Genomic DNA, 261,120 nt, shown 5'->3' on the forward strand with positions numbered 1-261,120 from the left:
AACTGGAGGAAACATAGCATAGCTTTGTTTAAGCCAATACAATATGAAACCTGTGTAACTTGTATTTTTGACCTGGAATACTTCAGTACACAGCGCCATCTGTCAGCCAAGTATGGAAGTGGCAAGCAGAAGTATTGCTTTTTAGCTTTAAGACAATTTTACTTAAAAAACCATGCATGCAAGCAACCAAAAATCAAGTTTATTATGAAAACAACAGTATTGTGAACTTTTCACCGATGCTTCTGCTTTTTTGAATATTTTGTTCAGTCTAGGTGTGTCTGCTCCACACCAACTGGTCTCCCAGGTCAGCTCTTCCATTGTACTCTGAGAAATGTTTCTACAAATGAGTTTGTTATATTTATTTATGGTTATGAAATAAACACCTGTGCCTGCTAGACCGTGATGGCTGGACCTTCCCACAGGTGGGTAAACAGAGGGCATGATTAACTAAACCTATGGCCGAAGATGAAATAATGAATCCCATTAATCTTCATCAGCTGCTGCATGCGCTTGTGTATTTATCTAGTCTGCTGTTAAAATATAACACCTAAGGTTTTGGGTTTCATTCTGTATGTGATCTTGAGGCCGCTGGGGCTTCCTGCAAATATGAAGGATCATATTTTGTGCTCTTTTGATTTCCATGCAGGGCAGAGTTGTGGTTCAGTGAGCAGAATTGTTGTTACACATATGTAGGGTCTAGGGTTCAAGTCCCACCTCTTCTCTACACTACATGGGCTTTCTTGTATGGTACTGTATGGGATAGGCTCTGATCCTCTCATAGGTTCTTCCCTCCCTCAGAAGCTGCGTCTCTTTCAGTCATTCAAGGACACCGCACCACAGATCAGAGCATTCTGCTTTTAGCCATGTCCACGATGAACGCCGGGTGCTCCAGAAGACATCCACCAAACACCCAGCGAAAGAGGAGCGTCAGCATGCTAAGGGATCATCACATTGCCCTCTGCTGATCTGCTCAGCGAAATCACGTCTCGTGTAAAGAGCTTTTAGTCCAAGTTTGTTCGGTTTTTTAAGAGGAAAGGAAGCCTTCAGTCCGAAAGGCTTTTGTCTACAGAGGTTCTAATGCTGTTCTAGGCTGGAGTTGTCTTGCGTGCCACCTGCCTCATTCCCCTGAATTCTGACACCACAACAAAAATAGCTAAAGACACCTCCAGCCACTCAGGAAGACCCGCTGATGGCAAAACACCATCCAGAAGTCAGACAGTACCCTTACTGCTTTAACGTAATATGTTTTTTAGGTGTATCGGGTTAAAGGGAAGGGGCTGAGACAGGGAAATGGAGGAAGTTTCTATTTGTGCATTTCCTGTTGTTCAAAGTGTTTGCACTGTTTGCTGTTTGTTTGGAATTACACAATTGCGCTGCCTCTCTGGACTGGTGAAATCATTGATATCACACCACAGAGCATCCTCATGACTGTCAGCTCTTCATTTTGGATTATAACCCTTTTTGGTAAGAATGTTTCAGTTTGCACCTTCCCAGAATTCTTTGTATCAGCATCACTTGGACTTTGTGCTTGAATAATTCTGTGAATTAATTCCGTTTGTGATTCTGTAGGTACCCTGGTGTTGTCATTTTGTCACTGTTAGCATTTATACAGTTCACCTTTTTATGTGCACTGGGGTCCTTTGCATTGTGGTCATGGTTTGGGTAGGGTTAGTGAATCATGCATGCATTTAACCAGCCCACACCCATTAAAAGGTAATGCTAGAATGACAATATCCAGAGCATATATTTACTAGTTCCAGGTACATCGTCAGCTAGTCACCAAATTATCAGATGTGTTCTAGTAGCTGATTCGCTCTGCTAAAGAGGACCTGGAAAACCACGATGAAGAATTCCTGTGTATTTGATATGAATTGTATTGCTCCCCTGATTAGAGATACTTCAGAAAATATTCTATGAGATTTTGCATGGACCTGGAACTATAGTAGGTTTTAAGAACTGTTTGACGTTTAACCTTTTGTCCTCTTCTTTGAACCTCTACCAACAGGTGACTGCAATGTTAACCAGAATAATGTGCTGAGTGCCAGAAACTCACTTGTCGCCCTTCCAATTACTAGGAAATGATTTGTCAACATGCCACCGTCCCTTGCTTATGATGTCCAATTTTTCACATCTCTTCAGATACAGAGAGGGTCTGTCAAGTGTGGCAAAGCACAGCCAGGTTTTGATCACAACCAACACACAGGACCTGGAGCTTTCAGGCACCCCAAAGAAGACCTTCACCCAACATCAGATTCTCAGGGTAACAAAGGCTTCATGTTTGTCCACAGACTGTATTGATTTGCTGCCAGACAGACATGCAGCAAGTTATTCACATGAAGATTGAACAGCTGATAAGTTATGAGAGCTGGTAGAAAGCTTTCTACAGGTCATTTGACCTGTAGTGCAACAAGTGTAGTGCTTTGTGCTAACGGTACAAAGGTTGTGGGTTTGAACCCCAAGGAACATATAACACTTGTAATCTTTCCCTCTACTTTTTGGATAAGAACTCCATTAAAATTGTGGTAATTCCTGAGACAGAGGCTCCTATTACAGTTCTACTTCATTCTGCACCAGCGGCAGGAGAGTCCCGCTTCCTTCTCCAGTCGTTGAGATGAGCGCGGTGCTTAGAGGCCTGTCTGAGCTGTGTGTTGGCAGCCATGTTGACATGGCGCGGGGAGGCTAGGTTGGGGCTCAGCCCGCAGCAGAGACGCTGCACAATGCTCCAAGCTCGCTCCCCGTGCCTGCCCCCAGCTGTTCGTGCTCATTAGGCCTAATTAAAATGCCTTGGGGGTGTGCTTAGGGCACTGCCGAGGAGACGAGGAGCAAGAAACAGCTGCTGGAGCACGGCTTATTCATATGAGGCTTGTTTGAACTTTGACCTCTTTCCCAATGTTGTCAAAGATGTCATGAAGACAGCTACAAAGGGTCTGCATGTCGCACCAAGTTTGCAAAACCGTTGTCCATGAGCAAGACTGACATCCGTAGGTTTGCCGCAGGGAATAATTGCGGGGAACAAATTGCACATTTGGGCGTGTCTGGTCAGTTAGCGATTAGCTATGCAGCCATCGATCACACCTGACATGATGTATCACCTCCCAAACGTTTTCATTTTTCTTTCCTTTCTGCAGATCCACAATGAAAGGAAATTGAAAGACCAGACCGAAGGTGTCCTGCATAAGCTTTCTAGCCCAAGTCACATTTTATTCATTTGCTTATGCAAGAATCCCAAATTACCATGAGCTGATTTTAATGATCACTGCACATTATTGTCACCAGTGTAGGGGTGTACACAGGGGCGGGACCACAAGGGCACTGGCCCCAGCTGAAAGCTGATTGGCCCCCAGAGTGAACATACCCCTGTCACTTACCAAAGCAAAACATATCATTGGCTAATGATAAGATTAGCCCCTTTGTATGAATTACGGCCATCTTATGCCCCCCACCTTAAAAGATCCTAGAATCACTCCTGAGCCAGTGTCCTGTTCACCGCTGCTGTTTGCTGGGGGAGCAACACCAAACAGGGGGGAGGCTTTCTCGATGGACAGGCCAGAAGGAGAGACGGGTTACGTCCAACCTACTCATCATAAAGAACAATGAGGGCCAGCCTGTCAATGGTGAACTCACTGGGATGAGAAGCAGATCCCCGCAGGGTGTAAAAGCGCACACTTCACACGCTCCTTTGTATCCACCTCCAGTTGGCTTTTCACTCATGCTACGCCTCCAACAGCAGACAGCTGGGAGGAATTTCCCAAACCCACTATCTCAGATCTCCTCGCTTTATCTGCACCCTGCCCTGCATATTTGACTTCTGTATTTCCACAGTAATACAGTATGTGTTGCCAATATTCTGAACACAATTGTCTTTGGTCCTCTGCTTCCTATTTATATTGCATGTACATGAATTATTTCCAACCCTTTCGGTTCATTTGCCATATTTATCTTACTTGTTGTAATTCCTGTAAATTCTGTAAATATACCACGTAAAATTCTGGTTCTTATTTATTTTCGTTCCATTTTATTTGGCTTTTGTTTTGTCTTTTATGTGTATTATCCATCTCTCTGTACATCTGTGGTTCTGGGGGATCTAATAAATTCAAGTACGTATGAATTTGGCATGTTTGAAGTTATTGTGATCATAGTCTGAATTCTCCACAGAAAAAAAAATGTTTGTCGTACTCTGTATTTCAGAGTGCTTTTATTAAAGGTCATGGAGTCTTCCCTGTAGGGCAGGGGTGTCAAACCCAGTCCTGGGCGACCAGAGTCCTGCACATTTTTGGGTTTCCTCTCATTTAACACACCTGATTCACCTCCTCGCACCTCATACTAATTACCACACAGCTGTTGAGCTGAATCATTTGTGGTGGAAGAGAGAAAGAACTAAGCTTCACAGGGCTCCGGCCCCCCAGGACTGGGGTTTGACACCCCTGCTTTAAGTCTTACCTGTGATCCCCTATCTAATGCCCTGTATGTTCACAAGGTCAGGGAACACCAATGCAGTGCCACAACTCACTATTAAATCAGGCCAAACATTGTTCTTCTTGTAAATAAATGTGAATTTTTTAATGCTGTTTTAAAAAAAATTTCAGCATCCTGCTTAGCTTTGGCTACATAACAACACTTAAATAGTCATGTGACTACAGAAAGAGAAGCAGGAGTCAACAGTATAACATTTACTGTTAAAGAGGTTAGCAAAGCTACTGAAATAAACTGGATTATCTTTTCATTTGAACAGTTAGGTGTTTCTGAAGTAATCAGGTGTTGGTCTATCAAGAAATGTACTGTCTGTCATCTTTGTCCATGTTTTCTCCCAGGACCAACATTCTTTAATCACAGTTTTCATCATCATCGTCGTCATCATCATCATCATCATCATCATCATCTTTGTCTTCATCTTCCTCATCTTCATAATCCTCATCTTCGTAATCCTCATCTTCAGCATACTCTTCTACATCATCCCCATCTTCATAGCTTTCATCGTCTTCCTCATCTTTGCTGAACTCACCTCCATCTTCATCATCATCCTCAGTGCGGAACTTGCCCGATATGACATCCTTAATCCAGTGCTCCACTTCCTCAGCAGAAGGCAGATCTTCGTTAGCAGCCATGTTCAGCCATATGCTGTCCGCCTGCCAGAAGGAGGTCAGGATCAATCGTGAGGTCGCTACTAAACTAATTTAACTGCTAAGCAGTACTGAACGTGATGCCACAGAAACTCAGGAATGGACTTTAACGCAACCTTTTCTGTATGTCCAGTGGGAAAGTAATAAAAGTTATATAAACAAAAAAAATAGAGCCGCGTACAACTTACACCTGTAACATTTACCACCCCAATCTGAGGCTTTAACAGGTCTACATGAAAGGTCTTCTCCCAGTATGTGATCAGCTAAAAAAGAGAAAAAATAATTGTTGACAGCACATTAAAATCTGGAACTGTACATCAAGTCTAGCCAAGAAATCCATTACTTTATTTATATACTTAAGAGTCTTACTCAAGAAATGATTTCACCACTCACCAAGGGGAAGTCGTCTGGATCGATCCACAACATACTCAGTTGGGGGTTGTCCGTGTTGCTCCTTGCCACCTCCTTCAGGATTTCCAGGAACTCGTACCCATCTGGGGTGGGATTACATTTCTGGAGGGTTTAACTTTGAGACCATGTTAAAGGAACAATGGGAACATCAGCGCAGTGTCTGGACATGTGACTGATACAGCTGTACTGCAGTGTTTCCCAGTGAAGTCCACTGCTGCACGGCAGTGTTTCCCAGTGAAGTCCTCGGGGACCGGATTGGGAAACTGCTGTATTGTCATGATTTACCAGGGTCTTCCTTCTCTGCAAAGGCCACAATGTGGATACCATTGACATTATCTTCCTGGGGAAGGAGAGACCAGAGAGCATTAAAGCAGCCCAGCGTAACAAAGTTAAGATATTCAGGGATGCAAGTGTGTCAAATAACATCTAAAGAATAACAAATACAATATGCATTATTCAATAAGGTTTATGCACAATTATTAATTGTTTTGAAAATATTGATAATCTTGGATAACTCTTTTCCCAGAGTGACATTATTTATCTTTATTTTTTTCTGCTGTTCTTTAAGACCAGTATTTCCCAACTGGGTCCTCGGGGAAACACAGACAAGCAAAAACCTAGACTATCTGCGGGTCCCTGAGGACCCAGACTGGGAAACATTAGAGTGGCCACCTATCAAGGGTTTAATCCATCTCAGGGGGGGGGGTATTCTGAGCAAACTACTATAAAACTGAAAGGCTCCTGTGCTAATTAGTTCAATTCCTGTTCTTATACTGGTTTGTTTCCTTGATTGAAAGACTTACATTAACATTAGTGGCACATGCATGAAACATGATACATGACTGACCATTCAGCACACAGCAAGAACTCAGTATTAAAGTGAAATCTAGGTCTTTAAAATTGAAACGGTACTTTACAAACCCTGTCCTAGCTCAAAGTGTCCCTGACATGGATTAAATGGTCACCCTAGCAAACACTGCTTCAGACTGTCAAATGTGGAAGATACAGGAAGTGGCTGCTCACCCAGGTCTGAAACAGGTCCCCTGCCTGCAGCTTTCTCATGGCAGGTCTATAAACGACACATTAAGACAGCTGACCACAGTCATAGTGCAGCAAAAAATTCATGGCACAGCACTGTATGTACAGTACAGGCACGATAAGACATTCCTACAAGGGCACCTTCTGTGTTCTGTCACAAAATCCACAATTTCCTGCTCAGAGTGAATTTTTCCCGGAATGGTTACTGGTTCCTCCATGAAAGGCTCATAGAGATCCAGTTCATTTATCTTCAGAGTCAACTGTCGGGCCACCTGCAGCGCATCAAATAGCACACAGATCTGCTTAAAAACATTTCATTGGGATTGTTATTAAAGGGCAAATTCTGGAGAAGAAGCAAACACGACTTACTGCTTTATCAAAGGTAGCGAAAAACTTAACATACGGCTGGAACTTCCTGGCAGCTTCCTGAAAAGCCTTGAAGTCTAAGAAACGAGAGAGGAGTTTGGTCCTTCCGTTTGTTACCACATCGTTATAGCACATGAAGACTGTGACAGCAGGATGGCCATGTTAGCGAGACGCTCACGCTCCGAGTCCTCTCGCTTGAAATAGCCGATAAGACGGATGTCCTCTTGCATACGGCTGAAAGCACGCAGCTCCACTGGGCTACTGATGAGCTCCACTGGTTCTTTCAGCAGCTGGGGGGGGCAATATATCGTTAAATTACCACAATGTAAATTGTCTAAATAAAACCATCAAAATTGCATCTGAATGGCTACAACAGCCCCTGTTTTCCTGGTAATTTCAGATGCTCACATCCAAGAGGAACCCCATCAAGGTGTCTGCAGAGAGACACCCTTTGTACTCCATGACTTGCCCCTCTTTGATGGTGTACAGGCTCCCTTCTTCCTCTAACCCTGAGGACTCAAAATTGTTTAACCAGGCTATTTGACTTCAAATAAGGGCAATAAACAGAAACTGATGAGTCGTTCCTGGCTGTTTCTGGAAATTTTTTTGGCAAAACAAAATATTGATGATAAAAAAATAGTTCCTTCGATATACTTAATTTCACTTTACACACGGCATGTATTTTTAGTGGTGCAGCAGGACTTTCGTGCCTTATTGCATCATTTCCTGTGCTTACCCAGCTTCTTAGCCACTTTAGCATCCTGGTGGGAATCGATCATTCCGAAGCCAATGTCCTTGTCCTCCAGGACTTGGGCAGTGAGCTAAGGGGAAAGACATTGATAGACAGACCAGACCAGGGGAATGATATTTTCTCATCTCCAAAACGTCATCATGTTCTTTCTTACATATCTCACTTAGTTTGAGTGTATTCTTTCTTAACAAAAAATGCACAGATGGAAGTTAAGGAAGTAAAACAATGGCTGGAGATGGTTGTTTTCTTTGCACAGTTCCTTCTACGGTAACATGGTTTATTCTACACAGGCATCGCTAGCATATTCTACTTCCAAAAGCCTGGCACAGACAAAAATGTACATATGCACCACACACATGAATGACCCAATTATTGTCATGTCACAACCTGGCCACTAGAGGGTGTCAGGGGACAATTTCAGAGTCCATCTTTCAGTCCATCTGCTTATGTTTTGATTCCCTAATTAAGTTCAGTTGTTGCTATTGCATTAGCTTCTCGGTGTGTTCTGGTTCTTATCTAAGAGGACAAGAAAATAATTTCCCTGTATAGACCACATGAGTGGACTATAGTAGATTTTAAGATCTACTTTTATTCCTGTCTTCTTGCGTCATTTTAAGGGGGGACTATTACTCTGCTACTGGATTCAAGACAAACACTAGGATATGTCTGGGTTTTTGTGACAATACACTTGATCTAAATCAAAACTTTTTAAACAATCCTATTAATAGTAACAGGTTCACTGATTGGAGCTTTTTAGGTAGAATGCCAGAAAAATTGTTAAAATTGAGCTGTATAATTGTTATCTAAACAGAGAAACAGCACACTTGTCAAGTCACTAGTAGAGTGGAAAGAGCAAACTTAACTGAAGGCTGAGAGGAATGACAGCAGAAAATCTACAGGCAGGTTAAACTGAATATCACCTAACATTCACTTTGAACTCAATTTTGGACACAATGTATTCTTAAATAATACCTTTTTATATTTCAAATAAACAGCTTTTCGTGTCTCAAGAGAGCAATCCTGTACTGTACATTTGTATATCTCAAGGGCACTTAAAACTAGCAGGACAGTTTGGGGCAGCACTGAAAAAAGAAACATAGTATCGCTTATTTATTGGAAAGTAAATAGCAATTAAAAAGTTGATCCTGTGAAAGCGACTGACCTTGGAACAACTATGGTGTGATCAGAGTCTACTCAGCATAATTGTGTGCTGTGCCCAATAAAATGTTTCGTTCTGTAATAACTATACAGGTTTGTGTATTTAGGGTTAGACAGCTATTAGCTCCTTAAGGTGGTCATGGGGAGTTAATTTGCTGCTTTTATTAAATGTTCCTTTTATTAAAGGACGTAGGGTTAATGCATCTTCTAGTTCTCTGTAAGTATAGTATACCCCCTCACCGTACACCCCCTTACCATATACCCCCTCACCTCCAGGATCAGCTTGCTCAGATGCTGCTTATGTAGGTTCTTGCTGGTAGAAGGAGGCTGGTGGCACAGCAGACACAGCACGTCGTACCTCTTCAGGGCTTTCTTGTAGTTTCTTTCATTGATGTTGATCAGCCTGTCCTTGCCATCAAAGCTGGGGAACTCCAGGCCCTTCATGGGATTACATGGAGGCACCAGGTATAGACAGGGCAAGAAGGAGAGTAAGAAGGCTCTCATGTTCTGGCAAGAAAATACCAGAAAGTGGAAGAAAAAGGGGGATTGAATAGTGGTGGCCACCTCTGAAAGGAGAAATGTTTCCCTCAGAGGAGTGACAGCTTCTGTTTAAACTGACTCCACCGTACCACCTATCTGAGCTGCTTCAGAGCCTCTCATTAACAGCATATTCCTGACCGAGACAGAAATGGCAGGCGGTGATAAGGACGTGTTTGCGTCGGAGTGGGATACCTTACATAGAGTGACAACTCTCCCCTACCAGCACGAAACCATGTTTAGGTGGCCAGTGGTTTCTGGGCTATAAATAAGTGGTGAACCAATGAAAAGGAGACATAAGTGAGGATGTACTCCAACTTTGTCAGTGAGACTGCATTCATAGTAACAATCAGGGAAAAAAATTATGATTCTCTTATCTGCTCATCAGGTTCTTCCTCTATCTTCAAGAAATGCCTTAAGACTGATCTATTACATGGATTCTTTTATTATCTAGATTGTTCTTTGAATGCTGTTATGTTGCATTTACTGGACCTTGAATAGTCTTGTTAGATTCTTGGTTTGTTGTTAGTTATTGTGTAAGTATGTAGTTGGGTATCTCCTGCTCCAAAACTGCTTACACTTGTACCTGGGCACTCATTGTAAACTCAGCATAGCTGCATTTATGCCTAGTTGACTCCTTGACAGCATGAATGTTTGAAATGTCACTTTGACGTCGCTTTAGACAGAAGTGTCTGCTATATATGTAAATATAAAAGCCAATGTTAGTATCGCTCCTTGAGCAAAGGATTTGCGAATATATTTTGTGATATACGGTAAAGTACTTACCGCGAGATACACAGGCTCTACTAGCTGATCACCGAGCCCGGTTTTTGCTCATGCGATCCGACACTATGAGAAAAATGGAACCACACTGGATTCTGCTGCCTTTTTTTATACTACATTTTTGCTGTGCTGGAATTAGGGCAGCAGAGACAGGTAACGCGTTCCTGTTGCATTTTTTTGTATTACCGTGCCGTTCAAACTTGCTGGTGTGGTTCATGGCTAAGTTGGGTATCATTGTAACTCCGGTTTCTTTGTGAAAGAGTATACGGACACGTAAAGAGCATCGCGACAAAGATTCACTTTTCTAAGGGAGTTTTTAATGGGGCATGGTGTGTAAACAGATTTAATCGGTTTACTAAATGTGGCGCAGTTAAAGTGCGTTAAAGTTTGCAGCTGGACGTGGCAGTAGAAGAAAGTTGAGATTCACTTTTCATGTTCTGCGGCGTGCATGTGCATGCATGTTTCTTCCTAAACGGATGCGCTGTCCTGCAGTAGATATGCCAAAGGATTTGTCAGGGCAGGCGGAGATAAGTCTTCCCAGGATCTAGACGTAATTAGCGACTTACTTCTTTAATTGGTAGTATACAGCATTCAGAGATGTAGAGGTGGGTAGTGACATACCTACCTGTATTCACTGTAATACCCATCTATAAACTGCCGGAAATGCATACCAATCAGAGGATAAGTGTGTATTCGCATTAGCATGTATAACGATATACCCTCCTACCAAGACACAACTGCGCTACTGTTTGTCTCCCTTTTTACAAAAGGCGGACGATGGAAAAACTACTTGGATAAGATCACAGAAGCCACTCGTTCTTACAAGCCCTGTAACCCACAGAACTGCAGCTGTCATCTCAGGTAATATGCAGTCCAGCACAGTCACGTCACCTTCACCACTGCCACCTTGTCACGCTCTTTGGGTTCAGTCTTGTTCCCTTGACCTGTCAGTTTTCATTGATGAGGTGAGTTTAAAATCTCAGTGAATGTGTGAGGCATCAAATGTGCATGAGTCATATTCCACTGAGATGTCCCTTCAAGAAAATGATTCTCCTGGATTAACAGGGAGTGCAGAGGAAAATTAAGACAACATAATCAGTGATGTTACAAGATCAAGGTGTGACACTAAAGTAACTAACACAGTTCAAAATCAAACATCCGTGATTAATTCCCAAAATGAACTCACATTTTGGCCTTTGAATGTAAAAAAACTGTTTTTATGTCTTTAGACTTTATCCGGACACGCCCCACATGACTTGTATCTCGCCCCTCAGAGTTCTGGAAAACGATCTCCATCCGTTCCGGGATGGAATTTCAGAAGAGGTGTTTCAGGAAACCGTGCAACGGGCCGTGGGGACACACTACCAGGTCATCGGGAAGAAACTATTCCGTGAGCAGAGCTGCATGTTCCCAGCAAGGTGTGTGCGTGTGTCAGTGTTTCTCAGCGTTGGACCTTTGTGCCTCAGGATGACACGGGGCTGTGCACGTCTCTCTCCATACCTGTGCAGGTGTAGCGGTGTGGAGCACTTCATCCTGCAGGTGATAGACCACTTGCCAGACATGGAAATGGTGATTAACGTGCGTGATTACCCCCATGTGCGCCACTGGATGCATCCAGTCCTGCCTGTCATGTCCTTCAGTAAGGTAAACAGTCACATATGCATGTGGTCGTGTACCAGAGTTTACAGGTTCAGTGCTACTACTTGTACCACGTAACATAACCAAACATGCAAAGAACCTTTATTGTGCAATAGTGTTTCCTTGGTAAACTCTGCACTGTCTGTCTCTAGACTCGGGACTTCCATGACATTATGTACCCTGCCTGGACCTTTTGGGAAGGTGGACCAGCAGTGTGGCCCATATACCCCACTGGATTGGGTCGCTGGGACCTCATGAGGGAGGAGTTGGAGAGGCGAGCAGAGCCAATCACAGTTCTCCATTCATAGCACACATCTTGCTGCATGAGAGGCTTGTGATCAGACAAACAGCCCTGCACTTTTACCAAGGCAATGAGGAATCATTCTCACCCATCCAGGTCATCGGCACAGTGGCAATGGAAAGAGAAGGAATCAAAAGGTTTCTTCAGGGGATCAAGGTCTGTGTTGTTCTGTGTCTGAGCATGCCCAAGAGATTATGGAGAGACCAATGGTTTGACTCACTGAATAGCACACTGATAGTCTTCATCTTCACAGCGTGACCAGCATCAAACGCCAATAATTGGCAGCGTTGGATTCGTTCTTGCGTAAATCGATTGCCGATGTTGAATTGAGAGTGTACGACGGTTGTGTGATCCGTAGGACCAGTCCGGAGCGAGACCCGCTAATCTTGCTTTCGCGGGAGGACCCTCAGCTGGTGGATGCAGAGTACACAAAAAATCAGGCCTGGAAGTCAGAGAAGGTGAAGCCTTTCCTGCCATAACAACACCAGCCTGTTCCCTGCAGAGGAACTGTAGGTTTCATCAGCCCCTATTAATGAAAAGCAGTAATCATGCACATCTACTCCTTCTCCTTTATCCTCTACCAGGACACACTGGGCAAACCACCAGCCAAGGAGATACCCCTTGTAGATCATTGCAGATACAAGTATGAACTCCTGATGTTTATATCAATTATATAAATGATTAAATATGGACAAAAAAATATTTGAAATGAACATCCAAAAGCACCTTGGATCCTACAAGCTCATAACCGCCTTCCTCCAGAACTTTCTACCCTCTACTCAGCCACTACTATCCGCAGGTACCTGTTCAACTTCCGTGGGGTAGCAGCCAGCTTCCGCTTCAAGCACCTGTTCCTCTGTGGCTCCTTGGTGCTGCACGTGGGTGACGACTGGCTGGAGTTCTTCTATCCCCAACTTAAGCCCTGGGTCCACTACATTCCTGTGAAGCAGGACCTATCTGACGTCCGGTAATTGACCTGTTCCGCTCCAGCTGAGTGGTATTAGAGCAGCACGGCCGGACTGGGTTCAGTGTTTCCGTAAACACACTCTAACCTTTCTTTACAGTCATTCTGGTCCCATTTTTAGCCTAATAGTAGTTTGTTCACCTTTGGGAAGGACTCGCTGTTCTGTGTTTTCCCATAATTTTCTGTACATGTCCTACTTCCACAGAGAGCTGCTCCAGTTTGTAAAAGAAAACAATGACGTTGCTTATCATGTGGCTAAAAGGTAAGGATGGCTTTCGAATGCCTCTTTGTACCCCAGATCTAAGGGACATTTCATTTTGGTCTTATGGTGCTCATGTTGTGATTAGTTAGCAGATTCCCAGCACTAGCTGGGTTTGTTCAATCTATACTGTCTACGGTGTGTTAAGTTCCCTGTTTAAATACAGAATGTCACTTTTCTCCCGCCAGAGGTCAGCAGTTCATCCAGGATCACCTGGATATGGAAGATGTATCATGTTACTGGGAGAAACTGCTCACTGAGTTTGGCCGTCTGCTGAAATACAAGCCCAAAAGGAACGCAGCCTACGACCAGATCTTCAGCAAGACCATTCATACAGAGCTGTGAGCATCACACCCACCGCCGACGGTTGGTCAGGAGCCACTCCGATTCAGGCCAAGGATCTGCATTTTGGCTGAGGGCCACATCCGGAGCGTCTTCTCCAATTGCAAAGGAACTTAAGTTTCTTAAGATGGTCGTTGAATAGCAACTGAAGAACCAAATATGTCTTTTGTTCCCTTGTTTTTTTATGTTTTGTAAAGGTGTAAGGTTGTACATGAGATTAAATAGTTTTCTTATAATGTATATATAGTGCTTTGGTCTGAAATACGACAGTTCTGTTTTTAGAGGTTTTTTTTTTCCTTTAATTTCGGATTAATTGCCATTTAAATATATGCTGGATTCAGACGGATTTTATTGCCCCCTTGTGGATGACGATAGACTGTTTCAGTATATCCAACTGTACTTAAAATAGCGATCCAAGACCTGAAAACTTGCGAACGGCAAAGAACTGGTAGAAAAGGTAACTATAATCACATTTGCAACACTGAGAATCTGGGGCACCGACCAGTGGTAGTAGAAAAAGGAATGACACCCATGGATTTAACAGTGGGGACCAAGTATCCCCCATAATGTAATAAAAACCTGTTATTTTGACATTGCGGGGACCATTTTTCAGGTCCCCACAAAGATCTGTGAATTCAATCAAAAAAGTAAAAATGCCAAAAGTCTCGTTTTTTTTTTTGGTTACTTATGGTTAAGGTTAGGGCTGGGTAGGGGTTAAGGTCGTCATGTTGTTCCCCCATAGAAATGAATGGAGTCCCTACACAAAGATATAATTACAAACCTCTGTATGTATGTATGTGTGTGTGTGTGTGTGTGTGTGTGTGTGTGTGTGTGTGTGTGTGTGTGTGAGAGAGAGAGAGAGAGATATGCTGTGCTGCTCCAGCCCCCTTCCGCATTTTCAAGATTGATGCATTGATATGTGTTCACAATAAAACATTTCAGTTAAAAATGCCTGTAATTTGATTGTTTCTGTTCTTCACTGGTGGGTTTTAACAATGTATTTATCGTCGCCAGGTATTAATGCATTATAAAAAATAACGCCGGTTTATTGTTTACAAAATATACTAATGGGATGTGGTTTGATTTACAGTCGTGCAGCGCGGCTGGTCCTCCACCGCTAGAGGCCGCTGCGTCAATTTCGGTGACACGGAATAAAGGTCGGGTTTCCGCTGGAGGTCGGCGTGTCGCCGGTGCTCTATCGAGCTACAGCGCTGCTGCGGTCCCCTAGCAGTGGATGTGCTAGAATGTTAATATGTCAGCTCGGTTTCAGAGTGAGACACCCGAGCGGAGTGCCGTGCGGCTTGACGAGTCTGGATGTCAGCGGCCGGTGTGGTGGCCCCTCTCTCTGATCGGGGGTCTCCGGTTGCTGCCGCGGGTCTCTGCGGCTGGAGCCGCGGAGCCAATGCAGGTGGCTCTTCCACAGCGTCTGGAGAAGCCCGAGCTTTCGGAGACGGGCTGGGAGCGCCTGAAGGACCTCTTCCACCGGGAGTGAGTGACGGCGTGGCCTGCCCTGTCCGCACGCTTTGCGGATTGTAGTATCCGCTCGGCCGGACCGGCTTACCTGTCTCTCACCGTCTCACCGCAGAGACACGCAGTCGTACTCCGAGGAGGTGACCAACGTGCTGAAAAGCGCCATGGCCGCTGCGCTTCTGGGCATGGTGTATGGGGGCGTCCCTGCCGCCCGACTCGCCCGCCAGAGGTTCATCCAGCAGAGCCATGCAGAGGTGTTTCACAGCCGTGTGGACGCTATCGTGAGTGCGGGGGGTGAGAGGCCGATGGGTCACCGGCAGATCCCCAAGGTTAATCCGATGTCAGATGTTAATGTCATGTCATAACCGGGTTGTGTTTCGTTGTCCAAGCGCTCGGCTCACAACGCTGCCATCCGCGGGTTTGTCAGGTACGGATGGAGGTGGAGCTGGAGAGTAGCAGCCTTCGTCACCCTTTTCAAGTGAGTTTTATTTGCAAGAAGTAAGGTAAAAATGCCATGTAGCCCTTTTCATATTGCCTGGTCCCTGCGCTCACTGTCCCTGTCCTCTGTGTTCGGGCAGCACCGTGAGCACCGGCTTGTCCGTGTACAGGGATGAGTATGCAATGAGCCACTACGCTGCTGCGGGGGGTGAGTTCATGTTCCTGTCCTGATCCCCACCTTGGCTGTATGGTGTGTTTGTACCGTGCCAAGCTGCTGTTTCTGGTATGCCCAGCTGTCACTGGAGGATTGTTCAGGCTCAGCCTGGGACTGCGGGGCCTGGTTGCCGGATCACTCATTGGATCGATGCTGGGGTGAGCTCTGTTTGTGGACACGCTTTGTCTCGGAGGACACATTTCCATAGATTAGATATTCTTTTTGTTATTTGAATGATGCACAGGTGCATAGGAATTATTCAGTAATTGCATATCCCATCTTGATCTCCTGTAAGACACTGGAGCACAGACAAAGACTCAATTGCTTTATGGTTATTGTTGGATGCTGTTGTATTTTTTGCTTAGTCCTCACAGTGTCTCTGAATAACTTCCCCGTTAGTTTCTTTACGGTGTTTTGTTTTGTATTGTTTAGCTCTTTTCTCCAGTGCTAATTTGCAGTTGTTATGCATCCTTCATTGGAAGCTCAGCTAGCTGTCCAGTTGGCCGCTTAACATCTGTTTGCTATGTGCTGCCTGCATTGCTTGCGTGTTGTTTTGGACAAAAAGATCTGATCAATATGTGTAAATGTATTGCAGGGTACCTGCAGGGGTTCTGATTATGGCCATGCAGAAGTTGGCGGGAGAAACCATTCGTGAGAGGCGAAGGAGAGAGCACAGGGAGCTGTACCAGCTGAAACTGGAAGAATGGTACGTGCCTGGAACTACTCTGTGATATTAGTCTGCAGTGAAATGGTCGACACCCAAGGCGCTGACCGCTACCTGCCGTGTGGATCCCCACAGGAATGCCCGTTTGCATGTGACTGAGGACCTGATTGGCCAGATGAGCAGCAGTGGAGAGGACCAAAACTCAGACCTGCAGAGGATTCAGGAGCTGCTCAGTCTGCCCAGGAATGAGGGCGTGGCTGGGGACTCGGACAGCCAATGAAAGTGCGATGCTGGTCATGTGGCTGCCAAGTGCCCTTTAATTCTGTAAATGTGACTTTTTTTGGACGCGCCACTGATGAGTCTGTCCACATACAAACTGCTGATCTCTATGGGGATGAATGAGCGCGACACGCCATAAAAACAAGCTTGGGAAAATCCCAGCAGTCTGAGCATACCTCTGCCACATCGTGCTCAGTTTTTAATTACATTTTATCTGTTACTAGGCTGCAGCAGTTCATTCACTGTACGATGATTATGAAACTACATTTTCAATTGACAAGGAGCCAACATGGCATAAACACACCGATATAGTTTGTCCTTATCAGCTGAATCATTTGTCTGTTTCTATGTCAGTAACTATGTGCATATAATGTTTTTCCCCCAAATGAAGTACATATCTATGTGATCATGTGACACGGTAGCTGAAGCTGAGCCCCCCCCCCCCCCCACCACAGCACACTTGACTCAGAGCTCCTAACATCTAATAATGAAACTGGATTGTATCATGAGGTTTGAGCTCCGTAGAGTTTTTAATCGTTCTACACGACAAGTTATTAAAATTCAGTTTTCCCCATATTTATGCAGATCTGAAAATGTTTTAGTTTAGCTGCTCGTGGTGAAATTTCAACCTCAAAAATTTTCAGTTCACCAGAGGAGAGTTTTTAGGAGGACTGACTGAACATCTCAGTGGACAAATGTGTTCATAGTGGAAATTCCAGTTTTATCAGTTGTGTTTGCATGGATTTTTGGATCACTGCTGTTACATCGTGTGATATCAGATTAGTTCAGATGTCCCAAAGCCAATGTGAAACTGCATACAGAACCTGTCATGGAGAGTAGCTCTGGGCAATGGGGTTGGACTTCAGGTAGCTGGCTTTGTTGTACTGGTTATTGAGGGCCGTGGTCCAGTCTCCTTCGATGTATTTGTGGTAAGGGTCTCCGGAGTGCTCATGACGCTTGGACTTGACTGTGCTGACAAGCATGGCCACAATGATGAAGGCCAGCATGCCTATCATCACCATGAGGTACCAGATGACATCCTGGAAGTTCTCCTCTGCCAGCCGCTGGTTTAGGGCCTTCTGCGCCTGTGTGACATTCAGTCTCCAGTGGTCCAAGTACTGGCCCAGTGAGCGGCCCAGCAAATCGCCCAGCTGCTGCGTCATGTTTGCAAGCGTGGCTGCCATTTCCTTCAAAAACAGCAGTGTGAATGCAGAATGATGGCATCGAGAGAATAAAAGAGTGATAATTAAAATACATTGAGCATGTTGGGCTCTTTTAGTGGTTGTAGTGACACCTGCTGGTTATTAGAGGCATTGCTGGTTATTTCACCCCAAAATTAATCTGCAGGTTGTCACGTTGACATGGAGTGTTGTAATATACTGACAGACATATTTTAAGAATAAAAAAAAAAGAGGTTTACACCCTGCTGACCAACGGAAGATAAGCAGCGAGACAAAATCATTGAGAAGCTGTCGCAAGTACATGTTACTCAGTACAGGCCTAGAGTCGCAGGTTCAAACATACATCATACTGACCAGCCTTTGCTTAAGAAGAAACTGTCTGGAAAAAAGCAAAATTTATGGGAAGGACTTACAGTTGTGAGGCACAGGAGGAGCTGTAAAGGCAGGGCTGAGGAGCAATACCACCGAAATGCTGGACTCTGAGCAGCGGAAGTTAAGCTCACTGTTTAATCAGCGCCGTGTTTGAATAAGAATAACAGCAAAGTACGACCCTGACCGCGTCCTTCCCCTTGGAACAATGTGCTATCAGCCCGTACCCTGTATTCTTTCCTCAAAGTCACCCAGCGTGTTTACCGTGAGTGTTGCTTACCCCGTGGTACCAGGGGCAGCGAGCTGTGTGGAGGTTCACAGCGTGAATGTGGGCCGGGTGACTTATGTCTTTAGTCATCTGTTTCCATCATGTATCCAAATCATAAATTTATGGTTTCATTGTGCTTTCCATGGTTAGACTCACGGGGCGGCGCTTGGAGTCTGTCCCAGGCAGCATAAAGCTGAGGCAGGGATCCACCCCGGCTGGAACGGCAGTCTATCACAGGGCATGTTCAACCATACACTATCGGCAACTCAGAGACATAAATTAAGTGCGTATAAATGTACAATGAAACACACCTGAGGCTGAGCGGACCGCAGTACTCAAGCTGTATGTGACAACATGTCATTTCCCCTCCAAATATATCTAGGTTATAAAGGAGACATGGAAGGTGATCGATGGTCTGAAGTCAGCCATAGCAGTTTGTCTAGACCGCAGCGTTTTTATAAGAACGGCCCATTTACCTCACCATTAGCCATCATTTTTGATTATGGGAGGAAACTGGACTGGAGCATTTGGCCCCACCCAAACCACGCATTTGCATGGGGCCCCTGAGGTTTGTGGCCCCTCCCACAGTCACTACACTGAATACTAAAATAAACATGTTGCTTGTTTAAAGGCAGCCTTTGTGTGGCAACTGCAGACCTGACAGAGAGATGCATGGGTGTAAATTATAGGGTGGGGTGGGGAGGTTGTAACCCACACCCAGAATAATCAAAACCAGCTAATACAACCCCCTGGATCCCCCTAAATGGGTGGAGACCACAACCCTCCCAATGCTCAACCCAAAGTTACACCCTTGGAGAAATGTAATAGCGAACATCGTGTTCTTTTTGTATGAGAAGGTATCTATTGTAGCACAGTCATTTCCATATGGGGGAGAATACAACCTTAGACAAGTCCTTACCACTTTACTCCTGCACCAATCCTCATCCCATTCTTCATATTTTCATGTTCTTCTTTAGGTGAAAATATTTCAAAGGCTTTAGTAAACACTTTATTTTTTACAGCTTTTCACGTAAGCAGTCATTGCATTCTATGGAATCCAGTGTTTGATAAGGAACTTAAAAATGTGTGATTTTAGGAAGAATTACTTCATAAAATGGGACCGGAGGCATCCTGTATCATCACTGTACTGTACACAGCAGTGAACTTATCTGCAGTGATGCTTTGCCTCCCACTGGCACTGCGATTATCACGGGCATAGCTGGAAATTCTGGGCCCTCTGACAAAATGTCACCTTGGGCCCCACCACCTGCCTTTTTGCATTTGAGGGTCCCTGTAGTATGCTGCCCCCCCTGATTGTGCCAGGGTATCCATGCCCCTACTGCGCCACTGGCAATCACTGCAATATGTTCAAATCCATATGAGAAGCTTTGAAAGGAAGGTGAGGGCCAGTGAGTTACTGCAATGTAAGTTCCAGTGCCACCATTACACAGCTTGGACATTAGCAGGTCAGACCCAAATTTAGGGCCAGGTTGTACTGGTGTCCCTTTCTGCCCCTTTGTGTCCTACTTGTCCAAACAATGACGCATTTTGCTTTCCCACTGTAAATTAATATATTGCTCAGTGACTCATATTGCTTGTAGCTATAATTACAGCATATATTTAAAGCATAATTAATCCCAAGTCAAATGTACATTTTTAAGTGAGACGTTAACATTTCCAGTTACAAAACATGTTTGTCAAATGACTCCCTGCATGTGTGATTACAGCCGTCAGTAACTTCCTGCTTCTCGTGAAGACTCCTTACTCAATTCGATTGGTCTTTGAAACATTCTCAAATCTACCGATGTACAATATGCTTGGACAATATTGTATGACATGTAAATTAATCAAGTCCCTAATAACAGCAAGTGGAAGACAAAGACAGACAAAGCTAACTGGTAAGGTTTGTACCTGTGTATATTTTTTTGCCATTGTACTAGTGTGTGTACAACTGTGGAATTATCTGATTTTGTACAAGAACTGCTTCTTAAAACTGATCTGATATCACCTGTCAAAACAATAAACAGTGTCATCTAACAACCCAGAAACCAAAACAGTGAGATACCTGCTCTAAGAGCCAAATTGCTCTCGATAGGGTAGAAAACGGATGGATTAATGGATAGATCCAGCAATTTACACGACTTACTCGTAACTTACTCGTACTGTAATTCCTCGAGGCTGATCTCTGTTTGCCATGAGTTTGTAAGCGTATTTGCTGCCTTTCCACCAGATGGCAGAATCGACGTCTAAGTATCTGTTGTGTGAGATCAGCTGAAAGTGCTCGCAAAGGGGGTAATGTTGTGTGTGCCCTGTTCTGGTTCTGCTGCAGAGTTTTTTGTTCTCCTGATGGAATTTAACACTTGGGCGGACGGGGGATGCCACATGTAACCCCAGGGTATGACAGAATGACAGGCGCCTTGTTATCTGCCCTGCCCCTCAAACACAGTGACACGATTCAGGGGGAACAAAGAGAGATGTGTGGTTTCTGTGCCTTCGCCATCCACGTCCCGCAACCAAAACCGTGGCATCACCGTCCCACTGAGCATGAAACCAGCCACTGTGAATCTGCCCCCAGCGGGACCGCCTGTCGCCTGCTACCACTGAGGATGACTGACATCTGTCACTTGGAGCTGAGATGAGGAGTCCTCATGGAACACGGAATGTTTTAGACCAGTGGACTCCACTCCACATCCAGACCAAACTACAATTGAATCCGAACTGCATGATCGACTGGCCCCCACCAGTCCACTAACCGGATTCAGTGGACCTGGCATGTAGCCACATAATAAAATCATGGGTTTGAATCCCCCCACATAATTTGTCTGCTTCCGTCCTGGCTCACCACCATGTAGTAAAATGATATGCATGAACCCACCTCACCCCCCCAAAAAAAAAGCTGTGATCCCTCAGTTGACAAAATCTGGATACAGGCCTGCAGTGGATCTTGACTTGGTGTTGCTGATGAAAGTTAGGGACCGCTGTTCTAGTCGATAATGTTGAGGTAGAACATTTAGAGCCACAGCAGGGACAAATACACGGGACGGAGAACCATAACTCCGTGTGATGCCAGTGCAATCGTACCCCAATTTTATTCCATTTGACTTCCCAGCCAATCACATGAAAATACCTTGCAAGCTTGAGACCTAATGCTCACTGGGGCTCTGTTGTCCTTAGTGTTGCCAATACACTCATCTCTGGGGTGTGGATGAACCTGGAGCAAGTCTGAAAACATACCAGAAAATTCCTACAGAAATAGCTGGGCATTGTGACAGCACTTCAATCATGATCCATTATCTCTGTCAACAAGAAAACAACTAGTGTTTCCTTAGTTACAAGTCATTTATAATTCCAGATTTTAAACAACAAACGAAAGCTAGTCTACTGACAGGAACCACAAGTGAAGGTTTGCTCAGGAAAAGGCAAAGAGCATTCACAAACTTAGAAGAACCATTCAACAGATTATTATGGCAGCTACTATCTTAAATAAGCAGAAGTGAGTTGATATGAAAGCTTGTGACCCATCCCTGTCTTCCCAGTATTTCAGACATTGAAGAAGAGCCTACTGACAAGAGAGAACTAAGAACTATGAACTGCAGAGATGCAGCAGCTTGACTCTAGAACGTTTCCACTGATGAAAAAAATCAAGTCATCCTTAGAATTAAACTCACAGCAACCTGAACCCAATGACCCTAGCAACAGCAAAGCATTGTGATACCGCAGTAACGCAATATATTGTGCAATTACGCACAGCATGCACGTCAGGCTCCGATTGCAACATGATCACAACAGAGATACACGTGAGTCCTTCTATCAGCAAGATGACAATTCACAATGAATACTTTCTATGAACAGCTTCAGGAATCAGTTCCTGGAATGAAATGCCAAATGCTGCTTGGCTTAGTTGGCCCTCAGGAGTGGCTGCTGTTGATGTTAAGTAATCACCTTAGTGTTCTGACTTGATCAGCCACTTAACCCAAAGAAAAGGTAACGAAACCTGACCTGTCTGAAGGTGAGAAGGTGGCTGAGTGAGAGAAGCAGAGCAGTTATAGGAAAGTCTGCAGAAGCTACTCTCTGCAGCACCGAATAAAACGTGATTGAACATAAATAAAATCGCTCATTATAAATAACTGAAATACATCTGGCCATCTCTCTAGCCAGTCTCAAATATTCAGACGAGCTGAAAAAAAAAAGATCCAATTTGGGCAGACTCTTCAGTTCAACACCAAACTATTCCGACATCTTTGGCAGCATCGCAACCACAAGGGGCAGTCAAAGCAGCGGAGCTGTACAAGAGAGGAGGTTGTTGCGGGCTCCGGGGAAAAGTACCCTCCCTCCAAACAAATAGGAATGCAGCGACGCATCCAGAATGGCTATTTTTGACAAGGAAACAAATTCCTCCAGTCTCCGTGGCTGCGTCTCGTTAAACTACATGGAATGTCACAAGCACAGAGTGGGGAGAGTGGTGATGATGTGTTTTATTTCTGCTGTGGTGTCATTTGAAAACAATATCACAGCATGTGGACTGAAATTAGAACCCTCCCTTTGCAGAATAGGCAGTGGTGAATTACCAAACGTTTTAGAGATAAGAGGAATGTAATGGAGAGGTGGCACAGTGACTCAGGGGGTAGCACTGCTGTCTCACACCTCCAGGTCTGGGGGACTGGATCAGGGTCTCTGCTTTGTGTGTGTGCACCTAGTGTTTAGTAATACTGGGGGTAGGGATGCTTTAGCACCCCCCCAGGATGTTGGTGGTAGTGCAGTGTCAGAATGCTCTCTGTGGCTGTTTAAAAACAAAGCTGTCGCTATGCAATGCAAGGCATTTTTTGATTGCAAAATGAGGTGGTTTGCTATTAAGTTGTCACGATCAATAGCTCCCCATTTCCAAGTGTGGCCCAATGTTTATTGCAATTCGTTACCTTGGCAATCAGGTTGCGGTTCATGTTGCTGATGCAGTGAGAGTGGTTGTAGTTGGTTTATGTCTCCATGCTTGTTATCTTGTTCTAAGCTGTTGATAGCAACCAATGATACAAAAGAGCTTCAGTAAAGTCTATTGGTCGTTACGACTTTCGGCATCCTGAGCTCAAAATGTGTTCTGATGCCTATGAGCGCGTGTGTGTGTGCGCGTGTGTGTGTGCGTGTGTGTGCGTGTGTGTGTGCGTGTGTGTGTGCGCGTGTGTGTGTGTGTGTGCGCGTGTGTGTGTGTGCCCTCCTCCACCACCACTATAACCCTGACTCCAGTTACAGAATACACGGGAATGCAATGGGATTGAATTATAGAACAATGTAAAATGTGTAAATGGAGATGTACTCAACCATATATTTCTGCTGAGGGATACCAGATGCCCAGAGGAAAATTCTGAGCCAACGGACCAGCCAGGCCAAGTACCAGGACTGTAGAGCAGAAAGTCTGGTAAAGACCACAGGGGGAGGGTTAGCTGATGAATAACGCAGAACTGCACGTGCGTGGCAGAGAGGGCGCGGACGTGCAAACGGACCCCGTCGGCATATCGGTAACTGCAGTGCTTGGTGCCAAATGGCAGCCCCTTCCCTGCCTGTGAATGTAGCACCTCTGAAAGGGGTGTCAGCTTCTGCTGCACTGAAAGTCCAGGCAGGGCATCTGGCAACCGTGACAGAGCAAGCTGAGCTCCCAGAGCACACTGTGGCGACCTCTGTGGAGCACTAACATTCATAACTCTACTAGACCATGGATTTGAATAAACAAAAATAGTGTGGAGTATTATTTAAAATAAGTTTTCAGTAAACTTGGGCTTTTACATCAGATTTTACGGTCGGTAAAATAATAATGCATTCATAAAGCATTATAAACATAGCTATTATATTGTACCATTATAATGTACAGAGCATCCTAAATGCTTACACTTGCATTATACAGGTATCTATAGGGCAATATAAATGGGAGCTTCATAATGCAGTCATAACACATAATAAACATGGCTATAATGTGTTATGGCTTTTTATAAATATGTATAGCTATGTTTATAATGTTTTATTAATGCATTATGAATGTATTAATGAATTACTAAAAATACGGCCTTAAGTGTTACCTTACTGTCTTTCTGAGGACAAATTTGGAGGAAAAATAGCATATGAGAATAACATTTTTATTTTTCTTAGGTTTCGTCTTAGGCTAAGTTAGTGTTTATTGCAATGCAACCATTCAGCGCAATTAAAGAGAAACGCAGCAACGAAGTCACATATGTGAACATGCAGGTACATGCGTGTGTGCCGGTGTCTAAACCGTTCACATGACACTCACCTCCCATAGTCGTTTGTCCCACCTGTCTCTCCTCTGTATGGTCCAAATGTAAGACATCAGATGTGGGCTCGGGGCAAAGGTAGCACTGCTAGGGTCACACCCACATCACTGCCAGGCAGGTAAGGGAAAATTGTAAGTCTCAATTAAAGGGCGCAGGTGTGGCTTTGTCTTTGCAAGTATTGTCTGTTTTGTTTATAACAGAAAAATGCAAAAGTCCCCAAATGCTGAAACACTGAGAACCAGCTGGGGGCACGAAACACATCATGTCTCTCGAAAACAACATCTACAGGCGGAAGACACAATCACTGTGTTTCATCGGCGCACGATATTCAAGATACATAATATGATATCAAAATTCAAAAGGCATTTTTTGGAAAACACCTCTAAACACAGTGTGGTTAAAAATGTGACATCACGGCACTGGTTTCACTAAGCTTTACATCCCTGTAAGTAGATCCCAGTGACTTAGCACCTCAGGACAGGAAAGCAACAGACGCAACAGTCATCTGAGATGACAAAAACATGTACTGACTCGGCCCAACACATTCTGTGCGCTAAATTCCTGTGCTTCAGCTGGAAAACATCTTCTGCTAGGCATCTAAATAGCTGCAACTTGGTTGGCATTGTCCCATCAGTGCCAACACGAAAACTCTGATTATACATTTGCAATACTGCTCATTCTTCAGCACGCACATATTTCACATTACAGTGTTTCCTGTCCTGAATTGGAATGGGAAGCAGCGTAAAGAGTGCACACTCACTGGGAAAACACTGTAAATTCAGGAGGGGGCAAAGGTCAATTTCATTTTTCTTGTAGTTTAGATTAAACTTTGATGCTACTGTTAACAGTCTGCCATAGTTCAGAAAGCAAACCAAAGTAGGTAAGAGATGAAGAAGGTAAAACAGAAAGGGAGGGAGAGAGGAAGGGAGGGAGGAAGGAAGGGAGAATCATGGAATTTTCCACTATGGCATGAAATATTCACCAGGACTATTCTCACAATATCAAGGCCAACAAAATAAGCAGTATAGTTTGTCCCTTTCTGCACCCTCTAATACAAGAAATTCATGTATTTGGATTCTAAATGTGTTGACCTGCGGAGTAACACTCTCTGCATTCCTGCATTTAATGAGCTCTTGACATTGATAGACCTTGATCTCCAAACTGTGTCCTTAAGAAGGAAAAAAGGTTTTCCAGAAAATAAACTGCTGCTTGGACGGGAACAGTAAAACCAGATCGTCAAGTGTTGTGGAGATCCAGAATACAGAATCAGCACCTGCCAAAACTCTGGAAGAATTTAACCATTTTCTACCCACCTGACAGCAGATGGTGCACTGTAGCCGAAGGCTAAAATTTGATGTTTGATAAGTCTCGTTCTGGTGCATTCAGCGAGGACCTGAACAGTTCCAGTAAATCATCCATCTACTGATCTTCTAAAAGCTTATTCAGGTCCGGGGCAGGGGGAGAGCTGAAGCATGTCACAGGTAGTACAGGGCACAACTCTGGACTGGATAACAGTTCCAACAAATGTTATCTGAGTCTTTTTACACAGTATATGTGAATTTGCTGGTCATTGCTAAAGCCAGGTTCTCTCACTCCAAGCTCAGTGGGATTTCTATAAAGAAACAAATGAAAGGGAATAGCTAGTGTCAACTTACATGAAACCTAGTGGAAGTAAATCCTCATTACTTACACAGACATTTCTCAGTCAAGATAGGGGAGAAAAACACTGTCTTTATAACATTATAAAATGACAAATGCATGCAAGGTAACTGATTGAAAAATTCTGTAACGTCTAATACTTGAGAAAAGAACTGTTGACTTCGCCCGGGGACACGTCGACACACCTCTGAAGACTCTGAGCCCTCTCTCACATCTGACATTCTCAAACTCATTGTTTTTAATCTGTTTCTAATGCGGTTGCTAAAATTACTTGTCCAAAGTCTATCTGTATTGTCATTGCGGCTGCATGTTAAGGGCCCAGGGGTAACCGCATGGGGAGAGGAGTTATTAAAAAGCGAACGCTTTCAGGAAAAATACTAACAGTGTTCAGGGTACGGGAAACAGGAGACATGGTATTTTTCCACCCACCCGTACTGGCTTATCAGCACTTTACTGTGTCAGTACCCAGCCAAGCTGCACACTGTCAGTCTCACTGTCACATTTACCTATGCCAGACAAAACGGTATCGATTTCCTCATGAGCTTGTTGGGTTAGTCATGTCCACCCAGCTGTAAACCAGGAGAGCAAACTAAAACCATTCTTGCCCCACAAACCTTTTACAACCATTACAAGTATGACTTGCTGTGTTTATTCGTATCTAAAGTACAGCACTGTGCAAAAGTCTTGAGCTGTCAATGAAAATGATGTTCAAATGATCGTCATATTGGTGCAGAACTATAAAATTATGTCCGTCAAAACATGCCAGCTTAGTCATATGAAAACCTCTTCTAAAAGCAGGTAGTTTTTGACTTGATCACTAGCACACCTCCTATTACTAATCGATACTTTATTGACATTTGTTAACTAACTAAATTAGTGAATTAAGTGAGCTGGTGGTGAAATTTAACAAATACACGGAATGGCTGAGGTGCCCCTGAGTAGAGGTTTGTGAGCTGAAGCGGTGATCATCTAGTCATCCAACAAGACATAGTAACCTTTTGGAGAACAGAAGAAATTTTTGTTAGTTTTTATTGTGTTACTTTTAATTTGCATTTGTTCTAACATTAAATTGTATTTTTCTTCCTGAGCAAATTTATACTTACAGTACTACCGAGATAAATAGCATTATCATAACATTTTCTTTGATGGCCCAAGACTTTTGCACAGTACTGTAACTGGCCTACTATTACCTATGTTTTTTGTCTATGCTGTAAGCTACTCAAGTAGTAAAGTTAAATGATGTGTTCAGAACACAGTGAGAGATGCAGGTAGGTGTTAATGCATGGAAATGCAGCATTCCGGAAGCCACATGACCACACTGGGCTCCCCTAAGGCCAAGATGCATCTAAAACTGAACCCAGGATGCAGGTTTTGGCTAAACCTCGAAGAAGACCAGCATTAATCGAATTTGACACAAGCTCCAGAGAGACTACCTAAGCTGTTATTTCAGAAGGGCCAAACACTGCCATTTGAATCCTTTTCTGTGGAATAATCCCATAATGCAGTTTTGCGGTGCTAGGTGCCATGTTGGGTCAGGAGGCTCCGAGTCTCACCCGTTGCTTTATCCGTGGTCTGTCAAGCACATAAGTCAGTGTTACGCGATACATTTGTACCACACAGGCTGCCTCCGGAACGACTCGGAAGGCATTCAAACTCAAATGCCTTCCCGGTTGTTGTGTCTGTGGGTCCAAGGTTGGCACGCTGCCTTTAAATGCTGCTGAAGACATTCGCAAAGATTACAGGGCATTCAGCGCGTCGCCCACAAAGGCCCTGCGAGCCGGAGATGTCAGTGCCAGTCCTGGCGTCCGCTAAAGACGGCCGGCGCATGGTAAGTCAATATGGAGGGACCCTGCTGACACGAGATGAGAGACCAGCTTCTGGAGGCGTGAGAATGTGCTCACCTCAATGCCGCAGAGAAGCCCAGACTGTCCCAGAGAGCCAGGCCCAGCCCCACACTCTCCTAATAATCTGTGCTTTTCCGCTATACATTGTTTTCTTTTCCTTCTTTCCTTTTCTGGTCACCATAGCAACCTCCTTGGGCATGCACCAGCTTAGTAATGAGAATTTTCCCAGTGAATTTCCATCACAGAGCTGCAGGGGTTTTTGTTATAGATGTTTTTACCCACAGTAGCAGGGTCATTCAGGGTGAAAGACAGCGTGACCATTGTGCTGGGCTTACATGCGACTGCAGCACTGTCCCCCTTGATAGATGGCAGAGGACCCCGGTTGCCTTATATCATTTCAGCAGGGGTCTTGGCCGACTCTACAGGTGCCTCTTGATATTAGCAAGAGTCTCAAAATACCCCTGTGACCTAAAAATACAAACATCACGAGATGAAGACATTTTGACATGTAACTCTAGTGTAATCACAGTACAGCAAACATAAAATAATTCAATATTTAGTTTTGAATTATCATCATTTAAATCCATTTTTGCATATTTGCTAGTTGTGTATTGTTTAAGAGGTTTTTTATTATGGTAGTCTCACAACCAAAGGCATAATTTTGTGAAATATAAAATTGAAAAAAAAAACATCTAAAAAAATGATGGTCTGTGAGAGGTACAATGTTCATTATAGATCTGTGTAAACAAGGTACATTTCTGTGTATGTATGTGTTAGGGTTAAGGATTGTTCATTCCAAGAATGTCAGGTAGACTACCCTTGAAACAATGACAAAGAAACAGTTGTTATGCTGAGATATATAATATTTCTCTTAGACACAACATTTATCTGAACAGATAAGCGATTCAGTATTCTTCAGTTCTAGCACAGAGAAGCATGGTGCTCGATGGTCTGTTCAGGGCTGTCCTAAGCTCTCCCAGAGAGGGCTAAATCTGTGAAGGCCCCCCGAATGACAGCCAAGCCCAGAAATCAAGGACACCGTGGAAGGACAATAAGAACCAGTAGTGCTGATAGGAATCTCAAGGCTCAGTAAAGGCTGGTACTCAGTCCCAGATCTAAGTCTAGAAGGGATCACAGTCATCTCCAGCTTACGGCTTGAGAAGGGCCTTTACTCACGGACAAGCCAAAGTCCAAGAAGGACATGCACTCATTTCTATGTCATGGCTCAAAAACAAGCCTGTTCTCATCACGAGGTAAGGGCTCAAAAAGGCCTGAACTCACCCCCGGGTAAAGCCCCAAAATCGGCCAGGAGTCACACTCAGGTTAAGGCAGTGGAATGGTCTGCAATCACTCCCAGGGCTGGAGAACAGCCTATGCTCAGCCACACTCACTCTGTGGATCTTGCAGCTGGCGGGGTTTTGCCACTCAGGGAATACATTCCGCAGTCCAGCGGTGTGTCAAGGAACGGCGTCCACATCTGAAGAGACACGTGATTTGGGCCAGTTCCTCTTGTGGAGAGGTGACGAATGTCTCAGTGAGGTCAGGCTTGGGAGGAACGGCCGTGATGGCGTCACATCGACAGAAAAAAAAATTAAAATGACACCAAGAAGTGGCTGAAACATAAAGCCAGGCTGGTAATGTGGCCAATAAAATTTTAACAGAAAGAAAAACACTGAAGCTTAGGAGAGGCAGCTGTACAATACCAGGTACAGCGATGTAGGGCATAGATACCTGTTTACTTTACAGTGGGTTTTGCTTGCCAGTTTATCATCAATACATAATCAGCCCATTCTCTGCATGCATCTACATATTAATGACTAATGAATATATGGGATATTTTGTGACCTCAAGCCAGAAGAGCCAAAGATAAGCATAAAAATACATTCGAGGCCGAAGAAAACATTTTCTACAGCGTTGCCTTTTTCAATGCTGAAGATGCTAAAGAAAACAGACCACAATTATTGGGCATTGCTTAGTAACAGCAGCTGACAGTGATCTACTGGTAAGCAGGTTTTTCAGGGTGAGGGTTCGAAATACTCAGAATAAAGAAACGAACGCACCTTAAATTTACCACGGTATCTGTACACCCCACCCTTAAGGGTTAGGTGGCAATACAAAGATGTCACCTCATCATGTCAACGTCTTTTCAAGTTGACCTGTCAGATGTGCAAGTTCCTCAGTTTGATTTAAGTCCAGTAATTTAAAGTGAGGAAATATTGTATTTTATTATGTTTTCAATCACTGGTGACGTCTTTTTTTTTTTTTTTTTTAGTTAGGTGCAGTGAATACTTGGTGTGGGACTGTAAGGATATTGTTCCCTGTAAAGTGACCCCTTGTAATTGTGTCTGTTCATCAGGTATCATCAGGTATTGAATTGATTAGAGCTTTTGTGTCCCCTGAATAGCATTTGCTTCGTCTGTCTTTTCCTGCTTAATTAAATTTTCAAAACTTCTTGCAGTGGCAAGCTAATTTATATCGGGGGCATTGAAGACAGGAAAACTGGAGAAAAAACATTCTATAATATTAATACATTGTTATATTTTTGTATAGTGGTATTTCGTTCTATTATTAGACAAAAAACAAAAAAACAAAAAAACATTTTGACCTAATAAATGTTTGGATGACGTATGAAACCCAGTCCTTAAAAATGAATTTTTAGTAATTCATGAAGAATTACAACAGATGGGAAATTCAAAGGGATGTGAGCTCCTGTGTGAGTCACAGAGATGGTGATGTGCATGTAAATGTGACAGCAGCATTATGCAGCTCATATGTGACAAGTGATGGAAGTCGGCGCAGTAATGTGGAACGTAAAGCCACACTCTTTTGAAACAATGGAGGTTTTAGATTAGCCTGCTGTTCACTTTGCATTTCCCAGAATGCCGATAGGCTCACTTGTGGGGGCATGCCCTTCTATCAGTGGAAAACTACCAGGCTGGGTAGGAAGCAGAACGAGCACACGCCCACAGAGGCTCTGCTGGGATGGATCAGTCGGCTTACATGCCTGCTTCATTACTCAGATGCTCACAGAGCCTCTCATCAGATTAAATGGCTGTTTCACATCAGTTACATAAGGAGATCAGATGATCTGGTCATCTGGCCAAATGCTAATCCATCCAGAGGAAAGTTTATAATTTACCCTGTTCCCCATAATTAATCTGCAGTTAACTCACCTTTCTCTCCAACTTTATAGCTAACAAGTTTGTGTTAGTTCTGAAAATGGCATCAGAGAGCAGGACCAGGCAGCATCCAGCACTCCTGGAGGAGTTTGACGTAGGGGGCTTGCTGAAGGCCCCAAGGGAGATGTTACTCTACCAGTCACATGACTTCAAAGACATGGTCACCGGGACATGGGTACATCCTGAACATACAGCAAAACATACCACGACTAAAGTGGATTCAAAGTCTAACGGTGTCCAAACATTTCTTTAAATGTAACGTGGAGGTATTTCATTCAGCCATCCAGTTTCCAAAACCGCTCATCCTATTCAGGATCGTGGGGTCTGGAGCCTATCTTGGAGGCTACGGGCACAAGGTGGGGATCAACCCAGGTTGGGGCGCCAACCCATCACAGGGTACCAACCCATCGCAGGGCACCAACCCATCACAGGGGCGCACTCACACACAACACGCACGCCTATGGGCAATTTGGCAACTCCAATTAACCTCTGCATGTTTTTGGACTGTGAGGGGAAACCGGAGTATCCGGAGGAAACCCCACGATGACATGGGAAGAGCATTCAAACTCCACACACATGGAACCCTGGCGGAAACTTCAATGGTATTATTTAATTTTTCATCATTTCTAATGCATTTCCATTTGGAATAAGACACCTTAATGAAACAGCTGCCAGAACCATTAAATCTGGCCAAGGGCAGCTTATGATTAGGAAGTGTACACCACTCTTTACTAAGTATAGTATGCATGACAGAACTTGAATGTTTTGGATGGAAACCTTTCCTTTTCTGAGATCACAGCTTTTAATGAGCTTTTGTCTGTGTAAGCAGGCTGGGTAACAGGTAAAAGTGGTTTATGACATGAACTTGAAACCTGGATCTAAAATTCAAAGGTGTGGTGCTTTTCCAAAAAGCCACTGTAAATACAGGACTTTCCTTTGTGTTTATGTATCAACATACGTGACTGAATATGGACAAAGACAAAAAATTAGACCCACAATAGATATGTTTAAAAATGTGTTTATTTTCAAATAAGTGCGAATTCAAATTCCATCTGGAAAAGCATGTCTGCATGTACTTCTAGGCAACATTTTTTTCCTAACAGACACTAGAGGAAGATGGTGTTTTTTACAGAATCCATTCAAACTATTGGTAGAGAGATAAATATGTAGCAATTTAAACACAATGTAAAGTTGTTAACAAATATGAAGACAAGTGATCAGCTATTACTACAAACCCTGTAGCATGTGCTAAATGATGGGAAAAGCCTTCAATGATTCATCTCAGCAGCCATTGGATCCTTTAGCCGTGAAGCTATCTTCAGTGCAGTGTAAGGATACACTGCGCAAACGAAACACAGAGTGAATGAAGTAGGGAAGAAAGACCAGTGACCCAAAGGCTTATATACAGCTCTGGAAAAAAATTTAGACCACTGTATAATTTTTTTTAAATCTGCATTTTTAAATTCTGGTTTAATGCTGGTTTTGCTGGCAGAAGGCTACACTGCAAGGCAGGCTGCTTCCAGGCTTCTAAGTCAGCTGTACGAAAAAGGTGAAGCAGGAGATACTGGCAATGACCAAAAACCAGCCAAGTAGAGGGTGGAAGCGACTCTCAGAGATGACTATCAACTTATCGAATGCATCTGATCATCAGCATTCAAACAAATCAGAGCATGACCTCAAGTGACCTTCCAAAAGAATGGAACACATTAAGTGATATGAATTGTCCTCGCAGTGCACTTCACAACTGGCTCCTCGAAGCAGGAATGAAGACAGATAAAGCAAGGAAGAAGCCCTTTATCAATGAGAAGTAAGGAAGAGCCAGTCTGCAGTTTGCAAAAATATGTGTATTTCTACACAGACACATACCCCAAAGTTCAGAAAAGTAACACTGAAAATTTTGCTGTGGTCTCAATTTTTTCCAGAGCTATATTTACAGGTGATATGAATGAATGAATGAATGAATGAAAAGATAGCCCTATGACTGGAGTTCATTTTTGGCCAACAATCCCATCTTACCTTTAGTGTTAACAAGAAGGTCATGTAGGAAATAAAAAAGAAACTCTTGGGTTTGTTCTGAAATGAGCACTTATTAGCATTGTTTGCCTGGTCTTTCCCAACAATAACGGCTGTGTGTGGTCTTCAGATTGAACAAAAGACACTGGCAGCTGGGTCAGGAAGTGCAATTTAAACGTGTAGACACAACCCATACCTCAACACAAACTTGCACCAGTTAAAACTGAAAACCAAGCAGTGCATGAAACATTAGTATAAACAAAACATTACCTGACCATGAAGTAAATAAGCAAGACACCAGAATGTACAGAAGGATTTTTCCACCAGAGCCAAAATGAGAAAATGAACCAAACACAGCAATTCTACTACAGCTGCACTATAGACGAGTTGGGGGGGAAACTCCAGTAGACCTCAGAACACATAAAAACAGACAAAATTCACAAAAAGGCTTTTCTAGAACAGTTCAACTTATTAAAAATAAATACAGTCCCCAAATAATTTTGGTAATAGTAGGTATTATATACAGTGTCATACCTGCTCAAAACCTTCAATTATCTCTGTTATATCCCCACTAAAGCAGATAACGTTATAATGAACCACAGTAGCTAACTGTAAATATTACAGACCCAAAATGGCATTCCTCCCTCCAAAGGGAGCTACAAGGAGAAGTACACAAACATAAAGATCCCTAAAGAACAGACCACTAATAGAGTCAGGTTGAGGATGACCTTGATCCTGGGAGACTCATACAGCATCTCCTGAATGAGTCGCTCCTCATCCTCCACACTCCTTCGCTGGTCCTTTGTGGCTTGTTCCTTGTAACCACAGAACCAGTCCATCACCTTGACGCACCTCCCCCCTTCTCCTCCACAGCCACCCTCATCGGAGCTGTCCTGCCGCATGATGCCCACCTGGCCGTTTGTGTTGTAGCGGTCTACAGATCTAGGCGTGTCAGAGCTTATAGTGCCGTCACTGCTAGGAGCAACTAGTAGCTTTACTTCAGCCCCATCCACACACAGCTCCTTCTGGAGGCCCAGGGGAAGCTCCTTGTGGAGGCCACCAGTGCCATTGCAGTGGCTGGGGCTCTTGTCAGTCAGCTTGTAGGCCTCTTCCTTGTGCCTAGCCGACAGCTTCTCCCTGTTCTGCAGCCCCCAGATGGTTGAGCGAATAATCTGGTCCTTTTTTGGAGGCTCCGTGGCAAGGCTGACCACCACCGCCACTAGGCCAGAGAGCCAGAACAGGGCTGTGGCAACATACATATAGTGGATGCTGGTGATGAAGGTCGGCCTGTCGTCCGGCCGATTGCAGCGTGGTTCCCGGTATACGAAGGCGAGGATCAAGCGGGTGGACCCCAGAACAAAGCCGGTCATCCCCCCCCAAAAAGCACCGGTCTCATTGCAGCGTGGCCAGAAGATACCAAGGAGAAAGAGGGCTGCAATAGGGGGAGTGAGGTAACCAGCCACCTCTTGGATATACAGATACATCTGCCCCCCCTGCATTTCTATGATGACAGGGACCCAGGCAATACTGATGGCCACCATGAAGATCACAAAGAGCCTCCCAACCACCACCAGCTCTCTGGAGGACGAGCCCTTCCTCAGCATTTTGTAGATGTCCAGTGTGAAGATGGTACTGGCACTGTTGAAGATGGAGTCCAGGTCACTCATAAGGGCTGCAATCATCACAGCCATCATGAGGCCACGTAGTCCCACGGGCATGACATTCATGACCAGGCGAGGGTAGGCAATGTTGGAGCAGCCAGCTTGGCTGCCACACACTTGCAGGCAATGCTCAGGACTGATGCAGACCAGTTCATCAGGGAAGAGGATTCGAGAAATCATGCCTGGGATTACAATGATGAACATGGGCAGAATCTTTAGAAAGCCAGCCATAAGTGTTGACCCCTTGGCATGGGCAATGTTTTTAGCAGCTAACACCCTCTGCACAATGACTTGGTCTGCACACCAGTACCAGATGGACGCTGGTGTCTGGCCCAGAAGGAAGCCTGGCCATGGAATGTCCTCGTCCAGCGGCCCACGCAGGAGCCTGAGTGACTGCGGCTTGGGATGGATGTGGCAGGAGTTAGTGTAGGAGAAGTTGCCAGCTGCCATGATTGCTGTGACGTTGGGGACGGCCTGCATGTACTTGGTCCGCACACCCTCCAGGCCTCCGACTTTCACCAGACTGATGATGCTGAGACTGAGAGCCCCAGCAATCATAAGGACGGCTTGAAGGGTGTCAGTGTAGATAACAGCCACCAGCCCCCCCGTGACTGTTAGTAGGGCTGTCATGCCAATCAGCAGGATAACAGACAAATACAGGTTCCATCCCAAGGACTCCTGGATGAAGAGTGCCCCAGCATACAGGTCCACTGATAGTTTGGTGAAGATGTAAAGCAGAAGCGATAGGAAGGCAAAGTAGACTTTGAGCCGCCTGCCACCGTAGCGCTTGGAGAGGTACTCGGGCATCGTGTACACCCCCGAGTTGATGTAGACGGGGATGAAGACCCATCCAAGGAGCTGAAGCAGCAGGAGCGCGTTAAACTCCCAGGCACCCACAGCAAAGCCGCTTGCAGCACCTGATCCCGCCAAGCCAATGAAGTGTTCGCTGCCGATGTTACTGACGAACAGAGAAGCCCCAACGACCACCCACGTCATGGACCGCCCCGCGAGAAAATACCCACTCACAGTGCTCCGGTTGGCCTTCCACATGGCGAACAGGCCGACGAGCAAGACTAGCACGAAGTACAGTGCCACGACGGCAATGTCCGCTGCTTCCATAGCAGACCCCATTTTACACCCACGTTTGGAGGGAAGTTCAACCAGCTACTGAAAACCAGAAATTAGCAGAGGTGGGAAACTAAAAATACTAAAAATCAGCAGAGTGAGTTTTATAAATTCAACTAAGTGTCTGTAAAAAAAAAAAATAGTGCTTTTCCTTTGGTTTGCTGTGAGAATGGAAACTCTTGTGTCCACATGCAGGTCAAAAAACATCAGTTTTTGTTTAGAAAATCCATGGGCCATATAGTGAGAAGGCGCACAGGAGGCTGCTGCAGACCGGTCTAGCAAAGCCTAGAGTAACATTCCTGCAACACAGCAAAGACAAAGAAAGACTACATTAGACCTAGTGTGGATGGGGAGAAGGTGGAGGAACCACACCTTGTACAGCACATCACACACACACCCCGCACCAGCAAATTAACACACAAAACCAGATTCCTTTATAACAGTCATTTTATTACTTCCACTCAATGTCCTAAATAATAATTCATACAGAGGAATCATCCAATCACAGTACATTTTTAGGTACACCATTCACTAAAAATGTAGGACAATTTCTGGAGTATGAAGACAATCTTAGAAATAAAACAAACAAAAAAAACAATTGCTGTGTAAATTCTTATTATTAAATAAATGCTGTACTACAAGCTTAATTCCTCTAAAGTGAGAGGTCACTTGTGACTGATGCTAAAGTCCACCTTTAACAAAAGGTGCCCATCCCCAAAAAGCTCATGAAAACCTACACAGATAGTTTCAGTTGTTACTATTCATAACATAACCATGAACGTTTAGGTTACAAATGAAGTGGTAAGGTCAACTCTGAAATCGAACAAGTGTTTTATTTGATCCTTCAACCATACACTGATTTACCATAGCAACGACGAGAGGTAAGGAGATGGCCAACCCTACCCAAAGTAAAATAATAAAACCAAAGTAATAATTATTTTTACTCATGCAATAATAACTCCCATCTGATTTCTAAACTCCAGGTAAATTGCATGCAGTTCAAGAACACAGAGCAAAGCCTGGGTAGCTTGTTATACTGCGAGCTAAAAAATACTTAGCTGCATAAACCTGCCTGTAAAGGCAATGAACTACAGACTTAAGTTCACCTTCATCTGAATGTTTGATTTTGAACCCTGCAAGCAGTCCATCTACCACACCCCTACACTCTGCCATAATTCATCTCAGCAAATTCTGGCCTAGGAAAATGTGACAGAATGCCCACCATCCACAGCAGCTATTTACCCCAAACTCATGCGTTCAGGTATTTTGAAAAGATCTGATCCATATTAATTCAAAATATAAGCTCCATGTTTAGTGGTAGCCTCCACAATAAAGAAGCTATCGGAAGTAGGGGTATTATATGATTAAGCAGCAGTTTAGTTCCTTTCTTTTTAACATTTTGGTGCAACAGAATTGTGCTCCCTACAACAGAACAATCTAGAAGATGACCAGACTTCCACTGTCTCCTAAAAAGGGACTTCCCTCTTCTGACTTAACAACATTCGTCATTCGCAAATTTTCTTTGTTATTCTGAGAATTTTAACTAGGTAAACCTCGTTAAGGAGGGTTATCTTTATCCAAACACATGGCAGTATATAGAAACTATTTACTCAAATGCAGTATGTTCACACTGATGTGCAAAATTATCACACAGAGCAGCAAAGTGGTAAGGGGGTGACCGCTAATACCAACTCAGGCAAGAACGAGAAATACTGAGTCCTTTTCCATAAAACAGATTCACACTTAAAATAAATATACATGCTTCGCTGTTTGTAAGTTGCTCACAAACGTCATTCGGGGACTATAAGTGTACGAACAGCTCACGTAAAACAACTCAACTTCAGAGTCAGCAAGGTCTAACTGGGGCGTATTTTCAGATGTTAAAAAGTAACCGATCTGCATCTCAGGTGACCAGGTACTGGATCCAGAAGCCAGAACAGCGCCACTCTGGACGTAACCCATAGCAACGACTCCGCATCCTTCCCCCGTAACGTGTATCTTGTGGACTGACAGGCAGATGGACAGACGGGCGGAACACTGGGTGGTCTGACCTTGGAGATAAACATTACATATAAAGCAGGAGCAGACAGCGTTGGACGTTCAAAAACAGTAAACAAACCAGGACGGGGCGGCTACACAAACGGGCTCTCCACCAGGAAGCTCTATCGTTACCAGTTACTCGATATTAAGAATATTTAAGAAATATGGATAAATAGCGTGTTAAATAACGTCAGGCAGACAGTTCAAGAGCAGTTCGCCAACTGTCTCGTAGACGTGTCTGTAGTAATCGTGGGTCTGTAATAATCGCCAGCACCGAAAATCGCCATCACATCGCTTAAGGTCCGGGATAATCCGACAAGAGGACCAGCCGAACCTGAACTGGGACAAGAGCACGATGCTCTCAGGAGAGCCGCGGTGTGCAGACCCAGGCAGAGCGTCGAAGACATGGAAACTTCTAGAACACGGCCGACCTGTGGCAGCCGCGCTTCCTGGAGACTGCGACATCCAAGCGAAATCCCCCTCTAACCAGCATCCCGACGTCCCCAAGCCACTGACCCAGCCGCTCGGCGCTCTAGTAGTGTGATGAGAAGACGATTAAGAAGGCAGCAGATTCATCCCGACTACCAGTACAAGGTGGCACGTTATAGCCCCTGCGATCTGTTCACCACCTCACCACTTACGGAAGAAAATGCCCATCATTTCCGGCTTCTGTCATACAGAGTCTCAAACCCTCCATACAGTGTAACAGACGCTGACGAATGCTCACCACCCCTAGTAACGGCTTCCCAATACTAGTCCAACAGTTCACTTTCGAACCTTTAATCCTGGACGGAGCGCCTATACTTGTGAACCACCCCAAATATGCCCCATGTGCCTATTATGACCCTCACTTGAGCGGCGGTGTTTGCTATTACTTACGGGTAGGCAAGCTGCCTGGATTCAGTGCGCTGAGCCCACAACGACCGACGTCTTTAGCCATCACCGGAACACGAGTCCCAATCCTCCGCGCGCCTCTCCCTTTTAGAGGATACGCCTGCTCGAGACACGTGACGTCGAAATGCCTATCACGCCCACGAGCCCGCGTAGCTCGCCACTGTCCGATGCACCGGCTCTAAGGCGCTATAAACATCTGTTTGTAAAAATTAACAAGGTGAAGTCACAGCCATCACTGTTCGCTGTCATCTCGTACATCTGCTTTTCAAGTCCTTTGGTAAAAGTCAGATTTTCATTCATTCAAATGTGTAAGCTCAATGTAATGTGGAAGTTTCCTTTGGAAAGATGTTTCCAGAATTGGGGGTATTATGATTAAGTGACGGTGTTATAACGTCGTGGCTTAACTAATACGATTTAACGTACAATAGAACAATCTGGAAGATTACCAGATGTCATTTGCCCCAAAAAAACTACTTTTTGCTTCTCTGACGTTTTAGTCAGTTGTTTATAAAATTTTCCTGTCATTCTGAATATCCTGAATATTCAAGTCTAATATGCCTATAACCTTCATATTCTTTATCCAAATACATGGACTTATGTATTAAGATAAAATAAGTATAACTTAATGAGAAGCACGGATGCAGGTTTATTTACTTTGGCAAGGAAGCCACTGCAGGACTAGAATGAATAGACTTTAGAATAAAAATAGGTTATGACATCAGAATCAGCTGTGACATTCTGTGGAGCTCACAGCATCTTTTGGCATCACACAAAAGAACCAAAATAAAAAGGTGTTACTCATGGGTTGGGGCCGGTGTGTCAGACGTTGAGTACATGTCCACGGAATGTGCGTGTGCAGATGTTTAACCGGTTGGGTTGGATTCTTTATGGTTTCAGACATGCCATTAAAGTGTATGGCAGAAATCTATCAGCAGTACTTTTGATTACTTACACCCTCAACATCCAGTGGTAGATGATTATTAGCAACATCTACCATTAGTTCATGCAGTACTTTTTGTACAAACTCCTAGCCAGAGACACTTAAAAGTGTACAGCATTGCATTCTATCGTTCTGGATATTTTTTTCCCTCAAATTATATACATTGAGCTGTTTTGACAAGACGGCAGCAGTACTGTAACATTTTGTAAAGTGTCTTCATGTAACATAAGGAAGAATTTCTATCAGATCATCACAAGCCCCATCTTTTTCACAGTTATTTGTTTTGATCTCTTTATTTTGCATTCATGTTCAACATTAACCACCTAATGGTTCATATGTGAGATTCTTACTGCAAAATGTATTGTCTATTGTTTTGACAGCATATTTAAGTCACATGAAATAGTTTATTAATTAGTCAATAAAATTACTTATTTAGCTTCTGCACAGTTAAGGAAGTATTTCATTTTTATTTGCTTTGTCTTTGCTTCGTATCCGGAGTGTAAGGAACCCCTGAGCTCAGAAATGCTGCTGTTCGGGAGCAATGGAAAATTCCACGGTGAATCTCATCAAGGCTGCCCGTCACGTGATGTGACCTGGCCGTCCAGATCTCCGTGCACAGTGCCGAGCCCGTCGCTGCTCAAGGTGTGGAATACCGCCGGGCAAGGGCTCAACTTCGGCCTGAACATTGGGGGGGGGGGTTGAGGTTCCCACTTCCCACCCATTCAAGGGGGTCCAGGGGGTTGTATTGGCTGGTTTTAATTATTGGAGGGGGTTACAAAATTCACGACCATGCGTCGGGGTGTAAACCGTGAGCCAGAATACGACTCGACTTGGCATTTTTAACCCTTCAAGGAGTTCCAATGATATTCATTAAATTGCTGTCATCTCGGCACATAGAAATACAGCTACCCTAATCAAAACTGCATACAGCATGCATTTTTAAAAATGCTATATAGGTTCAGTTGTTCGAACAATAAATGCTTACTTTGAATGTCGCTACAATATGCTATTCTAAAACTGGAGTTCATTAAAATGTTAAAATGTGATGCTGCATTTAAAATCAAACGACGCACGACGTTCTGTGGCTTCATGAATAATTTTTTGTATTAAAAACAGAAAAAATGTTTAGGAAGCTAAAGAAATATGTTTAGCGGGCGAACATAACGAACGAGGCCACCTAGTTCTTTAAGCACTCAAGGTAAACAACACGGAGGGGTTGTAATTTTCCACTCGCTAATCTTTGTAAGGCGGAAGTAAATTTCCATTGTACTGGCATCGTAGATGATGAACTATGTCTCCCGTGATGCTTAGCGCTAGGACTACAATACCCAATGTTTAATTACTCTTACAACGTTCGCCCATCAGTAAGGAAACATATCAACTATTTTGAGGCATCTTTAGTAGTAGTTTTTTGGGGAAATAATGATTCTTTCTGGCACAACAGGATAATCGTATCATTAATAATTGCTGTCGTATCCTAAGATTAGTCGTAACGGGTACAGGGTTGACTTGTGATTATTAAAGCCGGTTTGGTGCTTCTGAGGAATACATATACAAATATACATACTACGTGACATATACGTGAAATATATGATATATACACAAACACGCATAGAGAGAAAGTCTGTTGTTCTGCTCTGGTTTTTGGTTTGGCATGTCCCGTTTTTAATAGACAATACTCAAGCTATCTTACAGCCCTGTTTTATTTGGACACCATAGATGACCATAGATCTTGTGTATAATTTTTTGAATGGTCTGCTTCTGTGGCTGTTCTCTTTGGGAACAGAGTACTTTATTAAACATATTTAGTGTGACAGTTCAGGACGTATAAAGGTCACATGACCAGGGTAATTTCCATATGTATACACAGTTACTTGTGTACAGTTAGCAACCAAAAGAAATTGGGCGAGGTGTGTCTCTCCCTGTCCTCACACAGATCAGCCTAACCAAGGCCGTAGAAATCGATGGGGACATGTACCTCCCAACATTTAATTTGGCTTCACTCATCGCCTTTGTGTTTAAATGATTGTGTCCCCTCACAACGCCAAACTTCCTCAAATGCCACTGAGACTAACCATAACCTGTGTTGAGTACATTACCATGGCTCAGGAGACATGGGTGAACACATGGAGGCTGAACTGTGTTGGTAAACTGTGCCGGAAGATGGTTAATGGAATTTAGGTTTCACTGGTGTCATGGACACCTGCAGTTATGTCAGATTTTTCAGAAGCAGACTACTGCAGAACAGCACAATGCCCGCTAAATGTAGCAACTTGTATTTAAGAGAAGGATGTGTTATTGGACTGTAGCCTTTATGAAACCGGATTATCCAAACCCAGTGCTTCTCTAGCACTAATAATCCCATCTTAATTTCACAATCCTCTGTATCTGGATAGCATATGCAGACTTGCACTCTGCCCGAGATCCAAAAACTGATCAGCATATTCAGAAAGACTTTTTTTCCCTGAAATACATAGAGCACAGATAACATGAGCAAACTAACTTTAAAGTTGTAGAAAATGTTTTTTGTGTGTGATAGCACACATTCAGACCGAGCTGTCATTAATGACTTGTTTTAATAACAGGTTGGCATATTACAGCAATGAACACCAGGAGGCAGCCATGACACATGGTGCTATGACTTCATCTGTAGAACCAGCATGCTTTGCTGTTGTTGAGACAGCATGGAGGGTACAGACAGTAGGTAAATACAATGGAAACTATCTATTGTACAAATCATACAAATGACCTTTCTTATCCTTCAACATTTTAATATTAAATCTCTCCCATGTGACTCCTCACCGGCCCCCCCACTTTAAAAACTATTCTTTGTTATACAATTTCGATAAACTTCACTACAACTCATTAAGTGTTGTTTTAAGTGACTGGCAACACAACCACAAACTTTGGCAAATGCACTAGGATTTTCTTGGTAAGACACAAGTAGAAGACCCCTCAGACAGGAGTAAGGAGAAGAAGATCACCACTGAAAAAGAATCATAGGTGACTTGGTGGTGGCGACTGCTAAGGCAGTGGATTCACGTACCACAACTACACCCTGATCATTCATTAGACATACACACGAATGCCCACAGAGAAACACAGGACAGTAGGCCTGCCCTGGAAAGCGTTGCTGCAGCATTACACTGAAGTCTCTCTGCTGCAGATTTCCTGGGAAGGGACACGTCCTATTTATTAAGCACAATATCTTGTCTTGTGGGTCACCAGACATAATGCAGGTAGATGTTTTCACCTTCATTATAGGGTGTTGAGTCCAGGTAGGACTGCAAGATTATGCAAGATGTACAGCTTTAGTTTGTTTCAAGAATGCACTGAATAACTACATGGGCCTTACATATCTACACATAGCAGTCAAAACAGGCACTTTCCCAGATACCCCAAGTGTTGGTACCTCAACTGCAATGCATGTCCTCCTTTGCTACACCAATCTGGTTGCTGGATCTGCTAGTAATAATCTGCAATACAGCATATATAAGAGTGTGCCAGTCTGGAAATACACATGGACACATCACACACCTGGAAGATAGAGTTTACACACAGCCCATTAGAAGCTGGCAGGAGATTTTCCTGTAGAGTGATGAGATGCAGGGAAACTCAAACACCAAACCCATCACCACTAAGTCTCAGGGTTCATAGTCTTTGTAATACCAGTCACGTGTGATTTACAGTGCAGTCTCTCACAAGGTAACCTGTGATGTTTGTGCTAGAAAAAATAAATAGTAGTATATCCAAGCAACCCTACACTGCAAGATAGCAGTTGGGGAATCAAGATCTCCTGTGGATTTTATGTCTTCAGCCAAACCTCCAAAAAATAACCCAATCCAAAAATGCATGGCCTAAAGAAAAGGTCTGAAACATGGAGTGAAAAAATGAATATTATACATCATATGGTAATAAATTTTAAGACAAATTTCTACAAAATAAATAAATACATTTACTAGATATACATCTTGTTGCAAAACAATCTTCAGTAAACACTATAAAAGCCGTATTCCAGTGATGTGTCAAGCCGACTTTGCAGTCATTTGTCTTACAACAATCATGAAACATACTGAAAACTCACCTCCTGACATTGCAAACTTGCTGTCATACTTAAAATCGAGCAGACAGAAATAGTGATGCGGTTCTGGTCATAAGGATGTTGGATTCAAAGTAAATCACCTAGAAAATGTGAGGGCCACTTAAAAAAATGTTTCCTTTCCAGGTAGCCACAGTAAGCATCGCTGAACCGTACCCATATAAACCCGCATTCATGCCAGCTAGTTCTACAGTATCTCACTGTACAACTCCCTTTATAGCAGTGTTTCCCAACCCGGGCCTCAGGAGCCCACAGACGGTCCACGTTTTTGCTCCCTCTCAGCTCCCGGTCAGCAAAAATGTGGACTGTCTCCAGGACCCTGAGGATCGGATTGGGAAACACTGCTTTATAGTTTCAGCAAAAGCAGCAAGACCATGAACCGCTATAATCACACACACAACTACTGAGGATCTCTTTCATTCAAATACACCAGGCAGTGCTATATGACTCACATACTATTGTTAAAATGGAATGGTCACCCTTACTCTTTGATGTGTCACATTACAGACTTGCACGCCAAGAAACACATACAGCATCTGGCTGTTAAAAATAAATAAATAAATAAATAAATAATGAGCCTTCACTTGGCACAAAGCATTAAAAAAAAAGTGTCACATCATTCTTCAAGTACCCATGTGACCTCATACAGCTGTGATTCCAGTTCCCATGTGACCCTGTGCCAATATGATGGCTATTACCATGTGACCTTGTGCCAATATGATTCGTGCACCCATATGTGTGACGCCACAGCAGCATGACCCTGTGCCTTAATAACGGCTCCTCATATTCTCCATATCTCCGTGCTCTGATTCTGCACTTGATTTACTGATTGTGTAATTGTGTTCTGTGTAATTAAGTCCTCTTTTCCAGGGATCAGCAGGTGTGAATAATAAAACCAGTTGTCAATTATGACTGTTTACGTGTTACACTACTTTCTGCATGTGCTGTGACTGACTGAACACATGAATTCATTAAAGCACTTCGTAAGAGAATTAGGGCTCCCACTGTTCAATGAAGTAAATGGGCCAAAACAATAACCAAAGAAACCTAAATGCATTCTCTTACACTCCTTTAAGAACTCAAATAACTTATGCAAACATGCTCTCATACACACACACACTGCAGCTGGGGCTATTGGACCACTGGGGTCAGGAGTGCGGACACAGGTGCTCTAGGACTCATCAAACAGTTGCAGGTCCAGCCGAACCACAATCTCTCCAGTTGGAACCTCATGCAAGAGTAGCCTCTTGGTGATGGGCCCCTTCGAACCCTGGTCCTTCTTGATATCTGCTAGGCGTATTTCTGTCCTGCCCAAGAAGTCTGCAAGTGAACAGATTGTGTCATTTAATGAGTCACCAGCACCTGAAGGCACCAAGCATGCCATCTACTTCCTTATGTGTTGCTGACTGACCATCCGGAGAGAACTGATCCCTCTCAAAGACGGTGACACACAGGACATCCTGCTCCAGGTCTTTGATGAAGAACTGGCAGTTGGAGTTCCATTTGGGGTTCAGGGTGTCCTGCATCGTCTTGGTGATGTGGCACTGAGAGGCCATGGTTACCTCACAGTATGGGTTACTCTTCCCTGTAACGTCCTCCATAGAGTTAGATACACAGCAGGCAAGTACCCATCAAGCAGTGGAAGGTACCTTTCACAAGCCACGGGCTGTGCTAGAACATGCACCATCACGACACAGGCTTACCATGAGAACGGCAGGGTTTCAGCTCGATGCCCTCCACGATGTTCACCATCAGTCGGCCAATACCAGTGGCCCTCTGAGACCGTACTGGGAACAGAGATACAGTAGCTAGAGGCACCCACTGGAAAATGGATGCTCTCAATGTGCATCACGCTCTTGCTATTAGACTTTACAACACATCACTGCAGTGACCACATAATCAATATATATATAATCCCTGTATATGTACATATGTGTGTATATATATGTATATCTGTGTGTGTGTGTGTGTGTGTGTATATATGTATGTATGTATATATATATATATATATATATATATATATATATATATATATATATATATATATATATATATATATATTTCAGCAGCTGCTATCCATATACCTAGCATTGTGTATATGTTTCTTTTTTTCTTATATTTTTACTTATATATTTTTACAGTTTTAGAAATTGTTTTCTATTGTTTTTATTATCTGTATTGTTATTTTTTTGCTGATCCTATGGATCCTGTCCTTTTTTTGTACTGTCTTTTTTCATTATTGCTGCTGTTTTCTCAAAGAATTTCCCCATTGTGGGATTAATAAAGTCTAATCTAATCTAATCTAACTCTCACACTGCGCCAGTACAGCAAGTGACTCTCTTCATTACCATGATCTCCATTATCTGTCCTCATTCGTTCAGGCTGGGTTAGCGTTTGACCCATGCATTAAAATGTGTATCCGCATGCCTTTGTGTGACACGCCTACCCAGATATGCCTTCTCTCTTTTCTTTTTCTCTGTCTCAATGTAGAGCTCGGAGGCGGCCTTGATCTTCTGCACCCAGGCTGTCCTGCATGTCAGACACCCACATACAACACCAATCAGCATTTGGTGTCTCTGTCTGCACGTCCATTGCAGTAACAGCCTTGTGTTTTTCTCAAGCTGGGTCCCTGTGCACATATGTCCCACCTCTCACTGATGCTCTCTGCCCGCAGCGTGTAAACCCTGTCGATGTGGGAGATGTGGAACACCGGCTCGTCCCCGGATGGGTCGGTCGGCAGCTTCACCAGTACCTCGTTCAAGAAAATGGGCTACAGAGAGACATGGGTACACAGTGCACACCAGGTGAACTATGATAAGGATGGGAATATTGAGTGTATGGGGAAGTGTGCAGATAAACAGGTGAGGGATCTGTGCTTGCACCTGGGAGGTTATAAGTTTGAATCCCATTTCTGGCAAAGTAACCATATCACCACTGGGCCCTTGAGCAAGGGTCTTAATCCCAGCTGCTCCAGTTGCACTGGATGCTGGTTGACTTTCTTCTCTGCGTGAAAGCTTTCCTCATTTGTACAACACTTTGGGCAAAAGCATCTACTATTTAATAACAGTCATGCATCTCTTAACGATAGGGATACATTCTGAGAAATGCATCGTTAGGTGTAGGGGTGGGCGATATACCGGTAGACTCGACTAACCAGTAGAAATTTGTCAACCGATAGAGATTTTGGTCTATCGTCTTAATCGCGATTGAGATCACGTGACGTTGCACGTTAGGTAACCACGCAATACACATTCACTTCGACAATGGAAGAAGACGGTGCAGCGGTGAGTTTGCTTACATGTGACGAAACCAACAAGGAGGAGATTGTAAAGAAAAAAGGTGCATCGTCTGTGGTGTGGAATTGGTTTGGGTATAGGAAAAGTGAATACGAATGAGACGAACGTGATTTGCAAGGTATGCAAGAGCACTGTTTTAGCAAGCGGTGGAAACACGTCAATCCTTTTCTATCATCTCAAATCCAAGCATCCAAACGAATATGTCAAAAAATGCAGTACAATACATTGCAGTAAACAGTATGGTTGTTTTTTTACTTAAAGTAATGCTGCAATTTTAAATAAAATTACATTATATAAAACAGTTTCTTTGTGTTTTAATTTTTATTTATGCATTTCCAGATACAAATTGCTATATTGTGATATATATCGTTATCGAGGTAGAAAATTGCTTCTACCGTGATAGAAGATTTTGGTTATATCGCCCACCCCTAGTTAGGTGATTTCGTCGTTGTATGAACTTCATAGTGTGTACTTATGCAAACCTAGGAATTTTTCAGCTCCATTATATTCTTATGGGACCACCATCGTATATGTGGTCCATCACTGACTGAAACATTGTTAGGTGTAAGACTGTAACGTAATGGAAAATTTCACACACGAGTATTTCATGCATAAAACCTAAATTGAAATGTAAATGTAAATGTATTAAAATATGTGATTTTTTTTCTTAGGGAACCCAAGTGTACACTATCCCACAGGGTAGACAGAAGATCTCTGAGAGTATGCAGAAACATGAAGTGTTCATTACACCACAGAGTATAGACAACAACAAAGCATGCACTATGCCAAGGATTGGATGGAAGGTCACTCAGTCTTCACTACTGCACAGAGAGGCCAGAGGGTCTGTATGCCATCACATCTCCTCAGCTCCCAGGGATGTCTACTTACTGTCTTGTACATCCTGTATTGCAGGTGAGACTTGGGGCTGAAGACCTTTTCTGACCCCGAGGAGCCCAGGGGCTTGATGATCTGGGTGAGCAGCAGGAAGTCGTTGAACAGAAAACCGTACAGCTCTTTATTGCTCTTGGCCTTGTAGAGCTTTCCGCTGTGCAGGAACTTCCTAGGTCCCAGGCAGTTGGTCACTGAATTGAACACCAGTTGCTTCGGGACAAAGTGTAGAGGAAGGGAGAGAAGCATTGCACTAGTAAATATATGCTTTCTTAATTTATACACCAGAAGTCAAACATGTTTGGCACAAATATGTCTGCTTAACATTTCCATCACTGAGATTTAAGGAAAAAAAAAAAACACGTAGATACTTTACAAGGGCAAATGTCTCCCTCCTGTGGTGGAGGATTCTGTACAACAATTGCAACTTAAGCAGTGAAGCAGCAAGCCTGGTGGTGAGCTAGAGCCTCATTTACAGAGATGTGCATGAATATGTGTGCCTAGCGCCCGAGTGACTGTACCTCGGATAGCCCTTCACACTGCACGTGGGTCTGGATCCACTCCAGGCGGTCCGAGTTCTCCTTCTCGCGGACGCCCTCATTGACCTGCGAGCACAGCTCCTCCGCTTTCTCCAGGGCCTGCCGCAGGTGGCTGTGGTCTGGGTGGCTCTCAGGCGTGTTTTCCAGAATCTGGGGATAATCCCAGTATCAGCCTGATTGATTTAAAGTGCGAGGCGCCACATTGTTCTGATGTATCGTGCTGGGTCCACCCAACCGTTTTTTGGGGGCCTAAGCAAAATCTGATTAACCTAGATGTCACTGTTTATCTTCGTTCCCATTCTGACAGGCTGATCAGTTGGGGCGCTCCCTGGTGGCCACTGGACCTTAAGTAGACTTTTTGTTCGCTTTTGCCTTGGCCTGGTTTATGCCTTGAGCATGGCTCATGTGAGTTTTACTTACACAAAAATTTTCTGAGGGCAGAATGAAAAGTGATTGGTTCAGAGAGATAACCAATCAGATTGTAGAGGAGGTGGGTCCAACCAATTAGAGGAGGCAGGACAAACCAATCAGATGTTTTGGGCCCACTTGGACCCACCTCCTCTACAATCTGATTGGTTTAAAAACTTTAGAGAGATAATCATTTTTCATTCTGCCCGTGGAACATTTTGTTGTGTAACTAAAACACACATGAGCCCTAGCATGGTTCTTCACAGCACTGTGACTTTGCCAAGAAACCTTCCTATTCTGCTGTATAAGCACCATTTCAGGCTTTGAGGTGGCTGGGCCTTGACGTACGTTTCTGATGAGCAGGGGGTAGCGCGTCACTCTCTGCATGGGCTTCAGAAGAAAGCTGGACAGTGGCATGCCTTTGCATCGTGGGTCCATGGCCAGCCTCTGAAACGGCACGTCCTCGGTCACGTTAGCACAGGAGTGTTATATCCGACACGCCCATCTGGGGCACCTCAACATCTCCCCCCACAGGAATATGCTGGAAAGAACCTGAAGCACCTCCATTTAGTTCTAAATACTCTACCGGGCCAGATATGGACTGCAGAGCGCACTCCAAAGTCACAAGGAATGCAGTGATGAACAGTCAAGAAAAAATTACATACAAATGATTAGATGCAAACTGATAAAACTCTATTAATATAAGCCTGAATTATAGCTGTGATTTTTAAAACAAATATATCTGAGTTTTTCAAAAGCAAACCAACAAGTGCACATGACTTTAGCCCGGCCCCCCAGCTGCGTAGAAAATTCACTTGAGCTGGCTGCTACCTTGACAAATTCCTTGAAGTCGGGCACCTCGTCTGTCTTCTGCTGCAGGAGGGTAGCACCATTGAGCTGACAGCTGCAGAAGCGGATATAGGGCTGCATGTGAGGCAGCTGGGCTGTCAGAATATCCCCGATCACCTTGACTGGCATGCGCTCGCCCGACATCTTCTTCCTCACCCGCAGAGCTCTGGGGGATGGAGGAGGAGAGACTTACAGAACAACCCAGAAAACTTGTCGTGTTTTGCTGCTGGGAATATCGTGAAATTTGATTGATATACTTTTGAGATTCTTACATTTAATTTTTGTCTAAAATACAACGATCTTCAATCCATATTCTTGTCATTCTAGGTTCTCTAAGCTAAAAGTCTCACTTTCTTCGATTATGAGCCAGTCCAAGTAAAAATGATCATTTAACACTAGGTTTAGGTTGGGGTCTGGCTAGGTACATAGGAACTGGGCGTACACAGGACGTGTACCCTACAATACTTAATTTTGTACTCATTCATTCCCTCCCCGAATAAACAGACCTTAGAAATTAAATTAAGTTGTGTTCCCAAACTCTGTTATATGCCATTGGGTCAGACCACCGCACGCGACATACTTCAGCAGCTTAATGTTACACATGATCAGCTCCTTCCAGTTGACGAAAATCATGGCGGCCTCCTTCTCCGTCAGCAGCTCGGATTCTTGCATCGGCTTCTGGAAAACCTGCGCACACAATACAACGTTTCTGCAGTGAAGGGGCCACAAAGCAAAGGACACGAGCTTCCGGCGGTCAGGCTAATTTCTTCGCCAGCTTATACCTCTGTGACCAGCTGAAGGTCGCTGACGTAGTTCTCCTCTGTGACGATGAGCTCGTGAGTATAGCCTTGCCGTTTCCTCTCGGTGGGTGTCAGCATGTCCAGGAGATGCAGGTCAGCACACCCTGCAGGTCAAGTCAAGTCAAGCTATATTGTCATCACAGCCATGTACAATACACACTGACATGAAAAAATGTTCCTCCTGGACCCACGATGCAACACTCATGACAGGATGGGATAACAGCCTGGGTCAGGATCAGCTCCGAGCCCCCGGTCTCCATGCACATCCTGCCAGGAGTGACAACCATTTGAGCCCTGACTTTGAAAACACAGAGGCAGTTTCAGTGTTATCAGTCAGGAAATTAAGCAGACCCTGGGATGCGTCCATGGAATGAATCCCTAATATACATCTTCATATCAGAGACATGTATAAAGCAGATACGTTTATCCAAAGTGACACAGAACATGGTCAGACAGTCCCTGGTGCAACTTAAGGGCCCAATGGTGCATCACTCTGCCAGCCAGGAGATTTAAATCAGCAAAACTGCAGTCAAGTCCAAACCCTCAAAGTCACACACAAAGACAAACATAAGGAACTACTTCCTGCAAGGGTCAGAATTCATCTTCCATGTTGGCAACAATTTGTCATTTTGTTTACTTGTTTCCTTCCAGTGAAAAGACAATCAGACTTACTGTGACTATTATTTTCTATAAAGCTGAAGCATCTCTGACACAATGTCTAAAAATAAAAAAACAACAAACCAGAAGACAGCTGTGTACGACATTGCAGACGAAACACCAGGAAATCGAAGGCGTTCTAAAAAAATGCTTTTTATTTCTTATGTCTACCTGGGCCTCACGATGCCACACTGTAAATGAACTGCCTTTCAAGAGACTGTGACACCAACATGTGGGAGTCATTCTGCTTCTGTGAGCGAGCAGCCGCACTGTGAGCGAACAGAGGCCCCTCGGGTGAACATCCTCGCACTGAATACATTCAAAAACGTCACTCGCCAATTCGTCAGACCATCGCTCCTTGCACTTTGCCGCAGATTTGTACTCTTCTACAAAGCTTATTTTAAATCTAATTCTCGTATGTACATGTCATTCTTTAGAACCATTTTCAATTTGCTTCAGTAACAGAGACGGATGGAAAAGGACATTTCATTTTATTTTCCTTTTTCTGATTTCCCCGTATGCATTATTACAAGAAAAGAAACCAGTTTTAGGATTGTGTGGATCATCTGGAGGCCCAGATGTCTCTGACCAGAGCACATAAAAGTCCCAGGAGTCTTGGGTTCTCCAATAATGGAGGAAAACCAGCTGAGCCCAGCATGTCGTAACGTGGAACCAGTCTTGAAAAACAGCAAACAAAACTTTCTGTACAAGTACTTCACATTACAATTTTAGAGTTACAGTAATTGATAATACTGTTAGGGAATAAAAGAGTAAATAGTATTTTGGCATGTATGGTTTGTTTGTAGTAAAACACTTAAAGACAGACCCATTTATATGGCAGATACAACAGGAGATTTGCCAGAGGTTTCCCCACCGGAGTTCTGCGGTTACTTTGGGACTGAATGGAGAATGTCTCCCCTTTGTGATTTACTGCATTCTTTGGACTTCCAACAAAAGGACAAAGGAAAAATCGGAGCCACGCTGTAATTTAATTTTTTTTCCCCTCACAACGATCTGCTGTTAAAACTAATTTTCATATGAAATAAAAAATAAAAACTATATACTGGAGATAGTAACCAAAGAAATAATCCATTACAATCACTGATTTATAAAAAATAAACTAGATTGGTAGTGACATGGTATACAGAATAAAACTGTAGCATTTTAAGCATTTTTTTTAAATGTAGTTGGACAAAACTTGAGAAAACATGTAAACTAGTTGAATTCATTAAAAAACCCCAGTTCTTCTTAATGCAATTATATATTTAGTGGAAAAACAAAGTGTTAAAATCCCCAATTAATCATATGGGGGAAGATAACCTTACTCTCACCTGAAAGAGTGTATATGTGTGTGTGTGTGTGTGTGTGTGTGTGCTCTGTTTTTTTGGTTTAACACACCATTTAGTCCAACACATTTCTGGAACAAAATAGGCAAAGAAAAGCATGGAGACACAAGCTGTTAATATAACGTTTGGTCTAACAACAAAAATAACACTGGACTCACAAAAGGGGGAGCAAAGGTGCCCTCATATGGGGGGGTGGGGGGGGGGCTGCAGATTAATCGCAACACCCATCTCACCACTCTCCCCATCTGACCATGGCCACTGATCTCCGACTCCCCGCACTGGTGGGGTGGAGCAGCTGTGCCAGGAGGTCCTTCAGATGATGTTCACCATTAATGCTTTCAACACTGAGCTTGGCGATAGTGGGTCTTTCTGTGGAGCAGGACTGTGGGAGAGTGAGGGAGCTGCTTGGCTTTGGGCAGAGGTCACTGGCCAGGTCAGGTGGCCTGACCTTGATTTTTCAGGACATAAACGATGGACGTTTAGAATGACCAAGGTCTCCAATGACAACGCACAAAAAAGAACGACACCCATACAGTATTTCAATCACAGAAAGCCACAAAAGGACCCACTATCCAAGCTCTTCTTTGTGACAGTCTATTAAAAAATCTTGCTAAAAAAAAGAAAAAACAATGAATTACTGAATTTATTATAATTGCTGGAAAGAGTTGGAGGTTGCTTGTAGATTTTCCATGCATGTATGGTTTAAAATCAAATAGTAACTGCTCTGCAGTGGGTTCTTCTGGCCCAAAGGCCAGCTGTCGATCATGCAGGAGTCACATGATCAAGGGCTGCATCTCCCATCATCCCGCGGGGCAGTGTATAGGGGATAGTGGGTCTCTTTGAGGACTTTCAAGGCTGAGTGGGAAATGGGCAACATATGATTCCTGGAAAGAGGAGGAGAACACAGCACATAAGCAAACTGAAGAGTTAAACACGCACAACAAAAAAATGCAAATACACAGGCTAGGAGAAAAAAAAAAATCAAATGAATCTGGCAGACATGTTCACAACACCACATGAGGCAAACATGACAGAGGTCTTGCACGCCAGGCAAATGTTGGGAGGGGGGGCAGCATGACAGACAGACTAAGAACAATGGAGCAGTGCTGAAGGTTGGACTGGACACAGTGGGCTCACACCTACTGGGAAAAACTATAGCATGAAAGGTCCTCAAAGAGGCCTCCTGAAGAACGTGGGTCCGACCTGAGAGCAATTTGGGATTCTCTACCTCAGCACCACACCTATAACGTCTCTCATCTGCTTGGACAGCTATCCCTGTACCCGCCCACACACACAGCCCTTCCTCTGCCCACCCTCATGTCCAGGGTCTGGTGGTGCTACTCACACTGCTGGCTGGGGTCCGTTTCGGTGGTCAGCTTGACGTAATTAGAGGGGAAGAGGCCCATGGCGCCGTTGAGCTCCCCCCTCCACCAGTCGGGGTCGTCCTTGCTGAGCACATTGATGACCTGGCCCTTAGAGAAGGGCAGCTCGTCGTCGTTCTGTGCCGTGTAGTCGTACATGCCAATCACCTGGCACACTGAGAGCAGAGGGTGGGGGCACCGGTCAGCACCATGCTGGAGAGCAGAGCAGCCTGACGTAGCGTCAGCAAGGAGAACCGCCGTATCATGACACCACAACACCGCACCACCGTACCACGACACCACACGTAACACCACAACACCGCACCACTGTACCACGACACCACACGTAACACCACAACACCGCACCACTGTACCACGACACCACACGTAACACCACAACACCACAATAAAGTACTGCAACACACCACTGTAGCATAACACTGCACGGAACCACAACACCACACGTAACACCACACCACTGTACCACAACACTACACTGCAACAACAAACCACTGTACAACTCCGAACCACAATAACATACCACTGTACCACAACACCACATGTAACACTATACCACAACTCCACAACACTGTACCATTGTACTGGACGTGACACCACACCACTGTACCACAACAATGCATGTAGCACCACACCACAACAAACCCCTTTACAACTCTGTACCACAATAACATACCATTGTACCACACCACAATGTACAGCTGTACCACAACCCCTCAATATACCATTATACAACACACCACAGTACCACAACCCAACACCACTGTACCATTACACCACACGTAATACCACTCCACCACAACACACCAATGTATCACAACAACACACCACTCTACAAAACCTCACCACAATAAACCATTGTACCACAGCACCACGACAACATACAACAACACCGCACTACAATAACATACCATTGTACCACAACACCACAACATATCACATAACATAACACCAAACGTAACACTGTATCACAACACCACACCACTGTACTGTAACACTGCACCACTGTACTGGACATAACACCACACCATTCACCACAACACTACACTAAAATAACATACCATTGTACCACAACCCCACACCACCTTACTACAATCCAACACCACAACAACACAGTACTGTGCCAAAACACTATACCACTGTACCATGACACCACACCACAACAACAACACACTACCGTACCACAACACTACAACATACCACTGCACCGCAACACTACACCACAATAACCTTCCACTGTTCCACAAGACCACACCATAACACCACACCAGAATATAGGACTATAAAACAACACACGTAACACCAAACCAGTGTACCACAACACCACACCGCAGCAATGTACCACTGTTCCACAACATTACACCATAACAGACCACTGTAAAACAAAATTACATTTCTGTACCATAACACAGCCCAATGCTGTACCACCACCCCACAACATCACAGAAGTGCAGTAGTAACAGCTGAAGACCCCAAAATCTGTTTCTCATACAAATTAAACGGTAAAAAGGCACATCCTGCTTCTGGAGTCCCCTAAGGTGTAGTGTTTGGTCACATGACTGTACGGAGGTTTGTTCACACCTGCATTGGGCACCTGCGGTTTGGGCGGCACAAGCTCTGTGGGCGTGGTCTTGCTGGTGCTCGGACTCAGCAGCTTCACATAATTGGCTGGAAACCAGCCAATCTGTCGCTTCTTCCCTCGGGCCTGAAAAGATAAGGCAGGTGGTTACTTTTGTGTAAGCTGAAACGAGGAGAACAGGGGTCAGAGTGGGTACAAACCTGTAGCTCCCCCTCCCACCAGCCACCTGGGTTCTTCTTTCTGATGAGGATGAGCTGTCCAGGAGCCAAGGTTAACTGCTCTGGCCCTGTGGCGGTGTAGGGGGCAATCACCTGAGCAATCTCTGAGGGGGGGCAGAGGGGATAGTCAGGTAAGCAAGGAGATACCACACCGAAGCACGGCGATAACCCCCCTCACAAGACTGGCAAGGCTTGACCCATTTTCACATAATTAAGTGATGTCCAGCCCCCCCCCCCCACCACCCCACTTCTGTGTCCCTTAACCAGGCATCACTAACACATCCAGACCCATGTGGAATACAGTCGAGTCTCACCTGGCTTCTTCCCCAAACTCCCTGTCTTCCCTGCAGAGCCCAGGGCCTAAAGGGACACAGAGAGGGGGCTTAGCCAGGCACAGAGGGCATTGTGGGTAATAGAGTTGAAAACTGTTTGTAGTCGTTTTCAGTGCTTGATTCTCCAGAAGCAGCTCTGCCTCCCTGACTGTGATCAGTCTGTCGTCAGCCCCAGTGAAGGTGAGTCCTACCTCCGAGTCCCGGGGCCTCACATAGTTGGAGGGGAAGACCCCAGTCCTGCCTGCTGTCGCACCGGTCCACCAGTCCCCCTCCTTCTTAATTACCAAGATGACATCCCCCTGCTGGAAGGTAAGGTCGCCCTGCTCGTTGCTCTCATATGTGTACATCGCTATGTACTCTGGGAACACAGATACACACATTTATCAACAATAATTACAAATAATTTATATGCTTATACTTATTATTACAGGCAACTAGAAAACAGTACTTTTTTGTAATAAGTGAGAAAATCAAATCAAGAAAAATACTAAAATATCAACAGTGGAAAAGAAAAACAGCAGCAATCATGTAGTGGGTGTGGCTAGTGGCCAAGCCCAGAGGGAGTGCACAGGGGGTGGGGCTTACTGTGGTGGGCGGGGCCAAAGGGAGTGTCTAGGGGGTGGATCTGGCTGATGTGGGTGTGGTCAAAGGGAGTGTCTAGGGGGTGGGGCTGACTGTGGTGGGCGGGGCCAAAGGGAGTGTTTAGGGGTGGATCTGGCTGAGGTGGGCGAGGCCAAAGGGAGTGTCTAGGGGGTGGATCTGGCTGAGGTGGGCGGGGCCAAAGGGAGTGTTTAGGGGTGGATCTGGCTGAGGTGGGTGGGGCCAAAGGGAGTGTTTAGGGGTGGATCTGGCTGAGATGGGCGGGGCCAAGTGGGAGTGCCAAGGAGGTGGATCTGGCTGTGGTGGGCGGGGCCAAGAGGGAGTGCAAAGGGGGTGGATCTGGCTGAGGTGGGCGTGGTCAATGCTGTCTGAGGGATAATCACCTTCTCCAGACTCTGTGGGCTTGCTGGGGGAAGGTGTGGGCCTCTTGATACTCGGGGGGCTTTCAGACGAACCTGACTCGATGCTGCGTGGAAACACAGTAAGGATAAAGTAAAAATGAGCTCAGTTAACCATCCTAAGGGCCACGTGATGCTGAGGCTGTGCTGGTGGCTCTGGATTACACTGCTGCCTGGCAGCTGGGGCTGTAAATCACACCTCCAGTCTGTGGGTGATGTGGGAGTTCCTGTGTTGTGTGGGTTTTCACCCAGTACTCCCATAGTTCAAAGACATGCAGTTAGAGTAACTGATGTCTCTAAATTGCCCACAGAGTAAGATTGGGTGTATGTGCCCTGCGATGGACCGTCCAGGAAGGAGCTTGGCCTTGGGCTCTAAGCGCCAGGCGTCACAGACTAAGGATAAGCGGCTGGAAGTTGGATGGATGATGGCAAAACAGTAGGTGCATAAACCCTTCAGATATCTTGAACTAGAACAGTGTTTCTCAACCCAGTCCTCAGCGAACCCCAGCCAGTCCACGTTTTTGCTCCCTCCCAGCTCCCAGCCAATCAGGAACACCGAATAGCTGGTACAGGTGCGCTGGGAGCTGAGAGGAAGCAAAAACATGGACTGGCTGGGGTTCGCTGAGGACTGGGTTGAGAAACACTGAACTAGAAGATCAGGAAGCAGAGGAAGGTGGTCCTTGGCGTGAGATGGCTCTGTCTCCCTCTCTGTCCCATGCACACACACACACTGTGGGCACAAGACGGTTCCTAGTGAGTGAGGGTGTGCGGGTGCCACACCCACCTCAGCGACTTGCGCACGGGACCCGAGACCAGCTTGACGTACGACTTGGGGAACCAGCCCCGCTGGCCCTGAACCTCCCCGAACCACCACATGTCCTGCTGCTCCAGCACGGTGATCACGTCGTTCTTGTTGAAGTTCAGGTGGTTGTCCTTTTTGGCTCGCCATGGATACAAAGCTTGCGCCTGGAGACCCTCCACCTTCTCGCCCTGAGAGAAGAAAGGAAGGTAGTGTGTCCACTAAGGGGTGCCACACTCATACTCGACTTAGGAGTAATCAAAGCTGCAGAGGGCGCTGTCCCCAAAACAGGCAGCATGCCCACTGGGCATGTGTCCACCATACCTGGCCCAGCACGGGTGAGGGTGACGATCCTGTCAGGGTGGCAGGGGTAAAGGCAGACCGCTGCCGCAGTTGTCCACCGCTGGGCACCGACAATGAAGGCTGGGGGGGCCATGCTTCCCAAACATCCCCCTCAGCTTTTTCTACCGTGTTCGACGGCCACCTGGAGTCAGGGATCAAGGTTCAGAAGAAGCCTTCGCGCGTCCTGATGGACCCCAAGTGGACTTCACTCTTGATCTGCTGGGATCTGGCACTCGTGATTTTATCATTTCGGTTTCAGTGTGACTCACGTGCTGCTGAAGTCCGCCCAGTTGTTGGAGGAGGAAGACGACGAAGAGGACGGAGGTGGTGGGGCGGCGGAGGTCACTGGAGGCGGGGCGGTCCTAGCCTCAGGGGGAGGTGGCTGCATGGGGGTGGGCGTGGCTGAGGCGCTGCTGGGCGTGGTGTGAGTGGCCAGCTTGGGGGCGGAGCCCATGGCAGCCCCAGACCGAAGAGCAGCAGGGACCTCTGTGTCTGTCATCTTTTCTGCATAGTTGGCAGGGAACCACCCAGTCCTCCCGTTGAGCTCCCCCCCCAGCCAGCCAGGCTCACCAGTCTGCGATTCGTCGACCTGGGAAGGGGGGGGGGGGATTTATGGGGGAGGAGTTACAGGTTAAGCCACGCCCTCACAGAACAGACACACCCACTAGAAACAGCTGAACATCAAATACCGCCAATAGCAGCCACTATGCTCACAGGTAGGTATTCCCCAAGATGCCACGACACATTTAAGAAGCTACTCATGGAGATGAAGCGTGTCTAACACCTTTATACGGCATATAACTGGACAATCTGATAGCTTCCTGCACATACAGGCCATGCATGTTACACTAGGGTGACCTAATCCATGTCAGGAGGGACACTGAGCTACTTCAGGTTTCACAAGCTACTTTAAAAGTGAAAGGCTGCTGTGCTCGGCTAAATTATTTGGTCCGTCTTGTACTTTCACTGGTTTGTTTCACATCAACATTAGTGACGCATATGTGATTATAGGAGACTGACCAATCAGCACGCAGCATGAACTCCAAGTGCTTAAATGAAATCTGGGTCCTTTTAATACAAATGGCTGAAATGGTAGCTTACGAACCCTGTCGTAGCTCAAAGTGTCCGTCCTCACATGGATTAAGGGGTCGCCCTATGTCACAGGCCGATGAAGTGCTGCGATTCTGCTGCCAAAGCCTGTCTCCTTGCCAATCCGCATCCACACGCGATTGCCATCGCTTTCATCGGATCGCAGCAGATACAGGCGCAGAAACTCAAGCCAGGGTGATCACAGAGAGCCGGCGGGGTGCGGTGGGGGTGGGCGACAGAGGATAGGGCGACCAAGCAGCACTTACCCACTCCCCTCTCACCTCCAGGTGCAGCGCACACAGGTGAGACGCAGGGTTAGTACTTGTAGAGACGCTCACCACATCGTCCACAGCAGTACTACATTACCCATAAGTCCACGCTACACAGAGGACTCATTCTGAGAAACACCTTCCTCAAAGAACCTTGTGTCATTTCCTGTTGTACACATCACAGCTACCTTAATGGCTATACCTTCCCCACACTACAGGGGTCGCTCTCCATGTGCGTGTCTATGCTGACTCACCATGACTATGTCTCCAGGCTGGATGGTGATCTCGTCATGGCTACGGGCCTCAAAGGGGTACAGGGCTCTGTAGAACACCACCTTCACCTTGTCCTGGTTGAAGCCAGTCACTGGGATTTTGTCTGCTGAGGGGGGGGGGGGCGAAATCAGGAAAAAGTTACACCACCAGTTTGGCTTTTTTAACAAAGATGCCCGACTCAGCGGACAGACTTGAACTGACCCGTGGGCCAGGCGGATTGGGCTGGCGGCTTCCCGGCCTCCGGCTGTTGGCTGAACAGCTGGTTGAGTTTGTCCTGCACGTCCCTCTTGTTTCTCCCATCATCCTCTGCCACCCGCTTCATCCACAGCTGTGGGGGAGGGGCGACCTTGTCCCCCCCTTCATCCTGCCACACGCAAGGCGCCTGTTCTCCCACAGCGTCCAGCCTAGCGGGTACAGACAGGCGGGGCTGACCCAAGCCGACCTTTCTGCGACTGACCTGTAACCACTGACACGTGTCAAGCTTCCTCACCTGCCCCCCAGGGGCTCCGCGGCGTCCTTCTCCGCCTCCCCATCCTTAAGCTTCCCCTCGGTCTGTTCCTTCTGCTGGACCTCTGGATCCAGGTCCACCTGCCTCTGCTGACTGCAGTGCACCTCCCTCAGCTCCTAGGCATGGTGGTGAGGAAGGCAAGGGGGGGGGGTGATGTGAGGGCTATTGTGTCACCCTATAAACAATACCTAGTCTCGGCAGTCAGTTCTGCGCCTGTAAACCATCCGTGTTGGATTCTGGAAATGACGTCGCTCCCTGTCGAGAGACAGAAATTCCCCATGGAGTCATGCAGTCACCCTACAGGAGCGTGGGCAGGACCACGGCGAGGGTTTCTGGCCCCATCTGCACAGGACAACAGGGGGCGCTGTTCGGGAAGGCGAGGACGGCAGCGACGGCGTGAGGATCCGCAGCGGCAGCAAGCCCGCGCATCGTTAACACTCAGTCTTTGTTACGGGGCGACATTAGAATGTCGTGATTACACAACACACTCGATGATGGGAAACGGCGTATTATGACATTCCCGGGTAGCCAGGGGTGACCCTTAGTCCTGTGAGCAAGCAGACATTGAGCAAGAACCAGAGACAGTGGTTGTTAGTTCACATCACACATACACTGAAACAGGCCCCGTCAGGCCAGACCACCCAGTTCAGAATAACATGCAAATCAAACCAAACACCATTTCCCTGGCACAATCACCCCCTCTCTCATGTTTCAGTCCATGCCCTGCCATCTAAATTGCCCTCTAGGTACCAGCTGCTTGGCATCTTACTATCTCATTACATCCTTCTGGCTGCTTGTGCAATCGCAATCAGATTCCTTTTTCCTTCTCATTTCCCAATCTAGCAAACGCTCTGAAGGACACAGAACATCTTTATATATTTAACACTCCCACCCCCCCCACAGCCACATTATCCAGCCAAATTCACTGACGTATTTGATGTAATCCCAGAAGCAATCAAAACATTTCTCTTCGCATAAGGTTCTCTAATGAGCGTCCACAGCTTCACGCTGCCTGCCAGCAATTCAGCCCTTTTGGTGAAGCTTTTAAAGCCGACGGCTTCGGGTTAGATCCACGATGAACGTCTCCTGCATTCTGAGACGGGGCCAGATTCACTCACTGGCATCCTCTGATAGACCCATGCGATCCACGCATTTGGGCTCAAAACTGAGCTCCACTCAGCACAAAACCAGACACATAAATCTGGGTCTTTATTCCAAATGAATAGCTCCCTCAGTGTATGGATAAGGATTGTGCTTTTTGCTTCGTCTCCAGACATTATTCTAAGCTCATTCATGATTCATACAAGCTCCCCTCTGACTCTTAATATTGTTAATTTTTTATGTTTTTTTTTTTTTTCTTTTCAGATTTTCATTCCTAACTATATCCTGCAGCATCTGTCCCACGTCTCGGAAAATGACACAGCTCTGTAGCCAGGGCAGACGGGTAACCTGTGGCAGACTGCAAGCCTGCTATGTCACGACTAGCATGGCTTAACAGAGCGCCACCTGCTGGTTTGGAGGGAGCCTGCCTTTCACAGCTGCCCTCCAGGAATCCAAGCAGAGGGTCAGCAGTAGCTCTGAATGAGCCTTAGGGGGGGGGGGGATACAATCAAGAAGAGTGGGAAACACCTGCAAAACGGAGCCAGGAGGGGCGGCAAGACACCAGTGCCTCCTCCATCAGGCCTTCATACTGCAAAAAGACAGGGGGCGCTGTGTCAAATCTCAACAGCCTGCAGCTATCGTCAGTCTTAAGTCAGACAAAACATTAGCGGCACATGCTGCTCTGCCACTGCACTCAATGAACATCAGGCCTCCAGTGTCCTGAACACGGTCCCTCCCTCTCCAGCCTCACAGCAGCTGACACTTACAGAGAATCCTTTATCCATCCATAGCGAGGCAGGCAGTGTGAGTACGAACCCCAGTGTGTGAGTACAGCAACTCCAAATTCAGTCTGCCTTGCGGCAACTTAGCTGAGGAATTAATCACTAGCGGCAAAGGTGCACTAATCTGCAGCATCCAGCAGGGGCAGCAGTGAGCAGCACACCCAGTGGCCCAGGAAGGGCCGTTGGTGACTACCTGGCTCCCCCTATGGTCCTGCTGCAGCAGCTCCAGATGCAGGCCTTCAATGCGTGCCGTGTTTACTTCATAGAAAAGGCCGAGGGCCTGGAAGACGCCCAGGCCATAGACATCGGGGTGGGGTGGTGGGAGGGGGGGCAGCAAAAATAGAGTAAAACATAGGAGAAAAGACGAGAGGTAGGACAGCGAGCCCTGACACACCCTGTACAGTGTATCTGTAGTGTGTGTGTGTGTGTGTGTGTGTGTGTATAGTACAAACCCCAGAGAAGCCTGTAGCGCCCTCTAATGTCCTCCTCTGTACTCTGGTTCCCCCCCTCATCCATCCAAAGTACCCCCCCCCCCCCCAGGATCAGAACAGCACGGAGCTGACAGAGGGGCCCGGCTGGATGTCCCCCCCATATGCGCCTCTGAATGAGACCACGTGCCCCCACCTTCAGCTGAGTGTTGAAGGCGTCCATCTCCTGCATCTTGGCCCTCGTCTCCTTCTCCACCACGTCCAGCTGGCTCTTCAGCTGCTGCCGCGTGGACTCCTTCGCATCCAGGGCTTTTCGCAGACTCGCCAGGGTGTCCCCTGAAGACGGAACCGGAAGTGTGAACGCGAGCGCTCAACTCGTCCAGTGGGGCGGCGACAGAGAGAGGCCCTGGGCACTACGCCACTTACTGTGGAGGCTGTTCTGCTGCACCTGCTTCAGCTGGTCATTCAGGCTTTGCTTCTCGGGGATCAGCTGACTCAGCCACTGCTGAGACTCCTGTACCATGGGACGAAAGCATGAGGGGAGGGTCCGCATCGGCCCCACGTCGGCCCGGGACCAGACCGGGGAGCAGTGGCCGTACCTGGAGCTGGCGTTGAAGGTGCGTGATCTCAGCGATGCGCAGCTCGCGGGTCTTGTTCGTGCTCTCGATCTCATGCCTCTGGGCAGACAGGCGGAAGCGGATGTCCTGCAGTTTCCCCTCCAGCTGCTGCTTCTTGTCGTTCTGGCGGACAAACGGCAAGTGACCGTCATGTTTCCACAAAGATAAACGACTCACCCAACCACATGCTCGGCTGCAAAAAAAAACCATAACAGTCCAGGGGGAAAAGAAAAAAAACCAGGCTGGGCGACTGTAGCACCAACAACGACATTCAAATGGTCGGCTCCCATCCGTGGTGAAAATTTAAACTGGAACACACCAGCACGACGAGAGGCATACAGCCCCATCAGAGACCTGAGTTACCTCCAGCAGTGATTGAAGATGCTCGATCGGCCAAGACAGCAATGACTAACTGCGCCGTACACACCGCCACAACGGGCAGTCTTCGGCATTCATGGCCCTATGGCTTCCAGCGGCCAAAATTTGGCTTGGTGTGCTCCAGGCTTTAGCGCCTGGCAGTTTACAGGCCCCGGATCACACTCTCGGGTTTGTCTTCCCCCACTGACAGCCGCGCAGACCTACCAGTGCTTCCAGCTCAAACTCCAACGTCTTCTTCCTGGCTTTGAGAAGGACCATGTCCTCTTGCTGCCGGTTTCGGTGCGTCAGCAGCTCCTGCCTGCGAGCTCGCTCCCACTCCAGCTGCCGCTGGCGCTCCTGTTCCCGCTTGGCTGCCTGGGATGGGGGGGGGGGGGTCGTCGCGGTCGTCAGGGAAACCATGCACCCACACCCCTTCCATGCGCCGGGCACTCACTCACCTCCCTCCTCTCCATCTCTTTCCGCCTCTCTTCCTCCCGCTGCCTCTCCAGCTCCCTCTGCTTCTCCAGCTGCTTCTCCAGCTCTTGCTGCCGCCGCCGTTCCTGCTCCAGCCGCTCGCGCTCCTTCCGCTCCTGCTCCTGCCGCTCCAGAGCGGCCAGGCGCTCCTGCTCCTTGCGCTGTTGCTCCAGCAGGGCCTGCCGACGCTTCTCCAGCTCCAGGCTCCCGCGCTCAAAGTTCTCCCGCTTCTTGTCCTCAAACGTTACTGGAGACGGACAGGATTAATGAAGACGAAGGTTCATTTTGACGTGCAACACCCATCGTTCAGAAATGCGACCATCAAACCATCACAGGGCTACATGAGCTAGAGGTGACAACCACACCCACACGACCTCTGACCCCTGACCTGGCAGCTTCTTCTCCGTGCCCTGCTGCTCCTCCTCTTCTGGCTCCTCAGCCCCACGCTGTTCGGCACTTTGCACACTGGTTACCGAGATCCCGCTGCCAGAGCGCCCTCTCCTGGAAGGGGTTCAAAACAGCACCTCTATTAACTCCCGGTGATGGGCTGGAGAAACGGCCACAAAGGCCCTTGAAGCGGGCAGCCACACTCACGTACCGAAAGGTGGGCGGGATTAAGTCCGGCGGCAGCACCAGAGGAAGGGGCAGCCCTGACATGGCCATGTCAATCAAATGCATGGCCAGGATGAACTCCTCTGCCGTCAGTTTTCCGTCCTGGTCAATGTCCGAAAGGTTCCTACAGAATCATGATCCAAAGGGAGGTCTTTAACCTCAGAGCACACCTTGTGCTTGCAGTTAGCAAACAGACAGGATGCTGGTAACTTTCAACCACGCTTAAAACGGCGGCAATTCTCCACCTCACCATATCGAAGCCAGCTGCGCTTGGGGTAAACTGCTCTGCATCAGGATGGTTCGCGCTTGAGGTCCTGAAAAGGAAGTCACAGACCGTGAGGGAGATTACAGAGTGGAGCGAATTGGCTTCAGCACACCGTCGAACCCCATGCCGTGGACCCGCCAGCTTCAAATGAACATCACTTACAGTGAGCTTAACTGGTCACTGAGCTTCTAAAGCAGAGATCTCCAATTCTAGTCCTGGAGCTGTACTGTCCAGTAAGTTTTCTAACCTACTTGGCTTCTGAGAACCCATACCTCTTACTGGTATTTAGGACCGAAAACCTACTGGATAATAGCTCTTCAGGAGACCCCTGTTCTAAAGTTTGTGAATTAACATGGTCCAGTTACAGGATGATGTAATCCACACTGTGGGTTGTTATAGTGACCTAGCAGCATCTTGCACGGCATCAGTAGGGTCCAAACTCCCACTGACAGAAGCCTTTCTAAAGAGGCCACAGGTTAAGACCATAGCTGACAGAAGATCGAGTCTCTTCAGCAGAACCAGATTCAGCTGGTGTGCAAACAGCGTTATGAAAACATGCGCAGAGCATATTCTGCATGCAGAATCTTTTTTTTTTTTTTAATTGCTGCAGAAGAAGAATTTATAAAACAACACATGGGGAGGGTGAAGCTCACACAAGCGGCGCCCACCTGTCAGATGGCCACACATCATTTTGTCATGGCTGTTAAAAAGCTGGCGGTACTTCAGTCGCGAGGACTGTGACACAGCCCAGTCTGTAGGGGTCGCTGTCGGGCCACTGCGATTGGAAGAAACACAAACGCCATGAGGCTACCACAGGCAAACAAACACAGCATAAGAAATGTTGTTTTTTTAGGGCTATGGAAATCTCCTGGCTTTGTGTGATTACTAGCTCAAAGAACTACCTCTGTACCCCCCACAAGTCATATTCACATTATATAAATATATATGTATATATAAAGCTGGTGTAGGTTGCGGGTTGAACTGTCCCTTGATTTAAAATTGAAACGAAGACTTTTTCCCCCAACCGAGAAGTACAGGGCAAGTTGTGCAGAATAAAAAGACCTTTCAGGAGTTGCCAATTTCACACGCATCCACGGCGCCGGTCTCGGGTAACAGCCTTTTAAAGACTGGGGGCTCAAACTGGTATTTCGTTCTTATTTTCTAATTTGCATTCTCCCATTTTCACTGGCATGCTTCCCACCCCAAAAAACACAAAGTTAGACGACCAGGGCAGGACATACACAAAAATGAAAGATACGCAAGGAATGCGAGTCTACAAAAACCCAACAAATTATACTAATAATAAGTTATATCCTGGTTATATGACCACGATTATTGGATCGCTCTTTAGGCAATGTTTAAAACCTACTAGTAAAAAGATATTTTCAGATATTTTATCTATCTATATTATCTATTTGATGTCCTTATTAAAATCCACAGAACTCCACTGACGTAGGACAGGACAGGTAACCCCAAAAACAGGTCTCCCCCAAAAACTGGTCTCCCCCAAAAACGGGTCTCCCCCAAAAACGGGTCTCCCCCAAAAACGGGTCTCCCCCAAAAACGGGTCTCCCCCTGACCCCAAACCTGGCACCACACTGCCTCTTTCTCACTAAAGGGCTGTGAGGGGCAGAAAGCTTAATCCCCTCCCCCAGCTATTTCAATGGATCATGGAAGGAAGCAACTAGACCTGTGTAAGTGGCCATGCCGGGTACCAACAGCAGAGCACGGGCGTCCGAAGCCTAGCTCTTGGATTCAGGAGGTAAGGAGCATGCCCGGGCACCCACCTGGCAGACTCCAGAGACAGCCCCTTCTGGAGCTTGGCGCTGGGGCGGCTGACGGAGGAGCTTCGGTTTAGTGCAGCGGCTGGATGGCGAAAGCACAACTGAATTTAGTCATTTATGGGGGGTGGAGGGGTCGTGGAGGTTAGGGGACAGGACAGAGCGCACCTGAGTGTGTGAAGCCAGGTAGGGGCTGGATCATAGCAGGGGTGCCATTGGCTATTGGCGCTGCGGGTGCGGGAATTGATGACACGAGAGGGGGGGACATGCCCAGTCCGGAGAGCGGGGCGAGGGGGACGGCTGGCACCCCTGGGATACCTGCCATCGTGGGCACACCTGGTATCCCTACAGAGGACAGAGTGAGAAGCAGCTGTTACACAAGGGTCTGGCTAAGCAAGTTACCCGGCCATGTGTTGGGATCGGCTTACCGTAAGGGGGCAGCTTCATGGCAGGGGGCAGAGATAGGGGCAAGTTGTGGCCCTGCAGTTTCAGCTTGATCAGCTTCATCGCGATGGAGAACTCATGGATGTCCATCTTCCCGTCATTGTTCATGTCTGCCAGAGTCCTGGTCAAAGGCAAGCAGAGACATGAGACTGCAGTCTGTATTTCTCAGTGTCCTCTGCCTCCTTGGTCCCAGCCATATATCTGTAGTTAATCTCTCTTTCTTCTCTGGATGTGTCGCTATGTATTACAAACATGCCATTGTACATCCTTCATTGAAAAAAAATCCAGCCTTGATCCTTCACTCCCTAAGAATTATAGGTCCATTTGTAAACTCCCATTTCTCTCTAAATTCTTTTCTTTAAAAAAGGTTGTTGCGCAGCAGCGGACTATTTTCCTTGAGAAGCATAACATCCTATATCCCTTCCAGTCAGGTTTTCGAAAGCATCATTCTACTGAAACAGCCCTTAAAGTGTCTAATGATTTACTGAGGGCTGCAGATGCCAGTGAACGCTCTGTACTACTGCTGCTTGATTTTAGTTCGGCTTTGGATACTGTTTATCATGAGATTCTTTTAAGTACATTAAATCACTCAGTAGGGATCTCTGGCTTGGGTCTGCTCTGGTTCTCTTCTTTTCTAGCTGATATGAGTTTTGTGTGGGTGAGCTTTCATTGGCTAGTGCTTCTCTGACTTATGGGGTGCCCCAGGGATCTGTTTTGGGGCCCATCCTTTTCTCACTATACATACTTCTATTATTGCATGCGTCATTGCAAGTATTTAGTTCTTTCAATGGTATTTCTTATTTCTATGCTGATGACACCCAACTCTCCAGCTCTTTAAAGCCTCAACACCTTCATATGTTGTTTTCTCTAGTGGACTGAAACTAACTGCTGAGAAAAGTGAGGTTTTAGTCCTTGCCCCCCTTACAGCAATTAGTCAAAAGCTTTCTCTACATCCTCCCAGGCATCCCTATGTAATTTAGGTATTGCTTTTGATCAGTCTATGAGTTTTGATGCTCATGCCAGGTCTCTTAGTCACTACTGCTTTTTTCATTTGAGAAATCTAACTTGAGATTATTTTTCTCAAGAGCTGCGTTGGAAGTGCTTATACATGCATTTACTTCATCACGTTTAGACTACAGTAACTTTCTTTTTCCCTGCTTGTCTAAATCTGGTTCCTCAGCTCGCCTTCAGACCATAAAAAATGCTGCTGCCAAACTTTAAACACGCTCTCATAAGTAGACCCACATTACTTCCATCTCAGCTTCTTTGCATTGGCTCCCGGTTGAATTCAAAATCCAATTTCAAATTCCTATATTCATCTACAGAACCTTGTCCAGTTTGGTCGTCTTGCTATCCCACACACCAGGCTGAGGACACATTGGGATCACACCTTTCAGTCTATGGCTCCCAGACTATGGAACAATCTCCCACTGGCATTAAGTTCGGTAGACTCAGTCAAATGTTTAAATGTAAGCTCAAGACCAGGGGTTTTCAACTCCAGTCCCAGAGAGTTACTATCCAGTAAATTTTCTATTCTACCTGGCTTCCAATGAGCCACTGCTGCTCCTGGTATTTACCTGAGAACAGGTGTGGCTCATCAGAAGCCAGGCAGGATTCAAAACCTACTGGACAGTGGCTCTCCAGGACCAGAAACCCCTGCTAAAGACCTCCCTCTTTAGGAAGGCCTTTGGTTGACTTTGCTTTATCTATGACATTGTCTGGGTTTTCTTTCTGTACAGCACTTTGTGACCCTTGCCTGAGAAAGACACTATATAAACAATTTTTACTTACTTACTGAGACCACAACATACAAAAATCTCAAAGAAGCACGATTTCGGTAACTAGGTGCCCATGTAGGACAACTGGCAGATTACAGTTTACACAGACAATACATTAAATCGAGACAGTCATCTGTTCAATGGAAGCAGACCCAAACACAGGGGTACGTGACCATCCAGTCTGTAAAAGGAGGCCTGTACTGGGCACGTGTCTACCAGCCCAGGCCAAGTTGTGAAAGGGAACCCAAAGTATTCCCAGTGGGAATTTTGTCCTGAATATATGAAAACATGAACTGCAATGTTAACTTGGTAGTACTTTAACAGGGAGTTCCCTTAGGCATAGTAAATAGATAACCTTCCTTAGGCTAAGTTTTGTTGTAAGGAGTATCTATGTGTAGAACCCTTCCCATATCACCTACCAAATCTGCGCCAGAACTGGTGGGGGCAGGCCGGATTGCAGGAAGAAGTTCTTAGCCTGGTCACCTGGAAGAATAGTGAAGGACGGCAACCTCAGTAAATCGCTTGTCCTGCTCGGTGCTCTTATTCCATGTGGAATTCCCATTACAGAATTCCCCTTCCCAGACTGACCAGTGATGAAGCCCGCAGGACTGGGTGACAGGCTGTGGAACTGCTGGTCGTGTTTGGCCCGCTCCTCCACAGTGATGACCCAGGCATCCGCACCCCCTGAGTGAAAATATGAGTTGAAAGAAGAGACGGTTTGGAAGGCAAAAGGCACTATTCATGGCAGTGCACTGGTTTCATTTTACATCCACAAACACCGCCACGGCTGTACGAATTATGGGGAGGTGTCCCCCACGAAGATGCAAATAGCATTTATAACATCATAAAAACAGCCCACTGTCATGTGACATTCCCCACATCCAATAAGCTGCCTCTCAACAGAAGATGGGCCAATGCCCAAAGACACACAACTGCACACAACGACAAAGCAACACACCATGTTTGGCAGACTTAATGTCTGCAGGAGCCTGACTATGTCCAGTGTTCCATGTTCCTTAGAAATTAATCGCGACACCTTGAATTGTTTGAATTTTGAAATTAGGACACACCCATTAATCACGTGATCAGCCAAGTCAAACCTGTTGGACTGTTTGTGGAAAATGTGACAAAATGATGAGAATCATATTCATACGGTACCGCATCACTGGTTGTGCTTTGGGGGTTGTGAGTCACCCGCTGCATACCAAACATGTTCAAGCAGGGGCAAGATACCCGCCGTCTACTCACCTCCGAAAGCTGTTGGAAACTGAGCCATGTGTGTCGGTCACCTAGGCCCCAGACGCAGACTCCTGAAATGAGAAGGAAGAAAGCTGAGCGGTGACATCCGGTGGGAGAAACTCCCTTCTGTCATGCGCTTATCCGGCTCCTAGGACCTCCCTGCAAACAATGACCAGTAGCAAGCCCTGAGTTTAAGGAGCGAGATTCAAAGACCTCCAACATGAGCCAGAACCTGTTCACCTGAAGCTGAAAACTGCCCTTCATTCCACTAAAAGAGCAGAGCAAAAAAAAAACCAGACGGAGTAGAAGGAGTATGGGATTTGTTTTTAATCTAATTCCATTCACAAATCATCAAGCAATTAGGAAATCCAGTCTGGCATAACTTCCAGTATGCACACACCCATACACACACCCCAGATGTTTCAGCCATCATTCTCCTGCAACCCAGCACCACCCAGCCGTGGGTCACTGTCTATTTCTCAGGAAGAGCTGTTCAGCCCTATGGACTCGACACAACGCCAAGGTTTTTTCCCCCCCACCACCCTACAGCAAGGTGCTGCCCACACATGCGTGGTAGAATTCCAGCCACCCACTTTCCACGGGGGGCGCCAACTTCAGACAATCACCTAGTGAAAGGGATAGCTCACAGTAAAAGTATGACACACACAACATGCCACGCAAGGACGTTTAACTGGAACAAAATCAAGTTTCCCCCATGATGAAACCGGAAATTCAAGGGAAAGACCCATGACAACTGCTGGACATATAATCCTGCATCCGAATATCAGTCTCAGAGTCGGAACTCGGATGAAAATGTCACGAAACGTAACAAAAAAAGTCACTTCCCGTCGGAAACGCGCCTCTTTTATGACATTGATGTCGGACAAAATTTTGTTGTCCGAGTTTCCCCTGTGACGTCATTTCAACATGGCAGCTTACACAGTAATTTTATTTTATAAATATTAATAGTTATAAATGTAATTGCACGTGTTCGATTAAGAGAATACCATATCATGACCGTAAACAGTATCCTAGCATGCAATATCAGATTTTTACCAGACATATGAGTGTCTTTTGTTTGAATGTAGTTTGTTTGCCTCTCGAAAAAATAATATCGCTATGAATCTACTACAATATTATATAAATGTGGTTTGACTAGTTCATGTTTTTTGTTTATCTCTTGGAAAAAAATTCTCTCACTCCAAATCTGGTAAAATATAATGCAATGTTTGTTCCGAGATGTGTGTAACTTGAACGGGAGATTATCGGGCATGATGTCACTCACCTCGGAATTTCTGACTTCCGAGAGATAATCGAACGCAAGATAAGGACTATGTGGGAGGGAACATGTTCACACCTGTGCAAGGACCACCCACTATCCGAGCAGCAACCGCCCACATGCCTCCAGTCATTTAAATGACTTCCAGCCCCCGGGCCCCACAGAATGGCAGCACCATGGTGTTTGCATGTTCCAGCTAGACTGCCTCCTTAAGCAAAGGCTACTCAGGACCAATCGCAGTCAGGAGAGATGAACCATCACCATGACAGTACACAGAATCAATCACATACAGCACAGGTAGCCTAACCCATCACAGTGTCAGCACACTGAGTCAATCACCCACTTGAAAGACAGCCCTTCCACCCCCAAATACCGGCTGTAACCTGCCTGAAGCAGCTGCCATGCTGGACTGTCAAGTGGAGGCTGAAACTTCACCATCTGCTCTCCATGATGTTTAGAATAGGAATTTCTGCACTGCCTGGCCAAACTGCTAGGCTATATCAATATCCATAAACCAGTTCACATAAATATTCATGGGCCAGGTTGGGAAAGATACATAACTCACCGTGAGAGGTTCAGGATAAAGTCCCAGCTCTTCAAAACTGAGGCTGCACTGGGCTGAAATTATGGCATCCAAAATTAGAGAAGCAACCTCCCAAACAAAATTTCTGGGTTCCTAGCTACAAAAGCATGAATGAACAAGCAAAGACAAAGGAAGTCCCTGAGTCCCCCAAGGCCATTTGCCCTCCAGTACAAAAGGAACTTCATGTCTAATGTGACAGGAAAAGAGCAGCTTTGGCACTCTCCATTTCTCCTAAGGTGGAATGAATTATTAGTATGTCCCCATGACAACCCACGTTTGACACATTATCCAGGTTCCAGCCCCACACCCGAGATCAGAAAAACAGCAAAGAAACAAACAATCAAGTCCAATTAGACCTGTATACTACAGGGCACTAAGGTGAAGCGTTGAGTTTTGGTTTAAACACATCAGCAACAATTTACATACATGGAGAGATTATATAAACAGCACCACAGAAGTGACTGAGAACCATAGGATCATCTGGAGGTTCCAAACCCGATCTTTCTAGTATCACATGTTCATGGAGACTTATTCTACAACCTTCAAGAATCTGTAGAGCACAGCAAGTCTACAAGTTTGATGACTCTCATGCCAAAATGTGTCTAAGACAAAAATACAAAGGATGAGAAAAGCTTAACCGTAGTAATCCCAACTCGAGCCTCCATATGCTACTTGCACAAACTCAACCATCTATCATGAAGGCAGACAGCACATCTGCAGATTAGATCCTTTGCAACACAGAACCACAATGCCTGGTTAGCATAGATAAACATGGAAATAAGGTCTCTCCTCAGATCCCACCAGAAATCAGTCTGGTCCCAGTATTTATCAGAAAGGATCAGTATGATGGCAAAGACACATTTGCCATTACACTGGAGAGGCTGTGCTTGTCAACTGGGATCAGGACTTCAGCCCCGGCATGCCTTACTGAGGAAGGCCTGAGAATTTCCAGATCAGACTGAGTTTCCCATAAGGGCCACAAAGTACTCAAGTCAGAACAGCAAAAATTCCAAAGTAAAACATGGCCCAAACCCAATGGTTGACCCTTTCTGGAAATGTGTCCACACATTGGCCACAGGGAACAAACACTGGAGTGCAGACGTGCTATCAGTGTGTAAAAACCATTAGATGAATGGAAGTGCTGACCTACTCAGCACCAGTATTCATGAGAGCCGTCTGTGTGTGTGAAACCCTAAACCTAGACCTACATCATGGGAATACTACACCTTTGCTGCTCACTCTCACTCAAGCACACACAGGCACGCTCTTGTACACTATGCATTAATTACACGATACAAGAGTCATTTAGCACTTGAGCGTTCTCAGTTTCTACCCTCCTGTCACAGACCAGCTGCATCGCTTACTACACAACTGCAACAACAGCATCAAGGGCCAGTGCAAGGAAGTTGGTTGACCACAGGGACCACCACGGTTATGAGGTCAAAGTGTTTTCCACTCTCTGAGGATGAGGCATTAAGTCAGGGCCACTCAGATAAGCCAGTGTTTCTCTCTTACAGTGAAATATTTCAGCTCTGGCTAGATGACTCCACAAATGCCAGAATGTGGCAAAAACGTTTCTTCGCCTTCAATGTTGAGGTCATTGGGATCCTCTTCCCTTTTTCAAGTACTTGTAAATGCTAGGAAGAGAAAGTTAAGGGAAAAGGATGTCAGAACCTCTGATCCCACAGTCTTCCAAGATGGATGCTTTCACATCACACCGGCAGGGGGAGATAGCGACTATGGACAGCTCAAAAGCCCTGACATGGGGAGAAACAGTATTCTAGACGTCATTTGATTGCAGAATCCCCAGAGAGGTGCTACAGGAAGGTGTCACAAGAAGATGCAAGCAAAACAAGAAAGACTTTCAATCCAGAAGTCACAATTTATGCCATCTTAAAAGACGACATCACTCCAAAAATCCATCAACAGTAGAGTACAATTGCCAACAGAGACCATCCAAACAAAAAGCTCAGTCACTCAAACTAGCTTTTCACTGATGTCCATCAGTGAAACCAAATAATCTAATTCAAAAACGTTCAGTCGACATCAAGTTTGTTTCTTTGTTGTCTAAATAAACCTGTGATTATAACGATTTATTTAAAACTGTTAGCCATTCAGGTTTGAAACTCAAACATCTCACAGAAATCAGAACTCTGTGTAAGGGGACGTCAGGCTGTCTGATAAACACAAAGCTGTCCCTCTGGGGTTCTAACAAGGGGAGAATGGGGAAACTCGCGCAACAGAAGAGAAAGGCAGACAGAGTCCTGTTATGTGCACCACAATAACAGCCCATAGATTCCACAGCCTACTTGCCCCTCTCCCAGACTACCGTCTGAGGATTCAGAAACAGCAATTACGTCCACAAGACACGGCCAACCTGAATACCTCATTGACTGCTGATATTTCACAGAAAGCAGTGCAATGCATATAAAACACAAGCAAGTATCCAGCCGGGCAGTTCTTACTGGAGTTTCACTAACAAGGCTGCAGCCTGACTATGATCTTTGTCCCTGAATAATCTACCCCAGTTTACACAATGTCATATAAATTTGCGACCACAGTACACTTAAATAAGCAAATGCACTGTATTTCACCACAACGGAAAAAAACGCAAACCCTGTATTCACAGACTGCTACTGGTTATAGATGCCAGGGGATGTTAGTGACAAATGAAAAAAAGTTAGAAACAGATAAATAAGGATATAGCTGAACAGTACTTCAAATATTACCAAATCGAACAGTAAATCCTACCTGAGCGAAAAGGCCTTGCACTGAATCATTTGACCCTGTGTGGTACTGAAAACTTTTGAGCAAGTAATGTGAATGTTTCAATATCACGTCTGTTTCACATGTGCTACAACAGAAAATCCTAAACGTTGAGCACCAAACTGCTTCAGAGAGACAGTAGGTTCATTGAGTTATGACCAGAATATGCTGTGAAATTTCATTTTATGGCTATTCTACAAATGTGAAAGGATCTATTCCAAGTAAAACATCTGGGGAAAAACCATAAATCAGCTGGGATGCAAATTCTCTGCGATGCAGCCGTCAAAGCATAGGCATACAAGTTATGTGGTGTGAGGACAGCTGATTAACCGATTACGCTGTTTCACACAGATTCTTACTAAAGACAGTAAGAGTACAGTAAATGGTCATTATGCCAGAAAGAGAGAGAAAACGATCCCTTTTCAGAATATACTGCAGAAATTGTTTACAAGACCACACACCTAGATAACAGGAACACAATGACTCCGCCCGCACCATACAGTTACCCCATCCCAGGGTAGTTACCCCACCCCCATCGTACAGTTACCCTTCCCCACTATACATTTTCCACACCCACCACCTTACACATACCCTACCCACCATACATTTACCACACCCATCGGACATGCATCCCAATCACACCGGTACAGCTTCCCCACCCGTGGTGAACGATAAACAGAACTGTCAGCTCCAAATCACACCCCATGGCACTGTGGATGTACCAGACAAACAGCAATACAAATATTTCGGAAACATTGCAGCCAGTCCCGAAGCGGGAACGGGGCCGGCTTCGCCCCTAAACTGCCATCTCCCCCCCAATAATCGGCCTCAAAACAGCACGGAAACACCGGCTATAGCCCGTCAGACAGCCGTGCAGCCCGCTCGCCTGTGTCAGCCTAGCCAAGACGGCCCGGTAGGTCGCAAAATAGAGACTAAAGCACGTAGATGTGTCGGTAAGTCGGACGTCGACAGGGATCTCCAGCGGGGTCACCTCGCTTGTCACCCCGCATCTGCGGCTCCAGTGATCCCACCCCGTAACGCGGAGAATAAAGCTCGCCAGCTCACCTCATCGCTAACGATCCATGGCAAGCTGCTTCCTTGTTAAAGAAAAATCAGACGTGGAAGAGGCGGAATAATGTCTGCAACCGAGGGAGAATTTGAGATTTTCCTTTCTTTGGCACCCTCTCCTTTGGAGCCGCCGTACTGCTACGCAACCAAAGGAAGACGCACCCTGCACGCACGTAGACACGCCCCGAAACCTAGATTGACAAGTTCACCAGCCAATGAATCTCAATAGACGGCTCTCGCACTCGCCGGTCTACAAATGGAGGTGATTGACGTTACTTTTAGCAAATAGCAGCAATGAATTCCCAGTAGTGCGTCTCAAAGCGGCTCTGCAATTGGACAACAAGCAGATCCACCCTGTAAAGGCGAAGCGAAAAATAGAGGAAAATACTGTATTGAATGAAAATACGGAACTCAAAGGTCCAATAAGCAAGTTCTGTATGTGTGACAGCCGCAGGGAGGAGACGTGCTTTCATTTTTATCCGTTTTACAAACAGAGCATTTTTGCATCGGGTAAGCTTGCTTCTAATTTTCTAATAATCGGCACTATTGTGTCCTGTACTGCTTCTTCCCGACGGCTTTCTGGCTTAACCGTAGGCCGACAGCCAGGCGCTATATCGCAGACAGGTTTATGATGACCGATGGCCTGTCATTTGAGTGCATTATGTACGGCATTTTCCTCTCCGCAGCCCTTGGAGCTGTGCTTCCTCCCCCAGCATGAAAGGTCTGTACGGCCAGCTGAGAGAGGGAAGCGGGGAGCTCAAGTTTCTCATCCAGGAGAAGGTACCTGACAGCTTTCAAAGGGAAACAAGCTGACCCGTTTTGGACATCTATCCGGAATATTCATTACGGCACCTGCAAACCCTCGGTCATGTGTACTTGTTCGGTTAAAAAGTAACCCGTCTGTGTCCCTTTCCCTTGCAGAGCGTTCCCGTTTCTCCAGAAAGTCATCAGGTGAAGGTTCAAGTGAAAGCCTGCGCTCTGAGCCCAGTGGACACGGGGGTAAGTTGCTTATGAGACAGAAGATACCCCGCATGTGGGCCAGTCTAGGACAGCGGCTTGAGCAGGAGCTTATAATTTGCCATTTCAAATGAAATAAAAAGAAGCTTTTGTGTTGCCTGTCGTAATCAGTCAAACGAAGTGGAAGTTACGTATGCCCGTTATGAACATAAGTATACAGTTAGGGCGTCACAGGAGGCCCAGAGAATCAGGCGGCACCGTCTCAGCATGTCTGTGCTCCAGGCAAAGAGGAGCATAGAGTATGCCATTCTACCCACCCTCTGCATCCAAACTCCTGCTTTCTTTTGCATACTTTTGTTCTGGGCAGTTTTTGGATGATCTGAAGCTTCGGCGGGACTTGTTGCCAGTGGGCAGGGAGATCGCTGGAATTGTGCTCCAAGGTCAGTGAGTGACAATGTCCTCTGTGAGTAAAAAGAAATCATGCGCCATGCTCCCTACAGTCAGAAAAGTAGTTTGATGTATCTTACAAAGTGTTTTATTGGAAATGTGGTTGTTACCTTCGAACAGAGCGGTTCTGTCTCCATCTCAGGTTCTGTTTTGTGCAAAATGTGTGTGCGGTAGGTCTTTCTGCGTCTCATGACACCCTGGCACTTGTGCTGTCAGTGTTTCCCTGGGTCAGTGTCCCTAAGTGTGATTAAAAAAAGAGAGAGCAGGCCGCTGTGAACCATAAACCACAGAAATACACAAAAGTGATGAAATCAGTCCCAATTTGTGTTTGATTTTTCTCCTCCGTGTTTTTCCACAGTTGGGCCGAAGGTCACATTTTTCCAGCCTGACGATGAAGTTGTGGGTAAGCATATCAAGCCGGGGTGCAGATGTCTGCAGATGTATACTCGCTGTAGTGAAGTAGGGGAATTACGTGGACTGTAACATCAGCATGGAAACCTTCAGTCAGACATTGGGAGTTTATGTGACCTTGCAAGGGACATAAAGTCCCAACTCTGCCTCTTGTATTGTTTACGTATCTAAACTGATGTTACAATAACCAAACTACCAAGTGTGTGGACCAAGTGCTACTGAGCAGTGACTGAACTTGTGTCCAAACAGGGATTCTGCCTCTGGATGCTGAGCTGTCTGGCCTGTGTGACATGGTTCTGATGGACGAGCACCTCCTCGGTAGGCCAGGCAGGGGACACCGAGCATGCAGACTGACATGCCTGGGTTACTAAGTGTAACTCTTTGTATGGTCGGTGACTCTTTGCAGTGCAGAAGCCAGAGAAGGTGACCTATGTGGAGGCTGCTGGTGGGATCCAGGACGGCCTGCGGGCCTACACAGCCCTGCACACGCTGGGCCGGGTGGCCGCGGGGCACAGCGTTTTAGTGATGGATGGCGCTAGTGTACGTACCCACCCTGTAACTATATGAGCACTTCTTCTCCCCGTTCTCCTGTTTGGAAAGATGGTGACCTTTGCTTATCCTCCTTTCCCCTCCTCCTCCTCGTGTGTGGCTTTCTTTTGCAGCCGTTTGGAATGATGACCATCCAGGTCGCTCACTACCATGGGGTGAAAGTGTTAGCTACTGCTCTGTCCTTGGAGGATCAGCGGCTCCTGGAGAAGCTCCGGCCCAGTATGGGTGAGGCGACCTGTCATCTAATATGCAAGATGGTGACTTCAATTTGTCCGAGCGCATGCATACTGTTCTCACGCATACAGTATGTACTACATTAAAGGTTGATTAGTAAGCTTCTGTAGAAATTCACTATGTACTGTGTAAGTGATTTCCCTTGCTGTCAGGCCTCTGGGTTTATGTTTTGCACAGTATTTTCTCTCTGTTCTTCTCACTGACTAACTCTCTGTGCTCTGCTGTCTGCCACATGCCCAGGAGTCCAAGAGTCTCTCCTAGGTGAGCGTGGCCAGTCCCTGGGTGTGGTGCTGCTTCCCTGATTGCCTGCCATCTGTTTGCTTGTTTCTCCCTCCAGAACCTGGTCAGGAGTTTAAATGCCCTCGTCTGCCATCTCAGGCAGGCAGGGCTTGGAGGCTTTCCGTTCGCTCAGCTTGATTCTGCCTTTTTGGGCTTTTTTCGGGTCTTGTGTGTCTGGTGTGGGGACCTTTGTCATGAATGAGCAGGTGTAAACAAGCAGACACCCAAAGTGGTTTCACGTGGCTGATTGTTGTCAGCAAAGTGAAAGCAGCATGTCAGTCTGAAGGAAAGAAAATCCCAGAGTAGACTGTGATATCACATGGCTATAAACTATAACCAGAGGTGGAAAGTTCAGGTCTAGAAATTACAAATCCAGATCAAGGCTTTCGATCCAACCAGTTGAATATAAAGAGTCACAATCACAGAGTACTCAACTGGTTGCTTGACACAAAACCTTAATCTGGATTTGTATTTGCTGGACCTGAACTTCCACCTCTGACTATCCCTGTACTGAAGATCCCTGTAATGGGACTGCTGAGAGTCTGGGGGGGGGGGGGTCGTCATTCATACTCGTCTTGTATGAATAACGTGTTGCTGTCCTCAGCTCGGATCATCAGCACCTGGGACCCAAAAGTGGACCTTGTGGAGGCTTGTCTGGAGGAGACAGGAGGCCTGGGAGTCGACATGGTCATTGATGCAGGAGGTGCGAATGCTTGTACACATTCATAACTCTCCCTACCCCACACCCCCCTTCATCTGACACATCTTGAACTGCCTACTGTGTCACTCTGACAGTGAGGCTATACGAAGAGGACTCTGTGGGCCAAAGCTTACTCCCGCACAAGCATGATGTCATCTCACTTCTTGGGGTCGGAGGTCACTGGGTCACCACAGAGCGTAATCTGCAGGTAGGGTGGAGTTCTAGTAGGAAAATACCCCTCGAGGCTTGTCAAATTCAGTGCTCACGTGTGAAACTTATGTCCGTATGCGTCGTTGCTGTGCCCCCCTCCCCCAGCTGGACCCCCCAGACAGCCGCAGCCTCTTCCTGAGGGGAGCCTCAGTGTCCTTCCTGAATGAGGAGGTCTGGGGGGCATCCCGGGCCCGTCAGGGGCGGTACCTCCGTATCCTGAGCGTGGTGACTGACGCCCTTATGTGTGCAGGCGTCCAGGAACCATGAGCTGGACCTGCTTGTGTCCAAAGTCCCACTCAGGCCTTTTCTTTAGGGGTTTAGAAGCCTAAGCTGCCTAATAGGTGGTGACCTTAACAGCCAATCAGACATCCTGAGAGACATGGTGGAGAAGCTGGCAGCCGGGACTCTCAGGTGATGTGCTTTTTATTCAGCTTTTGGGGATGTGCGGCTCAGACTGCTCTCTGGGTCTCCACATCCTTCCTGATGCTTATTTCACACTCACTGCGGCCCCTTTAGTCTCTCTGTAAAGGTTACATATTCTACATTTTGACTGGGAGTGTGAGGGGGATCAGCTAACAATGTGTGTGTGTGGGTTTGCATAGATCACATTTGAAGACCAAATTGTCCCCAAAGTGCAGTAAAACCTGAAATTTCCCTATTTTTGGGGACATCTTTTGAGGTCCTCATTTGGATAACCTGTTTTATAAAAATCTGAATGCAATCAAAAAAGTAAAAATGTGAAGTCTTGTATTTGGGTTGGTTACTTATGGTTAAGGTTAGGGATGGGTAGTGGTTAAGGGTGTCGTGATTGGGATTAGGGTTTTTTCCATAGAAATGAATGAATGGTCCCCATTTAGATAGGAAGACCAACTTTGTGTGTGTGTATAGGCCACAGCTGGACGAGCCGGTGCCCTGGTATGAGGCTGCTGTTTCCATGGATATGGTGCAGACTAAGCAAGCCAGAAAGAAGGTGGTGATTCAGTTCTGAAGATATGCCTCTATGGCAGAACTGCACCGTGAGGCTGGACCGTACCACAGACAAGTAGGGGTGCTGTTGACAAGCTTACCTCATAGAAAGCAGGCAGCATAATGATTAATAAAGCCGGCTCCATTTAAGTATGATTTTATCATCTGGATAAAACATGGTGACTGTTTGTGGTTATTGGTTTAAAATTCTTAATTTTCCAGTGTACGTGTTGGTGACTGACTTTTTAAATAAAATTCCTATTTTCTTATCCTTTATTGTACACTAGGATAAGTGTGAAACAAACTAGGATTTCTCATTTTGCAGATAACATTATTTTGGCACAGATCTGGCCAATACAGAAAACTATTTCTTTCAGAACATTGTCATATTCCTATTCGGAGCACAATCGCTGCCATCTTGGGTGTTCCTACTTCACATTTTGAGTGAGGTATCTTCAGAAGTATCACTTTTTCCATCAGCTGAGGTAAAATGGGTTGAACTACAATATGGAGAAAACACTGTTACCTTCAATCATGTGTCTGTGCTGGTCTGTGCCTGCAAACCAGTGTAAAGGGATGTTTCTGTTCATAGGATGAAATGAAGGGCATTGACTCTCCCCCCCTATCAATTTCAATTTAAATACATTTTGCATGGAGGATAACAGGTTTTGGTGGTGTGTTTGGCCATGAATTTCATGCCCAGATGTGTCATGGGAGAAGCAGTGGAGGACGGATGGACTCGAAGTCCGCAGTGTTGCAGCTGTTTCCCCAGGAAGTCCTCTCACTCTCTTCCTGCAGGATCAAAATTCCCTTGCGTGAGGCAAATTCGTCTTAGGACAGCAACAGGTGTGACAATAGCTGCCTGTCCATCAAGCTGCAGATTACTAAACTCCAATGATTCCCATGAATAGTCTGTAGGGCTGAAATTAGTCCAGCGTGAAAAGCCACACAGTCCACAGCTGCTTATCACAGGAGGTGATTCTGTACTGCCAGAGATATCCAGGTGCCCCCCACAACCATGACCAAGATAAGTGATTGTAGGATGGATGTTCAGATGGGAGTAGCTACATCCAGACTAACTATGAATATCCCGAAGAACTTCGAATGAATATCCTAGAATCTTCTGCTCCTCACGTCTGAGGCTTTCCACCACAGACAGCTGCTCTGTGAGAGAGAGATCTGCATCCACCTTCATGAGGGAAAGCTGAAACGCAGAGAATCACCTCAGAAACCCTCAGAACATGTGTTATTCCATTCAAAAGACAGCTTAGAAAATACTTAAATATCAGTACTTCTGAGTACCACACTGGTATAATCGGAATTCAATTGCCCACTATTACTTTAGCACCCTCCTGGAATGTGCAGGAACCCCACCCTCTCAAGAGCATCTGCGTTCTCCTCCATGAGGTGCTGGCATAAGATCCTGGCCAGATGGACGCTCCTTTCCTCACAATCTTGACTCACCGCTGCCCCCAAGAGGACAGTCTTCCAGGATGCACTACAGGACAGCAAACAGACCGAGACAGAGGCCACGTAAACGCCACATTACGGGACATCAAAACAACAGCTTCAGAAACTGGACATCGTCCATGTGGAACCTCGTACTATTGCTCTGGTCCCAGGGACAGCAGTCGAAGCGTTGTCATTAACTTCCAGGATGGGCCTTCCACCCCAAAGGTCAGGTTTCTGCAGGACAGGGAAAGGACAGACATTTGTTAGAGAGTGTGCAGGGCAGAGTCTGATCCAGAAACATTTGAAACATTACGGATAACAGAAACACTCACTCCAGAAAGTGATGATCCTTCAGGTAAAGCAGTTTATGTGAAAACTGTTTGTCCGTCCCAGTGATGAACTTCTGCAGGAGGTCTAAACACCAGGTTATATATCAGCCCACGTTTAGGTCATTTTTAAATAATGCTAACTTTCAGAGCAGTAACATAATCTTAGATGCCTAGCACATAGTACACAACACATCTGTTTTCTGGGCTTTCAACTGTTTATATATATATAAAAAAAAACATTCTGCAGGTCCACCCAGTTCCCTTGGACACCTCATCTCACCTGGGTCTACGTAGACCACACGGTGAGGGTTGTTTGGCGCCACAAACCCATACTCCAGCAGGAGGCGCTGGCTGTCATGGGCACCATAGCAGATGAAGGCTTGAGTGAATCTCTTGCAGCCCAGTGTACTGCGGATTTCATAACAGCTTGTCGCTTGATTGAACCCGGCCTCCACCTTGAGGCAAAAAGGACAGAGGGAGGCTGACACCAGATAGAAACCAGTTCCAGTCAGCTGCATCCCTTTCCAGTTTGGTACATCCCCTTCAGTGAAATATGTAGCTGCTTGAATGTCTTAAAAAAAACTGCCACTTTGGATTGAATCTTGCAGCTCAACAATATAGCACTGTGCTAACAACACAAAGGTTGTGGGTTCAGATCCCAATGAGCACATATATATTGTAACTTTTCCCCTGCTTTGGATACATGAGTTAAATGTAAATCCTCATCTACTAAATGCTAAGGTGTTGAAATAGTTGTGTAGGTGTAGTGTAGTAGGTGTGTGTGTGATTCATCAGAATTTACCTGAACAACAGGACTATGATTAAGTAAGTCGAGGTACGGAGCCATTGCGTACACATCGGGATCCCCGGAGAGGAAGGGACTCTGGCACCGCTGCACATACACGGTTCGGGAGTTGACCGTGCACCATGCCCAGCGAATGGCATCGCAGGTGAATATGTCCTCCACAGGCTGTGCAAAGAGGGGCTGGAGGGTGTGGAAAAAACCCCGTGAAGAGCAGTGCATCTCCAGAACTGCATCCCTCTGATTCAAGGCCTTCTTCCTGAGAACACCAGGCAGCAGGCTGACGACGCTGTCTGAGAAGTAGGCAGGACACGTGTATGATTTGGGCAGGACGTCGATGTAGGGTTTCCACCGTGACTGCGAGCCCAAATGCCTCTCAGAGATGAGAAACACACAGATGGCCAGAAGTGGGGAGAGAGGTGGTTTCCACCTGTAGGAGGCAGTAGGGACAGACACACCTTGTGATTCCAGGGCGGAGTGACGATGTTTGGAAGCATGCAGAATGCAATATTTACCCCCAGTAACAGCTAATATAATTTAATCATTTAACATACATACAACTTACATTTCACTGCAAGTTATAGTATGACTATATTTTGCGGATGACAAATAAAACCCTTGAAACAACCATGGGTGTGTTTCCCGAAGCGTTCTTAACGCTACGTCGTTCTTAAGTTCTGTGTTAAAAGATAGAACTAACGAACGACGTAGCGTTAAGAAGGCTTCGGGAAACTCACCCCATATCAGTAGAAGACCAGTTTCTTAACTGCTCAACACTGCCATCTACTGAGGGAATCCCCCAATTGCAAGTTACCTTCTGATGTATTCACCAATAGAGCTACTGAGAACAGTCGTGGTGGTTAAAAGACACGTCTCGGGCAAGGAGATAAGTACATCACCAGCCTGGAAATTCAGGGGACAAAACGACACTGTAACATTCGATACAGTCTCTTTAAATTATCCAGTCCAAACAGAACTAAGAGATATGTCGATTACCTGAACAGGCTTCATAGTCATCAGCCCTCTTCCAGTATCTGGGGGAGTAGTGAATGGGGAAAACATTGTAATTCAGAATGCGGCGCAGACGTCGTGTCTGTTGAGAAGGACGCCCACCTGAGAATAGCGCAGGAACCAGGGATCTGGAAGAGAATCCACGCTCCTTAAGCCATCTCCTCAGTTCCACGTACTGAGATTTATGACACAAGCTCACTGGAGAGGTTAAAACAGCATGCAGCAATCGATACGGTTATACATGAAAGAGAAGACGGAAATCTGTTACCGGATTCACCTGCTCGGGTGGGATCCTGCCCGCACTTCAGCCTTCTCCGCTTCCTCCTAGCGCGTCTCCCCGTCCGGTTCCTCATGGGTTCGATACACGCGGAAAACAACGTGTCTGCACGTCTATCAGACAGCTGTTTTCATCTATTAATACCTAAATCTGTGAATTTCACCCAAGGCGTAGGTTTGGTTTCAGCATTGCAAGGGACCAAATCAGCTCGGAATCCCCCGCCCCCCTAAACACACACGGTACTGAAGACATGTCCCTACCTACTTTACTCAAATCTACGTCGTTGCTTCCACCACCACGTGTACATGCAGTTCGGAATCAATCTTTCGCACTCCAACACGTACTCCGGGCTCCTCGTCGCCCCGCCCACCCCACTATGTGCTGCGGGTTGTGTGGCGCCGCTTCCGCTCATGCGCAGTTTGATCTTGAGCAAAGGGGGCGTAAACAAACGAAGAGCGTCTCAGTCACAAGCGGCTCCAAAACATATTGAGTGAGTCCTCCAACAGTAAGTAGTAATAAACATAATGCTTGAAGTGGGGTGCATTTTGACATTGTTACGAAACGCAAACGTAAATACTGAAGACATCTTCTTATGCTTGTTTCCCAACAGGAATGTCTGTGCCCAAAGTTGCATTTGTCACCGGCTCCAACAAAGGTATAGGCCTTGCGGTGGTACGGGCAATGTGCAAGCAGTTCCCTGGGGACGTGTATCTGACCGCCCGGGATGTGAGCCGAGGCACAGCGGCGGTGGAGAGCCTGAAGGCGGAGGGGCTACACCCCCTGTTCCATCAGCTGGACATCACAGACTCAGCGAGCGTGCGTGTTGCACGGGATTTCCTAAAGGAAAAATACGGAGGCTTGGACGTGCTAATCAACAATGCAGGAATAGCTTTCAAAAGTAACCAAACAGGCGTTTTCATACGTGCACGATCAGCACAATAGACCTTACATCTTATATATATTGATTTCAGGGGTGTGGATGAGACAGAACCGGGAGGGGGGCACAATGAAAGTTGTTGACGCGGAGGGGGTGTGTGTTGCGCTGCGAGAGCGGTAAAAGTTGTCGACCTTAGAGGGGTAGATGAACACCCCTGCGTAAGTGGATACATTTCCAGGACATTGCACATCATTATTTGGTGCCAGGGATCTACTGTCAATTGACGGAAGAGGTGGGATGTCCGAGTACAATAGTACAGGAACTTTGCCACCTATCCATTAATTATGTTCTTCTTTGCGGTAGAAATTATTGTAATGGGAAATACATTTGTCAGGTTAATGGTGCCTTTGTAACTGAAGTCAACTTACTTCTCTCCAAGTGGCTGACAGAACACCCTTTGGCATCCAAGCTGAAGTGACCCTCAGAACCAACTTCTTTGCCACCAGAGATTTTTGTAACGAGTTTCTCCCCATCATCAAACCAGGAGGTAAGATAGGCAGGCAGTGGTCATGAGCTTGGTGTCTGTGAGGTCCTGTGAGGTTTTGTTTTATTGTGTCAAATAGTCATTTCGCAAATAAACAGAATAGTCTGCGTTTTAAATGTGTGAATATTGTTTTCATTCGGCGACTCAGTTAAAGTTCTGTTTTTACTCTCCAGATAATAGTAACTCATTGTCTATAAAACCAAATAAGGACTTTAATCAACCAGTTAAGCTGCGAGACATTGAAGGTGCCGTTTGCCCACAGGCAGAGTGGTGAATGTGTCCAGTGTGATGAGCTCTGTCGCCCTGAACCGCTGCAGCCCTCAACTTCAGGCCCGTTTCCGCAGTGATGACATCACAGAGGATGAGTTGGTGGCGCTCATGCAGCGCTTTGTGCGGGAGGCCCAGGCGAACGTGCACACGAAGAACGGCTGGCCTGAGACGGCTTACGGTGCGTCCAAAATTGGCGTCACCGTGCTCTCCAGGATCCACGCTCGGCAGCTGCGTCGGGACCGGCCCACAGATGGGATCCTGCTCAATGCCTGCTGCCCCGGCTGGGTGAGGACCGATATGGCAGGACCCAATGCCACCAAGTCTCCAGATGAGGGCGCTATCACGCCCGTCTACCTTGCTCTGTTACCAGCAGGAGCTGAGGAGCCACAGGGCCAGTTTGTGTCTGAAAAGCAGGTGCAGGTGTGGTAGGAAGTGGAGCTGCCTCTGGGACATAAGTACCTCCCCAGTCATCACTCCAGCTTGGTAGTGCAATTTATATCTGATTTACACATTATTGTGTTTGTATCAACTACTGGTTAATTAATTTGATTGATGATTAGTTAATTTATGCTAATCAAAAACTACTGACAGGGTGATTTAGAAATGTATTCTAAGAAATATTTATTAGGAAAGTTGGTTAACTGTGATAACTTTTCATGTTTCTTATGAACTGCCAACTTTGTCACAATTTAAACTTTGAGGAAATAAAACTGAGTAGGAAATACTTTTTTACATTTGAGTTTAAAGTCATATTGTCAGAGGTACTAAATGTTTGTACTCCCCGTTAATGATTTGGGGGATGTGTGTGGCTTTGTAGACTTGGAGTGTCACTGTTAGACCCTTGAGCAAAGTTCTTAACCCTAAAAACTGCTCCAGAAGTGCTTTGCTCTCGCCTGTATTTGTGCATCTCATTGTAGAGCAAGATGGGATATGTGTCAACTAAAGAATTGCTATTTTCCTGTATTTGTAAAAATTATAAATAAAAGTCTCCTATGCATCAGTTTTCGAATCACTTTTCCTGGTCTGGGTCACGGGGCCATAGAAGGATACGGGAAGTTGCATAATGTATAATAAAAATACAGTGAAATTCCTAAGTACATAATTGATGATAGCTTTACAAAGTACACCACAGAATCACAGAATATGCGATTTACACATTTTTATGAAATTGCTAATTAGCGCTGATGATTGAATCGGAGAATATAAAATTAAATTCGTAGTTATACCACGTTGCATTTATATTACAAGCACCGTCCTGACCGCTTCCGCAGTTTCATGCAGAGAATTAATGGTGCCTAAAGCGAAACCAGTTTGTCATTGTGGATGTAGGCGAGTCTCGGTCGGCAGAGGTGTTTGACAGCGAGGAGGCTGGCAAACAATGCAGATCCGGGAGCTAACCAATGCGTGTATGGGGGTGTGTCTTCATGTAACTATTTTTGTGTGCGCGTTTTTCTTCAATACTGAAAATACCAATTTTTAATAATAATATTTAACGTTTAGAGAATGTAGAACATCCAATCTCTTTTCATTTATGGCTCGTTGAGGGGGGGAGGAGGGGAAAACAAACCAGCTCTCACCCCTTGATCACACCGTGGGTGTCCCCAGGAAGCATCCCGTCTGCGTACTGTCAGCTGAGCGTAGGATTGCGGTCCATCTTTCCCAGCTTAGCCCAAGTTCCATCCGACGACCTGGCCTCCGACAATGCTTATTTTGGTGACAGTCCTGCTTCATTGTGCAGTTTAAATCGGTGGGAAGGTTTTCTCATTCGGTACCGGTATTTTTTTCCAGCGTCGACACCCTTAACGGACAGCGGGGAACAACACCCCATGAAGAGTGGCTTTGTGCGGTAAGGGAGATTAAAGCGCTTTTCCGTCCCATTAAGGTATCTTTGCTGTGCCACCTTTTTGTGCTGGATGCCCTGAAAGCTCATTAGCGGTAATATGACGTGAGCACCAAATCCCGTAGCTGTCCTTTTAAAATAGGCAGTAAAATAGGTAGCACATCGATAATCCAGAAAGAATCAGCACGGAGCTACGCTTTTATACAGTATATGTTCATTTGGTGATGTTTTTGTGGACATTTTGGCCTGCATGTATGTGTAATAGCACAAAGGGTTTGTGTAAGATATGAGGTTGCAGGGAATTGTTGAAATGAGGCACACCAGCCTGCATTGCAGTAACAACCGTCGGTTTGCAAAGGTCCTCAGGGGCTCTGAATGAGACATCACACGGAGCTGGATTATTGGAAACTGGGTGTCAGTGATACAAGTGCGACGTTTCATTTACAGTTTGTAATTCCTCGTGGTGTACCTATCTAACCAATATATATTCACACATAAGCCCTATCCGTTGTTTTCATAAACTAGATCAGTACCAGACACTGAAACAAAGTTAACACAGATAATTAAAAGAGAAAAGATGTGTTGTGGATAGATATGGATGTCTAGAGAGGTGTTTTTGGGGTCAGTTATTATGCTGTGTGAAACTGGACTGATATAGATAACCTGCGACTTAAGTCATATCAAATGACAGATATCCCCAAGTGTTATAGCTAAACAGAGAGTGAACAAAATGCGTATTCTAAATAAACTCAGTTTCTGGAACTGTCTGTTTTAACCTGGCATCGCCTTCCTTGTGTAGCATCTTAGAATCTTGGCAGTTCCCAAATCTCCAAATATACTGTATGTTTCCTGCTTTCTCAGGCCCTTTAGTGTCTGTGTTCATGAGGCAGGAAAGGAAAGGGCAAAATATGAGGCATGGATGACAAGGGCTTCAGGGGTAATGGAGTTACTTGGGAAGCTAGCCAGCAGACAGATAATGTAGTAACGAAATGAACACAAAATGGATTTGGGTCTTGATAAGTGGTCATAGAGCTATATCCTAAGAAACGGCCTAGCTTGCTATTAGTGTCTCCATGCCTGGCAATATTGTTGAATAAAAACCTGGGGAATTCACTCTGTTTAATGAAACAAATTCTTACATGTGTTTATGTTTTTGGCAATACAGCAAATACCCACATTACAGAAATATGTACACTACCTGTTAAAATTTTTTGCACACCACAGGTTATTACCACTTTTCCATTTATTTCATAAACTGCTGATTTTTTTATTTCTTGTTAAGCTTTGGGAGGTTAAATGAACAACTATAACTGAAAAAATAAGTCAAATAAAACAAGTTTCCTTTATAACATGGAAAGAGTATGTAACAGTGCATGTCTGACATCCTATTAACTGGTTGTGTGGTGATGGCAGAGTCAGATTCTAGGCTGTCCTTTGACTTTAAATGCACTAGTTAACTGTTTCATCCCATGAAACAGAGCAGTATTTAATGTCTCTTGTAGAAAGAATGCCTCAAATTTGCTTCTCTTTCTGTTCCTTCATTTTTGTTCTTTCTCAGTTAAGGGTTTTAATCTTCCTTCTTCTAACTGGTGTCAGCCATCTTTCACAGACAGCAGTAAAACTCTCAGGTTTCATTCAGCCTTGGTGAGCCCACACGTGGGTCATAGCCACCCACCCTCTAAGTACACAGACACATTCTTCACAGCCTTACCCTACACCTCCTATCGATCCTCATAGCTGGTGAGGTGTTTGCAGCAGGAGTGGTCAAAAGGCTTCTCACTGGAACTCACTGGTCACTACTTTTGCTAAACATGTCAGTGAGGCACATGTGACAGTCCACACTGCTCTGCAGTTTGCCTTCCTGCTTGGTCTGCTGTTGCACGGGTCACGTGACCTTTTGATAATGTTAGCCTCCAATCCCTGTGTTGATCAGCATGGTTGCCATAGCGTCTTCTCTTCCATATGGGGATTGGGGTTCCTTAGCTAGTCCACAGTTCCTCTTTGCTCTTTAACTCTTCCAAATGCTGTTGTGTGGCCCTGAGGTGCAGTCCGACCTAACTGGCCAGCTGATTTGCTATATAGATGTTACCCCGCAGCTTACGGTGAAGTTAGTTACACGGGACTGGTTGATCAGAAGAAACTGAGTACAAATGAGATGATCTAGCATGCAGTGTGTCACTCCTGAGTTTGGACATTGATTGTCCAACTCATTTAAGGTTCAGTGAGGGAAATACCATGTTCACTGAGCAGACAGTAGCTTGCATATTGCAGAATGGACTGGCTACTCAGAAATTTAGGTAATACAAGTTTGATAGCCCCCTGTAGTGGGCTCTCACAAATACAAAATTCAGTCAATATTCAGCTTTTCTATTGTTATTCATATGGATTCTCTCACTTTTCATTACACTGATGCACACAGAAATGGAGTCTGGGTAGTAGTGTGAGTCAATACTCAGCTTGTATAGTATAGTTTATAGTTATTTTCCTCATTTGTCATCACAGCGGTATTTTAAAGTTTTATTTACAGTGAAAGGATCCGACCTATAAATAGTTTCTCTCAGATGTGTTTCAGATCCTGGATTTGTTTCAATTTTGTTTTGAGTCATTGAGAGCTAAAATGTGACTGCTGTGACTATTTAAAAAGGGGTGCTTTGTGATTTGTGATCCAGTAAGAAAGAATGAAGTCATTGTTTTGTGTGCATGATAACTGAAAGGTCAGAGGACGTAAGGTTCAAGTATAATAGCTGAAGCGCTTCACATGCAGTACCGATGCGGTACCACATCTGCTGTCAGTCTGACCCGCAGTCTCCTGTGTCCTCAGCCTTTCACAGATGCTGAGTATGCCAGGTCTCCACTAAAGCACCATGGACCCAGAAGAACAGGAGCTGCAGAATGACTACCGATACCGGAGTTACTCGGCTGTCATTGAGAAGGCCCTTCGCAATTTCGAGTCCTCCAGCGAATGGGCGGATCTTATCTCCTCCCTGGGCAAGCTCATTAAGGTAGGCTGCTTCGTGACCTCACTCCATTTCCTTTCTTGATAAGCTCGTTCCTTCATCCCATAAATCTGCTGATGTATACTTCTCCTCCCCGCTTCTGGCTCAGGCACTCCAGAGTAACCTAAAATACTCTTTGCTTCCGCGGCGATTGATAATTGGCAAGCGTCTGGCGCAGTGTCTCCATCCCGCCCTGCCCAGTGGCGTGCACCTCAAAGCCCTGGAGACCTATGAGGTCATCTTCAAGATCATCGGCACCAAATGGCTTGCAAAGGACCTCTTCATATACAGGTAGCATGGTCTGTGTTGTTTTGAGGTGTGTGTGCTGGAGGCCTGGGTTGAGCCAGGCAATTCAGACTATCCACACGATTCTCTTGTGTGGTTCCCCGATGGTGGGACAAACTGCCAAACAACACTACCAGTCAAAAGTTTTGGCACACAATGAGATTTCCTGCTTTTGCATGTTACTCACTTAACATTTACTAGAAATACACTCAATATTCTTTGCTAACAAATACATTTACAGTATGTTCACCATTTGAGGACCTCTATTAGAAAGAAAATGTCATATCTTTGATTCATCAAAGTAACCTCCTCTATTAGTTATAACAGCAAAGCAAAGTTGAGGCATTCTTTCTAAAAGGGACATTAAATACTGCTCTGTTTCATGGGATGAAACGGTTAACTGGTGCATTTAAAGTTAAAGGACAGCCTAGAATCTGACTCTGCCATCACCACACAACCAGTTAATTGGGTGTCAGACGTGCACTGTTACATGCTATTTCGATGTTATAAGGAAAACTTGTTTTATTTGACTTGTATTTTCATTTATGGTTGTTCATTCAACTTTTAAATACTTAACAAGAAAAATCTGCTGTTTACGGAATAAATGGTGGTAAAAACTTTTGACTAGTAGTGAATGTCTGGTCATCAAACTCCTTAACCACCTTCAAGAACCGCCTCAAGACCCATTTGTTTCATGAATTTATTTAGCCTGATGCCACTTCACATTCCTGGAATGTTCTTATGTTACACTTCTGGTCCTTGAATAGTCTTATTAGGTTCTTGCTTTGTTAGAAGTTGTTGTGTAGCTCTAGCTTCTCCATTACTTACACTTGTACCTGGGCATTCATTGAAAGCTCTCCGCCTAGTTGATTCCTTGGCAGCAATTGTGTTTTCGATGTGCTTTTTTGCATGACTTGTACATCACTTTGGACAAAAGCGTCCACTAAATGTGTTAAATGTAAATGCAGACGTAAATGAGCCCCGAACAGCAGGCTTGTAAGCTGCTTTGGTCATGACATGACATGCATGATTGCCGGTGTGTGGAGATGCCTGACCAGCCTCTGTCTCCCACAGCTCTGGACTCTTCCCGCTCCTGGGCCATGCAGCCATGTCTGTAAAGCCGGTTCTTCTAGCTCTATATGAGCGCTACTACCTGCCCCTTCAGCACGCACTCTTACCCAGCCTGCAGGCCTTCGTAACCGGCCTGCTGCCCGGCCTAGAGGAGGGGCTGGAGGTGTATGACAGGTACGCCGTGTCCGTCTGTTCGGGTATCACAGACACACATAGGTGTACATACTCCTAGATGCTGTTACACATTGAAATCCCTGTCGGGGGTGAAGTGGTAGGTGGGGGTGGGCCTGGGCCTGGGCCCCCCCTCCGACTACAAATCTCACATGTGTGTAAAACATCTGTGAAGATTAAGGTGTTGTTGTCATGCAAACTGTGTTTATTCATGACATGCTACTTTTATGTCTCTCATTTTCATGTATACAATCTCATTATGGTGGAAGTCATAACAAAAAAAATATTTAATACGGTACTTAAAACAATTTTGAAATGAAATAGTTTGTAATGTTTTTTTAGTCAAACTATGTTTTTGAGGCATGTATTTAATGAAAAAGCATGTTTGTGGAATTTGCTAACTATTGCAGTGCATGATGGGTATGATATTTGGGTACGATATCTGCAACTATGTATAGGCAGGCCCTAGAAGTGAATTTGGAAAGGGGGGGTGGGCATGGTCTATTTTTGCCCCAGTTCCCAGTGTATAGTTGTTCACCACTGATCCCTGTACTGACGTGATTGTCTTGAGCACAGGACAGATACCCTGCTGCTGAAGCTGTGCGCCCTGGTGGGGCCACAGGTGCTGTATGGGGCACTGTGGGGCAGCATGCTGGTGACCCCCCTGGTGCGTCTGCCTGCTTCCCATTTCATCGTCACGCACTTCGACAGGATGGCCCCGGGCCGGAAACAGAGACACATGCTGGGCACTAACCATGGACTCGTGGTGAGTGTTTATGCGTGGATGTGTGCATGTCTGGGCAGGGGAGTCTAATTAATTTGTGAGACCTACTGTGTTAAATGTTACATTAAATGGCCATATAAGTATGTGGGTTAATTAGAGGACTAGCCTAATTTAAAGCCAGTTCAGACTTCACTTTCCTGTGTGCACTTTTGGTTGCGGATGAGGGGACGTGACGTCATTTTCGTCATTGGGGCTTGGCTGCGGACAACTGCAGCCATGCACGTGTAGCGCAGCCCACGCGCAGGTCGACTGCGTATGCACAAGATAATTCATTACGTATTTCCAGTAGGTGGCAGCGTGGAGTTTCACAACTCTGCGGTCAACGACAAAAGAGTAGAGGATGAATAGCTGTTATTGTTGTAGTATTTCATTTGCCTTGAAGGTCGGAAGTCGGAGTTGGGAATGATGTCACACCCGAGTTAACCACGTTCCAGTAGAGCAAGTCAGAAAGCCATTTAGCAATACCAGGCACCCGTTTCAAAGGGCAAGATTTCTTGTTTAGCCGGATGACTTCGGATTTAAGGCGGATTTAACATACCCCAGATTAAATGGGCTTTATCTTTGGTTGCTTACATTTTGAACAAAAGAAGTTAGTGACTATCATAGGGTGCCTTTCCACCGCCAAGGCCAGGTGCTCAAACCAGTGACCATGTGATCACAGGCACTGAGGCTTAAACCCAAATGAAGTGTGGTCCTATCCCTGAGCTACATCTCTCAGCCAGCAATGGCAACAGCATCAAGAGCTTTTCTTCTCAACCACAGGTGAAGTGATTGTGAAGGTCAAACCTGATTATCCAACACCAATACCCGACTTGAATGGCAGCAGATCCCATCAGCAATATTCCAACTTCTAATGGAAAGCCTTCCCAGAAGTGCAGAGGCTATTATAGCAACAATGGGCCAGCCAACCTCATATTAATACCCTTTGGTTTTGGAATGAGACGTTGGACAAGCCGGTATTCAGATACTTCTGGCCATGTAGTAAACTGCTTTGTAAATGTGACTAGATTGAAAGTACATTGAATATGACATCTTACAGGTTTTGCTTTTACTCATTTATGTTGAATTGTACATTAATATTAAGATAATATCGATTCCTATGTCCTCTTTTTATGTATGTCTGTGGGAGATCATGGCGTGTCCGTGGTCTGATTAAATGTCCCTGAGCATCTCTCTCTCTCTCTTCCACAGATGAAGTCCATCTGTCTCTCCCTGCAGGACTCCAACCTGCTGGTACAAAGGAATGTGTTGGAGATCCTCCTCTTCTTCTTCCCCTTCTGCACATGTCTGGTCTGTGTTTTTTGATTTGATGTTTTATATTGTTTTGCACTTAATCATTTTATTTCTCTTTATAAGAGTGGGTTAAATGGGATATATTAAACATTGAGTTTTGTAACTTTGTAAGGGTTCTTTTATTTTGAAGGATTTTTGTCACATGCAGGCTACAGCTTACAATTTGACCAACTCCGCCATAATAAACATAAATGTAGCAATAAAAAAATAAAACAGAAAAAGCAACAATATACAAATATATAATAATAATAAGGAATAGAAAGTTATACTGAAAAAGCAATAAAAACCAGATATTTGTAAAATAAGATAAGCACATTCTTGAACTTTATTCAAGGTCCTGATCAGTAGTTCTGTTTTGTCTCTTGTTCCCCAGGACCCAGCAGAAGCCAGCATCCCTTTAACTCACGATGAAGTCATTTCCCTCGTAAGCTCCGCCTTGATGGCCCTGCTCAGGAGGGACATGTCACTGAACAGACGACTTTACGCCTGGCTGCAGGGTAATCTACAAGCTCAGCGAACGTAGGTGTGTCTGAGGCTCACGTTGTTTGTGTGCTCATGCATTTGAGTGTGTTCTGCTGCCACAGGCACTGACTCCAAAGGAAGCATGGTAGCCGCAGACCCCAACCTCTCTGCCACGCTAGAGGAGCACATGACCTTCTACTTTGAGCACTATTCCAAGGAGCTGCTGCTGGAGGTCAGTTTTACTATCATCAGCCGGGTTCCTGATTAGTGTTTATTATCATAATAATCACGTTGTGCTGGTTATGCGCAGGTGTATTACTGTGTGTGTGCTAATGTGCTACTGGACTGGGTGGCTTTGGGAATGGTTCGCGACGTTGTCCACACAGGCCTTGATTAGCATCCTCAAACTGAAGAACGCCGAGGTGGATCCAGAAAACGTGATGGTGTTTCTCAGGCCTTTCCGCATCATCATCAGCTTGCTGGACAAGCCAGAGATAGGTGAGATTGGAGAGACATGTGGGTCATGAGATTCTACACGTAAGTGTAGAATATTTACCTAACTTGAAGTACCTTTGTCGTCAGTTCAGAATCACAGCCTTCAGTGGGTCATTTCTGCCCAAAAATAGAACTTACTTACCACCTTCTGGACATTGAGCAATATTCTGAACTCTGATCTGTCCTGGTAAGCAGGGAGGATGATAGCAGGTCATACTCTGGGTAGGAGGGTCCTAGATTCAAATCCTGCAGTTGGCAGGGGGATGTCACCATTGGGGTCCTTCAGCAAGGCTCTTGTCCCCTAATTGTTCCAGGGACTAACTGGCCCTGCTTCCTCAACTGTACGTGGATTTGGATGAAAATGTACTTCTGCATGTATACCTTTGCTGTCACAGGTCCAAAGCTGACAGAGGCCCTGATGTTGGAGGTGGTTCGGGCACTGTACACCTACGTCAGGGACATGCTGGGGGAAGAAGACAACACATTAGAGTCCTGCCTGTCCAAGAACCAGCTGGCCAGGTGAGGGTGGAGGATTCTTCAGGTACCGTTTTCATCATGACCAAAGGCAGAAGTGACTGCGAGTTGCAGCCCCTCTCATGTAGTGTGTCACCTGACTCATGGACACCAGCGATTGGCTGGTGGTAGGGCATGTTAAATGGAGCACAATCCATGCTCAATGGATACTGGGAAAAACAGCTGTGTGTGATGTTTGTAGTTACTAAGGAGTGTTATAATGTAATAAATGACTGCTGCTACTAGCTTAATTTCAGGGGTAAAATGTGAGGATTTGCCTGCGTTTCTGGATCACGCTACAGACGAATTAAACATGAAAGCATGACTTTAATCCCAGGATGCCTTGCGCTCTATTCCACTGTACAGTAAGATCAAAGAAAACAAAAATGCATTGGAGATCATTAAGACTGCCAGCATGCTGATTTCATCTCTGAACGGCGAGTTCCTGTGGGACTTCATGACCAGGCACTTTCAGGCCAGTCTCAGGTACATCATTTCATCTCCACCGATTCTCCACAGGTGGCTTATCATGACACTAGTGTCATAGCAGTTAAAGAGCTGGCAGTGTGACCAAAATGCAGCAGATACTGATTTCTGTTCTGCCCTTGAGCTGGGTACTGAATTCCTTTAGTAAATGTCTAGCTGTGTTCATTGCAAGCTATGAGAGTCATTTAAGAACAGTCTGTTTATTTACTAAGTGTATGACAATGCAAATAATAAATTAATCATTATTAAAAGTCCTTCCACTAGGTGGCTTCCATATGACCTGTGTTTATATTCATACCTGGCAGTGTGGAACCATCGGGACAAGACAGGGGTGCCCCGCCCTCCGTGTGTGAGGTGTCAGTCCTCATTATGTTCCTGCTGGAGGTTGTCAGACTGGTAGGCAGCTGTGTCCTTCATGCACAAGTGAAGTGATGAATGCATTTCCTCATGGGATGTTCATGGTTTCTTTATGTGAGGTTTTTATGCCTGAGAGGCACATTACCTGATTGGCTTGTCTGTATCTCTACAATATACCTGTAATACCTGATTGAATTGTAAGCATCCCTACAGAATTCATATTTTCATATTGTATCTGATTGCCTTGTCAGTTTCTGAGGTCCACACAGGGCAGCGGTTGGTCCAGATGTGGACCGAACTGCAAGTTAAGCCAGACCCAGCCGATAATGCACCGATAATAAACCAATATGGTTAACGTGCAAAGGCTAAGTGCGGTTTGAAATACAAAAAGACAACGTTGAAACACCAAACTTCGCACATACATAACTCGTTATAATCTTGCCTCCTCTCCCATGACAGAGAGGTGAACGATCACCAAGCGTTAAAAGGTCCCTATTTCTGTTATAGATTGATCTCTATATGGAAAGTTATTGTTAATTCATTCAAGTTCATGAAATGCTCTGACTTTGAACAACAATCTGATGCGGACTTTTGATCCAGAAGTTTGAGTACCTGTGACGCAGAGTATCTAAGTGGCTCATTTTGTCTCTGCTTTACCCCAAGGAGCTATACTCCGAGATTCAGACACAGTACTTGCCCCAGATGCTGTACAAAATCCTGCAGGTGCTGCAAGCCCATCTGGCTGCATTCACGCTGCCTGAGCTCAACCAGGCCATGCGTACCGCCTTCATGGTCCTCAGCAAAATCCGGATGCCTGTGGCCTACATGGACATGGAGGCAAAGCCCCAGATGAAGACTCGCAAGGTTAGCTAATCAGCTAGTGAGCTGGGAGGAGCTAACTCACACTCTCAACCTTAAGAAAACTATTAAATAAATGCAGTTTTATAAACAGGTTATGTAAATTGTTAAGATGAGGGGGTTGACTAACACACTTGATATTAACAATTTAGATCTGTGATCTGGTTATGATGCTCTCCTGGTTCTTGAGATCAAATTACTGTTGGGTTTCCTATTGCAGACTATGGAGAACAGGAGATATCAGGCAAGTGAGGAGCACAATGTCGATGAAGGGGACATAGAGGAAGGGGAGGAGCCAGATCTGGGCGCACTGAATGAAGGGGCGTGGCTGGAGGCGGAGCCTGGAGACACATCCCTGCCCACCGTGAGCTCTGAAGACAGCGGCTTGGGCCTCAGTGCCTCCACCTCCGAACAGCACTTGTCCCAGCAGAAGGTGGCCCCAGAGGCGTGTCCAGCCCAGGACAAAGTGTGGAGGAAGGGGGGCAGCATGGAGGACATGGCCCGGTGCATGCAGGACATCCTGGACTCTTTCATCAACAGGTAGGGACAGATCAGACATGAGCTGGCCTAGTGCTACAATGTTGTGCTTCTGCGTAGATCTTTAACGTTGGGTGTTTCTCAACATGAATACTTGACCGCGCTTGTGTTCTCGTGTCCCCGTTTTACGGCGTCTTCCACTGCCCAAGACCAGTTCCAATACTAAGAACACAGGTACAGAGGACGGTAAAGATCCCAGGATGTCATTCTTGCCCCAGATACATCAGTTGTATTCTAGCCAAACGAGACCAATCGCATGATTTACTGCACCCCAAGTGAGCAAGACCAGTCTTGCCAAGACCACAAGTACGATTTTTGTGTTCTCGTTATTGAGAAACACCCTCTGTCTCCTTTCTCTTTCTTTTAGCTGGTACACACCTGGTATCGATGTGACTTATGTCATCTCCACAGCTGAGTCTAACCCAGTAATTTTGGATGAAAAAACCTGGTCATAGAGTTCTCATATGTAGATATTATTATGTTGTATTTTTATACCTAAAAGTAAGGAATTTTAATTGATGCTTTAGGTATATGTCATTTTACCTTACAGGCTAACCCATGGCAGGGTAACCCAAGTCTCCTTGGTTTTCATCAGTCTAAAGTTTCTCTTCCCCCCAACCTGTCCTCCCAGATACCTGCTGCGTTCAGTGGGAGAAGAGAAGAAGCAGCAGGAAGGTAGCGAGGCTACCGGCATAGACCCCGCAGGCCCGAAGGCCCTGGCAGGACAGAGAAGCAGCCGCGAGCAGCTTCGAGAGAAGCTCACAGAGCTCTTCACGCCCAACATGCAGAAGCTGCAGCAGCTGGCTGACTCAGCCTTCCCGTCCTCCAGGAGGCGCCAGAGGAGAGGGAGCGAGGGTGGGGCCAGCCTGGAGTGGGGGGCTGGCTGTCTGTCTCGGGACAGAGCGGAGATTTCAGAGTCCTGTCGGCAGGCTTTCGGAACCACCTGTCACCTGCTGCTGGAGTGCAGCACATTCCCCGTGTACCTCTTGGAGGACGAGATCGAGGTCCTGTACGCAGCTACGTTCCAGAACACCGGTGAGTCCGATGATGTATGCAGCCAGGTTCCAGAATATCATCAAGTCGGACCAACAAAGTTTCCTTTCTTCCCATCAGGCAATGATAAATGTAGCCTTCCGTCATGGCTGAGGTCCCTGATGACTCTGTGCTGCGTTTCGAAGGACAGTCAGATTCAGCATGTGGCCATATCCTCGCTTCTAGAGCTGGTCAGCCACTCTCAGTCCTTGGCACTGGTCATGAAAGATAAGTACCAGCGATACAAGGACTCAGAGAGCAACCCCTTTAGTGGACGTCTGCAGATGGTGACAGTGCCACCTGTCAGTCCTGCCCTCCTCAAGGCCATGGAGGAGGACACAGATTTCTATCAGGTATCAGGAACCCGAATGGCGGTTGATTGACTGTTTCCACTGATGGCTACATGTGTAGTTCCCTCCTGGATTTTAAATATGGAATTTGAATCTGACCTTTGTTCTGGTGCAGTATTTCCCAATCCAGTCCTGGTTACCCACAGTCGGTCCATGTTTTTGCTCCTGCCAAGCTCCCTGCCAGACAGTCTACATTTTTGACTCCCTCCCGGCTGTGGGACCCCGAGGACCAGATTGGGAAACACTATTTTAGTGGATTCTTGTTCATTTGCCTGTGGAAATGAGGAAGCCTTGCTCTCCCCAAAGCGTGTGGCGCAGGTGCTGTGGGCACAGCTGGACTCGGAGCAAGGAGATTTGCACGTTTCCTGCGTGGAGCTCTTCTACCGGCTGCACTGCCTGGCTCCGTCCGCCTCCGTCTGCGAGGACATCATCTGCTTGGCGCTGCAGCACAGGGAGAAGGTAAGAGTACCTTACCGCAAGCGGCATACGTCAACCTTCGTAGATGTACTCAGGAGGTTGAGATGGGCGGTTCTGTTGCAGGCCGTCCAGCTGGAAGCTCTGCGCAGGTTCTCCGTTCTGTGGCATCTGACCCGGGATGTCCAGACCACCATGGCCACGTCACTGAACCGCTCCTTTGACAGGTTTTGCCTCCCCGTGGCTGTTTTTGTTTGAGGTCCCACTCAGCACCAGGTGCTGGAGCTGCTTCGTTGACGCTACACTCTGGTGTTTCGCAGATCGCTCTTCGTAGTTTTGGGCCGCCTGAACAGCTCGGATGGGTCAGTCAGTACGACAGCGCAGAGCTGGCTGGTCCGTGCCCTCACCCTTGGCGACGTCACCCGGATCCTGGAGCCGGTTCTGCTTCTGCTGCTGCACCCTGAGACGCAACGCTGCTCCATTCAGTGCACCTGGGAGAACCTGACCACAGGTGAGTAACTACCAAGGGCTGAACTCGCTGTCCCCATTTAGACTCTTAGCATGACAACTGTGGGACTTCTCAAGGCTTCCGATACAAGTCTGTATGCTTGTTTTCTTCAGGAACCCTGAGAATGGTAAACCACAAGGGCAGTTCATTGCATTATACTTCCGGGAGTTCTGCGGATGTCATGGCAATGGAGAGCCTATCAGAGGAGAGGCTGCTGACCTGGCTGATGGCGGTGGACCGCGATACTCTGTGGGCGGAATTGGAGCATATCCCAGAGACTATGAAGGTCCCAGATTTTTCAGTGGAGGGGGACGGTGAGAATGAAGACAGGATGGAAAATGAAGGGTGGAGACGGGAGTTGGGGGAGGCGGAGGGGGAGAGCAGTGAGCACACGGACTCAGCGGACACTAGCGGTGCGCAGCTGTCCACAGAGACCTCCACCTCGGCCTCTGGCACAGCCCCGTACCTCCAGCGCATGGACTCCACCCACACCCAGGCTTCCGAGTCCCTGTCCAGTGAGGACGAGGAAGAGGAGCTAGCAGCCTTGGCCCACCAAAGGCTACTGAAGCAGCAGCAGGAACAGCGGGAGGCTGTCAGCGCGCTTTTCAGACACACACTGCTCTACCTGCAGCCCTACGAGCATGCCCGCATCCTCCGGGCCTTCTCCGTACTAGAGATCCTTGTCCGAACCTGTGGCCGGCCCTTCGTGGAAGCCACATCTACCACTACCCTTGATTCTGGAGTCCCTGCTCATCTTGCTCTGGTCTGCAATCTGTTGTTGCGTCACCAGGAGACGCTGGAGGGTCGCAGCTTCTATGGACGCTGGCCGGCCCAGTCCACAGAGCCCCAACCTCAGGGCCCGCTGATCGAGCTGCTGGCCAACCTCTGCCTGCGCTTCCTACGCTCATACTATCCTAGATACCTGCGTTTGGATGTGCCTCGCCTACAGGGGAACCTCCAGGTCCAGGTGAAGAGCACAGAGGTGCTGACCTGCTTGCTGGGCCAGCTGGTGGACTTGGCCCGGACTCAGGACCAGCCCGGCCTGGAGATGATCCGTCGGCTCCTGTCAGCCAACGGAGTACAGCAGTATGTACTTCTCTCGCTCTCTGCCTCGATGCACGTCAGTCAGCTGCACAGCAGCGACGAGGACGCGGCCGGAGACCCGGAAGGGCCGTCCGAAGAATGCCTGATTGAGCGTGACCCCGATGTGGCTGGAGAACATGCCTTGCAGGTGGAGCTGCTGAAACTGCTGCGGGTGCTGGTGGTTCTGGAGCACCTTGTGGGCCCCGAGGCAGCCACCGAGCAGCACGGGGCCACCAACGCTGCCTCCCCACTGGCACGCGAATGGCAGACAGCCCAGCAGTACCAGCAATCCATCCGTGCCCCGCAGTATGTGCCCGACCAGCCCATCACTGCACAGGGCATGTTCGTCTCAGCTGTCTCCCGTGCCCTGCTGCCGCGACACGGCTACACCATGCACCCGCACTGGGTGGGCTTGGTGTGCGCATCGCTGCCCTATCTGGGCCGCTCCCTCGCCGTCACCGCCACCCCATTCGTCATCCAGATCTGCAAGAACTTGGACGAACTGGTGCACCAGTATGAGCACGAGGCCAACAGGTCTGCCCACAGGTTAGTGCTCCAGATGACATTGCCTCACAAAAACTTGCAAGGCAAGGGTACCATTCAACCTGGGGAATCTATTTTAGGTGCCTGGTGAGGGGACCTGTGAGATCTCTCTGTTAGCCAGATGTGGGAACCCTGAGGATCCGTTGTGTGTCAACAGGGGCAGCGTGAAGAGGAAGGTTGTGACCCCAGATTACCTCCTGACCCTACTGGAAGGCCTGACCACTATCACTCATTATTGCCTCCTAGATAATAGGAAGGTAAGGAACACCCAGAAGCACCCAGTCCCTTCACTGCTTCCCAACCAGGTGTTCCTGCTCCCTCACTACTATGATTATAATGATCACCAAGTTCCATTTCTCCTTATTCCAGGTGAATAAATTTCTGCCTCTCTGCATAACCTCTTATAGCCCCTCTCGACCTCCGATGTGGCGGACCTGCGTAATGCTCGCAACGCCATCCTGGAAGAGCTTCCACGCATAGTCAGCAGTATGGCTCTGCTGTGGGGTGTCATCAGGAGAGAGGAGGGAGCCAGGAAGGGCTCTGACAGCAGCCACGGCCCTGGGCAGGCCTACCATTCTGCCTGCTTCAGGAACATCAGGGTAACAGATGGACGCTGTGCACTTCCTTGGATTTTTGATACAGTCTGAAGGCTTTTGTGACCAGGTGAATGTGACCTGCTTTCCATTTATGGTTCAGATTCTCAGGCAGAAGGTGCTGGAGTTTCTGGAGCCCCTGGTGGGCTTGTTTGGGATGCAGATCATGGCATCTGTGGGTGCTGTGTGGAACAGCAGGAGAAGTAAGAAGAGGCACAGCCAAAACAAGGTGAGTCCATCTGCTCCAGCTTGACAGCCACGTGACCAATGACCTGCGTTACTCCATGACTCGTCTTCCCAATTTGGCGCCTTTTCAGAAAGGGCTTCTGTCTCCTTTAGATCTTGCCGGCCGTCAGTGAGCCTCACCTGACCATCGTGGAGCTCGTGAAGTCTCTGAGCGTGCTCCGTGTTGACACCATTTTGCAGCTGGTGAAAGAGGTTGTGAAGAAGCCACATCAAATAAAGGGAGAGCAGGTGCCGTCTGCTTTGATGTGCATGTTCACTGATGTGTACAGTGAGAGCCAGATGCAACAAAAGTCACACAGACACACGTCCACCAAACCACACTCTATATCTCTCCCCTTTACAGAAGTCCACTCTTGTTGATGTTCCCCTTCTTCAGTTTACCTACACCTACATCCAGAGGTATGAGAACAATGTGAAGACCCCTAAACTTCCTTTATGTACACAAGGGTAAAGCTAAACTCTTAGCATATTGATTCCCATGATCCCCACTGTGCCGTCTTGCAGCATCTCTGCTCAGGTGCTCCAGGAAAATGTCACTCCTCTTCTCTGCCTCCTGAAGGAGTCAGTCCAGATGAATCTGGCTCCTCCTGGACACTTCCTCCTACTGAGGTGAGTCCCAACTCTGTTGCAGGCTGGTCCCCCAGGACCAGAATTTGAGAACCCTATGCTAAAAGCTCATTTTCTTCACTTCTGGTTTCTCTCTGTCACAGGATTCTCAATGATCTAGTGAACAGACTCCCCAATCTAGAAAACAAGAAAGACAACAGAGATGTGCAGGTATGGTGTGACCTAGAGGGAAAGTGTGGAATAGCAGGCTAGCGCTAAGCCACGTGGCCCTGAGGATTCTGCTTCTCCTTGGTGATGGAGTGTAGGAGGTGACCCAGAGGATCCTGGACGCAGTGGCCAGTGTGGTGGGCTCCTCCCTGGAACAAACCAGCTGGCTCAGTCGCAACCTAGAGGTGAAGGCCCAGCCACAGGTGCTCCAGGAGGAGGAAGAAGAAGCAGATGCCGCAGATCTCTATGGTAACTTTGAGGAACTTTGTGGGATCAGGCAAAACTAGGCTTAGGGGAAATGAAGATTTAATCAGTGTGATATCAACGGCCTTGACACACTGTTATTTTTAGCTTTAAGACAGTAGCCTGAAATAATTTAATTGTGTACACTTTTTTATGGCACCAAAAATCTGTTGTGTACTAGAGAAATGTAGACTACATCTAGGCTGGAAATATCACTTATTCACTTAACTTATTAGTGCAGCAACTGTCTTAATTTTTATGGCAAAGATGAACGACCTGGTTGCAGAGAAGACTGCTTCAGTGTTTTGGTTACAAGTCAAGTAAGAAAGGGGATCCATCAAGTTTAAATGAGATCTCTTGCTCACTCACCACAGAGGTCATCATGCAGGTTAATTGGAAATCTAAAGTTACTTAACTTACATGCTCAGCAACAGATGTAAACAGTCTACAAGTCAGACTCAGATGCAGTCGGCCATCGTTGCCGTGTTTCTGACAAGCGCAAATGCAAATGTGTTAGTTTAAGATAAAAGGAATGTTATCAATAGATAAATTGCAAAACATGTGGTGAAAGCTGCTTTGAAATGATAAGTATTTGAGCATCAATATGAGGGCTGCAACCCCAAATACTTTCCAAAAAACTGGCCTGGTGAGTTACTACCAGAAAGCTACCAGAAGGCAAAGTGGCTTTAACAATGGACATGTGATCCAGTGTGAACTTAGTTCATAATCAGTTCATAATCCCCGATTGGAGAATCCAAATAGAATTTTCCCCAAGAGTCACATTGCAGAGAATCTGGCTCATGCATTGCCTTCTGCTATGGTATTGTTCTCTTTATGTAAGTACTAACTGTACCTTTTGCCTATTAAAATTGCACCCTTTACCATAAATCAGACACAGATTTGCAGCCCATACCTGGTCACTATGAACGTCTTAAAAATTCCTTTCTATTCAAAGGAAGTGACCTCTTGGAGGTCATAGCTGACTGTACAGAGGAAGCGACACCAATCAGCCAGAAAATGTAGATTTTAGCTTTCTGTATCAAGGATTTTAAAAATACGAACGAAAATCTATAACATGATTTTAAAAATGGCCTATTAATGATTTTGGAACCATAATTTTGTGCAGCCCCTAGTCAAGACCGCACCGCTGTCACCCAGTCTCTGTGCAGAAAGTCCTATATATTACTGAAATGTTACCAGTTGCCTGTTGCCTCCATACTGCCCTGTATAATACATGCGATGTTTGTGTATGACTTGTGTGCATCACCTGTATGTATGATGTTTCCTCCCAGACGTCGCCGCCCAGCCCAGTGCCGTTGTGTCCTCATCAGCACCATCTGTCTACAGTGTCCAGGCTCTCAGCCTGCTGGCCGAGGTATACCCCCCCCCCCGCCCCCCCCCCACACACACACACACACACACAAACTCGTGATCACAAATGGCAGCCCGAGGCATGTGACTGAATGGTTCGTGTCTACCCTCAGGTATTGGCTCCCCTCCTGGACATGGTGTACCGCAGCGAGGAGAAGGAAAGAGCCGTCCCTCTTATATCCCGCCTCCTGTACTTTGTCTTCCCGTACCTGAGGAACCACAGGTATCCATGGAAACTGTCTCCTTCAGATTATATGTATAGATATGTGAGCATGCGCCAACCACGCCCGTTGCTCCTCTTCGTGTTTCCTGGCAGTGCCCACAACGTGCCAAGCTTTTGTGCAGCAGCCCAGCTCCTGAGCAGCCTGAGCGGCTATGCCTACACCAAGCGCACCTGGAAGAAGGAGGTCTTTGAGCTTTTCATGGATCCTATGTTCTTCCACATGGATGCCGCTTGCGTGACACAGTAAGGTCCCTAGGGGGCAGCGGTTTTGGCTTCCCATTTCTGTCCAGTATTTACTGTTACCTTATACATATTCTGCTGATGCACCACCAGTAAATATTTTAAATATTGTGTCATTTATAATATGTATATACCATCTTTGGAGAATTGTATGTATTAAATTTCTTGTAGGGAAATGAAGTGAAGTGTCGTTAATCAAACATGCAGCATTCCTTAACTTTAATAGCCTGTCTGATATAACCGTTGGACTATTTCCATCTGCTTTCATCAGCTGGAAGTCCATTGTTGACCATCTGTTGACGCATGAGAAGACCATGTTCAAAGAGTTGATGAGTGAGTAATGTGGGGGGTCCTTCATTTCCAGCTTCTGTGAGTACTTTCTAACCGTGTGTTCATCTCTCCTCACCCCTCAGGTCTGCAAAGCAGCTCCTTGAAGGTTCTGTCAGGTCAGGAACAGAAGGCTCTCCTCCTGAAACGCCAGGCCTTCTCTTTGTTCAGCGGTGAACTGGACCAGTACCACCCCTACCTGCCTCTCATTCAAGGTATTGCATGAGGCCCGGTTCTCACGGAGTACTTGGCTGAATCCAGGGGACGACCTCAGGGTTTCTCTTCTTGGTCTAGCATGGGAAACCCCCTCTTTTTGCAGAGCGCCTGACAGAGACCCTGCGGGTGGGCCAGACTCCCTCTGCTGCGGCACAGATATTCCTCACGTTCCGAGTTCTGCTCTTGCGAATCTCCCCTCAGCATCTCACATCATTATGGCCCATTATGATCACAGAGCTGGTGAGCCACGATCCGTAAGGAGGGCAGCTCTTCCTACATTGAATTATGTATGATGTGCCAGATGCATGATGGGTGAACGAAACACCAGAACTGTTACATTTAATTTTGCCTCCTTCCTGTCAGATACGCGCATTTGTTCGGCTGCAGAAGAATCTCCTGGACAATAAAGTTTCAAAGTGAGTTTCCTTTTGTCTTAAAAATGATTCACTTCACTTCAGCTCGGTTCTGACCCGTTTCCCTCCTTCCATCTCCATCTTCAGAGCTGTCGGTCGTGCTGGGGGGGGCCGGGGGGACCCAGGAAGGAATGGAGCCCTGTTCCTCCAGAACGAGCTGGACATGTACCTGTCAGCCTGCAAGTTCCTGGATACGGCTCTGTCTTTCCCACCCGACCGAATGCCCCTCTTCCAGATGTAAGTTGGGAGCATCCGAGGAACTCGTTTACACTGCATCAGGAATTTCACATCCTCAGCATCGGTGTCAGTTTTCTCATGGGCAACCAGGCAGGGAATGATGGCCCTGCATTCTGCTCTTAGTGGCCAATATGTTCTTGCCCCATAATGCATATAAAGGTAGTTTGCTTTTATTTATATGTGCTTTTGGTTGTATATGATGTGACATTGCTTTTTCTGCATTGTGATGTACGCTGATGTCCTCCTTGAAGTTCAGTGGAAAATGAGATGTGCCAGATCACATAGTGGGGGCTCATCCATGCTATCACTGTGCAGATACACTGTAAGCCAGGATAGAGTCTCTGCCCATTATCCATCAGTCTGTCCGCTTTTTCACATGCAGGTATCGCTGGGCATTCATCCCTGAGGTGGATGTTGAGATGTTCAGCGGACCAGACAATGGCTTGATAGAAAGTGAGCCAGAAAGTCAGCCCCATGTGGTTCGGATCCTGGAGGGGCTACGCTACAGATTTGGGGTGAGATACTGCAAGTTTGCGTAAGGCTGTAGTCTTGCTGCAGTTTCTTAAGGCTGTGGCATTCTTACGGTGATGCTATGTTCTGCTCTAGGACCTGAATGGTATGGCGTCCAGTGACAGCACTGAAGAACGTCTGGAGTTCCCCCTGCTGAGGTCATGCTCCATCTCCTGTATCTCTGAGCTGTTACCTTTTCTCCAGATCCTCAGTTGCTCTTTCAGGGGTTCTAGGGAGCTGCACATGCATTCGCCAAAAGTGCAGTACCCTGCCCCCAACAGTGAGGCAGTACTGAGCCGACTGGAAGAGGTCATAGAGGTGGAGTTCCTTGAGACTCTTTGAGCTGGGCTGTTTCATCTTCCTGCCCAGCTCTCCTCTCAGTGTTGTGGTGCCATATTTGCATACATGTGTGTCCTGGGAATGTGGTCAGACTGTCCTATGGCTGATTGGAAGAAGAGCTCCACATCTCACCTGGGTCTGCTCTTCCTGTGCGAGCAATTCTCAGGCTGTGCATTGTGGACGCTGCAGCCTATAGCAATCCACACCCCTACTATGGTGCTGTCCTGCTGGAAAAACTCATGGGGATCAGGAAAAACAAGGAAGAATGAAAAGGAACCGTGTGGGTCACTAATTCCAACAACGTGTTTAAGTGTGTGCTAGGCACATGGACTAAGTCTTTTTAAACATACAGCATCACCGTGCTAATGTGCTCTGTTGACACGCTATAGGAGTGAAAAAACACCAAAAGAACTTTAAAAGCCCTTCGTACCTGTCTTTTGTCCTATACCATGAAGTTCCCCAAAGGCGTATCACAGCTTTGTATATAGAGATGTGCACGCCTATAACACACAGTCCCACTGAATCGAAATCTGTCTTTCGAACAGTGTGCTGGGTCTATTTCTGACCTTATGGGTTTAGAACAAAATGTATCCTGTCAGTGTCCAGGAGGGTTTTCAAGGAATGGACATGAATCAATTTTAAGGATTGAATAACGAAAACACTGTAGCTTTCTTGTCTGCTTCTGTCCCTAATGAATGTTATCCTTCGGTCAGTGAAAGCCTAAATTATGGCAATTTGAAAAATCATAAATTAGTATAATTATGGCATATTATAATAATGATCTGTAAATAAGATTATCTGTGCAAGTGAAATAACCTGGTTAACCTGTTGATCCTCGGTACATTAAAAAATCCTGCAAAAACATTATGACTCTCCATCTACTGCATTTGCTTATCCAGTGCAGGGTTCGAAAAAGCCCAGGCAACAAAGCAGGGGACACACTGGGAGGGAGGCCACTGCGTAACAGGGCACACATGCTATGGATTACTTTGAGACACCAGTTTCCCCAGTTGGCTAAGTATGCACCACATTCTAGTGCCTCAGGGACATTGTATCACTGTCGGAGTCAGACAGCAATCTTGTGTCCCTTCAAGTCGTACTGCATACCATACCAGAGTGTTTTATATGGTTATTTACAGCACTGACTCATGTCACTATAGACCTGCAGAAACACACTGTAAACAAGGGTTTACCTTGTGACAGATTGAACCACCTAGGCTGACTGCCAATACTTTCCTGGTTTCATAACATTTATAATGAGGACATAATGAGAGAATGTATGAGGATTTCATGTCTGAATTAGCCATTGGAAAGGGACATCTGGAACTGTGCCAGATATCTTGTGCACAGAAGATGAAAATGCCATTTGTTGGAAAATTGTTAGTGCCTATCTGGAAAAGGAAGGGTGATCGCCTGGATCGCAGCAACTACATGGAGATAACAGTGCTCTCAGTGCTGAGTGAAGTCCTTGCTAGGGTCATCGTCAACAGGATATGTGATCACATGCTAGCCTGTCAGTGACCAGAGCAGTCTGGTTTTATGCCTAAGAAGTCTACCATCAATGAGATCAGGTGTTTCATAGCTAATCATAGGATCAGCCTTAAGAACTGTGGACCCAGAGACGTCCAACATCCCAGCTGAAGGATCAGCTTTTCTGCATTCTTTTACAATAAATTAGTATCCTCGTTTTCGAAAACCATAGTTACAGCTGCAGCCCCCATACAGTACAGTCAAGTATGTTGTAAAGTTAACCGTGTGCAGATTTGTGTTGCGAAGTTTTGTTATATTTTTATTTCAATTTTATTTTCATTCTATTTCATTGTGAAGACATATGTCAGTTACAATGTGTACTTATCCAAATTAGCAAAGTTGGTGTCCATGTTCTGGCGTTTGCTTATCTGACAGAGATAATAATTACAAATATCCGGCACTTAACTAAGTAACAGTCTAACATTCGTTTAGCATCTAAAATGTATCAACCACTGTCTGCCCTTATCCCCTAGTGAGTGTTCAATGTAGGGAACACTATGTAGTGAGTGAGTGAACAAGAGAACATTTCACATACAGCCTTAGATTCCTAATCTCACACAGAACTCTAGTGAAGTGATGTTCGCAAATGATCCAATTCTTTGGAATGGCTCTTTGGAACGAACAAAGCAGGGGTCACCAACATGGTGCCCGTGGGCACCAGGATGCCCCCAAGGACCACATGAGTCACCCGCAGACCTGTTCTAAAAATAGCACAACTCACCAGTGAGCAGCGTCTCAGATTTTATTTTATCCTGTTGCTATTCTTCTTTAATCACATTCGCATTTATATAGATTTGAAAATGACAATATCTAAAAAAAAGTATTTAAACCATGTTTATTATACATGAAGTCTATATAAGTTTAGGAGGGTGTTTCAAACTGGTCGCCCTTCGTATGGCTCAGTACCCGTGAAGTATCTCTCAGTCTCAAAAAGGTTGGTGACCCCTGAAAAAAAGTGACACATACTTGAGGGCTGTTCTTTTAATCCACTCCCCTTTACGCTGAGGACAGTGTGAAGCAGCCAGTCACAAAAGGTAGACATTGTCGCGTTAGGTTAGGCAGAATGAGCAGGATTTGCTGGTTGCTGTTTGTTTCAGATAATTGTTTACCTGTCAGATTAGCATTAAAATCCATCTTGCACAAAAAGTTCATTATACATTCTTTTGAAATTGTGCCAAAAGTTTTCAATATTTAGTGTTGCATGAATTGCATTCAAGGCAGTGCAACTTTATTTACATAACACATTCCATACATAGGGTGAATTCATGGGAGTAAACTGACAAAGCAGAGGGACATGGCATCACCTTGTATAATGTTTACAGTGGAGATCATTGGCATGAGGTCTGGCAATACGAGTTATTCAGTGCCGCTAAACCTAGTCCTCACATGCCAAATGAAATTATATTGATGTGATGTCTAAGTCTGAATCTGATACAAATCTTACCCTATCATTATATTAGTGATTATTTTGCACAAGAACCTACCCTGTCAGAAGCAGTGGCTGTTTCTCGATACCAAGAACACAAAGACTTACTTGTGGTCTTGGCAAAACAGAACACCAGTCTTACTAACTTGCCTCCCAAGAACGAACTTGCGACACAATGAATCATGGGATTGGTTTTATTTGGTGAGGGTGCAACCAATGTATCCTTCACATTTGGGGTGGGGCAAGATTTACATCTATGGATTACTTCTGTATTAGTATCTGATCCAAATATTACCCTATCATTATCCTAATACTGTAAATATGTCGCAGATGAACCTAGTAACCCCCGTGCCCTTAAAAATAAAAGAAGGATGAACTAATCCTGTATGGGGCTCTTGTAAAGCAACGGCGCCTGCAAAGAGCCATTATTCACTCAGCCTGAATCACTAGGCCTAGAGGTTCTTATGTATCAAAATTTCTTCAGCATGCAAACTCCTTCTTCCTGTAAGGTTTCGATTTCCTGTTTCGCTGATGACGCAAATGTGAGTTTCAAGTCACCCCATATGTTTCCAGTTCACCCTTACAGCGGAAACAAGCATTTACATCAATAAAATATGTTTATGAATATTGATGTATTTTGTTAATTCTTTCTGCACTTTGAGGGATTTCTGCTTTTTCCTTCTCGGCCTTTAATTCCTTCTTTTCATTAACAATATGAATCAATCAGTACTGGTTTTAACAACATCAATCACACAAACGGCTCTAATATAAATTGGTGCAAATATACACTATATTCTCAAAAGTATTGAGACACCCCTCCAAATCGTTGAGTTCAGGTGTTCCAGTCACTTCCATAGCCACAGGTGTATAAAATCACTCACCTAGGCATGCAGACTGCTCCTACAAACATTTGCGAAAGAATGGGTCACTCTCAGGAGCTCAGTGAATTCAAGCGTGGTACCGTGATAGGATGCCACCTGTGCAATAAGTACATTCGTGAAATTTCCTCACTACTAAATATTCCACAGTCAACTGTTAGTGGTATTATAACAAAGTGAAAGCAATTGGGAACAACAGCAACATAGAATCACAGAGCATGGATAACGCATGTAGAGGCGCACAGTGTGCAGAAGTAGCTGCAAAGGGTGGGCCGACTCTATATTAAGGCGCCTATGTATGAAGAATGGGATGCCATTAAAGTTCATGTGTGTGTAAAGGCAGGTGTCCCAATACTTTTGGCAACATGGTGCATTTTACCTATACACAACATAATGAATGGTAACAAGGATGCATTTGTAGTGGCCACAAACACACAAAGTGAACACACTGTATCACATTAACAGTTTCATGCTGTATTAAATTTAGTAAAGGGGAACTTCAGCACATTATAATGACTGCAGTAACATACCAATGCCAATGTTGAGTCTGAAGTATTTCGAAAGACTTGTTCAGATGTGTCGGAACGTTTCACAGTTTCTAAATCCCATCACTAAGTTAAATTCGAAATAATCTAATTCAGAACTCCGGCGTTTTCCTACCAGCCATATCTCTGTGGAACAGTAGCGCGGCCAGTTTGTATAGCCGTGCCGTCAAACACGAAAACTACCTTCATTTTCTAATTTTGTTTCAGTTAGTTTTTCACACATTGCAAGTTTTATTTTCAGCTTTTCATTTACTCCGTGTTAATGAGGCCTATTTTGTTTTAGTTTGCAAAATACTTTAAAATCAATCGTTTTCGTTAATTTCATTTCGATAGTTTCCGGTTTCGTTTTCGATAATAATTGTGCTATAAGTTTCGGTATGACGTCGGGTGATGGGTGTCTACTGTTATAAATATTAAATAAATACTGGTGAAGACTACAGTGTCTGGGGACCGGAGACTAACCAAAGCCGAAAGATGAGTATGCCGAATATGGTGGGGGTACCCCTGAGCATGGTGAGTGACATCCACGCCGGCTAAAAAACCTTCGTACAGTAGGCTACGCGTAATTTACGACCATGGGTTAAACAGAATAAATTATTTACATTGAGGCAGCTTCAGATATTTCGTGTGATCGATTACGTTGTGCATTGAATGTAACGGCGATTGACTACTTTATTACTTCAACTGTGTTAAGTTGATTCAACATTTACATTTAACCAGCTGTACGCTGCCGTTAACTGTGATTTTAGTAATTCATAGATGTGCACAGCATATTTGCGACAATGAACGCGAAATGGTGGTTCCTTGTCATGTATGATATTTAATTGCACTGGCTCGTCCCTTTGCAGCTCGATCCCAAGTTTCTCCACACGAACTCCACCAGCCACACCTGGCCGTTCAGTGCCATCGCGGAGCTAATCGGTATGAAGCTCATCATCGTAACAAAACTTGAATATCTCACGCCAGCCAGCTGACCAAAGTTAACAACCTTGTAAATACTGTAAATAGCATACTTAATAAAGTAGAAAAAATGCATGTGTGCCTGCAGTGTAGTTTCACTGACCAGAATCAATACAGTCATGCGTCGCTTATAAATTGACAGGGATACAGTACATTCTGAGAAACGAATGTTTTAGTAGCCTTCCGCAATTTACGCAAACGTAGATGTTATAGCCTAAATAACTATAAAGAATATAGTATAGTAAACAAAAAACCCGTTAATATAGTTGTTTATTACCATTATGAAGTATTTCGTGTGATATAGCTTACTTTTACACGACTGGCAGCGCAATAGGTTTGTTTACATCAGCATCCCCACAAACGTGTGCGTAATGCGTATCGCCACATCACTAGGCTGTAGGAATTTTTCAACACTGTTATAATCTAATGGAACCACCGTCGTAGGCTATATGCCGCAACTAACTGTATATCTGTAATTGGCTCGCTCATATGCGAAACGCTATTTTCACTTCTCTGCTTTTTCGTAAAAGTCATATTCCTAAAAGCGAAGTGGTGTAAAGCGGGGCACACCTGTACTAGTGAACTTTAATAAGGCAGTTACAGGAAACGTTTGTGGTATTAAATTGTCTTTTACTGGAGGTGCTGATGCTATGTAAATGTGTATTATTTTCCACCCAGACAATGCATACGACCCAGATGTCATGGCCAAGCAGTTATGGATTGATTGGACTCGGATAAAGGGGTTTGACTGCCTTACATTTCAGGACAATGGGAAGGGTATGACCAAAAAAGGAATGCACAAAATGCTGAGGTAAACCTCAAACAGTCCATACTGTTGCATGAAGTGGTATTGCAGGCAGGGATGGGAGGTATTTATGATACGTGCATGTATTTCAAATACCTATTTCAAATACAAAATAGGGTTTTGTAATTTGTATTTCATAGGGTTGATGAAAATGGATTCATATTTTGTATCAAAATACTTAAGTGTTTTGTATTCTTGTAGTTCAAAAATACTTTGAATCAAAATGTTTTCTGTTAGACGTCTACATCTCTCACCCACACTCACACGTAAGTTTGCCTGTTTTTGGTTTATATTACTTAGATGGAATACCTGATCTGTAGTATTCTCTATTCAGCCTTGTTGGAGTTTCAGTAAATGTTTTTAGTAGACTGTGCATGTGTATGCATCTAAACCCACATCCTGGAGTTCTCAGTAGGTTCAGTGGTTAGAGTAGGGTTTGTACTCCACGACAAGTTCACTTGTTACTTTCTGATTGCATTTTTGGGTGGTTTAATGTCAAAACATATTGATCATTTAAAAGTTGCTGAATAAGTGGTAAAGTGTTTGTTTTCAGCATTCAAATATGTGTCCATTGAAGCAGCTGGATTTGCATTTCATTGCATGAATATAATTTATTATGTTTATGATAAACGACCACATGATTAATTACTTAGAAACTAGTTGCTATGGATGAAGGTGCTATCAGTTGTCTGCTTATGACCCTTAGACCCTTCATTACCAAACGCCAAGTAACTAAATTATTATACAGTTATGAATCATACAGTTAAACATTGAACTAACCTTTATGTGGTGTTGTGGGATGTAACAATCGGGTCAAAATATTTAATTTGTGGACTGCATGTGTCAGGCCTTATTAGGCAGAGAATAGCTGTTGCTCTCAGACATTGTTCACTGGGGCTGCAACGATTAGTCAACGTAATATCGACTAATAATAATTCCATCTGTGGTGACTAGTGTTGCAAAGTGATGGCCAATAGTGCGAGCAGTTCTTCAAACATTATATGGACAAAAGTATTCGGACACCTGGCTATTACACCTACAGGAACAGTTATGACGTCCCGTTCTAAATCCATAGGCGTCAATATGGAGTTGGTCCCCCACATACCAGCTATAACAGCTGTCATTCTTCTGGGAAGGCTTTCCATGTATCTGTGGGAATTTTTGCCCATTCATCCAGAAGACTATTTGTGAGGTCAGGCACTGATGTTGGATGACAAGGCCTGGCTTGCAATCTCCGTTCTAGTTCATCCCAAATGTGTTTGGTGAGGTTGAGGTCAGGGCTCTGCAGTTCAGTCAAGTTCTTCCACACAAAACTCACCCAAATATGGCTTTATGGCCCTTTTGTGCACTTGGGCACAGTCATGCTGGAACTGAACAGGACCTTCCTCAAACTGTTCTCACGACGTTGGAAGCATAGAATTGTCCAAAATGTCTTAGTATGCTGAAGCATTAAGAGTTCCCTTCACTGGAACTACACTCTAAAAACTGCTGGGTTAAAAACAACCCAATTTGGGTTATTTTGGTAACCCAGCGCTGGGTAAAAAAGGGACTAACCCAACGCTGGGTTATTTTGACCCAACAAGTTGGGTTACACGTTTAACCCAGCATGCTGGGTTGTGATTTTTAGCCCAACTACAGTATTAGTTAAAAATGACTACACTGCTGGGTTGAATGTAACCCAAAATGGGTCAGAAATTTAATCTAGAAACTTTGGTGATTAAAATTACTAAAATAAAAACAATTCTACAGCAATATATACTTCAGTAATGGAATTTTATTTATGACAAAACATGTAAAAAATGTGTCCATATGAATTTAAGACATTTTCCCATCTCCACCTCAGCATTAAGACAATTTCTATTAAAATGTATCAAACTATCACAGAAACACTGTGACTGAAGTCAGTAACAATGCATCAGACTGAAGTCAGACAAATTAACTTTAGAAAAACACAATTTGAAATATGAAAACTTTTCATAACATTTACATCATGCATAAACATTAATATATCCTGAGATATACAGGAATCATCAGTAAGAATCAATTGCAATGTAATTGCAGAGTAGAGGAAAAATAAAAGTATGTAGAAGTAATAATGAAAAAGCATCTAACTGACTGAAGTCACAAAGATTAACTTTAAAATACAAATTTGTGCATAAACATTAACATATCCTGATATATATAAATCATCAACTGAAAAAATATGTAGAAGTAATAATGAAACGGCATCAAACTGACTGAAAAAACAAACAAAAAAAAAAACTTAAGAAAATACAAATTTAAGATTAGGAAAAAATAGGAAAACATTTTATAACTTTCCCATTAACAATTATGTGCAAACATCAATATATCCTGAGATATAAAGTGACTGAAGTCAAATTTACTTCCAAGAAAATATGTATTTAAAATATGAAAACATTTCAAACGTCCACTGCAGCAAGTAATGTACTTTGCTCAAATGCTGTGCCATTTATTATAGCAAAGGCTTGAAAGCAGTGGTTGTCTCCATGCATGAGAACATAAGAAAATTCAATGGACTCTTCTGAACGAAGGTACTCAGCCATATTGGTCCCAATCTGAAAAAAGGAAAAATAAATAAAAAAGAAATGGTACAGATTCATTAAGAACTCAAAAATGTGTAAAAGTTAAATAGCTACCTTCAGAACACCTAAAAAACCTTTAGGAGCATTAAAGACCATAACACACCAAGCTATCAGCATTAGTTAACCACTGACCATGGCCTTAGCACTATGCTTAGAAAATGTCCGTCGAACATGCTTAGTTTCAAGCCGCCTTTAGCCTGAGCTGAGCTCAGACATTCCCGCCTGCATCAAACCATTTACAGGATTAAAGAAATTACATGTTCGTAGTAAATTAACATCGTTTGCTGTCGAATGTACAACTAAGTCAAACGAATTGAACGAAATGTACCTTACAAGCAGAGCAGGAAATTAGTTAAGTAAACTCCGCTATATCAAAACCGTATCTAACATATACAAAAGTAATATTTAAAAATTTTACGTTATGGCGGAGCACGGCCGTCGCTTAGTCGTTAGGTAATCTCAGTTCAACTGACCGAAAGCCTAAAATTTGCGTGTATATATATTATACAGTAAAGCAAATGTTTTATTTATTATGAACATTGTTAAATACACACTGAATAACTTACGTTTCAGACAGAATTTCACTGGCTTCCCTCTAAAGACGGCGCAAAACACCGTCAACTCTCGCTGATGTCCCTGGATGTTGACGTGACGTGCGTGCTCTCTTTCACGTCCGCGTTCTCAACCCAGCACTGCTGGGTTATAGATCAAGACCGATTTTCAACCCAAATTGGGTTAAATCAACCCAACTTTGTTACCCAGCAGTCTCAACCCAGCATATGGGTTGAAAAAACAACCCAGCGTTTTTTAGAGTGTAAGGGGGCTAGCCCATCCCCTGAAAAACAACCCCATTCCATTATGCCTCCTCCACCAAATTTTACAGTTGGCATAGTGCTTTCAGGCAAGTAATGTTGTGTCATCCAACCAACCCAGACTTGTCCATCAGGCGGCCAGACAGAGAAGCATGAATGGTCAGTCCACAGAACACGTTTCCACTGCTCCAGAGTCCAGTGGCACCGTGCTTTACACCACTCCATCCGATGCTTGGCACTTCGCTCGGTGATGTGAGGCTTGCATGTAGCTGCTCGGCCATGGAAGCCCATTCCATGAAGCTCCTGGAGCTCCAGTTTTGTCATGGGGTGAATGCCAGAGGAAGGTTGGAATTCTGCAGCTATTTATACAGACTTTTATGCATTATGCGCCTCAGCCCTTGGTGACCCCGCTCTGTTACTCTACATGGTCTGCCACATCATACCTGAATTTCTGTTGTTCCTAAACGGTTCCACTTTGCAATAATACCACTTACAGTTGGAATATCTAGGAGACAAGAAATTTCATGGAACTGACTTATTGCAAAAGTGGCATCCTATGACTATCACTCTGGAATTCTCTGAGCTCTTCAGAACAACCCTTTCTTTCACAAATATTTGTAAACCTGACTGCGTGGCTAGGTGCTTGATTCTATGCACCTGTAGCAATGGGTCTGAATGAAACACCTGAATTCAATGATTGAGGGTTTTATCCCAATACTTTGACCACCAATCCTGGTGGTTACATTTTTTTGAGCATATTTCCTTTTTTGAGTTTGCACATTTTTGAGATTCTACATCAAGACAAAGCAGGAAATTCCCACATTATGTTAGCGGGAATTAATAAAATACCTACAATCCCACACTGAATGTCAGTCCTGTGTGTGGACACTGAGCAGGTTCAGCTGATTTCTGGAAATCACTGTGTCAACCACAGGACCAGCGTCCTTCCAATCGCAGGCACAGTGTCCTCACACACTGAGCCACACACCAGCCCCCAGATTTACACATCATTTCTGTTTTGTTCACTCATAAAAAGAAACCTATTTTGAAATAGTCTGACATCTATGACTAAAGGATAGCTTTCTTGGATTATTGCTTAAACTGTTGCCTCTATAGCTGAAGGATTGTCTTGAGTTACCAGTTTTACAGTGGATCTGAAAGTTACTGGCTTTATTTGGGTCAGATTGATACGGCGTTACAATAAGACTGCCCTTATAAAGTGTTTATGAATGGTTTATAATTAGGTTAGTAATTACGTTGTAACACTTTATATATCAGTAATATACAATCATAAACGAGTTACGTTTTTTTTTTTTATTAATGAGTTACTACCATTTGGAAGTGCTAAAAAGGTAGCCTTATTGTGAAGTCATACCCTGCAAACTGCTTGCAACTGAGGAACAAGTTATAACAGATTTTTACATGCACCCGAGGAAAGCAGGGAAGATCTAGGGAATCAGAACAATCACTGATTAGTTTCCCTGCTCTGTTAGATATCATAGTCCTGAGATGATTTATACCTTTTTGTGGCACCAGCTTTCTGACACAAATTTTCTGTTGAGTCTCAGTTCTGATACTGTTTCTCCAGCAGCATTAAATCCATCGTCAGTTCAACAGTGCATAATACGATTGAATAATAAGATGGAATCACATGACCATAGAAATGTCATTGCTCTCGTAACCCAACATTGAGTATTAAAGCTGTTTTCTTTCAGGTTTTTATGACATTTCATGGTAAACTAATCTTCTCCCCAGTTTCGGGTTCAGCGATAAGCAAGCCGTCGGAGGCCACGCCCCAGTGGGCATGTATGGAAACGGCTTCAAGTCCAGCTCTATGCGTCTGGGGAAGGACGCCATCATCTTCTCCAAGATATGGGACACTATGAGTGTGGGGCTGCTGTCCCAGAGCTACCTGGAGAGCATCCAGGCTGAGCATGTGGTGGTCCCCATCGTCACCATCAGACATGATGGGCAGAGCTCGTATCCTTTCTTACAGACAAAAATGCTAAACTGCTAATGTAAGACCTGGACTGGCATCCAGCTGAAGGCGACCCCAGCTGGGGCGATGGTGGTGCAGGAGGTAGTGCTACTGTTTGGCAACCGGAGGGTTGCAGGTTCGAGCCCCGGGTCCTCCTGACCCCATTAAAGTGTCTTTGAGCAAGACACTGAACCCCAAATTGCTCCCGGTGAGCTGGTTGGCACCTTACATGGCAGCCTCCGCCACCGGTGTGTGAATGTGTGGTGTGAATGAGTGAATGTGAGGCACACATTGTAAAGCGCTTTGGTAAAAAAAAAGCACTATATAAATGCAGTCCATTTACCATTGTATCTCCTGTGCCCTAGACAGACTGAAAGCCCATTATGATCCTGTAATAGTTAAGTGGTTATGTAAGATGTATGGATGGACTGCTACACATTTAATTCAAAGTGGCAAAATCTTATGCTCTACAGAAGTAATGATCTGTGTTTATTCTGACTATGATGTGTTTTTTCTATGTAAAACACTTTTTTCATTCATTTTTTGTCTTTAACTAAACCACCATAGAAAAATTTTATTTCACGAAAACCACAATGTATTAACTGCTCTTGAAGTACCTACATCAAGTATCTTTTATACATGGAAACAAAGAGTTTTATTTGAGTTTTTGAAAAGACTAATGAATTCCTTTGATTGTATAATTTCCCAGCAAAATTAACCAACACTTAGTAAAGTTTGACCCTTGGTCCTTAACCTTAGGCCTCACTCAGAGTAGAGGATGCAGCCAGTCTGCAGGACATTCTCAAACACTCCCCCTTCAACACAGAGAAGGAGCTCCTCACTGAGCTGACGGCTATTACCTCCATCAGCTCTACAGGCACACGCATCATCATCTGGAACCTGCGCAGGTGACCCAAACGTTTGTGGAGAAAGGAGCCTTTACCTGTGTGTGTGCTCTAGGGGTCTTAAATGTATTTTGGTCCTGCCAGAGTGGCGAATGGAGAGACGGAGTTTGATCTCAGCACGAACAGGTATGACATCCGGATCCCGGAAGATGCGTGTGAGACGCACAAGAACCAAAACATCACACAGTCAGTGCCGGAGATCATCTACTCGCTGCGTGTGAGTATTTCAGATGGGGAACCAATAGGATCTCAGGCAGGGTTTGGAGCGTGTAAATATCTGCCATAGTATAGGATATGTACTGGGTCATACAGACTGTCCAAAATGAAAGGCAGATGCAAAAAGTAACAAAAGTGAAAAAAATACATTTTATGTACATTTTATTATTTTGCACACAATAAGTGCAGCTTTGGGGGTCTCTAATTTTCCTTCCTGTGTGTGGAATAGGCGTACTGCAGCATCTTGTACTTAAAGCCTCACATGCAGATCATCATCAGAGGTGAGAAGGTGAAGATGCAGCTCATCTCCAAGAGCCTGGCATTAACCCGCAAGGACCAATACAAACCTGTCTTCCTTGTATCCACTTTCACTCTCGAGACTGACCAGAGTAAATGGTTAGAAGATGAACGGATGCATGGATGGATGGATGGATAGATGGATGGTTGGATGGATGGACGGATGGTTGGTTGAAATCTGAAATTTACAGTAGGTAACAGAACCATATTTAGGTGCCTCAACAGCTTTAGTCTGATTACCTGCCTGTCAGTTTTCATTTCCCATGATGGGTGACATGGTGTTACATGAAGAGCTAGTGCCCACTGAAGGGGGGAACTTCTCTTGCCTGTAAATTTTGACTGATATTCCTAAACAAATCTCAGAAGGAACGCATCCCGATCACCTTTGGGTACAACATTAAAAATAAGGATGAGTACGGCATGATGATGTACCGTAACAACCGTCTAATCAAGGCATTTGAGAGGGTGGGCTGCCAGCGCAAGGTGAGTCTGTAAATATTCTTGCATTTTTTGTGTTGATGGGGGGTTTCAAACATGCAGCATTGCTGTTCTGTTGGTCATACTTCTTATGTAATTGCCAACAACAAGTTAGACATCTAAATTCTACATTATGATTCATCCAGGTTGGTTTCCGGGGTGTCGGAGTGATCGGTGTTATCGAGTGCAACTTTCTGAAGCCCACACACAACAAGCAGGACTTTGACGACACTGATGGATACAGGTAGTGCTGAACTTCAGAATAACGGTGTAATATCCATACCAGATTTCTTGCTAGTTACTGAACTTACCGCAGCCTCAGACAGTAAATAGGTGCTATTCCATTTTGATCCAAGAGACAGCAGGTGACTGTGGAATCTAATGGTTCTCTTAGTAACTTTTAAATTTTTCAGTGCTTTACCCGACATTTTCAGTAATTATGCATTTTGAACTTAGTGCTTCCAGTGCATACAACAATTATTTCGTACATACAGGGGCGTTATTTAGATGGTCTGTACATTATATGAAATGGTCTAGATAAGAAATGACAAAACAATTTGACATGCAAAGTGCACAGTACAGTACTATTTATTTAGAAATTGGTAATAGACGTTTTGTTATCATTCAGGCTAGCAGACTGTTAGGCTGCCCAAGTATTATTTGCCAATTGCTAGATTTGTGGGGATATTGTGCCCTTAACCTTCATGAATATGAGAAGTTGCTGTATATGTGGGCACCTCCGCACCTCACAGCTCATCGAAAGCATCCATAACTACAGTTGCTCGTCTTCGAATCTTTTCCGTTGACCGCTGGTCTGTGAAAGTCAGTGCTGCCACCTGCTGGAATGATTTAGTCAATTTCCTTGCACATATGCACCGATATGTAAAAGGTTTGCGAGATCCAATGGTACAGAGCTCCTGCAGGTAGCGGGTTAGAAAATGTTTTGCATTCGCCATCAATTCTTTTTGAGTTCCTTCACAAAACATCAATAATATCACATCCATGGGAATTTAGTATTAACACTATATTTGTGTATTTTACACCAAGTTCATGTAAAATTCCATCAGGTGATGCAGTATCATTGGATCTGTCAGTACAACTGCAACGCAGGTAATGAGGCAGGATTGCAAAGGAACGTGAAACCATTTGCAAGGGAACACAGAACTGTCCTTTTAGGGACTCTGTACAACTGCACATGGAAAAGTGAAGTATGAATTGGGATTAAGATATCCCTCAGGTGCTATTTCATTTTGATCCAAGAGACATTTGGCAGAGATTTAAGAAATTTGTGATATTTGTCCAGGAAAACTATGAATAACCTGGCAGTGAAGCTGGAAGAGTACTGGGAAGAAATTCGGCACAAGCGTAAAGGCTGCCAAATACCAACAGAATATATTCCGTGAGTATTCAAATGGCGTGTTTGTTTTAAGAGCTGTGTATTCAGGGGAATTTGGTTGTGGAGTGTGAACATGCTCTGAGAAAAACTGAGCAATGTTACTGTGTGCAAGCAGACACACCACAGAGAAATAAGTTCTGTTGTGCTTTTTGCTGTTTGGGTACAGGAAGCATCCGGATCAGAACTGGGTGCAGTGTGATCACTGTCAGAGGTGGAGAAGACTCCCAGATGGTATCGACTCTAGTCTGCTCCCTGATGAGTGGTTCTGCTACATGAATCCAGATCCCCAGTACAGGTGATGTCTGTGGTTCATACTGTAACCAGTAACAGAAAGGGGAGAACTGGTCCTTGGGCTTCAGAAGACTTAACCATTCCTATGTGGGACCCCAGCCATTACTCCTCTGATCCTCCATCAGTATGAAAAGATCAATCGGCAGGAAGGTGTAGCTTTATGTTGATGAGTGCCAGTTTACCTTAATCTGTGTGGGTATTAACTGACTGACAGAGGTAGCATCAGACGAGGGAGCAGATCTGTTTTGTAAAGTCTGAGCCGTTGCAGGAGCTGTCAAACAGAGGAGGAGCCTGAGGATTCAGAAGACGAGCAGCAGTGTGACCCAAAACCTTTCAAGAGACAGTAAGAGTCCTATCATCTTACATCCACTAATGCTTCTCAAGACTAGTTGATACTACACTTTGTCATGTGCAGTTACAGTTGGCGGATGGTCATGCACATGGACTCTTGTGTACATACGACATTTGTCCGTTTATGCCGACACATGCAAACAGTAATGATATTCCACCGGCCCAGCGGAGGCCAGACGCCATTTTGGTCTGTTGAATTCCCTTCTTTGCACAGTGTTTGGGTGATTTTCTTTGCACAAAATTTTTGCATCAGAATATGTCTTTCTGCTCCTTCAATGATGAGTTATATACAGTAACCCCTTCACGTACACACACTTGATATTTGCAGTTTTGGTTATTCTCGAGTTAGCCGTGACTTGCGGATGACGAGGAACGTAAAAACAATGCTGAAAATGATTTGAATCACATTAAATCATACAATATATGAATATATAAATATTTGTTAGTGTAAGTGCGTACTGTATTTTCAATATTAAAAGTCTTGGCTTGGGTATTATATGACTACATCATTGTCTCCGCAACCAGTCTCACTCATGTGTTGGCTGTCTTTGTGACTGTGGAATCTAATGGTTCTCTTAGTAACTTTAAAATTTTTCAGTGCTTTACCCCACATTTTCAGTAATTATGCATTTTTCATAACGGGTCCAAAACTTAGTGCTCCCAGTGCATACAACAGTAATTTCGTACATACAGGGGCATTATTTAGATGGTCTGTATATTATATGAAATGGTCTAGATAAGAAATGACAAAACAATTTGACATGCAAAGTGCACAGTACAGTACTATTTATTTAGAAATTGGTAATAGACGTTTTGTTATCATTCAGGCTAGCAGACTGTTAGGCTGCCCAAGTATTATTTGCCAATTGCTAGATTTGTGGGGATATTGTGCCCTTAACCTTCATGAATATGAGAAGTTGCTGTATATGTGGGCACCTCCGCACCTCACAGCTCATCGAAAGCATCCATAACTACAGTTGCTCGTCTTCGAATCTTTTCCGTTGACCGCTGGTCTGTGAAAGTCAGTGCTGCCACCTGCTGGAATGATTTAGTCAATTTCCTTGCACATATGCACCGATATGTAAAAGGTTTGCGAGATCCAATGGTACAGAGCTCCTGCAGGTAGCGGGTTAGAAAATGTTTTGCATTCGCTATCAATTCTTGTTGCGTTCCCTCACAAAACATCAGTAATATTACATCCATGGGAATTTAGCATTAGCACTATATTTGTGTATTTTAGACCAAGTTCATTTAAAATTCCATCAGTTGATGCAATATCATTGGATCTGTCAGTACAACAGCAACGCAGGTAATGAGGCAGGATTGTGAAGGAACGTGAAACCATTTGCAAGGGAACACAGAACTGTCCTTTTAGGGACTCTGTACAACTGCACATGGAAAAGTGAAGTATGAATTGTGATTAAGATATCTCTCAGGAGAATCTGACTATTGGTGTTTTGATTTATTTATTTTTTTACTGTAGGAAGAAAATGAGTAAGAAGCAGGAGAAAAAGGACCAACAACAGGTGAATTGAGAATGTTAAAGTCATGGCTTTACATTAAGAAAGCAAACGCTTTTGTGTGACTAAACCACAGCAAACCATGTTTTATGATAAACATTCTGTCGAGGTGTAACAGCAGCGCTTATTACTGTGACCTGCCACCCCCCCCCCCCCCCACACTAATGTCCTCTCAGATGTCAGCACCAGCGTTACCCCTTCCAGCCACACCATTGTCATGCAGTGAGTGGGGGAGACCTGCAGAGGGCGCTCCCACTGGCCGCTCATCTGAGAGCTTCACCCATCCCAGCTGCTCAGGTCAGGCTGTGTAGCTGCAGTGCACATGTTTATGAAAACTATACGCTGTATTAGTCACTGTAGATGGAAGCATATTATGACTGATGAATAATTCATGTAAGTAAAGTAAAAGTGTATGAATAAGATTAAAAGTTATGCTAAAAGGAAATGGTGACCTGCTTGGGGTGAGAGTATGTGAAATCATGTATTAATGACTACGACCTACATAAATGTACAAATATACATGCCATGGATCTATGAAGCACCCATATATGATGGAGCACATTAAATGCACTTTGGAAGCTCTCAGTACCATTAATACTTTAACAGGTCAGAACCTGTCCAATGATACCATGCTGATGGACTATGAAGACCATGTGTCCACATCTCCAGAAAGGTACTGTGCACAGCTGTATTCATCTGACTGCCAGATTTGTCTTATTGTCTTACTCATTTTGTGTCCTTTGCGTTCCTCCGGAAAGGGTGAAGCAGGACGCTGTTGGGGTCTCATCCAGTGACACAGAGAACATGGATTTGGCAGCACGTTCTGTCCCTATGATTCCGGCCTTCAGTCAAGGAAGCATCAAGCAGAAGGAGACCCAGGGAGAGACCAGGACTGGGGAAACATGTGAAAATGGGGGGGCAGGAAATGGGCCTCAAAGCCCAATGCTGGAGGTGCAGCAGCAGCCTGATGGGCTGCAGGAGACATACAAGGAGCAGGTGAACCAGCTCCAGCAGGAACTAGAGGAGATGAAACGCAAGTGTGAGAACCTGCAGGAGTTGGAGAAAAGTGTAAGTTTGTCTAACAGTACGGGACACATGAGTCGTTCATTTTAATGTTTCCAAGGCATTGAAATATGCTGCATGTTTTCTGCATATACCCAAGGTAATCAGATCATTGGTCTTTTCCATAAGGATGTAACCAGTTCATTCATTCAGCTGGAAAGAGTTGTGCCTTAATGTGCCCCAGCACAGGCACACAGACACTCAAACATGCTTAAATGCACCCTCACTCCCTCTGTTCTTTATACAGATGGAAGACATGGTGATTGAGAACAGCAGTCTCTCCTATCAGTGTGAACAGCTGAAAAGAGAACTGGAGCAGCTGAGAACAAATGGAGGAACAGGGATGCCCAGCCCTGGAGAAGAGGCCCAGAACAATGTGAACATCTCCTCACAAGAAGAAACCTGCAGGTAGAAACATAATCAGTTACATTTGGCCAGATGGGACTGATTTTTGCTGATAATGTAAAAGCTCGGAATTTTGCATGCATATAGATTTTCTAAACCTTTGGCTGAACTGACTATAATGGTTTCATGTTACATTATGAATTTCAGTAGCTTCTTTAGAAAATGAGTTTGCTTTGCTTGTTTTGTACCCCTGACTGTACATAACTGTTATCATCACCCTGCAATCCCCAGAAAGCTGAGGAACCTCCGGCAACGCATCGGCCGTCTCCTGGTCACCTTTGTCCCTACGCTAGACTTGGAAGAGATTAATTTGGACAGTGATGTCATGGATAAGATTCTGGATGAGGTTTTGGATGAGGTCACTGAGGTCTGACTTGGTCTCCATTCTGGGTGGCCCATGCAGGTCAATTCTGACTTTGTCCAGTTATTATTCTAGAAATGTTTTGCAATGAAAAGACTATAAGGTCAAATATTTGCTACATACTTATGGCATATTCTTTCTGTTTCTCAGGGTAAAACACACAACCGTTATACCTGTTACTTTCTGAAAATTTTTAAGTTTCTGTGCTTTACATGATATACACTCTCAAACTAACCCATGTAGTAAGTTTCTGGAATAGCATCTAGCATGTTAACAAATCACATTAAACTGTTGTATGAACAATTTTTTAAAACTTTTAAATGTATTTTTTTATTTACTTGTATTCATCTGGTAAAAACTTTTCTCCAGTGATTTAAAGGCAAATAAATCATTGTCTTGCTAACCATGCTGTCAGAGTCAGTGTTCTGTCCCCGTTTGGCCAGCAGGTGTTGCTGGCCATCCTGCTCCCCCTGTCTTCGTACTAGTCTCTAGTGTGTTCTCCTTTTCCCCTGAGTCGCCACATAGCTCAGTGGGTTGAGTGTGTGGTGCTAAAAGTATAACCTGACATTCATCAGTTCAAGGCCAGCCTCAGCTGTTTATTGGTTTTCTAGTTTTTAAGTTTATCCTATTTATGTCCATTTTAATTCTGTTCTGCTCCTAGCGTTAGTCCTCAGTTGTGTGTCAGTAGTTATAGTGTTTATAGTTCTAGTTTATCATCCTAGTTTTGGTATTTGTAAAAGTTCCCTAGTGTCTGTGCTTGTAAATTGTTAGTTAAGTTTCTCCACCTTTGGCCTGTTTCCCTGTACTGTGGTCATCGGTTAATTGTCTTGATGATTCACGCCTGCAATTGTTATTGCCCTTTGTGTTTTTTAAATGGCTGCCTTTGTGTTGAAGTTACTGTGTTGCTGTTGGGTTTGATTTTTCTAGTTATGCACCCTGTGTCGTTCTTTCCCCCTTCTTACTTTTTTATGTTTTTGTAAGTAGTTCTTGTTTCCCCTATTTGCTTTTGACATGGTCTTTTAGTTTTGTAGTTTAGCCGGTGTGTTCAGGTTCCCCAATAAACTCCTCTGTTGTCTTGGAGGCGCTAAGAGGATCGTCACCTTCTTTTCCCGCCTGTGCCGTGCCGTAACACATACACTAGAACATCTTGAAAATACTCAGAAAATACTTTTTAAAGGCTAAAGTCAATGTGCCATCAGTCACAGTTTTTTGGTGCAGACTATGATTTTGCAAAGACTGAGGATCTTGCAGGGTCATTATTTGCAAGACTTCAACTAGATTCCTTTAAGATTAATTCTCATCATGCTCCTGGTAGAAAATTACAATGGGGCAGAAACAGAAGCCGTTTTTGACTACAGCTGCTTTTGTGTGTACAGTGGTTTGTTGTGATAAGACATCAAAAAGGAAGACTTCGCAGAACTTAGATAATACCCTGGTTGTGTGAATGGATTTCCTTATTTTACATATTGTGCATTTCATTATTTTATATATTACATTTCTATGTTTGAGTTTTACATAAATTTCTATTTCTTTTTTTTTTTTTTCCCCCTGTCGTGTCGGCAGTTAAGCAAGCAGGATGTTAGTCTGGGTGCCTTATTGTGCCAACACTTTTATTTTAACAAGTGGAGCTTCGGATTTAAGCTCCTCTTGTTACTTGAGGTATACTCTTTATTAATCAGTTATATGTCAATGCGCCACAAAGCCGGAGCTGACAGGGGGGGTTAGTGGGAAAAAAAAATCGAGAGAGAAAGTGAGAAAGGAGAGAAAGGGGTGAGAGACAGTAAAATAAATAAATGCATAATAAAAATAAAATAAGGAGGGGGGTCAGAGATGTCACGCCCCGCTCCGTCCGCTCCTAGTGTGTGCCACGCCCCCTCATTATCCACGTGTGCTTTCCCGATTGTGCCCAGCTGTTTCCTGTTTCGTTTGCCTAGTCTTGTGCATTTAGTCCGTGTCTCAGTCGATGTACCCCAGACTTGTCATTGTGGTGTCCGTGCCTGTCCGTCCCTCCATTAAAAACCCACGTTTCCCTAACTCCTGGCTGCTATTCGCCTGCTTCCTTGTTCGCCTCCCCGTCTGGCGTGACAGAATGACAAGTCTCCTTAATAAGCTCAGCGCTACCGGGGAGGTTCTCCCTGTGGAGAACGAAGTGATCGCCTGGACGAACCGGCTTGATCGCCACCCGGATCCCGTAGCCCGCCGGCTGGTGGATAGCTGCTGGGAGCTCCTCGACAGGAGGTTCCACACCGGCGAGGAACAGCTGCTCCAGCAGGTGGGTGAAAACCTGCAGCAGCTGAGGGAGAGAGCGGCTGTTTGGCTACCCCACCCGGGGTATGCCACCCGGGAACCGCCCCCCGACTCGCTACCGGCCACCTTCCCGGTCTCCAAAAGGGCTGGGAATAAGACGCGCAACCCTGAGCTTCACGCGGCTACGGCCGCTCTGCTTCCCCGCTGCGGGGAGCTGCCCTGGGTTCCAGAGGGCTCCGCTCTCCCCCACGCCAAGAAGAGACGCCGTGGAAAGGGGAGGAAAGCCCATCCGACGACGCTCTTCTTGGGAGCGTGCTCCCTTCTCCCCGCCTTGGAGGACGCCTATGTTACCGGTGAGCCCCATGACGAGGAGACCCTGCCTCCTTTAGAGGCTGGGGATGACCGGCCAGAGCGCTGTCCCGGAAGAGGGATCAGCGCCGTAAGAGACGCAAGTCCCCGCGTCTCAAGAGCCCTTAAAGGGACAGCGCCGACGTGCTCGGCATCCCTCCTGCCGATTCCGGATCTGCCCGTGGCTGCGCTGCCTGCTGCCGCCGCCGATCTGCCCGCGGCTGCGCTGCCTGCTGCCGCCGCCGATCTGCCCGCGGCTGCGCTGTCTGCTGCTGCCGCCGCCGATCTGCCCGCGGCTGCGCTGCCTGCTGCTGCCGCCGCCGATCTGCCCGCGGCTGCGCTGCCTGCTGCTGCCGCCGCCGATCTGCCCGCGGCTGCGCTGCCTGCTGCTGCCGCCGCCGATCTGCCCGCGGCTGCGCTGCCTGCTGCCGCCGCCGATCTGCCCGCGGCACCGCCTGCTGCTGCGCCGCCTGCTGCTGCCGCCGCCGCGAAGCCAGCAGCACCGCCTGACCCGCCTGTCCTGCTTGATCCGCCTGTCCTGCTTGACCCGCCTTACCTGCCTGCTGCAGCTGCCGCCGCTCTGCCCGCGGCACCGCCTGCTGCAGCTTCCGCCGCTTTGTCAGCGGAACCGCCTATCCTGCCTGTCCCACCTGACCCGCCTGTCCTGCCTGCTCTGCCTGCAGTCCCTGCAGCTGCCACCACTCTGGCTGCGGCACCCGCCGCGGTGCCCCCTGCTGGCCGCGTGATGGCGGCGCCCGCTGCGACGCCCCCTGCTGGCCGCGTGATGGCGGCGCCCGCTGCGACGCCCCCTGCTGGCCGCGTGATGGCGGCGCCCGCTGCGGCGCCCCCTGCTGGCCAAGTGACTGCAGCGCCCGACGAGGCGCCCCCTGCTGGCCGCACGCCCAAGGTGCCCTCCAAGGTGCCCCTTGCTGGCCACGTGACGGCGGCGCCCGTCCTGCCGGCTCTTGAACTGCCTGTCTCGCCCGTCCTGCCGGCTCTTGAACTGCCTGTCTCGTCCGTCCTGCCGGCTCTTGCACTGCCTGTCTCGCCCGTCCTACCCGGCCAGCCCTGCTCACCTGCAGCTGCACCGCCGGAGGAGGACGCCTCTCTGCCCGCAGCGGCCCCTGCTGTCCGCTTGCCTGAACTGCCTGTCTCGCCTGTCCTGCAGGCTCCTGAACTGCCTGAGGTGGCTGCGGTTGCGCCCCCTGCGGGCCGTGTGATGGCGGCGCCCGCTGTGACGCTCCCTGCTGGTCGCGTGCTGGCGGCGCCCGCCGAGGCGCCCCCTGCTGACCGGACGCCCGAGGCGCCTGCCCAGGCGGCCCCTGCTGGTCGCACGCCTGCAGCAGCCTCTGCTCTTCCTGTGGTGCCCGCCGAGGCGCCTCCTGCTGGCCACACGCCCGCGGCCCCGTCCGAGGCCGCCTCTCCCGTCCTGCCCGCGGCCCCGTCCGAGGCCGCCTCTCCCGTCCTGCCCGCGGCCCCGTCCGAGGCCGCCTCTCCCGTCCTGCCCGCGGCCCCGCCTGAGGCCGCCTCTCCCGTCCTGCCCGCGGCCCTGCCTGAGGCCGCCTCTCCCGTCCTGTCCGCGGCCCTGCCTGAGGCCGCCTCTCCCGTCCTGTCCGCGGCTCTGGCTGCCCCGCCTGCGGCCACGCCCGCGGGTCTGGCTGCCCCGCCTGCGGCCACGCCCGCGGGTCTGGCTGCCCCGCCTGCGGCCACGCCCGCGGCTCTGGCTGCCCCGCCTGCGGCCACGCCCGAGGCTCCGGCTGCCCCGCTGATTGCCTCCCTCCTGACTCCCTTGCCCTTACCCCGGCAAGGCCGACGCCCCCCAGGACCCCGCCTTTCGGTGTCCCGTAAGGGACGGGGACATAGGCGTCAGGCCCGGGTCCCGCCCGCCCTGCCCCCTTGCTCGCCCGTTCGGCCCCTGGCTGTGGCTCGGTGGCTGCCTGCGGGTCCTCCGGCTCGGGGTCGGCGGTCGCCGCCGGGTCCCCCCCTGGATCCTCGGTGCCGGTCCTCGGTCCCGCCTCCGGCTCCATGTCGGTCGCCTCCGGGCCCCCCTGCTCCGGCTGGGCGTCGGACGGCGCCTTCCCCGGCTTCGGCTGCGCCTCCGCCTGCCGCGGCTTCCCCCTCCTGCCTGCCTTCCCTGGTGTTCCCTCCTGCTCCCTCCGTGTCCCCTCCGTCACTCCCTCGTCCCGTTCCCTTGGCCCCTGGGTGGTCCCCTCCTGCTCCCTCCTTCCTCTCCCCTGCGGCCCCTCCGGCCGCTGCCCGTCGCCCGCCTGGGCTCCCTCGGGCTCCCCTTTGTCCCCCTTCCGTTCCTGTCTGGTCTCCCCTGTCTGCTCCTCCTCCCTTCGTCCCGCCTGTGTCTGTTCCTTGTCCCTTTGTTCCTCCTCTGTACACTCCTGGCCCCTTCGTGTCGCCTGTGGGTGTCCCCTCTGTGTCCCTCTTCTCTGTTTGCTTGTCTGCGTTTCCTGTCCTTTGTCGGGTCTTGTCGTTTTTCTCGTCTTTGTTCCTGTTTTGTGTCTCTGTCTTGTTCCCTGGTTTTGGTTGATGTTTTGCTTTGTCTTTCAGGTCCTGTTCCCCGGTTTCGTCCCGTCCGTCGCCTCCTCTCGGGCGCGCCCGGTGTGCGCGCCTTTGGGGGGGGGTTATGTCACGCCCCGCTCCGTCCGCTCCTAGTGTGTACCACGCCCCCTCATTATCCACGTGTGCTTTCCCGATTGTGCCCAGCTGTTTCCTGTTTCGTTTGCCTAGTCTTGTGCATTTAGTCCGTGTCTCAGTCGATGTACCCCAGACTTGTCATTGTGGTGTCCGTGCCTGTCCGTCCCTCCATTAAAAACCCACGTTTCCCTAACTCCTGGCTGCTATTCGCCTGCTTCCTTGTTCGCCTCCCCGTCTGGCGTGACGAGAGAGAGAGAGAGACAGGGAAAGAGAAATAATACATAACAAACAATAGAACAAAAAAGGAAAGAGTGATGAGGACAGCTTCTGCATCTTGCTGCTTTACACCGTATCATCACACCAGCTGCTGTATCTGAAAGATAAGATCCAGGGACACACACAAACAGTATACACACAAAGAAACCAGTGGTACCGCCACGACATGGGACCGTGCCTGTGCCAGTATCCGCTCCTGGAACCAAACACGTCAATACCAACGAAAGAAAATAAATATATACAGTAGGCACAAGCAGACCACCAGGAACACCGTCCAAACATTGTCGTACCCGCATCCGCATCCGAGAGGAGGGAGTGGAAGCCACACACCAACCCCCACACACACTCTCTCACACACACACACACACACACCCAGACAAGGGGAAAGAGGGATAAAATAGGGGAAGAGAGCCCCAGGCGCTCGTGTGTGTGCGTGTGCGTGCATGTCTATGTGTGTGTGCGTTCTAAGTGTATGTGTGTGCGTGTGCATATGTACGTGCATGTGTGTGTGTACGCATATGTGTATGTGTGTATGTTTGTGTGTTGTGAGTGTATGTATGAGTGTGCAGGTTAACATGAAATGATTCCCAGTGTGTGTGCGAGGCCACAACAACGCCGCCCCGGGGCCCCCAGACGGCCGGGAGAGCCCCGACGGGTCACGGACCCAGCCGCCCCACAGTGGCCAGGTACCCGGGCCCCCGCCACCGGAAGGCTGCGCGCCCACCCAAGGAAGGCAGGGAAGGAGGCACCGGGCGCCCCCCACCGGCAAGCACGAGGCAGGAACCCCACGGCCACAGGCGGTAGCGCGCCGGCCCCCCCTGGGGGCCGGCCACGCAGGCACGAATAGAACCCGGAGCCCGGAGCACCCGCACACCCCGTGGGGGCCCCGCCAGCCCCGGGGAGACCCGCCCCCCCCCAAGAACCCCCACCCGGGGGACCAGGGGGACGCCCCGAGAGCCACCAAGCACACCCGCCCCTGGCTACCCCGACCCCCCCTCCCCCACCCAGATCCCAACCCTCCCTCCCCAGCCCCCGCACCCTCCCTCCCCCAAGTCCCCTCACAGCCGCCACCACACCGCCCCATCATCCACGTGCTCCCCGTACCAGGACAAACATGCAGACACACCGATCCATGCATGCAAATTTCTATTTCTTATATGCTTTGGAATGCTGCAATTTGTACATGCTTTGCTATTTCTTGCTTTGTACTGCAGTTACGTCTCCTACTTATGATGGACAATGTCACATCATTATTTGCATGAGCCAAGACTAAAGACCTATGATCATATTAAACACGGTTAATTTTATCAGAAGACGAGAGAAAGACTGATGTAAGACAGCAATCCTAACCACCTTACACAAAAAGATGAAGATGACGGGGGTGTGTTATAACTCTGGCAAAACTCATGATTTTATTCTGACACTTGAAATTTTTCAATGACAGTGAAATTGCTCGAAACATTGTTTGGTGTAAGGCCAGCGTTTAGAATAACACTCACTGAGCATTTAATTCATCACACGTGTTCATTGGCTAATTCATGCATATATTTCCAGTGGCACTGCTCTGCTTTTTTGACTTCTGGACGCTGTTTGAGAGTGTTGATCATGTAAAGCATGTGAAACTGAAAAATCTGGTACATTCACAGGTAAGTACAACGAAACATGACTTACAAATGCATATGATTATGCAAATGTACGTATGAGTATTACATTAGGTATGAGCAGGAACATACATACTTTAGGTAAATTATTAGCTCTTCGCATCAATAAAGATGCATGATCACAAAGGTATTTTAGCCAGATAAACTGATACGCATTGAACTGAAGGAGTACAAGAACATAGCGATTTAACATTCATTGTGGTATTTAACAACTCAAAATGCGGTTAAACTCTATGCAGTTAAAGACATATATTAATGTAATATCTTACAGGGAACACCTTTAAAGGGGCTAATCAGAATGTGTGATTTCAAAGGTGTGGCCGGTGCCCCCCATACAATCTGACTGATCACCCCCAGATACCACCCTATCATTTCTGACACCCCGCTGGTTCCCACCTTGCTGTTGACTCTCAAATCATAATGGAGCTGGTGTGTATGGATTTCTGAACTGCTGGTGATTCATAGAAACGCCGTGTTAATGTCTTGGTGATCACTGATTATTTCTTGCAGGCCTTCCTTCTCTCCTCCTCTAGACCTGTGGCCAGAAATATTAGACTATGCTCAATTTAATGAATTCATTATGGTGAGCTATTGGAACAGTTCAGAAGCAGCGAATAAGATAGTGGGTGTTTCTCGATATGCGTACTTGCGTGTACTTGGTTCCCGTGTACCCCTTTTACACCACCTTCCACTGCCAAAGGCCAGTTCCAATTCTAATAATGGTAATGCCAAAACTTACCCTTTGAAAGAAAAGTGTCATTTGGTGTGTTCAGTCTTCATATGAAAGTAATAGTGTTGTTTTGCTGTGTTGTCTTTTCTTTATTTGACAAAAAGCATTTAATGTGGGCTGTGAATAACTGGATGGGGGTAGGGCTAAATAAGTTTATACTTCGGCCTACTCCTTCTCAAACATAAAAGATTGGAAATATGTAAATATGGTGAATGTGAATACGTTTGAAATAAACGATAAATAAACAAACAAACAAATAAACAAAATAGAAGTACAGTGGATGGTACAAATCCATAGATGTAATTCTTGCCCAGCCACAAATGTGAAGGATACATTGGTTGCACCCTCAGCAAATAAGACCAATCCCATGATTCATTGCGCGCCAAGTTCATTCTTGGGAGGCAAGTTAGTAAGACTGGTGTTCAGTCTTGACAAGACCAGAAGTAAGATCTTTGCGTTCTAGGTATTGAGAAACACCCACCAGTTCTGACAGGGTAGGTTCTTGTGCAAAATAATCAGCGCTACTGTTCCACAGAAATATGGCTGGTAGGAAAACTTATAGTTAGATTATTTCAAAGCTAACTTAGTGATGGGATTTAGAAACTGTGAAATGTTACGACACATTTGAACAATTCTTTCGAAATACTTCAGACTCAACATTGGCATTGGTATGTTACTGCAGTCATTATAATGTGCTGAAGTTCCCCTTTACTAAATTTAATACAGCATGAAACTGTTAATGTGATACAGCGTGTTCACATTGTGTGTTTGTGGCCACTACAAATGCATCCTTGTTACCATTCATTATGTTGTGTATAGGTAAAATACACCATGTTGCCAAAAGTATTGGGACACCTGCCTTTACACACACATGAACTTTAATGACATCACATTCTTCATACATAGGCCTTAATATAGAGTCGGCCCACCCTTTGCAGCTACTTCTGCACACTGCGCCTCTACATGCGTTGTCCATGCTCTGTGATTCTATGTTGCTGTTGTTCCCAATTGCTTTCACTTTGATATAATACCACTAACAGTTGACTGTGGAATATTTAGTAGTGAGGAAATTTCACGAATGGACTTATTGCACAGGTGGCATCACGGTACCACGCTTGAATTCACTGAGCTCCTGAGAGCGACCCATTCTTTCGCAAATGTTTGTAGGAGCAGTCTGCATGCCTAGGTGAGTGATTTTATACACCTGTGGCTATGGAAGTGATTGGAACACCCGAACTCAACGATTTGGAGGGGTGTCTCAATACTTTTGGCAATATAGTGTATATTTGCACCAATTTATATTAGAGCCGTTTGTGTGATTGATGTTGTTAAAACCAGTACTGATTGTTATCATATTCAGTTAATGAAAAGAAGGAATTAAAGGCCGAGAAGGAAAAAGCAGAAATCTCTCAAACTGCAGAAAGAATGAACAAAATACACCAATATTCATAAACATATTTTATTGATGTAAATGCTTGTTTCCGCTGTAAGGGTGAACTGGAAACATATGGGGTGACTTAAAACTCACATTTGCGTCATCAGCGAAACAGGAGATCAAAACCTTACAGGAAGAAGGAGTTTGCATGCTGAAGAGATTTTGATACATAAGAACCTCTAGGCCTAGTGATTCAGGCTGAGTGAATAACGGCTCTTTGCAGGAAGCCGGACCTTTCGGCGCCGTTGCTTTACAAGAGCCCCATACAGGATTAGTTCATCCTTCTTTTATTTTTAAGGGCACGGGGGTTACTAGGTTCATCTGCGACATATTTACAGTATTAGGATAATGATAGGGTAATATTTAGATCAGAAACTAATACAGAAGTAATCCATAGATGTAATTCTTGCCCCACCCCAAATGTGAAGGATACATTGGTTGCACCCTCAGCAAATAAGACCAATCCCATGATTCATTGTGTCGCAAGTTCGTTCTTGGGAGGCAAGTTAGTAAGACTGGTGTTCTGTCTTGACAAGACCAGAAGTAAGATCTTTGTGTTCTTGGTATCAAGAAACACCCACTGCTTCTGACAGGGTAGGTTCTTGTGTGAAATAACCACTAATATAATGATAGGGTAAGATTTGGATCAGATTCAGACTTAGCACATCTATATAATTTCCTTTTGCATGTATGGACTAGGTTTAGCAGCACTAAATTATTTGTATGGCCAGAATGAATGTCAATGATCTCCACTGTAAACATTATACAACATGATGCCATATCCCTCTGCTTCATCAGTGAATTCATTACTTTGATTTTACCCTCTGTATGAAATGTGTTACGCAAATAAAGTTGCCTGGCCTTGAAGACAATTCACGAAACATTTATCATTAGAAAGCTCTTATTTGAAACGAGTCATTATTCTGCCTTTATGAAACCCAATGCAACAACGCTTACCTCTTGTGACTGGCTGGCTCACACTGTTCTCATTGTAAAGGGGAGTGGATTTAGCACAGGCAGTAATAGTTGGTTGGCAAGCCCAATACAGGGTGGTGCAGTCGTTAGTGCTGCTGCTTCAATCCCCAGGTTGGGTGTAGGACTTTTCTGCATGGAGTTTGCATGCTTTCCCCAAGTTCATATGGGCTTCTGCTGGGGGCTCTGGTGTCCTCCCACAGGCCCCATAATTGGTTGAGTGTGTGCACCCTGTGGTGTGTTGCACCACCTGTGCCTCTTGTCCCCCAGATAGGCTCTAGTCACTCCCCACGGCCTGAGTTGGGATTAATTGGTTACGGTGATGGACAGAAGGATGGATGGACCAATGCAAACACAATGATGGCATATTTGCTGTGTAACCTAGTTAACAGTGAGCCACTTTGTTTAAGGGCAGACCCATTATTTATACTTATTAGACTGTTAATTTAACAATTTCTTGACAAAACCTTTATTTGTAGAGCATTTTAAAGGAATGTATGTAGAATATATTAATATTTTATATGTGCCTGTGTGAGAGAATGGTAAGTGAGTGTGCCCTGCGATGGGTTGGCACCTCATCCTTCGTTGTTCTTTGCCTTGTGCCCGTAGCCTCCGAATCAGCTCCAGACCCCCATGGTTGGGAGTTTAACACATAATCTTTATGGCATATAGGACATCAGACAGACCCATTACAAGGACATTACATAAAATGACAATGAACTACAGTATATTTAAACATATATGTTTTACCTTGAAATCAATGTCATTTAACAAACATATACCATATTTTTAACATCTTGTTTATGTAGAAATTATGGTAGGTGTTTGCTGAATGGTGAAAGGTTTTATACTGCAAATTTAAATGTATACATCAGCAAAATCTGTAATTTAGACAGAAAAATACTGTTAATTTTATGGTATTTATTTGATGTGATATTATGGTATTTTCCTATTAATATGACCAAAATGTATTTTCACAGTAAAGTTGAGTGATTTCTACATATTATGACAGTAAAAATGAAAGTTATGTACTGTCTCTTGATTTAGGGTAATTCAATGTATCTACTACAGTGATATACTAGTTTGGATTTTATTATTTTTTACTGTTGCTAGTTTTTTTTTAACCGTAATTTCTAAAATCATTTTTTTCGGCGTAGTTTCCGGTTTCGTTTTCGATGATAACTGTGCTGTAAGTTTCATTATGACGTCGGGTGACGATCCCGAAGGGGGGTGTCTACTCTTATAAGAATTAAATAAATACTGGTGAAGACTAGTGTCTGGGGACCGGGCACAAACCAAAGCCGAAAGATGGATATGCGGAGATCAGAAGGGATACTCCTGAGCGCGGTGAGGGACATCCACGCCGGCTACTCAAGCTCCATATGCGCCTCTTAATTCGATTAACGCTAGAGACAGCAGACAAATATTTATATGAGATTACATCTTGTCATGGTCAGCTGATGGGTATAGACGTTTATCTAGTACGAGCTAGTAGGGAGTTTATACTCCCGATTGCTTCAGATTATGTGTTAATGTTCAATGTTTTGGTTAGACCTGCGTTTCAAAATACTTCAACATAACACCTGTTTCATGCTGGTACACGTTGTCCGCTGTTATTGTTTCCTGTGATTCTATGTAACTGATCGTTGCGCAGATAGTAGGGCACGTTGCATGAGAAATGAGCCTGAAATGATTAGCCTCCTTATGAAGGTTCGCTTCTTTGCAGGTCAACCCCAAGTATCTCCACTCAAACTCGACCAGCCACACCTGGCCGTTCAGCGCCGTCGCGGAGTTGATCGGTATGAAGCTCATTATTGCAACAAACATCAAAGAAAGGGACACCACGTATTTATACCGCTGTAGTTTAATATAGGAAATGTTTGTTTATTGTTGTGGTATTAAGTTGTCTTTTACTGGATGTGCTGATGCTACATAAATGTGTATTATTTTGCACCCAGACAATGCATACGACCCAGATGTCATGGCCAAGCAGTGCTGGATTGACTGGACTCGGATAAAGAAGTTTGACTGCCTTACATTTCAGGACAATGGGAGCGGTATGACCAAGAGCAAGATGTATGAGATGCTGAGGTAAATTGCAGACAGGAAGCTCTCCTTTGCATCAGGTGGTGTCACAGGAAGTGAAACTCTGCTGGTACCACAATCAATGCCTTTAACACAAAGAAGCTGGTGAAGATTATCACCAGGCCTATCAGTGTTGAGGAAATCATGATCTAGCAGACCCTTCTTACTACCTTAAAGCTACCCTGTTATAGACACGGGGCATAGCACAGGTGGGGATAAGAGGTGACGATCCAATTGTGGCTCAGAGACAAGCAACAGTTTAAGGAATTAAACAAAGAACACTGGGGAAAAGCTCAAAAGAACAAAACCACGAGTCACCAAACTTAAAACAGGAAAAACCACTGATTAACAAACTAAAGAAACAACTTAACACAAGTAGGGAGCAGGACCAGGGAAACCAAGCAAAACAACATTAGCACAGACATCTAATACAATGACTGGCCAAATACCACAACAACCTGGAACTAATGAGAATGGTCAGGTGCGGAACATAAAACAATCAACCAATCACTGAAGGCGCAGGACAACAAGTAACAAATAGGCAATTAACACACCCACTGGAAAGCAGACAATAACAGGTGAAATAACTAACTAATAATTAGCTCCGTATAGTAGAAGTCCAACTAGGCGAAGTCGGGCTCACAGCCACACAATGTGCATTGCCTTGAGATATTTTACAAGCGACACTTTTTTGTATACTGTAGGCGATGCGGAAAATATATCAAAGAGTACAGTTTGCCAGGCAATTCGCAAAGTCTTTTTGGGCGTGAAATATAGCCTTCGGGTTTTCATTGCGAGTGCAGGCAATTAAAGAGGCGTTTTATGCCATTGCAGGTAATGTATACGCAATAAAATTACAGTTCTATAAAGAATTTAAAAATCACACGGAAGCACAAGGATGACAAACCTAGAACAGGAACATTCAAAAAAGGAAAGCAAAACACCAGGGAACAAAAACAATAAATACAAAATAACAGATGAGACTGGCCTCAGCCAGCAGTAAATCCATGTCCATAGGCGTCACAGATTCTAAGCCACACACTCACCCCTCTGTGCTATGAAAGAGCCTGGGAAACAGTGAGAACATGTGAGGGTGAAAGACAGAGGGGGAAAAGCAGGATGACCAGCAGCCTCTGCTGGCCAAAGGGGGAAGGACACGGGAGCAGGGATCAGAGGGCATCGACCCTGACACTCTACTAGGCAAGAACCATAGTAGTCAGTTTTTTTTATAATGATGATATGTGAAGAGAGACTAGGCCTGGTTGACAAATACATTAAACCATTAAAAACTGGGTGGTAATATGTGATATTCAGTGTATGAGAACTGGAGCAATTTGAGGTGAAGCTCTTATAAGATCAGTCTGTAGCCACTGTCCAGGTAAAATGAGAGTAAGATTGAACAGTACAGCTGTCAGAAGCTAATAATCAGTTAGAGTCAGATAACAATTAGACATCATGGCCACCATTGTTATATCACATGAACCAGAGAGTAAAATTCCTTTAGCTCATAAACTGTTTTGACTAAGTATTTGATCCTTAATCTTTATTTTAGCCCTGAAGCTAGAGGTTGGGACAGGCAGACTTTATAAGATGAATATTATGTTTTGTCACACACCAGCCCCCAGATTTACACATCATTTCTGTTTTGTTGACTCATATAAAAAGAAATATGTTTTCAAATAGTCTGACATCTATGACTAAAGGATAGGTTTCTTGGATTATTGCTTAAACTGTTGCCTCTATAGCTGAAGGATTATCTTGAGTTACCAGTTTTACAGTGGATTATGGCTGAAAGTTACTGGCTTTATTTGGGTCAGATTGATACGGCGTTACAATAAGACTGCCCTTATAAAGTGTTTATGAATGGTTTATAATTAGGTTAGTAATTACGTTGTAACACTTTATATATCAGTAATATACAATCATAAACGAGTTACGTTTTTTTTCTTTATTAATGAGTTACTACCATTTGGAAGTGCTAAAAAGGTAGCCTTATTGTGAAGTCATACCCTGCAAACTGCTTGCAACTGAGGAACAAGTTATAACAGATTTTTACATGCACCTGAGGAAAGCAGGGAAGATCTAGGGCCTAACTTTTTGTAAACCTTGGATTCAATAAAGACCAATCAGAACAATCACTGATTAGTTTCCCTGCTCTGTTAGATATCATAGTCCTGAGATGATTTATACCTTTTTGTGGCACCAGCTTTCTGGCACACATTTTCTGTTGAATCCCAGTTCTAATACTGTTTCTCCAGCAGCATTAAATCCATCGTCAGTTCAACAGTGCATAATACGATTGAATAATAAGATGGAATCACATAACCATAGAAAAGTTATTGCTCTCGTAACCAAACATTGAGTATTAAAGCTGTTTTCTTTCAGGTTTTTATGACATTTCATGGTAAACTTCTCTTCTCCCCAGTTTCGGGTTCAGCGATAAGAAAGCCGTCAGAGGCCACGACCCAGTGGGCACGTATGGAAACGGCTTCAAGTCCAGCTCTATGCATCTGGGGAAGGACGCCATCGTCTTCTCCAAGATAGGAGACACTATGAGTGTGGGGCTGCTGTCCCAGAGCTACCTGGAGAGCATCCAGGCTAAGCATGTGGTGGTCCCCATCGTCACCATCGGACATGATGGGCAGAGCTCGTATCCTTTCTTACAGACAAAAATGCTAAACTGCTAATGTAAGACCTGGACTGGCATCCAGCTCAGGGTGACCCCAGCCTTGTGTCTCCTGTGCCCTAGACAGGCTGAAGGCCCATTGTGATCCAGTGGTGTTTAATTGGTTATGTAAGATGGATGGATGTATGGATGGATGAGACTGTCAGGCATTTAATTCAAATTGGCAGATTCTTATGCTCTTCAAAAGTATTATGATTAAATTTTATCAAGGTGCAGTAAAAGACCTTTTTATTATTTTTTTTTTAATGAATCACCATTGAGAAATCTTAGATTTGATGAAATCTGATTTGATGATATTTTGTTTTAACTGCACTTGACCTCTCTGCATCAAGTAGTATGACTTTTTATTATTATTTTTTTCTTTTTTAAGAATTTAACTGCAATTGAACTCTCTACATGAAGTAGTATGACTTTATTACTTGGAAGTAAAGAGTTTTATTTGAGTTTTGGAAAAGACTAATGGATTCCCTTGAGTATAATTACCCAGCTAAATGAAGCAGCACTCAGTAATTTCTGAAAAAAATGCAGAAGTCTGACCCTTGGTCCTTAACCTTAGGCCTCACTCAGAGTAGAGGATGCAGCCAGTCTGCAGGACATTCTCAAACACTCCCCCTTCAACACAGAGGAGGAGCTCCTCACTGAGCTGAGGGCTATTACCTCCATCAGCTCTACAGGCACACGCATCATCATCTGGAACCTGCGCAGGTGACCCAGATGTTTGTGGAGACCTGAGCATTTACCTGTGTGTGTTCTAGGGGTCTTAAGTGTATTTTGTTCCTGCCAGAGGTGTGAATGGAGAGACGGAGCTTGATCTCAGCACAGACAGGTATGACATCCGGATCCCAGCAGACGCATGCTATATGTACAAGCACCGAGATGTCACTCAGTCAGTGCCGGAGATCATCTACTCGCTGCGTGTGAGTATTTCAGATGGGGAACCAATAAGATCTGAGAGAGGGTTTGGAGGGTGTAAGTAGCTGCCAGTACTGGGGGAAGGAGTATAGGATATGTACTGGGTCATACACACTGTCCAAAATGAAAGGCAGATGCAAAAAGTAACAAAAGTGAAAAAAATACATTTTATGTACATTTTATTATTTTGCACACAATAAGTGCAGCTTTGGGGGTCTCTAATTTCCCTTCCTGTGTGTGGAATAGGCGTACTGCAGCATCTTGTACTTAAAGCCTCGCATGCAGATCATCATCAGAGGTCAGAAGGTGAAGACGCAGCTCATCTCCAAGAGCCTGGCATTAACCCGCAAAGACCAATACAAACCTGTCTTCCTTGTATCCACTTTTACTCTCGAGACTGACCAGAATAAATGGTTAGAAGATACATGGATGGATGGATGGATAGATGGATGGTTGGATGGATGGACGGATGGTTGGTTGAAATCTGAAATTTAGGTAACAGAACCATATTTAGGTGCCTCAACAGCTTTAGTCTGATTACCTGCCTGTCAGTTTTCATTTCCCATGATGGGTGACATGGTGTTACATGAAGAGCTAGTGCCCACTGAAGGGGGGAACTTCTCTTGCCTGTAAATTTTGACTGATATTCCTAAACAAATCTCAGAAGGAACGCATCCGGATCACCTTTGGGTACAACATTAAAAATAAGGATGAGTACGGCATGATGATGTACCATAAAAACCGTCTAATCAAGGCATTTGAGAGGGTGGGCTGCCAGCGCAAGGTGAGCCTGTAAATATTCTTGCATTTTTTGTGTTGATGGGGGGTTTCAAACATGCAGCATTGCTGTTCTGTTGGTCATACTTCTTATGTAATTGCCAACAACAAGTTAGACACCTAAATTCTACATTATGATTCATCCAGGGTGGTTTCCGGGGTGTCGGAGTGATCGGTGTTATCGAGTGCAACTTTCTGAAGCCCACACACAACAAGCAGGACTTTGACGACACTCATGAATACAGGTAGTGTTGAACTTAAGAATAACGGTGTAATATCCATACCAGTTTTCTTGCTAGTTACTGAACTTACCGCAGCCTCAGACTAGTGATAGGCAAAATGATACTTATGAACCATTTGATGTATTTTTTGACTCCACTAGATGGTGCTGTCTGTTCAAAAAAGGCTCAAATCATTCCCCAAATCAAGCCAAGAGCACCATGTAGTGGGGTCAGAAAATACAGCAAATGGTTCATGAAGCTTCATTTGCCCATCACTACCTCAGACAGTAAATAGGTGCTATTTCATTTTGGTCTAAGAGACATTTGGCAGAGATTTGAGTATTTTGTGATATTTGTCCAGGAATACTATGAATAACCTGGGAGTGAAGCTGGAAGAGTACTGGGATGAAATCCAGTACAAGCGTAAAGACTGCTCAAAAACAGAAGATACTGTGTGAGTATTCAAACGGTCTGTTTGTTTTAAGAGCTGTGTATTCTAGGGAATTTGGCTGTGGAGTGTGAACATGCTCTGAGAAAAATTGAGCAATGTTACTGTGTGCAAGCAGACACACCCTGGATAAATAGGTTCTGCTTTGCTTTTTGCTGTTCGTGTACAGGAAGCGTCCGGATCAGAACTGGGTGCAGTGTGATCACTGTCAGAGGTGGAGAAGACTCCCAGATGGCATCGACTCTGATCTGCTCCCTGATAAGTGGTTCTGCCGCGTCAATCCAGATCCCCAGTACAGGTGATGTCTGTGGTTCATACTGTAACCAGTAACACAATGGGGAGAACTGGTCCTTGGGCTTCAGAAGACTTAATCATTCCTATGTGGGACCCCAGCCATTACTCCTCTGATCCTCCATCAGTAGGAAAGGCTCAATCAGCAGGAAGGTGTAGCTTTATGTTGATGAGTGCCAGTTTACATTAGTCTGTGTGGGTATTAACTGACTGACAGAGGTAGCATCAGACGAGGGAGCAGATCTGTTTTGTAAAGTCTGAGCCGTTTCAGGAGCTGTCAAGCAGAGCAGGAGCCTGTGGATTCAGAAGACGAGCAGCAGTGTGACCCAAAACCTTTCAAGAGACTGTAAGAGTTCTATCATCTCACATCCACTAATGCTTCTCAAGACTAGTTGATACTACACTTTGTCATGTGCAGTTACAGTTGGCGCCTGGTCATGCACATGGACTCTTGTGTACAAACGACATTTGTCCGTTTATGCCGACACATGCAAACAGTAATGATATTCCACCGGCCCAGCGGAGGTCAGACGCCATTTTGGTCTGTTGAATTCCCTTCTTTGCACAGTGTTTGGATGATTTTCTTTGCACAAATATTTGCGTCAGAATATGTCTTTCTGCTCCTTCAATGATGAGTTATATACAGTAACCCCTTCACATACACACACTTGATATTTGCAGTTTCGGTTATTCTCAAGTTAGCCGTGACCCGCGGATGACGCAGAACGTAAAAACTGCTGAAAATGATTCGGATCACATTAAATCGTACAATACATAAATATTAGTGATAAATATTTGTTAGTGTAAGTGCATACTGTATTTTCAATATTAAAAGTCTTGGCTTGGGTATTATATGACTACATCATTGTCTTTGCAACCAGCCTCACTCATGTGTTGGCTGTCTTTGAGACTGTGGAATCTAATGGTTCTCTCAGTAACTTTAAAATTTTTGAATTGAATTGGGATTAAGATATCTCTCAAGGGAATCTGAATATTGTTGTTTTGATTTTTTTGATTTTTTACTGCAGGAAGAAAATGAGTAAGATGCAGGAGAAAAAGCAACAACAACAGGTGAATTGAGAATGTTAAAGTCACGGCTTTACATTAAGAAAGCAAACGCTTTTGTGTGACTAAACCACAGCAAACCATGTTTTATGATAAACATTCTGTCGAGGTGTAACAGCAGTGCTTATTACTGTGACCTGCCCCCCCCCCCCACACTAATGTCCTCTCAGATGTCAGCACCAGCGTTACCCCTTCCAGCCACACCATTGTCATGCAGTGAGCAGTGGAGACCTGCAGTGGGAGCTCCCACTGGCCGCTCATCTGAGAGCTTCACCCATCCCAGCTGCTCAGGTCAGGCTGTGTAGCTGCAGTGTACATAGTACATTATACAGGGGGACACAGGAACAAGGCAGTGGGGGCTTAAGGAACTGGTGTACTGGGCACAAAGCTGCGGGCTGGGGTCCCCACAACTGTCTTAGTGCTGTAGTTCAGCACTGAGTATTTAAGTGTGACTGTTTCTTTAAATATCCCAGCTTATTAAAACTATAAGCTGTATTAATCACTTTGATAGAAGCATATTATGATTAATGAATAAATCATGCAAGTAAGTAAAAATAAAAAGTTGTTAAATATAAAGTGGTGACCTGCTTGGGATGAGGGTATGTAAAATAATGTATAAATGATTAAGACCTACATTAATGTACAAACGCACATACAACAGATCTATAAAACACCCATATATGATGGAGCACATTAAACACCCATTAAAAACTATTTTGGGCGTTCTCAGTACCATTAATACTTTAACAGGTCAGAACCTGCCCAGTGATACCATGCCGATGGACTGCGAAGACAATGTATCCAGAACTCCTGGAAGGTACAATTATGTACAGCAGCCAGCTGTAACCCTTGCTTCTGCTACAAGTATATGATTATCTGCCTGTAGGGATTAGGGCTGTGGGTGGCAGGGTCATCCTGTGGACAACTGAGGGACCCTGGGACCCTATCAGAATTGGACGCCCAAACCTGGGAGATTATAGAATGGGCTCATAGGGAACATCACCTGTACTTTGTCAAAGCTAGTTTCTGTCTTGGATGAGCACAGGCTAAACCTAGAAAGGACAAAGGCATGGCTGTGCTGAATCAGAGTCATAAAGTATGCAAATTACTGGCCTATAGAGAGGGAAACTCCCTATGAAGAAAATGGATTCAGGAGAGTTTGGCTGGGAGCCTAGATCTGTACCACTTACAGTGCCCAGCATACATGAGTACACCTCAAAGATTTCTTAGAAAATCATCTGTCTCTCTTTAGAATTAATACTTTCTATGGGATCCTATGCCATAAAACATTCCAGCAAATCTGGTTCATTGGTTGAAATGAGATTTTGCCCTACAAAAAAAACAAAACTGCGATGTAAGAACATGGTGCAAAAATGAGTACATTCAAGTGAAGGTCTTAGGAATGCAACTTGATAAAATGCTAATTAAGAGGAACTCAATAACAGATGAGTCCACTCAGTCATCACATAGGTGGCGACTAGATAATTAATGGTGGTATTTAAGAAATAAAATCCCCTCCCATTCAATGCTGACAATAATGGCACTACATGGAAGATAAATGTCAAGACTCTAGAACGAAAGTCATTTCTTTACACAAAAAAAGGTTAAGGCTACAAGAAAATCAGTAAAGGACTGCAAATCAGTCAGACTACAGTAGCAAAAGTGATTCAGAAATTCAAAACGGAGAAGCCTCCTGAGATGTCCAGGCCCTCTATGGAAGCTAACATCTCGACATGAGCGTTTGTGATGTGAACAGTTGAAGAAAATCACCACGCAAGTTTGTCACAGTCAGCTAAAGCAATAGAAAGCCAAAAAGCCATCCAGAAGGACAGGCTGAGCATCATTGTCCATCCAGCATCCAGAAGGACAGGCTGAGCATCATTGTCCATCCAGCATCCAGAAGGACAGGCTGAGCATCATTCTCCATCCAGCATCCAGAAGGACAAGCTGAGCATCATTCTCCATCCAGCGTCCAGAAGGACAGGCTGAGCATCATTCTCCGTCCAGCATCCTGGTTCTGGAAGGACAGGCTGAGCATCATTCTCCATACAGCATCCTCGTTCTGGAAGGACAGGCTGAGCATCATTCTCCATCCAGCATCCTCGTTCTGGAAGGACAGGCTGAGCATCATTCTCCATCCAGCATCCAGAAGGACAAGCTGAGCATCATTCTCCATCCAGCGTCCAGAAGGACAGGCTGAGCATCATTCTCCATCCAGCGTCCAGAAGGACAGGCTGAGCATCATTCTCCGTCCAGCATCCTGGTTCTGGAAGGACAGGCTGAGCATCATTCTCCGTCCAGCATCCTGGTTCTGGAAGGACAGGCTGAGCATCATTCTCCATACAGCATCCTCGTTCTGGAAGGACAGGCTGAGCATCATTCTCCATCCAGCATCCTCGTTCTGGAAGAGCTCATTCTCCAATAATGAACAAAGATGTGGCTGTATGTCACCAACTTGTTCATTCCATGTCTAGAAGAGTTAGTGCTGTTCTTAAAAATAATAGCGGTCATACAACATATTAGTTTTGGTTGAATTTGTTGTAGGGTGTACTCATTTTTGCAACACTTCATTTAAATACAGTTTACAATTTTCTTATCCTAATGATGTTGGTGATCAAGTTTTTATGTTAATGAAACAAATGTTATAAAACTCAGTTTTGTCAAAAATCTGCTAATTGTTCTGGTATTCGCTGAGAAATGGATAAAAATCTTAATTTTCAAATTTCATTGATGCTGGGCACTGTATATATGTATTCTCTCCTTCACTGGGGTGAACTCCAACGTACAAGCGCTGAACTGGGGGGCTGTCAGTAAACCCACAGCTGCTCAGCCCCCCTCAGCCTGGGTAACTCCAGAGTGGAGTAGAGTCCAGGCCCTTGTGTGTTGAGGTGAATCTGACTATAGATGGTCTCTCTCTGCCTCCCGCACCACCTGTGGCTCCTTGCTCACCAGAGAGTCACATTTTTCGTCCCTAAAGCCAGCTTCAGTAGCTGGGGGGTCAGTCTGCCAAGCCCTCTGCCTTTGACTGCTGCCCAGTCCAGCACAGCGGACCCTTCTGGCTCCTCCTGCAGGTGGTGGGCCCAAAGGAGAGTGGGCCCATGTGGCCCATTCTTACTGTATTTGGCAGGGTCCCATGGGTGAAAGCCCGACCACAAGGCGCTTGCCAATGAGCTCCCCCCACCCACCCTGGCTCCAGGGTGGGGCCACGATATGATTTTAGGGACATACAAACCCATCCACCACAGTAAGGTGGCGATTCATGGAGGGGAATCTCAGACCGACATGCCAGTTTCCTTGCACATGCCCAGTTGCCGTGCACCAATGCAGTCTGCTAGACCCATAATGTGGGTTGCACACTTACAGTCAGCTTCGACACCCCTAATTACAAAATTTAAGTCACTCACCCTAATGGCACATGGAAAAGTGTGAATTGGGTTTAAGATATCTCTCAGGGGAATCTGATTATGGTTTTCTTTTTCTTTAGAAAGATAAATAGCAAGATGCAACAGAAAAAGGCCATACAACAGGTGAGTTGAGAATTTTAAACGTTTTAGTGTGACTCAACCACATCAAACCATTTTTTGTGATAAAGATTCTGTCGAGGTGTAACAGCAGTGCTTATCAGTGTGATCCCCCCCCCCGAAAGTCCTGTCAGATGTCAGCACCAGACCGACAGTTTACAGCCACACCATTGTCAAGCAGTGATAGGTGGAGACCTGCAGAGGGCGCTCCCACTGGCCTCTTATCTAGGAGGTTCACTCATTCCAGCTACTCAGGTCAGACTGTGTAGCTGCAGTGTACATTAAATAACGTTACTTGCACTTTTGGGAGTTTTCAGTACAACATCAATGCTTTAACAGGTCAGAACCTGCCCTGTGAAACCAGGCTGATGGACTATGAAGACCATGTGTCCCCAACTCCGGAAAGGTACTGTGCACAGCTGTATTCATCTGACTGCCAGATTTGACATATAGAGTCCTATTTTCCACCCAGGCAAAATGTGACGGATAGTGGCTTTGCTAGTTTCATACCATGCACACATGTCGTCAAAATAGCTAATGATTTTGTGCTGGCTTTTTGCACGTAGGAGTAATATTTTTTTTTTATGAGGTGTGGCCGGGGAAATTGTCAGCACATCGCTGTTTTAAACCAGCGGAATGACATTGCGCTTTTGACCAGGAAAATCAACGTCTAAAGTTAAACATAATTTAAGTGGCGCGTTTTAGAAACATGCGGGTGCACTAATGGTTTACAGAGTACCTCTGGTCCTTTCACATAATTGTACCGTATATACAGTATATATAGTTGTTTAATTAAAAAGTAAAGAATAAATCGTAAACCGTATCATTAAAAAATCAGGTACCACTTCACAGTAAGTCTCCCCTTTGTAACTCATTAATAAAAAGAAAACTGTGGCATAACTTGTTTATAATTGTCTATTAATGATTTATGAAGTGTTACAACCTAATTAATAACCTGCTTATAAACCATTCATAACCCCTTTATAAGGGTATCCTTATTGTCATGTGGTACCAAAAATCATTTGAGTTCATTATCAAAATAAGGCATGTACTGCAATGGAAAGGACATCTGGATTGTTGAAAATGCATTTCAGATATTTAGATGTCTGGTGGAACATTACAAAACAACCCTCAGAAAGTCGCAGCATTCTTTGTGGCATGTTGCGTGACATTGCCACACGTGATGGATGTCTGTTGGACATAAATGAGGACACATTAGAGGGCTTTAGAAGGCGTGATGCTGAACTGCATGTGCTGATGCAAATAAAGGAGTCTATGCCGGCAGAAGCCTGGTAAGGAATAAAATAACAACCCTATTGCACTTTATTTGAACATTTTTAAACACCTCAGAAACTGTAGGTTGTGTTTTGTTTGAACAAAGATCGCACTTTTACTTATATGTTGCGACCTGCAGACCCAGAATTTAAAAAAAAACAAAACATAAGCACAATTAAGTCTCCATTCCCAGCCGCTGTGTGTGTTCACTTCCCCATCCTCTAACATAATGATACCGCTTTGCGCACTGTGCAAATGATCTGGTGATGCCAGAAAACAAGAACACACTGGTGCTCCCGTAGATGATCAGCTCGCGCATTTTCAACTCGTGCACGAGCACGTCCGTTTCCTCGGCCGAAAAGCACTCTGGGTTGCCAGGTTCAATGTGCCGTTGTAATAGCCATCCGGCGTAGATCATGCACCACTGCCTTTAACAACAACCTTTTTGCACCTCGCGCTGGAGCAAAGTCTGTTTTTTCTGCCTACAAAATAGCGAAATGGATTTAAACACGTCCTTAAATGTTGAACTTTGTGCTTTATGCTTTTGCGCTAGATCCTCAAAACAGAGCCCATTGTCTTACTCATTTTGTGTCCTTTGCGTTCCTCTTGAAAGGGTGAAGCAGGTGCCTCCACCCGCTGTGGGGGTCTCATCCATTTACACGAAGGAGATGGAACTGGCAGCACCTTCTGTCCCTCATATGATTCCTACCTCCATCCAAAAGACCATCCAGGAGGAGAAAAAACAATTGAAGTTATGTATGGAGAAGGCATTTAAAAATATGGGGGTGGGAAAACTTCCACATGCTGTCAGGGAGAACACAAAACAGACAAGGCCTTCCCTCCCTGCTATGCATTCTGCCTCCGCCCAAGTGACAATCAAGAAGGAGGAGACACAGGGAGAGTCATGGGTGGAGGAAGCACGTGGAAATAAGGGGATGGTGAAAGTGTTGGAGGGAAATGGGCCTCAAAGCTCAATGCTGGAGGTGCAGCAGCAGCCGGATGGGCTGCAGGACACATACAAGGAGCAGGTGAACCAGCTCCAGCAGGAACTAGAGGAGATGAAACGCAAGTGTGAGAAACTGCAGGTGATGGAGACAGAGCTCCAGAGGAGGGTGAGTGTGTATGACAGCATGGGGCATGGGTGTCATCCATTTTAATGGGTGCAGTTTCTAAGGCATTGAAATATACTGCATGTTTTCTGCATAATAATCAGATCATTGATCTTTACTGCAAGGATATAACCAGTTTATTCATCTAATTTATTCCGCTGGAGAGTGTTTTACCTTAATTTACCCCAGCACAGGCACACAGACACTCAAACATGCTTAAATGCACCGTCACTCGCTCTGTTCTCTACTCAGCTGAAGGACATGGAGATTGAGAACTGCAATCTGTCCTGTCAGTGTGAACAGCTGAACGTCTTCCATGAAGAATCCTGCAGGTAGAACCATAATCAATTACATTTGGCAAGATGGGGCTGATTTTTGCAACGAATGTAAAAGCCCTGTGTTTTACATGGAATATACTCACATAGATTTTCTAAACCACTGGCTGAACTGACTATAATGGTTTCATGTTACATGGGAGCTATTTAAATTTCAGTAGCTTCTTTAGAAAATGAGTTTGCTTTGCTTGTTTTGTACCCCTGACTGTACATAACTGTTATCATCACCCTGCAATCCCCAGAAAGCTGAGAACCCTCCGGCAACGCATCGGCCGTCTCCTGGTGACTATTTTGCCTACGTTAGACTTGGAAGAGATTAATTTGGACAGTGATGTCATGGATAAGATACTCAACCAGGCCTTGAATGAGGTTACCGAAGTCTGACTTGGTCTCCATTCTGGGTGGCCCATCCAGTTTTTAGCAGTGAAATGTTTTGCAATGAAAAGATTATAAACTCAATCATTTGCTAAAATATGTAAGCCATAAATACGTAAAATACGTATACCATAGAGAAAATCAGTGTATAGGTTGGAAAGGGGGAAAGATTAAACCTATTACAACAAATGTGCTTTTCATGTGATTTATTTACAAATAGTGACTGGTGACAGACAATTGGCTCAGACATGGATACTGCCAAAACAAAACACCTCTAACTAATAACGAAATCTTCCATTCTGCCAAAAAAAATAAAGACAACACACTAGACTTAACTACCTAACTAATCTAATAATAAAGACAAAAAAGACACATAATCTAGAACAGGGTAGCAATATGCACAAACCGCACAAACACCTACCCACCATAACAGTACATTCCTACTATTTCATGGGGTAAATCATTTAAAATACCATAATACCATGATATACCAACTCCTCTTTGAAAAAACAAACTTCTAGTTTCTAGTTTGCTTTTATTTTTAACTACAGAATAGCAGCCAGCATATTAACAAATCATATCATGTGTTGAATCGATATTTTGTTAAGCGTTTAAATATAGATTTTTTTTGCTTGTACCCTGCACTTAGAGGTCAATAAATCATTGTAAAACTACACTCACAGATCACTTTATTTGGAACACCTGTTCATCTGTGTTATATCACAATCCAATACATCACAATCTGTTTATTCATGCAATTACCTAATCACCCAATCATGTGACAGTAGTGAATTACATCATGCAAATACAGATCAAGAGCTTCGGTTTTTTTACATCAAATACCAAAATGACAATGTGATTTCAGTGATTTTGACTGAGCATTATTGCTGGTGCTAGATGGGCTGGTTTGAGTTTGTACCTGCTGATCTCCTGGGAACTCCTAGATTTCACTCAGAATGGTGCTAAAAAAACAAATAACATCCAATGAGCAGCAGTTCTGTAGACAAAACTGCTTTGGTGCACCTCGAATGTTGTTGAGAGAGGTCGGAGGAGCATGGCCAGACTGGTTCCAGCTGACAGAAAGTTAACTCAGAAAAGCACTCTTGCATTCATTTGGCAAAAAAATTCTGCAAAGTAGTTTATCGTTCATAAATCATTGTAAATCATTGTAAGCATCATGATCTCCAGACGGCCCCCCTACACAGCCCACCTCCAAAAAAATCATTACTGTAAGCTCAACATCTCAGTGTTATCAGGTTCACCAGATCTTCATCCTGTGACTGTCCTTTCCTGTGCCACCACTAGGTGACACTGCTTCTGTTTTGGTGCAGTTTGTCTCAAAATGAAATTGGTTCCAGACCTTCTCCTATGTAAAATTACTTTGGTGATTGAAAAAAATCCAGAACAAGAATCCATTTCACACTACAGGTCATGGCATCAAAATAACTCCAAACTATGAACTTACACCAAACAAAATGAGTTAAATTATAAAAACTGTGATATCAATGGCCAATAATGTAATCATATGAATTTCAAATAAGAAATAGTAATAACACATTAATAAATGATATCATAATTGCCTAGTAACCACTCGAAACGAACCTGCTGAACTTGTCAAGAGTAGTGATGGCCAAAACAAACACTTGGTGAACCATTTGCAGTATTTTCTGACCCCAATAGATGGTGCTCTTGGTTTACTTTGGAACAGGCTTTGAAGCCTTTTTCGAACATACAGCGCCATCTAGTGTTCTCTGTTCGAAAGAATAATTAATTCACGAATTGGGTATCATTCACTTAGATACTGTAGCTGTCTTTGCCAGCAAGTAATGTTTCCCACTAAGACCATATGGCTTTATAGATTGCATAGTGTTTTTCTCGCTGACTGAAAATCGCGCAAATAGAAATGGGTCGTATTGGACTTGGGTCGTAATATATCAATCGCGTTAGAACAGATTCGTGATGTGATGTCATGCATGGTAGCAGAACTGACTGTTTTAGTTATTGTCCATCCATCCATCCATCCATCTATCCATTCATCCATTTTCCAAAACCGTTTATCCTATTTGTGATCATGGGGGTCTGGAGCCTATCCCAGAGGCCATGGGAGCAAGGCAGGGAACAATTAACGCAGGATGGAGCACCAACCCATCGCAGACGTTTCAATTAAATGTTATTTGAAATGGATTTTAACCATAACACTAACCATTCTCTTGAACTGGAAAACAAGGAAAAATGTAAATGTCCTACACTGGTAAAACCTCCTAACTGATTTTCTCAACTTGGAAAGTTTTTCTGCCTCAAATAAAACCAAATCCCCACTCTATAAGCACACCTGGGCGCCGCTCTTATATACAAAATCTATACTAATATCATATTTTGCTTCCCTTTCAGTGTCTTCCATTCATTCTGACTCTACTTGGTTCATATCTATGTCACCATTAAGATTTAGTTACGATCGCTCGTCCACCCCCGACCACATAAGTGTACATGCATGCACACACACAGACACACACAGACACACACACACACACAAGCATACAAACTCATAACCAACATACACACTTACTTCCTTCAGTATTTGATTCCCTGTTGTGACTTGAAATTGCATACAGTAACCAGAATACTTCTGTAGCCTAATTTAGGCTATTAGTGTCAGCTACGCCTAATATAGTGCACAGAGCGCCACCTGCTGGTATCCATAATATCAGCAAGAATTAAATAATCATAATAAGTTTATTGAGAGTTTAGTATTTTTATCAGCAAGTATAAAATGATTGCATCCAAAAATTTTATTGGGAGTTTAGTATTTTAGAGTTTCAGTATTTTCCGCATAAAACAGTGCTTGGTTGATGGTCCGACAAATTTCATTTTTAAAATTCAAATCATGAGAAGACCATTGGGTTAAAACAATTTGTGATCGTAACCACTAATGAAACAAGAGCAACTATGTAATTTCTTATTTGTTATTTCCTGCTAATTTCTTGACTTTTTAAAGCTTGGTGATAAATTGTGTCACATTAGTTTCATTATCTTAGGCATAGCTGTGGGTAGCAGTTAAAACAGGCTGATGAATATGGACTAGTTGAATGAGGACTTATTGTTGAGTCTCTAAAATAGTCATTGAATTAAGTGACTTTTGTAGGTAAAATTAGGTGTTTAACAACCTGTTAAAAATACACCAGAATGCAGGAAATGGCATCTAATTCATTAAAAAAAAAAATCTGGGGGAGGGTCCCCAGACCACCCGCCAGTGTGTGTCTCCCACATTCAAAATGCTTCTAACGCCCCTGGTACAGAATAATAAATATATACTGCAGTCAACTAGACCACATTGAAAAGAAATCTCGTGCTTTACGGTCCCCTGATTAGTGTCGGTGGAGAGTCGACGCCAATGTCCTTCACCGCAGGAACTTTTTTCCGGAACCGGGAACTTCTGTCGTGTTCGTACTGCGGGATTGCAGTCCCTCGGAAGCACAACTGGGGAGGCGATTACAGCGATTTATCTTGTTATCTGGGTGATCCCAAGCACCGGTGCTAACTTGAAAGTTACGTGTAAGTGAAGAGAAATAGAATTAGCGGAGCAAAAAGTGAAACACTCGTGAAGCACAACAGCTTGAAGTATAACCTTAAAAAAAATAGATGCGCTGACGGAATAGCAGCTGACCGCACCTTATGTTAATTTACCTTTTGGTGTTTATGTTTTTAAAAGCACTATTTAACATAATGATTTTTTTCTCTTAAGCACTACTTTTTCCTTTAAAATAAAACATTACATTGTTTCTGTATTTATTACAAAAACATTCGATAATACAGTAAAGATGGAAAACATGTGAATTTTGTGCTGGTGCTACTAAAATTTTCAGTTAGTAGCCCCGGTACCAGAAAAAGTTGACCCGCTACGCCAAAGCCATAAGCCGCGGTTGTATAAAGAGCCTGTATTGGAAGTGTCGTCTTCCGTAAACCAATCAGTTTCGACAGCGGCGTATCAGATTCAGTAGGGGCGTGTTTGAAGAGAAAAATAACGCCACTGGGCATGCGTGGCGTACGGCGACGTCATTCATTCGCGACTTGTATTTACACATACAGGACAGTAATGGCGACGAGAAGCAGAAAAGCTGACTGTTTTGTGTGGACTGACGACGAGGTGGAATTATTGTTAAAGATAACGCACGAGTATAAGTTGAGCAAAGCGGCAGAAAATACAGACTGGGAGTCGTGTCAGTCCAAATATAGCGACATTTTGCAGCGCTACAAGGAGCACTACCCGTCCCGTGAAGAAGCGCAAACTTTGGCGAAGGATTACCCACACAGCTTAGAAGACATCTCAAAAGTAATAATTTCGACAAAGCTTAAAGCTGTGCGTATTAAATACAGACAAGCTCTCGACTCGGGAAGGAGGCGCGGGCATGGGAGAGTTATTCTCCTGTATTTCGAACTGTGCGAGGCAATATGGGGAGGATCTCCCGCCACTCAAACAATACCACATGGTATTGAGTCCGGTGACATGAGGGGACAGACGGAAGACTCACTCAGCACCAGTACTTCACCTGGGTCATCCATTACAGACGCGGAGAAGGATCCAGTTGCCGTGGCTGCCGAGGTGGAGAGGGGACGCGACAGATTCGGTGCTACCTTGTATGGTTATAAAAAGGACAAACTGAAGCGTAAGCTCTCAAGCGATCTCTCCCTTGCGCAGGAGGATTTGAACATAAAGAGGAAATTACTCCACCGACTGGAGGTAACAGATAAGGAATTTGCAGACACCATGGGCAAGATATCATCGACAATGGACAGGCTCACCCATAACATCGAAAAACTGACGAGCTATATTGTGGATACTGCAGATGTAAGGCAGCACCTGGCTCCTCCACAAAGCCTCCTGTGCGTTCCTGTTGAAAGCAGGAAGCAAGTACCTCCACATGCTGTCAGGGAGAACACAGAACAGACAATGCCTTCCCTCCCTGCTATGCATTCTGCCTCCGCCCAAGTGACAATCAAGAAGGAGGAGACACAGGGAGAGTCATGGGTGGAGGAAGCATGTGAAAATAAGGGGATGGTGAAAGTGTTGGAGGGAAATGGGCCTCAAAGCCCAATGCTGGAGGTGCCGCAGCAGCCTGATGGGCTACTGGACACATACAAGGAGCAGGTGAACCAGCTCCAGCAGGAACTAGAGGAGATGAAGCGCAAGTGTGAGAAACTGCAGGTGATGGAGACAGAGCTCCAGAGGAGGGTGAGTGTGTATGACAGCATGGGGCATGGGTGTCATCCATTTTAATGGGTGCAGTTTCCAAGGCATTGAAATATACTGCCTGTTTTCTGCATAATAATCAGATCATTGATCTTTACTGCAAGGATATAACCAGTTTATTCATCTAATTTATTCCGCTGGAGAGTGTTTTACCTTAATTTACCCCAGCAGAGGCACACAGACACTCAAACATGCTTAAATGCACCGTCACTCGCTCTGTTCTCTACTCAGCTGAAGGACATGGAGATTGAGAACAGCAGTCTATCCTGTTATTCTAAACAGCTGTACATCTCACAAGAAGAAATATGCAGATGGAAACGGTTACATTTGGCCTGTGTTTTACATCAATATACTCACACAGTTCATATGCTCCCTTAACCTTTGGCTGAACTGACTATAATGGTTTCACGTTACATGGGAAGCTGTTGAATTTCAGTAGCTTCTTTAGAAAATGAGTTTGCTTTGCTTGTTATGTTACACTGACTGCATCTAACTGTTATCACCCTGCAATCCCCAGAAAGCTGAGGAACCTCCGGCAACGCATCGGCCATCTTCTGCTCACCTTTGTCCGTACGCTAGCCTTGTAAGAGATTAATATGGACAGTGATGTCATGGATAAGATACTGGATGAGGTCTTGAATGAGGTTCCTGAGGTCTGACTTGGTCTCCAGTGTGGGTGGACTACGTAGGTCAATTCTTACTTTGTCCATTTTTTTTTTATTATACAAATGTTTTTTGATTAAAAAACAAACTCAAATGTTTATGTACTTAAGGTATATTCTTTATATTTTGCATGATAAAACATTTCAAATATCACAACTGGCATACTTTTCATTCTCATTTCTAGTTCATTTTCAAATTACCTACATAATAGCATCCGGCATAATAACAAACCACACTTAGATTAATAGTTTTTTTAAACCTTTAAATGTAGATTCTTATTTACTTGCGTTCATTTGATACCTTATCTCCTTGGTGATTTGAAGGTCAGTAAATCATTGTAAACCTAGATCCTGTCAGAACAGCAACACTGTATTCTCCAGATGGCCCTGTCCCTCCTCCCACCCAAATACTCCAGTCCTTCGCCCCCTACCCACACTCCCCACCTCTCCAGAAATTGCTTTAAAAGTCCAACTTATCTCAGTGTGATGAAGTATGCAAGTCCTCTCATGTGCCACCACTAAAGTAACACTGCTAACATTTTGGTGTGGTTTGTCTCAGAATGAAATCAGTTCTAGACTGTTTCCTATAGAAAGTTTTTTTCCTCTCCTGAAGCCCTATAGATGCCACACAGTAGAGTTCATCTAGTGGGCAAAAGGCAATGTGTTTGTTGACTTGTCTGAATCTGAGATCTGCACAAAAATATGTAAAATAAATTCAAAAATAAGACTGCATCATAACAACAATAATGAACTAAACCTCGTGTAAGTCCTGTTTTCTATATGACCCTGGGCTGCACTGGGATTCAAAATCAGCCATGGACTTTCCCCCATGATAAACTTTGCTGTTATACCAGATGTCCAGTCCAGCCCTGCTACTACCGAATATGGCTGCATATCAGTAGCAATAAACACTCCCTAAATGCCTTAGTTATTATTTTTTTCTGTCCAAGTCTGAAATTCCTGGCAAAATGTCTGTGCCATGGAGAGACAGACTAGGGATGGGCAATATCACTTTTTTTCTTTCTTTTTGATTTGATGGTACTAACATTTATATTACCAGGTGAAAAAAAAATACTTTTTAAAAGTTTTTCAAAATAAAACATTCAGATTGATATAATCGATACTTTAGTATCAATCCCCGTCGCAGAGGCTATTTCTGCTTTGCTCTGGTCCGCACACACACCTTGATGATGCTGTCTCAAATGGGACAGCATGCTAGATGTGTTTCCAACAACATCTTGAGTTCAGTATAACACAGCCAACAGACTTCGTCTTAACAGTTACATTGTCTCTAGCGTTGGTGCAATTTAATGGGAAACCACCGATTCTGACTGACTACGTCCAGCATCAACCATAATCAACTCACAACCACAACTAGCATAATGTTTTAAGTGTTGAACATCTACTTGTGAAGTTCCACCCATGTCAATAAATATTAATTTGTATCATTGTGCATTCGGAGCCAGAAATGATGTAACTAAACAGCACATGATGAATATGTGTACTGTTATATTCAAATCCATCCAGCTTGTCCTATTCAGGGTTGTGGGGGTCTGGAGCCTATCCCGAAAGCTTCGGGTGCAAAGCAGGGAATAACCCTGTATGGCCAACCCACTGCAGGGCTCACACACCATTAATACCTACAAACATATTGCTGACTCCAATTCACCTAAACACCTGTTCACATTCAGGTAAGAAAAGGTGTTTACAAAGGTTTAAGAACAATTAAGATCTGTGGTACTGTGCAAAAGTCTTAGGCAGTCAAAAGAAATGTTTAAAGCTGTTTATCTGAGTAATGAGTGCACATTTGCTCGGAACAAAGAAAACACAATCTAACATTAGAAAATATCCACATTAAGAGTAACAATAAAAACCAGTAACTAATTTTTTATGTTCTCCAAAAAGTCACTGATATCTAGTTGGATGGCTAGATGAACGGCATCTCCTCAGGGGCACCCCAGTCATTCCATGTATTTATAAAATTTTATCATCAGTTCACTTATTGAATTTAAATTTAATTAGCTATACGAGATGTGCTAGGGGTCAAGCTAAAAAATGCATGTGTGTACTGAATGGCTGCTGGAAATTGTGAGGTGATTTTAGCAGAGGTTTTAAAATGGGCAGGCGTGGGGACCGGTGGGACCGAGGGCGGGGGTGTCTCTGTAGAACAGGGGACCCCCGCCCTGGGGGACACCGCCCTCGCCTAAGCCTGTGGCTGCGTGCCACTTAGGTTTTTTTCCGGATGCCTCGGTCACGCTGTGAGGGGTCTGCGCACATGCCCCCGTCGGCCTCTCTCTCGCGGCACGGAGAGAGGGCCTCCCTGGTGGACAACGCTCGACCTGGACCCATCGATGGAGGGAGGAGCCTCCTTGCCTGAGCATCGGGAGCATGGGGGCCCGAACCGCAGGGGCCCTCCCAGAGTGGGTCGCGTCTGCCTGTCTGTCAGACGTGGGACTCGGAACCCGCTCGCCAGCCGGGCGCAGGGCGTGGCTGGGGGAAGACCCCCGGCCGACTTCTCATGCCGGAGCCTGGTGTGCCCAGCAATGGGCTGGCCCCCTGTCCAGGGTTGTTCCCTGCCTCGTGCCCATTGCTTCCGGGATAGGCTCCGGATCCCCCGCGACCCAGTAGGATAAGAGGGTTGGATAATGGATGGATAGATGGGTTTTAAAATGGTTAACATTTTGACAGGCATAATACACCAAGATCATTTTCAAACATCATTTCTTTTGGCTGCCTAAGACTTTTGCACAGTACAGTATTTACTTTAGAATACTCAATACAGTGAAAATACAAGTTTTCTGAAAAATCATGGGTTATGGGTTTTCTGTTATACAAATCTGTGCTGCATTGTCCAATATTATTTCACGGTTCCTCTGTTTTCAGGTGCTGCCTAATCAATGCAGCTGAAGGGCACATTGTGATAAACAAACAAAATGACAATTCATTAAAGGAGATGCCGTTCAAATGCTGTGCCCTTTTCAAGAGAAATTATTTTTATAGTGAAATGTTTGTTTAAATGAACGTGCATATACTTCATGCTATATGGAGCAGACCATCCTTGTCAAATACGCAAATACACTTAGTCAAATGAGTAAGAATTGGTTAGGATTTTCAGAGATGCTTTCTCAAATAGAACCAATTGGGGACTTTTGAAAGGAACATTTAATCACGACAATGTGAAAGCACATATTTACCTCCAAAAAAAAACACAGATGTGCCTATTAAATTACGCTACCGATAGGAAAATATTTTAGGTAGAAAACATTTTCTGATCACTGTACTTGGGTACTATAGGACTACGAGATAGAGATATGCAGGCAAAACTCACTTTTCATTGTATAATCCATCTCTTAGTACAGCGGAATCAATAAAAAATAATTTTCAGCAGACGTTCAACGAAATAGTGGAATACGACACAAATTTCTATTAAAAATATGGAACTTCTGTTAAACCTGTGGCCAATATGTACAATCGATCTTTCTCAAGGCATGTTATTTAATAATTACATCGTAATCCGATTTCAAATATTTCACAAAGTTATAACAGCAACCGTTAACAGCACTTCCCCCATAAACTTAAACAGCGCCACGTACAAGAAAACTACAAATTGATATTATACTCATTGATACGTTTATAGCAGGGAACATAACATTAATTCAGCAACGCGATCTATACGTACGACGGATCTTTGCAGAACCGTACAGTATTTTAAAATATGACACATCCCCTCAAATAAAAACCAACAGTCGTAAAATGTCTTCGCATGCGCGGTAGAGACAACCGGTCTGGGAAGGTACGTGGCTCTGATGCACATGCGTGCTGCAAATAGGGAAGGAGCTGCAAGTCGGGTAGCGATACTGCGCACGCTCGGCCTATGACGTTCAGGAGCTGCGGATCGGGCAGCACCCCGTAAAGTTTAATAGAAAGGAAAACAAAGCAAAACAAAAAAACGTAAAGTATAATGTGGTGTATGTATGCGCGAAAGTAGTGCTGCATGCGCAGATGTGTAAGCTGCAAATCTGGCAGGAGCTGCAGATCGAGTAGAGATAATTGTACGCATCGAAATATGCTACCAGGAGGTTCAGCGCATGCGCAGAACTCAATCTCGGGTTCATCTCGGCTGTTTTTTCCACGCCCATAAATCTATGCTACCTTCGTGTGGAAACATCGGGTTTTGGTGAGTAATATCATAAAAATATTACTATCATCGTCAACTTATACTTGTAAACATGTAAATACATACTGGTTTTGCTGCACAATTGAGAAGTTACCTTATAATGGCGAGCCACACGTGTTTAAATCTAATTTTAACACAGCGTCCACCGTGACGGTAATGGGTTACGTGTATGTTTTTTTTAGATGTTAGCCTGATCGTTATATCTAAATACTTGTGTCTATTAACCTGTAACACCCTGGGCGGTGTGGCGGGGGGTTAAAGAAATTTTGCCTGAAGACATACCCAAATCAAAGACTGTGGAGTTCAAATAGTGCCGAAACCTAATAAACTCTCAGAGTATGCTTCACAAATGCACCATATATTTTACATACACATAACACAACTTTCAAACAAGCACACTGTGCTTTGTAAATGCCAGACACGACCATCAACCAAATTATGCACGCTTTGTAAATATAAAAGTACTTTCTCACAAATGTAAGCCAGTTTGAAGTCAAACCACATCACATTCCGCATATAAAAATGTATTACATGTGCAAAAACCAAGTACAAGTACAAAAAAAGTACCTTTCTATTTATGGATCATGTGACTTGGCACGATTTTCTTCCAAGCATTTTTGTGTTGCGAGATTTTCTCACAAAGGGGGGTGGATAGAATCAACGTCTTAAACACCAGATGGCGCTCAAAGTACGTTTACTGCATCCTGCTGGAGAATTCTTCTCTTTGGCTAGCCGGTGAGAGGACTAACCGGATTCAAGGTCATGATGTGCAGTGTGGAGATACATTTAAAAAGAGCGGCCAGCTGCAGGTCAGTTTTTTTTTAATTTTTAAGCTGGTTAAAAGTTTTTTAAGTCTAACCATTCTGAAGGCTAGTGAAAGAGTGGAAAACTAAAGCAGGCTGTGGTAAAATACTTACAGCCCCATCTGCTGTTTAAGGAAATTGATGCTATCCAGCCCATTTCTGATAAAATCTTGAGACACAGTGCTGTCAAGAAAATCACCCTGTAGTCGTAATTTAATTGCCTTGGGCAATTACACCATTCGATTTATAAAAATAATGTCAAAATTTCATCAAAATTATTTTTTCTTCTTGATACCATATGCATGTGTTTTGGGAGTTTTCCTCAAGACAAAATAGGAGAAAAACAGTGAGTTTACATATGCTACATCTTTGCATGTTGTTTTTTGTGCACCCTGAATATTCATTAGGCAGCAGAATTAAGACCCTCAACCTTTCCCGATCCTGGACTTCATACATCGTTTTAACGCTCTAACTCCGCTCAAACTGATGAATACTTTAAATTTCCAAAGGTGCACTTATGAGATTTGAATGATAGTCATTGATATTTTTTGTTTAGGGTGGATCTTCAGCATTCTTACAGCATCATTAAAACTTTGTGTAAACCATTTGGGTTTGATCCTGGGCCCAGTTAAGTTATTAAAGATGATAATAATAATTTCTATCTGGTAAAGTCTTTCTCTTGTGTTCTCTAGCTATGGAGAAAAAATGGGAAGAAGTTTATGACTTTCTTTCTCTGAGAACATACCCATCAGGGTATAGCAAGTCCCAGAAATTAAATCTGAGGAGATACGCCTCCAAATTCACCGTAAGGGGTGAGTATCTGAAATACATCCAGCTGTAGTGTTTCGTTAAGATAGATCTTTAATTAATGTAGCTTTTTAATGAATGTTCACTGCAGGAGGAGACATATTCTATGGAAGCAGAAGAGCTATTAAAACCAAAGAAGAGGCAAAGATGCTCTTCAAGGAATTTCATTTCTCTACCATGGGGGGGCACTCGGGTGTCCTAAAAACGCGTTCTGCAATGTGTTCCAGATTTTACTGGCTTGGCATGTCCATTGATGTTCAGAACTGGGTATGTGTTTGAGTTTTTTTTTCGTATTTTGAATTATTTGGCAAAGCTGTATTAATATTAACAGCTGATTTCTTGCAGGTCTTGGAGTGTGATAAATGCAGAAAGGTTGTAAAACCATTGACTGCCCCACGGTCATTTCAGTATATTAAGGTAAATGCATACAGTAGTATCCTAATATTATACAACAGCTATTAATCAAATATATTTGTTTTATTATGATAGGTGTCTGCTGTGTGAGAGCTCACTGGTATTGATTGAACAGCATCATTTCCAAAAACTGTGTATGGCTTTCAGTATATTCCCATAGCTGCAGGCTACGTTTCCAAATAGGTTGAGGCTTTCCTGTTAGAAACCAAATCTGCAGTTGAAGTGGGCTGTCATATTTGCTCTGTTATGTATAGATATAGTAGTGCGAATAGAATCCTCCCTCACCACGGTAGAGAATTTGCAGGGCTTCTGCGCATCCTTAATAAGTCTAAAATATAAAATACAATAACCTGAATTTTAGGCCTTAAAACATCTTAAATACGATTTTGACAGGTCTTAAAAATGATTGGATTATGAAGTCCTTGTTAATAAAGTTGCATTAAGTTTTGCTTTTAAGTGTGTTTATGGAAAAAAAAATTGTATCGATAACGCTGTAACAAAACTGCAAAATGAAACTCATGGAATCTCTACCTGCAAACTTTGTAGCCCGGTGAGAATTTCTTGGAGCTCACTGTAATGATGTGGTGTGCATGCTGATGTTCGTCTCATCAAAGAATAGCTGAATGTTCATGTTGAATATGAATAAATTAATTTACTTTTCTAGTAATATTGCAATTCTGATTTTCCTTCATATCCTTCTTGCCTTTTTCACATTATGGTTCTGAAATAGGTCTTAAATTGCATTTATAATGGTCTTTAAAAGGTCTTAAATAGTCAAATTTAGCTTGTTGCAACCTGCATAAATGAATGAAGTATACACATTTTTAAAATATTGTAATTTTAAATACAAACCAGGCATTCCTCCCTTTTTATTTTTTACTACTGCAATTGTTTCCTGTTTAAGCTCAACCACAGAATGTGTAATATTTTGGGTATTGAAAGGATAGTGCTGCATGCACAGATGTGCAAGCTGCAAATCTGGTAGGAGCTGCAGATCGAGTAGTATAATTGTATGCATCGAAATATGTTACCAGGAGGTTCTGCGCATGCTGCCTAATACACTATAAGAGAATGCTTCCTACACTTTTTGAGTGCACATGTAGTCAGAATTGACCTAATTTGAAGTCCATTTGTAGTGGGTGCATTTATTTGATAAGGAACAGGATTTGACTATTGAAATACCCTTGGTGAATTGAGAGAGCATAAATATGTTATAATACACTATCAAAATATGCTCCCCACACTCTTAGAGTGTATATGCAGTGGGAAATTGTGTAATGTAAACTCGTACTTGACTGAATATGCTGCCCCTAGTGCAATCTGAAAACCCATAAGGTAGCATTTTTTGGCTCTTGCCCGGTTACTGTATTTTTCCATGAATCACGGCACTGTGTCCGTTTTATTAAAGGTTGGTTAATGTCCACAGATGTGGCTGGGAGTTATCCCAACCTCAGGTGCAGTCAAGTACGTTGACAGAAAAATGTGTGGCTCCATTTCCAAAGTGCCCATTGTTTGTTTTATGTAGACTATGTTCATCTGGTCTATAACACCTCAAATTTCTGATAAATGAAAATTTTGTGTTTGCTGTGTTCATGAAATCAACACCAATGGAAAACTTGCGAAAACACACATGAATGTGTACTGCATTGGCATGACAGCATGTGACATGGTCTATATACACAGCCCGGTCAAAATAAAAGTCGCCATTTGAATTTTTCATTGGACCGCCTTTAGCTTTGATTATGGTGCACATTTGTCATGCCATTGTTTCCACAGGCTTATGCAACATCTCACCCTTTATTTTCATCCAGATTTGCATTCATTTCTCATCAAGATCCTGTATTGACAAGTGAATTGAACCTCCATAAAGTCTCCTTTATCACACCCCAAAGACCTTCAATGAGGTTAAGGTCACAACTCTGGTGACCAAGTCATGCGTGAAAATGATTCCTCATGCTCCCTGATCCACCCTTTGAAAATTCGAACACAATGAATCTTGGCATTGTTGTACTGGAATATGCCCATGTCAAGAGGGAAGAAAAAAATCCTTTGATGATGGATGGAGGTGTAACCTGGCCATTCAGTAGATTCAGGTACTCAGCTGACTTCACTTTATTGCTGCGTAACACTGCTGAGCTATAATAATGATCCAGTCATTGGCTCTTAAGTATTTGCTGATATAAATTCAAATGGCGACTTTTTTTCGGCTGGGCAGTGTACATGCGTTCTGCTGGTCTGGCCATTTCTTGAGGTAAAGTTGTGGTAAATTTGAAAAATGATATTAAAAATATTGCAAGAAACACATTGCTTGCGCAAATGAGCCTGAAATGATCAGGCTCATTGTGATGCATGATATTTAATTGCACCGCCTCGTCCCTTTGCAGCTCAACCCCAAGTTTCTCCACACAAACTCCACCAGCCACACCTGGCCGTTCGGCGCCGTCGCGGAGCTGATCGGTATTAAGCGCATCATCGCAACAAATATCACCAAATAAAGATGCAAAGTTGCATGTTCTTAATCTCCACCAAAACATTTTCAGATATGTATACTGTAGATGATTACATTTATCTTCACATATGGAAACACCTATTTGTAAGATCCTCTTCAGATTTAAGTGATGCCATGTCTTTATACTACTGTACTTTAATAAGACAGTTACAGGAAATGTTTGTGGCATTAACTTGTCTTTTACTGGAGGTGCTGATGCTATGTAAATGTGTATTATTTTGCACCCAGACAATGCATACGACCCAGATGTCATGGCCAAGCAGTTCTGGATTGACTGGACTCGGATAAAGGGGTTTGACTGCCTTACATTTCAGGACAACGGGAGCGGTATGACCAAGAGCAGGATGTACGAGTTGTTGAGGTATAACACAGACAGGAAGCTCTAATTAGCATCTAGTGATGTCACAGGAAATGACACTGTTTGTTCTGGTACCTCATTCTCTGCCTTTTGACACTCTGAGCCAACAATGTAGGAGTTTGAAATGGACACAATTATTTAAATAAATTAAACCAAATTAAATACTGGGGGTATGTATCCCTCCTGGTTCCTGGGTCCCTGCTCTGAGCCTTTGCAGTATGTAACCGATAGACTTTGCCTTCAAAGCCATAATTGTCTTTTATGAAATGATAACATGTTACTTTGAAAAGAAAACAAATAGCAAAGCCATCAGGTGGGTATTCCATGAAAGTAGCCAAAGAAAGCCAGACTTTCCCGAAAAAGTCTGACTCAAACTAGCGCCATCTCTAAACTTAGCCTCGTGACGTTCCACTGACGCAATTCAGGTTTAACTAATCAAGGCTCATGCAAGACAGACATGCATAGTCTCACTTAGTGCGCAGACTCGAGATATTTAAGAAGCCCAGATGAATGGATGAACGATAGATTGATCAAATGAGTCGGAAATCGTGTAAAACGAGAGCTGTGTTTTTTTCCACCGCTGAACAAACTCTGCTGATGGAGCTGTATGAAAAAATATAAAGATGTAATCGCGAAATAAGGCAATACCTTGGCCATAAATAAAGCCAGGGAGTTGGCTTGGCAAAGAATTGCAGACAGACTAAGTTATGTAAATGTTACAAGTGCTTAGTACAGTGGCACGGTGGTTTATGCTGTCTGCCAGCACAAGTTCCTGGTTCGATCCCCATAGCCAATGGGGAACCTTCTGGGTGGAGTTCACGTGTCGTAATAAACGTCTCTTCTCCCCAAATCAGTTTCGGGTTCAGCGATAAGCAAGACGTCGGAGGCCACACCCCAGTGGGCATGTATGGAAACGGCTTCAAGTCCAGCTCTATGCGTCTGGGGAAGGACACCATTGTCTTCTCCAAGACAAGAGACACTATGAGTGTGGGGCTGCTGTCCCAGAGCTACCTGGAGAGCATCCAGGCCAAGCATGTGGTGGTCCCCATCGTCACCATCGGACATGATGGGCAGAGCCCGTATCCTTTCTTAAAGACAAAAATGCTAAACTGCTAATGTGAGACCTGGACTGGCATCCAGCTCAGGGTGACCCCAGCCTTGTATCTCCTGTGCCCTAGACAGGCTGAAGGTCCATTGTGATCCAGTAGTGGTTAAGTGGTTATGTAAGATGGATGGATGAGACTTTAATTCAAAGTGGGAAATTTGTATGCTCTACAAAAGTGATGATCTGTGTTTATTCCAATTATGATTTATTTCATTGATGTGCAGTAAAACATTCTTTTTTTAAGAAAATCACTATCCCGAATTGGGCGGCATGGTGGTGCAGTGGTTAGTGCTGTCGCCTCACACCTCTGGGACCTGGGTCACATGTGTGCACCTGAGTCGCCGCTTGGGTCACATGTGTGTGGAGTTTGCGTGTTCTCCCTGTGTCGTTGTGGGGTTTCCTCCAGGTACTCCAGTTTCCCCCCACAGTCCAAAGACATGCTGAAGCTAATTGGCGTTGCTAAATTGCCCTTAGGTGTGCATGTGTGAGTGAATGGTGTGAGAGTGCCCTGCAATGGGCTGGCCCCCCATCCAGGGTTGTTCCCTGCCTTGAGCCCATTGCTTCTGGGAAAGGCTCCGGACCCCCTGTGACTCAGTAGGATAAGCAGGTTGGACAATGGTAGGATGGACTATCCAGAATTGTTTTAATATATCATAGATTTTATGAAATCTGTGGCCTGTATTACGAAGGGGGGTTACTGGCTTATCAGGGTAACTTGTCAGATTTAAGGTAGTCTGGGCAAAATGTAAGTGAACGAATATGAAGTCCATTTAAACTGTGGTACCTTAAATCCGACAAGTTACCCCGATAAGCCAGTAACCCCGCTTCGTAGTACAGGCCACTGATTTGATGATGTTTTTGTAACTGCACTTGAACTCTACTTGAAGGAGTATGTCTTTTATACTTGGAATCAAAGAGTTTTATTTGAGTTTTGAAATGACAAATGAATTCTCTTAAGTATAATTACCCAGCTAAATTAAGCAGCACTCTGAAAAAAATGCAGAAATCTGACCCTTGGTCCTTAACCTTAGGCCTCACTCAGAGTAGAGGATGCAGCCAGGCTGCAAAACATTCTCAAACACTCCCCCTTCAACACAGAGAAGGAGCTCCTCACTGAGCTGAGGGCTATTACCTCCATCAGCTCTACAGGCACACGCATCATCATCTGGAACCTGCGCAGGTGACCCAGACGTTTGTGGAGACCTGAGCCTTTACCTGTGTGTGTTCTAGGGGTCTTAAGTGTATTTTGTTCCTGCCAGAGTGGCGAATGGAGAGACAGAGTTTGATCTCAGCACGGACAGGTATGACATCCGGATACCAGCGGATGCGTGTGAGGTGTACAAGCACCGAGGCGTCACACAGTCAGTACCGGAGATCATCTACTCGCTGCGTGTGAGTATTTCAGATGGGGAACCAATACGATCTGAGAGAGGGTTTGGAGCGTGTAAGTAGCTTCCAGTACTGGAGGAAGGAGTATAGGATATGTACTACTAGTCATACAGACTGTCCAAAATGAAAGGCAGATGCAAAAAGTAACAAAAGTGAAAAACTATTTTTTGTTATTTTCTGTATATTTTATTATTTTGCACACTATAAGTGCAGCTTTGGGGGTCTCTAATTTTCCTTCCTGTGTGTGGAATAGGCGTACTGCAGCATCTTGTACTTAAAACCTCGCATGCAGATCATCATCAGAGGTCAGAAGGTGAAGATGCAGCTCATCTCCAAGAGCCTGGCATTAACCCGCAAGGACCAATACAAACCTTCCTTCCTTGTATCCAGTTTTACTCTTGAGAGTCTGATCTGAAAAAATGTTTAGAAGATGGATGGATGGATGGATGGATGAAATCTGTAATTTAGGTAACAGAACCCTGTTTCGGTCCTTCAACAGCGTTAGTCTGATTACCTGCTTGTCAGTTTACATTTCACACCATGTGTTACGTCATGGTACATGAAGAATAGGGCTGCACAATATTGGAAAATTTTCAGATATCTCAATGGGATTTTTTTGTGGTAAGTATTGTGATTTTTAAAGCAAAAAGGGTTGAATATTTACCCAAAATGAACTATGCCTGTAGGGCGGCGTGGTGGCGCAGTGGTTAGCGCTGTTGCCTCACACCAAGAAGGTCCTGGGTTCGGACCTGGGTCCTTTCTGTGTGGAGTTCACACACTTTCCCTGTGTTCACGTGGGTTTTTGCTGGGGCCTCCAGTTTCCTCCCATGGTCCAAAAGCATGCAGGATAGGTTGATTGGTGAGTCTAAATTGGCCCTGTAGTTGTGTGTGTGTGTGTGTGTGCCCTGCGGTGTGTTGGCGACTGCCCAGGGTTGGTTCCCACCTGCACCCATTGTTCCCAGGATAGGCTCCAGTCCCCCCACGACCCCAGTTGGGATTAAGCAGTTTCAGAAAATGGATGGATGAACTATACCTGTAGCCAAACGGAACTTATCTACCATCAGAGTCTGTGAAGGAAGTTGGTAGTGTTGTCGCAATTTGTTTCTGTTCACTTTTCTCCTCCTCACTGATTCTTTAAAATATCTCAAAAACGTGCCACACTGTCTATGAGTGAGTCCGACAGCAAGGAATAGTGCTGCTTTCGTAAATACTATCAAAATGCCATATGTGACAGTATAAGTTATATACTGCCTCAGTCTATCGCAGTCCTTGGGATGTGACAGTTGCATGTGAGTAACATACAATGTTGATATTAATATCACATATCGTGCAGGCCTAACGGAGAGCTAGTGTCCATTGAAGGTGGGAACTTCTGTTACCTGTAAAATTTTACGGCAGCTTCTCAAACCGTGTCGGGAACACATGTCTTCACTAACTTTCCTAAACAAACCTCAGAAAGAAAATATCCGGATCACCTTTGGGTACAACATTAAAAGCAAGGATGAGTACGGCATGATGATGTACAATAAAAACCGTCTAATCAAGGCGTTTGAGAGGGTGGGCTGCCAGCGCAAGGTGAGCAATATTTTTGTATTTTTTGTGTTGATGGGGGGTTTCAAATGTGCACCATTGCTGTTCTGTTGGTCATACTCCTTATGTCATTGCCCACAACAAGTTAGACACCTTGAGTTCTACTTCTTGATTCATACAGAGTGGTATCCGGGGTGTCAGAGTGATCGGTGTTATCGAGTGCAACTTTCTACAGCCCACACACAACAAGCAGGACTTTGATGATACCGCTGAATACAGGTAGTGTTGAACTTCAGAATGATGCTGTAATATCCATATCAGTTTTCTTGTGGGTTCAAAAAAATTGTATCAAAGTGGTACTGAACTTACTGTAGCATCAGACAGTAAGTGCTTTAGGTGCCATTTTGCAGGTGGTGGGCACACCTAACGAAAAGTTAGCTTCGATAACTGCCAATTTGCTAACTCTAAAGTTTAATTCGATAACGCTAAACCGGTGAACCACTAAAAAAAATTGTGGAAGCTAATGATAAACGTTGACTTTTATTATATGAATTGACCTTTGCTTTGGTTTTTTGGCTCTGAAATCCTTAAAACCTAGACCTAGAGAGCTAAAAATTTTAACCTGTTTAACACTAAAGTCCCAGCTGTCAGATTAGAGTCAGGGGATATTTTAGACTTACCCAATTGGTAGAGTCTCTGGAATAAATCTGCATTGAAGTATTCTTTTTGTGATACGATTGCGAGATATATACATTTTTGTCAGAGAAGCCCTATTTCGCAGCTGGCCCTGATATTTTGCTCTCAGTGAAGCCGCTTGGGGACTACAAAAATGGCGCCATTTACATGGAACTACTGTAGGAAGGAGGGTCTTAGCTCTTTATTGGTCTATAGCTCTTTCAATCAGTACCCAGAAAATACAACCGTGGACCTGTATCACGAAGCAGGATTTCTAGCTTGACCAGATAACTTGTCAGATTTAAGGTAGTCTGGGCTAAAGTAGTAAGTGTAAGTAAATGAGGAAGGAACAAATATGTTTGATTTTAGGGTTTCTAAATGTTTTTTACCGTTAAACTCTATTCACTTTACCTACGAAGAAACGTTAGCGGATTTTCAGTTAACAGAACTAAATTTAGCAAAAGCTAATGGTAAGCTATGGTTTTCAAAGTTAGCAGAACCGCTAATCCAGTAATGAAAAAGTTATCTTTGCTTATTAGCAGTTAGTGGATTAGCAGAACCCATTCCACTAATGCATTTTGGCCCAAAAGTTATTTGGCACATATTTTCTAAGTTTGCGATATTTGTCCAGGAAAACTATGAATAACCTGGCAGTGAAGCTGCAAGAGTACTGGGAAGAAATCCACTTCAAGCATAAAAATGAGAACCCTAATTGCGCAATACCAACAGAAGATATTGCGTAAGTACTAGAAAGGCGTGTCTGGGAATTCTGTTGTGCAGTCTGGACATGCTCTGAGAAAAGCAGAGTGATGCTGTTGTATGCAAGCAGACATACCCAAGAGAATAAATATTTGTTTTTTGGTATTTGAGTACAGAAAGCTTCCGGATCAGAACTGGATTCAGTGTGATGACTGTCTGAAGTGGAGAAGGCTCCCAGATGGTATCGACTGTGATCGGCTCCCCAAGGATTGGGTCTGCCGCATGAATCCAGATCCCCAGTACAGGTGATGTTTGTGGTTCATACTGTAACCAGTAACAAAATGGGGAGAACTGGTCCTTGGTCTACAGAAGACTTAACCATTTCTATGTGGGACCCCAGCCATTACTCCTCTGATCCTCCATCAGTATGAAAGGATCAATCGGCAGGAAGGTGTAGCTTTATGTTGATGAGTGCCAGTTTACATTAATCTGTGTGGGTATTAACTGACTGACAGAGGTAGCATCAGACAAGGGAGCAGATCTGTTTTGATAACTCTGTGCTGCTGCAGGAGCTGTCAAGTAGAGGAGGATCATGAGGACTCAGAAGACGAGCAACAGTCTTACCCAAAACCTTACAAGAGACAGTAAGAGTCCTATCATCTCACATGTGCTAGTACTCCTTAGATATCTCTCAAGGGAACCTGAACATGGGTGTTTTTTCTTTACTGTAGGAAGAAAAGCAATAAAATACAGCAGAAAAATAACAGACAAGGGGTGAGTATATTTTGAAGATTGAGGGCTGGTTCTTACTGTGGATGCAGATGCGTTTCTGGATCTTCATACTCCTTGGTCCAACACGCCAGACACTCATGCGCTTTGACATCAGGACTGGGATGGCACTGTAGTGAGAAGCTGCTCGTAGGTCGTGTCAGTGCAACGTGAATGTTATATTAAAGATAAGTATTTTACTAGTACTAATCGTGCACTTACAGGTAAATTACATTAGGGTTACAAACATGTATTTTATTTTAGTTTGCAACCATCCGCAATTGTTTATAATCCCATAGCAAAGAATCATAGAAATGTCTGTGTTTCTGGACTTCACCAACTAACCATTATTTGAATCTGCTAGTTGTGTTTGTTTTCAGTCTGATCAGAGAGGGTAGAAAAGGTGTTTATATACAGTGTTTGGTCTGATCTCCTTTCTGATTTTCTTCTGTTCCACTGGCCAATAAATCAGGCGTGTTTGCATCACAGAACCCATGTCCATGTTTGTTTTCGATTTGGCCCTCAAACACTGTCTCTGTCATGAAAACTGCATCACAACAACCGTAATATGGCGCATCTGCGTCCATGGTAATCATGAACCAGCCTTATGATCCAAGAATCTCATGGACCTCACACTGAGAAAGCATTCAGATTCAGCTATTGATTATCGCCCCAAATGTCGTCTCAGATGTCAGCACCAGCGTTACCCCTTCCAGCCACACCATTGTCTGACAGTGAGCAGTGGAGACCTGCAGAGGGCGCTCCCACTGGCCGCTCATCTGAGAGCTTCACCCATCCCAGCTGCTCAGGTCAGGCTGTGTAGCTGCAGTGTACATGGTACATTATACAGGGGGACACAGGAACAAGGCAGTGGGGGCTTAAGGAACTGGTGTACTGGGCACAAAGCTGCGGGCTGGGGTCCCCACAACTGACTAGTTCAGCACTGAGTATTTAAGTGTGACTGTTTCTTTAAATATCCCAGCTTATTAAAACTATAAGCTGTATTAATCACTTTGATGGAAGCATATTATGACTAATGAATAAATCATGTAAGTAAGTAAAAATAAAAAGTTGTTAAAAATGCAATGGTAACCTGCTTGGGATGAGGGTATGTGAAATAAATGATTAAGACCTACATAAATGCATAAATGTCCATGGTACGGTTCTGTGAAGCACCCATATATAATAGAGCACATTAAATGCACTTTGGAAGCTCTCAGTACCATTAATACTTTAACAGGTCAGAACCTGTCCAATGATACCATGCTGATGGACTATGAAGACCATGTGTCCACATCTCCGGAAAGGTACTGTGCACAGCTGTATTCATCTGACTGCCAGATTTGTCTTATTGTCTTACTTATTTTGTGTCCTTTGCGTTCCTCCTGAAAGGGTGAAGCAGATGTCTCCACACGCTATGGGGGTCTCATCCATTGACACGAAGGACATGGAATTGGCAGCACCTTCTGTCCCTTCTATGATTTCTACCACCATCCAAGTGACCATCAAGCAAGAAGAGACACAAGACGAATCATGGGTGGAGGAAGCGTGGGAAGATAAGGTGGTGGCGAAAGTGTTGGAGGAAAATGGACATGAAAGCCCAATGCTGGACATGCAGCAGCAGCCTGATGGGCTACTGGACACATACAAGGAGCAGGTGAACCAGCTCCAGCAGGAACTAGAGGAGATGAAACGCAAGTGTGAGCACATGCAGGTGATGGAGATAGAGCGCGAGATTCTCCAGAGAAGGGTAAGTGTGTATGACTCTGCAGGACATGGGTGTCATCCATTTCAAATGATGCAATTTCCAGGGAATTTAAACATACTTCCTGTTTTCAGCATATAACCAAGAGCCAGTTTAATGTAGAGACTATTTTCTTCTACCAAACTCCACACACCAAGTGTATCACTGCTCAGAAGATACAAGATGAGGAACCCTGATGATATCTTCTGCGCGGTGATACAGTTGGTGTGTGGTGTCTGGAAGAAGAAAATCGTTCCTGAATTAAACTACTCAACACAAAGTCTGTGGATTATCTTGAGTAAATGGGTCATGATTTCTAAGAGATGTTGCTGTTGAATTTTTCAGATGTATTTTTTTGGAGATTTGAATGCCATTCAGCCCCATTATATTTGAGAGAAGCCCAACATTTCTATGCCTGATATCTCCAAAACTAGGCAACTCCCAGCAGAACAACCTTGATGGATAGATAGCACTAAAGCTCCTCTAAAATGGAGCTTCTTACTTTTGGGATAAACTGCCCCTTTAAGTTTGGATAACAACAGACGAATTGCACATGACTCCTACAAGTCTGCACCACTCGTACATGCAACTTACGAACGAATCTGCTCGTACAAGTAGTTCTTGCATGAGGCCCATGATCGTTATCACAAGGAAATAACCTGTTCATTGCATTCATCTAATTCATTCAGCTGGACAGAGTTGGCCCTTAATTTACCCCCAGCAAAGGCACACAAATACACACAAACATGCTTAAATGCACCCTCACTCACTCTGTTCTCTATACAGCTGGAGGACATGGAGATTGAGAACAGTAGCCTGTCCTGTCAGTGTGAACAGCTGAACGTCTCACAAGAAGAAACCTGCAGGTAGAAACATAATCAGATGGACATCTTTTTTACTAGTAATGTAAAAGCCCCATGTTTTACGTGCAGTACACTCACATAGATTATATATATTGTATTGCCATTGGCTGAACTGACTATAATGGTTTCATTTTACATTTTGAATTTCAGTAGCTTCTTTAGAAAATGAGTTTGCTTTGCTTGTTTTGTACCCCTGACTGTACATAACTGTTATCATCACCCTGCAATCCCCAGAAAGCTGAGGAACCTCCGGCAACGCATCGGCCGTCTCCTGGTCACCTTTGTCCCTACGTTAGACTTGGAAGGGATTAACTTGGACAGTGAACTCATGGATGAGATGCTGGATCAGGTCTTGAATGAGAACAGTGAGCTCTGACTTGGTCTCCATGCTGGGTGGCCAATACAGGTCAATTCTGACTTCATCATGTCAATGTTTTGTAATGAAAATAAAATAAACTCTAATATTTGCTGTATACTAGCGATATGGCAAAATATTTTATCACCATACCTCACTGCTCGATCCAGGGTACATGATGGTAGAGCTGCCACCTGTTCCCTACAGAAAAATAAAATACTGTATCTCATTTTGAATCAATTTGTATGCAGTAACTCTGTGTGTTCCACTAGATGGCAGTGCTTCACATGATGAAACAGATTTACGGTATTTTCTGTTTCAGTTGACTCAAGTTTTTGTCGGAGTTTACAGTACACAGTAGAAGTTTGTTGTGTGTCGGACGTTAAATTGCCAAAGTATAACCACACCACCAACATCTTTTTACCTTGTTTATCCACAATATCTCCTGGGGGCTGGGCTGTCACTTTCTACACTAACACTTGAAGTTCCCTCTGAGGGAGCGCTCATATCTTCCATTGCTCACTTGTATCACCAGAACAGTAGCATGTGCTGTGCTCGGCTAAGCCAGTCAACTTTGCTGTGAATTGGTTGGGCGTTGGCCGTCCATTCCTAAAAAACTACCATATGATTGGCTGGAAGTGTGTTTGTTCCTATGAATGGATGTGTGCTATCAAGCAATGTTCCTTATTAACAGTTTGTCGAGGTTTCTCATTTTCTTACCATTTAAATTTTGTACGACAAGTGAATATCATTTATACTGCTCAGCGCTGTTAAATTCTTATTTCACAGAGGAAAACATTTTAAATATCATCTTATACGTGCTCCTTCCTGGAAGAACCAGACTTTTGGTTTCTAGTTTATTTTGATCTACTAAATAGCAGCCACCATATAAAACTTTACTTGAGGAGGGACAAGTAGCTTAGTAACTGAGTTACTACTCAAGTACTAACCATAAACAATTATAGTATCTGCATGAAATACACGATTGATCAGTTATGACTGATAAAAGATGAACAAACATGGATCAGTACGTAACTCACTTTAGTTTCTAAACAATTGTACTACAGTGTACTACTACATTTTTTGTGCCCCCTCAATTAAAGTGTTAGCGTTGATTTATATTTACTATTATTTGTTTGCTAGAATTTTTTCTCCAAAGTGATGTATAGGTCAGTAAATCAGTGTAAAACTAGATGCTCTCAGAACATCAACAATGTATTCAACATTGTCTTCAGTGTAATCAGATTCAACAGATCAGCACCTGTGACTCTCCATTCATGTGACCACTAAGTGTTTCCATTTTGTTGCCATTTGTCTCAAAATGAGGTCGGTTCCAGACTTTCTCCTATATAAAGTTCCTGTGAAGTTTGAAAAAGATCTGAAAGAGGGACCAATTCAACACTACAGGTTTTGGTATCATTTGCCAACCCAGAGGTCATTAAAGGAGTTGTCCTGGAATGCATGTAGATGCCACACAAAAGACTGCAAAACGGCCGAGGTTAGGTACCACAAAATTCTGTTTCGGAACTCAATGTCCACTGTTATAGAGGAGCCAAATATGAGGGATGGTGGAACCTGGGCTGTCTGGAAGACTGAGGTAAGAAACCCATCAATAGTTGATGCGATGCACATCAAAAGCTGAATCTTAATAAATAAACACTTAAGTTTGTTCAAGTTGATCAAGCCCCTGCAATTGCACATAATGCTGAAATATCACAGGGCATAATATTTATGGGGGGGCAATGTGTGGTTCAGCAGGTTAAAATGGAGTGCCTGTCCCCAGAAAGTTATCGATTGGAGTGATCTCAGAGTTGGGCCCTGGAACAAGGGCCTTAACCCCAGTTGTTCCAAGGATCGTCTGATCCCATGTTCGCAAAATGTAGGTTACTTTGAATAAAAATGTCTGCTAGATAAAATGTAAATATACAACATAAAAACCAACAGTGAAAAAGTAAAGAAACATACTTGTTACACAACTCCATTTCAAACTGGTGGCAAGTATAGACACAAAGGCTAGCCCATTATCCTTTTGATGGTACACTAGGTTGCATTACAAAATTGTATTTTAAGTATTTGTAAAATGACACAGAAGCACTGGGGTTCCATGTTTATTACGAGTAAAATTAGCATGAAACTGCCCCGACCCAACAGACCGCAGCAGCACGACAGCCTCAATTCGCAGCGGATTCGGTCTTCCCGGCCGCATGGCTCCGCCCCCCGCGTCCGACAAAATGGCGGCGCAAACAGACAGAGGGATACCTCTCAGTGCGGTAAGTCCGTTTATACTGCTTTCCTCACCGAGCCCATGTAAATAACGATACACATCTGTTCCTAAAATGGTGATTTCACTGTCATGTGAGGGTGAGCTCACGGGGACGATTGTTCTGATCCTATGCCAACGGCTTGTTTCGATACTACGGCTAGCTAGTTGTGTACGGGGTGGTAGAGCGGTCGTCGGAACCCGTTTGTAACGGCATCCCAGCCGCTCGGCGGATAAAAAAAAAGATAGATAAGCGGCAGTTGGGTTTCGTTTATATTCTTCAGGCGCCCTCTCTGATTCAGGACCGAGTCCAGCGGGGAGCTCTCGAGGTGCCTCCCGCCGCCTCGCGCCGCGCTGTTGTTGTGACGTGACGAACTCGGAGTGTCAGCGCGTGCCCGTCCAATGACTCGCGCGGGCCATTGTGCTGCGCGAGAGCTCTGCCCTCCCAGGTGTCACCGCTTAATGTCACCGTTCGCTGCTCGATTCGCTGTAAAAGGGGATGCATGAAATCGGACTGGGTAATGTGGGGGTTGGGGGGCGATATTAGTTGTGTTCTGGGGCACAATGGAGGAGATGGTGGGGGCATCCACAGAGGTGGGGGGAACAATGGAGGAGACAGTATCAACGGCGACGGGGGGGACAGGGGAGGAGACAGGATATGGTGGGGGGCATCCACAGAGCTGGTGGGCAGCACAGGAGACTGTGTTTCAATGGAGATGATTGGACAGTGGAAGAGCCTCGACCTTCCTGAATCATCTGTAGCATTATACTGAAAAATGTTAAAATATCTTGAGTTTCGCTTCTCACACATCTGCCGGCCAGTTAGGCCAGACTCTCATTCGCTGATTTGTGCAAGTTTCAGTGTGCAGAATTTTGGGTGAGATCTAGTCTGATGTCAGACTGGCCCAGTTATCTGAAGAAGAGAGGAGGAGCTGTCCCAGGGCCCCCCTGGATACATTTGCCGAGTGGGGGGTCCCTCTCTGCAAACCAAAAAAAAAAACCCAGAAATTTGCTAGTGATGTTCATGTTCCCCTCGGCCCCCTGTGGCAAATCACCCCCCTCTGCCATGTGTCGGTTTATAAGAGTCAGAAATGTAAAATAGCGGTGAGACGTATCTGAACGTGCGGGTGATACCCGTTGTAACATTATGTGTGTGTGAGTATCTGTGAGGGAGGGTGGCTTGGATCTGTTCAGAAATGACCACACATCAGGTTAAATTAATCATTACCATTGGCTGTCTCTGACGCATGTAACAGTACTGTGGTTCAGTCTCCAGTGTGTGACTCAGTAGGTTAAACCTCTCTGCCTTTGTGGCTCTGATCAGAAGGTCGCTGATTTGAGTCCTGGCCTCAGCAGAATAGTCACATCTTGTTTTAAGCCCTTGCTTCAGTGGCCTGACTGTGTGTGTGTGTGTCAGAAGAGCAAGATGGCATATGTGAAAAGTAGCATCCCAGCGTACTTGTGCAAATGGTGAACACTGGATCATTTTATACATTTTTTTTTAAACTGGAGTGGTAAGGAATCACTTTGAAATGTCTATAATAATGTAAAATACCCCTGAATATGATAGCCATGCAACAGGACAATAAATGGCAGAAACTCTTGACGGTGATTATTTAGCTCAGCTGTTAGGAAAACAATGCAACTCCACCCTTGATGGTTCTTCTGATGTTGCAGCTCTGCCCGAAGTTTCTTCACACAAACTCCACCAGCCACACCTGGCCGTTCAGCGCCATTGCAGAGCTCATAGGTGAGTGCATCCCCCCCACCCCTCCCCCCCGGAGTGAATGGTACCATCCACATAGTATGCATAGTCCAATAACTGGAGCTTGAGCTGTACCACTCCGGCCCTGTTTATGGGCTCTTCTCTGGCCTATTTAGAGCGGAATGTAGGCTGTGTGCGTGGCCTTGTCTCCCTTAATCTTTAGCCCTATGCTGTGCTTGTTACAGCTCTGTTTATTCCACATAGCATCAAATTGATCTAGTTTGGAGGAGAGCTGTATTTAAGGGTCAGGTTTTGTTTTGCCTGCTAACTCAGTAGAAATGTTGGAGGGGGAACTCTGTTAGTACTTCCCCATTTCAAATTAATTACGTATCTTTAAAATGTGGAAATGAAAGAAGTGGTTATCTGCGTGTTCTGGGGCAGCGGGGTGAATGAGAGAAGCATGAGATCGATGTTAGGTGATGGTGGCAGTGTCCCTCCTCCTTGTTGACCGTTCATAAGTCCCCCATCTGTACTTGGCCTTTGTATCACTACCTTCACCGGTAGATGCCACCAGATGCGCCTTGCACCCTGTCACTGTCACCTTAGTGATGGAGCGGCTGAAGGACACAGCACAGCCTCCTATATATAGACTGCAGTTAGCGTCTAGCGTTATGTCACCTTCTTGCGATGCTCTGTGCCATTGCCGTACAACCCGTGTGACTGGATCGAGATGTCAAGTCACGGCTCCATCTGTGATCCCAGAGTACCCCCGGCGGGCCAATGCCCTCATTTAAATCACTCACGAAATGCCTGCCCCCCCAAGATGTGAGATCTGCCTGGGTACGTATCCTTCTAGAATCCAGGGCACAGAATTCAGGTGATGTGGTGGGTCCTTGACGATTCGCAACATGAAGACACTTGGTCACGCGCGACTCTGATTCTCTTTATGTTTACAGACAATGCCTACGACCCAGATGTTAACGCTAAGCAGTTCTGGATCGACAAAACGCGCATTAAGGGCCATGACTGCCTGACCTTCATGGACAACGGAGCAGGAATGACCTACGACAAAATGCACAAAATGCTGAGGTTGGAAAACCGCTGTTCCAAAAAACTCTTGGAGGAAGTAAAAACGTGCCTGATTTTGAGCAGAAGAATGTAACCTTGGCTGCAAATGGATTACTTAGTATTTATACTAGCTGTGGATTAATAACCCTTGGCTGTGGGTTTAATAACTTGTTAGCTTCTGCTTTGTAAAGCTTTTTCATTTCACTCTTTCTCTGTACCAGCTTCGGGTTCAGCGATAAGCAAGCCATCAACGGTCACATCCCAGTGGGCCTGTATGGAAACGGCTTCAAGTCCGGTTCTATGCGTCTGGGGAAGGACGCCATCGTCTTCTCCAAGACAAGGGACACTATGAGTGTCGGACTGCTGTCCCAGTGCTACCTGGAGAGCATCCAGGCCGAGCATGTGGTGGTCCCCATCGTCACCTTCAGGCTTATCGGTCATAATCAATATATCTTTTATTGACTGAGCGGGGCAAATTGGTTCCATTTGCTGGTGATTGAGAGCATTTCTTATAGCTTTTATTGGGTGAAGCTGAAGCAGTAAAGCAGTTGCATTTTATTGTTTTCACGAAGTTGCAGTTGTTACTTTATACTGTGTATAAACTGACGGCCAGTAATTGTTTTGTTTTGTTTTTTTTGCGAGGATAGTCTTTTATTTTCTGGCACCGTACTTCTATAAAAAAAAATAAAAAATGTAGCCCTTTGTCTGTCGCCGCCTCCTTGACTCCTGACCACTCAGAGCCACCGCCGAGCACATTGCCAGCCTGCAGGACATCCTCAGGTACTCGCTGTTCAAGTCCGAAACGGAGCTTTTGTCTGAGCTGCATGCCATCGACTCCGTTTGCTCCACTGGCACGCGCATCATCATCTGGAACCTGCGCAGGTAAGGCAGGCGGGGAGCTTGGCAACTCCCAACATTCTCCACCTCCGCGGCCCGCATGGTTTTTCAATATACGCCATATTCTCTCCTCAGGATGTCCAGCGGGCAGCCAGAGTTCGATTTCAACATCGACAGGTACGACATCCAGATCCCGGCTGACGTGTTCGAGAATACAAGTGAGAGGTACAAGCGGCCAGATCGGATCATGCAGTCTGTCCCTGAGAGTGACTACTCCCTCCGCGTGAGTGTTGGGAAGAGGGGTTTGCCAAGGGCACAAGCTATGACTTATTTTTTACTGCTTTTGCGCCTTGTCGCTTTGTTTATTGCTTGTCATCTTGTGTGATTGATTGCAGGCCTACTGCAGAATCTTGTACTTAAAGCCTCGCATGCAGATCATCATCAGAGGTCAGAAGGTGAAGACGCAGCTCATCTCCAAGAGCCTGGCATTCATCGCTAAAGACCACTACAGGCCCATCTTCCTTGTATCCTGAGTTTAGTCCCTTGCAGTCTGTTCCTCATTCATGCAGGTCTTGGCTGGTTGTTCAGTATCCCCTCTGGGTGGCTCGCCCAGTGTTTCTAATGACAACCTCTAGGAATCATCTGGGGGGGAAAAAATATCCATGAATCTCTTTGATTTTTTTCCTTAACCTTCAACCCAGAACAAACGTATCCGGATCACCTTCGGATACAACACGAAAAGCAAGGATCAGTACGGCATCATGATGTATCATAGAAACCGCCTAATCAAGGCCTACGAGAGGGTGGGCTGCCAGCTGAAGGTGAGGACTAATGGCGGGTTTCCTCAGTTCCCGACCTCTCTGGCCTCTCTCTGCTCACTCCTTTTTCTATCTCTGAACAGGCAAATAACCGGGGAGTTGGAGTGATTGGCGTGATTGAGTGTAATTTCCTTAAACCCACACACAACAAGCAAGACTTTGACTACACGGATGAGTACAGGTACTGATACAGACCTGGGCTACATCATGATTCTGTGTACAGACTTAGGGATAGTGACAGTTGGAGAACTCTTAAATATTCCTGAAAGAATATTGTAATTGTTATATACTACCATACAAAAGCAAAACACCGTAACTCCATGTTTTATCAAAATTGATGACTGTAATCAGGTCTCTTAGGTTCTGTTTAACCTAGTGACAAAATATCTTAGTTCAGCTATGCTCAGTTTTGAAGATAATACTGTAGTTGCCTGCCTTTCATACACATGGGTGACGGTCGAAAGCCCTTAAAGCCCTTTTTCCGTTTCAGTGTCAGCGTAGTTACTGTTTTGTCTCCGTAGGACAGTGTAGTAGTTGAGCTTTGCAGGTAGCACAGTTGAAGATGTTGGTGTGGCATATCTGCCATTTTCATTTATTTTTACTCTTTCCAGGAAAACTATATATAACCTTGGAGTGAAACTGGAAGAGTACTGGAATGAAATCCGGTTCAAGCGTGACAAAGAAGATCCTACTTGCATGATACCAGTAGAAGATACCATGTGAGCTTTCGGGAAGACGCGGGCGTTTGGAGGGGAGTCAGGTACTGAGCAGATGAGACACTAACCCTGTATCCTGTGTCTCCAGGAAGCGTCCGGATCAGAACTGGGTGCAGTGTGACAACTGTCTGAAGTGGCGGAAGCTCCCAGATGGTATCGACTGCGCTCTGCTCCCTGAGAAGTGGTTCTGCCACATGAACCCTGACCCCCAGTACAGGTGATGGTTCACGTCGGTGTGTGCATGGACATGCATGTTCTTACACGCGCATGAGCAGTGAAGGATGTTCTTTTTCAGGAGCTGCCATATGGATGAGGAACCAGAAGACTCAGATGACGACCAGCCTTCCTACCAGAAGACCTACAAGCAGCAGTGAGATTCTCCCTCTGATGTGTCTTGACTGTCCATATGCTGGGAGTGAGATGCATTTTAAAGGGCTCTCTGTGTTTCCTAGGGAACGGTTCCAAAGGATGCAACAGGAGAAGAACAGATTACAGGTGAGCTGTGGAAATGGTGATAAGAACATAGAACATAAGAACTATACAAACAAGAGGAGGCCATTCGGCCCATGGAGCTCGCTTGGGGAGAACTTAACTAATAGCTCAGAGTTGTTAAAATCTTATCTAGCTCTGATTTAAAGGAACCCAAGGATTCAGCTTGCACTACGTTATCAGGAAGACTATTCCATACTCTGACTACACGCTGTGTAAAGAAGTGCTTCCTTAAATCCAGTTTGAAATGTTCTCCCGCTAATTTCCACCTATGGCCACGAGTTCTTGTGATCAGCGAGCCAGGATGCTGGTGCAGAGCTCCGAGTTACAAAGACGTGTGGGTGTTTGCAGATGGAGCAGGCGAAGAAGGCCGCGGACATGCAGCGCATCGCAGCCCTGGCTCAGCAGAACGAAGCCCTCAGGAGGCAACATGAGGATCTCAAGCGGCAGTTGAAGCAGTCGGTGGGTAGGGGGCAGACTAGAGCATGTACTGCAGACGGCGTCAGACTTTAAATCCCAATGAACAGCTGGTTTGGACAATGGATAAACACTAGTCTTTTTTTTTTAACACTCTTTAATCTCTGTACTTTTTAAAGGTGCCAGAGAATGCATCTTTCCAGTATTTTAAATTGTTCTCTGGTGTCTACATAGGTGTGTGAACTTGGTTTGGTCAAAAAATGCCCAAAAGTGGTTTTACAGGTCCATTTACAAGGCTGTTGTTTGGCCATAGAATGAAACTGGCCATTTTCCTTTTTTTCGCTGGGCTCATTAATTGTTGATGAGCTCTATTCTGATTGACCTGTTTACAGTGAGACACTGCGATGGCTCACACGGAACTAACATTTCCACGGTCATGTGCCACATTACGGTCAACGACGGACCTCATTTACGATGGTGGTCCCATAAGATTATAATAGAGCTGAAAAATTCCTATCGCCTAGTGACATCATAGCACAACACATTACTCGTGTGTCCGTGGTGATGCAGGTGTAACAAACCTGCCGTGCTGCCAGTCATGTATTCCACATACAACTATGTACAGTACATATTTGATAATGATCAACAACTTTGTAACTGGTTTGTGTATTTACTGTACTTTTTAATCATTACTTTAGAGTGTACTCGTTCTAGTCACTTGTAACTGTTATACTCCTACTTCAGCCTTCGCACAACGTATGTGCTGAACTCTCCTTATTCAGCTATTCTGAGGTAAAATCGGATTTTCCCTTTATGGCACCTTTAAGGCTATGGTTGTGTGTTAATATCCGTTACCAGTATTAAGCCTCCTCTTGGGTTGGTTTAAGTTAAAACGCGCATCATGATTCCAGTTCACGCTTCACTCTTCCTCCGCAGAACTTCCAGCCCGTGGTGTCGACGTCATCCTCACTGGTCACACCTTCAGTCAGCAGTGGAGTCCGAGGAGGTCCCGCTCCAGGCCAGGCCTCCCTGTCACGTACCGGTGAATGCAGCTCCCTGTTGTCTCCTGTCCGTGTCAATCGGTGTGGTCATGTGAGCATTCCACCGGGGGGTCCGTGTCATCCGTCTCATTGCTGCCCTGCAGGTTGCCGTTCCGCCGCAAGTGACATGCCCATCATCTCCAACGTGTGCTCGCTGTCCACGCCTGCGAGGTAGAGCGGACGTCTTATCCTAGCTTTTTACTAGCTTTGGGCTGAGAAGCAATCCAAACTGAGTGTGTCTCATTTGTGCAGGATGAAGAGAACAATTTCGATGAACCCTGATAGTCTGGAGAGAAAAAGGGCAAGGAGCAATGGATTCCATGACAGCACGGCAGCAGAGACAGAGGAAGCCACGGAGGCGGGCCGGTCTTCACCAGTCGTCATCGCCAGCGACGACGACGACGACGTGGTGATTGTCGAGACTGGCAGCACGCCAAAACCCACGGCGCCGACCTTCGACCTTGCCAAGGTGAAGACCGAGCGGCGTGTCAGCGAGGAGACCACAGGCATGCACCTGGAGTGCAGCGATGACGCCGCCGTCGAAGCGGCTTCAGAGAGCAACACCACCGCAACGCTCCATGAGGCCTCCTCTCCGCAGACCTCCCAGAATCACGTCTCCGCCACCACCCAGACAGACCCCAAGCCCACCGTGAAGGCAGAGACGGGCGAGGAGACGGAGAAGGAGAAGTCCGCAGACACCGAGCAGATGCAAGAGGGGGAGCCAGCAGATGCTGAGATGGAGATGACGGCAGGGAAGGAGGAGGAGCAGGCGGACAGGGAGGAAGATGTGGGTGAGGAACACGGGCAGCTCCACTCAGAGAACCCGGAAGGAGAGGCAATGGTGACATCTGAGGCACCAGAGGCAGTGGCCGAAAAGGAGGCAATGGGAGCGAAGCAGACCATGGACATGCTCCTGCAGGATGCGCAGCAGCAGCAGGATCAGCTGCTGGAGCTGATGCAGACCACCGCCCAAGAGAGGGATACCTACAAGGAAGAGGTGCACCAGCTCACCTGCAAGACAGAGGACCTGGAGGCCCAGATAATGGAGCTGAGGCAGAGCCTTGTCAAGAAGGAGCTTTGTGAACAGGAGGTTCAGACCGAGTGGAAGGGAGAGAAGGAGGAGCAGGATCAGGAGCTGCGGACTCCCTGCCAGCAGGTCTCCTGTCAGGGGCAGGAGGAGAAGCCGGAGCAGGAGGTAAAGATGTCCCGTCAGGCAGAGGAGGATGATGAAGTTGCTCTGCAAGTAGATTCACTCCTGCGAGACCTGGACCAGAGCAACAATGAAATGACGCAGCTCAGAGCCAAGGTGTGTGTGTGTGTGTCTCCTAAACAGAAGAGCACATCTTCACCACACACATGCACAGTCACCCATTTCTATCTCCTTTTTATCCTGTCAGTGTGAAGAGTTGAACAGAGAGCTGGAGCAGCTGAGAACAAATGGAGAGACAGGGAGCCCCATCCCTGGAGAAGAGGCCCAGAATGCAACGGAGGACTCTGCTGCTGATGCAGAACAAAACGGCACGACAACCCCCAGCCCCACAGGCACACAAGTGCCCACAGACGAGGCTCAAAGGTACAAACTTACATCACCATTAACATAGCACTGCGAGCTGTAGCCTCCGACAGTCAGTAAGTAACATTCAGGCAGGCTGATTTGGGATTGGTGCTCACGTTGATCTGTCAAACACACAGCTCTACCTCTCTGCCCCCTACAGGAAGCTGAATGAACTGCGCCGGAGTGTGGGTCGCTTGCTGGTGACTTTCATTCCCGCACTGGAGCTGGAGCAGGTCAACTATGACTGCGAGGTCATCGACGAGATCCTGGCACAGGTCTTGGAGGAAGTCGGGGGGGCAGGGGACACATAGATATGCAGTGGGGGCCAGTGGGACAATTACAAAGAGATGCTGGACACCCCCTGCTGGCCTCTCTCTTTCTACCTCCATATCTGCCTGTCTCACTTTATTTTTTACAACTCAGAAACAGACTTTATTGAATGTATCTCTGAATCTTTGTACATTATGTATTTTTTCTATTTTTTCATATCAATCTATTATTTAAAAAAGAAAATCTTTTGCACTGAAAAAAGTACAATGTCTCTAGATAATGACCCTTTTAACTTTAATGGGGTTGATTTAATTCCTGACAAATGTTTTTGTTTCTTTTCCCAATGCTTGCTTTAAAGCATTTTTACAGTGTATAGGGATCTTCATCACTTTTCTATAGACAGTTGAAACAGTTTGTTTCTTTCTTTTTTTTTTTAACTCCAAAAGGCTTCACTTACTAAGCAAATCATTCGTCTAAGGTTGTGAGAAGTTAGATCTACAAATCACTGGATTCTAAACCACTGAAGACTAGCTCGCTGGAGATCATCAATGGTTATGGTACTTGAAAACGCAATGAGCGGACAGAAGCCATAGGGTGACAGCATGCTGAAGCTCACAGGCCATTTTTATACATGTCTTCCAATGGGACAACTGCCACAAGTCAACTGTTTTGCTCTCCAGTGTTACATTGTGATTTAGCACATACAAAAAACAAAACTGCACATCAGAATTTGTAACTATTTTGAAATGCATTCCCATAAGAAAAATGGAGTTAAAATTTCAGAATCCTTGGAATCCATTGAGATATTCTGTACCTGCTTCTCTGAAAATTACCTTAAAAAGCATTATTCTTTGATGTACACTGGCAACTGTCTCCAGTGGTATTTTTAAAAAGGAGTCGCGCTACTGCCGTGTGTCGTTTCCATTGTAGAGGTTCATTAGGATTTAGTGTCAAATGACAGCTTCTCCCTTGTGAGTGTGACCGGGATAAGCAGTTAAAAGATTAATCGATGGATGAAAGCCTTTCTGTTTATCTTAAAACCATGTTTCAACTGGATTTCTGTTTTAATGTTTAAGGTCTTCCGCAAAGCACAAAAGGAGGAACCATCTCACAGCTTGGGATGTATCCAAAGTAGCTGAAGTGTATTCGTAGCAATAGACATGGTCCAAAGGTACCGTACCAATTTTGTGAGAAAAGTGACTTTTTTTGAAGATTGTAACGGACATACGGACAGCTGGGGCTTATGGAACACTTCTCTCCAAAACTGGTTTCTTCTTCCACTGCATTTTTAGTTGTGCAGATGCAGCTTGTAAAAAATTGTCATCTAACTTGACTGGACAAATATTCTGCAGATAAATATGATTGCATCCCCTACCATTAAAGCCAAATGGAAGTGAATGCCAAGGAAATTTGACCCCCACACAATGGTCTCAAAGAATGCCTACAGTAATTTATTTGCACAGTTGAGTTCATTTGCTTTTGTAGATCACATTGCCATATCTGCTCAAACAAACAGTTAAAACGATAATTTTTACTCATTGAACTTCAAGGGAGTTAATTTAACACATTCAGCTTTGTGTTCATACATGTGTTAATAAATGTGGGAATTCCTTAAAATGTTGCCTGTCTATCGTGTGAGTGTGACACTAGAAGCTTCCCTAAAAACCCTGAACCTCTCAGTTACGCAGTTATGGGTGGGACGCAGGAAAAGGAATCACAACCGATGTTAGGTAACCAAGCTTGCAAAATCAGGATAAAGACAGGGTTGCTAACATTGGTCAGCTGGCTGGCGTGAGATTTTCCATTTGAGGCAATGCTACACACGCATTTACATGTAACAGTTTTATCACCCAATAAGTAGTCTGTTGGGTTTGCAAACTTATCCCAACGCTTTTGATGTTGCAAATTTTAGGTTAATGATGGAATAATTTAGATTTGCAGTAAGATTTCTTGCTTGAGAGTCTGAAAGCATGAATGTCACGCCAGGTGCGTGAGAGCTGGCAGCCCTGTAAAGACGCTAGTTGGATCTGGGTAGAAGGGAACAGTGATCTTACAAGGCACTTAAAATGTCGGGGCAAAAATGTTACAGGGGGATTCCATAGCCGGTTTTTAGTTACTTACGCAATTACGCATTACAGATAGAGAGACCCTGGTTTAAGAAACGCTGAAACACCCTAAGCAACTGCACACACCACTGTGATCCTACTGAGAAAACCGTAACCAGTTAACAGGAAACGCGTATGATAGCGGAAACGTCGACTGTCTCGCGACCGGAAGCGGTCGGAGTTGTCGAAGTAGGAGGGGCTTCCAGCCGAAAACTAGCGCGGGAAACCTTGCGAATCGGCCGAGCGGCGCCGGGACAAAGCGGGGAACAAGAAACCGGGAGCCGTGGAAATATCAGAAAAAACGCGATAACGCAGCGCTCTCATTCCGACTGCGGGACATATTCAAGTCTTCCTATAACCGGCGTATAGAGGCGTGAGTTTGCCGACTGTTTTGTAATAAACAAGAGAAACAAAACTCAGGTTAGCAGTAAAGTTACGCGCTTCCTAAAATGGTAGTAATTCACCGCTGGTTTCATTAGCTGTGTACCCCATAAACTATGGGCACTCTAATTTATCATGGTTGCATTGACTTTTCTCTGCGTTACGAGTTATTTTTTTTATCAGTGAATTATTGGGTCATGTTTGTCTTAAAACACGGTCATTTCTAACCTAGTTCACGAAGAAGTCTCGTTTTTCATGCCCAGTTTCTATCTTAACGTTAAGGCTGAAGAAATACCAGCTGGTGTGACTGTTGTATACTATCCTGTAGCATGTGTGGCTTTATGTCATAGCTGCAGCATCATGAAGGTCACCACCTGTGAGATTGCATGGCACAACAAAGAGCCTGTGTACAGCATGGACTTCCAGCAGTGGGCTGAAGGCAGAATCCATCGGCTGGCCACTGCAGGAGTGGACAGCACAGTGAGGGTGAGTGTTTCAAGCTGATTTTTGTGAGGAGCGTTGGTCTGTTCTCATTCCTATAGGGCAGGGGTGTCAAACTCCAGTCTTGGAGGGCCGGAGCCCTACGCATTTTTGGGTTTCCCCTCATTTAACACACCTCCTTGTGCTAATTACCACACAGCTCTTGAGTTGAATCATTTATAGGGGAACAGGGAAAGAACTAAGCTACACAGGGCTCCGGCCCCCCAGGACTGGAGTTTGACACCCCTGCTATAGGACGTGATGTTGATCCTTGCAATTTCAGATGTGGAAAGTGGAGACCGGTTCGGACGGGAAGACGGTTGTGGAGTTTCTTTCCAACCTGGCCAGACACACCAAGGCGGTCAATGTAGTGCGATTCTCCCCCTGCTCTGAGCTGCTGGCGTCGGGTGGTGATGGTAGGTCATTCGTTGTTTCAAAAAGCCAAGGCTTGGGATCCAGGAGCCAGTGGATAAGTGAAATTAATGTTTTTTTTGTTTGTTTTTTTTTTTTTAAATACCTATCCTGAGATCAGCATTAATGTCCATTGTATTTGTATTAATATGCAGCACCAAAAGGGGTCCAAGGGAAACTCGGGGGTGTTTCAGCGCACTGTGTACTTGTATGTGGGTGTTTCGACAATAAAGAACTCTTGAGTCTCCGAGTATGGAGCCTTGATCTGCTAATTTACACTCGTAGTGCCAGCAGCGGGTGCTCTGCATAAATCCTCCCCCTGTGTCTCCCCAGATGCAGCCATCTTGCTCTGGAAGTTGAACGACAGCAAGGAGCCGGAGCCGACCACCTTCCAGGAGGATGAAGATGCCCGACTGAACAAGGAGAGCTGGACTGTGGTGAAGACGCTCCGGTGAGAAAGGTGGAGGTTTGCGGTTGGGGGATGCGACTGGCCCACAGCGATTAACCAAGAGGGGATTAGAGATCAGGGAGACGGGACTGAGGCTACAGCAGCAGCTGCTTGCCCCAGTGTGTTCACTCTGGATTTTCAGTATGGATGTGGGGCCTTTTTAGGAATGGGGGGGCTACCTTCTCCCCCACACCTGGTATTGTGGGACATCAAATAATTTCTCACTCTCAGGGGTCACATTGAGGACGTGTATGACATCTCCTGGGCCGTCGATGGTAACTTCCTGGTGTCGGGCTCCGTGGACAATACTGCCATCATGTGGGATGTGATGAAGGGTAGGCTACTCGGCCGTATGCCGTAGACCCCAGCTCTTGGCTGCCAGGGCATTAAGTGGCATTTGATTTACGGACACATCTGTACTCTACATCCAGGTCAGAAGATGTACATTTTCAATGATCACAAGAGCTACGTACAGGGAGTGGCCTGGGACCCCTTGGGAAAATACATCGCCACCCTCAGCTGTGACAGGTAGGTGGGCGTATCCCTCTATGATGGGCGTCTGTCCTCCCCAGTGCTGCTCTGACCTCTGTGCATGTGGCTTTCAGGGTGTTGCGGGTGTACAGCATTCAGACCAGGAAGAAGACCTGTAACACCAGCAGGATGTGCTCCGGAGGATCTGCTGAAGGAGAGGTTAGTGTGGAGGGACAGCTGTCATTCTGCTGTCATCTTCTGCAGGATGGTGATCGTGGAGCAGTGTTTGACCTGAAGGGGTCTTTCATCAGTCTGAAAAGTTTTAGACTTTTCCTCTGTCATTCAGCAGTATGTTGGCTAGTTCGTCGATTATGGCAGAAGGGCATTTGTAAGGCTCATGTTTAATGTTATTCAAATGTTGCCCCTTTACTAGGAGTGCCTCTGATGTTCAAACGCTCAGCTTCTCATTCACAGGTGAAGAACTACCGAATGTTTCATGACGACAGCATGCGGTCGTTTTTCCGCCGGCTCACCTTCACCCCCGATGGCTCCTTCCTGCTTGCTCCAGGTGCCGCACATCTGTAATGTTTGGAGGGGCATTGGCATACTCTGATATTCCCATTGCATTTATGTCCCTGATAACTGTCACACATACACTGCTATGGTTACATCACTTTAATGTTACATACTGATGATCTTAGTACCTGTATAGTAATTGAGGGTGCCCATGACTAAACAGGAAATGTCATGTCACTTCCCATAATGCAGCTGGCTGCGTGGAGGCTGGTGAAAATGTCACCAACACCACATACGTCTTTTCTCGGAAGAGCTTCAAAAGGTACGTGTGCGAGAAAAGTTTGAGTGCCCCCCATCCCGGCTGACTGAATAACTTGTAGTGCCAATATGACCCATGCTGTGTCCGCCCCCCCCACCCCCAGGCCCATCGCACACCTGCCCTGCCCTTCCAAGGCCACCTTAGCTGTCCGCTGCTGCCCCGTTTATTTTGAGCTGAGATCCAGAAAGGGAGAAGGTAGGACTCAGACTGGACCAGCTTTTGGCACATGTGTATATTTACTGCTGTACATTTGTGCTGTTTTCTGAGTGAGGAAATCTGAAGGAGTCTTTCTCTCCCAGACATGACTATATCTGGCTAAAGCTCTCCACCAGTCCGCCATATGCCTGTGGTTCCACTGTAGAAGGTGGTGTGTTGACTGTGCTCTTGCTTCCAATCCTGCAGATGATTCTGCTCAGGCCCCACCCAGCACTTTCGCGCTACCCTACCGCCTGGTGTTCGCCGTGGCCTCTGAGGACTCGGTCCTGCTGTACGACACCCAGCACCGGCTGCCCTTTGGCTACGTCTCCAACATCCACTACCACACGCTCAGTGACCTCACCTGGTGCGTTTGAGCAGCAGCTGTCAGGCTTTTGGGAGGAAACGTACGCGTTCATGTGTCTATGTTCACCTGAGAGGCTGCTGTCTGAAATACTTTTTAGAAATAGCACCATGGTTCAAAATATTTGCTGCTCTCTCATTCCTTTTGTCCCGTTTTCCCCTCTGGGTTTTCTCTCCCCTTTTGTGCCTCCTCTCTGAGTATCTCCCTCACGTCTCTCTTTCGCTTGTTCTCCAGGTCCAGGGATGGCTCCATCTTGGCCATCTCCTCTACAGATGGGTACTGCTCCTTTATCACATTCTCCCCGGGGGAGCTGGGCATGCCACTGAAGGAACGTCCGCAGCTTGAGCTCTGTACTCCAGGCTCTGTCCCTGAGAAGAAGGGCAAGAAGATATCCGCGGCGAGGACGGCGTCCCCTGTGCCCCGCATGACTATGTCCGAAGGCAGCTCCCCTGCTTCCCTGTTGGGGTCGGACCCAGGCTCCACCCCCTTGAGCTCTAGGGCCAATGAGGAAGGGAGAAACCCTCCATGTGGGAAGACCAAGCCACAGCCCCGCAGAATCACACTGAACACACTGGAGGGCTGGAGCAAACCCACCACCCCCAAAGCCCCCAGCACCCCGCAGGGAGCACCCACCCCCAGGTAAGACATCTGTAACGACGTGTTGCTTTGCCGTCACTGTGCTCTTCGCTGGACAGATATTTGGTTACTACCGCTGCTGCTCTCATAAACACTTCTTAGACTTAAGAATTAAGCTGAACTGTTTCTCAGCTCATTGTCTGAAATTTATTTCTTAAAGGAGAAAGAGAGTGGCTTTCATGAGAAATGTTACTCATTACATGTCAAAAATTTGCATTTGCGTAGAAAATAATGTTTGCACGATATGAGGAGAATCTGCAATGTTCGATAACGGTTCAATATTGCAATGACGATATGACTTGCGATAAATATAGAAGTGTGCATATTTGTAGTTCAGTTCCAATGTCTTTCTGCTGACTTAGACCCCAAATATTTATTAACCTATGTCCATAGAAAAAAGGATTAAATAAATACTTCGAACATGCTTATATTGAACAAATTGCACATGAATACCCAACCAATTAAACAGAACATTAATGTAAATAAGAATTAATAATTATAAGACATTAATTTCCCCAGCTCCTTTTAAAATATTTTGTTCTAAACATCATCTCTTGATCTATAAATTTAGAAAAACAAATGTCTTCCATTATAATCATTAAGGGGCTTAGCTATCGAGCTGAATATATATTAATAAAACGCCGGTAATACTATCAAGCTAAATGTAAACAATTTTTTTATAATGGTAAACACACCATTTATTAAAGCCTTTGTGAATGTATTTTATATATATGGTAATCAATAATATTGGTATGGAGCTAAATATACATTATTAATAAACATGTCAGTGAAACAATTTTTATCAAGCTAAATATACAGTTACAGTCGATTAAAACGTAGCACCATTGACCTAAATATACATCAGTAATCTAACAAAACATGTTGGTTAATCCACAATAAAACGTCGCTTATCAATCTAAATGTAAATTATTTTTTATAATACTTAAAAACACACCTTTTTAAACAATATTCGTGAACATATTTTATTGATGTAAATGCTTGCTGCCGCAGTAAGGCTGAACTGGAAACTTATAGGGTAACTTGAAGCTCATGATTGCATCATCACGATTGTGTCAACATGCAGACAGCTGGCCGACATGGTCACAGGAGGAAGGTATTTGTACGATGGAGGAGATTTCGCATGACGCCTCCACCTGATAGGTTCAATGTTCACATGCGGAGTGTGGATGCACAAGAGGTGTAAATATATTGATTTTTCTTATCGCGATTCAGGCAGTCTTGAAATGTGTGTTGCGCATGTTCATATCACGCTGATTAAAAATATGATTTATCAGTCAGCATTAGAAGAAATACAAGCCCACTCCATTCTCAGTCCTTCCCCATCATCCATCTCTATCTTTTCGTCTCTTTCTACTTGACAGTAGCTCAGTTTGTGTTAAACTGGTCTTGAAGGCTCAAGCTCTGAAATGCGCATCAGGTTAATCCTGTCTGGTGTTCTTTTCACATGACCTCCATGAGGCTTGTATCACTAGCAGTTTTCCCATTTCTATGTTCATTCAGCCAACTCCCTACAAACTCTTAGTAGGATAATGAAGCGGTTGGATACCATGGCCCACTTAAGTATCCTGAACTCCAACTCCATGGTTCTCTTTTGGTTCCAAAACATTGAACCATGAAAGATCCATTGTTGCTTCTGGCGATTTCTTCAATCTAGGACCTAACAAATGCACATCATTAAAGGCTGTTTTAAGAATGTGGTACTCGAAGAATTTCTGGTCTGCGGGATTTGAATGGACGATCTTTGGTTCATCTCTTCTACTTTGGTACCTTGAACCATGAATTGAACTGTTTAATGCCTTGAGAGGAGGACTACTTGCATACTGTACTTGCATCCATCATCCCATGACAGAGGGTCACAAAGTTGAACTGACAAGTCACCTAGCCCTTGGCTTTGTCACAGTCCACAGTCTCTGAGCTTTCAGTGATCAACACACAGTTGACGCTGCACTGTACTTCGATGACCACCCCACTCTGTGGGCCTAAGTAAAGTTCAGTTCAAGCTCATCCAGTTGCTTCTGCAATTCATGAAGCTTCTCACACAAAAGCGCTCTAATCATCCAAAAACTGTTTGTCTCCACTGAACTGGCTGCGTCACAAGGAGCCACGATGAGCTGAGCAGTGCATTCCTGCTCATTCAACTGCTCCTTGACGACGACGACACAACTTCAGCACCATCTGCATTTCCGTCCATGATTTCAGTTCCTGAGGAGTTTTTAGATTGCCATGTACCCCACAAATGTGAAGATTTGTTTGACTCTTATGTCTGACTCCAGTATTAAGGAGTACAGTAGACTACTTAGGACAGCCTTGTTAAGGTCATCCTTAAGGGTGCTTGTAACAGCTTTGATGCATTTCTGATGGACCTTAGGTTTTTGCCTTAGCCATAGCATCCTTTGCTGATTCTGCCTGGTTGTTCAGTGCTACTGTATATGAAACACAACCTGCTGAAATAATGTTGATGTGTTGTAACATCGAGTACCGTATATATTGTAACCTGAACAACTCATTCCTCCTTTATTTCTAGCCATGGATATATTTTAAGGCAACTTGCCTGAAACTTAATCTTTGCACTGCTTCACCTCCTTTATACGTTGTGAGGATCTTCTACACCACTGTTATTTCATCTTTCTGGATGCAGTGCTCTCTCTTTTTTTTTTTTTATTCTTCAGAGGACAGATTTGTGCTTCAGTGGTCCATTCTACCTGTACTTCCCATGTTACTAGGCTGACAGGAGGCTCAGATTGATGTATTGATTTGATTCATTCATTTATGCTGATTAATTCATATGTCTTGTGTGAATTCCCTGCATTACATTCAGTACTGGACTTGTGGGAATGATTAAAATTGCGCATGAAACCTGTAATCCCTCGCCAAAATCCAGGTCCAGAAACTGGTAGACATTCTTTTCCCCCCAGAAAGTGTTTAAAATGGTGTATCTTTTGCTGTTGTCACGTTCTTCCTGTTTCTTCTCCCCCCCAACACGCAGGCGGATTACTCTGACTCCTATTTCCACAAGATCTCCTGCCTCGCCCCAAACCTTTGCCGCACCCTCCTCCATGGAGAAGGCCAAGCACGGTCAGTTCTCACTCCTTCAGGGCAGAAGGTGCTTCTCACCCATTTCTTGAAAAGCCTGCAAGCCTCCACTCTGTGGAAGTGCTGTTTTTTTTTCCAGTAATTAATGAAACCTTAACATTTTATTTTGTAAACAGAAAAAGTAGTGTGAGACAGAAGAGCTGGTTGTGTGTGCTCTGGATAACGGAGCTCGCTCACTTGAGGTGGTGATGCAGTCAGCTTCTTTCAGGTCCAGAACTGAATTTCTGGATCCCTATGTGAGAGGCTGAGGTCTCTGCTGGAGCCCACCACCACTGATTGCATCTTGTGCTGTTTTGTGCTATTCCAGAGAGGCCATCTCCTCCAAATGATCCAGTATGCCAGCCCCCTGAAGCCAAGAGAACCAAGACAGATGGGCCGGGGCCCACTGGGGCCATGGGTTTGGATACAGGTAGCTCCCAAACCCAGTAGGAGCCTTTTGAATCTTCAGCAATTTGTACAGACTGTCACCCTCTTTGGATCTTCCTGCTTTTCCCATCCATCACCTTAACTCACCTACACATGTCTGTGTCAGTGATGTCATCTACCCCACCGTTTGCAAAGAATCATGGGAGTCTGAGGGACTGAGCACTTGTGTGTGTTTTTAACATGCATCGCTAGTGTGTGTTTAGAGCCATGTTTGGAAGTGTTTTGGAAGCCAGTTTTGGAAGTGTTTGTCTTTGTGTACATGCACATAGGCATAAATCTTCAAGGAATCAGTCGTTCCACTGAGCTTTGCAGCTTGGGTAGATCCCACAGTTCCCCTGGTTCTTTGGTGGCCTCCTGCTCCGCTGTGTTGCTACTTAGCTACAGGCTCCGTAGCGCTTGTTACTCCAGACGGGCATCTGCCCCAACTTGCCTCATCTTTAACATGGAATTCTGGGAAAGGTGAACACAAGGCAAGCAAAACTTGCCTGTGCATCCCAGCATCTACAGAACAAACGAGAAAAACGTAAAATTAAGTGTGGGGGGAGAGAGGGGACTTTTTTCTGAACTATCCCGTCATCGATGCTGCATCATTCATCCATCCATCCATTTGAAGGAAGGGCAACATTGCTTATTCAGTACTCCTTCCCTTTGTTCACACTGGTATCTGTTGAACACTGCAGCTATACATGGCCATGTTAAAGACAACATGTAAAGGGAATCTTCAGTCTTTTGTGTTTTTCATATTTAGCTTTTACCTCCAGGGTTTTGTGCCTGGTATGTGATTGCTGTCCGTAGTATGAGGAGTGTGGTTAAAAAAAAATTGCTTTTCTTTTCACAACACCCCCAGCACTGAAAGCTGAGTCTGAGCTCCTTTTTACCTCTTCCTGTGTGTATTCTCCCCATTTTTGTTTATGCAGTTTTCTTTTCTGGAATATGCAGCTCTATAGTATCCATGTTAAAAGATTTAAAAATTAAACTGCTTTGGATGTAACGGGCCTTGCCCATTTCAATCCATATGCCTCGACGTTGATCAGACCTGCAGCCTCAGAATGTGACAGATTGACAAGGAATCGTTACATCTGTAACAGTTGCAGTAAATGTATCTGCTTGTCACATTGATAATATCAAACAGGATCTTGCTGATCGCCTACTGAAATGTGTTAAATCTTTGCCCACGACTTACTTTTGGACAGGTTTACTTGAGGTGCCTCAGAGAAGAAAATTAAACCAATTTCATGAAATTAAAGCAGGGGCTGCTGCTGGCATGGATTTTTAGGGCCCTGAACCCAAATGATTTCTTTAGACAGAACTCCTGGGCTGGAACGTGGCAGCTCTTCCTGTATCTTATTGTGTGATTTGTTTTTAATTTAACTCATTTTCCATTTTGTGGCAAAATTCAACAACTGTACTATGCAAATGTTAGGTTACCCTGAACTAAGCAAATCCTGTGAGTTTACCTGAGAGTTTTCCACAACCTCTGTACTGTATAAATATTAACTGATGGATTCTTGTCATAACCCGTAGACTTGACCTGCTGGTTTTACTCTACGTCCACTGCTACAAATGTGTTTAGTAAAGCCACTTTTCCTAAACGAGTCCGCATGAGTTATGATGTCATTTTTGTCCAAAAATCTGTGATAATGGGGAAAAAAAATGTTCTACAGCATTTTCTGCTGGGAAGAGATAATTATTCTGGTTTGTCCAGATATGCAGAATACAAGAATTACCCACCTGTCCAGCCTCGATCCCAGGCAGCATACAGTTAAAGACTGCGGCTCACATTGGATAGGATACCAGTATACCTACATGTGCGAAGTTTAGAAACACCAGTAAACCTAACAGTATATTGTGGATGATGGGAGGAAGCCCATGTGATATAGTACATCCACACTCCACACATACAAAGCAGAGGTAAGATTTGACCCCTCCCCTCTAGCGGAATGAGGCAATAGCGCTAGCCATTGTCAGTTCCTTACTTAGAGATTTATGACAAAACATACCAAAATCGCAAAATAGGCTGGTGTAAACTCTGGATTCACGTTATATTCCAGTAGATACAGGATGACAAGATGGTATTGTTAGCAACCTGGACCAACAAATCATTTCAGCAGTTCCAAAGCCTTAGAATTCTAAAGGATTTTACTGGAAATGTCCACTGGCTAAGTCATTGACACTAATCCCTTTGAAATTATTTAAAACAATTCGCAATGTTAGTAACTTATTCGCTGCTGCCGAACACATTTTATTTGCTTGTTTACAATTAATTGCTATAAAAGCGTGGATGATATTCTTGATATAATTCAAATTATTAAGAAATTAAAATTATTCACTCGTTTGTATCTAAAATGAATTAAAGGCCAGTCTTTTTACTAAGGATATTCCAGATGGTCCCTACGTTTTTCTCTGTTGTTTCACAACAATCAACTACTCAGCGCACACTACAGAAGACAACGCTGATGTCAGCAACCTACCTTGACATCGAGAAAAAAGAGTGGGCGGGAACCACACGACTTGACGTACAGGAACAGCAGCCAATCATATTTCCCGGGACAGAGACGATGCACCAATTCTGCTAATAGCCATTTAGTGAGGGTAGGACGCCATGGATGTGTGAATGGGTTAGGTTGTCATGTGGCAACCAGCAGAAGGTTACGAGTTAAAGAACTGGATTATTTGGTCATCTGACTTTTCACGAAAAGGGTCGAAGTAGTATCTGAAAGGATAGTTTGTGACGGGGGCTGTAAAATTGTGATGTTTTGAGTTGGAATTATCGGTAGTACTCGTTTTGCGGCGCGAGGAGAGAACGCCTCGCCTCACGTTTTCAGTTGTTAACTCGATACTATGGTCGGTGGATGAGCAGCTAGCTAGATCACGTAGCTTAGCCTCCAGCCAGTAAGAAATCCTAGCGCAAGTTACTGGGTGGGAGGCACAGGTAGCCAGCTACCTAACTTCTCTTTTTCATTTTTAATTTCTTTTTTAGGTACAGGCAATTTGCTGCTCCGGGGGACTGGTTGGATAGTACTCCTGTGATGTCGTTTGTCAGAAATAGTATGACACAATATTAATGAGTCAGATAGCAGGCTTTTAGTAATACAGTCCCTCCGTGGGTTTCCAGGTAGCGAGGTCTCGGGTACAGTATCCACGTAGCAGCGTGTGGTACATTTGTGTTTGCAAGTTTCCAGCTAGTAGAGAGTGTGATATGTATTTCTTCGTAGGTTTCCATGTAGGACAGTATGTGATACAGTTTTCTGTGTAGGTTTCCAGCTAGTACGTACACTCTGTACAGTGTTATAGAGATATGCATCGTTCATTGTAGTAACACTGTGTGAGGTACAGTTCCCATCGTGTGTAGGACACACGGTCTCAAGTTGCATTTTAGAAGAACTTTTTTCACGTGCATTTTTGATCTCATTTCTAATTATGCTGATTTAGCTTCAGGATATATGGATTAAGCCAGGAGAAAATGACGTTTACGGGAGAAGGAGCTGAAGGAGGTTTTCCGTTTGGACGTCGGAACCGCGGACTTTGGGTGTGCAGCTTGGGTACCATGGACATCTTTGGGTCCTGATAAGGACGGATTGGACACGATGTCGTTTGTGTGTGGCGAACCATGACTGAGATATTAGTAATACACGGTGAATGTTTATGAAACTTTAAATGGTCCTATTTCGAATGTCGAACCGGTTTGTTTTTAAAAAATCGGCATCTGAGTGACATTTTAATGGATTACCCTCACGTGCAGTCGAATAATTAAACTGATGTACTGCTGTGGACAGCTAACGTTTTAGAGGTAAATGTGTAACCCCTAAATGAGAAGTTTCACCTGCTAGTGCGACAGTTTGACCTGATCTGACGGCACCGCTTCGCCGGGTTGGGCATTGGAGAAGTTCAGAGGAGGGGGCACGGACGGAGGCAAACACGGAAGCCGGTGAAAAATGGCCGGTGACTGCACCCACAACACTAAGTACGTTAAGGATGATGACAATTTGGGCAGCAGACATGCGCTGGTCACGAAAGGGGAGCCGGCGGGCGGTCCCGATGCTGCCGATGCCGTCAAGGAGAGCACGTCCAAAGACGCGACACTGTCGCCTTACTTCGAAGTGATCGATGGGGTGCTTTACCGCAAAAAGCTGGAGAAAGGATACATCCACTACCGGGAGGTCTTGGGCAAGGACAGGCGACTGAAAGCAATCGCCACCTTTCACCATAAGCGAGCGGGCAAGCAACACCACACCTTGGAAGACACCTATAGACATGTGGCGGAGAATTACTGGTGGGAAGGTGGGTCCTCTGGCGCCATCCGTGCGAACGGTACCCTAATTCGCAGGGGACTGTCCTCCCCGCTTCGCTTTGCCTGCGATGGCTGTCTTTATTCTCCCTCTTTGCATGTCTGCGTTGCCAAGTAAGTGTGCTTCAGAACCACGCGGCTTCAACCAGTCGGGACCCACGGCCGTGATCCCACATGTGCTTCAGACCAGTCCAGGGAAACCATTTGGACTGTATCTAGCTTATCTCAGGGCCTGGTCCTGGCCGTTTGGTTTTCATTTCTGATTGAATCTTTGTATAAAACAGAGGTACAATTAAATGCGCAAATCCCAGCACTGTAAGTTTAAAAGTTTGCTAAAATGGCTCAATGGATGGGAGTCACTCTGTTTAGTGAATTTCTTGTAATCTACACTCCCTGTTGTGAAAATATTCAGTAAGCAATGGAAAAGGAATTTTTTTTTATTATTCTTTTGAACTCCAAAAGACAGTACATCTGCTTTTAGTTAGTGAGAGGTTACCATTTTAACAAAAGGAAAATTTCAGTCCTTATGGCGCATTAAGCAATGAGATTAACACATGAAATCTAATAGAAAATACATGTTTGAGAAAGTGGATGTTCTCTCTGTTGATTCTTGCACATTAGACATCCATTTATTTTCTGACACCACTTACCCTAGTCAGGGTTGCGGGGGGTCCGGAGACTATCCCAGAGGCTAATGGAGCAAGGCAGGGAATATACCCAGGATGGGGCACCAACCAATAGCAGGACACACTTACACACCATTCACTCACACATGTACACCTGTGGGCAGTTTGTGAATTCAAATTAACCTCAGCATGTTTTTCGGTTGGGGGGGGGGACTGGAATACCCAAAGGAAACCCCACTACAAAACAGGGAGGACATGCAAACTTCACACACAAAGCCATTGCAGAGACTCGAACCCTGCTCCCAGAGGTGTGAGAGGCAACAGCGCTACCCACTGCACCATTATGCTGCTCGCTTCATAAATTGTTGCATAACGCTTCCCTGCTCTTTTCTTCAGGGATGTATTTCCAGATCAGGGAATATGTCACAGGCTGCCGGGAATGTCAGACGGAACAGGAAGGCCGAGAGGTAAGAGTCACAGCGGGGAAACAAACATGACACGCTGACGCCTAAGTCACAGTATGTTAAGGCTTTTCTGAGAATGCAGGTACTTCGGTCTGTACAGATAGGAACCACAGTCCTCCAGGACTGGACTGAACTGAGCTGCCTGCTTCAGCATGTGGCCAGACATCAGCACAGTCCTCACATCATCTCCTCTACAGACGCCCGCCAGCTCGCTGGTCTCCAAGACGCTGACAACCCATGCCAGTGACATGCTGTGCAAGCTGAAGGGCCAGTGGGAGGAAGGTCTCTTCTGCGACATCACCCTGCGTACAGGCAGCCGCTCCTTCTCTGCGCACAGGGCCGTGCTGGCGGCCGTCAGTGAGTACTTCCAGGAGGTATTTGTTGAGATGGCCTCTTCGCCCAGCCCGCAGTCCGACATCGACCTGACCGGTGAGGGCAGCCGTTTCTTCGCAGTCTCTTTTTCCCAGTTTTACGCAACAGCAGGGACAGCGTTAGTTGCGTCTCTCCGGATGTGGCTCTCAGTGAGATCTGTTAAAAAAAACCACACGGGCCTTCGGATAGATCTTCCAGCATCTGTGCTAAAATTGCGCCGTGTTTGGATTATCCACATTATTTAGGCTGCTTGTTTGAGTTGAAACAGGTCTGCCCGTGTCACCTCAGAGCCTGTGTTCACCCTGTCTGTTTAATTAAAAATTGTTTTTCCTGTTCTCTGTTGCTTCGAGGTAACCTGCTTCTCTGAGCTGTCCTCTCCAGTCCAAATGCATACTTTGATTTTTCTTTGTTCACTGTTGCACTTTGTTGGTGCTGTTTCTGCTGCTCTCCTTCTCCCGTCTCTCTTTTGGATTTCCTAAGACCCATAAAACTCCAATGGGAACATTCTTCAAGGGTTGTTTCTGTGGAATGGCCATTGCTGTCAGTGTAGGGTGGGAGACACTGACCTTGTGGCCTCATCTCTCATTTCTAGGTTTCAGCGAGGAGAGCTTCCTCTCCCTGCTTGAGTTCTCCTACACCTCCACCCTGTCACTGAAGCTGGAGAACCTGGTGGAGGTTTCCACCATGGCGCGGCACTTTCGCATGTGGCCTGTGGTGGAGGCGTGTAGGGCGATCCAGAGAGAGCAAGCTCTCGATAGCACAGGGGGCTGCACGCCGGACTCACCCAAGCCCCCGGGGGCCTTCGCCAGTCCAAATGACATTGGCTCCCGGAAAGACGGCGTGCTTACTAAGAGGAAGCGGAAGTGCGGAGAGACTGAGGAGTGTGCGGCGGAGGAATCGGGACCTTTCGTTAAACGGGTAACGCGGAGCAGAGGGCCACTGGACGTCCTGGAATTGCCCCAGGGTTCTGGGTCCAGGGGTGCCGAACGGACACCGAGAATCATCCAAGATGGCAATGGCTTCCCCTGCACCCCCACCCGCAGGCTGAAGCTCATGGACTTCAAATCCCCATCCAACAAGAGGAAGACTCCCCCACTTCGTCTCCCTGCTAGCCAGCCTCCTGTGCGCATCCTGCGCTCCTCTCCCGCATCAGGACAGCGGGCACCTCACTTGGAGGCCGGCACAGTGCCGGATGGAGGAGTCGCCGGCACCACCCTGCCTCCCCCCCCCTCCAGGAAGTATAAGCAGAGGCTTTGTTTCCCGCAAGCCGGCCAGGAGGGCACCCCAGTCAAGCAGGAGCCCCAGGAGGAGGAGGTGCAGAGCCCACGGACACTGGAGAAGTACCGGCTTCTGAGTGTGCTGGGCCTGCAGAGGAAGTCGCTGCTGCCCAGCCCTGAGGAGCTCACCGGCTGGAGGCAGAAAAGGCGGCTGCGTAAGCTGAAAGTGGACAGCTACGCACTGACGACGCGCCGGAAACCGCGAGTCCCGGGCCTGGCGAGCACCTTAAACTTGGAAGGGAGCGAGCCGAATGGCACTCTGCTGCAGCGTGTGATAAAGATGGAGCCCCCTGAGCCAATTAGCCTGGAGGACATGAGGCCTAGCAGCATAGACCGCCCCCTGGTGGCCGCTGGTGGGAATACCCACGGGCCAGTCACCCTGCCAAAGCGTAGTGAACTGAGGCGTTCTGTTAGGATCAAAGCCCCTACCAGGAGCACGGAGCTGGGCTCCTTTGTGCAGATTAAGCCGGAACCCACAGCCCTTCCCCTTTTGCCCCCAAGTACTGCCACACGTAGCCATCGCAGGGGGCATCTTCCTGTGGAGCCCCTCTTCTCCTTGAAGGTGAAGAGGTCTGTGGTCAGGAGCTGCCCTCTGGACCCACGGAGCACCCGGGTGACCAGGAGGACAGTCCGGGACGCCCGGCATGGCAGCTGCCCTGCGCCATCGAAGGCCAGGATAGGTCGGGACAGAGCACGCAGTCACAAGAGGAAGGAGGTGAAATCCAGAGCAGTGGCACCCCATGTGGAAGCCCCACGCAAAGCTGCCAGGCCGACAGACAGAGCGGTGAATGTCAGGAGTGTCCCCGGCACCAGCGGGCTCACCCAGCGGCCCCCGCCCGGCCTGCTGAGGGTCATCAAAGATGAGCCCGCCGACCCCGTTCCCGTCTGCATTCCCACCGTGCCGCAGCTGGGCAAACGGCAGAGCAAGCCGCCGGTGAAACTGCTGGATCCCGGCTTCCTCTTCACCTTCTGCAGGCCCATCGGCACCATCAAGAAGGAGGAGGAGGAGCGCGTGGACATCTGCTTGACGGGCTCCCTCAGCCAGCCGGTGAACCGCAGCAGCCCAGTGCGGCACATCCGGAGCACGGCGGACATCGCCGGACGCACCAGGGGCGCCTTCCGGGAGGCCCGTGCCGCGCGCCGACGTGCCCGCAGCCTGAAGCAGGCTGAAAGCGGCGCTGCCATGTCTCCGTCCTTGCGGAGGCGCTCTGGGCCAGAGGGGTCGGCCTTGAACGGCTTCCGCGGATCGTCCCTGCCGGGTCCAACGAGCACCAAGGGGAGAGTCGAACGACCAAAGGTGTGTACAAATGTGAATGGTGTCTGCGTGCGCGACGTGCCAACAGTTCTTATTATTTCACGTTATTCATAACTTCCTGGCAAACAGACAGCCCTCAGACTGAGCTAAGACGGTGACTTCGCCGTCTTCTGTCATCCGCAGAAATCTCTCAGGCTGCCCCCCCTGCAGAGCCGGCGATCCGCGCTCCTGGACTCCATCCGGCGGGCTCGGCTCAAGCAGCTGCGGCAGGCACGTGGCCACGCCCCTGTGACGTCACACACCTGCTTCCAGTGCAAGGTCACCTACAGGAACTGCGACGTGCTGATCATGCACCGCATCCGGCACATCGAGGGCAAGCACTGGCCCTGTCCCGTAAGCAGCCGCCACCCCCGTCTGCCCGCATCTCCGCGCACCTTCTGGCCTCTGACTTATCTTCTGTCTTCTCCCCACAGCTGTGCAGCAAGACCTTCTTCAGGCAGCGTAACGTTCAGAGCCACATCCGTACGCATGACCACAAACTCTACAAATGCCACCGCTGTCTGTCTGCATCCTGATTGTCGGCCCCCAGCCGAGGTGGGGGTGCAGGGTCTCTCCATATCCCGAGGATGATTTGTCATGCACGGGCGGGGTTTTTTTTTTATTATTATTATTTTCCTGCGTAACCAAAACTCAAGCTCACTAACCATTTGATCCGGCACTTTTTTGTTTCTTTGTAATGATTTAATCGCTGTTTTTCATTACCTACCTTACTGACAAAGGGCCTCTCGCAGGATATTTATCTCTTGCTACGTTAGGATGAACACTTTCTGGAGTAAATTTTTGAAAGAAATGATTGTAAATCTGCGTTGCCCGTCAGAGAAGACAGTAATGGTAAAATAATAGATGTAATTATTCTTATTGTAATTATAATTGTTGTAATTTAAATAAACAGACTAAAGAATACTGTTTCGCCTTTGCCTTTAGGTCACTACAAAGGTTAAACTTGAACTGGTTATTTTGTCATAGGGACTGTAGAAGACGGTCAGTATGAAATGGGTCGACGCGGTCCCTGTTTTTTGTGGGCCGGTCCCGAGTGCATGTGCACGCGATGGCGTGTCTTTTGGTCGTCCGTGGTAAGATGGTGCGGATTTTTTGTTTTCCGATCTAGAAATACTTGAAGGATGAACTTCAACCTGTGTCTGTTCCGTCTTCGCGTGTGATGGTGTCGGCGGGGAGGAAGAGAGCGCTTTGGCGCAAACTGTGACGTGAGCCATTTAAAGGGAAACCGGCGGGCCAAGCTACGGGAGTGTGCTGTCGCTTTTTACATCGTGACTGAAACACAACCCTTTTCTTAAACTGAAACAGCTGTCGTTTGCTTTTTTTTTTTTTTTTATTTAAGAGGCTCCATATTATTTAAATTGTAGCATTTATGGAGATTTTTAATATTTAGAATGTGGAGTTACAATATGGAAGCACCCTTTTAGATGTCTTAACTGTAAAGAGATGAAATTGAAATTTTAATAAATTTTGCATTTTACACACTGACTTGTATTTGGTGTCATTGATGAGAGTTGGTAAATATAAATTGAAAAATTCTGTTACAATGACCTCATCATCCATCTTCCAACTGCTTATTCTGCTCAGGGTTGCGGGTCAACCATTTACATTTAACAAAAATGGGTTACAGCTTGTGTCCATGTATAAAAGACCATGCTACCCATCTGGCAATGTGCTTAAATGACCAAAGGCCTTCTAACAAAGCTGTTTAGTGAAACCAGCACAGATTGATGGATAGCTGTCTTGGAAGTAATGTGTAGCTTTTTCAAATGCTATAAGCAAATAGCAGTATGGAGAAACTACAGTATCTATTGGCTGTACATCAACATGCAGAAACATAAAACACAATTAGAGGTTAAATGCTGCTTGTGCCATATTTAAGAGTGAGACTCCCAGAATGATGTGTGAGGGGTTTAACTACAGATAAGACTGGGGCAAATCCATGTTTTGGCAATGACACATTCCTGCAGATGATGTGGTGGTGAAACCAGGTGTAGCAACACACAGTCCTGATCAAACAGGTGTGTTCCGGTTTCATGTGATATATTGGGGTGGTTTCTGTAAGTCTGCATGACTGAGGTAAAAGCTGCAGTTCAAAATATATTTCACGTTGTTTTTGAATAATGATAATGTTTGTGTCTGTCCCCTCCTCCAAACTTCCATCAAGGCTTGTCCTTGTGTTGACTTTCAACTGAGTCTTGTTCTACCCTTGTAACCTTTAAGTAGTTGCCTTTAAACATCCACACCCATAAGAGGTGATAAAAGCCAGCTTTGCCCAAATGGGAGCTTTTGTGTCGTCATCAAGGCGGGGGCCGGGGAGGTAAACATTGGCAGCGCCTGGTTCTATTTGTATCTGCGTCATATAACAACCTTTTGCTCACCTGACGCTGATTTCAGCAGAAGATGACCAGCTTCCCAGTGCTGCTGTGTGCCTTTCTCTCCGCGGTTATCATGGCTACCGCAAGTCCAGCTCCACCAGCGGAGATTCAGGATGTGGACCCTAGTGATTCCGAGGTGCAAGCATGTGCGAACTTTGCCTTGGAGAACTTCAACCACTTCAGCAAGGACCCAAATCTGTATGCCATCACCAAGTTCTACTCTGTGAAGAGACACGTGAGTTCAGTGGGCTTCTCAGACACATTCGTTATCAGTTTGTTCTTTAACAAGATTTTGTCCCAAGTAACATTTTACCCAATTATACAATCTATATAGTTTCATGGGGCTATCCAGAGCTCCGCTGAACTTTAACTCGCAGTTAAACGTGTAGCGAATTATCAACTGCATGTTTACCAAGAACAGTAATGTGATTGTGAATATCAGCAATGATTACAGTAACCTTAATCTGAACCAATTGTGGCTTGTGAATCGCAGCCGCACAATGTCTACGTTAAGGCATGATGGTGAATTTGCACAACCGTGAGGTTTAAGCTCAATCTACTGCTCTCTGTCCTCTCTGCCTTGAAAATATGTGTGAACCGCAACTTCCTGTGTTCAGGCGATTGGCGGGGGCCAATACCACATGGACGTGGAAGTAAGAAGGACAAATGCCATTAAAGACCAGGTGGAGAAGGACGAAGGGGACATTTCCTCCGTGTCTGAGCCCGAGGTACGCATGTCCCCACAGCATCTCCTCTGGTTGCAGCCTTTCTTCTGGGCTTCCTGGGTGGCTCTCTGATGCCCACTAAAGCTATCGAGCTGCAGATGCTATAATCCTGAGGCTTTTCAGTCATTAGCATTTAGCAGTGTAGCGCATTTCTGTTGTAAAATACAGGGGCGGATTCGCTGTGGTCACATGGTACATTGTAGCGATATGTAACTGCATGGGTGTGTGAGGTTATAAAGTGATTCGGTCTTCTGGCTAACACCCAGACCATCAAAAGGCATGTGCTGGCTTTGTTTGGACTGGCAGAGGTTGGTCTAGGTAGGAAACCATAGCATTGATTCTCCAACACAGATTAAAAGGAACATGTCGTTTATACCAGCATTGATCTGAAATGTACAAAGATGGGGTAAATCTTTTGTAATTGCAGTCCTGTGAATATAAGTCCTGCAATCCAGTTGCATAATTCAAGAGCGAGGAAAGCTCTGGTTTTGCTGATGTTCTGCATACTCCCACCTGGGAGGATGCTGAAATGTGAGGAGCACCCAGTGATTCTGCCCCTTGGATTGGAATAGTGCGGCTGTTTGGTGGGGGGGGGGGTTGCAGTTACTGTAGCGCCTCACTGGAACCTGTTACTGTAGCAACATACTGCTTGTAATCCTCAAAATTAAGCTGGGAGCTCTGGCTGGGGAGGCACAGGCAGACTAAATATCTCTGGGGCAAAATAGCAGAATGCCTCACGTGATCTTGGATACGTGGATAGCAGTAGCTACTGACCTGTGAAATGCTGTTATTATAGCGCACACACACACACACGAACACACACACACACACACACACACACACACGCACACACACACACACGCACAAACACACACATGCACACACACACACGAACACACACACACGAACACACACACACACATGCACACACGCACACACACACACACACACAAACACACACACACACATGCACACACGCACACACACATGCACACACACACACGTACACACATACACACACTTACACATGCATGCACGCACACACACACACATGTTTGTATTCATATCTTCATTTCTATGGGGAAAACCCTAATCCCAGCTATGACAACTTTAATTCCTACCCAGCCCTAACTTCAACCATAAGTAACCAAACAAAAGACTTTTGACATTCAAAATTTTTATAAAATGTGAGTTGTCCGTTGGTGGGACCAAAAATATGGTTCCCTCAATGTCAAAATAACAAGCTTTTATTACGTTTTGGGGGCATTTGTTCCCCACAATGTAATGTATACATAACCCACACATACCCTCCAAAGGCCGATCTCTTAGCCCCCTATTCCCTTCCTTCAGGTGTTCCGGTGCCATTTTGTGGTTCTCAGCGCTCCTTGGAAGAAGCAAAGGGTTCTGTTGCAGAGCTCCTGCAGTCCCCTAACCAGCAGCGGGCTTGGCATGCTGTGATACAGAAGGCAGTGCGCGACAGGGTCGTGTCTCCTGTCTGCTTCCAAACCCCGCAGTTCAAGATCCTCATCATTTAATCGTCATGGAGCTGTTTGATTTGCATGGGAGAGAAATGGAGTGAGGTCTTTTCTGGCTTTTCTGATAGCAGATTAAATGACGTTACCCTTCAGCACACCGGTGGTTCTCTTTGTTTAGTGGGAATTTGCATTTCTCTGCACTAGATGGAGCGGCAGAACAGCCTGTCCATACATTTCCAAATACATTAGTAAAACGTGCATAAACATACATAAACATGTATGATCTTTGTATTGTTTGAGAAACTTTGCAGGCTTTCTGGGCAAGTAGCAATCTAGACACACCTAGTTATCTTATTTTAAACAGAATAAGGTCATTTATATTTTAAAGCCACAAAGAGTAATTGAATAAAGTTTGTGCTTAGCATCTCAGAGTAAGACATTTAGATTGTCGATTTAACTGAGGATTGCTTTCAGTGCAGAGACACAGGTGGGTGAAACCTAAGATTTGTTTCATTAGAAATGATAATGCACACTAATACCAGCAGGAACCAAGTCCTCTTTCACCTCTTTTACATGTGTGCTGTTACTAGCTCTGTCTTGCAAATAAGCCCATGCAGTTAAATAGTGTACAACGCGACTGAAACAACAGGGATAATGCATTCCTGAGAGACATCGCCTTCACTAAAAACACGTAATAAAATGCACATACTCAATGGGAAAACAGGATTAGGAGAATGCAACTCCAAAACGTAGGAAATTACACCAAACCAAATGAATAAAATAGTAAAAACAGTGATACCAGTGGATAATAATGTAATTATATGCATTTGAAATTTTTCTTCAACCGAACAATAACCATAGCTATGATTTTGGGCCCTTCATGTAGTTCTGAGAACTATGTACATTTTGGCAAACTGACTAACGTGTTCAATAACTGACATCACTCAGAGCCAATGACAATGGGGGTGGGGGGCATCCTGGCCCCTCACTGGCTCCACCACTGTCCCTTCTTCTTCAGCTGGCACAACAGAGTAAATGTGGAAAATACCAGGGGCAAACTAGCTGTATTTCAGCCTCTGCTGCAAAGCAACAAGGAGATTCACATTAGTGCTGTGTTTAGTGTCAACTATAGCAATGTAGGCTGGCCAAGGAGGGCAGGTGCCCAGCTCTCGGAGACCAGCCGCACAGTAGTGATGACCCCAGACTGCCTAGGTCATCACAGGAGAAAGTGCTTTCCATGTCTTACAGTGAGATTAATTTCATTCTGCAGAATGTTCATATTAAGAGAGATGTTACTGGTGCTTGTGTGAATCCCCCGGAGGTATGTTTACCCACTAGACAGAGAAAGAAGCTCAGTCCCAAATACACGCCATCCATCCACCACCACTCAGCACACACAGGGTCATAATTCATACTGGATTTGTAAATGTGTTTTTTCGGGATTCAGGGTAAATGTTAAAAGCAGGTGTTAGTGAGGTGCTTTTCTGCATTGTATTAGTAACAGAGGAAGTAACCAAGGTGATGATTCCACCTCATTCCACATGTCCCCCTCACGTTTCATAATTATTCATTTGGACCCCCCCACATTTAACATAAAATATCAGTTTTATGCCAATGTGTCCCCCCCCCCCCACATTCAAAATGCTTCTGATACCCTGAGTGTGCTCTGCAAGCATGTTATATTATTCTGGCTCGCGAGAGTTTTACTTACACAAAAATATTCTGAGGGTAGAATGAAAAATGATTGGTTCAGAGAAATAACCAATCAGATTGTAGAGGATGGTCCAAGCAACTAGAGAAGGCAGGACTGAGACATCTGATTGGTTTGTCCCGCCTGCTCTAGTTACCCACCTTCTCTACAATCTGACTCCCACGAGTGAAATTTTGTGCCATGGCAGATTAATCCCAGGTGACCACTCCACATGAATTTGTCAGTGATTCAGCCATTCTTCTGCACCCATATCCTGGTTGGTTAAGTGCTCCATTAAGTTTCTTTGTCTGGGTCTGGTTTTACATTTTTCTTAGGAGAATCTTCAGTTCTGTAAGTAACTTAGAGCCAGGAACTATAAGCTCATAGGTATCTGTAGCTGTAGGGACATTTTTCACTGATGGAACAGTTATACAAGGGTAACTGGGATTTTCTGGGCCTGACTCATGCTTTTTTTCCAAAGCCTGTTTTCTTGATAAAAGTATGCCGCATTATTTCTATAAAATATGTTCACCTCTGAAACAAACTGCCAGCATGCATGTGGAGAAATGAGAGGCTGCAGGATGTCTGAACAGAGCGGCTGGAGACGAGAGCCTGGGCAGGCCTCCACATTCCCCAGGTAGCCAGAGAGTCCTGGGTGATGAACTGCTGGTGTCACTGAATGTGTGGAAAAATTAGGTCAGGGGTCATAATCATGGGCAGGTCGTAGCTTTTCAGTAGGAACATCCAGCGCTTCAATATTTATCTCCACCTTCGTTTTTCTTCCCAAGTGTATGTTTACATTTTCTGAAACATTCACGTAAACGTTTCCGCTTCAGCGTGCTGCTTCTGGGACTGTGGCAGTCTAAAGTAGGTTATCAAGTTTATAGGTATGTTGAAAAGAATTGTGTTGTGATGAGGTCTGCCTCATCGGGCTGTTCAAAGGAAATGAACATGGTTATTCTGCAAAGCTGCCAATATATAATATACATACATGGCCTGAAAAGCAGAATCTGAGAAGCCACTCCCACATGCGAGGCACTCGACAGTGCATTCAGCTAGATGGCATTTAATGGCTTGTTGTGGTTGCAAGGTAGTAATTTTGTGGCTGTTAAGTGAAATTAAAACTGTAGAAGAAATCTGTCTAAGTTTATTTCCCTGTTCACTAATAACTTGGCAGATCCTAAGCTTTTCTTTTGGCTCGTCTGTGACTGACATCTCCTGTGCACAGACACCCCACAGGCCCACTGGAGTGGGTGGGGCAGTCTCCTTAAATGCTAACAGTTAAGGTTTCTTATTGTGTGAGGCTTTGTGAGAGGCATCCACCTTCAAATGATCTCTCTGAGGGACACAGGGGAGCCTCAAACAGTAGGATTAACATCTAAATTAAAAGCAAAGGATAGAATTTTTAAAATTCTATTACGTAACGTATGTCAGAGCGATTGTGTGCTGTGAGAATTTCTTGGACTCACACTGTAGGCCAGTTTTTCCCAAACCAGTCCTCGGTAAATCCCGGACAGTCCACGTTTTCGCTCCCTCCCTGCTCCCAGCCAATCATAAACACCGAATACCCGGTACAGGTGTGCTGAGAGGAAGCAAAAACGTGGACTGTCCGGGGTTCCTTGAGGACTGGGTTGGGAAACACTGCTGTAGGCAAAATACATGTATGATCCTTCTTTATTCTTCATACATGCTGTGAGGTCATCTGACATCATTACCTCACTCCCCACAAGCTGCCATTTTAACGAGTTTCAGTTTCAGTTCAGCAAGAGAGTGTAAATGAGACCTGCTGCAAATCAGAAATGAGAAAGCACTGCGGAGGGCAGGTGTCAGAGAGTGAGGGTGAAGCAGGGAATGTTATTCTGTGAATTAATGCAGATGCTGAGGGACACAGATGATAGGAACATTTAGGATGTGAGGGAAAGACCAACAGCGGTTCTGTGGCGAGAGAGAGCAGCTGTACTTCTGTATGTAGGGGCATCAGAGAGACATGGATACCCTGGCAGATTTGGGGGGGCTGAGGCTTTACAGCACCTCATAGGGGGCCTAAGGTATACCATTCAGACCTGTATTTCTTTATGTTGAAAGCAGCAACCCAAGCGCGGGGGGGTCAACGTTACATTTTGCCAGGCGGTGTGGGATGCCCTTGGCTGTATGTCGTGAGAAGCTTAATCAGCCTTTCATTCTTAGCTTATATCTATTTTATTTATGGCCAGATGAACAGACCTCGAGAGCCAATGCGTGTTTAGGTAGCGGGAAAGTCTGTCTGAGCCCAAGGGATTGTTATGATTAGTGCTCTTTGTGTGGAAGTTTTTCCTTAGCAACTGGCAACATGGAGTGTGTCTTCCCTCTGTAGTGAGCTACAGGGCCTGGGACTACAGAATATATGCAAGAATGCCGCAAAGTTGTGAGTGAGTAATATTACTCCCCTGTAGTATCGGTGGTTTGTTATGGGTCCATGCCTCTGAGACTAGCTGCATACACACTGCACCACTTCATTAATACAGTTTAATCAATGCTGTTTTGTGCTCGAAGACAGTTTGTGTTTAGCAGGAACAGATCGCATGGTGCTCCTGCTGTGTTCTGCAAAGACCTGCTTCCCATAAGAGAAGGATTACTGGTAGTACATTTAGTCCCATGTGGGTCAGACCACATTTGAGCATGGGGGGGGGGGGGTGGGGGATGGGTCCTTAAAGCAAATGAATCAGCTTCAAGTTTTATGATCTCCGAAGCGCTTATGAGTTTTGTTGCACTTACCTCATTTGTTTTACTATCGATTCATATTTTTCTTATTGGGTTAGATCTGTAGATCATATCCTGGACTTCTGGACCTGCAGCCGAACCATCCTTTGCATAAGCTAAGGAGCTCGTGGCCTCGGGGCACGTTCATGAGTGTGAGACGATGAATGGAGCCCTTATTGTAAATGCACATCTTTACAGTGCAGCGGCCCACCGGGTCTGTTCATCACAGTCCCCAGCTTGTGTTGGTGTTCTCCGTATCTACGTGTCAGCCGGCATTCATACAATCTCCCCCACGCACATTCACCCGGTTTTATACAACACCTGTTGGGTTCTGTAAGGGGAGGGAGGTGACAAGGAGGCCACGGGGCTGACTCAGCCTGCCACAGGAATCTCAGGGCCAGCTGACGTCCTTGTGCCGTGTTCTGGGGTGTTTTTGGAACATGCTCTCTAAAGGAAACGCATCTAAATAACATGGAAATGCGTTATTCCCAAGTGCCCCCAACACTGATGAAATCAGCACGTCTGCCCATCCACCATAACCCAGGCCGACCACTCTGGTACCAAAGCCTATTGTAGTCCATCACAGTCAGGAGCTTTCCAGACTGCCTCGGCAAAGTGCCGTCCAGCAGGACGCAGGGCGAGTGTTTCCATGGTGATGAATGTTGAGGTAGGACCACAGACCCAAGGCGGTTGGTGCAGCCGGCTACTTGTGGCAAAGGTTCATGGACCCTTCCACCGTCATAGGCTATACTGTGAGATGTGGAGTCTGCGTGAAACACCTCTGTTCCCCTTCCAACTTCCTTTGTCTCCCGTCAGCAGTGAGAACATGCCATTCAGAGTAACGGGGGGACACGCACAAATGGTGACACACTGTGCCATTTGAAGGGACATTTCCTCTGCCCTGAGAAAATGAACTATACAGGCACAAAAACACTATATTATTTCGTGTCAATACAACACCGATAGATACCCGGCTTTTATAGTTGGTCTCCCATCCATATACTGTCCAGACCCAAACCCACTTAGCTTCAGATGGATTACCTAGTCTGAACTGGAGGTAGTATGACTGCTGACATAATGCTACCCTGAATTTAATGTGAAATATAAGAAAATGTAAATCTCGCAATTCTGTGCATCCTGCCATGAAGAGCATGGTTAAGAAGGCTTGGAGTACATGTCTGAAGCATCTTTTCAGACATGATGGGCAGAATCCCCCAGTCTTCTTGCTGTTGCTGCACAGCTGTGAGATGTGATCCAGGTCTAGTCAGAGTTAACTGGGAAATGTTATTTACTGGTGTCCATGCATTGAATATTCACTCACCTATTTTGTGTTGTTTCTAAAGAATCTGTTTCCTTTTATCCCATAATAATAAGTGTAGAAAGTTGGCCTTGGTTCCAGAGTCTTTGACCCAGGATACACCTTTAATAATTCTCGTATTTTGGCCGTGCAACTTTGGTTGAGTGAAACGTTTTCAGACTTGAAGGCTGCTTAATTAAGAGCGGGACACAAGCAGGTCTATAGATGTACGTATGGATGTTAAGTAAATAAAAACAGGACTATAGGAGACCGATGTTAAGAGGTAACCCAGTGATCCCACGGCATGCGAGTCTCAGGATATAGTCTCAAGAAAGACAAGACCTTCAGAGAAGGAACACAGTTTTAATTTGTGCCGGCTGACGCATCCGTACAACACACACATTGTACGTATCGCCCTGAGGATGCTACAGTTGGCTGCCGCTTCAAGTCTATTCAAGCCAGCCCTCCCAACCCTAGTTCCAGTAAACTCATTTCAATGCCAAGCAGAACCGTACCACTGGATGCCTGTGTGCCTGAAGCAGATGCCTTCAATTGTAACTGAAGCTGCATGACATCCAGAGTGCTTAATAATTAAAGCAACAGATGGAGAACAGAGCTAGAACCTAGGCTTGTCCAACTATCTTAGCTCCTCTCCCATTCTAAATCCACACTGTTTCTTCTGAGAAAGGGCTTGCAGGTCAGTGTGTCAGTTTCTTTTCCCTTGCTGTTTGGAATTAACAGCTCGAGCAACTCAGTTAACATGTTTACAATCTGACACAGCCCTGTCCCGTCGTTAGAGGTCAGCCTGGTTGCATAGTATGCGGTAGCGGTCCATGGTCAACAACAAATTGGACAAGATGGCCTGGAATTCTCGGAGGGGACAGTAGACTCCACTGCACCCGGGAATCAGCTTGTCCTGAAAAGGAAGAACCACGATGGAGTATGAGCCCGTGAACAGCAGTGTCCTTTGACCCGCAGGGCCCTGGGACTCACCTGACCCAGGTAAGAAACTTTGACAAAGGCCTCCTGGGTCACACAGTGTTGGTGGAGCTCCAAGATGAGGTTTGCTGCGTATGGAGGCCACTTTGTGTCGAAGATCCCAAGGGCCATCAGACAAGGCATCAAGGTGGTGTCATGTACTGAGTAGAGGAACAGCTTCCTGGGGGAAAAAAGAGAAGTGTGAGAAGGCTGCCGATTACTCTAGTCCTGTTACAAAAAGGTCATTAGTAAGGAGTTCTTTTTAAATGATAGAACAATGTTTCCATCTAGTGGAAAAAGTAGGTATAACATCCATTGATCAATTTTCAGCAAATGTTTGTTCTATAGTCATTCAAAGTCTGTCTTCTGAGAAGCACAATACAAAGTGTAAAACGTGTCCACGAGAGATGGGACTCCAGCCCATCACTGGACACAGAGCTGAGATTAGATTCAGACCCCCGCCTGAGGTCAGAACTGACACTGATAATGCGCTTAAAACACAGTGGCCCCCACCCTACAGACACACATACTTCTGCCTGCACTCCTTATAATCACTATACAATTTCTATAGGATTTTTCCATTATCAAAATCACAAAGTACTTCACAATAAACGTGTCTTCCTGTGTGCGACGCTCACCTGGACTGTGCTGACGCTGCGCCCTTCAGTTTGTCCTCTATGTTTGTCAACAAGATTTGAAGAAAGGGTCCAATGCTGAGCTGAAGATGCTCCCTGACGACAACATCATCACGAACATCATTACTCCTACTTTACTAACTCAACGGGGTCTAGATTCTCCCACATCCCAGGCACTGACCTACTGGCCCCATATATGTGGCAAATCATCTGAACAGCTCTCCTCTCCACAGTCGACCTCCACATCTCCAGGCCTGCAGGACCGGGCAGGCCATGAGCCTACAGGAGATGCCAGCATAAGAGTGTGGGCTGGTGAGAGGGTCTGGGGAGATGGTAAAGTTTGGGGAACAGGTAACAGCATGTGTACCTCTCTGGCCACCATGTTATCCCGAAGATGGATGAAGTCGAGCCTCTGCTCTGTTTGGATGCCCAGTGCAGCCTGGATGCTCTTCAGGTCAGCAGTGATGTCTGGTAACTGGAAGAGCTCAGCCCACTGCCGTCTGAACAGAAAACAGGAAACCCATTATACGGTCCTGTACTGTATATACATGTCGTATCCAAACCCTCATACATACACAAACAGAGATGCAACTGAATAAGCAGGTTGGGGTGAAGGAAGATGCAGCTCACGTACCCAATAAGCACTTTGAGCAGTTTACATCCATGATAGTTTGGGTAGAGGATCTCATTCTCAGTGTCCGTGGTGAGGATGGGCACAGTGTCTGAAAGGAACAGAAGACTGAAGAACGGGCACAGTATCTGAGGGGAACAGGAGACACGAGGACAGCCACAGTGTCTGAGGGGAACAGGAGACACGAGGACGGGCACAGTGTCTGAGGGGAACAGGAGACACGAGGACGGGCAGAGTGTCTGAGGGGAACAAAAGACACGAGGACGGGCACAGTGTCTGAGGGGAACAAAAGACACGAGGACGGGCACAGTGTCTGAGGAGAATAGGAGACACGAGGACAGCACAGTGTCTAAGGGGAACAGGAGACTCGAGGACGGGCACAGTGTGAGGGGAACAGGAGACTCGAGGACGGGCACAGTGTGAGGGGAACAGGAGACACGAGGACGGGCACAGTGTGAGGGGAACAGGAGACACGAGGACGGGCACAGTGTCTGAGGGGAACAGGAGACACGAGGACGGGCACAGTGTCTGAGGGGAACAGGAGACACGAGGACGGGCACAGTGTCTGAGGAGAACAGGAGACCCAAGGATGGGCACAGTGTGAGGGGAACAGGAGACTCGAGGACGGGCACAGTGTCTGAGGGGAACAGGAGACATGAGGACGGGCACAGTGTCTGAGGGGAACAGGAGACATGAGGACGGGCACAGTGTCTGAGGGGAACAGGAGACCCAAGGATGGGCACAGTGTGAGGGGAACAGGAGACTCGAGGACGGGCACAGTGTCTGAAAGGAACAGAAGACAGACTCGAGGACAGGCACAATGTCTGAGGGGAACAGGAGACACAACTCACCATCCTGCTTTTGCTGATAAAGGCCAGCCACCAGGCACTTGGCTGATTCAATTGTCCTCATGATGTTGGTGGAACGAACACTGAATGGGTGTAAATAAAGTCACATGATTCCAGACAGATACGTGTATTTTCATTATACTGTAAGGTAGAAGAAGCCTCTAATTCTTCAAAATGACATATACAGACTTAGAGGTGGACCCCTGCATAGGGACATATAGACTGTGCAACCCATGGTGCTTTGGGTACAAGTGTATGAATTCCACTCACTAGACCTCAGCAGCGCTGAAGCTGGCTGTGAGAAAAGGCAGGTCTGTGATATAGCTTCTCCTTAACCTCATGCCAAGATCGTATAGCTGCTGCATGCCCAAAGTGGTCAGCTGGCCAGGATATGTGCCACCCTACAAAGAGTTAAATGGTCAGTCAGTTGATCACACAAAGGGCTTCACTTTAGCCTATTGCGACTCACATGGAGTTTTGTAACCCTGTAGCCGTCCTCCACTGGTGCAGAAGGCCTGGGACCACCCTCCAGGTCTGTGACTACATAATCGATTTGGGTGTGGGCTGGTACCTTCAGGAGATCTGGGACCCAATCAGCCTAAGGGTGAATCCACAGGGAGGGAGCAGAAAGTGCCAGTTAGAGACGCATATCAGGTTTAATCATGAAGATGTTATCATCATCAAAACATGCAGATCCAGGATAGAGAGGCTGCCAACTTGTTTAAAGTCCGCAGACGGTTTAAAAATCATTAACCTAGCAGACATGGGAGAAAACTTTACAATGTACGCAGAGAAAAATGCACGGTGATTTTCGGCACGCATCAATACGGAAGCAGATATGCGCTTTGAAGCTGATTGCGTCTGGCACTACGGCGCTCTCATGGGGGACCGAGTTCTTACCTCCAGCACATCAGGTATGGACTTAAGAGGAGTCCGGGCGCCGTGTCGGAACACAACTTGTACGAGTTTGAGCTCAAGCTGAGAGGGATCGCCGTTCATCTCGGAGGTGACACCTGGACTCCAGCCGGACGAGCTCCAATAACTTCTGCGACTAAACGTCAAACCCGGATTGTGCAAATCAGCATGGCAAGTCGCAGATGTCTCACATGGCCCGGAGCTTCGGCGCAGTGCCCGGTCCGGAGCGTGAATATGCGCATGTATGCACGCCGCATACCTTCCGGAAGTTATCCATCCCGCGAAGCCTACGCTCCCGCCGCCCAAATCATCAAACACTAAGTCTGATACCAAAATTAAAGCACCCGCATGGCATTTAGGCTGTGTTAGTACCGGGGGAACGGGCAAATACCGCGCTAGAAAGAAACGCGTAAATGTCACACTAGCTCGTTTCAGCAAGCAAAGTGGTGGTGGAAGATCTTTTTCGTATTTTTAACATAAAAATGAAAGTAAACGCGCGAAAACAACACCTTTTGGTAAACTTCTAACAACTTAGAAAACTCCAACTACAAACACCAGAAAAGCAGTGTTTTCTGGTGTTTGTAGTCCTCTGAACGTTGTCGTGGGCTTTAATGGTGTAGTACGAACAAGTGAAACTACATTTCCCACAAAGTGGATAATTCGCGCGTTAAATTCGAAATACATTTTATTACAATATTTACTTGTAAAATGACTAACCGTATTTCATCGTATATACTACAGTGAAGTACTGTTATTAGTTGTAGCAGAAATACGATGAACCGTTTATACTAGAAGGTCAATGAATTTCGAAAATCCACGATCTTAGAATAGGCTTAAAAAGTATAAAAAATGGCCAATAGGTCTCGAAAGTGTTACTGCATATTTTTGCATTCAAGCAAATTTATATAAATAAAAGGATATCAGGTGAAATAACGAGAGTCTTTTGCTTTACTGGTTTTGTCTCCTATTAGATTACTGGATCAGTTCTTTTTTTGAGTTGGGCTTATTAATCGGACATGTTGCATGGTTCTGTGTGTGTTCAGTGCCGTCGTCTTGCTAGAGTGCTGCTGCGAGAACACTCAGAGCTACTCCAAGTTCATATAATTTAGTTACAATTTTACAGTTGTTTTTGTTATGGTTATTTACACATGCTCCCTACCCTTTAGTAATGCAATTTTAAAAATAACTGCTTAGTTGCGCTAAATCCCTAAACCTTATGTACTGCACACAACTCATTCCTAACGAATGGTGCAGATTTTAACTTTTTAATAGCATGCATATGTCTGTATCCAGGGCTGGACTGGCTATATAGCATACCCGAAATTTTCCCGGCAGGCCTGTAGATATGCAGGCTGGCAAAATTTATCGTGGGGAATCCTACAAGTTGGCAAAATATGTCGTAGCAGACCCCATAGTTCAGGGCCAGTTACATGGTTAAGGGTCTGTCATCCATGTTGAAGATATGGATTTTCTGATGGAAATGGGTACATCTGAGCAAGTACAAATTGCATAAAAGTAAAATCATCCAGTCGTCCATCCATCCACCCATTTTTCATACTCGCTTGTCCTATGCAGGGTCGTGGGCGTCTGCGGAGCCTATTCCAGAAGCAACAGGCATAAGGCAGGGAATAACCCAGAATAGCGGGCCAACCAATCAAAAACTACAATATAAAAATAGATAAAATATTAATTATACCGGTTAATCCAAGTTGTATTATAGCGATAGGCCTCCATCTAGCGGCCACATGCGGTACGGGCGTAAACATGAAATTAAACACTGTTTACGCGGTAAACATGGTAATTCATCAGGTTAGGACAGTATGTAGTAATTCCTACGATGTGATAGTGACATTGTAGCATAGTCCAACTAAAGTTTTCTGGAAACAGGGTGATGATCTAAAGTGACAGATTTTAGTGTTCCAGATATCCAAGTAATACATGTATGACGGGCAAAACTTAATGGAATCTTCATCCATTTTAATATAAAAAACCCGGTTTTGCTTTGCTTCCTCCATATCCTTAACTACATAAATAACTATCTGATTCCCCAAAAACCCTGCACACAGAAAGGACGAAATCACACCATCCTCTTAAATACTTGTAAAAAACAGAGCACATTTACAAGAATTTGGAAAATAATGTTAAAAGACTGACTTTACAAGATGAGTTGAGGCTCATCTTAAGACTTCCTGCACAGTTTAACCAAAAGTCACAGTTTAGCTTGTAAATGTCTAAGTGAACTTAAAGCAAAACAATGGAAGCATTTTGACAGCGGTTTAGCCGGGTGAAGGTTTGTGTCAGTTGACTTTTGTTTCTTTACCTGTCCGGTTTAATGACATTTTCAGTGCCTCTGGCACATTGAAAGTCTGACTAATGTTACATCATGATTAGTGGTGTGTATTTCCCAGGGTTTGACGGGAAGTTGTCCACTGAGAATCGTGTTAATAAATATCGGCCGTTGAATTCTGACAGTCATATGGCACCTCTGCAAACATGCAGCAGGCCTGTCTCAACATGTGGCCCTTTAATGTTCGTGTAGCGGATGGGATATGGCGATAGTTTACATGTCTCATGGGACCTGGCCTGTCCATGGAGTCGCAATTCACACAGGGGTAATTCTAGGATTTTATAAGGTGAGGACCTGAGAGGGGCCAGTGACAGGGAAGGGGGCATTCTGGGGCCAATCAGCTTTCAGTTAGGGCCAGTGCCCCTGTGTCCCCACCCCTATACGCACCCCTGCAGCCAACATGAGGGTTCTGCTTCTCCTGGGCGGCTGATCTCTGTCCTCATGTGAGAGGGATAGTTTTAGCTAATGACATCAAATAAAATCCAGTTCTACAACTTCATTTTGAGATATGGTTTCATTTTTTACTTGAAATGAGTTCTGCCAAGCAAAACTGAACTTTCATGATCAAAGTTTAATCTTCATATTATAAATATTGAGATTGCTTATTGTACATCATAAATATCGTTCAAGTTTTCAAGGTGTCACACAGTATCAAAACAAACCTATTTCCCCTGTATCAAAATATTGTTTCTGCACTGCCTTATATAGTCCTAACTTGATATTTTTCTTCCAAGACGGCACTTGCATCCAGAAAAACTTTTTTACCCACTTGAATAGCTGGGTCTTATTGGAGTGGTTCAAGTTCAGTACCTCACTCAAGGATACAACAGAATGGCCCCCTGGAAATGCAGTCAGTAGCATTTAGTCCAGGGCCTTAATAAATGTAAACATGTCCAAATGGTCAAAACTACTGATGTAATCAGATACAAGGGAAGTAAAGAAAAATGCCTGTTGGTGTCCCAGAATTCCCTATCCAGTTGTCAGGTCCTTCATCTTTGTAGGCCTGTTAGTCCCACCCATTGGGGTCTATACTGCCAGGTCACTTGGTCGTGCCCGCCCACTGGAGTCACTGGCCTTGCTTGGGCAGCCTTTCCCCTTGAGGAGGCCGCATGGAGCCTCGCTGTCTGGGTCATAGCTCAACTGCAGGAAGTCCTCCTCCCACGGGGGGTCATGGGTGCAATCACGCTCGGTGGCCAAGTTGGCCGAGTTCTGCTGGTGAGCCATCCTGTTGCTGAAGGGCTGGCAGCTGGTGTGCGGGTGGGGGGGTGCTGTCGACAGGCATTGGTTGAAGTCGGGGGGCGGGGTGCACGAGTCGGTGGTCCTTGGCGTGCCGGGCTCGTGGCTGGCTAACGTCATGGCAGCCGGCTGGACCTCCAGGGCGTGGGCGGCAGCGTAGGCCTTCACACACCGCTTGAAAGCCTTCCAGCCCAGGTGGTAGAGCTCGACCACACTGAGAAGCAGGGAGACCGCGGCCACCGATAGCATGAACACGATGAAGATGTTCTTCTCTGTGGGCCGTGACACGTAGCAGTTGACCGTGTTGGGGCACGGCTGTGTCTTGCACGTGTACAAGGCTTTGAGGAAGACGCCATAGATCATGTACTGGCCAACGATGAAGGCCACCTCCATGACGGTGCGAATCAGGATGCTGAGCACGTACGTGTGCAACAGCGCCCCCCTTAGGCGGATTCTGCCCTTGGTTTTCTCGGCCTCCTTCTGCTCCAGGTACTCCTTCTCGGCTCCGCCGTGGTCTTCCTCCCGCTGCCGCCGCTTCTCCTCGGCGCGCACCACGTGCATGGCGTGTCCCATGTAGATGAGCGAGGGCGTGGAGACGAACACGATCTGTAGCACCCAGTAGCGGATGTGGGCTATGGGGAAGGCGGCGTCGTAGCACACGTTGGTGCAGCCCGGCTGCTTGGTGTCGCACGTGAAGTCGGACTGCTCGTCGCCCCAGGAGGACTCAGCCGCCGTGCCCAGCACCAGGATGCGGAAGATGAAGAGGATGGTGAGCCAGACCTTGCCCACGGAGGTTGAGTGTTCCTGCACTTCTTCAAGGAAGTTCCCCAAAAGACTCCAGTCCCCCATTACGCCTCGCACCTTCCTTGGATAAAGCCTGGGGGAGGAAATGGGGTTTGGCAGTCAGTGGGGGTGTAGGACAGAATTGCTCCTCAGTACTCTGACCCGGGACCGACAATTTTGCATCACATCCTCGCAGATGAGGGTGGACCTGCGGCTTGTCAAAAGGGAACAGTTTCAGGCTCCACTCCGATGTAAGTCAGCCCACAGACTTATCACTTTTGTGGGATCTGTGAGAACTGTGGCGCTAGTTATCGGGAAACTCCGGAGCTTAAGGCACATGGCGGTCGTGTGACACCAGTTTTATTAACCGATGGATTGTGGACAACCGAGGCCCTGGGTTCAGGGTATAAATAGCTTCTGATGCCAGTGGAAACAGTGGAGGGGACTGTTTTCCCATGACATGCCGTGCTCTGAGAAAGGGGGACGTCGTCTGAAAGAAGTCCAAAGTAAATACGTGACGGGACTGTGTGAATCTGTGAACGTCACAGATAGAAGCGGAAGTGGATGACAATGAAGCCTCTGCTGACCAGTGACAAACCTAATGTTCCCAATCCTGGTTTCTGTGATTCAGACGTCGTTTAATTATATAGTACTGTACATACTTATTAGCACCTCTAAACCAGTGTTTGTCAAACCAGTCCTCGGGAACCCCCAGGTCAGTTCCCTGGGAGCTGGGGGGGGTGGGTGTGCCCAAGGGCTGGTTTGAGAAATACTGCTCTAAACGCTATGGGCACAAAGCAGGGAATAACCCAGGATGGGTCATTAAGCCACCACAAGGCACTCACACACCATTCACACCTTCGGACATTTTGGTAACTCAGATTCACCTCACCATATTTTTGGACTGTGGAGGGAGACTGGACAACCCAATGGAAGGGAACTCACAATGACATGGGGAGAACATACAAACTCCACACATACAGGGTCAGGGTTGGAGACTAAAACCCTGGTCGCAGAAGTATGACGCAACAGTGCTAACCACTGTGCCACCTGGAAACATGAATCCGATCAGATTAATTGTTCCTCCTAAAAAGCACACGTGGAGTAGCTAAGCTAGGCGTTGTGCTTACGTTCAGACTTATAAGTCTGGAGAAAAAGGGGAGTTTGATTTTGTAAAGATTTTTCGTTATATGTAAGCATTGTGTGAAGTCACCAGTTCCGGGTTTTGTTACTCAACTGGGTTTTGTTTGATATACTTTGCTGTCTTTATTGTTACTCATTGGTAGTTCTGGGAATTGGGATCTGAAACTGCACCAGGAGGGGAATCAAACCAAAGCAATGAGTCCATCTGTTTTAATGCTTGTAAGACTATAGCTGCTTTTCTCAAGGAAGCAATCTCCACCAGAATGATTTCCTGGTGACAAAACACTTCAAAGGAAATCTCCGTCATTAGACAGGCACTGCCGGAGGTGGAGGCAGGAGGGGTCAGTACTGCTTTGTGTTCTGTATCTGTAAGGAGCAACTCAACCCACCTGACAGGGAGCTGGAACCCGGGTTCCCCTAGGAAGCGGGCGAGACCGCCCCCCCGCCCCACATGCCTTCTGATGTTTGCTGTGGGAATGTGAAGGACAGGGAACAATGCAGCAGGTTAGAAACACACTGAGGACAAACTGTCCAGTACAGGGAGCCATGACGGTGGGTCAGCACCTTTGGGCCAGTAGAGGAGGTGGTGCATGTGGGTCTGAGTCCAACTTTGGTGTTTATCTTAGATTCAAATGACTTAAGAAGCTGATCTGCTACCGGAGGCTGAAAGATCTTTGGAAGTGTGAGTTTGGAGCCATCTTGCAGTGGTCTGGACTCTTACACTGCTCACTTACAGCAATGAGGACACAGGACATGACCAGCATCTGAAAGATTTAAGTTTACGGTGACAGTACAGCACATCTAACTACTGTATTTGAGGTTTATTTACTTTTATATCTATTGCTCGAACTGCGGTATACTCAGTCACCAACAGAGGATTATCTGTTAGATTATTTCCAATCGACACAGAGACAAACTCTTCATGCACCTATAGGCTATAGGACCATGTGTTGAACGCTGTTCATCAGGTGTCTCTCCAACCTAAAGGCACGTCCTATGACAACCCAGCATGCTCTGCTCACACGTCGCCTAGCTTGGTGGCCATTCCGCGAAAGAATCCCACGTGCTACGGGACGCCGTCCCGGCTTCACCATAACAGGCTGTGCCCGGCACGATGAGCTCGTGCTTACGCTATCCATCCCTGTCGCAAATATTTATAAAGGCGCCTGACTCGTTCCAAACGCTGCCCCGGGACAGCCTGCCAGGCAGCGTGTTTGAAGTGGAATTGCATTAACACCGCATCCTGGCTGTACGCTGGGGCGTGCAGTGCTGCAGTAAAGCAGACGTGCCTTGAGCTGTCATGGGAACTGGGGTGTGTGACTGCGCTGTGCTGGGACTGTGTAGTGGGGAACGTGGGGGGGGGGGGGGGGGGGGATCAAATACACAGCCTTTCTCTCCTTGGACCAAGGTCATGGGTGACTCTTCCACAGAACAGTCAGAGGTCACAGCTGCACTGTAGGGTCATGTTTCTCCAACCTATGTGGTATGTGATTTCTCAGACATATTACTCAAGATTTTACATTGTTCGTCGCCTTATACGGCAAAATTTTCCTACTCTATGCCACTGTATTTCCTACTCTATACTACGCTTTCCTGATCTACTGACCTGATCTACTACTTTATACTGACCACAATGTAAGTTCAGATAAAGAAAACCAAATAATAGAATGTTGAATTGTCATCATTTATACACAGTAAAACCATTACATCTTATGTTGTCTTGAAAAGGTGTTTTCCTGTGTGGCTGAGCAAAATCAGACTAAATAAAACATGGATAGAGGGCAGTGTCATCGGAAGATGACTGGGGAGCAAGGTTTTGGGAATCTGCTAGCCAGAGAGCTTGTTAGCTTAGGAGTCTGTTATCCAGAGAGCTTGTTTGTTGGGGAATCTGTTATCCAGAGATATTGTTTGTTGGGGAATCTGTTAGCCAGAGGGCTTGTTTGTTGGGGAATCTGTTAGCCAGAGGGCTTGTTTGTTGGGGAATCTGTTAACCAGAGGGCTTTTTAGCTTAGGAGTCTGTTAGCCAGAGAGCTTGTTTGTTGGGGAATCTGTTAGCTAGAGAGCTTGTTAGTTTGGGAGTCACTTAGTGACGTAGCCTGTTAGTTTTGTAGTGTTAATCAGAGAGCTTCTTATAGTTTTGCAGTGTGTTAATCTGGGAGGTTGTTAGTTTCATAGTGAGTTAGTCAGAGAGCTCGTTAGTTTGGGTCAAGAAACTCATTACTAATGAAATCTTTTGATTCAGGAATTGACGGAAAACACCAGTCTTCCTACACTTCGCTTCAACCTAAATACATTTGCAGCTTCCTCCCTGCCTGTCCAGGTAATTGGGTGATTCACAAACTGAATGAAAACAAAATAGTCCCTTTACACCACTCCTTTCAAAATCGATTGGCAATGACACACATCCATCAGTGGGCAAATCTGTTAGTCTCTTCTTGCTTTTTATACTGCAAACATACGCATTTGTTATTCATGGAATTGATCTGAATTTCTTCCACCTTTCGGTATGCTTAAAGTTGGCAGCTCCTTCTGGGTACACAAAGATAAACTCAGTTCTGCCACCTCTCAGACAATCTGGTTTGTCTCCCGAGTCAAAGCCAAGTGCTTTTGACACCTACGTGGTTTGACAGAAGCAGCGTTAGAACAAAGAGCTCAGCTCTGTAGAAGGTTACAGGACAGTGTTCTCAAACATGTCTCTGTGACAATGAATGAGCAGCGACACGCAGCTAATCCAACCTGACACACCCTCTAACATGCTAACACACTGATACACTCGACAATCAGCACTCCTTTTCATTTGAGGGTCAGGACACCAAAAGTTCCATTTGTTCTGTGTGGTTTGAGTTCTCCTGCCTCACACTGCCAGTATTTTATAAAATTAGTCTAAGAGACTCAGGCTCTCAAACACCTAAATCCTCCAGTCAAAGGCCTTCTGAGGTCTCCCAGACCTGGTAGGTGGACAGCAGCGTGTCCTTCTAGGAACGGATGAAGGTGGCTGATTTACCTGCTGGTTGCTGAGGTTCCGTATAGGGTTGTCTCTGCTCCTTCTGCCGGACAGGATGGGTGGGAGTCTCTCAATCTCACAGATGAGGATCAAGCTTCTCTAACAGGTCCAGGTGACCAGAAGGGGTCGTTGGTCAGATTTTGTGAGAAGAGATGTTCTTCAGAGGAAGAGGAACAACTTCAGCGGCAGCACCGTAAGAAATGCAAGGCATTGCTGCTACAGTCCGTCTACCCTCCTCACATCCTCCTTCTCCCCCCCCCCCCCTTCCCCATCTCTTATACTGGTCCCGCCTCCTTCCCATCCCCGGACCATGACTTGGTTTGTTGGTTCTCTTGTTTCAATACCATTCCAGCAGGAAGGAAAATGACATTGTATTAGAAAACAATGCCGATTCTGCATCGCCTCTTAGCTTCCCGTTGCTGCTGTTCCCTTCCCGGTTTGTATCAGAGGTGAGTCTCATTATTATGTTCCCACGGACTCACACCTCAAGGTCTCACAGTCAGAGGACACCAGTCCGAACTGGAGAAAGCCGTCATCTGCCCAGGAAGGTCCAGTCGCAGAGTCCCACTCCGACTCCTTCTCAAAATGATTTAGCGCGTAGTGACTCGGTGTAAAACATGGAGTACATGTCATATTAATACCCTATTTCCAAAGAAGGTATGCTTTTCAAAAAATTCTTAAATTGTTTTCTATTAGTATTCTAAAGACACATGTACAGGTTTTAGTAAGTATTTGATTTCATGCACACCACTTCACATAAACATAGACAAATTATGCAAAAAAATCGCATGTGTATAGTCTGGTTTGGAGGTATAGGAGCATAACTAGTCCGATCATAGGGATGGAGCTCCCTCTGGTCTGTGGTCGCTCTGGAATTAAGCAGGGCAGTGTTGCTGTGTGACAGGTCTGCTCTGACTGGGGCGGGGTACGCATATGACGCCGTTACGTAACGCCGATGTTGACGGTTGTGTCTCCCTTGCTGTTGTCACTGAGCAAACACATGATACATGTTCATTCCGTGTTAATTATGATGCCTGGGGATATGGAACCATGTTCCAGGTCCATCTGCATTTCTTCTGTAACTATGACAATAAACAGGAACATGATACATAAATACAGGGAACATGTAAGCCATTAATATGCTACCAGCTGACAGTATTCAGTCTTTCAAACAAAACTTTTCCTCACCTTTACTGTCACTTCAGTCAGTTTAAGGGCAAGTCATTCTTTCATTGGACCATGGAGGCTTTATCTTTTTTTCTTTTATCCCGTGACCCGCTGAGATCTGGTTTTACCCCCTGGCTTTGTCTGGCCTTGGAGAAGCATAACCCCAAAAAATGGAGTGGCTGGCTGGACTATGAATAAAGTCACCAGAGCTGCTGTCCTCGCCCTGAACCAGGAAAAACGCACCTCTGTATGCTTCGGGAACTTTTGGGACGTGATGTTCACAGCAGTGATTCTTTACACATTCTAGCTCAAACATGTACGTGTGTTTGCAGCACACATCATGGATAGAGGATTGACCATTTCAGGGTTCGATAAGACTCTAGTGCAGTGTTTCCCAACCCGCTGCGCTGTCTGCGGGACCCCGGGGACTGGATTGGGAAAAGTTGGTCTAGTGGAGAACCGTATGCAAGCGGTGACCTGAAGGCTCCCCACGAAGCCATCATGCACAAGCAGGGTATGACGAGCGCCATGCAGGTGGACAACAGCTTCCCGACGGTTGGCTCGGAAACCACCTGTGAGGAATATTAGCCAGGTGGTCACTAACCAGGGTTTTCCCCAGTGCAGGAAGGGGTAAGCAAGTTGTGGGTGCTTTCTTTGGCCCAAGAACAAACAACCTGGTGGACAACTGCACAGATCACAGTTATAGCCTTAATAATAATAATGGATGGGTTGCGGGTGGGTGAGGAAAATATTAATTGCACTTGCTAAATTGTGAAAATATTTTAAGCTTCATTTTACATCGGGTACGAATGAGCAGATTGGACTCTCGGTGCGGGATCCATTTGTCTTAAGCAGCAATGGACACAAAAAGATCTGAGAGAAAATCAACCAACAAGAATTAAAAGCAAAGAAAGGTTATGCCCACTTATTTTCTGAAGCTGCTTGTCCTATTCAGCCTATGGGCACGAGGTGGGGCGCCAACCCATCACAGGGCGCACGCACACACACACACACACACCTATGGGCAATTTGATAACCACAATTCACTTCAACATGTTTTTGGACTGTGAGGGGAAACTGGAGTACCCAGAGGAAGCCCCACGACGACACGGGGAGAACATGCAAACTCCACACACGTGGAACCACGATGGAGACTCAGACCCAGGTCTCACTGCACCACCGTGCCGCCCCGGAAAAGTTTAGTAGGGTGCGTATCACATACCCAGCACTTGATTAATCATTGTTAACTATTTCTTTCTTTTATAGCTTTTAAACTGTTTGTATTCAGGAAGTTGCAATGACATTCAGGATTTTAGTTCGACGGGGTTAAAGATGTCAACCTGTGTTCAGCCTGTTGTGGAAATACTATATCATACATCCCACTGGGAAATGCTGGTAATGTGTGATCGGATTTTTTAAATGATGATTTTTGCAGACTCGGATGATGTCAGAGTCAATCCACGCTTCGCTACTGCCCACCGCAAAGGACTGAGGTCTGTGCTGGGGATGAGCAGTGGTATAGAAGCACATTTGTTATCTGCCATATTAGTTATCTGAGAACCTCTGTCGTACGGCTGTGATGTAAAATGGCCTCCAATGTCTGATTTCTTAAACCATTTGGGGAAGTGCATTATGGGAAGGCTGGTATAGCCAATCAGATTGTGACTAAGACATTCTCACTTGCTACTGGGATCACTGCAGCTCTTGACACCTCCTTATCTCAGCCTTACAAGGCCATAGTCATGAGAATCTCGATAACATACCTTCCCTTAATAGCACCCAGAGGAGGTGCCAGCTACGGAAGCTGGAGATGTGAAGGATGGTTTTGTAATGATGAACGCTGCCTTTTGGTGCAGTGGCAGTGAAATACGCTAATGACATCGTGTTTATGGTTAGCGCTGCCTCACAGCCCAGCATGTGACTAAGGGAGGGGCTCTGCGTTTTTGGGACGTGGCTGAAATGCTCTCCCATTGTCAGGGAAAGTTCTAAAGACCCACCGACCATCAAGAAGGAAGCAAGTAGTGTGTTTACTCAGAGCATAACAGGGATTGAAGGATATTGCGAGTTTATTTATCCTGCAAATTATGAGACGTGAACCATAAGGAACTTGATATAATCCAGTCGTTAAACAGCCAAGTGCTTGTAGGACAGTGAAGCCACTCGTCCTATTCAGGGTTGTGGGGGTCTGGAGTATATGGGCAAAAAGCAGGGAACAACCCAGGATGGGGGGGCCGCCCCATCACATAGCACACTCACACACCATTGGTAACCCCAGTTAATCTCGGCATGTCTTTGAGGGAAACCCCATGACAACATAGCGAGAACATGCAAACTCTGCCAGGGTGGAGACTCGTCCACAGGTCCCAGAGGTGTGAGGCAGCAGTGCTCCTGTTAGCATTATTTTTAGTAGTATTAGTTATCTAAGGCTGTGTTCACTCACGTTTTAGCTACAAGCAGTGAGCTGCTGTTCCTGACAAGTGGGCTTTTCTTAGAACCTGAACTGAAACCCAGTGCTGAAGGTCACAGAAGACGGGAAGCTCCCCTGTCTACATATGTGCTCAGTAGTGCAACTGTGTCGAGTTTTGCCTGTGTCCCCTTTAAGCTTATAGAGGCTCGAACAGAGCGGCGGTCTTCCCTGTGACATTTCCCCCTGTGCGGCAGTTCTCACGAGAAACCAAAAAAATAAACAAAGTCATAACTGTGAGTCGCCTACTATTCATCTGTGTGACTGCGAGCCTGTCACAAGTACTGTCCTGAAACAAAGTGAACTTAAATGTTTTTTAACGTCTGTTTATTCACCAACACATTCTTAAGTCATGCACGACGTCAGTTAATTTATAATGTATTGTTAATATGTAGGCTGCCTTCTACGACTCTGTGCCAAGGCTAGTTAGTCGTGTCTTTTGACATCAGTTTACAGAAGCCTGTCTGGAAGTGAGAGAATGGCCTGCACTTCCTAGGCTGTTTATCCCGGTCTTGAATCTTCAGTGCTTCCAAGCATGTGAGTGTGTAAACAATCAGAAGCCTCCTTCTTCATCATAAAATATGTATTGTGTGTATAATCTAAATGCAACTGTTTTGGCAACTCTGCTTTTGTTTCAAATGTTTAATCATGTATTATAATACTTCTGATGATGATCTTTTGGGAGGAAGCAGCTTGTAAGTCAGTATTTTACATTGTATACCTAAGTTAAATTAAATTAAATTAAAACATTGACCCAGTAAAATTCTGCTCCACCTCAATGAAAACAAGGCAATCAGATTTTGGAAACAACACAGGAAACCTGTGACCTTGTGAAATATTTTTCTACAGTCAAACTGTCAACTTCAGCATCTTGATGTAGAACATAAAAATTAGACAAATGCAGGAAAAGGTGTATCTGTCACTTTGGGTTTGCTGGCCAGGTGGTTTTATGGAGACTATTACTGTATGTCATTCTTATTACTCTGGTTTTGTGTTGGGTTAAAAAATTTACCTGCATCAGTATAACTGTGATTTAAAATTTTTAGAAAAACATTATTCAAATGCTAAAAAGATGACCTGAATATATCCGAAAATGGGTTCATCCCTTGCAGAGCCTTTTTTTGGATGGACATCTTCAAATGATTTGTAGATATTTTCAAATAATGTAAGTCCTTCGATTTAAATTTACATTTATAAATACCATAAAATAAAGATATTATACTGCTATCTCAGGACATAAAAAAAACCGAAATATTTTGAAATAATAAGGAACGATTAAACTTTTCCACACCTATACCAAGGAAACAAAAATCAGACGTGGGACCAGCTCTCCCTCTGTCTTTCTCTCTCTCTCTTCCTCTTCTCCATTGTTTAAAAACAGGCCTTACTTCCCTTCCCCCTGCAGGTCTCTCCTGGGAAGCTCTGTTTCCATTTCCTGTCTGGTTGCCAGGAACAATCGCCTCCTCTTCCTCATGGCGCCCCATCGGCTTGGCACTCAGGCGTTCCCACCTGTCGCGGGGGGGGGGCATCAAACCCGTGTCAAACTCCCTCTGCATTATCAGACTATTGTCAGGCATCACCAGCCTTCCCGGCCTGAGGTATTCCTCATACCACATTAGGTGAGCTAAGATTTAGGAATTATGAAGGTATTGATCCAACCTCATACCTGAATTCATCTACAGTCAGAATGAAGGGTACCAATTTGTACCTTTTCAGTCACTGGGGCTGTAAACTCAACGGTAAATGTGCCTTTTAATATACAGAAATGGACTATGAGGACCATTTTTGTACCATTGGGGGTACATTAATGCTGTTTGTACCTCGTGGATGTTCCTTAGAGTCCACTTCTTAATAGGTACATTTAAGGGTACAATTGGCAGACCCTTGAGGGTACAGCAACAGTGACAAGCAAAGGTACAAATTAGTACTCTTTTTTTCTGACGGTGTATATAGTCAGGTGTTGATAAGCCCGCAAGCGTAGTCTCAGAGTCAGCCCTAAATTTCTTTTCAATAACCTAATCAGAGAATCACTATTTCATAACGTCTGTATTTTGAATCTGACAATTAGATACCATCTATCAGGTTATTAGACATCTTGGCATTTAAATTTAAATCCCATCTACAGTAGTTAATTTTTATGTGCCCTGTCTCTTTGGAGATGCCTGTATATACTTTAATCTTGCTATTGTTCATGTGTTCATGCTTGCTGATAGTTTAACATCTCTTTGGAGATGCTTGGTCAGATGTTAATGCTGGTTGTGTTAAAAAATGGGGAGAATCTCCAGCTGTCCCCAGACTTCTTCATATTGGTTGTTTTTAGGTCTTTGTAGATGTTTGCCGCTATGCATTAACTTTGGATGGTTGGTGGAGATGCTTGCTGACACGTTGACTTGTTCGGGTCTTCCTTAAACATAGTCTAACACAGATAGCTGTGGTGCTTGTAGCTGGAATTAGTATGAAACTCTCCCATTCATTGCACGTGAGAGAAAGGATGCACAACGGCTGCCGGGATCGTATTAAAATATCATTATTCAGCTTTTTGCATTTCAATCCCAGGAAAGGCTATGGCCACTAAGTGTAATCTTAAGCCTTCCTGTGCTTTCAGCTTCCTGGTCTGTTTTGCACAGGAAAATTTGCTCATTATTTATAAAAACTGATCTGGCCATCTTTTTTGCTGAGCAAATGTCTGTGGTGTGCCCAAAGGTGACGCTGAAACAATGGCAAGATAGCTAGAACTCTTAAGAAATGCATCTAGAGAGCCACAATCTGAACATAGGGTTATTTGTATGGCCAACTTGGATCATAAATTCAGGCGGTAAGGAGAAACAATAGAGAATGTCTTTATAACCCAGATATTTTTCAACAGCAGCATGCACTCATTAAGGCTTCACCAGACTGTGTTCCTGTGTTTGCAACCCGGGAAACAGTCCTGTGATCTAAATCGTACCATAGGGCCTGTCTTTGTCGGGCTGTGATTAGTGCTGCGCCTTCTGCCTTTTCTGTTGGCCCGGTGAGGTCTAGCCGGTGCCCAGCTACTCCCAGGCTTCCAGAGTCAACAAAGATGGCCGCCAAGGAGACTGCTGATTCCGTGAGATGTTATAAGAACAAACAGCTGCCACCCATATAAAAATAAGCGTATCAAATGTTTTTCTTTTACTAAATGATAACACTGAGCCTTAGGATAATTTTTCTTTTATGTCATTTTCATGCTGGTTTGGGAAACATTATTAAGGGCTGTTGTGTATCATATTAAAACAATAACCAAGCATACATTGGAAAGATATGAGTTTAAAATATTAAACTGTGGAACGTGATGCTAGAGCAGATGCAAACTCACCACTGGTGACAAACATAGTCTTCTGTCAGGACTGTGAATCTGTACACAGAGGATGCATGCAGAATAAACACAAGTCATGAGGTCATTTCAGTGGTTGGTCACTCAAGCTCTGTCCCATGGAGCACTGACCCAGGACTTCACTAATAAGAGGCCCTCACACTGTTTGATAGGCTCCCACAGAGACGACTGTAACATTCCTGTTGCCATAGAAACCTGTCACATATGTGAGGTAATGTGCCGTAGCTATGGGTAGTTATGTTGTCATGTCCACCCCTACGCAGTCTCCTTCATTGTAAGTGTTTCTTATGGGAAGAGAAATATTTTGCATTTATAGTTTATAATTATGATCTTTGTGGGAATGTATAGGAAATAAAAATTCTAATTATTCAATTTCCATCCTGTCAATGCCCAGACTGGTTAATCAACATGCATTTGACTCACATTACAATATTCTACTCACCCTTCATTTTAGCCCCCATTTTTACATAGTTTTTTGTTGCCTCTGGTCATTTGGTTGTCAACTCAATTGCTATTGCTGCCCAGTGGGAGTTCAGTAGGTGGGGCTGCCTGTAGGGGTTGGGGCCACCCTCATGCCCCAGTGCACCCACTCAATGTCCCTTCTCCCCACACCATGACCTCACGTCTTTGTGCCAAATCCCACCGGCATTCATGGCTTACAGTGGCCCCGTCTGCCGCGTCAACAAGTGGACGCACCCATTGCCCTCAGTTGGGGGTGGGGTTCACCTTTGCCAGACTGTACTTTCACAGAAAGTAACCAATAAAAAAGAAGGGCGTGGTTTGCAGGCAGTAGCCATAGGCGTGTTTTATCCAGTTCAGTTTTATGAAGGGGTAACATCAACACTCTTTCCCACCACATAAATGAACAGAGGGGATATTTCTATAATGATTCACCCTACCTGGTACAGGGTGATGAAGACCATGTTCTTCTACATTCTGATTCTGTATTACATAGCTGTGATTGATCCTGGCGGGAGCATTTTCTATTCAGACTAATGAGAGAAGCTTGTGTCCTCTTAACCTCTGCAGCTGTACAGTACATCACACCAGACTGTACTGCATGTGCAGTAGAACTCGAGTTTGTCTCTAAGCTGAAACCTGATGGCTCTTCCCACACAGACATACTATGGCAATTTACTGTCAGACAGACGTTCCCAGTGTTTCATCACCTTCATTTGGCTTACAAATATTTCATAACTGGAATGTAAATAATACAATGTTTTTATAAAAGGTTTTCATTATGAAACATGCTTGAAATTCTTTTTTGCCATTTTGAGAAATGGTAAAGGAAAAATTGGACTGAGGTCTGTTTGTTCTGTTCCATTTTTCTACTTCCTATAAGAGCACTGCAACAAAAGGTGAGACTTTCTAGTTTTCTTGAACTTCTCAGGTTTCCTTTTTTCGCCAGGAATGACCACAGACAGCTTGGCTGGAGTCGGTCTTAAGAAGTCACACTTCAGCTTAAAGTGTTTTAATATAACAGAAGATTACAAGGAGACTTATCAGTGCTTATTTTGTGTGTCATTTTCCCTTTGATTCACTGATTGCACACGCTGTTTCTCATGATCGTTTTAAGATATTTAAGTTAAAAGCGAGGTATGCCGTGGTTCTCTTCATAAATAATAACTTTGATTTATAAAATGGGGGATCCCAGTGATGCTTTTAAAATGTTGACTTTTTCTTTAACATGTGGCCAAAAATGTATCCCCTCTAGCCACAGTGCTGCCCCCTCCCACTGGGCTGTCTTTCTGCACTCCTCAGCTCAAATGCCAAGTTTTCATCATTAGCGCCCCCTCCTGTCCAGCTTGGTATGTGACCTGTGATTGGTTGAAACTGAGACCGAGAGGCAGTCTATGCTAAAACAGCAGAACAGGACCGGAATTCTGAGGCTCACGTTGGCTGAGCTGATGGTCTTACAATGTGGCCAAAAAGTCAGACCTGCACACACACTGATTTTCATTGTAATCTTCTTTGCACAGAAAATACTCAAAGATCAGTTCCCATCTTCTCTTCAACAAAGTGTTATTTATCTTATAATGCATTTACCTGTAATTCATGATTTATCACTTTCTGGCATTTTTGGAGTCATATCTGAAACCAAACATCTATAAAGGTTAGAAAATACTACAAAACACTAAACAAGTAAAGGGAGCACAAAATGACAGTGAAGCACAGTACTTATAGTAACAGGAATGTTCATTTTTATTCTGTATGACAGTGAAGTACTTGACTTATACAGTGTTGTGTACACAATTGTCTTGCTCATATAAATACCTATTTAAATAAGAAAAATCACTTCCCTCCAAGAGAAATAAAGCTCACCCATCCAGAACAGGATATCTTGATGAGCTTCTCGCTGTGAAGAAGATGTTGAGTATTATGGTAAAGACACTAAACAGGACAGTGAGGTCATGTAGTAAATGAGCAGCTTGAAACATTAACCATGAACTCCAAATGCAACTGTTTTTTTCTCACTTTAAAAATCGCAGTGCAAACCGTTTCCTTGGGCAACAATATATCAACAGTTTGGATAATGGCTAAACAGTTTCATTTATTAAATAAACTTTTCCCACATGGGAGTGTGTTTTGCCAGCTGTGCGTTGTGTGAGTTTCGGGGGGGGGGGCTCTGACTTGCGCTCACAGTGCACTGCTACTGTAGCTGTATATAACATCACTCTTTTTGGTGGCGCAAGGTCAAGGTCATAAACCAGATTTCAGAAACATAACCGTTAAAAAGTCACTTTCCACGCAGCCCCCCCGTCACCCAGCGGCCGCGGGCTTCGCGCAATTGCCCCTGTCAGCTCTCGTTGCCTTTCCCTGCATCACAGTCTGCTTTAATTGCACCATTGTCCCCGAACTCAGAGTCTAACCATCATATGAGCCACAAGACAGGTGCAGGTATTTTTGAGTAGTGAGGGAATGGGCTCAGTATCGCCGCAATCAGTCTCACTTTTATTTCTGTAAGATAAAAAAAAAATCAGGCATTCTCCACTGGATCTTTGTTTGAGCAAGATAAAGAGGACCTGGTCAGTGAAGTGATCTCTGTCTTAGCTCTCCTGTGACAGCAAGTGTGTAGACAATTACAATAATCTGAATTTCAGACATGTCTCAAAGTCATGCATCGGATGTTTCAAAGTTTAAAGCTATTTATCTGGGTAGTAATCATATATTTGCTCAGAAAAACCCACTTCGACATTGGAACATATGCAAAATTACAATAACACAATAAAAACTAGCAAGAATTTCTTCTATTATCCAAAAAGCTACAGATATCTTGCTGGATGTCTAGATGATCACCACTGCAGATCCTAAACCTCTCCTCAGGGGCACCTTCGCCATTACATGTATTTGTTAAACTTCTCCATCAGTTCAATTAATTAATTAACTTAATTAGTTAAATCACTCAACCAGGTGTTGATTAGTCAAAAAATACATGTGAGTATTGGATGGTTGCTGCAAATGCTGGGGTGACTTTGGGAGAGCTTTAGAAATGACTTTGATGACTCACTTTGACAGACATAATATTGTAGTTTTACACCAACAGGAAGAATATTTTCTTTGCACAGTGCTGCATGTCAGTCTTTGTGTTTCAAGTTTCAGCTTTGCATCGTCACATATGTTCTGAGGAACACAGTGAAATTCTTATGCCACATTTGTAGGGGGGGATCGGGTGCATGGGGGGGGGGGGGGGGTTAAGACAAACAGCAGTGCAATAGGAGACAAGACAATGCAAAACAAAAGACAATATAAGGAGTGAAGCAATAAATGTGCAATAAATAGGTGGTGCTTCAGAGAAATATAGCAGACAGTCACAGAGGTAGAGCAGCACTGATAAAGTACAGAAGTGGAGTTGATGAACTACAAACGTCCCCCTGAATACAGATGTATTTTATGGATGTGGTTTCTCAGTGTACAAGCCCGTATCCCCGGCTGCCCGCGGTGCACCCCAACCTCGCCTTTGTGTCTGATGATCCTATTGTCAGTCATATCGCTGCCGGTTGCCTACAGAATAAAGGCTTGTCTGGCTCCCAGCTTAAATGCTTCGGTGAACTAAAAACCAGCCATCAGAGGCGATTCATTCACACGTGCCCACTGGTGCGACAAGGACAGAGCATTAGGTGGGATAGACACCAGCTGAAGTTCAGTTCACAGCGCAGGGTGTCAGGGTGACGGACATTTGTTTCTACAGTGGCAAGTTGCCATTTGATTTGTAATAATGTCTCAATAACTCTTTTATAGCACTGTCTCTATAACTCTGACTCCTATAACACTCTCTCAGGAACTCAGACTCTAATTGCTCTCTATTGGTAACTCTGACTCCTATAACATTCTCTATGTAACTCTGACTCTTATTGCAATCTATCAGTACCTCTCATTCTTATACCTCATCTCTTATGGCTCTTATTCTTATAATTCTCTCTCAGTGACTCTGATCCCTATAACACTCTCTCAGGAACTCTGATTCCTATAACACTCTCTCAGGAACTCTGACTCTAACAGCACTGTTTCTGTAACTCTGCTATCTAGCATACTACGCTGATACTTTGATCCATCATTGTCTTCTTTCAGGCAAACCAGCAACCATGGGTGACTGGAGCTTCTTGGGAAACATCCTGGAGGAGGTAAATGAGCACTCGACAGTGATTGGCAGGCTATGGCTGACTGTGCTCTTCATCTTCCGGATCCTGACCCTGGGCACGGCGGCAGAGTTTGTCTGGGGTGACGAACAGTCAGACTTCATCTGCAACACCAAGCAGCCGGGCTGTGAGAACGTGTGTTACGACGAAGCCTTTCCCATCTCGCACATCCGGCTCTGGGTTCTCCAGATCGTCTTTGTCTCCACACCGTCGCTGATGTTTGTCGGCCATGCTGTGCACCATATCCATATGGAGGAGAAGCGCGAGGAGAGAGAGGAGGTGAGCCACAGGCAGGAGACAGGAGAGGAACATCTACTATTGACACCCGAACAAGGCAATGTTCATGCTGTCAAAGAGGCCACCACCAAAGGTGGCAAGAAGTACCGTCTAGAGGGCACCTTGCTACGGACCTACATCTGCCATATCATCTTCAAGACCCTCTTTGAGGTGGGTTTCATAACGGGCCAGTACTACCTCTATGGTTTCAGCATTCTCCCCCTGTATAAGTGCGCCCGGTGGCCCTGCCCCAATGTTGTAGATTGCTTTGTCTCGCGGCCCACCGAAAAGACCATATTCATCATCTTTATGGTGACTGTAGCCTTTGTCTCACTCTTCCTTAACTTTGTGGAGATCTTCTACCTGGGGATCAGGAAGATCCGCTGTTTATCCTGCAAGCCGCCACTGCCTCAAAGTGACTCAAGTTTACCCTCTGTGGCCCATGTTCTCGATCCGGAAGGTGCGGCGTAACAACCTACTGAAAGACAGGCCCACAGCCCAGTTCTACTCCATTACCAAGGAGGGGCTGCAGGAAAAGAGGCTCCACATGCCCCACAATACACTGGAGGAGAAGGTGGCAGATCCAGCAATGCTAAAGCAGCCCATGGGGTATGGCGAGGGTGCGACCCCCTATGTTTGGACCACGGAGCCAAAAGAGGAGGAGTGAGAGCATCCTGGCGAAGCCGCTGAGACGATACAAGACATCAGACCTCTGAGTAGCTTGAGCAAAGCCAGCAGCAGGGCAAGGTCAGATGATCTCACGGCTCACGGTTCGAGCCTGAGAAGCAGGAAGCCGGTCCCCTTATGAGACTGCAGGGGCTGTTTTCAAGAGGAGCAACCTTTAAGGAGGCCAATGCTTAAAGGCAGGGAGAGCGAAAGGGAGAGAAAAATAGCCAAAATGTTTCCCCGGTTAGTGAAAAATGTGTGTCTTTACAATGATGAACTTTTATTTTACGCTGCTGAATTTTTGATAATATTTCTATTCAGTGAATTGAATAGAATCATACAAACAAAAATATAATTAAGCAAGTATCTCAGCTCTTTTTCTCTGTCCAACTTCTCCTCAACAGGTAACACACAGGGTGGGGGGGTTACCGTAGGGCACAAGACAGAGTTATGTCCTGCACAAGATGCCCATGCATTGTAAGGCATGTTATCACACACATAAACACACACAATAGACAACTTAGAGGTGTCTATTAACTGTATGTCTGTGGACTACAGAAAGAAACCCGTATGACACTGGGAGAACATGCAAACGGCACAGGCACAGAGCAAAGGCAGAATTTGGACCCCTATTCCTGGAAGAATGGAGCCACATTGCTACCCACTACACAACCCAAATATTTATGTAAGATAGCAAAGTTATAAGGGATAAAACGTCATGTAATGTTAAACGTCATTTTAAGGGTGTCAACCCTTCGAGAAGCAGTCAATGTTCACATTCAGCAAAGTTCTGCAAACACAAATAAGTGTTTTTAAGTAGCGTTTACGTAAACAGGATCTGTTAATGGCTCACTCACCTCACTAACATGGCTAATCTTGACGAAAAACCCAAGATGGTCAAGAGGGTTTTTTTTTGTCCCAGAAATCAGGTAATTATTCAAAGTTCCTAAAAATGCAATGTTATATCTTCACGGTTCTTTTAGTTCACTGGAAACACAGGCATTATGACTGTGTGGTCGACATTTAAATATATATATATATATATATATATATATATATATATATATATATATATATATATATTTGCCCTTGACTTAGTGGAAAATCTGAAGCAGCAGAATGTGTTTCTGCGTTTTTCCATTTTCTGTTCCTGCACATTCAAAGCCACACTCTCACGTATTTTAAATAAAAACATGTTAATTGATGACCAATTAAACTGTGAAAGCGGCAGTTACCTAAATCCACTGTTGCCAACTCCTCAGCAAGGAATGTCGCTATTGGTTGTCCCAAAAGTCGCTAGAAGTCGCTAAATGACGCCATCGCCTAATTTGCATAATGTGCATGTAATTATAATGGACGCTGTAGGAGAGAGGAATAATGTCGTGGGAGAGACAAAAGGTGGTTAAAAAAACACCCTAAATACGTTTAGAACTACAAATGAACTTTCTTCTGTCGATTCTTGTTTTTTTATATCATAATTCCAACCATCTTCCTATATCCGGGCTTGGGACCAGCAAAAGTGACCCCAAAGAGACACTCTGGCGGAATTTTTACTTATTCTTAAAAACTGTCATACTTGGCGGAGTTTTTGGCAATAAGCCAGGGCAGGATCAGCCAGTGGTGGCTTCGCGCATGCGCAATTCATTTGCAGTCTGGACGCGGAAAGGTGAACATTTCCTGCTCTGACTTCAGCTGCTGCGTGAGGACTGTCCGCCTGTGAATGCTTTGGGACGGGAGGGGAGCCCACGGTAGCACCTGCTGCTCGGTGAGGAGAGTAAGAACGATACGTGCTTCCACGTCAGAGTCTCCAAAAGTCTCCAATAACACTAAAAAAAAGTCGCTAGATTTGTCGTTAGTCGCTTTTTTGAAAACGAGTCGCCAGAGAGGTCTAAAAACTCGCTAAATATAGTGACAAGTTGGCAACACTGCCTAAATCCCTCCTTTGCTCTTTGTGCCCTCTGCTGTCAGGATGGTGGTCTATCAGCACAAGTCTTGACGAACACAATAAAAAGGTTCTCAAATCTCAATACTGAATGAGACATCCTTGAAAGAATTGAAAATAAAACAATTATTTTAAATTTTGCGATATAAATTGTTTCATCTACATGTGAAAATGTTTAACTGGAATGAAACACGTGCTTATTTTAAAAATAATAATTTTACTGTTCATATATAAGTCAAAACACGTCATTATAAACACTTTTCCAGTTCTTTAATCGGCCCAACATTTAATCTCACCACCAAAATACAGTAAAACCACAAAAATGCTTCATACATGTGTCGAAATAAACTCATTCTAACAAATGCTGGCAAATTTCTCACCCGGATTCCGATATTACGGAAATTGTCCACGGAAATGGCACGTAGAAATCCTGCGCCGGGATATGTCATATACTGCCGGAAAGCTCGCAATTTGTACTATAAGAAAATGCATGAAAGTTCCCAGCGCAGGATTTCTAAATGTGCATTTCCCCCTGTACACTGTAATGGTGCGTTCGATTATTTCTCTCCAAGTCGGAACTCGGATGAAAACGTCACGATACGTCACGAAAAACATCACTTCCCGTCGGAAACACGCCCCTTTTATGACGTTAAAGTCGGAGAAGATTTTGTGGTCCGAGTTGCTCCTGTGACGTAATTTCAACATGGCGACTTGGTTTGTTTGTAGTTTCTTTGCTGTTCGAAAAAAGAATATCGCTATGAATGTACTAAAATATTTTATAAAGCTTTTAATGTGGTTTGACTAGTTCGTGTTTCTTGTTTGTCTCTCGGAAAAATCTCCATTTTCTTCATTTGGAAAACTCCAAATCTGCTAAAATATAAAGCAACAACACACAGCAACGTGTTCATGGAGGCAGCCATGTTTGTTCCGAGATGTGGGACTGTGGGTAGCTCGAATGGGAGATTGTCGGACGTGATGTCACTCAACTCGGAATTTCCGAGTTCCGAGAGATAAACGAACGCACCATTTTAGTTTAAGATTATGGATGGCAGCTTCCCCATGGATACAGTGTACAGGGCGAAATGCACATTTAGAAATCCTGCCCCGGGAACTTTCATGCATTTTCGTATAGTACAAATTGCGAGCTTCCTATCACAGGATTTCTACGTAGCACTTCCATGTTTCAATATAACAGATGCTTTAATTGCAATATCCTTTTTCTTTTATTTATTTCGTGTATTAATTCTGATAAAATGGCTTGTAGAGTGGCAACCACGTTTCTACGTAGATATTTCACAGGAGTGTACAGTATAGCTGTACTTATATGAGAAAATTTAATCAGATAACACCAAAACAGTTCAATAGTGCTTGGATGTGAGATCTACAGAAATACAGAATTACAATAAAATACTGACATGTTTGGTGAAAGACATTTATTTATTGATTTATTTTATTCGTCAGGAATTAACAGGCATCCATGAACAGTGACGTTGGTAGCCATGGACATCCGATACATCTGTCTGACGGGACAAGAGAGGGGAAAAATGCAGATTATCCTCGACCAGAGAACGCTCAACAGATAATATATAGAACATTTTCACATGTTTAACAAATTAACAATGAAATTAATGTTAACATTAAGAACAGTACGATTTCGGACATCGGTATTGTACTGACTGCGCAGTCGCACCGTAATGCTGAGCTCTCGAGGATCTCTTTTGTTTAGGTCCGGCGCAATCCGCATTTTACCCTCACCCTGTGGACATGCTAGGCAAATGGAACACAGTCACGGTTTATTTTTATTGTATTGCATCACGGCCGATGAAATGAAGATAGTTATTGTTTTTTTGTCGTGGTTTTGTTTTGGATATCTCTTCACAGCAAAAGGTAATGTTTTTACTTTTTATTAACTTCGCATAGTCTTTAAAAATGTGTAAGCATTTTCATCTCAATTGAACTAATAAAGTGCCATCTAATCTAATCTAATTGAAAGGTTTACTATGCATCTGCTGGCGCGTTTCAAACTAAATCTCATTGTATAGGTATGTTACAATCTCCCGATTCCCGCTGCGCCGCTCTTCCGCGCAGGTGTGTTCAAGTCATCACGAGTTTGGAAAAAATTGAACGGTGGGTTTATCCTTAAAGTTCCAGGAGCACACGCTTATAGATGACATAGTTCAGATTTTGTTTTTGACCGGTCAGAAGTGTTTCGTTTTCCCGTTGCAAAATTACCGATAAATTACTTCTCAAAGGCATCGCTTCAAAATCACTAGAGGTAAATAGATTTTTTTAATAAAATCCTATAGATTTGATATATCATTTATTCAACCATGTCTGTGTGAAATTTCGTGACAATTCTTAGTTGCGAAGTCAATGGTTTTGCTTGCGAACGAAAGCATTCCCAACCGAGCGGTCACGGTAATGAGGTGCCCCAGAGGTCACGTGACTGCTATACTGCAACCAGGGGGGTATTCCAGAAAGCAGGTTATGTGACATACCCGGGTAAGTTTAAGGGTAAGTTAGTGGATAACCTCAACTTTCGGTTCCAAAAACGGAGGTTAACTTTCTGGGTATGTACGTAACCATAGCAGCTTACTCTCTGAAGATTACCTGCTACTGAGCAGGTTATGTTCCAGGGTCAGTTTGTTGCAGAAGGTTACTGAGCATGGCGTGCCCTTTTGATGACGATCCTGTGAACGTGGAGGCATAAATTATACAAGGTTTTTTTCGCCGGGAGAGAGTTATAAGACCGCGTATTGATGTCTTGTCATTTCCTAATGATTATTTGAAAAAGCGTTATCAGTTTTCAAAAGAATCGTTCATTTACTTAACATCTCTTGAAACCGCATATTGCAAATGTCACAAACCCAAACCGCGGGTCTGCGCTTAGCACAGAAAACATTCTGTGCATAGCACTTCGGTTTTTTGCGTCAGGGCATTTTTTGTACAATATGGGCGACGCAGAGCATATAGGAAAGGCAACTGTGTGTAGAGCCGTTCGCACAGTATGTCTGGTACTTAACGCTTCTTACGCACGTTTATACAGTTCCCTGTCCATAAAGCTCTGCGTGTTATTAAAGAGGAATTCCACAGAGTGGTAGGTTTGTCCTTTGTAGTAAAATCTATGATGCATATTTAATATATAGTCATACTATTTATATCTATAGCCTACATGTATTCATCCTGCACACACACACACTTGATACTTCCCTATATGACTTTCTATTTCAGGGTTTCCAAATGTAATTTGGAATACATGTAATACATGTATAGTGACAATAAAAGGCATTCATTCATTCATTCATAATTGGGTGCATTGATGGCACCTACATTCCTATTAAAGCTCCTTCAATAAATGAGGGAGACTATGTTAATAGATAGATAGATAGATAGATAGATAGATAGATAGATAGATAGATAGATAGATGTCTTTATTGTCACTATACAAGTACAGCGAGATAGCGGAGGAAATCTATTCATAGTATCAATGTGCAGGTAACTTGATTTTGTATCCTTAATTTTTTGCCTTGTTAAAATCATCAAACTCATTACTTTTTTCCACTAACTATAGGTAATCATTACAGGACAGTACAATGCTGGTTACCACTGGTTGCCCTCAGATGGGGTGAGGGGAGGTGGTGGTGGGCTCCCGCCAGTTAGACGGGCTTCAGCCTTTTTTCTATTAGCTACATGACAGAAAGAATATACTAAATCGTGTTTAATAAATAGTTAAGTGATCGTGTAATCAATTACCTTTTTGCAGAATGTTTTTGTGTTTCATTTTGACTTGGCTCAAAGTTCTTCTGGCTCCAGAAGGATTACACCTTATTAAATAAGAAACCATATATTCCTAGTCGATACACATTGTTATTTTAACCTAAAGAAATGAATGGCAGGAAAAGTAAATGCTTTCATAGTGATTTAACAGTAAAAAGGATGCGGAAGGGGTACGTGTTTAATTATTTTGCATTATAATAAAAGGGGAGGCGATGTCAAATTTGCAATTTAATACACACGCATTTACTCTGTCCGTTATTTTTTGCCAAGCCAACTCTTTCTTTAGCCGATGCAGCCGTATTGCTTTTTTTCATTATTATTGGCTTGAATTCCTCATATGCGTGCATTAAAACTTCCAACTCCGCCTCTGTGAAGTATCTTTTTTTCACTTTGATTTTCCATTTTGACTCGTGAAATCGGCGATCAATTGAAAACGTCTTTATGTATGCACGGTGCACGCGCATTAACTCTGGGTAAGCAATAGGAGGTTGATTGAACTTACTCTTCTCAAGTCAAAATGAAACACAAAAACATTCTGCAAAAAGGTAATTGATTACACGATCACTTAACTATTTATTAAACACGATTTAGTATATTCTTTCTGTCATGTAGCTAATAGAAAAAAGGCTGAAGCCCGTACTTGTATAGTGACAATAAAGACATCTATCTATCTATCTATCTATCTATCTATCTATCTATCTATCTATCTATCTATCTATCTATCTATCTATTAACATAGTCTACCTCATTTATTGAAGGAGCTTTAATAGGAATGTAGGTGCCATCAATGCACCCAATTATGAATGAATGAATGAATGAATGCCTTTTATTGTCACTATACATGTATTACATGTATTCCAAATTACATTTGGAAACCCTGAAATAGAAAGTCATATAGGGAAATATCAAGTGTGTGTGTGTGCAGGATGAATACATGTAGGCTATAGATATAAATAGTATGACTATATATTAAATATGCATCATATATTTTACTACAAAGGACAAACCTACCACTCTGTGGAATTCCTCTTTAATACAGTAACACGCAGAGCTTTATGAACAGGGAACTGTACAAACGTGTGTAAGAAGCGTTAAGTACCAGACATACTGTGCGAACGGCTCTACACACAGTTGCCTTTCCTATATGCTCTGCGTCGCCCATATTGTACAAAAAATGCCCTGACGCAAAAAACCGAAGTGCTATGCGATAGCGCAGACCCGCGGTTTGGGTTTGTGACAATTGCAATATGCGGTTTCAAGAGATGTTAAGTAAATGAACGATTCTTTTGAAAACTGATAACGCTTTTTCAAATAATCATTAGGAAATGACAAGACATCAATACGCGGTCTTATAACTCTCTCCCTGCAAAAAAAACCTTGTATAATTTATGCCTCCACGTTCACAGGATCGTCATCAAAAGGGCACGCCATGCTCAGTAACCTTCTGCAACAAACTTGCCCTGGAACATAACCTGCTCAGTAGCAGGTTATCTTCAGAGAGTAAGCTGCTATGGTTACGTACATACCCAGAAAGTTAACCTCCGTTTTTGGAACCGAAAGTTGAGGTTATCCACTAACTTACCCTTAAACTTACCCGGGTATGTCACATAACCTGCTTTCTGGAATACCCCCCAGGTTTCGCAATGCGGTAATGAGAGTTTGCGATGTCGGCATTCCATTGAACTTATCTCTAAGGTGTAGTAACATGTGCATTAGTAAACAGTGGCATTTTTTTACTCGTGATTTGACCAGTCTGATTTTTTTTTAACAAATCAAATGAGGTCACTCAGTCGTTGGTCAGTCTAACCGTTACAAAACATCATTGGACTAGAATGGATAATTTCAGTGTGATTTTTGAAAGAAAAAGTGTAAGAAATATTTATTAAAGTAAAAAAGATATGTATTTAAAAGTGACATTTCTGAGCAGAAAAATGACAAGTTGAATCTGAAGTGTTTACACTTTTCTCCAGTAGAAGCACTTTCCTGTCGGAATCAATAGATAATGAACTGCACTGCTATTCCCATATTCTGTCATCTTAATAACGGACTGCAGGACGCTTCTCACCCCCAGTTTTCTCCTCTCTGCAGCTATTCGGGTTGTAGATGGACCGGTTTCCGTCACGGAAGGAGACAGCGCTAATTTACACTGCGAACTGATAGAGACTGATGATGCTCTGGAGCAGGTATCCTGGCAGAAAAGGACGCGAGAGATTCCCGAGAATCACAACTTCTTGGTCATCATACCCCCCGAAGATGTAAGACACGTGGACGGATTAGGGCATCGGGTCCGGTTTATTGGAAACTTAACCAAGAAAACTGGATCTATTCAGCTTTTGGACGTATCGCTGCAAGATGAGGGGGTGTATACCTGTATCTTCACGGTGTTCCCAAGCGGACCGCACCAGACGGAAATTAGGCTTAATGTTCGAGGTAAGTTTGTTGTGATTGCCTTTTGTTTGTTAAAAAGAAGTACTTAAAGTCTGGAACAAGTAAATATTCATTAAAAATATTAATCTGAGCACATGATGGTGATAATGTGTCAGCAAAAAGATCACCTAGTCCACAGAGAAAGGCAGGAAGTTGATCTTTCTTACACATTCATCCATCCCTCTAGTGAACAAATACGTTGTTGTAGCCATAATATGACTTCCCTGAGGCCTCTAGCAGTCTGCAAAACTACCCGCTTTAATTTAATTAAAACTGATCTGCTTTCTCATGTTACAAACACACCCAGGGTTTTATTAATCACTTCAGCAAGTTGCAGCATTAAAATGCGTTTTTGCATTTCAATTTCAGTTCCTTGTTTTTTGCGCTCTGGTCCTCGTTTGTTCAGTTTTTATCGTTTTCGTTTCCCTTTGTCTTTGGACATTTTCTGTGTCCATCTATTGATTGCCCCCTCCTGTTCTTTGTTGTTCTCACCTGTCCCTCATCTAGTCATGTTATGCCTCATCTTGTGGTGAGAGAGGTGGTGAGTTTCTTCTGCCTGTGATCAGAAGATGGCCGGTTCAAGGCCTGACCTCAGCAGAACAGTTACACGTCCATGGGCCCTTCAGCATGGCCCTTAACCCCCAGCTCCAGGGGTGCTGCGTGTTTGCTGATCCTGCGCTGTGACCATCAAGCTAAGAAGAACAATATGGGCTCAGCAAAGAGAAGCATTCCTCCAAAATGTGATAAAAAGGAAAATAGAGATTTACTTTCTGTCGTCTCCGACGCTACACCACACTCACTCATTTCCCCAAGTATTGCTGCCATGCGTGTTTCCAAAGGTGACAGCTTGGGTATGCCCTAACCCCCACCAGTGACATACACTCTGACGACGGGGTGCAATTTTTTTTTTTTGCAATCACATTCAGATTGGACCATTTTTTAATCTCATGTACTGTCCTGTTTGCTGCACTCACTGCATTAACAGGATCTTCAATGTGTCGCCAATCGCTGCATTTTTTTTTGTCACCCCACTGCTGTGACCAACAAACAAAATGGTTTTTCTTGTGTCCACCTCACCAAAGAGTCACAGTTGGAGTACTCAACTGGTTGGTTGAAACAAAACTTTGGTCTGCATTTGTACTTTCTGGACCTGAACTTTCCTCCTATGGTTATTTTTCATTTTAATAGTCCAGTATTTGTCCTGCACAGGTCAGCAGAAACACGACTGTTAGGATGAACAGCGGCGAGGCAGCAAGAAGGGTTACAGACCAGGAGAAACTAGGGCCCAAAAATCATTTTCTTTATTCAGCAGGCCACAGTGCCCAATATTTACAGTGAACACTAATATAATAATATAATTAAAGAAAAGAAAAACTTTTCAAAAACAAAACAAAACCTATATGCACCCATTAGGCAAAGTTACGGGGAAAACCAAAATTGGCTACACCACATATATTTGGCCCAACAGCCCACAACATGTATGCTCACTCTCTCGCAGCCTGCCATGCCATGCCATTCTTCCGGCTCTCATTCAGGCCCTAGAAATAGGCCTCCGACTATACCATCAACAGCTTCAATCAATTAAGCATTACAAGCATCAAAAATATAAATGTATGCATTACCTTAAAACCCTTCACATACCAACACACATTACCACCACCCCTGATAACAAAAGACCCACAGAATTATACAATTAAATACATTTCCACAGTCCCTTATCTCCTCCCCCTGTGGCTAAATTATGCAATTGGTAGCTGCCCAGAGCAAACCATGTGAAATAGGGGCGCAACTCCACTTCTTCCTGTTTGCCAGTGTAAACACTGAACCCCCCCCTCCAGGTTAGTACCCTCTCTGACTAAACATTGTTTAAAAAGTTTCCAAAATCACAATCACCTCTTTTACTTTACCCTATGCGCAAGTAACCTGTTACCCATAGACTTCCCAACACTTCAACACCGAGTAGCACACAAAGAAACACATGCCAAACCAAATTTCAAACACACAAAAAGGACAAACATGGCCTATGGTTTCCTACCTCCGTTCCACAGACAAATTATTATTTTGCTGGCACTTATATGAAACAGTGGATGAACATCCCAACAGTCCATGCATATCCGTTATGTTACGGGTGCTCATAATGTGGATTATGTTCTCCGGCACGGCGTCACGCCGTGACATTTCCCCCTCCCTCTCCGGATGCTTCTTGGGGCATCCTAGAAAGGAAGTCAGCTGTACAGTTCTGGGTCCCTGCTCGATAAAGAATCTCAAAATCAAAAGGTTGGATGGCTAAAAACCATCTAGTAATCCTTGCATTGGTGTCCCTCATCCTCCCCAGCCAGGAGAGGGCCTTATGGTCTGTCTCCAAGACAAACCTCCGCCCAAGCAAGTAATAGCGGAATGAGTCCAACGCCCACTTTATAGCCAGGCACTCTTTTTCCACCGTTGAGTACCTAGTCTCTCGTGGCAAGAGCTTACGGCTGATATAGGCAACCGGTTTCAGCTCCCCCGGCTCCCCCTGCAAAAGTACAGCACCCAGACCATGATCTGATGCATCCGTCTGGAGTGTGAACACCTCAGCGAAATCTGGGCTCTGCAGAACAGGCTGTCTGCACAGGGAGTTCTTCAGATCTTGAAAGGCCGCCTCGGCCCTGCATAAAAACGTCTCTCTTGGGGGGAGACCAAAACACTTTGCAGATCAATTAGCTCTAAGGGGAAGATCGCTTCTCGGCCTAAAGCAGTGTCCTCGTTCCTCCGGGCCTTCTTCCTCCTCCTGCATTGGACAAACCTGGAGGGAGAGGTTGCGCGCTTTTCAGCCACGGCCACTTGACCCTTACCAGGGGACTCCACCGAAGCGCTGGAAGCCGTGGACTCCCCATCAGCACCGGCGAAGGGCTGTTCCTCGCTGTTCTCAGCTCCCCTCTCGGCTCCCCCGTGCATCTCAGCGCAGCCCGGCAGTGCCTGCTGTCGGGCCCCGTCCACAGCCGAACCCCGAGCAACGGCGTCGGCCCAGGACGGTTTGCGCTGAGGGCAGCTCCGGGCCAGATGGTCCTCACCTCTGCACAGGTTACACCGGAGGGGGCCCTTGCAGTCCTTCGCCAGGTGACCGACGTCCAGGCATCTCCAGCACTTCATGGTGGTACAGGAGTCCGCGGTGTGGCCCAGGCCGTGGCACAAGCGGCAGGAGGAGGGTTGCCCGGAGTAAAAAAGGTAGCCCTTGCAACGACCTATAATAAAATAAGCAGGTGGGTGGCTATACCCGTCAGGGGAGCTAGCGTCGGGGCGCAGGCACACCCGGAACTGCCTGCGCCCAGTCCAGACACCCAGCTGGTCTCTCACGTCCCTGTGCCCAGGGACCACGTCGACAAACCTGCCCAGGAAGGCAGCCACCGCTTCAGCTGGAACGAAGGGGTCCAAGACGTGGACGGTGATCACTCTCCGGTCCAGCTTCCACAGTGGCTCCACGTCATAGAACATCCGGCGAAGCTCTTCCTCCAAGCGGCTGCATGCAGCCAACATCCTCTTGTAGCCCTCTTCCGTAGTGCAAGTCACATAGAAGAAGGCCGAAGACTGGTTGCGCTGCACACAGATGATGTCTTCCATGGTGAGTCCCAGGAGGCCGAAGAGCACCTCCCGGATGAAGCACAGTCTCTCCGGGAAACTCTCCGGTTCCTCCTGGTGAGTCCACTTGAAGGCTGCTGTATGCCGGATGACTACGACGGTCCTGTGTGGGCAAGAGAGTCCTCGGGAGCCGGGCAGGGAGTCGACGTGTCCTAGCTGGGTGCCTAAACTAATAAAAGCTGGAAATAAAACCCCAAGCTCACCCTGCGGGAACGGCGGTCAAGCCACCCGAACCTGCACGTTAGGCTTGCAAGGGCTACCCAAAATAAAAAAAAGCGCTAAAAGGAGACAACAGCTAGCCCCGTGGCAGCGGCGGTCAAGCCACCTGCTGGTCACGCTTTAGGTTCGCTGTTGCCTCCACTAAAAAACCTGGCAATAAAAATCCCTCCAAAAAGCAGCACTTGATCTTAGCCAAAAGGCCGAGAAGCGATACCCACAAATTGCGCCCCGCCGGGCGCCGGCATGCGGGATGCCGACGGAGCTGGCGCGGCTCAGCCCTCACCAGCCCCTCTGGCAGGTGTCGCCCGGCGAGTCCACGCGTGATCCAGGGAGACCACAGCCGCGCCACCGGGCACCTAACGCCAGCCGCTAAGCCGGGCCCAGTCTTCCTTTGACAGCAGCAGTGCAGCTCTGCTTGGGCAGAGCCTCCAAAAATACCATGAACTCATCGCTATCCCTCTCCACGGAAATCTTTAGTAAAAGGCGAAAGATTTATACGGGATGAAGAGAGACCCGAGTCGATATGGGGCCGCCGCCAAGCCCGTCGCCGTTAGCCGGGCCTGCGTGACGCCCCCGCTCGGAGTAGAATGCCCAGGGGCGTCGCAGCCGCCGTCCTCGGGGCCCCGACTCCTCCCTGTCCTCCTGTCCTCTCAAAAGACAGCAATCATTTTAACAAACATGAGGGGAAATTCAAAAGGCAAAGATGACATCATGCCTTACCTCAGCGCAGCTGTCCACCGCACAAACAGTGTGTCACCTTCCTTTAAAAAAAAAAAAAAAAAAAGAAAAACGGCGGGAAACGGGGGCCACGCACAGACAGGGCCCCCCCCCTCACAGCACTCAGTCTATTAGTCACTCACTCACTCACTCACTCACTCAGTCAGTCAGTCAGTCAGTCAGTCAGTTCTGCCTTTCGACAACAGGGGGCAGTAGAGGTGCACCATTCCCGGAAGCACTGCAATACCGGGTCGATGCGTGGAGCGGACAGGGCAAGCCCCACTTCCGGCTCCCTGTTCCAAAAATCCGTTTAATATGTGGTCCCCTCCATGGGGGACGTATCAGATATTAAACTGATAAGAACAGATACTACACTTGATCTTAGCCAAAAGGCCGAGAAGCGATACCCACAAATTGCGCCCCGCCGGGCGCCGGCATGCGGGATGCCGACGGAGCTGGCGCGGCTCAGCCCTCACCAGCCCCTTCCAACCTGAGGCCGGATCACACCATGACCCAGGACAAACCCCAGGTACTGTGTCTCGGCCGTAGCCAAGCTGCACTTGTCTGGTCGAATGGTTAAGCCAGCAGCCTTTATCCTGGTCAACACCTCATGTAGATGACCCAAATGCTGCTCCCAGGACTGGCTGTATATTATGATGTCATCTAAATATGCAGCGGCAAACATCTCCGTTCCCTTAAGGACGTAGTCCATTAACCTTTGGAAACTTGCCGGGGCCCCATGAAGCCCAAATGGGAGAACTTTGAAGTGGTAATGGCCAAAGGGTGTTTTAAAGGCTGTCACCTCCCGGCTTGTTGGCGTCAGCGGAACCTGCCAGTATCCTTTGCACAAATCCAGGGTACTAAGGAACTTGGCCTTCCCCAGTTTCTCGATGAGATCATCCACCCGTGGCATGGGATAGGGGTCAAACCTGCTGACACTATTGAGCTTCCTAAAGTCCAGGCAGAACCTAAGGCTGCCATCTTTTTTTGGAACCAAGATTACTGGACTACTCCACTCACTTGTAGATGGCTCAATCACTCCCATGGCTTCCATAGTCTCCAGTTCCTCCCTCAAAACTGGCAGCATACGCTCCGGGACCCGGTACACTGCCTGCCGTATGGGTCTTCGGTCCTTCAGTGAGATGTGATGCTGGATAATGTCAGTCTTCCCAGGCCTGTCCAGGAAGAGTTGCTCTGGCAGAACCTCAAGCAGCTGCTCTCTCTCCCCCTCTGTAAGGTGGTTCAAGTCCAGCCCACTCCCCTCTCCTATGCCAGGGAAGAACTGCTCATCCACCTCCTCCTCTTCCTCAACTGCCCTCACCAGACAGGATTGCCCAGCAGGCAAGGCAGGCGCCCCCAACTCTTGTCGTGATGTTAGCTCTGGTCGGACATACCACCTTTTTAGCATATTTACGTGAAATGTCTGTAGAGGCTGCCTCCTCGCTGGCATGCAAACCTCGTATGTAACAGGCCCCATCTTCCGCTTGACCTTAAACGGGCCCTGCCACTTTGCCATCAACTTATTTTCCACTGTTGGCAACAGCAGCAGGACATCATCCCCAGGCTCGAAACCACGGGACCTTGCCGTCTGGTCATACCACCGCTTCTGCTTGTCCTGGGACCTGCGCAGATTCTCTCGGGCCAAGGCTGTGGTCTTCTCCAACTGCTGACGCATCTTCATGATATACGCCACCACATTCATTCCCTTTTGTCCGTCTTTGGCCTCCCAGCTCTCTCTCAGAATGTCCAGGGGCCCGCGTACTTGGTGGGCGTAGAGCAGCTCGAATGGAGAGAATCCAGTTGATGCTTGTGGCACTTCTCTGTATGCAAAGAGCAGGAATGGCAGCCACTTGTCCCAGTCTTTGCCTGTTTCAGAGACAAACTTGCGCAGCATAGACTTCAGGGTTTGATTAAAACGCTCAACTAAGCCATCTGTCTGCGGGTGGTATGGGGTGGTTCTCAGACGCTTAATACCTAACAGTGTATAGACATGCTTAAGTGTGCGACTCATGAAATTTGGACCTTGGTCAGTTAGAACCTCTCTAGGTATACCTACCTGGGAAAAGAACCTAAGGAGGACTGTGGCTATATGTTTAGCTTTAACCTCTCTCATAGGATAGGCCTCAGGGTACCTAGTAGCATAGTTACATATCACCAAAATGAATCTGTTCCCTGACTGGCTCTTCTCCAGAGGTCCCACAATATCTACACCGATTCTCTCAAATGGAGTTTCTATGACTGGTAAGGGAATAAGGGGAACTGGTGCAGAGCCTCGGCCCGCAGTAAGCTGACATTCCTGACTTGACCTGCAGTACTCTTTCACATCTTTATACATTTTTGGCCAGTAAAATCTTTTAGCAATACGTAACAGTGTTTTCAAAAAAGCGAGGTGCCCTGCCCAGGGGACAGAATGCCCCAAATGCAACACTTCCTGTCTGCATTTCTCCGGCAACAACAACTGGACACCATCCTGACTTCTTCTATACAGCAGCTGATTTTCTACCACATATACTTCACCTGCCAAATTACACAAGCCCTTATCTCCCTCTGCTTTCTGAAAACATTCAGCTAGGGAAGGATCTTCTCTTTGCAATGTGGTCAGATTGAATGGAAAAGCTACCTCAGTATATGTTAAATCTGGGACTTCTGATGCTGACTGTATATCTATGTCTCTCACCATCTCCATTACCTCCTCTCTACGCTTTTGGCATCTCTCCTCTTTTGTAGGCCTAGGCTCCAGTTCAATATCTTCCACCTTCGGGAAAGGCAATATATCCAGGTCTGACTGTGATGTGTGCTCAGCTTGTGGGGGGTCTCGTGCCCTAGCCCTAGTAACTACCCCACACCATGCTGACTGCTGCACCAGCTCAGGTAAAATGGGCATATCAGTCCCTAACAGCACCGGAAACGGCAATTCCTTAGCAACACCCACCCTCATGAGAAAAGACTGATTAATCACCTCAATATACACTTCTGCTGTAGGAAGATCTAATCTATCCCCATGCACACAATAAACCATCACCGTCTCATGTTTGGTCCATGATTCTGCTGGGATGAATTTAGCCTCAACTAGTGTCTGTGAACAACCAGTATCAACTAGTGCAGACAACGGTCTCCCATTTAATAATACGGTAATAACCGGCTCACCCTGCTTCATTTTAATTGACCTGGATTTAGGGGCATAACACAGGCCAGTGGCCTTAGGCTTCCTAAGTGGACAGAGAGGCTGGATGTGGCCTGGCTCCCCACAATTAAAGCAAACCACCTCAGCTTTGTCTTTACTGCCTGGCTTCGGAATGGGGTTAAAAGTGAGGGGTCTAAGGATTTTGGATTGACTATATGTACGTGTGCCAAAATCACCACCTTTGACCAACCCGTCAGACTTACTTCTAGCTGATGGAAGGGTTCCGGCATAGGAGTAGGTGTCTCCTCTCTGATGTGCTGCTATGAAGCTTTCCACCAATTTTGCAGCCTCAGCAGCTGTCGCCGGGTCCCGTTCCTTTACCCAGGTCCTCACTTCAGGAAACAGCACCCGCAGGTACTGCTCCAGCACCAGAATCTCCATTATGGCCTCTTTCCCTCTTGAATCGTATTTGACCCATTTGCAGAATAAGTCCTTCAGTCTGGTGTATAGCTCCTGTGGCGACTCATCTTCAGGGGTCTCCAGAGCCCGAAATCGCTGTCTGTAGTTTTCTGCACTGATGTGGTACTTCCTCAGGACCGCCTCCAGGTCGTAGCTCTTTGTCCGACTGGGGTCCATGGCAACAAAAGCACTACGTGCCTTGCCTGTAAGCAGCGGGACCAGGCGAACAGCCCATTCCTCTCTTGGCCATTCATATGCCACTGACAACCTTTCAAACGTCGTTAAATAGTGTTCGATGTCATCTGCATCTGTCAATTTAGGTAAATGGGTTTCCGAGCTCCACATCCGTCTACTTGGCCTCATTAGTTCACTGCGGTCGGTTCTCGAACTCTCCCAGTCTATCTGCAGCTGATTGACCTGGTGGGTAAGGACCTTGTAGTTCTGCTCTTGACGCACTGCTTCCCTCTCCTGGCGCTCATCTCTTTCTCTCTGGAACATCATGAAACTCTCAAACATCTTTGTCAGTGACAGAAAAGCTGGATCACCTTGGGTTACTGTAGTTACCGCAGGTGGCAGATGCACTTGAGTGGCTGCCGCACCCTCTGTACTTTCGGACAGTTCTCCCTCTAGCGTCTGTTGTATTTGTTGCTGTGCCTTCTTTGGAGCCATGGTGGCAGAATTAAGTTGTTATCCGTTCTTTGAATACTTCTGACACCACTTTGTTAGGATGAACAGCGGCGAGGCAGCAAGAAGGGTTACAGACCAGGAGAAACTAGGGCCCAAAAATCATTTTCTTTATTCAGCAGGCCACAGTGCCCAATATTTACAGTGAACACTAATATAATAATATAATTAAAGAAAAGAAAAACTTTTCAAAAACAAAACAAAACCTATATGCACCCATTAGGCAAAGTTACGGGGAAAACCAAAATTGGCTACACCACATATATTTGGCCCAACAGCCCACAACATGTATGCTCACTCTCTCGCAGCCTGCCATGCCATGCCATTCTTCCAGCTCTCATTCAGGCCTTAGAAATAGGCCTCCGACTATACCATCAACAGCTTCAATCAATTAAGCATTACAAGCATCAAAAATATAAATGTATGCATTACCTTAAAACCCTTCACATACCAACACACATTACCACCACCCCTGATAACAAAAGACCCACAGAATTATACAATTAAATACATTTCCACAGTCCCTTATCTCCTCCCCCTGTGGCTAAATTATGCAATGGTAGCTGCCCAGAGCAAACCATGTGAAATAGGGGCGCAACTCCACTTCTTTCTGTTTGCCAGTGTAAACACTGAACCCCCCCCTCCAGGTTAGTACCCTCTCTGACTAAACATTGTTTAAAAAGTTTCCAAAATCACAATCACCTCTTTTACTTTACCCTATGCGCAAGTAACCAGTTACCCATAGACTTCCCAACACTTCAACACCGAGTAGCACACAAAGAAACACATGCCAAACCAAATTTCAAACACACAAAAAGGACAAACATGGCCTATGGTTTCCTACCTCCGTTCCACAGACAAATTATTATTTTGCTGGCACTTATATGAAACAGTGGATGAACATCCCAACAGTCCATGCATATCCGTTATGTTACGGGTGCTCATAATGTGGATTATGTTCTCCGGCACGGCGTCACGCCGTGACAACGACCATGATCTTACGTACGCCTTCTCTTGGTACGCCTTTCTGTAGGAATACCTCAGGTTTAGCTCTTTGGAGAACATGCTGTTTTGGATGTTACATTAATTCAGTCTGTGTGGCAGTTCGTCCTGTAGTGACAGTAATGCCAGCGGCGCCCCTTGTGGTCGGCAGTGGGAGCGGCATCTTAGTGACCTGCACTGCCGCCAATGGCCGGCCAGCAGCAGAGGTGTCATGGCGCATAGACCAGCTGGATGGCCCGGTTGAGATTGTGAAGAACACGACACAGAACCCCAACGGCACCACGACTGTCAGGAGCTACCTGCTGGTGACCCCCACCAGGTCCATGCATGGCAGAGAGGTGCAGTGTGTGGTGAACCATACAGCCCTGCAGCACGAGGACATTGTGCCGTACAGGATCTCGCTGCACTGTGAGTACTGCTGGGATGCCAAGTCCTCTGTTTACGGTAGAAACAGAGAAGTTCTTCAGACATAGGTGATCATTTTTATAATAAATTTACCCAGAGGGGCTCTTTGTTCCATCCCGAAATGTACTTCTGATCCAGTGGACCAATATTTCCTCCAGATGCCCCGCAGTCTGTGAATATCACCCTAAAGACATCATCATCTGAAGATCCAACCTTCCAGTGTGATGTAGATGCCAATCCTGCACCTACAAGATACACCTGGAGCAGGTAGCAGGGTATCTTATATGCCAGACAAATGTTTCTAGGACTGATGTCTAGTGATCTCTGTGTACAGTGTTTCTGCAAGGTATTTGTAACAAGCTTGTATTATGTTGTGTAACATTGCATATATTTTGCTTGCTTTTTACCAGTCAGTAAGTCAGCGTTGAGATGGTTTGATAGATTTTACTACAGTATACTCAGGCACTTGTGAGAAAGAATTGTTGACATGAAATCTGTCAGGAAATTTAACTCCAAGAAGTCTTCTTGAGCTGGGGTGGTAGTCATTTCTGAAAAATCAATAAATCGAGGGAAAAGTATTGTTATTAAAATTATTACATTCTAGTATTTAAAACTGCACATCCACTCTGTATTGCACAATTCAGTATTTAACTCATTTTGTCAGTTTCCATCTGGGCCAAAGCAAAACATTGAACTGAAACAAAGACAGACCAGAGTTTTAAGAAAGTACCTTAAAGCTACACAAAAAACCTAGCTTATGTGTGGTGAGTTCAGAGGTTTGGTTTCTTTGGTTTCTTAAGAAATCAAATTATGTGGGGGCGGCAGTGAGGGGACTTGGGGGAGGGAGGGTGCGGGGGCTGGGGAGGGAGGGTTGGGATCTGGGCTTGGGGGAGGGGGGGTCGGGGTAGCCAGGGGCGGGTGTGCTTGGTGGCTCTCGGGGCGTCCCCCTGGTCCCCCGGGTGGGGGTTCTTGGGGGGGGGGGGGGTCTCCCCAGGGCTGGCGGGGCCCCCACGGGGTGTGCGGGTGCTCCGGGCTCCGGGCTCTATCCGTCCAGGGGGGGCCGGCGCGCTGCCGCCTGTGGCCGTGG

At 45.3% G+C, this 261,120-nt stretch overlaps 21 protein-coding genes, 2 long non-coding RNA genes and 2 other non-coding genes across 47 annotated transcripts in view; 16 read left to right on the forward strand and 9 right to left on the reverse strand.

Moving 5' to 3' along the window:
• Window positions 1-4,529: 4,529 nt before the first annotated feature.
• LOC111841074 (calsequestrin-2-like) lies at window positions 4,530-9,541 on the reverse strand. 2 transcript variants are annotated; one of them, XM_023806602.2, is made up of 11 exons: window positions 9,100-9,541; window positions 7,672-7,756; window positions 7,344-7,444; window positions 7,114-7,225; window positions 6,939-7,012; window positions 6,711-6,841; window positions 6,555-6,600; window positions 5,817-5,871; window positions 5,514-5,614; window positions 5,309-5,383; window positions 4,530-5,126 (listed from the first exon to the last, which is right to left on the reverse strand). In XM_023806602.2, exons 1-11 carry the CDS (start codon window positions 9,346-9,348, stop codon window positions 4,824-4,826), a joined length of 1,332 nt encoding a protein of 443 aa, XP_023662370.2. In that variant the 5' UTR covers window positions 9,349-9,541; the 3' UTR covers window positions 4,530-4,823. The 2 variants fall into 2 exon arrangements, with proteins under 2 accessions (XP_023662370.2, XP_023662444.2); XM_023806676.2 differs by having other exon boundaries at window positions 9,115-9,539.
• A 187-nt stretch (window positions 9,542-9,728) lies between these two features.
• On the forward strand, window positions 9,729-14,619 carry poglut1 (protein O-glucosyltransferase 1). Its single transcript, XM_023806799.2, has 11 exons — window positions 9,729-10,317; window positions 10,935-11,025; window positions 11,439-11,582; window positions 11,673-11,808; window positions 11,955-12,076; window positions 12,200-12,259; window positions 12,462-12,561; window positions 12,688-12,746; window positions 12,903-13,070; window positions 13,273-13,329; window positions 13,515-14,619. Exons 1-11 carry the CDS (start codon window positions 10,218-10,220, stop codon window positions 13,669-13,671), a joined length of 1,194 nt encoding a protein of 397 aa, XP_023662567.1. The 5' UTR covers window positions 9,729-10,217; the 3' UTR covers window positions 13,672-14,619.
• Window positions 14,620-14,804: 185 nt separating this feature from the next.
• Window positions 14,805-17,989, forward strand: timmdc1 (translocase of inner mitochondrial membrane domain containing 1). Its single transcript, XM_023824838.2, has 7 exons — window positions 14,805-15,156; window positions 15,254-15,419; window positions 15,528-15,616; window positions 15,717-15,784; window positions 15,870-15,948; window positions 16,386-16,496; window positions 16,590-17,989. The coding sequence occupies exons 1-7, from the start codon at window positions 14,921-14,923 to the stop codon at window positions 16,732-16,734; spliced, it is 894 nt and encodes a 297-aa protein (XP_023680606.2). The 5' UTR covers window positions 14,805-14,920; the 3' UTR covers window positions 16,735-17,989.
• On the reverse strand, window positions 17,561-29,913 carry LOC111850727 (potassium voltage-gated channel subfamily E member 2-like). Of its 7 annotated transcripts, none has more exons than XM_072698110.1 (5): window positions 29,724-29,913; window positions 28,668-28,800; window positions 26,143-26,441; window positions 24,829-24,936; window positions 17,561-17,920 (listed from the first exon to the last, which is right to left on the reverse strand). In XM_072698110.1, exons 4-5 carry the CDS (start codon window positions 24,883-24,885, stop codon window positions 17,561-17,563), a joined length of 417 nt encoding a protein of 138 aa, XP_072554211.1. In that variant the 5' UTR covers window positions 24,886-24,936; window positions 26,143-26,441; window positions 28,668-28,800; window positions 29,724-29,913. The 7 variants fall into 7 exon arrangements, 6 of the variants coding, with proteins under 6 accessions (XP_072554211.1, XP_072554208.1, XP_023680809.1 ...); XM_072698107.1 differs by having other exon boundaries at window positions 29,614-29,913; XM_023825041.2 differs by lacking the exons at window positions 28,668-28,800; window positions 29,724-29,913 and adding an exon at window positions 28,390-28,537.
• Window positions 29,914-32,513: 2,600 nt separating this feature from the next.
• Window positions 32,514-39,329, reverse strand: slc5a3b (solute carrier family 5 member 3b). Its single transcript, XM_023824709.2, has 2 exons — window positions 39,230-39,329; window positions 32,514-36,609 (listed from the first exon to the last, which is right to left on the reverse strand). The coding sequence occupies exon 2, from the start codon at window positions 36,314-36,316 to the stop codon at window positions 34,181-34,183; it is 2,136 nt and encodes a 711-aa protein (XP_023680477.2). The 5' UTR covers window positions 36,317-36,609; window positions 39,230-39,329; the 3' UTR covers window positions 32,514-34,180.
• Window positions 39,329-42,832, forward strand: LOC140578150 (uncharacterized). Its single transcript, XR_011982172.1, has 3 exons — window positions 39,329-39,521; window positions 40,683-40,826; window positions 42,770-42,832. It is a non-coding gene; the product is annotated as an uncharacterized lncRNA (long non-coding RNA).
• Window positions 42,742-76,596, reverse strand: itsn1 (intersectin 1 (SH3 domain protein)). Of its 7 annotated transcripts, none has more exons than XM_072698059.1 (41): window positions 76,424-76,596; window positions 70,740-70,801; window positions 70,080-70,175; window positions 69,911-69,974; window positions 67,698-67,834; window positions 67,438-67,614; window positions 67,276-67,354; window positions 66,157-66,263; window positions 65,474-65,537; window positions 65,210-65,347; window positions 65,000-65,112; window positions 64,596-64,858; window positions 64,363-64,512; window positions 63,763-63,903; window positions 63,590-63,677; window positions 63,360-63,499; window positions 62,929-63,015; window positions 60,835-60,968; window positions 60,546-60,748; window positions 60,326-60,447; window positions 60,069-60,083; window positions 58,983-59,302; window positions 58,696-58,855; window positions 58,357-58,562; window positions 57,558-57,640; window positions 56,766-56,932; window positions 56,557-56,602; window positions 56,225-56,346; window positions 56,027-56,150; window positions 54,412-54,603; window positions 51,046-51,167; window positions 50,844-50,950; window positions 50,246-50,429; window positions 49,763-49,861; window positions 48,989-49,156; window positions 48,468-48,680; window positions 46,932-47,053; window positions 46,730-46,812; window positions 45,987-46,070; window positions 45,695-45,868; window positions 42,742-45,603 (listed from the first exon to the last, which is right to left on the reverse strand). In XM_072698059.1, the coding sequence occupies exons 2-41, from the start codon at window positions 70,765-70,767 to the stop codon at window positions 45,455-45,457; spliced, it is 5,271 nt and encodes a 1,756-aa protein (XP_072554160.1). In that variant the 5' UTR covers window positions 70,768-70,801; window positions 76,424-76,596; the 3' UTR covers window positions 42,742-45,454. The 7 variants fall into 7 exon arrangements, with proteins under 7 accessions (XP_072554160.1, XP_072554159.1, XP_072554179.1 ...); XM_072698058.1 differs by having other exon boundaries at window positions 60,326-60,450; XM_072698078.1 differs by lacking the exon at window positions 62,929-63,015 and having other exon boundaries at window positions 60,326-60,450; window positions 76,424-76,595.
• A 171-nt stretch (window positions 76,597-76,767) lies between these two features.
• Window positions 76,768-81,448, forward strand: cryzl1 (crystallin, zeta (quinone reductase)-like 1). 2 transcript variants are annotated; one of them, XM_023796379.2, is made up of 14 exons: window positions 76,768-76,936; window positions 77,113-77,206; window positions 77,348-77,425; window positions 77,751-77,823; window positions 78,189-78,233; window positions 78,491-78,559; window positions 78,648-78,781; window positions 78,904-79,015; window positions 79,265-79,285; window positions 79,908-80,006; window positions 80,099-80,211; window positions 80,319-80,424; window positions 80,579-80,624; window positions 81,102-81,448. In XM_023796379.2, the coding sequence occupies exons 2-14, from the start codon at window positions 77,141-77,143 to the stop codon at window positions 81,199-81,201; spliced, it is 1,062 nt and encodes a 353-aa protein (XP_023652147.1). In that variant the 5' UTR covers window positions 76,768-76,936; window positions 77,113-77,140; the 3' UTR covers window positions 81,202-81,448. The 2 variants fall into 2 exon arrangements, with proteins under 2 accessions (XP_023652147.1, XP_023652234.1); XM_023796466.2 differs by lacking the exon at window positions 79,265-79,285.
• Window positions 81,441-85,434, reverse strand: setd4 (SET domain containing 4). Of its 2 annotated transcripts, none has more exons than XM_072698120.1 (10): window positions 85,051-85,434; window positions 84,876-84,971; window positions 84,759-84,796; window positions 84,577-84,665; window positions 83,763-84,192; window positions 83,241-83,415; window positions 82,964-83,045; window positions 82,785-82,865; window positions 82,554-82,677; window positions 81,441-82,383 (listed from the first exon to the last, which is right to left on the reverse strand). In XM_072698120.1, the coding sequence occupies exons 1-10, from the start codon at window positions 85,124-85,126 to the stop codon at window positions 82,255-82,257; spliced, it is 1,320 nt and encodes a 439-aa protein (XP_072554221.1). In that variant the 5' UTR covers window positions 85,127-85,434; the 3' UTR covers window positions 81,441-82,254. The 2 variants fall into 2 exon arrangements, with proteins under 2 accessions (XP_072554221.1, XP_072554222.1); XM_072698121.1 differs by having other exon boundaries at window positions 84,876-84,948; window positions 85,051-85,433.
• Window positions 85,435-85,446: 12 nt separating this feature from the next.
• On the forward strand, window positions 85,447-87,741 carry cbr1 (carbonyl reductase 1). Of its 2 annotated transcripts, none has more exons than XM_023796663.2 (4): window positions 85,447-85,540; window positions 85,661-85,948; window positions 86,367-86,474; window positions 86,734-87,741. In XM_023796663.2, exons 2-4 carry the CDS (start codon window positions 85,663-85,665, stop codon window positions 87,168-87,170), a joined length of 831 nt encoding a protein of 276 aa, XP_023652431.2. In that variant the 5' UTR covers window positions 85,447-85,540; window positions 85,661-85,662; the 3' UTR covers window positions 87,171-87,741. The 2 variants fall into 2 exon arrangements, with proteins under 2 accessions (XP_023652431.2, XP_023652347.2); XM_023796579.2 differs by having other exon boundaries at window positions 85,449-85,555.
• A 433-nt stretch (window positions 87,742-88,174) lies between these two features.
• dop1b (DOP1 leucine zipper like protein B) lies at window positions 88,175-109,418 on the forward strand. The gene is made up of 38 exons (XM_023791715.2): window positions 88,175-88,587; window positions 91,403-91,583; window positions 91,687-91,868; window positions 92,937-93,107; window positions 93,681-93,870; window positions 95,080-95,178; window positions 95,555-95,678; window positions 95,766-95,875; window positions 96,030-96,141; window positions 96,534-96,657; window positions 97,018-97,137; window positions 97,443-97,533; window positions 98,158-98,358; window positions 98,573-98,892; window positions 99,521-99,924; window positions 100,003-100,274; window positions 100,578-100,730; window positions 100,812-100,912; window positions 101,006-101,196; window positions 101,307-102,822; window positions 102,977-103,076; window positions 103,227-103,418; window positions 103,516-103,641; window positions 103,752-103,886; window positions 104,002-104,057; window positions 104,163-104,267; window positions 104,369-104,435; window positions 104,531-104,681; window positions 105,968-106,050; window positions 106,160-106,269; window positions 106,363-106,512; window positions 106,781-106,842; window positions 106,923-107,051; window positions 107,156-107,292; window positions 107,416-107,468; window positions 107,553-107,702; window positions 108,085-108,217; window positions 108,309-109,418. Exons 2-38 carry the CDS (start codon window positions 91,446-91,448, stop codon window positions 108,552-108,554), a joined length of 6,804 nt encoding a protein of 2,267 aa, XP_023647483.2. The 5' UTR covers window positions 88,175-88,587; window positions 91,403-91,445; the 3' UTR covers window positions 108,555-109,418.
• A 3,640-nt stretch (window positions 109,419-113,058) lies between these two features.
• LOC111859347 (MORC family CW-type zinc finger protein 3-like) lies at window positions 113,059-127,772 on the forward strand. The gene is made up of 18 exons (XM_072698167.1): window positions 113,059-113,443; window positions 113,779-113,851; window positions 114,569-114,701; window positions 119,866-120,090; window positions 120,859-120,996; window positions 121,078-121,210; window positions 121,439-121,567; window positions 121,870-121,989; window positions 122,130-122,227; window positions 123,287-123,382; window positions 123,546-123,674; window positions 123,939-124,013; window positions 125,505-125,547; window positions 125,718-125,838; window positions 126,148-126,214; window positions 126,300-126,609; window positions 126,851-127,011; window positions 127,240-127,772. Exons 1-18 carry the CDS (start codon window positions 113,405-113,407, stop codon window positions 127,379-127,381), a joined length of 2,232 nt encoding a protein of 743 aa, XP_072554268.1. The 5' UTR covers window positions 113,059-113,404; the 3' UTR covers window positions 127,382-127,772.
• Window positions 127,773-138,863: 11,091 nt separating this feature from the next.
• On the forward strand, window positions 138,864-152,973 carry LOC111859494 (MORC family CW-type zinc finger protein 3-like). The gene is made up of 21 exons (XM_072698145.1): window positions 138,864-139,031; window positions 139,411-139,483; window positions 139,643-139,775; window positions 142,195-142,419; window positions 143,023-143,160; window positions 143,240-143,372; window positions 143,614-143,742; window positions 144,032-144,151; window positions 144,292-144,389; window positions 144,727-144,819; window positions 144,983-145,111; window positions 145,376-145,450; window positions 146,133-146,175; window positions 146,340-146,460; window positions 146,920-146,986; window positions 149,654-149,696; window positions 149,816-149,945; window positions 150,030-150,096; window positions 151,579-152,077; window positions 152,327-152,406; window positions 152,652-152,973. Exons 1-21 carry the CDS (start codon window positions 138,993-138,995, stop codon window positions 152,791-152,793), a joined length of 2,577 nt encoding a protein of 858 aa, XP_072554246.1. The 5' UTR covers window positions 138,864-138,992; the 3' UTR covers window positions 152,794-152,973.
• A 3,751-nt stretch (window positions 152,974-156,724) lies between these two features.
• Window positions 156,725-158,851, forward strand: LOC140577583 (uncharacterized). The gene is made up of 2 exons (XR_011982194.1): window positions 156,725-158,014; window positions 158,550-158,851. It is a non-coding gene; the product is annotated as an uncharacterized lncRNA (long non-coding RNA).
• A 3,682-nt stretch (window positions 158,852-162,533) lies between these two features.
• Window positions 162,534-177,126, forward strand: LOC111859181 (MORC family CW-type zinc finger protein 3-like). Of its 3 annotated transcripts, XM_023841768.2 has the most exons (22): window positions 162,534-162,871; window positions 163,604-163,680; window positions 164,367-164,486; window positions 164,573-164,748; window positions 164,827-164,898; window positions 167,280-167,352; window positions 167,633-167,765; window positions 168,617-168,841; window positions 169,910-170,047; window positions 170,127-170,259; window positions 170,510-170,638; window positions 171,712-171,831; window positions 171,968-172,065; window positions 173,093-173,200; window positions 173,337-173,465; window positions 173,730-173,804; window positions 173,892-173,934; window positions 174,617-174,737; window positions 175,169-175,235; window positions 175,321-175,678; window positions 176,459-176,538; window positions 176,770-177,126. In XM_023841768.2, the coding sequence occupies exons 3-22, from the start codon at window positions 164,369-164,371 to the stop codon at window positions 176,909-176,911; spliced, it is 2,538 nt and encodes an 845-aa protein (XP_023697536.2). In that variant the 5' UTR covers window positions 162,534-162,871; window positions 163,604-163,680; window positions 164,367-164,368; the 3' UTR covers window positions 176,912-177,126. The 3 variants fall into 3 exon arrangements, with proteins under 3 accessions (XP_023697536.2, XP_023697462.2, XP_023697607.2); XM_023841694.2 differs by lacking the exon at window positions 163,604-163,680 and having other exon boundaries at window positions 162,535-162,871; XM_023841839.2 differs by lacking the exons at window positions 162,534-162,871; window positions 163,604-163,680; window positions 164,367-164,486 and adding an exon at window positions 166,707-166,988 and having other exon boundaries at window positions 164,695-164,748.
• Window positions 177,127-179,073: 1,947 nt separating this feature from the next.
• On the forward strand, window positions 179,074-189,686 carry LOC111859120 (MORC family CW-type zinc finger protein 3-like). The gene is made up of 19 exons (XM_023841580.2): window positions 179,074-179,160; window positions 180,828-180,900; window positions 181,812-181,944; window positions 182,145-182,371; window positions 182,658-182,805; window positions 182,896-183,043; window positions 183,156-183,284; window positions 183,462-183,581; window positions 183,662-183,759; window positions 184,190-184,297; window positions 184,383-184,511; window positions 184,590-184,664; window positions 184,747-184,789; window positions 185,135-185,245; window positions 186,137-186,242; window positions 186,345-186,411; window positions 186,493-187,546; window positions 187,638-187,813; window positions 187,956-189,686. The coding sequence occupies exons 1-19, from the start codon at window positions 179,095-179,097 to the stop codon at window positions 188,104-188,106; spliced, it is 3,162 nt and encodes a 1,053-aa protein (XP_023697348.1). The 5' UTR covers window positions 179,074-179,094; the 3' UTR covers window positions 188,107-189,686.
• A 561-nt stretch (window positions 189,687-190,247) lies between these two features.
• On the forward strand, window positions 190,248-199,527 carry chaf1b (chromatin assembly factor 1, subunit B). Of its 2 annotated transcripts, none has more exons than XM_023813852.2 (14): window positions 190,248-190,590; window positions 190,902-191,037; window positions 191,315-191,447; window positions 191,776-191,893; window positions 192,122-192,225; window positions 192,322-192,418; window positions 192,496-192,580; window positions 192,836-192,929; window positions 193,130-193,199; window positions 193,300-193,391; window positions 193,599-193,758; window positions 193,990-194,394; window positions 197,399-197,487; window positions 197,813-199,527. In XM_023813852.2, exons 2-14 carry the CDS (start codon window positions 190,912-190,914, stop codon window positions 197,932-197,934), a joined length of 1,695 nt encoding a protein of 564 aa, XP_023669620.2. In that variant the 5' UTR covers window positions 190,248-190,590; window positions 190,902-190,911; the 3' UTR covers window positions 197,935-199,527. The 2 variants fall into 2 exon arrangements, with proteins under 2 accessions (XP_023669620.2, XP_023669541.2); XM_023813773.2 differs by having other exon boundaries at window positions 190,249-190,543.
• Window positions 199,528-200,510: 983 nt separating this feature from the next.
• On the forward strand, window positions 200,511-207,758 carry LOC111834244 (uncharacterized). 2 transcript variants are annotated; one of them, XM_023793440.2, is made up of 7 exons: window positions 200,511-200,823; window positions 200,912-202,212; window positions 203,242-203,312; window positions 203,507-203,738; window positions 204,274-206,255; window positions 206,397-206,606; window positions 206,687-207,758. In XM_023793440.2, exons 2-7 carry the CDS (start codon window positions 201,867-201,869, stop codon window positions 206,786-206,788), a joined length of 2,943 nt encoding a protein of 980 aa, XP_023649208.1. In that variant the 5' UTR covers window positions 200,511-200,823; window positions 200,912-201,866; the 3' UTR covers window positions 206,789-207,758. The 2 variants fall into 2 exon arrangements, with proteins under 2 accessions (XP_023649208.1, XP_072554286.1); XM_072698185.1 differs by lacking the exons at window positions 200,511-200,823; window positions 200,912-202,212 and adding an exon at window positions 202,223-203,153.
• Window positions 207,759-208,551: 793 nt separating this feature from the next.
• LOC111838893 (cystatin-like) lies at window positions 208,552-211,003 on the forward strand. Its single transcript, XM_023802365.2, has 3 exons — window positions 208,552-208,883; window positions 209,266-209,376; window positions 210,724-211,003. Exons 1-3 carry the CDS (start codon window positions 208,674-208,676, stop codon window positions 210,829-210,831), a joined length of 429 nt encoding a protein of 142 aa, XP_023658133.1. The 5' UTR covers window positions 208,552-208,673; the 3' UTR covers window positions 210,832-211,003.
• Window positions 211,004-216,917: 5,914 nt separating this feature from the next.
• acp6 (acid phosphatase 6, lysophosphatidic) lies at window positions 216,918-222,099 on the reverse strand. Of its 2 annotated transcripts, XM_023794245.2 has the most exons (11): window positions 220,841-222,099; window positions 220,567-220,717; window positions 220,136-220,264; window positions 219,937-220,067; window positions 219,670-219,749; window positions 218,822-218,909; window positions 218,555-218,687; window positions 218,369-218,466; window positions 218,191-218,283; window positions 217,568-217,733; window positions 216,918-217,490 (listed from the first exon to the last, which is right to left on the reverse strand). In XM_023794245.2, exons 2-11 carry the CDS (start codon window positions 220,663-220,665, stop codon window positions 217,368-217,370), a joined length of 1,140 nt encoding a protein of 379 aa, XP_023650013.1. In that variant the 5' UTR covers window positions 220,666-220,717; window positions 220,841-222,099; the 3' UTR covers window positions 216,918-217,367. The 2 variants fall into 2 exon arrangements, with proteins under 2 accessions (XP_023650013.1, XP_023650083.1); XM_023794315.2 differs by having other exon boundaries at window positions 220,567-222,098.
• Window positions 222,100-223,479: 1,380 nt separating this feature from the next.
• gja5a (gap junction protein, alpha 5a) lies at window positions 223,480-229,338 on the reverse strand. Of its 2 annotated transcripts, XM_072698186.1 has the most exons (4): window positions 229,095-229,338; window positions 226,655-226,854; window positions 226,480-226,558; window positions 223,480-225,041 (listed from the first exon to the last, which is right to left on the reverse strand). In XM_072698186.1, exons 2-4 carry the CDS (start codon window positions 226,680-226,682, stop codon window positions 223,955-223,957), a joined length of 1,194 nt encoding a protein of 397 aa, XP_072554287.1. In that variant the 5' UTR covers window positions 226,683-226,854; window positions 229,095-229,338; the 3' UTR covers window positions 223,480-223,954. The 2 variants fall into 2 exon arrangements, with proteins under 2 accessions (XP_072554287.1, XP_023650464.2); XM_023794696.2 differs by lacking the exon at window positions 226,655-226,854.
• Window positions 229,339-240,653: 11,315 nt separating this feature from the next.
• gja8a (gap junction protein alpha 8 paralog a) lies at window positions 240,654-241,822 on the forward strand. Its single transcript, XM_072698195.1, is given in 2 exon segments — window positions 240,654-241,434; window positions 241,436-241,822. Coding segments are annotated over 2 exon segments (1,137 nt in total). The 5' UTR covers window positions 240,654-240,663; the 3' UTR covers window positions 241,802-241,822.
• A 703-nt stretch (window positions 241,823-242,525) lies between these two features.
• Window positions 242,526-261,120, forward strand: part of LOC111857678 (nectin-3-like) — a 22,734-nt gene continuing 4,139 nt past the window's right edge. Inside the window, exons 1-6 of the mRNA XM_072708026.1 lie at window positions 242,526-242,564; window positions 245,438-245,488; window positions 245,644-245,728; window positions 249,467-249,808; window positions 259,731-260,036; window positions 260,192-260,300. Of these exons, the coding sequence (XP_072564127.1) occupies window positions 242,526-242,564; window positions 245,438-245,488; window positions 245,644-245,728; window positions 249,467-249,808; window positions 259,731-260,036; window positions 260,192-260,300 (932 nt within the window). The remainder of the gene's footprint in view (window positions 242,565-245,437; window positions 245,489-245,643; window positions 245,729-249,466; window positions 249,809-259,730; window positions 260,037-260,191; window positions 260,301-261,120) is intronic.
• On the reverse strand, window positions 254,050-254,163 carry LOC140578953 (U5 spliceosomal RNA). Its single transcript, XR_011983228.1, has one exon. It is a non-coding gene; the product is annotated as a U5 spliceosomal RNA (small nuclear RNA).
• Window positions 254,573-254,764, reverse strand: LOC140578952 (U2 spliceosomal RNA). The gene has a single exon (XR_011983226.1). It is a non-coding gene; the product is annotated as a U2 spliceosomal RNA (small nuclear RNA).

Source organism: Paramormyrops kingsleyae, chromosome 1 (genome assembly GCF_048594095.1).
Source record: "Paramormyrops kingsleyae isolate MSU_618 chromosome 1, PKINGS_0.4, whole genome shotgun sequence".
In the NCBI taxonomy this organism is placed as follows: domain Eukaryota; kingdom Metazoa; phylum Chordata; class Actinopteri; order Osteoglossiformes; family Mormyridae; genus Paramormyrops; species Paramormyrops kingsleyae.

Bases quoted from the DNA above. Each gene is read 5' to 3' on its own strand.
- setd4 (XM_072698120.1), bottom strand. From the start codon at position 85,126: ATGAGGAACCGGACGGGGAGACGCGCTAGGAGGAAGCGGAGAAGGCTG. The intron at 82,866-82,963 runs GTGAGTGTTTCT...CCTGTCCTGCAG, and splicing joins AAGGATCATCACTTTCTGGA to AAACCTGACCTTTGGGGTGG. The intron at 82,678-82,784 runs GTACGAGGTTCC...GCTGTCCTGTAG, and splicing joins TCCCTGGGACCAGAGCAATA to TGCATCCTGGAAGACTGTCC.
- slc5a3b (XM_023824709.2), bottom strand. From the start codon at position 36,316: ATGGGGTCTGCTATGGAAGCAGCGGACATTGCCGTCGTGGCACTGTAC.
- acp6 (XM_023794245.2), bottom strand. From the start codon at position 220,665: ATGAACGGCGATCCCTCTCAGCTTGAGCTCAAACTCGTACAAGTTGTG. The intron at 220,068-220,135 runs GTGAGTCGCAAT...AACTCTTTGTAG, and splicing joins ACAGGGTTACAAAACTCCAT to GGTGGCACATATCCTGGCCA. The intron at 218,284-218,368 runs GTCAGTGCCTGG...TGTTGTCGTCAG, and splicing joins CACATATATGGGGCCAGTAG to GGAGCATCTTCAGCTCAGCA.
- LOC111850727 (XM_072698104.1), bottom strand. From the start codon at position 22,697: ATGGCCAGATGTATTTCAGTTATTTATAATGAGCGATTTTATTTATGT. The intron at 17,921-22,550 runs GTCAGGTTTCGT...CTGTTTTTGAAG, and splicing joins ACCTTCTCACCTTCAGACAG to GAAATGGCAGCCACGCTTGC.
- LOC111834244 (XM_023793440.2), top strand. From the start codon at position 201,867: ATGGCCGGTGACTGCACCCACAACACTAAGTACGTTAAGGATGATGAC. The intron at 203,313-203,506 runs GTAAGAGTCACA...TCTCCTCTACAG, and splicing joins CGGAACAGGAAGGCCGAGAG to ACGCCCGCCAGCTCGCTGGT. The intron at 203,739-204,273 runs GTGAGGGCAGCC...TCTCATTTCTAG, and splicing joins GTCCGACATCGACCTGACCG to GTTTCAGCGAGGAGAGCTTC.
- dop1b (XM_023791715.2), top strand. From the start codon at position 91,446: ATGGACCCAGAAGAACAGGAGCTGCAGAATGACTACCGATACCGGAGT. The intron at 96,142-96,533 runs GTGAGATTGGAG...TTGCTGTCACAG, and splicing joins GCTGGACAAGCCAGAGATAG to GTCCAAAGCTGACAGAGGCC. The intron at 106,513-106,780 runs GTAAGGTCCCTA...TGCTTTCATCAG, and splicing joins GATGCCGCTTGCGTGACACA to CTGGAAGTCCATTGTTGACC.
- LOC111859347 (XM_072698167.1), top strand. From the start codon at position 113,405: ATGAGTATGCCGAATATGGTGGGGGTACCCCTGAGCATG. The intron at 120,091-120,858 runs GTATCCTTTCTT...GGCCTCACTCAG, and splicing joins AGACATGATGGGCAGAGCTC to AGTAGAGGATGCAGCCAGTC. The intron at 127,012-127,239 runs GTAGAAACATAA...TGCAATCCCCAG, and splicing joins TCACAAGAAGAAACCTGCAG to AAAGCTGAGGAACCTCCGGC.
- timmdc1 (XM_023824838.2), top strand. From the start codon at position 14,921: ATGTCAGCTCGGTTTCAGAGTGAGACACCCGAGCGGAGTGCCGTGCGG. The intron at 15,785-15,869 runs GTGAGTTCATGT...TGGTATGCCCAG, and splicing joins CCACTACGCTGCTGCGGGGG to CTGTCACTGGAGGATTGTTC. The intron at 16,497-16,589 runs GTACGTGCCTGG...GGATCCCCACAG, and splicing joins CAGCTGAAACTGGAAGAATG to GAATGCCCGTTTGCATGTGA.
- cbr1 (XM_023796663.2), top strand. From the start codon at position 85,663: ATGTCTGTGCCCAAAGTTGCATTTGTCACCGGCTCCAACAAAGGTATA. The intron at 85,949-86,366 runs GTAACCAAACAG...CTTCTCTCCAAG, and splicing joins TGCAGGAATAGCTTTCAAAA to TGGCTGACAGAACACCCTTT. The intron at 86,475-86,733 runs GTAAGATAGGCA...GTTTGCCCACAG, and splicing joins CCCCATCATCAAACCAGGAG to GCAGAGTGGTGAATGTGTCC.
- LOC111841074 (XM_023806602.2), bottom strand. From the start codon at position 9,348: ATGAGAGCCTTCTTACTCTCCTTCTTGCCCTGTCTATACCTGGTGCCT. The intron at 6,601-6,710 runs GTGCCCTTGTAG...TGTCGTTTATAG, and splicing joins TTTGTGACAGAACACAGAAG to ACCTGCCATGAGAAAGCTGC. The intron at 5,384-5,513 runs GTGAGTGGTGAA...TCTCTTTTTTAG, and splicing joins ATCCAGACGACTTCCCCTTG to CTGATCACATACTGGGAGAA.
- LOC111859494 (XM_072698145.1), top strand. From the start codon at position 138,993: ATGGATATGCGGAGATCAGAAGGGATACTCCTGAGCGCG. The intron at 145,451-146,132 runs GTAAGAGTTCTA...TTTTTACTGCAG, and splicing joins CCAAAACCTTTCAAGAGACT to GAAGAAAATGAGTAAGATGC. The intron at 146,987-149,653 runs GTACAATTATGT...CTTTTTCTTTAG, and splicing joins GTATCCAGAACTCCTGGAAG to AAAGATAAATAGCAAGATGC.
- cryzl1 (XM_023796379.2), top strand. From the start codon at position 77,141: ATGAAAGGTCTGTACGGCCAGCTGAGAGAGGGAAGCGGGGAGCTCAAG. The intron at 77,207-77,347 runs GTACCTGACAGC...TTTCCCTTGCAG, and splicing joins AGTTTCTCATCCAGGAGAAG to AGCGTTCCCGTTTCTCCAGA. The intron at 78,234-78,490 runs GTAAGCATATCA...GTGTCCAAACAG, and splicing joins GCCTGACGATGAAGTTGTGG to GGATTCTGCCTCTGGATGCT.
- chaf1b (XM_023813852.2), top strand. From the start codon at position 190,912: ATGAAGGTCACCACCTGTGAGATTGCATGGCACAACAAAGAGCCTGTG. The intron at 192,226-192,321 runs GTAGGCTACTCG...CTCTACATCCAG, and splicing joins CATGTGGGATGTGATGAAGG to GTCAGAAGATGTACATTTTC. The intron at 194,395-197,398 runs GTAAGACATCTG...CCCAACACGCAG, and splicing joins CAGGGAGCACCCACCCCCAG to GCGGATTACTCTGACTCCTA.
- LOC111838893 (XM_023802365.2), top strand. From the start codon at position 208,674: ATGACCAGCTTCCCAGTGCTGCTGTGTGCCTTTCTCTCCGCGGTTATC. The intron at 208,884-209,265 runs GTGAGTTCAGTG...TCCTGTGTTCAG, and splicing joins TCTACTCTGTGAAGAGACAC to GCGATTGGCGGGGGCCAATA. The intron at 209,377-210,723 runs GTACGCATGTCC...CCCTTCCTTCAG, and splicing joins CCTCCGTGTCTGAGCCCGAG to GTGTTCCGGTGCCATTTTGT.
- LOC111859181 (XM_023841768.2), top strand. From the start codon at position 164,369: ATGGAGAAAAAATGGGAAGAAGTTTATGACTTTCTTTCTCTGAGAACA. The intron at 164,749-164,826 runs GTATGTGTTTGA...GATTTCTTGCAG, and splicing joins CCATTGATGTTCAGAACTGG to GTCTTGGAGTGTGATAAATG. The intron at 171,832-171,967 runs GTGAGCAATATT...TGATTCATACAG, and splicing joins GGGTGGGCTGCCAGCGCAAG to AGTGGTATCCGGGGTGTCAG.
- poglut1 (XM_023806799.2), top strand. From the start codon at position 10,218: ATGCGATCCGACACTATGAGAAAAATGGAACCACACTGGATTCTGCTG. The intron at 11,583-11,672 runs GTGTGTGCGTGT...ATACCTGTGCAG, and splicing joins AGCTGCATGTTCCCAGCAAG to GTGTAGCGGTGTGGAGCACT. The intron at 13,330-13,514 runs GTAAGGATGGCT...TTCTCCCGCCAG, and splicing joins GCTTATCATGTGGCTAAAAG to AGGTCAGCAGTTCATCCAGG.
- itsn1 (XM_072698058.1), bottom strand. From the start codon at position 70,767: ATGGCTCAGTTTCCAACAGCTTTCGGAG. The intron at 67,355-67,437 runs GTGCGCTCTGTC...TTCGCCATCCAG, and splicing joins ACCTGGCTTCACACACTCAG to CCGCTGCACTAAACCGAAGC. The intron at 49,157-49,762 runs GTACGTCAAGGC...GATTATCCCCAG, and splicing joins ACCCCCTGCTCATCAGAAAC to ATTCTGGAAAACACGCCTGA.
- LOC111859120 (XM_023841580.2), top strand. From the start codon at position 179,095: ATGGCTCCGCCCCCCGCGTCCGACAAAATGGCGGCGCAAACAGACAGA. The intron at 183,044-183,155 runs GTGAGTGTTGGG...GATTGATTGCAG, and splicing joins AGAGTGACTACTCCCTCCGC to GCCTACTGCAGAATCTTGTA. The intron at 186,243-186,344 runs GTGAATGCAGCT...GCTGCCCTGCAG, and splicing joins GGCCTCCCTGTCACGTACCG to GTTGCCGTTCCGCCGCAAGT.
- gja5a (XM_072698186.1), bottom strand. From the start codon at position 226,682: ATGCACCACCTCCTCTACTGGCCCAAAG. The intron at 226,559-226,654 runs GTGCTGACCCAC...ACATTCCCACAG, and splicing joins CCTCCTCTACTGGCCCAAAG to CAAACATCAGAAGGCATGTG. The intron at 225,042-226,479 runs GTGGGTTGAGTT...TTCCTCCCCCAG, and splicing joins GGGTTCCAGCTCCCTGTCAG to GCTTTATCCAAGGAAGGTGC.